Here is a 288,358-nt window from a genome sequence, read left to right on the forward strand (position 1 = left end):
CATATACCAGCATGCTTAGCTTTTCAGCAACAGATTTGCTGCAAAAGGCTGCCCCAGAGAACAGAAATGGCATGCATTAATTAAAGAACTTTCACATCAACTTATAACCTCAAGGCTAATTTTTTCAGTTTGTAGTACGATGATGTAGCTTCATCACAGTCATTAGTGGGAATGAGAATGTGATTATGTCTCTACACGTCTGTTTGCATTTCACAGCTGCTAGTTGGGCTCAGTCAACACTTTCACGTGTTAGTAATTGTAATCAACCCATTTGTTCATTTAAAACAAATATTTACTCTTTGGGGAAGAAATACCTTGAGTCCTAATTTGTTAATTATTAGTTCTTATGAACATTAGCCAATTATTCTCTTTTTCTCCCAATATATAGAACTACTGAGCTACCTTTTTTCTCTCCTGGAAGATTGGTGCAGGAATTTTCTTCTACTCCCCACCTGGTTTGTAAATGCTCAATTAAAAAAAAATGAGGTAGGTATTTTACACACACACACACACACACACACACACACACACACACACACACGATAATGGAAAGAAGAGAAGCATTTTATTTTGGTGCAAATATTACAGTTTATTATTACATTGCAAAGTGCAAAGACACACATTTTTCACTTCCTTTGGAGCTGGAATGACATTTCCCTAATCAAAGACATCTGTGTATATCACCTGAATGTGGAATAAAGACTAACAGAAATTCATTGACACTCCTACTCTGGGTAGGCTTGCTGAAAGAGATGAGCTTCTAGATTAGCTGAGAATGACAAAAAAAAAAAAAAAAAAAAAAAAGAAAAATTCATGAGAACCGACAGAGAGAGGAAGAGATTGTTCCAGGAGGCTGTGAGTGAAAGAGTGAGGGAAGGATGCACATATAGTGTCTACCATGACATGGGCGAAATCACCTTCCGGCACACCACCTCACTGAAAGCTCGCAATCCCATGACATCCCTCTTCACAGTCACGTCCCCACTTTGAGATCCTCTGAGATGAGCGGTGGGCACCCTTGATAAAGCTATAAGGTCAATGCTACAGGTCCCAGCCCCTTGGTCAGAGCACCTGCTTCCCTTGGGATCTTCCTTAGAAGACAGCCAACTCCTTCACCTTCCAAACAAGCTTCTCTCATAGCTGCTTTACAACCCAGCATTGCTTGGTTTTAGCGTTTGCATGCTGTGACCATGGAGATGTTATCTATCTATTCACCTAGTCCTTTATGTTCCTTTTGTCCTTTATGCTGGAATGAGTGCTAAACAGGGAACTTTTAATCCAGAGGAATTTTTTTTAAAAAGCAGGAAGGAAGATAAGAATCAGGAGCCTGGTGGCCCTGATGGGTGGGACAAGGCAGTTCTCCAGAGTGACCAACTTGTCCTGGTTTGTCCAGAACTTTGCCAGTTTTAGCACTGAAAGTCCCACCTGGAAGCATGCCTACCTCACCTCAGTCCCAGGCAGACTGGGATAGCAGGTCACCACCCTACACTCCTCCTAGGTCCTCTAAGGGGCTAGGACATTTCTGATTCCCTACCCCTGGGTCGAGGCAGACAGTCCCAGCCTGGGAGATCCCAGAGGAAGCAGCACTGGTAGAACCGAAGTTCTCTTACCCAGTGGGGTCAGAAGACTGTCCTAAAGAGCAGAAGTCTCTAGCTGAGAGTTACTCCCTTCCCTCCCCTCCCACTAGACTGTCCCAGATACTGAGGAAGGGATGGTGGTGGACACATCTTGCCACTGTACCCTCTCTGCTAGCGCTGCTGCAGGAAATCTGAGAAGACACAGTGCATTCCAAGCCTAGGTCACTCTGCATTCTGGGCAGTCATTCAGGAGAGGGGGGCATCCATTCTGGCCATCCTCAAAGATTGGGCCCTAACTACTTGGCAGTCAGCCTCATGGCTCCTTAGGGGCCCTGGCAGGAGTGCGACAGTCATGTCAGCTCTTCATCAGGCCCGCCTCCCTGGCTTCTACTGTGACCACTGCAGTAGCCTGAATCATGGCTGCAAGGCCCAGCCTCGGACCTGGTAGCTGGAATGCCGGAGAGGGGCGAGTACACTCACTAAAATGCGTGGCTTGCAGGTTCCAATCCACTTTGCCACCTGGCTGGGTGGGAGCCCCCAGCTCTTTTATGTTGCCACTATCACTTCTTCCACCCATCTCCAGATACACACAGTCTTTTCTGGTGCAGGGTTGTGGGTGACCTTGAGCCAGGGTCCCAGACTTCTCCTGTGCCAGCAACACCATCTGGAAAATGGATTTGTAGCCTAATAATAGAAGGCTCAAGAAATGAACTCATTGAAGGGAACTTTGGGATATTAAGCTGTATGAGAGGCCCAGAGTGAATGTGTTGGCTGATTGTTCTGGGCGGGTTTACAGCTGACATGCCAGGAATAGGGCACCCAGAGCATGCAGCCGCTCTGAGCTGAGCATCTGAGCATGAGAACAGTAGGGAAGTGGAGCTTTTCTTTGGCAACTGGCACAGGAAACTCTCAGAAGAGAGAATGAATTTAAAACCAAGAGATGAAGATTGAGATTTTGTTAAGCACCTAGTATGAGGCCTGGCAAAAGCTGGCCCTTTATAAAAGAGTATCATTGGCTAGGCATGGTGGCTCACACCTGTAATCTCAGGACTTTGGGAGCCTGAGGCGGGCGGATCACCTGAGGTCAGGAGTTCAAGCCCAGCCTGGCCAACATGGTGAAATGCTGTCTCTACTGAAAATACAAAAATTAGCTGGGCATGGTGGCAAGACCTTGTAATCCCAGCTATTTGGGAGGCTGAGGCAAGAGAATCACTTGAACCTAGGAGGCGGAGGTTGCAGTAAGCTGAGATTGCACCAGTGCACTCCAGCCTGGGCAACAGAGCAAGACTCCATTAAAAAAAAAAAAAGAGTATCATTCTTGTTATTCTAGAGAAAGTCTGAGAGGTAGAAATCGACATGAGAGTAATTAGGATGGGGCCAGGGCAGAGGGAGCAGCTAGCAGAAATGGCCACAGAAGCAGAGACCAAGAGTCACAGGCAAAAATTCCATAGAACTGCCAACCAGCATGTTAGAGGGAGTCACAGTTAATAAAGCTTTCCATGGTCTTTACTGGGGATCCAGGCAGCTAGGAAAAGAAGTTCCAGTTTACAGATGAAGATGTCATTGAAGTTGGAATGGGATTTATTTATAACCAGCAGGACCCCTAGTTCCAAAGACCATGTGCTTGCTTGCTTTTTTTTGCATCACACTTTGGTATGTTGCAAGTATTAGGGTGAGTTGGTGCCAGCTGTTAACTTGGAAACTTCTTGAAGGTAGGGTTTGTGTTGCCCCCATCAAACAAGATCTTTCAGAGTATGGACTGTGTCTACCTCCTCAGATTGGGGAATCCCTGAGGCCAGGAACTGGGTCTACCCGTGACTGGGAAGTCTCTGCTCATGGCCACTTATTATGGGATGGGGTAGAGGCATGATTAGTTTGGCCATGTCATGAAAGCTGCCCTGAGTTAGGCACAGGTTTTTTGAAGATGCTGGTGCAGGGGTCGTAGAGATTGTCCTAGGCTCCTGGCCAAGGGGTGAGACTCAAACACACCCCCACGGAGAGGGGACAGCTGTGGCAGGCAGGGAACACGGTGTTACAGCCTGTCAAATAAGGAGGACCTGCTGCTTCTGCTCCTCTTGGGCTATTTCCTGAGTCTTACACCCTATGCTGCTGCTCTGGGAGCAGGATTCATCACATAGGAAGAGCTGGCACCCGCAGCACTCCCCAAGACTACAAATAAGTGTGTTGTGTTTCCTGTGAATGCCCGAGTTATTACTTTCCCTTCTCAAATGAAAGAAGTATTTTATTGGATTGGGTTTAGAAAGAAAGCGTAAAAAAGTAGCTTGTTTTTATTTTCTGACATCATGAAGCTAAGGCTAGAGAGGGAAGTGCTGAGGAGGAATGGGGCGGAATGGAGACAGAAGTGGGAGGGGAGGCAGGGAGGGACCAGGCGAAAGGAGGAAGAAATGATGGGGCCCAGAGGGGAGGAGAACCGTGGAGGAGGGTAGAGGAAGATGGGGACCAAGGAAGGGCAGGGGAAGGGGGAAGGAGGAATTGCTGTTGCGCAGTAAGATATTGGCATCTACCTTTCTAGTACCCCTGCCCAGTGGGAAGGCATCAAGAGTCAAAGGCAGCAGTCAATTTCATTGCAAGCTTCAGCTCCCTGGAGACACTGAGCAGCTCAGCTGCCAGGGTTACAGAGAATGGCTTGGAGCCCAAGGGGAGGGGGCAAGGTTTTCTCAGATTACTCCAGCCCCAGGTTAGCACACACAGGTTTCTGCATCTAGGAATTGAGGCACCCAGAAACAGGGCTCAAAGCTTCTCTCATTTTGTGAAGCAAGAGGGAGAGAAGTTCTTAATTTTTGGTCCCTTAAATGATTCTTCTCCCTTAGTTCGCTAATAGTATTGCTTAATGTTGGGGATGGAGATGGAGTGGTGGCTATGGGTGAGATTCCATTCTGCACCCTTGGCTGCTCTCCAAATCCCAGGCACTCTCTCCATGCTCCATGCCTTTGCCCACACTGATTCGTTCACCAGATTGCTGTCTTATGCCTTGATGACCTGTCAAATGCTTGTCACTCCATATTTTGACTCAAATCTCGTTTCTCTTTGGAAGTTTCTCATGCCATCCCCAGTCTAGTTTTCACATCATCCTGCATTTATTTTTTATCATTGTTTGTGTTACGCTGTATTTTGATTGTAGTTGATTTTATCAGTTAAGCATTGACTGGGAGGTCTTTGAGGGCAAGAACTGTGTCTTAGGTACGTTTGTATGCTTAGCACAGTATCAGAAACGTGGTAAGCATCCACTACTGTTCAAGGAAGGAGGAAGGGAAGGAACTGCAGAGGGGCAGTACTGTGTAGCGGATGATACATGAACCTTGGGTTGAGACAGCCATAGATGCATATCTCTCCTCTGTTACTTAAAACTGTGTGGTCTTCAGGGGTTATGTTTCAAGGTTGCCATGAAGACTGGAAGTAGCAAATTACTGGCCAGGCATGGTGGCTCACACCTGTAATCCCAGCACTTTGGGCGGCTGAAGTGGGAGGATTACTTAAGCTCAGAAGTTTGAGACTAGCCTGCGTGACATAGTGAAACTCCTGCTCTATAAAATATGTGTGTGTGTGTGTATATATATATATACACACACACACACACAAATTAGATGGGCATGGTAGCACACACCTTGTAGTCCCAGCTACTTTTGGTGCTGAGGAAGGAGAATCTCTTGAACCCAGGGGGTCAAGGCTGCAGTGAGCTGAGATCCTGCCACTGTACTCCAGCCTGGGTGACAAAGTGAGACCCTGCCTCAAAAAGAAAAAATAACATAATACTTAGCACACAGCCTGGGACATGGTAGGTGCATAATAAATAGTAGTGAATCTATATGCCAGACCTCCTCATTACTAAGGTAAATTCCTACATACGTTCCTATGCCACCCTTACCGCCCTATGAGCTCCTTGCATGAATCTCTGGTCTGATTTTTCCAGGAGGCAGACACAGGTTTTCTCATGGGAGGAAACAGTCTTCCTGTGTCTTTGTCAGCATCGTCAGAGTGTCTGCCACAGGACTGTTGATAGGAGGTGCAAATGTGTTTCCTAATTTGAGATGATGGTGTTTGGAATGCCTGTCACTGGCTATATTTAGCTCTGAATCCCCCAAATAGCAACAGCGAGGAAAAGTCTATCAGCCAAACATCTCCCATCCAGCTGGAAAATATCGCAATCATAATTATTATTTTTTATTATTGACATTACTATTTATTGACTAAATGAATTAATAGGACTTGGGTATCCATTGGCATCTAAAATTATGGCATCTTAAAATATCAGAGATCAACAGTCCTTGCATGCCATGCAGTGAAATATGACCTGTTGTACAAATAAAGGAAGTGAGACTCAAAGAGGAGACATGACTTGTACACCCAACATCAGAGCAAAAACTAGAGCCCAGGTCTTCAGTTTCCTGATTTTATGCTATACCAAGAAAGGGCAGTAGAAGCATGGAGAACTCAAAATAATAAACACCCTATAGACACCTTTCTTTCTGGCATTGAAAGGTAATGAGAGATGGCCAGTGGGCTCTGGCTTACTAATCTTTCATGCACAGGCATTCACACACACACACACACACACACACACACACACAGAGTACACTCCTGCCTGTCTCTAACCTGCTCATTGGGCTCCCCAAAACTGACCCTGGGAAGAGCTGGGAAAGGAAGAGCCAGGATCACAGTTAACCTAGCACAAACATGCTGCAGATCACAGAAGCTAGGGGTACAGGCTGCTGGGAAGGATGTGTTCATTGTCACCCAGGTGTCATTTCCCTGGAGGGTAGAAAATGTACCTTAACACTCCTTGGAAGCCCCCAGAGAATCAGGGACAGAATAAGGCACATCACTATTTGCTCGTGGTTGATTTAATAGTATAAGGTAACCTTGGGTAAGTCTATTCCCTTCTTGGGCCTCAGTTTCCACATCAGTAAAATGGAGAAGGAGTGTTAGAATAGATACCATCTGAGGTTATTTCTAAACTTAAGAATCTCTTGTTTCATAAATGATTGATCCCTGAAGACTTTCTGTCTCACACTTACTCTGATTTTTCATCTTACATTCTAGCTTCAAATTCTAGGATTTGATGCCCCAACCATCCTTCATCTTCTCCCTCCAATCATAGTCTCTATCCCAACCCCCTTCTGCTAACTCTAGTCCCTTTCTAATTTCTTAGAATCTGTTAGTCAAACTAGGCCTCCTCAACTATGGTTGGGGGATGCGTTGGCCCTCCTTGCTGCTATGTGCACATATACATCTAGACCCATCTGTGAAACACAATGAGCCCAGGGTCCCAAGAGGGATTCCAGCTCTTGTCCAAGTTAATAGGAGAGGGGATGAGAAGACAGGGGCTGAATTTCAATCACAATGTGATTATTGTCCTTTTTGAAGTTTTGCTGAGGTTTTTTTCACCTGGTTGGCTCAATATCACTAACCAAATGCTTGTCTCACAAATCGGTTTTGGCCGCAATTCAAATTTAATTACATTCTAGCTAAGTGAAAGCAAGAAAGAAAGCAAAGGAAAGAAACAGAGAGAGAGAGGGAGGGAGAACAAAAATATAGCTTATATTTATAGATCAGACAACTCTATCTTAAATCTTCAAATCTCCCCAAGAGCAACAGTCAATGTGAGCCAGACACAGATGGGTCAGTTCTGAGATAGATGTGAAGCACTAACAAGCTTCTTGTAATTTGAGGCTAGTGAATACTGCTTGCCAAGCCTGGGCAAAAATTGGGAAGCTGGCATAGTTTGACTCAAGTTCTCCAGCTGCCTGGTTCTGTGCCTAGGAGTGCCTCTTTGTTCTCCATTTAGCTACCATTTAGGGCATTCAGGCTTTTCCCCTGCAACCCCTACCATATTCTTCAATCAGAAATGTTAAGGAAACGTTAACAAATTATAATTTGTAACGTTTATTCTTTCTTGATTCATACTAAAGTGTAAATGACTGATGATAACTTGCCTTCTACTGGCCTAGAATTGTACTAAGAATAGAACAAAGACAGACAAACACACACGCACATGCATGTACATACACACCCCAGCACCTAAAAATCAAATGAAAAAGCTTAACCAGCAATTAAATGAAGGTGTGTTGGATGGTCATGAGACTAGATATATAGGTAACCACAGACATATATAGATCTATACTATCAAATATGGCTTCCTATACTATGGAATACTGGTATAGGAAGGCCTGAGGAAGATGGGCAGGGGGTGGACAGCAGAGCCTAGGGTGATCAAAGTTTTTAGCTATAAAAAATAGGAGAAGAAAGCCAGCTTTGGGGAAAGGGCGGTGATTTCTGCAGAGTATAGCATGAGTTTGAGGTGCTTGTGGACATCCAATGGGGATGTTCAAAAGGCCTTTGAATATTCTTGGCCGGCTCAGAGGATAGGGCTGAGCTGGGACATGCATTTGAGAACAATTAACTCAAGAATGAAACCTGAGACATAGGTAGGTTTACTCAGGTAGGATGCATCAAGCAAGAAGAGAAGAGGTTAAGGGCAGGATACTGGAGAGCATCCACTTTTTAGGGATAACCCAAGAGGCTCAGAGGATGTGACCCAAGAGATACGAGAAAAAACAGTGCTGTCACAAACATCATGGAAGAAGAATCATTTTTAAGGAACTCAAAAAATGTGAACCAGTAAGGAGAAACTAAGTAAGAAAAGGATCAGATCAGAAGTGGGGAGGGATGTGGCAGTCATGAAGTCATTGATACCCTGCCCTTGGCACATGGGGCCAGAGTAGAGCCCACAGTGCAATGAGTACCTTAAAAATGATTCTTCTTCTGTGATGTTTGTGGCAGCACTGTTTTTTCTCCTACCTCTTGGATCACACCCTCTGACCCTCTGAGTTGAGAGATGAATGTAGGAGAGGATGTGAGGATAGGGAATGCAGGCTGCTCTTTTAGAAACTGTGGCTTTTAAAGGAAGGTGAGAGAGATGATTAGCTAGGAGGAGCCCTTCATAAAGTGGCAGAAACTTGAACTTGCTTCTATGCTCAGAGGTAAGAGTTAGTGGGGAAAGAGGCTGATGAGGGAGAGTGCAGCTGTTGATGGAATGAACTCCTCACAGAGATAGAAGAGGAAAGCTCTACATTATGGATAGAAAGAGTTATCCTTGGGCAGAAGAAGGGCTTTATCAAGAAAGAAGATATGGACAACTGTGAGAGCAAAATTGAGAGATCAATTTTTAATGGGGTTGAGGGAATTCATGCCTAGTAGTCTGAATCTTCTGATTAACAGAGAAACCCTATCATCTAATAAGAGGAAACTGGGAATATGTAATGATTTTCAGAGAAGTTGAGGAAGGTTAACTAACACAGTCACCGTAGAGAGTTAGAAAAGGAGATTACCCAAGCCAAAGTCCCAAGAGGGGAGAAGGAGCCAGATGAGGTGTGAGACCCCAACTCTGGTCCCAGTTCAGTATGTGACTTTCCTCTCTAGGGCTCAGCACAGACATACAGGGAAGATAATTGAATGAACCAAAATGGTAGCTTTCAGGGTGCAAGTGGCAGATTGACAAGAAGGTAAGGATGCTGGAGATTATGTAAGGAGGTGGTGGATATGATTCCCTGGGAGCTAAACCTTAAAACCAGGGAGGGAGAGGGAGAAAAGGGCAGTGCTGTAAAGACTAAGTGAAGGAAATATGTTTGTATTACTAGAGTGGTTTTTTGTTTACCCTATGAAGATTGTCCACAGGACATCCTTAATCCTAGGCCAGCTACTTCCACTTCCTGGCTTTCCTCTCTACTTCATCTTCTCTCTTGCCTCATTTTATAGGGCTCAGCGTGATTATAAAGGTACACCTTCAACCCCTCCCTTCTCCCAAATATGGCTTCAAATTCAATTTACACTTAAAATAGAAATTATTTTGTATTACATGGTATTTGGAATTCTATGCACTTCCTCTTTATTTCCATTGACAGAAGTAATCAAAGCCAAGTTATATTTGATCTTAAATAGCAAGTATAATCACATCAACTGAGCAATCACATTAACCCTCTGGGTCTCACATTCTTCACCTTTACCATAAGGGGGATGAAATAAGTAATTCCAAAGCTCCTGCCTTGCTCTGTGATGATGTTCTGAGCCTCTAACCTTCAGCAGCCTGGTCTAGCTCAGCCCAGTTCAGCCTGCCAGCCAGCCAACTCAGGTTCCAGCACCAAGCAAGCATGTTATTACTGCCAGCACTCAACACCACCAGTAGCTGCTTGAAAAGGGCATATAGCAGCCTTCCAGTACATGGATGCAGAGCTTGTTTTAACCTCTCTGGTCTCAAAGCCTCAGGAGAACTGTGTAATTAACCTGGGTCAGGGATGCAGATCCCTGCTGCCCATAGCTGGCCAGATATACAGAGTGGTGTGAAACTGTTGACAGCCAAAATATAGGGGGAAATGATAATGAGATTTATGGACTGTGGGCTTTTCTGCACTCACTCACTCTTTTTCTACCTTCCTTACTCCACTCCCCAACCAGTTCCACCAATTCCTGCCAGTGCATTCCCAGTGATATATGGCTTCATGGGGTTCCATTAGGGGCTCCCCGGAGGGAATGGGAACTGAACTAAGAGTAGACAAATGTGTGGCTCCAGCCCAGCTCTTCCAGGTTTTGACCCTGTGCAAGTCACCTCTTTCCCTGGAACTTAATTTATTCATGAGATGTTTGAGCCAGAAAACCTCTAAGGTTCCAAGCACATTGTTTTAGCCTGGCATCCCCCAGAAGCAGACCCTGGTACCAGGATTCAAGTCCAAGTAGTTCCTTTAAGAGGTGAGCCTGGGGAGCATCAAGAGTGTACTGGGGAAGGGAGATAGGCAAGTAAGCTACTTTGGTTTGAATTTTTGTCTCCTCCAAAACTGAAATGTAACCCCTAATGTAGAAGTATTGAGAGATGGGGCCTTTAAGAGGTAATTGTATCAGGAGGGCTCTGCTTTCATGAATGGATTCATTCATGGATTGATGAATTAATGGGTTAATGAATTGATGACTTATTCTGGCAGTAGAACTGATGACTTTAAAAGAAGAGGAAGAGAGACCTGAGCTAGCATGCTCAGCCCCCTTATCCTGTGGTACCTTGAGACTCTGCAGAGAATCCCTGCCAGCAAGAAGGCCCTCACCAGATGTGGCTCCTTCACCTTGGACTTCTCAGCCTCCATAATTGTAATAAATTCATTTTTGAAAAAATTACCCAGATGTAGGTAGTCTGTCATAAGCAATATAGACAGAAGCCAATACAGGTTTGTAGATGACCAGTTCACCACTGTGAATAACTGGACTTCAATCCCACTGGGAACTTCTGAGACATGTGTTCCAGACTAATCTCACTTGAGGAATGATGAGGTCATTAACCACCAAGCTTCCACTCATCACTGATTGGGAACTTCTGTTTAGTTGTTAACTCTCTAGCACTTATAGCTGTTCTTACTGCCAAAGAAAGCCTTCAGGCAGGGAGATGCAGGTGCTCGCAATAAGAGACTCTCAGCATGCAAAGAACCAGTGAATGCTAAGGGGATATGGGCAGGGCACTGACAGCATCCACCATGCATATTTAACATCCTTGAAATTCCACAACTTCCTTTGGCCAATTGAAGGATGAGAAGGGCCATCCACCTGGGAAGAACTAGTAGGAAACAAGTTTTTCTTTTTACTTTGAATGTCTAAATCCTCCCTTCCTCTTAACCTAAAGACCCAAATGGTCTGAAAATCTTTCCTGAATAAAGAAGGAAGAAAATCTGTATTATAGTTTATTATAGTCTCAGGTCAGCTAGTTACTATGGCAAATTATTCAACCGTGAGCTTCAACTTACACACCTGCAAAGAGGAAATACTAGTAGTTACCTTGAAGAGTTGTCATGATAATTAAATGGAGTAGGCAAATGGGAAAAAGAAAGACAGGTGCTGGTTTAGCTGGGACTTGGGAAGCTATGAGAACATGTCTAATTCTTCCAGTAGATTTGTCCAACAGTCCATGTTTCAAGGGGAGTAGAAAACTGGGGCTGGATCTGGATTAGCTTTTATGTCCAAGGAGGCCACTAATGTGGTGGTGGGGCACAAATGTGGGAGTTTGTGGTAGTGACTATATACTAGGGTCTGTGGGGGGCATACTCTCAGCTCTAGGCGAGACTTCTGGTTTGGGAGCATCAGATATCAAACCAGATAAGCTGACAGGGGAATAAGGCTTAGACCTAAGGAAAAGGAACCACCAAAGTTGGAAAGCATGTTCCATGATAGTCCTATCAGGAAAGCCAAAAGTGAGTCATGATCCAGGACAAAAATTGGGGGAACCACGATGGTATATATATTAATCCATTCTCACACTGCTGTGAAGAGCTCCCCAAGGCTGGGTAATTTGTAAACAGAAGAGGTTTAACTGACTCACAGTTTCACATAGCTGGGGAGGCCTCAGAAAACTTACAGTCACAGTGGAGGGTGAAGACAGAACAAGACACCTTCTTCACAAGGTGGTAGGGCGAGAATGAACGCAAGAGGAACTACCAAACACTTATAAAACCATCAGATCTTGTGAGAACTCACTCACTATCACGAGAACAGCACAAAGGAACCGCCCCCATGATTCAATTACCTCCACCTGGTCTCTCCCTTGACACATGGGGATTGTGAGGATTACAATTCAAGATGAGATTTTGGGTGAGGTTACAGCCAAACCATATCAGTGTATGTGTAGGACTCACATTAGAAACTTTACTTTGCAGCTGCAAAAAATATTCCTTCCAAATATTACTTGAAGGGGGTAGGAATGTGGCATAAAATATGGCTATCTTTAGTGAAAACTGCTATGACTTGAGAACCAGGTTCATGCAGGGGAGTAACAAAATCACCTTGTTTGTTGGAAAAAAAATTCAGACTAGGTAGAAGAGATTTCTGTGCCTTTCAGTCACATGAATGGATTTGTATGGACTCTGGGAACTTAGGGGCTTTCATGGAAAGGTCTAGAAGAGGTTCTCCATCAGGGTGACCTCTTGAATGAAAGAGAAGGGTTTGAGAATTCAGAAACGGATGTTTGTAGGATGAACAATATTGAGAATGGGTATCTACAGTATCAGGTCCATGAAAACAGAGAAAAGCAGTAATAGGGTTCCAGATGGTGGGCTGGCAAAGGAAAGGAAGCAAGACAAAACGGTAGGGATGGAGGATGGGAAGACTCAGTATTTGCCAGGGAATAAAGTTTGGTGTGTAGATCTTTGGGCAAAAGGAGCTGTGGCCAATGCTGAGCCTGTTTGGGTGCAGCTACAGAAGGGGCGTCAATTATTACCTAGTGCCTGCCTTGCTGATCCTACCACCTCAGCACTCAGCTAACCCAACTGTCACTGTGTTAGAATCACATTTCATCCCTACCCTCACAATAATGTGTTGTGACAAACAATGCAACTCAGTCTCTTCAAGGACCTCTCTCACTAGCAGCCACTGCAAACTACCCTTCTCACAGATGGCATCTGGCGGCTGCGGACAAGGAATGGAGTTAGAGAAAAGAGACATTTTTTGTTGGAGGGGAGGCTACCAAAGTGGAGTGATGTGGACAAGTGGGGAGCTAGGGAAAACTCTGGAAAAAACAGAATGACAGGGAGGAGAAGGGGATAAGAAGGAGGGTAGTGATGTGGATGAGTACATGGAGGAAGTTTTTTCAGCAAGTCAGGTGCCCCCTGAGGTTCCATAATGCGCAAGCACAGAGTGATTATTGTCTACTCAGCGTTGTGCTGTGTACCACACAGACTGAGACCTGTGCATGATGCTAAGGAAACTGTGCAAGAAAAACCCCATGCAGCAGGGCCCCGAAGAGCGACACCCTCACCCAAGGGTGACAGCCATGTGCCCCATTTTGTGAGCACACAGCATGAGCCCGCTCGTCTGTGCCCCCACTGCACTCAGCTAGACACCCTTAGTGGGGGTACTTATCACTCTGCATCACAGTTAGCCGTCTGGCTGTTTGTGTTCCCTGTGAGCCTAAGACCTCTTTGAGAGCAGCTGCCTTATTTTAGATATTTTTTATCTTTGAGAAAACTAAGGAATATAATGAGTGCTTTAGAAGTTTTGAGAATAAATGTCATTTGTACACAGGGATGCGGGTGTGTGTGTTGCAAAGATGTGATGATGGGTTTGTGAGGGCAGAGACGTTATGGAGAAGAGGTAAGAAAATCAGGACAGGTGGTCTTTCTAAATGCAATATTTCTCATATCCTCTGTCTGACTGGTGCAGAAGCGCCTACAACGATCCATGTTAAAAATAAACATCCCCCTAGTGCTATCCCAGGCCTACGGAATCAGAACTCCACAGCTGGGCCTGGGAATATACAGTTTATCTCCTTCCACAGGTGGTTCTGATGGCCATGGTGGTCTGAGAACCACTGTTCTACAGGTCACTATCGCGTTTACAAGCAACTGATTTATAGGAGACCAGGTCTCTGAGGGTCCTTTGAGAACACCTGGAACAAATCCTCACTTTACAAATGAGAAAAGCTGAGGCCCAGGGGAGAGTCCACACTGCGAGCTAATACTCCTGCTGGGGGTATGTCACCCAGGTGTTCCCCATTCCCCTCACAACCTCTGTGGTCCAGGTAAAGTTATTTCCTGAGACTGCTCAATGCTTCCCGAAGCGCGCGGTTCGCTGTCCAGCACTGCGTGTTCCTGAAGCGCGCTGTTCTTCAGCTGGGCACTATGGAGAATTAAGCGACGGTGGGCGGCCCCAGTGCGAACTGCTGCAGTGCCCGCCTGTAGTGGCCCCGCCCCTCCCCCTGCACCCGGCAACTCGCTGATCCTGCAGCCGCAGCCGCGCAGGACTGTCTCCCGCAGCGCATTATCCAACTTCAGGGTGGTTATAAATGACTACAGCGCGGAGATGGTGACCGGTGTCTGGCAAGTTAGTCGGCTGCTCGCTGATCGATTCCCTTGTTAAGGGACCACGCAGGCAGAGGAAATAGATTAAAATGTAATGTATTGCATTGAAATTTAACACAATGCAACGCATGATATTCAGCTGGATCTGCATATTTTCTCCACCCCAATTTCTCCTAGAGGTTCCCATGGACCATTTCTTGTTAAGTTCTATCACTGCCAGACAAAGACATTTAATGACTCAAAAGGCTAGGAGGGCCTTTCAACAGCTCATCTGATCCAGCTGTCTGTTTCTGGCCTAGGAATATTGAAATCCCGAAGGGCTATTTACTCTGCCCTTAAACTTGATGGAGAGGGAAGAAGGAAGGCCAACAGGCCTGTTGAGTGGTTTCCATCTCGTCTTTGGCCTACTCTGTCACATCCTCTTCCCATCTCCCCATCTGGCCTTTCATGCTCACACCTCCTTCCTTGAGCAAGGAAGAGCAGCTGGTCTTTCTCTGCTGCCTCCAACTTTCCCGACCCCCTGCCCTAGCTGATTTTCTGGCCTCCACAAGCCCCTCCGACTCCTCTGTTTTCATTAGCATCCTTCTCCCTTGATTGCGAGTTGAGCTCCTAGGGGGTAATGTTAGATAAATGACGAGTCTCCAAAAGCTTCAAATGGTGGTAGGACAGGTACCAGAGAAAAGAACGCAGCGTGTTGAAAAGAATGACAGCCAAAGAATCCCATTTAATTTGATGGCGCAATGAATATTTAAAGTTTTATAAAGAAATACAGGAAAGCAATCAGGCTTATTCAGGCGTGTGCTCTGGGGAGCAGAGTACGCTCCCCATGTGTTGGCAATATGGAGATAAGAGCTGGAGGATGTGGGTGGGGGTGGGGGACACATACAGAAATAGTCCATGTTCTTCCCATTCTTTGTATTGAGGTGGAAAAGTGCTTACTAGTGCAGTTCAAGAAGAAACAGGGGGAAAAATCCTCCCAGATAATTATCATAATACGCTGACACCCTAAACACTTTCTTTTTAAAATTGAATTTCTAATATCATTGCTTTGGAGATTATAATATTGAGACACGAATCCCCTGGCAAGTGATTCAGGAACCGTACATGCTGTGTGATAAAGGCACCTGCCACAGAAACAGGAGGGGACATAAATCTCCCATCGTGTGTGCAGAATACCTAATGGTGCCACCCCTCTGGCAGAGTGGGTCATCAGAAACCTCCCAAACTACCACTCTGAGGGGAGTTAATTTATTATAAGCATGTATGGTATATTTTCATTTTGTATCAGCTGTTATGTCAGATCCTGGCATCAGAGAGCTTGGTTAGATTAAACCTCTGCCTTCAAAAAGCTTCCAGTCCTCTCGGAGAGACACATATACATGCACACGATATCACACTGCTAGTATAGCACAGGGCAAAGACGAGAGGACAAGCTAAGGACTAAAGGGGCCCAGAGTGGGGAACCTATTAATGCCAGCTGTGGGGATGGGGAAGGCTTCCTATTAGTCACTATGGCAGTTGCTGTCATTGCCCTGATGTTATCTCTTGAGCATTTACCTTTGTACAACTAATTTGCTACTGTGAACACCTGAGACTTTACACCCCAGGGTTTTTCTTGACCAAGAGAGTCAGTTGTGCTGGAGAGTTCATGTCCCTGGAAGCCGCTAGCCAATGATAGATGACAAATAGGCAGATAAGTACTCCACTTCCTCACCCCTTGATGGACAACTCAAAATGTGCTTCACATTGTATCTCAGGGACCCCCAGTGGGTTATGAGTTCCACCTGAAAGTACATGTTTGATTATATAACTTGTATTGGATTCTTTCACTTTCTTTTTTTCCTACTGACATGTTCTACGTATCCTGTCAAATAAATACTTCTACTCAAACCCCATGGAAAAGTCTGTGCCTGGAGGAATCCAAACTAGCTCAATACCAATAGCTACTGTTTATTAAAAGTCAACCATGCCAGGCACTGTGCTGGTTTTTCATACTACATCTAATCCTTGCCACCATCTTGAAAGGTGAGAATCATTGTTTCCATTATACAGATGAGGAAACTGAGGTCTAGAGAGCGGAAGTGACTTATTTGAGATCGCAGAAAAAGAGACCTTGAGCAAATAAAGTTCCTGTGACTCTATCAGTGATTGCTCTTTTCTCTCCCTTTAACCACTCTCAAGGTGAAGGGAACAAGGATCTCTTTGAGAGAGTGATAAATATGATAGCCCCTGTCTTTAAAAAATGCACATATATACATACTTATAAGATTGGCTATACACTTTTGGATGGATCATAGCTCCTCTTAAAATCACCTGTGGGCTACAGATTAAGAAGCTTTTTTAACAAGGAATAAAACTTTCAGAACCAAAGGACGATATTTGTTTCTGAGGATTTGGGAAGTTAGGAAAACTGTGAAAGGGATATAGTTCAAAAAGGAGTAGCAGGTGGAGTGGGTGACAAACATACCACAGTTTGATCATAGTTGGTGGGCCCAGGGTGGGTACAGAGGAGAATGTTAACTTGTGGAGGTGAGGGATAAGGAGAATGCTGTGGTTGAGTGAAAGCTGGGAAGGAATGCTTGGGGGAATAGCCTAATACCCCAAGAGAGTCCAGACCCTGGGGTTCCATTTGCTTTAGCCACAAATTCCCATCCTTCCATCTCTCACTCTATGTCTACTGAACCCCCAGTTCTTTTTGAGAGCAAGCCCACTGACTCCCTGTCCAATATTCCCTGACTATCCTTAGTCACCTACTGACCCAGGACCCTACAATCCATCTTTTATAAGACCCTCAGTTCACTGCACATTCGATACATCCGCACCCCTTGACTAACCCCAAATCCTAGAGCATGTGCATGTTGGTTCTTTCTGTTGTTCCCAGGTTGGCAAATTGCAGGACAAAGTCCCACAACCTCGCTGAGTTTCCACCACAATGTAATGAAAACCACAGGCCTCCCTTCTGCCTGAAATATCTATGTTCATCCTCTGACTGACTGCCAATCTCATCCCAAGGGGCTGCTCCAACCTTCTTTTTCCCTCAAATCCCAATTCCTCAACCCGTATCTCTCAACTTGCAAGACCCAAACCATATTTTACTTTTCTTCACCTCAAAATGTCTCTGTCATCTCCTGATGCTTTGTTTATTGCCTCTGGTCTCTGAGAAAGAAGGACCTGCCAGGGTTCATGCCTGAACCCTCCCTGCTCCTCCCCAAGAGCCTCTTTCCCTTGTTCCCTCTCTAAACTGGCTGCTTCACCCTGGCTTACACCCAATGTCTCCCACCCCCAAGAAAGTCTTTCCTTTACTCTGATTTCTCCTGAGCTCCCATCCCACCTTCCACCCTCCTTTCACAGCTAAACTTCTCAAAAAAGTATTATACGCTCACCGCCTCTACTTCCTCACCTCCCACTCAGTCCCAACCACTAGCAATCTGGTTTCCACACCCATAACTCCGCAAAAATTGCTCTCTTAAAGGCCACCAATGACCTTCAAATTGCCAAACCTAGCAGCTCTGCTTCGTCAGTCCCCATCCTCCTAGATCTACTCCTCTGCCAGGTCATATACACTATTTAACCAGATTCAGAGCCAGGGGTCCAGCTGGTGTGTATGGCTCACGAGAGTGCTGCAGATTGGTCCCAGGCTGGGCTGTGATGAGACATTCAGACATATGGGTGATTAAAATACAGAAATACTTCTGTCTCACTGCCCGAGCACCCTACGTGTCCCTTTCCCCCACCTGGCTACACAAGTCCTTGTTCCAGGACCCCAAGATGAAACTCCTCAATATGTAGCAGAGACAGAATGATGTTTGGTGTGGCACAGGGCTTCTGCTCTTGCTGGTTTATACCTGGGTTGTACCAATTGTTAGATACTGTTAATATCACCACTGTGTATTACTGTGCTAAGATCATTCCTTTAGTACTAGGACCAGCCACATGGAGTCAGGGGAGTTTGGAGGGCAAATCATCTTTGGTGAAAAGCAGCCTCTCTATTTGTCCTCCATATGCCATATAAATACCATTTTCTATGTGAGCCTTGGCATGGAATATTTGCGAAGCAAAGCTCCAAGGACCTTTTCTTCCTGGATTCCTCTATGAGCTTCTCTGTTCCTTATCTGGGTACTCTAACTGACAGAGTGACTGTAATCTTGTTGAGCCACAGTCTCCTTATCCACAAAATGGGTTAACCAATTTCTGCTTGCAAGAAGGATCACAGATCATATGAGTAAAAGGGTTAGCACAGGACCATGTACGGAGGTAAGCTGAGTAAGGTTAGGTTTCTAACCCCCACCTACTTCTCACCCTACATTTTCTCCCTGTGAATTTTCTCCATTTATATGATCTTCACCTCCATTCTACCCCTGACCATTTGTTACAGACCCTTTGTTGAATCATGCTCAGGACAAGAGGATCTGGGTTTTCCTGAGCTCTCTAGCTCCACACGTCTGATGTGGAACTCATTATTCTCTACCTCTTCCCCTAGTTTCTCTCATCTTCCCCTAGTTTCCCTCATCTTCCCAGTCTTTCCAAAGGATATCAACCATTCATCCAGTCCGGTGAACTTTATTTCATAAAGTTGCTTTGACCACACTCTCCTCTTCCCCAGACTTGATCACCTCTAGGGTCTAGTCCATTCTACTTCTGACACTCACCTCTTTGTATCGTCAGCATGATAGACTTTGAGATGACCCTGTTTTTCCCTTTTACCTGGGCTCTTTCAATTAACTTATAACTGTTTTCCTTTTCTTCAGTTCCTTCTTCTAGGAGTGCAACCACCAAACCCCTGCATAGATCTGCTCAAAACCCTGCAGTTTTGCCCATTTACCTGCAGAAAGGAATCTAGACAAATTGCCTTTGTCTTCAAGGTAGTGTCAACCAACTCTGCACTCTTACTTCCCACTATGTTCTTAGTAAGAATCATGGTAAAACAACAACTAACACTTCTTGAAAATTTACTATGAACCACTCAATATTCTAAAGTCGTTCATGCCATTTAATCCTTTCATCCACCTTGTGACACAGTCACTGTTATTTCTGCCTTACTGACGAAGTAACGGAGGCACAGAGAGGTTCTGTAGCTGGCCTCAAGTAACTTCCTTTAGAGGTGGGGGACTTGAATTTAAGAGTCTGAATTTAACACTCTCTGTTACAGAGACTGTAACAGAGCCAACATTCCTGACCTCTAGGCCTTCTTCTGCCCTGGGATTTGGTCATGCCAGAGAACTCCTCATGCCCCCAAAGCTGCTTTACTGTCCTGCCTCCTTGCCTTTGCCTGGACTATTACTCCTGCCTGGACTATTGGTTTTTCTCATCTCTTCACCTACCAAAATGCTAACCATCCTTCAAGTGTTATCCACCTTCAAGATTCCTTGAAGTCTTGTCTTCTCTGCTCAGAGGTGATCTTCCTCTTTTTGAAATACAGAATTTCCCCAAACTTTCTGTTTTTAACTTATTCTCTTATGTGACAGCCTTTTGAACACACAGTTGATCAGCTCTTCCAGAGTGGAGGATGGGACCACAGCTTCTCTTTCCCTTAATCCTGTCCTGTCCTTTTCACATGGAACCCACAAAGACAGTTTTATTAGATTAAATGGAATTACTGTTTTGCAGACATGAGTTGGTTTCTGCTCCATTCTCCACAAGTCCTTTGAAAGGAAAGCCAAGGACTTGATTAAGGAATGGAAAGAATTCTGTAGTCAGTCAATTCCTGCTGCGATAAATCTCTTGGGTGAAGGATGCTAAGGCAGGGACATAAATGACGATAGCTGTGCTTCCACAGTTGACTGGATTATAAAACAAACCACACACTATGACTATATGTTTCAACAATACATAGAAGGAGTCAGGGAGAAGAAAAGAAAGGGAGTAAGAACTGGAATGAAAAGAGGGGGATTTGCCCTGTCCAGTTTGGAGACTGAGACAGTGGTTTTCCTTTAATTCTTTCTTATTTAATAAGTTTACTTCTCAACCAGTCAGTTCTGTAACAGGCTCTAAAGTTAGAGTGTCAAGATTAGAATTGTGGCCCTGCCACCTGCCAACTCTCTGGCCTGGCAAGTTACTGAGCCTCTCTGTGTCTTAGTTTCCAGATCTGTAAAATGGGAATAATAACTCTACCTGCTAGAGTTTTTTGAGAATTAAATACAACAATCCTCATCCAGGACAGAGAGGAGTGGCTGGCCTACAGTCCTGGCACTCTTGCTGTTTTATGCCTGATGGCAAGAGAGGAAATTGAGCTAGGGGGACAAGGTGGCCCAGTGAAGCCCTGGGGCACTAAGGGCTGTGATGCTTCCCAGATGTGCCTGAGCACTTGCCACAGCCCATAGTGTTCTTTGCTTCAATACCACCCTTAAGGTTTAGGAATCCCCTGGTAGGAGTCAGAAAGCCAGGGAAGTCAGTGGCATCTGCTGTCTTCAGTTCTTCATTGAGTGGCTTTCTTTATGCTTTTCATTAAAGTCCAGAGACCATTTATCCCAGATTCATTTTAGAGATGGAGAAAATGAGGCCCAGAGAAAAGAAAAGTTGCCCCAGGTCACACTAAAGAACCAGAATTCGCTCCTCTATCTTCCCTTCTGGAGCTCTTTCTACCTCACTGCCCCCAATTCTAGAATCTCCTAGCTCCGTGTGTCTGTCAGTGTGGCCTCGAACACCTTGTCCTTCTCTTTGCCACATGTCTACTGCACTTCAGGCTGCATCAGGTAATTCACCATTTAGTGGCATCAAGGCTAGCATTAGAGAGGCTGTCTTGTTCACAGGAAGGAGCCTGGGATGTGGAGTCAGAAGATTTGGTTTGAAATACAGTGTCATCAGTCAATAGCTCTAAAGGCTTGGAGCCATCAGGTTAACCTATCTGGGACTCACTGTCTTTGTTTGTAAAATGGGGATAATGATCTATTTCATGAGATTGTTGTGATGAACAAGTGAGGTAATATTTGGGAATGCTCTCTATAGACTGCAAGGCATGGTGCCAGCATTGGTGTGTCTTTTCTCTCCAGGAAGAAACTCTGCCTTCTCCTTCTTTCTCTTCTCCTCTACAGTATTTAGCAAAATGCTAGGAGGTACATAAAAGATACTCAGTAAAGTGTCTTTTCTTTTCAAGGAGAAACTCTGCCTCCTCCTTCTTTTTCTTCTCCTCTACAGTATTCAGCAAAATGCTAAAAGATACATAAAAGATACTCAGTAAAGCCCAGGCACACTGGCTCATGCCTGTAATCCCAGTACTTTGGGAAGCTGAGGCAGGTGGATCATTTGAGGTCAGGAGTTCGAGACCACCTTGGCCAACATGGTGAAACCCCATCTCTACTAAAAATACAAAAATTATCCAGGCTTGGTGGCGGGTACCTATAATCTCAGCTACCACGGAGGCTGAGGCAGGAGAATTGCTTGAATCTGGGTGGCAGAGGTTGCGCTGAACCGAGATCATGCCACTGTACCCCAGCCGGGGCAACAGAAAGAGACTCCATCTCAAACAAACAAACAAACAAAAAATACTCAGTAAAGACCTCCTTTTGATTGATTATTATTTCCCTGTATTGTCTGATCCTTTGATACATCAGGAACCCACTCCCAGACCTGGTATTTGGGCAAAAGGGTGAGTCTGTGAAGGGAGTCCATTGGGCCTAGGGGAGGGGAAGAGGTAAACAGAGATCTGAATGATGAAAAGTAAACTGGATTTAGAAAACAAACCAGAGCTAATGGCTGTAGGTGGTGTTAGTCATTCTGTTAAGGAATTTGGGAATACATATGCATACTAATAAGAATTTATTTTGGCTTCTTCTTACTCCAGCATTTGGGAAGGGAGGAGAGGTAGAGGACACTGCAGAAATAAAAGACCTGACCCTTCATCTCCAGATAGGGCACCCTGGTGCTGGGCCCTCAGCTCCGGAGGATGCATTTGTCCAAGTTCTGTGAGGCTAAGGCCAAGGCCTATGGATAAACTGGGGTTGGGCTGGCTGTTGGTCCTGGGGGAAGTTCAGTGAACGAGGTGCTAATTCAGGAGTGGCTCCCAGCATCCAGTCCATGGAATAGACTCGGTGGAGGGAGATCCCAAGACCTTATGAAACTGTGCCCCAGGATCTTTCTTATTCCCCAGCCCACAGAGTCACTCTTCAGGCCATAGTGAGCCAAGGGAAACTCTAAGAAGTATATCTAGCACACTCTGGGATTACAGACTGCACCCCTTCTTTTATGAAGCAGGTTCAATTGTCCCCACCCTGGGATTCCATAGCTTCACCTGGCTCTGTCCTGTCATCAAACCAGAATAGTTCACTGCAAAAAGCCAATCTCCTCTCCTTTTCATACTCAGTGAATACAGAGAAGAGAGACTCACCATCATTCATTGCAAAGGAGTCTTTTCATTGGTTATAAAGGCCTAGGCCAAATCAGCCTTCTCTTCAGGCTGAGTGCCTCTCTACCCCAAACCCTCCTGGGAACTCTTCTAATCAGACACTGAGATTCCATTTAGCAAGTGAGGGTTGGGAGCCAGCCATGTGCCCAGAAGTGTGCCAAGGAGTGTGGAGTTTATAGTCCAGTGAAAAACACCAAGGCATACAGACAACAGGGTAAGGCTGATTAGGGGTGTCAAGGAGAGCAGGCATGGCCTGGAGGGGAAGGTGAGTCCTGATTGGGGGTGGCAGGGGGCCCAAACTTTCTTCTTACTAGGTGTATTGAAGTTATATTCAAGGGTGGAGCTCTGCCTTGATGTGCAGCCTACAGCACAAGGCACAGTCATTCTCTACCACATCGAGACATGAAAGGGTGTGTGAAAATATCCTTAAGCACCTGCTGGGAGCTCTCTGGGAAATCATTTATCTGCCCTGCACTTCAGTGCCTTGGTTCTAAAACTGAAACAAAAAAAGTATGTACAAAGAACCTTAAAAATGTTCATACCCTCCAGTCTAGTGATTCTACTTCAGGGAGTCTAGCTTAAGCACAAAAACAAGAACGTGGGCAAAGACCTAGGTACAAAGATGTTCATCACAGGGTTATTTAGCAGAATGAACATGTAGAAGAATCAAAATGCCCATTATTAGAATGGCTTTCACTCCCCAACCCCTTCCGGAATGACGGGATCACCTCTGTGGGAAGCCCTGGCTCAACTCTGAGGTAAGTAACCAGTACAGGAAGCCAGATGCCATGTTAGTGACCCTAACTCAGTCCTCGTGGGCTTGTTCAAGGAGCCAAGAAATCCACCATCTTTCACCTTTTCGTGATCCAACTGTGGATTATCTTCTGGGGATTTTCATGGTAAATGGTGACTGTAGACCGGTTTTCTCTTGGCCTCCCAAGATGTATGTGGTCCCACCATACTCCATCTGTCAAGGTTGCTTGGGAGCTCCCAGAGCTGGAAAGGCTCTTAAAAAGTGCACAGTCCAAACCTCTTGAGGGAAAGGGACTTGTCACATTGCTTGTTAATACAAAGCCCTGGTGAGCATCCAGGCCACCAGTCCCCCAGCACAGTACTCAGGTTATGCTGGGGCAAATGTAATTAGAAAAATAAACCAGTCATTCTCAGAATTACCAATGACCCAGGTCTTGGCTCTTCATGGAACATCCACGTTTCTGACTTGAGAAAACTTCTTGATGGAGTATTGGGTTCACTCTGGTGCAGAGATTGGTCCATCCTTCTGATATCCCTCATTCACATCATTCTAATGCTTTACTAGTTTCTAAAAGCAGCTCCATTTCTACTCTGATGCCAGCTTGGTTCTATCCCTGCCGCTGCATTCTGGTTGTCTCACAGGTGACTGGGGGTTAGGGGAGATAACCTAACCCACTGCCCCCAACCCTTGGGAGAATTCAGAGACTTGAGCCCGGGCCGTGGTTCTTCCTAAGCCTTTCTTCCTGGGAGCCCCCGCCAATAGTAGGCAAGCCCTCAGGTAAGCAAAGAGGAAGGCAGTTTCCCTGCTGTTCTCCCCTCCTTCTTCCCTTCCCCTTCCTCTTCCCTACTTGCCCTCCCCAGTTTCTACTCCACACCTCCTTTCACTCACCTCCTCCTTCCTCATTACTTTCCTTCTCATGACTCTTCCCTACCTCTGTCCCTCACTCCCTACTCCTGAGTTAGATCCCTTCTCTCCAGGGCCCACCCCATACACCTTGAGTTTCATCCCAGCTATGCCCCTCCCCCACCAGGCTTTCCAGAATTCCTGCAGGGAGGGGCCTGTCTTCCAGGATCTGCAGCATGCCAGTTTGGCAGTTTCCCGGGGTGCACATGTGGAGGGTGCACACATGAGGACCAGCTGTCTCGGCTTCTGCAGTTATGCATGTGTTTAGAGCGGAGACAGGGTCGTATGTTACAGATGTATCCAGCCGAGCCAATCCTGCAGAGCCACATCCACATGCCACATGTGCCTCCCTGTGGGTAACCGGGACAGGTGCACAGGATGTGTTAGCCACCAGGAGAGAAGAGAAGGATTGCAACATTGACATTCTTCCTGCCCCTGGATTTACCAGCTGGAGTACTAACAGGAATCTCAAAATTTCATTTCCTTCAGAAGGAAGGAAATGCCTCTTGGGGAGTCCAGTAAGGCAGAGGACGGTCCTGCCTTTCCGGTAACTAGTTGTTTATAGTGGGCAGGGAGGATAACCGAAGATTAGACCCTGACCAGACCCGGGTGTTCTGACTCTAAGCTCACAGTCTGCTTTGAGTAGGGACTCCGCTACCTACCACATGCCTTGGACAAGTCACTTTACTCTTTGGGGCCTCCGTTTCCTTATACATCAAATGAGGGTTGCTGGGAAGATCGAACAAGTGAAGAGTTGTAAAGATGCTGTGCAAACACTTGGCGCCACTGCACCCCTCACTGATTCTTGTAATAATCATGAAAAGTCAAAGTGCGTGTGTGTGCGTGCACGGGGCGCTCGTTTTTCACAGGTCCCTTACCAGGATGCGAGAATCTGAACTGGGCCCCAGGACTGGGTGGGGGCGATCGTCCCAGCCCCCACTCCCAGCCTAGGGCCGGCGCGGTCGGGTTTTCCTCCGGCAGGCGGCGGGCTGACGGCTGCAGGGCGCGCTAGGCACGTGAGGCGGCAGCGCCGGCGCCAGCTGCAGAGGTGCAGCCCTGGCCGCCCGGCTCGCCTTCAGCAGGGGTTGCCCGTGCCGCTGGACCGCCGAGACTGCCCTCCCGGTTCCGGGGCTCGCGGTCTGCCCACCGCCCTCTGCCAGGGCGGCCCCAGCCCACTCCTGCCCCTCCGTGCGTCCCCGCGCCACCCCTGCCAGGACCGTGAATCCCTCTGGTTTCGGCGGCGGTGTTGGTCGTCTCGGAAGCGGGTGCGCTCGGCAGCGGGCCGGGCAGCGGGCTCAGAGGCTGCCTTCGGCTCCTGCAGCTCCGCCGGTCGCCACTGGGGGCTGCCGCGCCGGAGAGCTCGGCGGGGACGGTGCGCACGGCCGCCGGGTTCCTGGGCGCCTCTGGCCGCTGGGCTTTCTCCACGGCTGGCCCTGCGCTGTCTTCGCAGCCCGCCCGACTCCCTCTCAGATTGGAGCGTGTGATCCGTGTGTGTGTGTGTGTGTGTGTGTGTGTGTGTGTGTGTGTGTGTGTGTGTGTGTGTGTGTGTGTGTGTGTGTGTGTTTGTGTGTGTCTGGAGAGGAGAGAGAAACCGGGTACGCGCGTATGCGCGCGCGCGTGGGGAGCAGTGTGCATGCGGGGAGTACGGGGGAGTGTGTTTGTGTGTGCGTGTGGGTGTGAGTGCCTGGCTCCCTCTCGCTGAGACACACATACACTCACACATACACAACCCGCAGGCTCGTCTGAACTTGAAGACACCCCACATTCCAAGATGCCCGAGGTTCCTGGGAATGCCTGGGGTTCTTCGATCCGGAAAATCCTACCGGCATCCTCCTAGTGAGGGATTATTATTATTATTATTTTCTTTAATCTGGAAGAGAAGAGAGCAAGTTGTGCTTTTTCCCCCTTCTTCTTGCTAAATGCCATGGATATAACTGAATAAGCGGCTCAGGGCTCTCCCCGCGTGGACGTCCGAGGCCACCATCTGCCTGCGTTCGCCAGAGCCGCCGGAGCCGCCGGAGCCGCCGGAGGGTTTAGCTCGAGTCTGTCTCGGGCGGGGAAGGATGCGTGGCCGAGCCGGGGAGCCCGGGCGCCCCGCGGAGCCGGCCTCGGTGCCTCCCAGCCGGGGGTAGATGCTGCCTCGCCCAGGTAAGTGGTCGCCGGCGCTGCGTCTTCGCGATCCCGGGTGTCCGCGGGAGCTTGGAGCGGGGCTGAACGCACCCGAGGGAACCGGGAACTTTGCATCCCCTTCTTTTTCACTTGAAGACTCCCCTCATCCTAGGTGCTCCTGCGGACACCCCCTTCTCTTTTCGCCCATCCTTATCGCGAGAGATTTCCTTTTCTTTCTTTAGTCTTTTTTTCCGATAGTAGGGGTGAAACTCTGGCGGGGAGCGGGGAGAGCGGGGTCCGTGTGAGGCTGGAGAGCAGGATGGAGAGGCGGGTGGATGGAACCGTTGAAAGCAGCAGGAGAACTTTGCCGCCAGACCACTCTGTTGCATCTCCGCACATGCGAGGCCTGGCTAGAGCCATTGCTGGGGGCTGGGTGAGGGCGCCGGGGACTCCCTGAGCTCTGTGGACTGGGTAGGGTGGGGTAAAGCCAAGTGCGGAGGGGTTGATGCAGAGCGGATGGGAGGAAGGAAGGCATGGTTGCAGTTTGGGGAGGCAGGTAGGGCAGGTTCAGGGACCCTATGCTGGCCTCAGGCAGAAAGCGAGATCAGGGGGATTGTGTGTGTGTGCAGCCTGGGGCATCAGAATGGCATGATGAAGCAATATGGAAAATGGCATTAGCCATGCCTGGGTTCCTAGGTCTCTGTCTCCCACCCAGCCCTGCCCTGGTTCTAAGGTTGGTCTGGGTAGGGAGGAGGGAGAGCAGTGGACCGTTCCGAGGTGGACAGTGCCTTGCTTTGCACAGACCTTCTGAGGGAGGTGTCCTACTCATCTGCCCATCAGCCCAGTACAAAGGACAGAGGCAGAGAGTTCTAGGGAGATAGAGCCTCTGAAAACCAGAGCAGGAGGGAGAAGGGAGCCTGAGTTGAGACCGCAGAGGGACTGAGCCAGATTGTTGCCAAATGCACCGGTGACAGCAGACAGCTGCAGACAGACAGACACCTGCAGGGACAGGGAACATGTCAGAGCCTTCACTCTTGAGTTGGAGTTACAGGCATGGCTATAGATGAAGACCTCCTCCCCTGGCCACAACGGAGTGTGTGTGTGTGTGTGTGTGTGTGTGTGTGTGTGTGTGTGTATGCATGTGTATGTTTCAGGGAGGTGGCAGCTGTGGCCTCCGTGGCCTGATTGGCCTTCTAGTACTGGGGGAGGGGGCAGCTTCAGGAATTTGATCCCCTGCTGCTGGGGAGGAGCAAAGCTAGGGAGGAAACTGCCATTCCCTGGGCTGTGAAGCTCCCAGGGACCAGAGCTAGAGGTTCTATATGGGCTGTTATTCTTGTGTGGGGGCCAATTTGGAACTGAAAGTGGGGAGCAAGGAAACTGGGTCTTGGGGTTGTGCCCTGGTCTGGTCACTGCCCTCTGACGGGAGCTTTATTTGGCTGCACACAGCAGAGCCCTGATGGCAGTGGCATTTCCTTGTGGGGTACATTGGAGGCTGAAGGGAGTCAGGGTCCGATAGGGAGTATTCAGAAGCTCCAAAAGGCCTGCACTTGGAGCCGTCAGCCTCTGCCCACCATGCCAGCTGCCTTGGCCCTTCATCTGATGCTGGAATGTCATCTTTCCCTTCTGACTCTGGCTGGGAGTGCAGAGTTGCATCTCTCTTTCTGGCCTCCTCACATGCTCAGGCCCCCTGCCCAGCCCTCAATTTAGAGTTTCTGTTCTAATTCCTGCCCAGGAATGTAATTATTTATCTTCCTGCCCTCATCCTGGGGATGCAAACAGCAAACTTGGCATTTCTGTTTCAGCCTCTGGAAGGCTGGCTCCCAGCTCCGTCTCCTGTCTGGAAGGACTGGGTGTCTGCCTGCCGTGGGCTGGAGGCTGGGTTTCAGGGTTCCTTCTTCTGTGAAGTGCCAGTTCTTTGCTCAGGCCCAGAAACGTCAGAAGCTGGGGAGTCTGGCCTGAGACAGGGTGAGCTGGGAGTTTCCAGGAGGTGAGGCTGAGGAGAAGGAAGATAGATAGGAAGAAAATACAGTCACAGTGGGTGGGGCCACCGGGGAAACCAGGCAGCCTTCTGGCCAACTGAGTCCTGCTTTGACTGAAGGAGGAATTGCTCTTCTTATCTTTGCTGCAGCTCCAAAGGAAAACAAACAAACAAACGAACAAAAAAAAACCAAGAAAAACAAAAAACAGGGATTCTGGCCTCTAAGTGCCAGTTTGCCAAGCCTCTTCAGCTTGTGGGGTTGAGCAGGTTCTCCTTTCCTTTTTTGGGGGGGTGGGTGTACAGAGGCTTATAAGCTCCTGGCATGGGGTCTGGCTACCCAGGGACAGTGGAGAAGTGAAATTGGAATTAATTGTTTTCAGAAACTCCCCTTTCCTAAGGTAGATATGAGCATCTAGGGAGTTCACAGTCTGATGGGGGAGGCCGCTAGACTGGAAGCAGAGACATAGAACAATAAACAACCTGGGATGGCCAAGTGGAATTGGACTCTGAACAAGAGCAACCACAATTTGAGTATTTTGTGATTTTTCTTTGGGTAGGGGTGGAGTTTTAGGGTCCAACTTATTGAAGGGATAGAGTTGTCATATAATGGAATGAAACCTCAACATGTGGGGGCCTAGGTTCAAATTCTGGCTCTGCCACATCTTGGTTAACCATATGAGTCTTTATGTTTTGACCTGGTAAAATAAAATAATAGCACGTGCCCAACAGATGTATTATGACCTGATGTTTTCCTGGCGGTCCCCAAACCCCTTTTCAGATCTGAGTCTTTGGTTGAAGCAGAGAGGTTAGAAGGGAGGGAGAGGTCTTCAGAGACATGGAGGATAGTACAGCCAACTTCCCCCTGTCCAGGGAGCTGCCAGGAGGGTTTGATGCCATCAGACATAAGCTGATTGTTAAAAAGACTCCATGAACCCTCCAGAAAACTTTGAGGATTGATGGTTGAAGAGCAAATTTCACCTCTGGTGTCCAGGCACGTGCTTCCCTCCCTTTCTCTTGTTTGTTTTGGATTTTTATGGCCATGAACATTTGCTCAGGAAGAGGGGCTCTGCCTTTTACAAGTATCACCTGCCGCCCTTTCCTATCTAAGGTTTGAATGTAAAATACCCGCCCCCCGCCAGCACCCAGTCTTCTCTTTCTGACTCTGTTGCCCACTCCCCCAAGGGTGACCTCATACGAATGTTGTGAGGCCCAGGTAAAGTGAATGGATACAGCTCTGTGGGGCCTGGGCAGGGGCTGTGATTGAACTGGGTCCTATCTGTGTAGTTGGGAGATGGAACATCCAATTTGGGAGAGGGGACTGGTTTTCTTACTGATGAAACAGGATGCTAATGCTCGTCCTCCAGGGTTATTGGAAGGGCAGAGCAGCATGTGTGACTGAACTTTGTAAACTAGACAAGCCCTTTAGCACTCACAGCTATATTTGTGACCCTTTCTCATTAAGACTGTCACTAAAATGTCAAATATAATTATACTCAGGTATCAAGGCACTAAATGTGGACTTTCACGGGTCAGTTTCATGTGGGACTGCAGTTAACTAGTGATTACAGGCCAGGCAGATGGACACTGTGTTTTCTGAGAAAAGGGGTGTTAAGAACCTGCAGAAACAGGGCAGTTGTGGTTCAGATAATTGGGTGGGACTGGTAACAGGAAGCTAGGAAGGGGCACATGAGCAGCATTTTTGGAAGAAGCATTTTTGGAGGGTTTTTCCTAATCACACCCTCCCATTAAATTTTAATATCACAGACATTTTATATGTATATCTGTACTTTGTATATCAAAAGATTAAGTTCTCTTTTCTTGCCTCCCCACCAAGAACACATTTTTGCCCCCTTGGGGGCGATATTGTCCCCACTGAGGATGCATTGTCCTAAAATTAACAGAGGTTAGTGTTAGAAGAGGTGGATTAATGAGGCAGGGGGAATTCAGAAGATAGTGAGGGAGATAGATGGACTTGCAACTTGCTACCCCAAGTGTGGTCTGTGGGCCAGTGTCAGCATCACCTGGGATCAGGTAAGCCATGAAAAGCGCCATGCTCCAGACCTCCTGAGTAGGAATCTCCATTTTATCAAGATGGGAGGTCAGGACAGTGTTGGCTTGACTGCCCGAGAACACAAGGCTAAACTTTGAACAGAGGGTCAAAAATAGCTATGTTCTGGGCCACTCAGCTTGTTCAACTGTTGAGTCCAAATCACCAAGCAAGTTTTAGTAATGACACAGTCTACACATGTCATGATTTATCAGTCTTTTTTTTTTTTTTTCTGAGTGATTTCCTTGCATTGTAACTGAGGGTTGTATAGAAGGTATGGGGGCCCTGCAGAGAAGACCCAGGGCTTCCATGCAATGGAAAATCAGGGCATCTTTGATTGGAACAGAACTGGGCCTGCTTTTTTGAATGTCTCCAAGGGCCAAGCCTAATGGAGACCAGACCAACCTGAGGAACCACTGGAACTATAGAGACAAGATATGGGTGTTAAACTGTGTCAAGCTGAGGAACAAAACTGTGTTCTCGTCATTTATCAGCCTGCTTGGGATTGTCTGCAGGAGAGCCTGGGCCTCCCTGGCAGCCATCCTGTATTAACAGGGCAGCCCCCAAATCATGAGAGATTGCAAAATAAGCTGGGCTCTTTAGAGTTCACTGCGTTTATTATTGGCATGTCCTATATTCACCCACCAGCAGGAGCTAAACTACAGTTCACGTGCCCAGAAACAACATAAAGAAGCAGAAAGCTGAGCATCTCTGAACCCCTCTTCCCTCCATGTTTCCTGCCTGGGTCCTCTCCCCTCAACGCATCCCTTCTTCTACCCCATTTTGGTGTAGTACAACACAGAGGAGTAGGCTCCCTCTTGCCTTAACTCAGATCTCTAATAAACTTCCTAGGGATGCAAAGTCTATTTGGCCCTCCCATTTCTTCTTCCCAGGGACTCACTTCCTATTCCTTTTCTCCAAAAGTAGCACTCTCTGCCCAGCTACCCCATTCTTTTTCATTCTCCTGTTAAGGCAGCTTTAGTCAAAGAAGCCAAGGAGTCCCCCAACTAATACTGAGGGTCTGTGGAGGCTCCTACTTCAGAATAATTGTAAAGTAGGCCTTGATGTCCCCAAAACATATGAAATGTGGCCACTTACTGGGGAATGAGCCATGCTAAGGTCTCAGCACCTGGTGAGAGAGCGATGGATGATGGCAGTGAGGGCAAAGGCACTTCGGACTTTCGGAGCTCCTGGAAACTCCTAAAAATGCCTAACAATGGCTGTAAGATGAGGCCTTGTCATTCTAAAAAGGTATTGAAGATTCCTGGGTGGGTAGAATTGATTCCTTGACTCAACCTTTCATGTAATGAAGCCACTATAATACCTAGAAATGTCCTCCTGGGCCAGAAGGGAAGGAGGATGAATGGGGATCTGGGGTCATGGAGGTGAGCGGTTAGAGGTCCTCCTATAGCACGAGGCACTGAGGGCTGGTCAGAGAATGCTTGCTGGGGTGCGCGGAACGTGGAATGAGCTCTCCTTTTAGCTCTGCCCAGAACTTGCTGTGTGACTTTGGCCATCCCCTCTCTCTTCCTGTCCTCACCTGTAGATCAGAGCCTGTGTGCTCTCCTAAGGCCTTTTCAGTTCAGGTCGTTGATCCTTTGATTTACGAGTCCATGTTCCAGCCTCAGAGCAAAGACATCTCTGCGGAGCCATCTGGACCCCGGAAGCTACTTGGCTGGGGTCCTGATCCTCCTTCCCATCCTCTTCTGCCAGATAGCACTGACCTGAGGCTTTTCCTTGCTTCATGCTCCTGACTACTCTATGACCAAACACTGTAACTAGGTTTCATTTGGAATGACCAGGATCCCAGGGCTGCTGAATGAATGAAGGCGTCTCTTTCCTCCCCACGCCCCCACATACATGTGCACACACCCACACATTCATACACACACCCACCCACCAGTGTACACATGTCCACATACCTCACACACATCCATACTTGCATGCCCACACATATACCTATACACACCCACATTTATGCTTATAGTCACACATATATTCACATACATATACATACTCACACTTGTACATTCATACATGCACACACACGGCACCATTCATGTGCACACGTTCACGAGTTCATATACCTGCTCTTACAAATGGAACACTCCCACATATTCACACACACACATGCACACACTCCTTTTTTCCACTGCACTGGCTTCTCCCTCAAAGACATGGGCGGGTGCCATTCAACCCTTTCAGCTCACTGTCTACTTTAGAGAGCATTTCAATACATGGCCTCCTGTCATTCCTGTAGCCCTCTGACCTCATTCAGGAGGATAAAACCATGTCCTCTTCTGTATATGGATGAGGAAACTGGCTTGGATTTGCAGGTAGCAGGGTCAGGATAAGCGCCAAGACTTCTGGATCCTGTCCAGAGATTCACCTATCACTTTGGAGCTGCCGTAGCACATTCTGCTCTGTAGAACAACCCTGAAAGACAGGAAGGGTATATTTTGTCCCTGTGTTAAAGATGGGAAACTAAAGACCAGGGAGATTCACACACAGACAAAGGGTGACCAGACCTCCTATCCTTCTCAGCCAGGACATGTGCATATTTCTGCAGCTTCTTGGTGATCGTGTTCCTTCCTGGCTCTCAGTCTGCTAGAAGCTTTTATTCACACTAAACTCCAGCAAGTGAGAAATGCCACCCTGGGGCAGCCCATGGGCATTCCAGTTTCAGTTCTGACTTGTTTCCACCAAAGTAGGGTGTGGGAGAAGAGTAGACTGCCTCTGTCCTCAGGGTTGGGGTAAATAAGCCCTCTCATTGCTATTTCTTATAATGGGAACAAGCTACGCCCATCATCAATGTATCCTTTTTTGTAGTCTCAGCCCACCTCACCTCTTGAGGCTATAGCTTTTGTGCTTTTCTGCCTGCTATGGCAGTGAGGTTTCCTTTAGCTCGCTCTGAAGTGCCTCCTTCACTTCCTTCAAACTTTAAGGCCCAGAGAGCCTGTTCCTCTAGGATGTTAATCAATCCCATCCTCCTTCATCCATCCCTTTCATGACTTGATGGCCAGCAGTCTTCCCCTGTTTGGTTTAATTCAGCAAGCGTTAATCGAATGCCTACTATGTGCCACCCAGGGAGCCTGACACTGCAAATGTGAATTACCTCTCCAATCCATGTGTGCACGCAGCCCTCCATCTCACCGATCATTTGACTTCTTCTCCTGCACTTTTTCTAGCCCTGTTTGTGGACCCCAGGATTTGATTGTGTTGGGGGTGGCGGTTCCAAGTTCTGGCTGATTTCTAGTCAGCCCTCGCCTGCATTTTCACGTGTGTGTGTGTGTGTGTGTGTGTGTTCATGTGTGTTGCTTAGGAGTCAGTCAAGGTCACACCTGATTAACTGCTTGATGTAAAGCTGATAGTGGTGGTGGAGATGATGCTGATGGTGATGGTGATGATATGGTGATGGTAATGAAGGCCACTTAAGAAACGGACTCTCAAGCTGCTTTCCCAGCTCCCTCCCCTGCTCTACCACTAAGCTGACATCTTACCATCTCACCCAAATAGAAACTGATAGGATGAAGAGATTTGGGGTCATTGTCCCAATATAGGGACAGCTGGCCTGAAAGGAACCATTAATCTTCTTCCTAGCCTGAGGACTTATGTCACAGAGGCCGAGCTGGGAAGCAGGGGAGCTGAGGCTAGAGACCCTGGAATAGACATTAAATCCTGGACTCTCTGTCCAGAGTCACACCTTCTAAGCACATGACAATAAGGGCTATTGCCCTGGAGGAAAGGGTGGTTCCCCAGGCTGTTGTGGGACGAGAATCTGGAAATGAGGCTGCTGGCAGGGAATGTGCTTGCAATCACAGAGTGGTTGCAAATGGGCAAAGCAGGTTCCTGATGCTTGGGAGGCCTTCACCTGATGAGCAAAGACCGGTCCTTGCCCTTGGGAAGTTTATGTCTAAGGAAGAGGTAAAGCAGATACACAAAGCACATTATTAGGGAACATTTTGGCACCAAAATTCATGGATGGAGCACCTTTCTCACAGGGAGAAATGTGTGTACCTGTGCCCCCATTCGTAGGACTTGCGCTGTGTTCTGTTTTCCTGGTTGTGTGAACTTGAGTGGGTTATTCTTTCTGTGCCTCAGTTTCCTCATCTGCAAAATGAGGATAATAATAGTACCCACTTCACAGGGTTGTTAGGAAAATTAAATTACCTACTATACATAAAATACTTGGAACAGTGCCTGGTACATACTGAACACTATATAAGTGTGAGCTATTAGTAGTAGTAGTAGTAGTAGTAGCAATAGTAGTAGTAGAGTAGTAGTAGTGGAAATAGTGGTTTTTTTCTAAGCATGGAGAGGACCATACTTAGAAAAATACCACTAAGGACCCTCTTAACTGATACTCCTTTCTAACAACCACCTCTTAAGTTAGACAGCAATCTGGGGACTCTCCACATGATCTCATTTGTCCCTTCCAACAAACCTACCAGGCAGTCAGGATACACATTATGATTATAACCACTTTGCATAAAGGGGAACGGAGGCACAGACGTTATGAAGTGGTTTCTGGTCTGATGGGGTTTTCATGGTACCTTACAGCCACACTGCATTCAGGCGAGGGGTCACAAGAATCTTGGAGCAGAGGGTTTTGGATGATGATAGCTGATAAGTTCAGGACTGGCCTTCCCACCTGGCCTTTATGCATGTTGGGATCAGGCTGCTGGGAAAATAAACCATGGTGGGAAAGGAAGATCTGATTCCAGGCTTGCATAACTAGGCGGGGTCCACGTGAAATGTCATGGGGAGAAGCAGGCTGCCCTCTACACAGCACCCCAGAGGATGGGAGTTAGGCCACAGGACATGAGTATTGAAGCCTTTTGAAACTGTCATGAGTGCCTTGGGATGGGGATAGGGATAAGAGTAGCATCCACTTTATAGGGTTGTTGAACGTTTATGTAAGGGCGGGGCTGTGCTGGGAGCACTCAGCGGGCACAGAAGGGACGGGGAACCTGGATTAGGACCTTTTGATTCAGCCTGGCCTGGTGTGTGGGCAGAAAGCCAGAGACATCCTCCTGGGCCATATTCCTACCCACCCCACACCTTTGTCCCAGGGCTGCTCCTAGTAGTGGGAAAGAGACCCTCCTGGATCTTTTGGTTTGAAAGGGCTTGGAAGGAATTTAGGGCAAGAAAATGGGCCTTGTGGCTTGGTGCGGTGGTTCATGCCTGTAATCCTCACACTTTGGGAGGCCAAGGCAGGCAGATTGCCTGAGCTCAGGAGTTCGAGACCAGCCTGGGCAATGCGGTGAAACCCTGTCTCTACCAAAATACAAAAAATTAGCCGGACATGGCGGCAGGCGCCTGTAGTCCCAGCTACTCAGGAGGCTGAGGCAGGAGAATCACTTGAACACAGGAGGGGAAAGTTGCAGTGAGCTGAGATCGGGCCACTGAACTCCAGCCTGTGTGACAGAGCGAGACTCCCTATCCAAAAAAAAAAAAAGAAATAAAAGGAAAGAAAATGGGCCTTGGGCCGGGACCCAGAAGAGCGGATGAGGACCTGCAGCAGGGAAAACCAGACTGGAGGAGGGAATGCTCATGGGGATGGGGTTTTAGGAACTCAAGGGTGTCAAGGTGCAGGAATGGATCATGGATTAGTATCTAGGGTGGGACATGAGGTGATGATGGAGGGTTGGTGTGGGACCATAGGAAGAGGAGTCAGGAAGGTGGTGAAGGCCAGAATGAGACAACAGCAAGAACAACAGGAGGAAAGCTAGGAGTGGGACCTGACTGGAGCCCAGGCCTCTCAGCCACTCTCTGCTCAGAGCCAGGCTGGCCAGGACCCAAAGCCCCAGCTCAGTGTCTCCCTCTTGGGGTGGGGAGAGATGTCAAGGCCCTGAGCTCCTTCTAGGGCTCTGTGATCAGCCTGTTCCATAAATCTTAGGTCATGTAAATTTGGTGCATAATTGGGAGGCACTGCAGGTACCTGCGGCTCCAGGATAAAATCCAGGCAGCTCCGGAGAGAGAGCAATGGATCATGAGTTACAGGGAAGGCCGGTGGGACGCAGTGGTGGCTGGCCCGGCTTGAGACGTGAGTTATCTCAGGCTGGGCTGCCCTGCCGTGCTGCTGCGCTGCAACGCCGGGCTGATATTTACTGTATATTGGTTTTTAAATTACAGTACAACATTGATTCGCTGCTCTTTCAGTTCAGCCCTCACTCTCTGTCCCTGTTCTGCTGGGCCTTTCTCTGCCTCTCCATCTCTCTCTCCATCTGTCTTGTCTCTCTCCAATTCAGTTTTTAATACAGAGTATTATCTTACATTGTATCATGTTACCCTATGGAATTAGGCTTACACTGCGTTGTATTTATTGGAGTATGCATTATATTCATCCCTTCCATGCATACAGCACTTTATACATTTTAAAGCCCTACTTGCAGCCGTACCTGTCTTCTTTGGACCCCATGACAGTGAGGAATTAGGGCAAGCAGACTTGTCTCCATTTAAACATGAGGAAACTGTAGCTCAGGAAGGCTAATGGAATGACCAAGTCATGCTTGCATTATATTATATTATACCATAATAATAATGGCTACTGGGTATTGAATGCTTGCTGTGAGCCCCGTGCTATTCTAAAATAAGCTTTATGTACTTATTTTATGCCCGCATTCATTCTGTGCAGTGGGTATTGTTATTACTTCATTTTACAGGTGAAGGAATGAAGATTCAGAGTGGGTTAGTAGCTTGCCCAAGGTCACACAGCTATTACAGTAAAATTCAACTTTGAATTAGCTGGATTCAAACCCCAGCAACCAGCTCCTGAGCCCACTCTTAACCAGGATGCATACTGTCACGTGCTGTGATCCCTGAGTTGGATTGGGGGTGGGAGAGTGAGGACAGGGCGGAATGGCTTCATGGTGCTGCAAGAGGCATTCTTATCCTCACACGACTTCAGTTTCTTTCTGTTTTCACTGCACCCAGGGGAAAGGCCTGAGGACCTTGCAACAGCAGGAAATGTCCCCAGGGCGGGCAAGGGGCCAGGTTCCTTTTACCCTAATATCTGCAGATGTTTAGGGCTTCAATAGCCACTGTTTTGGCCCCCAAGCAAGGGCAGAAGGGTAGGCGCAGAGTAAGGCTGGTGGGAGCCCTGGCTGGGTGGTGTGGTTGCCATCCATCCTCCTTCTTTCCTTTGTCCATGGAGGGAGGGTGACATCCTGACCTCCATGGTGTCTCTCTCAGTACTGCCTTTGTGTGTTCCCTTGCCCTTTGTTTCAGAGGCAAAGCGCTTGCAGCCCAGGAGCACCTCTGAGCTGGGCCTAGCTGCCAGGAGCACAGTGAGCCAGTGGGCAGCAGGGGAAGAGCTGGGGGTTCTGTGCACTCTGTCAGGTCCAGCCCTGCCCTCACTAGTGCACAGCAGTGAAGAGGCCCTGCTGAGTGCTGCCCACTGCGGCCTGAGATGCCTGGTGCCTGAGCAGGAGTTGGAAGGGGTGACTGGGTCTAGTGTGGAGCATCCTGAGGAGTCCTTCCTCTCCCGATCCTCACATCCCCACTTCCTCCATCATCCTAAGGACCTATTGCCATGGCTGGAGTCAGGCCACAATATGCCACTTGCCGTGGCCCAGACACTCATCTCTTTGTCTCCCAGGTCACACTCATGGGGAAGGGAGGCAGATGTTTTGGGAGAAGCAGGGATCCCCTGTGCCGTCTGCATGTCCCTTATTGGGGTGGGTGGGGGAAAAGAGTCCTGAGCCTGAGGATGTCGTGAGTCCCATAACTCCAAGAAGCCATCCTTGGCAGAGTGCAGCTCCACACATCTGCATTTCCGTGGTCCTGCTGTGAAGTGAAGCTTGCTCCCTGCCTACTTCTCACTCTGTCCTTGCTAATGGGGCCCTGCTTCTCTCCGGAGCTGCCTGGATTTTATCCTGGAGCCGCAGGTACCTGCAGTGCCTCCCAATTATGCACCAAATTTACGTAGCCTGAGATTTATGGAACAGGCCACACATTTGTGGAAAGTGTGAAGTATAAAGGTAAAGTGAAGCTTATACTTTTTCCTGTGGGCTCAGAATCACCCACCATTCCCTGCCACCCCCCTGCCCCGTGATGGACACAAACTGGGAGCATAACCCTGAGGGTGACGTTTCTGTTGCTTTTCTTATGAATAGCTACTACTTGATGAGCACTTGGTATGTGAGAGGAATTTTAGTACAGTGAATCAGGCCCAGGAGTCAGACAGCTGGGTTCAAATCTCAGCAGTTCCACTTAGGAGCTATGTACCCTCATGCAAGTCACATAGCTCTTTGAGCCTCACTTTCCCCTTCTGTAAAATGGAGCTAACAGCAATACTTAATCCCTAGGGTTGTCATGAGTATAAAATGGCAAATAGCTACAAAATGCTATAGCACCTGGCACATGGCATATATTATTAAAGTGTTTGTCTATACCATAATTTATATGCATTCTCTCATTTTGTCTCCCAGCTCCTTTTGCAAAGTAGGTATTACCTCCTTGCACATGTGAAAACTGAAGCTCGAAATATCAATGAGATTTGCCCAGGTCTAGGGTGACCAATTGTCTGAATTTGCCGGAGACTAAGGGGATTCCTGGGATGCAGTACTTTCAGTTGTGGTTTTTTTGGTTTGTTTGTTTTGTTTTGTTTTGTTTTTGACACAAGTTTTGTTCTTGTTGCCCAGGCTGGAGTGCAATGGCAAGATCTCGGCTCACTGCAACCTCTGCCTCCCAGGTTCAAGTGATTCTCCTGCTTCAGCCCACTAAGTAGCACCACTATGCCTGGCTAATTTTTGTATTTTTAGTAGAGATGGGGTTTCACCACGTTGGCCAAGCTGGTTTCGAACTCCTGACCTTGGGTGATTCACCTGCCTTGGCCTCCCAAAGTGCTGGGGTTACAGGCGTGAGCCACTGTGCCCGGTCAGGACTTTCAGTTTTGAAGTTAGGAAAGTCCCAGGCCAACTAGGCTGAGTTGGGCACCCTACCCAGATCACAGAACAAATGCATGGCTGAGCCAGGATTTGAATCCAGTTGTTTCTGATATCCACTGCCGTGCCCTAAGCCATTCTAGACACTCTCAGGGATGGAGCCTCTCTTAGCTGCCCACATTTATGGAGCTCTGGCAGGCTCAGAGCTGCTATCCCACTTAATTCTCACAAAACTCTGTCACTTAGGCAAATTATGGCAAAGAGGGAACTGAAACACAGAGGTCAAGTCGTGCTCCCAGGGTCACCCAGCTAAGAAGTGACCGAGTTGGGACTGGCACCCAGGCCATCTGGCCCCAATGCCCCACACTCCTGACCACTCTGCTGCAGCTTGGCTCCCATCCTTTCCAAATTCCTCCCAACGGTACCTGGTCTCACTTTTCATCCCAGTGGCCTCTGGAATAGTCAGGGCAGGTACTTTTAAACCTGTTCTATAGGACAGAAAACTGAGGCTCAGAGAGGCCAAATTCCTAAGCTAAGGTCACATAGCTTGTAAGTGATGAAGGCAGGACTAGATTTCATCAGGAGTTCTCAGCTGATGCTTCTCACTCTTGTTTTCATGTTTGATAAATAGACAGGATGCCCCCAGTCCCTTTTTCTGTTCAAATTCATATGAAGTTTATGAGGTCTCGGTCATCAATGGGACAGCTATGCAGGCAGCAGGTTTGGGGAGACCTGGACTCTTGCGGTCCCTTGGCTCCAATATTCCATTTGATGTAGTTGTCATTATCCGATCCTTCCCCCAGCAGGTAGAGGAGGCACCTTGTTGCAGAATGAACATGCCCGCCTGCTAGCAGCCCATCTGCTCACTATAGGAGCCCACCAGCAGCCCCAGGGTTCTCTGTGGACTTCCAGCTCTCACTCCTTCCACTAGCTGGGGATTAAACGTAGAAAAGGCTGCATTCTCCTGATTGGGCAGCAAAGATGCTATTAATGCCAGGCTGGCTTCTAAGGCAACTAAATAAACAGAAAGGACAGGGACAAGAGTCTATAAATTCTAAATGATGTTCAGGAAAGTGGCCTGGGCCCCAAGCCCCATAAAACCCAGGCAGCCTGCTGGGCTGGTGGCGATTTATGGGCCCCTTCCTCTGCTGTGGGGTCATCTGCCCATCAAGCCTCCCGCTTCTAAGGTACTTTTTCTCTTTAGCTTCCAAACACTTCCCATAGTAATTAGCATTTCATGGTTGTGTTTAAGCCACTCATATGGCTGCATCACTCCCCCATTTAACAGATAGGAAAACTGAGGCACACAGGGGATTTATGAACTGGATAATGACCCAGGTCCCTTGATGCTGATCTAGAAAGTTCTCTGATGTTCATACTAAGTAAGCACTTACTACATGCTGGGCACTGCCTTAAGCCCTTTGCACTTATTATCTAATTTATTGCCCGTGACAACCCTAGGACACAGGTACTGTTATTTTAACTATCATCTCTACTTCCTAGTGAGGAAACTGATATATAGAGCGTTTTAGTAACTTGCTCAGGACCACACATGTGATAAGTGGCATGCAGGGATTTAGCCCTACCCCCTCAACCATCACGCTGTCAGCAAAGCATGAGAGCAGAACGGGAGGAGGGGTAGCTGCTGTTCTGAAGGGCCTGGCTCTTTGCTTCTTCCCAGGAAACTGTGGGCCCCCCTGTTTCAAAGACTCTGTGCTCTGGGCAGCTTCAGCACCTCCAGAGAGACATTCCTCAAGGAGTAGTGAGGGCAGGCTAGGGGCTGGGCAGGTCGATTGAGAAGTGCCATGGAGAGAATACCGGGCTGGGAGTCTGGACGCTTGCACGGCCACCCCAGCTCTGCCACCAACTGGTTGTGGGGCCCTCAAAGGCTCCTCCCCTTTTCCTCTGCATGTCTCTGATTCGAACGGAGGTGGGGCGTCACATGGTTTGGGGATCCACCTGATAGTGGTGATGGCAGCAGAAAGGAGGGCCACCGAGGCTCCAGCATCGGACCTGGCCCTGCCCTCACTGTCAGAAGTGCAGACTCACAATGGGTGCCCAAACTGCCTGCTGAAACCTGGGTTATTTAAAACATCCAGTGCCACCTGGAATCTTGAGGTTCTGCTACTTTAGGAGGACTCTGGGCTTCAGCTCCCTCCCTCCCCATTGCCATGCCTTATGGGGTTTGCTGGGGGTTAGGGAAATGACAGACCTTGGCTGCTGCAAGTTATCTACAGCCCAACACTGCTTTTCCATGGCGGGTGCTCAGAGGAGGGTCTCTACTGATTGTTGGAGGCGTGCAGCATCCTCTTATTCTGGCCAAGGTCTGTGAAGTCCCCAGATCAATGAAGAAGAAGAATTCTTCAATGTGCTGCCAACCTAATCGGCCTTGCATGATTCCATTCAACTCACTTGCAGTTAACAGATGTTTACTGAGCACCTAGTATTGGTCAGCTGCTGGGTGACAGAGGCCAGCTAATTAGACTTAGTTTCTGCCTTCAAGGGCCTCCCAGTCTGGTGGGGAGGCAGAGAGGTAAAGAAACAATTATAATGCACCGTGATGGTCCTGTGACTGGAGGCAAGAACTGCAGTGCTTCCAGCAAGAGGTGATTCCTCTCCAGCTCTGCTTCTGGGCCGCTTGCTAAATGGCTGCAGCACCCTCTTGAATGGCCCCATTAAGTTCCTCTAGGCCACTCTCCCATAGACAATGCGCACACCTTGCTGAAGATGTTTCAATGCATTTAGGATAAAATCCTAACCCTTTAGGTGGCCTGCCAGGCACTGGCCCTGTCAATTTCTTTACCTCCTTCTGTGCCTTCTCCCCATGTCCTGCACACTGAGGGAACCATGAACACTTACTAGAAGAGATCGTGTTCTTTTCCACCTCTGGGCCTTTGCATTCTGCCTGGAACACCATTTCTCTACCCTCTGCATGGCTGGACGCTACTCGTCCTTCAGATGTCAGCTTAAATATTGCTTTTAGGGATGGCCTGACCACTCCCAGTCTAAAGTTTGGCCCCTTGCTGCTCTCACTAAGGGCAGCTTCCCCCTGCCCCGTGTCTTCCTTTCCATGCTCTGTATCTGCTTGTTGGTTTATTGCTTCTCTCTTGCAGCCTGTGAACAACGTGGGGCAGGAATGGGGAAGGGACAGGATGAATGGTCCAGGGATTAAAAGCTCAGACTGGTGCTTAGACTGCCTGTGCAGAAATCTGGCTGCACAACTCACCGCTGTGTGACTCTGGGGAAGTTGCTTTATCTTTCTGTGTCCCAGTGTCTTCATGTGTAAAATGCGAGAAATAATAATACCTGCCCCCAACAGAGGTATGGTTTGGGCTAAATGAGTTAATGTATGTAAAGCACTTAGAACAGTGTCTGGCACATGGCAAGTGCTCAATAAATATTAGCTATCATTATTATTTTTATATCCACTGCTTAGAATAGTACCCAGCTCAATAAATATTTGATGATTGGCTGAGACACCTGGGCTGAATCTTCAAGGAAGTAGTTGAGGGTTGGTTAGAGAGAGAATAGTGACTCTTAGCCCTGGCTGCACGTTGGAATCACCTGGGGGGCTCTAATAAACACTGATGCCTGAGCCCTACCCCCAAGACAGTTGCCAGGCCATTGAAGTTTTAAAGCTTCCCTAGGATTCTGATTCCAGGGTTGAGAACCACAGAGATGGGGAAGAGAGACATTCACAGCCCAAGAACATGGTGCAGCTGGCAGTGCCATGCCGGAGGGAACGCAGAGGGTGAGGCGGGGCAAGGGAGTTGAGTGGCAGCACAGGAAGTCAGGGCCGGACCTGAGAGGGCCCTGCATGCCATGCAGAGGAGCTTAGGCTTGGTGGGGAAGTTGATGGAAGCCCTGGAAAGCTTTTAAACTGAGAATGACACGGTCCGATTTGCCTTTAAGGAACTCGGCCTAGGTAGCTGTGTGGAGGATGGATTACTGCGAGTGAAATCGAAGGCATGGAGATCAGAGTGCAGAAGCCCTTCTGCCGCAGTGACAGCAGTGCGGAGCCAGGCTTGTACTGGGCAGATGACTTGCTGGACCCAGTTTAATTACTTAATCCTCCTTGGCATGTCTGAACAGGGAAATCTGGGCAGTGCAGCATTCCACCTGGCCGCTCCTGCCCCCAACCACAATGCCAAACCGGTGTCACTCTGGGCTGATATAAACCCCATCTGGTCCTGACTATGGAACGGCTTTTCCATCTGGTTTCTAAGCCGGACTTCTGACCATCAGTGAAGATTCTCTAGTCCACACCCTGTTGGCCTCTGGGGTTCTTGTTTCAACCTGGAAATCCCTCCCAGGCCCACTTCCTCATTTATGATCCCCACCCTACCGCCGCAAAGCCCTGAGGTCTAAATGCCTTGAATGTACCAACTCTCCCCTGGTTCCAGGCCGGTGCTCCCTTGAAGGAACAGGCTCCCATCCTCCAGGGCTTCTCCCCCAGTGAAGGCTTAAATATAGTCTCAATCTTCTGTCGCCTGGATTATAGGTGGGGACTCATGCTTCCTGCCTCCCAGCTCCCTGGCTACCAAACTCTCTCTCCCTCATTGTTCAATTTTCTTCCCACATGGAACTGTGGATCCCAGAGCCACCTTTGGAAGGCAGGGCTCTTGACAAAGTGACCCATGTCCTTCCCATTGTAGCACACCATTTATCCCTGTTTGGAAGCAGTGTAAGTGGGTGCTCCCATCTTGCTCTGTATGGTCTTGGGCAAGTCATCTCATATCTGTGTGCCTTAGTTTCTTTATCTGTTATAATACAGGTGAAAATGGGGGAGATACAAAATTAGCTGCGTGTGGTGGCACATGCCTGTAATCCCAGCTACTCGGGAGGTTGAGGCAGGAGAATCACTTGAACCCAGGAGGCGGAGGTTACAGTGAGCCGAGATCATGCCATTGCACTCCAGCCTGGGCAACAAGAGTGAAACTCTGTCTCAAAAAAGAAAGGAAGGAAGGAAGGAGGGAGGGAGGGAGGGAGGGAGGGAGGGAAGGAAGGAAGGAAGGAAGGAAGGAAGGAAGGAAGGAAGGAAGGAAGGCAGGCAGGCAGGCAGGCAGGAAGGAAGGAAGGAAATGGGGGAGATGTTTAGTAACCCAGTGACACTGGGAATAATCACAGGTTTGAATTGGCCATCTGACTCAGAGGATACAGTAGGCTTTAATTTAGCACTGTGTTTCTTAGAATTAGCGAGGCATTTGGAACAGGACAGGAAACAGAGCACACATAGTATCTTTATCTTCATCTTGTGGGGAGGCCTGGAAGCCACCCACATACATAACTTTTTTTTGCCCCTCACCCATGTGGGCCATGTTGACTGCTGTTGATAAAACCTGAGAAGCGTGTTAAGAGTCTCCTTGATACAGAGAAGCTGCTGTCTCAATTTCCCATATACCATCTTAGACACGCAGATCGCAGGCCTGCATGCCAACTCACAGCTCCCCAGGCCCACAGATCAGGGGTTTCACTGGACACAGGGCAGACACCGCAGTCCACATGTATCTTAACTGCATTGTGGGAGCACAGGCCTGGGGTTATTTTCCCAGAGAGGCCAAGGCCAGTCCAGGCTGCTGTCAAACCTTGACTGAGACTTAGTTATCTGTACATAGTTCTCTTAGGAGGAAGACAGTCAGTAGATTGCTGTCAACTCACAGAGGCAAAACCCAATTTATAAGAGAGAGAGGAGAGAAGGGAGGGAAACTGCAGGCCATCTGGGAAGAGCGAATTTTGTTTGTACGTTTTGGGGGTAAACTGATCATCTGGCAGCTGGGAGAGCTATTAGTTTGGGCATTCCAGTTCTTGAGCAGGCTGTCTAGGGGCATTGGAGAATGTGATGGCAGTTGTTGTGGATTTTCCAGAAGAGCCTCAGGAGTTCATCTGTGGGGTATAGTCTCTGTAAGATGCCTGCTGGTGCCGCCTGACCAGCACCTCCACTTTAGCCAGGCCAGGTCTGCCCCTCGACCCCATCAGAACTCCTCAAGGTAGACTGCTATGGAATTCAATGGGTAACGGCGTGCCTAGTCCTCAAAACAGTGAAGATCAAAGTGCTTGTATACAAACATGTCCATAGTCAATGCTCAATGTAACTTCTTTTTTTTTTTTTTTTTTTTTTGAGACGGAGTCTCGCTCTGTCGCCCAGGCTGGAGTGCAGTGGCCGGATCTCAGCTCACTGCAAGCTCCGCCTCCCGGGTTTATGCCATTCTCCTGCCTCAGCCTCCCGAGTAGCCGGGACTACAGGCGCCCGCCACCTCGCCCGCTCAATGTAACTTCTAAATGCTATTATTTCCCTCTCACCGGTTCCACCTCTGTTGACTTCTCTGGCTCTGTTGCCTGGTGTCCCATATCTTTTCTGGAGCTGAGATTCAGAAGTGGAGAGGAGGAAGATGGGGACACAGAGAGGAGGTCAAGGATCGAGACAGCTTTGTAATAACGTATTTTAAACGATAAACTGGTCAGGTTGCTTCCCTTGTGCTCTTTAGGGACTGGGGTTGAGGGAGATTTATTTTTGCTCTTTCTTTTAGCCAAGCCAGCATCAGTCAGAAGGGCCTCCCACCTCATAATTTTGTCCTATTGGCTGGAAGCAGACTGTGTCTGCCCTTTCGATTTTTCTCCCAGCTTTGGAGGAAAACTAGAAGCCCAGAGAAAGAGTGTCTTTTTCTTTCCTCATTGGAATCCAGGGAAGAGGACCCTGGTAGCAGGAGACTGTTCCTTTCCTGAGTGGCTCCACCTCTTTTCTCCGGGGAGCTAGATAGGCTAAGTAAGGGAGGGAGTCTCAGGCTGACCTTGGATCCTGGCAGTCCCAGGGACTTGCAGTATGACCTTGATCAAATGTCTTCCCTTCTCTTTAAAATTGTTTCCTCTTCTGTTTCCTCATCTTTACAACTGGGGGATGTAGGGGCTACAGACATAATATTGTAAGGACTCTAAGGAAACGGGCCTTCCCCTTCTTACTGTCAACATACTTTACGTGGTTCTCTTTAAGGTTGCTCTTGAAGGTCATCATACCAAGTTTTGGCTTGAATATAAATGTTCGGGCTTTCTATAATGATTTGGGATCTATGTCCTCTGCTAGATGGTCCTGGCTCTTATACCTCCTGCCCTCCAATTTTTCTTAGAGTTGGGGAAAGTCTCGAAACTCCAGATCAGTCTTGTCGAGGCTTTTAGTTGGACAGACAGGCGTCGTGACGGTGTGTTTCTGAGTCTGTGTCTCAAATGGTCCGAGCTTTGGTACAGGGCAGTCTGACTCCATCACACACGTGGAGGGGCTGCTTTATGCAGACTCCTGTGATGGTGGTGGAGGAGGCTGGGGGGATTGTGGGGCTGGAGAATATGATCACACTGATGGTGGAGAAGCTATTGTGGTCATGGTGTGGGGAATGCTGGGGAGGTAGGTAGGGCATCATGGGCTGTTAAGAAGCATTTTTGCTATGAGCAATGGAGAGGAAGTATTCTAATTTAAGGGAAAGGAACCCAGGTTTACATTTTGAAAAGATCACTCTAATTGCATTGTGGAAAACTGATTGGAGGATGGTGAGAGTGGGTGTATTAAGAGAGCAGTGGAGTAGTTTAGGAGAGAGATCATGGTAACTTGAATTATAGCAGTGGGGATGGATAGAAGTGCGCAGGTGCTGGAGCTGCTTAGGTGGTAAAATGATCAGGACTTGGTGGTGGTTAGAAGACACCTTGATCCCATTCGGGGAGCTGTGAATATGAAGGAGATATCAAAGATGAACTCTGGATGTCTGCCTTGGGAAGCTGGGTGGATGGTTGGATTGTAAACTCTATGAGAGCAGGAATTTAACTTTGTCTATATGTATCTCTAGGTGCTCAAGCAGAAAAGCAGCACCTAGCACATGCTAGGTCTTCAATCAGTGTTGGTTGGATGACTGTTGCTGTTAACTCTTGGTCATGAACATGACGAAAGGTATATATTGTAAACTACTGGACACGAAACACTCTTGGAGTTGGCTCACAGATGGCTAATATAGGGGCCAGACCTGAGACTCAGATGAACCTGCATTTGAACCCTAGGTTCTTCCTTTACTGATTGTACGACTTGGGGAAAATTAGGTAACATTCCTGAGCCTCAACATATTCAACTCTAAAATGGAGATAAAAAGAATGCTGACCTTACAGGGTTATTATTAAATGAGATAATGTTGGAAAGCACTTAGTGCAGTGCCTGTACCATGGTTGGTAAGTGCAGTGGTGGTCATTTAAGTAAATGAATTATCTATATTCTGAATCTAGCATCTTGTGGGCACACAAGGTCTGTCTGTGGAGTAACCAGGTGATGAAATGAGAGAAGGGGTGATATCCATGGTAATCGTAGTGCTAACAAGGACAGGGAAGTTATTGGAGACTTTGATGACAGGGCTGGTAATTGTGGGGAGGCTGAAGCTACTTCCACATCCGTCTTATCCTTTCTACCTTGATTTCTATTCTTGTTTCTTGGCAGCCCAGGAGATGAGACTGTTTGTGACAGAGCCCCCAGGGCTCATGGCAGGCCCTCAGTGTTGAGGGGGAAGGCAGAACGTCTGGGGAGTCAGCTGCTTCCATATCTACCTTCACCTCAGCTCAATCCCAACTTAGTCACTAAAAAATGTGTTTTAAAAATAGCAACAGGTGATGTTCATCCAGATGGAACCCCCTAAAAACAACTGCTCCCTAATGGTCTTTGCTCTGTGATAAATGACTGCGGATTGACAGGCAGTCCCTGGCAGCTGCTGCTCCCTGTGCCTTTCCTCCCTTTGATGAGAAAGTGAAGATTCAGCAAGCCTCAGGACCCTGGAGGGCCCCCCAGAGGAGGAGGCAGAAGGAGCTCATTGGCCCGGCAGCTGTCCCTGCTGCTGTGCTTGTGAGTCTAGGCAGGAGAGAGAGAGAATTATAAGTCGCAGACATGGAGCAATCGAGCAGATGCAGAGAGGCAGATATTTCCAGAGCAGAGCAGAGAGAGGAGCCCATCTACACCTGGGTTATCTGCGGGTATCATGTGTGTGCACGGAGGGGTCTCTACACATGCAGTCCCTCAAGCCACCTGTCAGCTTCAAGTCAACTCTCAGGAAGACATGGGTGAAGCTGAAAACCAGCTAATGGGCAGTCAACACTTAAAGAAAACTTGAACATAGCTGTCAGGGAGACATGCTTATGACACTCCCATGCACAGACACACACAAACTGACCCCCACACCCCCATGGCCAGCCCCTCCCTCAGATTCACCTGCAGCCTCTTGAGAGCCACAGCCATAGGCAAGCCCCAAATCTGGCCCCTTGGGGATAATGAAGTGTGTGTGTGTGTGTGCGTGTGTGTGCGTGCGCGCGTGCGCGCGCAGGCACATATGCATGCTCACATGTGCCTTTGCATGTGCCATGGAGGCTTAAGAGTCAATTTCTAGGAATGTCTTCATCTCCGTGCACAGACAGAAATAGGCTAGGTTTCTTTTTAGAGCTTTCTCTGGCTGATTAATATGTGTGTGTGTTGGCAGGACCAGGAGGCCCCATCCCTGCTGCCTCTCTGGTGGTTAAGGGCCCTTTAAGCTTTCAGAGCAGCAGAGGGAAACTCCCATGAGCTCTTGCTTCTGGCTGGAACTGCAGGATCCTGGCAAAATGGCCCACTCTTCCGGTGGACCCCATTGTCTCTTGGGGATGTGAAACTGGAAATGTCGTCTCTTCTCTCTCCCTTCTCTCCGCCTCCCTTTGCTCTTCACTGCCCTGCCCTCCCACTGTACCATACTTGTTCACCTGACCAGTTTCTGTGTTCCTACTCATCCAACCCCAGGAAGCCTTCCAGGACCCTTTAGGTCTGCATTAGACAGGTGCCCCTCCTCTGTGCTCCTTAGACAGTGTGTACTTCCCCAAGCCCAGTAGTTCATTGTGTAGTCATAGTTCCTCCTTTTGTCTGCCCAATCTCTACCTGACCCTAACCACCACCCACAGGAAGCCTTCTGTGATTGCTACAGCTCAGCCTTGCTCACAACTCCCATCTCATTCATGATCTGTACCCCTCATCTGCCTCTTATCATATGTTGATTTTTAAATGATTCTTCTCTATCACTTTCCTTATACCCAAGATGGACTGTCATTTTCCAGAGAACAGATTCTATGTTCTCTAATCTCAACTCCATTCATTTAATCATTCATTCGGCACACACTTCTAGAATACCTGCTATGAGCCAGACACTGGACTAGTCCCTGGGGCCATGGGGCTGAATAACACTAATGGTTTTCTGCTTAGGGACTCCTTGACTCCTGGTCATCATGGTGGAGGGGGAGATGCCTGGGGTTCCCTGAGGCCTGAGCAAGGAAGCCTGAGCCTGGGGTGGGCCTCCCAGACCTGCTGTATTCTACCCGCCTCCTCCAGCCCCTCTGGAGCTTGTCATCATGAGAATTCTCCCGCCCTTCCTGACTCTCTCACCAGGGATATGTATGGATAAATCTGGGCTCTTGTTTTTCTAGTATCCAAAAAGGCCGTGCCTACCTTGCTTTTATGTCAGCCCTTCCATTCTGAACAACTTTCTATCAAACTCCAGAGCTCAGGCACTTTCTGTGGAAGCCCAAGAAGAGAGTAACCAGTGAATCTCTTCGCTCCCTAATCCCCATGTACTGACAAGATCCACAGTATCAGCCCCTGCGGAGGGAAAGGCACTGTGTCAGTGTGGCCTGCCTGCTTGCCCAGTGGGCCAGCTTCTCTGGCAGGTCCCAGCAGCCATAGAAACAGTGCTCATGGGGAAGTTCTAGGAGACATGGATTCTATTCCCAGATCAGTCCCCAATCAGCCATTGCCTTTCTCTGTGGAGGCTTCAGTTTCTACATCTACTAAATAAGGGTCACTGCAAAAGGTCCTTGGGGTCTCTTTTAGCCCTGACCTTCCATGTGAGGGCCTGGGCCCAGGCCAGCTCTCCTGCACTCCACACAGCCCTGTCTTTTCTGTTCCCCTGAAGGCAGGGGAGCAGTCCCTGAGGGTTACACAGAGCATCGAGGGTCTTGGGGCTCCTCTCTCAGTTGCCCTTTCCCTTGGGACTGAGTTCCTAGCACCACCTCATGACCCTGGAAACTGCAATGTCTCTGAGGTCCCATTGAAGGTCCCTCTCTTCTGAACACACTCTGCTTATAATACTAGGTGAAGGATACTTCTGCACTGAGTCAACAAACTACTCAGAACATCTCTTAGCACAGATGGACACTCCACCTATTTGCTGAATCAAATTACAGAGAGGGAAGATGGAAGCCCAAAGCAATTAAAGTGTGGTAGGTTTAGAGATGATCTAGATCATCTGCGTTAGTGGCTTTCAGACTCTTTTGACTTGAACCCACTGTAAGACATAGATTTTACATGACAACTTACTAAATGCATTTGAAACATACAAATACCCAACACTTGTATAATGGAAACAGATATACTATGACACACTGTCCTTACCAAGCACAATGCCCTGTAACCTCTTCTATTCTGCTCTGTCCTATTCTATCCTGCTCTACTGAGCATGCTGGTCATGACTACTGCATTGATTCCATGACCAACTGATGGATCATGAACTGCAGTTTGATAAACACCAATCTGAGTGATTGGCAGATCTGGTTTGATGTGAATTAGTAAGAGAAGCTTTGCCTCCTGGAGTATCTTCTGTCTGGCTGATCCAGACAGCATTTCAAACAGCAGCAGGCCAGCAACGGCAGAGCCTCCTGAATGGAGGAGTCAGGCACGCCCTTGTCCTGCCACCTCTGCCCCATGATGGTGCGATCCATCATTTCTGAATATGTTGGGTCTCTGGCCTCAACTGGGCTTCCCCAGCTAGGCGTGGTGTCTCACACATGATGGTATCCTGGGGCCTGGTCATGGGAAGGGCCTATAGGCCTTGAATACATGATCTCTGAAAAGGTGGGTAGTATGGTGGCTGGTGCTGCTGGCCAGAGCGCCGTCCCAGATGGGTGCAGGCATTGGTGGCTTGTGGGCTCAGTCAGAGCGCCTCCTGGACTAGATTCCCTTCAGTTCACAAACACTTATTTAGCACCTTCTGTGTTTCCCGCATTGTGTGAGACATGAAGGCCACAGAAATGAATAGTTCTCAAAACGAATATTTACTGAGCTTCCTCAAAGTGCTCCACCCAGGGCTAACCAAGACAATGCAGAGAGGAAGACACTGCTGTCTCCAGGAGCCGGAGGCCTGGGGGTGAGGTGGGTATGGGCAGATAGTTAGAACTTGCCTTGGCATGGGGAGGGCCAAGTCGGGACTGTGCCTGGGAACGGAAGAGGGAGAGAGGCCAGACCTATGTACCAGCTGCTCCCACACGAGTGGGACTTGGAAGAATGGCAGAGAAGGAGAAATGAAGATTTGTGAATAAGACTGGGGAGCCCATCCAGGATGGGGAGTCGGAGGGGGTAGATGAAATGCCGTTCAGTTTTGGGAGGGTGCTTGGGCAGGGGTGGAGTAGGCAGCTAGGGTAGGACATGTCCAGGGGAGGGGCAGGCTTGAGTTACATCCTGTCCTAGCCTCTTTGGGGGCTCTGGTCCTAGACAATCTCAGAGGCTGGACAATTTCTCAGTGTCAAAAGACCTGATATTAGCAAGGTATTAGCTAGAGGGACCAGGTAGCCCCCTTGGTTCCTCTTCCCTCCCTCCCCTGCCCCCACCCCCATAGTGGGCCCCAGGCCAGGCTCCCATAGACTCTCCTGGCCAGCTTAGCCTCTCCATAATCAGGCTTGGGACCGTCCCAGCTGGACTGGGGATTCCCAGGGTGTGGGGGTGTCCCATCCACCTCCTCAGATCCGCTCTAGGCAGGATTTACAGCAGCAGGAGTCATAAACTAAATTCAAAGTAATGTCTCAAACAGTGGCATCCGGCAATAGACTGAGTACCTCAGTGTGGTAATGACTTTACTTAGGGGCCCTGATTTACAGCATCATCAGGAAGCCTCACTGCCAGGCTTTTCCCAGGAGGAGCATTTATAGGCTGACCCCTCCCCACCAGGCCCGCCGGCTCCCTCTCTGCACTTGACACAGAGCAGCCTCTCTCACCCTCACCCAGTGGCCATCCATCCTCCCCCCAATATCATCAGTGGCTTCATCTCTTACCATCCTGACACCCCAACATATGCTCCTCCCCATGCCCTCTCCCCTTGATCCACGGCCCTTATTGTCTTTACAGATCACTTCTTTGGGACACCTGGGGTTGCCTTCCTCTATCCTTCAGCCTGGTGCTCACACATCCATGACTGCGCGTGCTACTCTCAGGCATGCATCCTCTGCACAGTGTCACGGGTAAGCCCGGCCTTTGGATTGAGCTGCCTCTGATTGTTGTGTGATCTTGGATAGGTTACATAACCTCTTTGTGCCTCAGTTAATTCATTTGCAGACTGGAGGCACTAATAACGTTAACCTCATAGAGGTTTTGTGGGATTAAATGACAATGTCAGTAAAGTGCTTGGAAGAGCAGAGCAGGAGCTTAGTAGTATTAGGAATAGGCACTAAGAATAATAATAAAGACAGTAATTTAATGTTTCTAACATCAGTCTAGCCTTTGCCTTCCCCCACTGGGCCCCAGACTCCATAGGGTCAGGAACTCTCTTCTCCATCTAACTGGGGACATCTCCCCCAGCCTTCTCTCTGCTCTTCTTTACCTTGCTGGGACCCACGCACCTTTCACCCTCAGCTCGCTGACCGTTTGAATCCCAGAGCAAAGTGGCCAAACCCTCTTCCCAGCTCCAAATGCCTCAGCCAGAGGCAGATCCATCTTTGCAACGCTAGGGCTTAAAATGGAGGGACAGGTTGGCCTAGACCTTCCATAACGCGGGTAAGGAAGTGCTGGCTGTTCCTTCACTGGGCACAAAGCTGCAGGCAGGAAAAGAGTCCATGCAGTGTCTCCTCAGGAGCCAGGGGACATGGGCTGCTGGCTGCTCCTGCCTGGATCCACAGGGAGAGGAGGTGTTAATGAGCTGAACAAATCGGCTTGTTCTGGAGGATCTCTCTGGGGAATCAGAACAGCTTCCTTGGGGCCCTCAGCTTACTCATTCCCAGAAGCACCAGACTCCACCCATCAGTCAGAAGGCTCCTCCTCTTCTCCACCCCTTCATGTGGGTGGAGTCAGGTGCTTCTGCCCACACAGCACCACATCAGGGACCCCCACTGCTGGAATATATTTCTTCTTTTAGGCAAGTGGACAAGTGATTCCTTGCCCAAAACTTAGACACCAGGTAGCAGCAAAACCATTGGGGAGTTTGTTATAAAAGGCTTCTGTGCAACAAAATAACATCGTCATTATCAACAATAAAAATAATCACTTCCATAGAAGTTGCTGTGTGACAAACGTTGTTCTATATACTTTATAAATATTAACCCACTTACACTTCACAAAGATCTTATGACATAGATGCCGTTATCATCCCATTTAACAGAGGAGGCACAGAAAGGCTGAGTCACGTAGGAGAGTGAGGTACCATAGCAGGGCCAGGATCTGCACACTTAATCATTTGTGTAGGACTATCTCTGGGCCTTTGGATGCAATGGTTTGGGTTCTGGCTGTGATATCTCTGCTGCTATAGTTTCTCTCCCTGGGCACACCCCACTCTCATCTTTATTTGTGGGTATCCTACTGGGCCTTCAGGGTGAAGGCCGGTCTCTGACCCCAGGGCCTCCACAGGGTCTCCCTGACCCAAACCCAAGGGGTCAGTCAATCCTCAGACCCCTGACTACTGTGCCTGTAGGTCTTATCTTTCTGTGACTCTCTAGGAGGAAGGCCAGCAGTGGTAGCCTTGACCCCGCCACCGTTACCACCATGGTTGCCCCATCTCTGAACCCCCGTGGCTCTGTTTCCTCGACTAGTAATACTTTTCTGACCTTTATGCTTTATCTCTGAGGGAGGACATCATTTCTGCTGGTCAGATGTCGGCGCCTTGGTGGCAGGCTTGTTTGTATATTCTGCTTCCTGGGAATCCGCAAAAGGTGGGCCATGTGCTGGACACATGGAGACCTCACCTCGGGTGAGTGAGGAGGCACTGTCTCTATGGTGAGCTTCCAGCTGCCCCATCCCAAAAGCTGAGAGCCCTGCACAAAATGAACTCTTCGCATTGTGGCAGAGAGGCTGTAAGGCACACAGATGGGGATGGGGGAGCCAGACTTGGGGAAAGGGAGACCGGAGGAGGCATCTGGCTTTGAGTGTTGATTAAGATCCTGGTTATTATTATGTCTCTTGTTCTTAAGGAGCTCACTGTCTGAAGTGATGTGGATTAGGCAAAATCAAAGGATGCCTTGAGCTGGATTTGTGTCTTGGGAGATGAAAGCATTGGTGGCCTCAGGAATTCTGCAGGTGGGTCAAACTTGGGGCCACTCAGACAGGGGAACAGGAGTTCAAGAAATCAGCCATCCAGATGGTGGCCCAGGGCATCAGTAGGAGTGTGTGTGTGTGTGTGTGTGTGTGTGCGCGTGTGTGTCTATGTATGTAAGAGCGAGAGAAACAGAGAGAGAGAGAGAGAGAGAGAGAGACCTGGTTCTAATTCACTCTCCACACTGACTAGCCGTATGCCCTTGTGGGCATTTACCTGCCCTCCCCTCTAATAACTTTCCATCCTTAGGACAAGCAGTGTGGCTTCCCCGGAATGACTAATAGCAAAGTCTCCTGCAGAATCGGGGTGTAGGTGAGCTCCTTCTGTGAGAGTGACTGCACCGGGGCTCTCTCCCCTTCCCTTTCCTCTGTCCTTTCAGAAGTGCGGGTGGGGCTTCATGCCCTTTATCCCCACTGCTCTGCGCCCTCAGCACAGCCTCACATCACATTCTCCTTCGAGCAGAAGGGCCCCTGCTCTAGGGCAAGAGGGGCCTGTCAGGTGTCAGAGCCCTAGACAAGGGCCTGTGTTCAGTTCAGACAAGGGGCTGGGTCCCTGCTGCTAGACAGGAAAGCTGGCCATCCAGCCTAGGCCAACATGTGGGAGGGGCTGTGGGAGGGCCTCTGATTCCCATGGCTACTCCCAGCCCTCCCAGACCCCAGTTTAGAACAAGGTGGTGGGGGGCGGGGGACTTTCTAGGTGGCTCAGGTGGACGGGCTGGGTGGCATTTGAGGAGAGCAGGTGGGCTGACGATGAGGGTCGGCGTGTGCCTGGAACAGAGTGCATTCTCCCTGTATCATTATTGTTGAGGTTATTCTGATCTTCATTACACCTCTTGTTCTTCAGGAGTTCTGTGTAGATTTAGGTGTCAGCAAAGAAGGAAGATTTAGTACAGTAAAACAATCACCACCAGATAAGAAGCTCTATGGACATTGTGTATGTCAGGGAGAGATGTGGGGAGGGGTGGGTGGCCATTGGTGGGGATTGCGAGGCAGGATAGAGAGGGCTAGAGCAGACTCAGACTCCCCACTGAATCTCATCTACTCAGTGTGGCAAGGCTTCCTGCCATGGGGGTGGGGACAGGGCTGGGGAACAGGTTTCTGGAGACTTTGGGAGGATAGGGAAGAAGCAGGCTGGGGAGCAAGGCTAAGTCAAAGAAGGTTGGTGAATGCAAGGATGTGGGGCTGAGAATGAAAGAATTCTCTCACAATTCCAGAAGCCACAGACTCCTCCTCCTGCATCCTGGAGCAGTGGAATGTGAGGAAGGGCTCTGTGTAGCAACACTGTCTCTGGCTCTTACCTCCTGGATGGGGCTCAGACAGCCCATCCGTAGCTACCACTCGTTCGTCTGTGATCAATACTTCTGAGAAACGTTTCCTGCATCCTGCTGGCGCAGTCTCACTTGTGGAGGGGAGAGGAGGAGAAGGGTCTCCTCACCTCCTTACTGTGGGTGAGCTCATCTCCGGCCCAGCCTCCCCACCGCGACCCTCAGCGGGTGCCCATCCCCTTGGGGCCCAGCCTTCACCTCTCACCAGGGATGACCTCACTGTCATGGCTTCTTCCCGGAGGGGCAGTGGGCAGGAGCCAAGGTTCCTCCCCCTCTCCTCACAACTTGCCCTTGCGGGGTGCTGAGTGGGGGCAAGAGAGGGGCCCCCAGCAGAGTGCTTTTAATTCTACTGGCCTTTCTAAAGTTGGCAAAAACAATACCTTACCCAGGGAAAAGAGGGTCAGACTCAGGGGAAATTATTTAACCAATTGTAAAGAGGACAGAGTTATGTTAGATGTCAGGAGGAACTTTCCACCAGCATGCAAGGAAGAGGACTTTTCTTAAATAATTATAGCTAATTATACATTATTAAAAATGACTTTGTTAGAAACAGAATGTTGCCGTTACCTCCTGCGTTTGCTGTGGAAAGCACTGTGCTGGTAGGCTGATTTACTGAGAGGTGACTTTTAACCAAGAAACTGACTGAGTACAGAGATAAAAGGTAGACTGTGGATAGGTAGGTGAAAGTCAAGACAAGAGCGATTTTTCAGAAGGGGAGTCAAGTAGGAAGGGGGTGATTAAAAAACAGTGTTTGAGACTTTGGGCCTCCTTGGGCCTCAGTTCGCCCATCTGTACAAGGGACCTCATTTCAGCTCAGCTGCCTAGTGGTTCTATATGGCGAGAATACGAAGTGGTGGCCTGGAGAGGTGAGCAGTTGTGAGTTCCACTTTACCTTGTATTCATGATTGCTCTTGGGAAGCAAGCAAAATAATACCAATTCCCATGGCACCTTTCTGTTTCCTGTCAATTTGTCTGTCCAAGCTGCTTCTGTCATTTTGTCTCTGCCCATCTACCTCTCCCTCCCATTCACCCCTACACCCATCATCCACCCACCCATCGACCCTTCCCTCCCTCCATCTTGCATTCTAGCTCACTCCTGAATGGAACCAAGGCAGGGAGACAGGCTTTTAGGAGGCCCAAGGAGAGAAGCCCCTAAGGAGGGCATGAGGTTAGTCCACTATATGAAGGCCTCCAAAACTGTGGCCTCATAAACGAAACTCTGGGTCCATTTGACATCCATCCCGACTTCCAGGTAGCCTGTTCTTGACCAGCATCTTCCTTATGCTTTAGTGTATCTCATGGAACATTCCTCTCCCACTTCGGGGGGACAGGAGTAAGGGCAGGAGCTTGTCCCAGCAAAGAAGCCCTGGTTCCCAGGTGGGTCTTAGGTAGATGAGTCTACCTTATGGAGGGTCATAGGTAGATGAGAGGGGGAAGAAGGGGGTTGACTGTGATTCCTTCTCTGAAATCCTTGAAGGTCCCATGAGAGAGAGAGGCACCTGAAACCACAAGAGAGACAGCAGCCTCTCTGGGTCCGTGAGTAACAGTATTCAGGGCTGGAAGGACATCAGTCATCCAAAGTGTGATCTGCAGAGAAGACCCCAGAGGTGAGAAGCACAAGGCTGGAACTTCAGCCTGCATCAGCCACCAGCTTCCTATAAGTAAGGCATTACCTCAGTTTTCCCATCTATGGAGTTCAAATAAAGCCTATATTATCCACCTGTAAGACTCCTTATGGAGATAATGGATAAGTGTGTTTCATCTTTATAATGTAATTAAATCTGAGGCGAATTCATTAAGAACTGTAGTTCCCTATTGACCAATTTCATTTGCCACTTATTTATGCAATTCCCTGAGCATTTGCTATGTGCTGGCTCTGATCTCAGAACATGATGCAGAATGGCCTTGCCCTCCTAGACCTTCCCCCCCATCCAGAACACAGTGGGGAAAGACCTTCCCTGTTTACAGATGGAGTGTCCAGAAATGCCATCCTCTGAACTTGGTGTTTGCTCAAGATGATGTCCAAGATGTCCAGTATGTGAAATGCTTCCTTCACTTAGAGAGTATCAAGCTTTCCTTTGACATGACTCAGTTTCCATTGTGGCTTTAAGCCCTTCCACTCTAGTTATATCTGTTTTTCCACTGCTTTGTAGGTTTTGTTGATTATTTAAAAAAGTGATTGTGTTGAACTCATCATTGCTTTGTTTAATAAGTCAATCTGCATTGGTTGATATTTACCATAGCCAAGTTTCCTTAAAGAGTCAGGTGGCAAACACAGGCTAAGCCACCTAGAGGCTTATTTCTCCCCGGGATGTGGGTTAATTAGAAACTAGAAGTGGCTGAGAAAAGCAACATGCCCTCCTCCACCTGGCAGGCAGAGCAGAGCGAACAAGAAGGGAGATGCATGACTGCTGGAGAAAGAGACAGAGCTGAGGGGCACACACCTGCTCAAAGAACCAGGAAAGCATCAGCTAGCGCAAATTTCAGAAAGTGTAACTCTTACTAACTTGTTGAATAGCTGAGCATATTAATGAAATGATTAGGTATGGGATTTTTACTGATTAAGATAAATGAGAATAAGATAAGAACACTCCAACACAGAATTATTCTTGTCAAGAAAATTCCATAGTACATGATAGGAACTGATTTTTTTTAAGGATACTTATGGGCAAAGATTGGCAGGAATATGCAAATATGAAAAAATAGTTGCTGGGCTAGGGTAATTAGAGTATGAGTGTTTTTCTTCCTTTCCTTTTCTAAAAATCTTTTAATGATATTAGTTTTATAATGAATTTTTTAAAGCAAGAAAGGAAAGAAAAATGGCTTTTGAGATTTTAGTGACTGATGTTTTATATTTGAGTCATTTAATGCTTTTAGCTGGACATATGATTTGGTATACATCTATCTTCTTTTGCAGGGTGTAGTACCTTTCTGGGATTTTACTTTTTCAGGTCCCACATGACTGTGTCTGCTCAGCTACGTGTGTAAGAAATTCCAGTTTCCACAGGTGACAGGGAACAGATGTAAAACAATATTTTAACATAGAGAGCTTTGCTATTCAAAGGGTGGTTCATGGGGCAGAAGCATTGGCATCACCTGGGAACTAGTTAGAAATGCAAATTCTTGGGCCCTGCCCTAGACCTACTAAATTTGAATTGGCATTTTAACAAGATCCCAGGTGATTTGTATGCACATTAAGATTTGAGAACCACTGTTCTAGAACAGTGGTTTTCAAGCTTGGGAATGCATCAGAATCACCTGGAGGGCTTAGTAAAGCAAGGATTCCTGGACTCACTTCAGAGTTTCTGATTCAGCAGGTTTTGGAGTGGGACCTGGGAATTTGCAGGATTGAGCTGCAGACTGAAGACCACGCTTTGAGAACCACGGTGTTAGAGAATGAAACAAAAAGACATAGCCCCCAGTGTGGGAGTAAGTGTGCCTCTCACCTTGTATACATGGATTTTTGTATCTGTGTGACTTGGGTGGGTCTTTTTTTTTTTTTCCTTTGGGCTTCAGCTTCCTCATCAGTAAAATGGGTGACTTGGACTTGATAGATTTGAATCTTCCTTCCTTCTGCTGCTGATCTTTCTTAACATTTGATCCTGTCATGTTGGCATGTCAGAGCAAATCAGAGTAATTATATTTATAAAAATCTATATGCTGTTCTTATTAAGAATATTCAGTGAATTCTTCAGTCACTCTGCATTGCTAGGTTCACCGCTAGTGTATGATCTTAGCATCATGGCCTTTGCAGTTCCATCCTGGAATCAATCTTCAACAGCCGCTTTCTACTCAGATGCTTGATGTTTTTCACCTTTGTGTATTCATTTGACACATATTTATCACTCACTATCTACGCTCCTGCCATCAGGTTAGTTGCTATGATTAAATCCAAATGAATTAATTAAACTCAAGAGATAAATGTTACAACAGATAATAGAAAAACCAACTCAACTAGTTGAAACGATCAAGGGTGTTTATTTGGTTCATGTATTTGAAAAGTCCAGTGGTGATGTGGGCTTCAGGAGAAGCTTGAGCAGGCCTCGGGCTCCATTTCTCATTGGCTCTGTGTCCTGTCTTCTGTGTATTGACTTTGTCCTCCTGGAGCTGACATCCTCCCTGGCCTCATGTCTATATACCCTGCTTTCTTGAAGAATGTGAGTTCCTGAAGGGTAGAGACCCAACCTCAGTTGCTCATTGAAGTATCTGCCATTGCCTAGAATAGTGCCTGGAATGCAGTGGACCTTCTGTAAGTCCCTGCCCCTAAGTGCTTTGTCCCTGAGAGTCACCTTAAGTGGACTGACTTGGATCACATGTTCCTCTGGACTAGTCTCTGTGGCCAGGGTCATGGATTGTCACTGATTAGCCTAGTGTCATGAACCTCATCCACCCTTGCGTTGATTTCCCCAGACTCACAGGAGGCCCTACATGGACATCTGGAGATTTTATGATGCATCTCTTGAAGGCAACCACTCCCATCCACTGCAGTCCGCCTCTTTGGCTGCCAACCCATACTCTCGTACTACATATGCACATTTAAAAATTCTCCATCTACATATGATATACTCACCCCATGCCCGCAGGGAGACACTGTGGAGTTTTACTTAGTTTCTGCCTACAGCTCTCCATCCAGCATCTCTCAGCACTGTGAGTCCTCTTCATCCTCTCCAGATAGAACTCTTTATGGCCTAGGCACCGACTTGTTAAATGGTAAGCTGTCTACACCTCAACACATGCAATATACACCATTGGAGAAAGAATATGAAAATTGAGAAAAGCAAAACAAAAAAGCAAACAAAACCATACCTCTCCCTTTTGGAAAATAGTAAAATTGGAAAGCCACATTGTGACCACTGGTCTGTGGTCCACAGTAGTTTCTTCTAGCAGTGCATGCTTTCTTTGGTTAGCTAGTCTGGGGTGGAAGGTTCTTTCTTGTCCATTGTCTTATCTGGACTCCTCTGAGATGAGTATTAGAAAAGGCCTCTCTTCTGTGCTACTTTGACGGATGCCCCCCTACTGGATGAGATTGGGAACTTGAGGTATGTCTTAAGGTTTGAACAATCAAAGGCCATTGCCAGCCAGGCTTGACAATGTGACTCTCTCTGAAGACCTTAGATTACTAGCCTGTTCACTTCCCAGTCAATATCATGTGCCAATAACTGCAGCAAGAGATATTGCTGAGTCAGTCTTAAGTCTGAGCATTGTCTCCTAGCAACAGAGCTGCTTGCTCTGCTCATACCCTGGCCCTTCATTTCACAGCTTCTGCCTCCATATTGGGCTGTACCTCCTAGGGGGTCCTCTTTGCCTTAGGATAGGGCAGTACCACTGCCCTTTGCTTACTGACTGTACCCCAGCTGCACCCTCACAAGAGAAGGGATTGTCCTCACTGCCAGAAAGAGAGTTTATTTATTTTTATTTTTTGTTTTGAGATAGTGACTTCCTCTCTTGCCCAGGCTGGAGTGCAATGGCACGATCTCAGCTCACCGCAACCTCTGCCTCCTGGGTTGGGTTCAAGCGATTCTCCTGCCTCAGCCTCCCGAGTAGCTGCAGGCAAGCACCACCATGCCTGGGTTATTTTTGTATTTTCAGTAGAGATGGGGTTTTTGCCATGTTGGCTAGGCTGGTTTTGAACTCCTGACCTCAGGTTATCCGCTCGCCTCGGCCTCCCAAAGTGCTGGGATTACAGGCGTGAGCCACCGCGTCTGGCCGAGAGTTTATTTCAACAGATGTTTGTGCATGGTCTGGGGATTCACACTTCCTGGTGAGCCCAATCTTATGTTCCACTGTGGTTCCCATCACCTACCTTTGCCCATATACAATAGCATCACTTTTCCATCCCTGTCAGACTCCAGATTATCATCATCTCAGGAAATTTGGATTATAGGCAGCAGCAATAACCTCACTTAGCAAAGCCATTGTTTTTTTTCTCTCTCTGCTCTCAATGGGCCACTTTGAACCGAAAGTTGTCTTTTTATTGTAGGACCTTACTTTTTGTTGAAAGCCATATGAAGTAATCAATTTATTCCAATATCCTAAAATTTCTTATCTTCCATAGCCTTATCAGGTACATGGCCTGAGACCAAAGGAAAATGAATCAGCAGTTTAACCACCCTCCTTGTCACTGCATGACAAGTTTTGCCAATTCACCAGATTAGGGGCATGAGTGCTTGCTACTAGCCTAGTTGACATCTTTGTGCAAATTAGAAAAAAAACCTCCTCTTTTTCTCAAGTCACTTTACTGTCATTTTGCTGGAAAACTATATTGCAAACATGCAAATCTGTTATGACTATCAATGTCATTGATGGCTCTGAGCTGTTCAAGGCATAGTATACCTGGAGATCCTGAATGGCGACATCCTTGTTGTTTGTTGTCCCACCCCATTGGCTTGGTAGTGTATACCCTGCTGACATTGTAGGGTCAATTATTTCAACGTCCCAATTCTAGTACCAAATTCTCCATTCACTGGTTGAAATTGATTACAAGTAGATAAAAACCCAGTTCGATCTGACTTTTTAAAATGAATTTTATTGGCTTGTGTAACAAAGTGGTGTGGACCTCAAGTATGGATTTATCAGAATTTAGCTTCATTTCCCTGTGCTCTGTGAACTGGCTTTGCCCTTAGGCTGGCCTTCCTCCTCATGGTAGCAAGATGGCTATAGCAGCTCTAGCAGATGTAGGCTGTATGTCCATAGGGCAGAGCATCTAAAAGGAGAGAGAATACATTCTCCCAACAGTCTTGGAAGGAATTCTGAGCTTCACTCTGATTGGACCTGTTTAGGCTGTATGCTCCTCTCAATCACTGTGGCCTCCAGAATTAAAATGCATTGGTTGGAGCCTCAACTTTTCAGGAACACATAACTCCCCAAGTCAAAATTAGAACTTTTGGGATAATAGCTGTACATACTCCTGATATAACTACAATGCTAAAGTGCTGATGGCTTTCATTTATTGAGTCCTGCAATGTGCATTGGAGTCTCAAAATAACCTGTGAGGTAGGTACTATTTTTCTTTTTTCATTTTTTTCTTTTTCTTTCTTTTCTTTTCTTTTTTTTTTTGAGATGGAGTCTCACTCTGTCTCCCAGGCTGGAGTACAATGGCGCAATCTCTGCTCACTGCAACCTCTGCCTCCCAGGTTCAAGTGATTCTCCTGCCTCCGCCTCCTGAGTAGCTGCAATTACAGGTGCCTGCAACCACGTCCAGCTAATTTTTTGTATTTTTAGTAGATGTGGGGTTTCACTAGGTTGGCCAGGCTGGTCTCGAACTCCTGACCTCAGGAGATCCACTTGCCTCGGCCTCCCAAATTGCTGGGATTATAGACGTGGGCCACCATGCCTGGCCAAGTACGATTTTTATCCCTAGTTTTACTCCCCTGTAAAAATAGATGAGAAAACTGAGGTTCTTATTTAGGTCGCATGGCTGGTAAATATTAGAACAAGATTTGACCCAAAGTCGGCCAGGCTTTAATGAAGATGATGCCTTCTGGCTTCGTCTAGTTGAAGCTACATACTGTTCAGGGTCCCATCAGGAAACAGAAGAGATATTCAAATGAGTTATATGAAAAGAAGCTATTTTCAATGGTGTGGGGATGGGATAGAGAAACCATAGGGATAGTGAAATACCCTGGGGCTAGTAATGCTGGGGGGCTGTTACCTCTCCTAAACTTGGAGGGAGAAGGGAGGCAGTAGTTCCTGGACCCCAGAGAGTATGTGAGCAGTATCAAAAAGGTGTCCCACCAGGTATGTCACCTTTGCTTGCGGGTCACAGCCAGACTCATGATGAGGAAGCTAGGGGTAGGAGGATAAATAGCCCAAACTCACTCTCCTTTCTCCATCCCATCTTCCACTGATCTTCCCAGTTGACCTCACCTATTCAGGAGGCAGAGGGTATGATGCCCACTGATGGGGGCCACACTGACCAGCCTCCTGGACAATGACCAGGGTGAAGAAGGGTGTACTGTGGACCTGGAGGGTCAAATAGAAGATGCCCAGCACAGGGGAACTACACAGCCCATATGGTAAATGGTGTAAGAGTCAGAGCGAGTATTAGGAGGCAGGAGTGTCACCATGGTTTTGGGCCACTTACTGACATTAATTAAGATTTGTGGCCGGGTGCAGTGGCTCACACCTATAATCCCAGCACTCTGGGAGGCCAAGGTGGGCAGATTACCTGAGGTCAGGAGTTCGAGACCAGCCTGGCCAACATGGTGAAAAAAAAAAAAAAGATTTGCATTATTGCCATTTTTTTTTTTACAACAGAAATATACTCTTACATCCATAAAGCATGATACCTGCAGTTTCTTGAATATCCACTTTATCAAGTACTTTATATATTACTGTACTTCAAATTATCTCAGTAATACTAGGAAGAAGGTCTTATTTTGTCTCATTTGACAAATGAGGAAACTGAGGCTCAGAAAGTTAAAAATAGTGTAGAAGTTAAGACTAGGACTTTGAGGCCGATGCTTGAGCTCAATCTCGACTCTACTGCAATCTTGACTCACTCCTTGCCTCTAGGCCTGTTATTCTACCTCTCTGTGTCTCAGTTTCCTCATCTGAGAAATGAGATAAATCTAGTTCCTGCCACATAGGGTAGTGAACCTATATACACAACACTGAGAACAGTTCCTGGAACAGAGTCAATACTCAGTAAACTTAAGCTCTCGCTATTCACAAAGTGGTCTAAGATCACAAGGCTTGGAAGCTACAGAGCTGGGATTTGAATCCAGCTGGACTCCAAAGTCAGTGAATGTCACCTTATTATCTTGTCTGATTCATGAGAGTTGGCTAAGCCAATGAGGACATGTCATGAGAGGCTTCCTGGGCTTCCCACCAGTGTTGGCCAGGAGGTAGTTTAGGACTTGAGCCCAGCTACTCACCTTTGTCCCTAATGAACCTGAATCCAACAGTCAGGTGGTTTAAGAGGCTGTGGGGAGACCTGGGGTCAATATCAGCAGGTCATTGAGATTAATAATGCACCTTCTTCCCAAGGAAGAATGAGCCCTTAGGTTACAACGCGAAGGTTTTGTGCAAACTTTTGGAACATGCCAGACCATTAAGACCAAGTGGGCACATCACATTGCATTCATACATCCTCAGCTGCATTCAAGGCCCCGTTTCTCTGGGCTGGCCCTCCGTGTTGCCTGCAACCAGAGTCAGCCAGTCGCCCGCTGACTGTGAGCTGTCACGCAAATTCTCTTTACCTCCCCTCTCTCAGCCCATTTTGCCCAGCCAAGCTGTGATCCTCAAAAACAGCCAGGCAGCCTGGTCCCTCTCTCTGGAGTCTCCCCATTGTCAAGAGTGCAGGGTGGAGCCCACAGAAGCCACTTGTCTAAAATGTGGTTAGTTGACTGCCAGCACTAAAATATTATCATTCAGCAAATAGCTATTGAATTCCTGGGCAGGCATGATTCTAGGAGCTGAAGATACAACACTAGAAGAAAAAGAAACAATTTTTAAAAAGCTCCTGCCCTCTTAAGCTTACATTTTAAAATACTTCTCTACTCATGGGCCAACGGATATTGGCAGCCCTCTTTAGAGGGGCCATGGTCAACCTTTTCATCTCATGAGACCCAGGCCCTGGCTTCATTCCTCCTCCAAGTGCCTCTGCCTCATCCTTTTCCCCTGCTTTTCCTCGTTCTCTGCTCCCTTACTTCTCTCTCTTTCCCTGTCCCATTTTCCTCTCTTCTACTTTCCCATTATCCTTTCTCCTCTCTCTTCCTCTCTCCCCAACCTTCCTGACCTCCCCTCTTCCTCTTCCTCCACCTGGGGCCGTGGCTGTGTGTCTCTCCCTCTCCCCTCCAGCACTCCACCGCAGACAGTAACCCACTTAACATGCGTCAGGGGTTGGCCCAGTGCTTGAACATGAGAGATGGGGGAATACATATCACTCAGTCAGTTTGTTTTCAATGACCCATCGTTGCTGCTGCCCAGGGAGCCTGTGGCTGCCTGCTCTGCATTATGAGTGAGTGAGTGGCCTCGCAGGAGGCCCTAAAACTCCAGAACCTTGCCCTGCCCAGCCCAACCACACCACCTTCATTCTGTGTCCACAGACCCAGGAGGCTCCGCCCCTTACACCCTGACAGAAAGAGTTTATCACTGCTCAGTTCTCCCGCATTAGAGGACTAGGCTCCTTGCTATCTGGTCAGTTTCCAAAAGGAGAAAATAATAATATCATTAATGAAACATTTATTATGTGCTAGGCACTTATGCTTAGCACTTTGCATGAATTTGCTCATTTGATCTCTCAACAATTCCATGAGGTAAGTAATATTATTACCCTTGATTTGCAACACTCTGGCTCAGAGATGAGTAGTGACTGACCCTGGGTCAGCCACTAATAAATGGCAGAGCAGGATTTGAATTCAGGATGCTGTGCTTCTAACCACTACCCAACACTCCCCTTATTGGCAGCCCTTGGCTGCCATTCAGTTGCCATTATCCTAATCATCACAGCTGCCCATTTGCTCTATCCTCCTCCTTATAAAGGTGCAGGTTTAGGGTCCAAAGAGGAAAGGAACCTTGCTTAGGGTCACACACGGTGCTGGTCACTGAGTTGGCACCAGGTCTCTCTGGCCACTATCACTTTTTCTGCACCATGAAAATGCGGGTTATCCTCAGCGCTGCTGGAGCTGGCGAGATGGGCCATCCTTTACACCGGCAGGCTTAAAGCGGGTCGGTGGTTGCTGCTGATTCTCCCTGTGAGCTTGGACCAGTTACCTTCCTTCTCTTCTGTTACAGGAGGGCATTGGAGTAAATTACTTCATAGACGTTTCCAGATCAGACAGTCTGAATCCAGAGTTGGGGAAGGGGAGGTATAGGCTCACAGAGCTTTGGAAGCAAACGTCTGTGGCCGCTCAAGTACCCAGGCAGGGTGCTACAGGGGAACACAGGCACACACATGGCTGTTTACTCAAATCCACTGAGAAATGCTCAGCAGTAAGACGCTCCCAAAGAGGGGCTTGGGGAACAAAGGCTGGCTTATATCATAGCTTCACAGTGACACTGAGAATTCATGCTAAATATTTTTTTAAAAACCAACAACAGGCTTCAACAACTCAGCCTCAGGTGGGACTTTCATGCCTGGCATCACTGGGGGTGGGAGAGACACTCTGCAGACTTTCGGGCGTCGGGAAGGACACTGCTTGCCTGGTATAAGGGTTTGAGCTCAGAGCTAGGCCTGGTGTGTTCTCACACACACACTTTCCTCTCTCCTTCATTCTCTTTTCTTTCTCTCAGCTGGGCAGATTGGATAGCTCCTTCCAGGCTTGGATAGGACCGGTTAATTGTGTCCTGGTGAGAAAGTCCTTGGGTAGCCCGGCATCTCAGGGTGGTGCTGGTTGGGAGCCAGACGTGCCATTCCCTGGAAGGAAGCTGGAGGTCAGCACGTGCTTCCCCAAGATGTGACTAGGGCAGGGTGAGTGTGTCAGGCTCAAGTCCTTCTGAGGCGTCTGAGCTGAGCGTTTAGAACCTGGCTGTAGGCATTTGCCACACCAAGGACAAGGACAAGACACTCTCAACAGGAGCACTGTATTTCATGAGGGCAAGAAATGGAAAGAATGAGAGGAGGCAAAAACCCAGGTCGAATCCCTTTTCAGCATGCTGCTAGGATGCCCAGCTTTTCGCTGATACAAACGATGCCCAGGCAAGGGAAGCCCCCAATGCCTGCAGCTGCTTCCCACTCAGGACTTGACCCGTAATTATAATCCCTTTCCTTTGATTTTCCTCTGTGAAAACAGCCACATTCTAGCTAGGCTTCGAGCTGAAAAAAAGCACCGTGTCAAGCTTAAGAGATTTATAAACATGGTGAAAAATCACAGGCTTGTTTTCCCACAGCTTGTTTCCCTAGGTGAGTGGAGGGAGGAGAGGAGAGAGGACAGCAGAGTTAGGATGGTGGGAGGAAGAAGTTGGAGTGGGGAAGGTACAGATGTGCAGCACACCTGGGTGTACACAGACCAGGAATTGAATGTAAGCCAATAATGTGACTCAGCTGCCCACTAGCTAATGTCTCTGCCGGCAATGAGACAGGCGCATCCATGACGGTGCATACATATGATTTCTGTGTGTCTTGGGCTCCATCCGGAAAGGATTTGTGTGGCTTGTGTAAGCAGAGAAACCAGAATGAGAGAGAAGGAGACAATTATCCCTCTGGACTCTGTGCTGAGGAAGCAGGGACTGAATTAGTTGGAAGGTGTTCATGCATTGCAGGGAGCACACACTTGTGGTCTTTGCAATGTGCCTGATCATGTCTGAAGGCTCCATTCAAGATTACTTCAGAGTATCACAGCTTCTGGAGCTGGCAGGGGCTCTGGAAGCCATCAGGCCCAGTCACTTTAATGGATTGCCACCCATTTTGCAGATGAAGCATCTAAGTGGCAGGATGTGGGACTGGGAATTAGGACCCTTATCCTTAGCACTCGTTCACTTTGCAAACAGCCTCTGTCTAGAGGGTGCTTTGGCATTAAATGCCCTTGGGGAAAATGTGGATACTTGGCTCTGGGGAGCAGCAGTTCCTGCTGCATCTGCAGAGACCTAGGGCACTACTCCCTTGGAGAGAGCAACTGGGAAAGCCCAGCCCTCTGGGGATGGGCTCAAGGTAGACGCCTGAGGGACCCACATTCTGGCTGGAGCTAAGAGAGGGAGAGGTAGCAGGGCCAAATTCTCCTGTTGAAAGAAGCAAGGCCTGGTCAGAGTTGGGGAAGAGGGCTGGGTACAGAGGAGAGGGTGTGAAGAAGGTCTTTTAGTATCTCACTTCCCTGCACCCCACCCGGCTCCAAGGCCCAGGTTGCAGAGCCCCCGCTGGCAACCTGGGTGGTGGTTGTTGGAGGCCAGTGAGGAAGCCACTGCTGCCCAGGGTTGCTGATTGAAGCTGGGATGTCTGTGCATCTCAGTGCTCTGCAGATGTTTTCCAAATCAGTCTGAAAGTCTCTGCCATGCTCCTGTTTCACTGCAGCACCTCCCGCTCACCCATCAGCCCGCCTCCCGAGTTCATCCCTCCTCCTCCTGCCCAGCAGTGCTTAGGCTGCATCCTTAATGACCCCCTGCTGCCACTGCCACCTCTCAGGGCCAGGTTTCCTAATTGGAAAACTCACAGCCTGCATCCCATGGAAAGACAATTCACCCAGGGGCCCAGGAAGCTCATCGCAGGGTGTGTGAGGTTTTCCCTGGCACTGTCCTTGCTTCGCATGTCAGAGTTGATGCCAATACACCTGGAGCAAGCATCCAGCCAAAAGCAGCAGTTCACTTGGAAATGGAGTATGGGTGTATTTGCGTGTGTCTGCATGAGTTAGAACCACCAGGTCTCTGTCCACATGACTGCAAGTGTGTGTGTGGCAGTCTCTCCAGGTAGCTGGGAGGACAGAGGCACATACTGGGCTGGTGGTTGGACCTGCGTGTGGCACTGCCACGTGTGCCTCTGGGTGCCTGCCTGACACTCTGCATGCTGCCGCTGTGGTATCTGATGGATGCAAGCGTTTGCGTAACATAATGAGAATCTCTCTGTGGTCCAGAAACCAACTGTTGGGCATGTGTCTAAGGGGAGGGGATACTGGAAGATGGGGGGCTGTGGCTGCCCTGGCAGAGGCCCACGTTTCAGGAGAGCCATGTTTCCCTGCATCCTCTGCAAGTGAGAACATCCCCACTAGCGGCAGCTGTGACCTGTCACCTACACCTGTGGTTGGCATGTCTGAGAGTGTGACGATGATCTGTATCCCCTGGGCTCTGCTCCACACCCCAAGCCTTCTCTCTGTCATCTCCAATCTCTGGGTAGGGAGAGGAGGCTCCTGGGGTTTCCACTGATGCCATCACTGGACTGATGTCTGCCTTTATCGTTTGCCTCTACCCCCACCCCATCCTGGATCTTCTGAATACCCACCCAGGCCCTATCACTTCTTAGGGGCACCTGGAAATTACGGTGAACAAAGCCCTCAGAGAGCTCACAGCTATGGCCCAGGGAACACATTACGCCTGGCTCAGCTGTGAGTTCTTCCTTGCACTGTGCCTGGTGCAGAAGGTCCTCTTGAGGAATGTGAGGTGACTGAAAATAGACAGGTGTGCCCCACATGAATGGTCAGGGAGGTGTCACCCCACACAGGTTGTGGGGGGCGGAATATTTGGGGTGTCTGTGCAGCAGCATTACTTAGAGTTCAGGCTGGGCAGAACCAACCCAACCTGAAGCGACCACTCACCGTGAGCCTGGGACCCGCCAATGGCTGGCTGGCCTGGGGAAGGGGTCAGGATCTGATGGTTGTACCAGTGATGTAGGATGCTGCGGCAGAATTAGGACTCACCCTGCACCTGTGCCTGGCTCTGTGCCCACAGCAGTTTTCCTGCTGCAGCATGAGGGAGAAAGTGGGCACTGGGGGTACAGCATAATAGCATAGCTCACAAGCACTTGTCCTCCTTTGCTGGGGACACATCTCATTCCCTCCTGACCCCAGCAGCCTCCTGCAGCCTCTGATGGACCCCTCCTGGCCCTGAGAGCGAGCTGGGAAAGGGCTTTAGTTTGCCAGACTGCCCTCTTCTGTCATGGAGATGTTTGCCTTCCTGGACATCTGCAGACCCCTGCTGTACTCCTTGGGCATCTGGGGGCTGTGGTGTGTGTATCCCCAGGACAGGGTGCTTGCCCCACCGCTGGGTGAGCTGCCCTCCACGCGGGGAAGGAAAGGAAACAATGCTCTGCAGAAGGCCCAGTGTTTCTCTTTCATAATGAAAACCCAATTTTGCTTTCTGCTCTCAACAATACTGCGGCAGAGGCAGCTGGCAGCCCCTCAGGGCAACATCTTCCTTCCCCATGCTACCAGTCACAGCAGATCCACAAGAGAACTGCACCCTCTGAAAGCTCCCTGACTGTCTCCTCCTCCCCTCCTGAAGTGTGTGGAGTGGGACAGTGCTCCCGGCCCCTGTGGTGGTGGGGAGGGAGTGGGCAGATCCTGAGGGTCTGATGCTCGGGGCCTCAAAGGAAGACACCCTGATGCTTTGCAAAAGCTTGGGATCTGGAAGGAGCTTAGGTTCAACATACTCATTTTACAGACGGCACTCCTGAACCCCAGAGGAGGCACGGGCTGGCCCAGGGGCTCCAGCAAACTCACAATCAGCAGCATTGACAAAATGCTTCTGAACAGTGCTAGGGCCTGTTTTGAATGTTTTATTTGCAGTAACACTTTAAGTAGTATTTCCCTGCACACACCTGACCAGGACACTGAGGCACAAGGTACTCAAGAGTCTGTCCCAAGTTTCCACAGCTAGTCAGTGGGAGAGCTGGGATTGACATCCACATCAGACACCACATGTGTTCCCTCAACTACTGCATCCATGGCCTGTGCCGTGCCAGGGCTGTGACGCTAACTCCCAACCCAGTGCTGCTTCTCCACCGTGGCAGCTTTGCCAGATCTCAAGCATTACAGCCTCTGTTCTCTCCTGGCGTCTCGCAGCATCCTGGAGAGGTGATGGAAGAGGGGAGGATTATCCTCTCTTGGTCACAGATGGAGAAACTGAGTCAGGAATCACGACATCAATGAACTACCCAAGGCCCCACAGTGAGTAGGGCAGGGACCAAGATCAAAACTAAGACTGCAACCTCCCACACCCATCTAAAGCCTCTCTACCCTGCGTAGAAGTTTAGATCTCCGTTTATTTGCTCTAAACGCAAATATACACCAACCAGTTGTCTTGGGCTCCCCAGTGCCATGGGGGCTGCGAATCCTGTGTGAATGAAATGAGGTGTAGCCTGTGTGTGTTGGAGGTCTGTGTACGTGGGATGTGCCTCCCACCTTGAAACTTGAATGACAGCCCCTGAAGGTAGAGATTCTGTTTTGTTCTCTGCTGTACCCAAAGCTCCCACGACCATGTCTGGCACATAGTGGGTGCTCAAGAGATATTTATTGAATAAAGAAATGAATTGAACCTGGAAGCTTCCCAAGGCTGCTGAGAGTGGCTGTTTTCCCCATCACTTAGAACTCTCTGTCTTTATTTATTCCTCTGTTCTCTAAAGAGGACGCCCTGGGTCTAAACAGTATTGGCTTACGCTGAACCCTTGTCAGTTGCCAGGCTGCCAGGGAAGAAACATCAAAATGCTTAAAGCTGGGGAAATGGTACCTCTGAGGCAGAGTTGACAAGATGGGGGTCAGTGACCCCCCAAAAGGGAAGGTCACTTCAAGGCTCTGTTTAGGAAGGCTCCAGATATCCACGGCTAACAGCTGTTCCTTAGCCTCTGCCCTCTGAGGTCTGGCCCTGCAGAGGTGGGGACAGGTAGTTGTGGAGGGGGTCTTATTCCCAAGGAGAGGGGTGGGTTTGGGGCTGAGAGGGTAGAAGATGGAGTGAGGAATGGGCTGTTAGCTGTCCTCTGTCTTAGAGAGGGAGGAACCTGGACACAGCCCAGACTTCCACCCATAAGGGTGTGAAAAGAGCAGAACAGGGCGAGGTGAATACCTGGGGTGCGACATTCAAGAGGGCACCACAACACTTAGCCATGGAAAAAATAATCTCTTAATGCAATATTTCTAAAAATACAAATTAATGCAAACATTTCTGATGAGCACAAAAAGACAGAATCTGACACTGTGCTTGCAGGACTCACTGCCCTCCTTCCCACTAGCCCCAGTCCTGGGCCTGACACACAACAGGCATCTCTGAGACCAGAGGGCAGGTGGAGAGGGGCTGTGCTGAGATGCCCTGGGTCAGACACACGTGTGAGAGTCTAGGAGGAGAAGCTGGGGATGGGGATATCCCCGGGAGGTGCCAGTAGAAAGCTGTAATTTGGAAAGCGGGGAGTGATTGGGGTTTATGGTGGTTGGAGTTTTCTGATGAGGGTCTTGAGCAGCAAGGACAATATAGTGGCCACTTTGTCTGTTGTTGCAGAACAAAGAGAAAGAGGGCCTTGGATGCAAGGATTTCTCTTCTTAAGCCATCCAGTCTCTCAGTGTAATTGGACCCATTGTGTTTATGATAATTCTTGTTGGGGTGCAGGAATCCTGAGCGGGGATGGGGGTGGCTTCCTGCTCTGGAATGAGCTGTCAGAGGGAAGGTAGTGGGTGGCGGGGGGCCATGGAGAAGGGGGGCTGCTGCAGAGCTGGAGGCCTGGGAGTAGGGGAAGCCTATTGGCTCCGGGGCTTCCCATCACTCCGCGGAGCCCCAACCATTCTCCTTCCCTCCCCTCTTCCCAGGTAGCCCCCTCACTTCCTGCCCCTCCCCACAGTGTTGAGTGCCTAGGGTTCATGAGACTTAATTTCTATTGAGGAGAAACAAGTATTTATTTCTCCCTTTACCCTTTCTCAGAATAGCAAAGAGAGACCTGAAAGAGGCAGCCTCTGCCTTAGCGTTGGTGATTGTGGGAGGGTCCCGGGGGTATTGTCCCTCCTTAATCCTCAAACCTGAAGAAGCTGAAGCTGGAGCCACAGGAAAGGTGATGGGGCAAGAGGGTCTCCATGGGCCCATGCTCCTCATTTCCTATGTTCCCCCCTCCCTTCAATCTCTAGTGCGCCTGGGATCCCCTGATTGCAGCTGGAGCATTAAAGGGGCTGGTGTGGGTCCTGTGCCTAGTCCCTCCCTCATATGTCCCCTGCCCCTACCCCAGGCCCTCTGATGTCCATCCGGCTTTAACACTGAGGGAGTCCCCTTAGTGCCTAACTGGACACGGAGGCTTTGAGGACTGGAGAGCAGCATAATGCCAGGTCTCTGCCCCGACAGTGGAGCTTGTGGTCTGGTGGGGAGGTAAGCCAGTCCCACAGACAGGAACAAGTCTCGTTAGGTTTGGCTCAGGACCGGGGAGAGGCAAAGATGGCAGGTATCAGACAAGGGCCAGAGTGGTCAGGGACGCTTCCTGGAGAAGGAGGCAGTTGAGGTGGACCTTAGATTCAGCTCTCTCACAGCAGCCCGCTCAGTTCCCCTGATACTTCTCCTTGGAAATTTCCTGCCTTGGGTTTCCATAGTTGGGGCTGGTGCTAGCCATAGTTTGTTATGACTGTTGGGGCACACCCAGAACCTGTGGCCTTTCCCTGGTTGTGGACCCGGGAGTGAGGGGATATGTGCCTAGGAAATGTTTCTACTGGAAGAACATTCATTTTGCAAATATTCCTGAGGGCCTACAATGTGCCAGGCACCATTCCCAGTACTGGGGTTCCTGTCCCCATGGGCCCTACACATCTAGGGTGATGAGCCTCTGCTGGGTGCTGCAGACTATGCTAGAAGCTATTCTGGCAATCACAGTCCTTTTAGGGAGTGAGGCCCCCGTCCCTGAAAACAATTACACAGAGAATGGATAACCACTGCACCAGATCCCCTGGATCAAAGTCCAGCTCTGCCGTGTACTAGCTCCATAACCTTCGGCAGGGTTCGTCAACCCTCTGTGCCTCAGTTTCCTTATCTGGGATACAGGAATAATAATAACCCTACCTCATAGTGTTGTGGTGAGGTTTAAGAAAGCTTGGAGATGTAAAGCCTGAAAACAGTGACTGGCACATGGAAACCACTTGACAAATGGCACCTTTAGACGAAGAGCGGTGACTGCATCCATGATTATCCTCCAGGGGTGCCTTCGCCAGGAGCCAGGAGATGAGGCTCAAGGTCTTGGCGGCTCCACACCCTCTGATCTGCAGATTCGGAGCTGCCCTCTGTCTGGCAGGTCTTCTTCCGCTCCTGAGCTTTGAGGGGCAGGGCCTCAGGTTCCTTGGTGGAGGCTGCACCCTGCATGGGGTCCCTGCAGGCCAGCTCTCCCAGCACTCTGCAGGTTGGAGCCTGAGTTCCTCCAGCTGCACCTCCTAGTGGTTGTGGTCCAAAACAGGCTCCTCATTTCCCATATTCCCTGCTTCGTCTCCACTGTAGGCCCAGGCCCTTTAGTCCCTTCCCTGATTCTTTTCATTTTTCTAACTCAAGACAGCTAAAGAAATTCCGGGCCCTCATTTGTTGTAATTCTGTTAAGTCACATTGTGACCTCAGGGAATAGTTAACATGCATGTAATACATGTTCTGGGTTTTGTGCCAGGAAGGCAGTGACTTTGATTCTTCTCTTAGACTAGAAGTACCTTGAAAGTAGGGATTATTTCTTCCCACTCAGACTGGGGCTCCCTGAGGATGGGGCTGCGGCTCCCGTCAGACTGGGTCTCCCTGAGGATGGGGCTGGGGCTCCCCTCAGACTGGGGGTCCCTGAGGCTGGGGCTGTGTCTCCCTTAGACTGGGGCTCCCCGAGGTTGGGACTGTGTCCCTCAGACTGGGGCTCCCTGAGGACGGGTCTATGTCTTCCTCAGAGTGAGGCACCCTGAGGATGGGGCTGCATCTCCCCTCAGACTGGGGCTCCCTGAGGATGGGGCTGTGTCTCCCTCAGAGTGGGGCTCCCTGAGGCAGGGTTGTGTCTTCTCTCAGACTGGGGATCCCTGTGGACAGAACTGGTCCCCCACTCACCCTGGGAGCTGCTGGAGCACCTGGCTCTCTCCTCGAGGTTTGCCCAGGCCTTGCCCCTCGGGCAGGAGCCTCTGAGCCTTTCCAGGTCTCCTGCTCTGCCTCTGCTTGAAGCAGAACCTCCTGTGACTGGTCACATGCAACTGGCAATTGACCGCGAACTTCTTTATTTCCATCTCCCCACCTGACTCCATCCTGAGCCCGCACAGTGTCTTTCTAACATTCTCACTCAGGCCAGACCCATCTGCTTCTGCATCGCTGAGCCAGCTACAAAACCAGGTGACCTCCTTCTCCTTGTCTTTCTTATTGTCCCCTTTCCCTAATCGAATTATTTTTTCTCTGCATTGTGCACGTCAAAGGAAGCTTTGGCTGACTTGGGTTCTCTACACTCACTCAAAACACGCTCAGAACACTGATGAGATGGGCATAATAAGAGTCTCAGTGCATTGTCAGCAAATGTGGGGCCTGCACCCCCTTCCTGTTATCCTTCCTCCCCACCTGCACCTCCCACCAATGTAAACTGTGCAGCTAAGCAGTTAACAGACAGATCAGCCTGGGTCTGCTGGAGGGCAGGAGGAGGATGCCTGGCTCGCAGTCGCGCCCCCTGTCAAGGATGTGTCCCGATGGGGAGGAGAGGTAAGGGTGGTTAATGAGGTCATGTCAAAGCCCTTTTCCAACAGGCTGTAGTGGGGCTGTCTCCTGACCCCAGGTGGGTTTTCAGCCACCCCCAAGGGACACCAAGGCAATGGCAGGGACAGTCCAGACCCCCCCTTCCCTTCTCTGTGGAATTCTGGGTCCTGGTCACAGCCTAGGTTCCAGGCTGCCCTCAGCTCTCCCCAGGCATTCAGGACACAGCTGTCTGCCTACTAACTCAGGATGAGCAATCATAATAGTCATGATAATGATGGTAATCATCATGAAGCCTGGTTGTAAATGCTCAGAATGCCTCCCAAAGGGCATTCCCTTTCATCATCTCATTTGACAGGCAGGCGAGGTGGCTGAGACCCAGAGGGATCAGAGGTTTATGATCCCATAAGAAGGCAGCAGCCACTGAGGCCTCCCATGCTACAGAAACTCTCTCCTCTTGGCCTTATCTTGCTTTCTGGGATGACTCCAAGACCCAAAGCTCGACCTGCAGCTGCCCAAGGAAGGCAAACTAGAGTGGTAATGAAAAGCCTGGGCTTTGTAGTCAGAAAGACCTCGCTCCAAGTCCCAGCTCTGCCACTCTATCATGGGCTTGGAGGCAAGCGGTTCCGGCTGGTTCCAGCTCTCTGAGCCTCAGGCGCCTCATCTGTGAAATGGGATCTCTGGTACTCATTGCCTAGGGATTTTCTAAGATGGGCACAGGGCACCTGGCACTTAGGAAGTGCTCAGTAAATGGTATCTGTCTTGGTCTTGTCCAAGAGGTCCCCTGTTCTTACCACAGGCTATGGGTCATCTTGCCCAAAGCCTGTGCCCAGAGACCTGGGGAGAGTGATGATCCTGGAAAGGTGAGGAGTGAGCGCCAACAATAATAATAGCAATACCTGATATGTGTCAGGCACTATCCTGAGCTCATTGTGTGTATGTAATCAGCCAATTCTCATAAAATCTTTATGAAATATTGTCATTATGAGGCCCGTTTTCCAGAGGGGAAACCGAAGCACAGGACAGTTCCATATCTGTCCAGGGTCATAGAGCTGGCTTCAGCGCCTGCACAGATCTTGTCTGTCTGCTGTTGCAGAGCCAGGGACTGCCAAAGCTACTATTTGAATTCTCCGTAGAGTTGCTAGTCCATGGATCAGCAGTCAGGGGGAGCAGGGGGCTTTCAGGGTCTGGGGAGCCCTCTTGTGTTATGTGTACATTTCCATGAAAATGTGCAATTCACATTTTCCTTGGGGGAGCTTTCAGCAGATTCTCACAAGAGTCCATGACCCCCAAAACATGAGAACAACTCATCCAGTTCATCAAGCCCATCTCACAGTGAGAGGACCGAGACCTAGCAGAAGTGACTGGTCACAAAGCTGCTGGCAGAGCTAACACTGGGTCTCAGCGTTCCTGGCCCCCTGGAACGTTTGAAAGTGGTTCAGAGAACAGGCTCTGCCATTCAGGCTGTCTGGTCCACCACTGACCAGCTGTGTGCCTGTGGGCAAGCTACTTAGTCTCTCTGTCCCTAAGTTTTCTCATGTAGAAAGTGGAAGGGAAGTTGTAACAGTGCCTATGACATGAGAATTAAATGGCTAGTCCATGTGAAGAACTTGGAGCAATGCCCGAGGAATTCTAAGTGCCCAGTGAATTGGGCACACTTGGCCCTTCATCACGCCAGTGTGGTACCATTAACTGTAATGATGCCATGCTGCTCCAGCCTCCACCTTGCAGTGTGGCCACAGGTAGAGGCCTTCCCTCTCCTTCTTTGGTCCAGGCTGTGCTTAGCTCCACCTGGGCTTTGAATCCATCCTTTCCTCCACAGCATGCTTCTCAGGAGTTTTCTGTGGGTGCAACACTTCTTTGTCAAGTCTCCTCTATCAGGATATGAATTTCCCACATCTACAGGCTACTTCTGCCTTTATCTTGTGTCCAAAGCAGGGATGTTCTGGCCTCTGCTTCCCAGGGCATTTGGTACAGGCGAGCTGACCTCACTGAGTCTAGGAAGTTGTACCTACTTTTGTGGGGGTGAGAGGTGGGAGGAGAGCTTTCTGTGGTTTTAATCAATAGCCAGTAATTGTCAGAAAAGACTACCTGAGGGTCCCTGAAAGAAATTGACCTCTCTCTCTCTCTCTCTCTCTCTCTGTCTCTCTCTCTCTCTCTCTCTCTCTCTCTGTGTCTCTCTCTCTCTCTCTCTCTCTTTCTCTCTCTCTCTCTCTCTCTCTTTCTCTCTCCCTCCCTCTCTCTCTCTCTCTCTCTCTCTCTCGTGTGTGTGTGTGTGTGTGTGTGTGTTTTGAGCAAGAGAGGAGTAAAGTAGAAAACATCCCACTCATATACTTTTTAGAGCAGGGAACAGATTTTTAAAAATTCAATTGGTACATAAAGTAATAGAAAATGTATTTTGGTTCTGTATTTCTTCCAGTCAAGGGAAAGAAAAAGAAAAGACTAAAGAGATAGAGAAAAAGAGACAGAGAGAGAGAGACAGAGACAGAGGCAGAGACAGAGAGAGAGACAGAGAGACAAAAACAAAACAAAATAAAATAAAGACTCAATGGGTGAAACAAGTAAATGGTCACCAAGACACCTTAAGAAGCCGTGGGAAACATTCTCATCCTGTGGGAATTTAACACTCTGCCACTTAAGACCTTTAAACCGTTGGTCGTTGCATTTTTACAACCACAGGCAGCCTGTCGCTTCTTGGTACTTGACCCACAGTCCAGGTGCTAAGCTATGGATTTGATGAAGCCTGAAGGCTGGAGGCCTTCATTATTGCCTTGCTGTTATTATCATTGTGTTGTGTTCAGTACCCACCTGCTGGGGGCTCAAGGCACAAAATTGACAGGGTTCCGCCCTTAATGAGCTCCCATCCCAGTTGGAGAGGCAGACATGTAAATAATGATTGTAGTAAAAGTCAGGCTGCTATAATTACTATAATAAAAGTTCAGATAAAGTGCATGGAGGAGAGATTAATTAATTCTGACTGGGAAATCCGGAACTGCTTTGTAAGGAATAACTGATGAGGCATCTTGGAGGAGGTACAGGATTTCCGTAGGCAGGGCAGGCAGAGGCAGTGGAGGTGGGATGGCTTTTGCATCAGACAACTTGGATTTAATATTCAACTATGCCACTTCCTGGCTGTGTGGCTTTGGGTTGGTGACTTAACTTCTCTGAGCCTTCATCTATGAAATGAGAATAATGGTGTTCCATTACATATCTCATAGGGCTACTGTATTAAAAGATAAAGCACATGACATTGTTTTGTAAAATATAAATTGAACAAATATAAAACAAGTAGCATTAGGGGGCATGATTGCTATATGGGTGAATGTGACCATTAGGTTTATTATATTCCTATAATGTGTGGAAGTGCATTCCAGCTGTCTCTGGGATATGATGACCCCAAGTAGGACTAGACTGCCACCTCCTTAAAACTGTCTCCACAGGAGAAAGAATTTCAGGCAAAGGGGAAGGCACCTCCAACTGCCTGATACATAGTTGGCCCAGGGTAAGGCTTAAGAGAGCCCGCAGCTGTGTGCCATGCAGGTGTCCCTGATGTGGGTTCACTAGTCAAACTTCAGGAGATGAGATTGGAAAGGTAGGTGGGGTTAGAATGCAAACTGAGCTTCCATATATGCAGGAACTGTGTGGGCACCTGAAGAATTCCTGCACGGAGACTCGGGCGATTACCCTTGCCTGCAAGACGTTCACAGATCCCAGCATGGAGACTGCTTTAGGTGCCAGGGGCTAGTGGGGTTCTTGGACAGAAAATGGCACTGGTGGGTTGTGTCAGGGCATCTTACTGGAATGTAGATGATAGAATGGGGAACAGTGGCCAGTACAGGCTTGTAGGGAAGGACATTTGTAGGTGACAGCTCACACAGAAGATAAGGAGGGGGCAGTGGTAGTGGAGATGGAAAAGCTATGGATTAAAAAAACTATTGTGTAAGTAGAATCAGCAGCAACTGAAGGCCATGGGAATCGGCCTCATAAACAAAAACTGGCACACAGATAAGACAGCCGCAAATGCTGCTAGCAGAGGGAGGGAGAGGGGCAACGAATCAAAAACAGCTCCAACGGCAACTGAAATTCTTCTCCACTGCTGGAGGGAGGACCTGGGAGACAGACACTCAGAAGACCATTGGGTAGAATTGACTACAGCGATCTTGATGCATACTTTGCGACCGTCCTAGACACGGCAGAAATGTACACATATGCCCTGGCAAGATGTGTTCCTGGGCGTTCAGAGTGCACTATTCCTAATAGCCCCAACCGGAGACTCAGAAATGCTCATCAGCCGTGGAAGAAGTCAATCATGATGTGCTCACATCAATAAATACTACACAGCAACAGTCATGAACAACTGGAAGTTATGTTGCATGTTCTGTGAGAATCTCATGAACATATGAAAACAGCCAGGCATCAAAGACTAAATATTGTAGGATTCCATTTATGTAAATCACAAATCAGATGGCCTATCTGTGGTATTAGACATCAGAAAAGCAGTTGCCCAGTTCGGGGAGCAACCGGAAGCAGCATGAGGGACTAGTTTTCTTTTGTTTCTCTATCTGAGTGCTGGTTACATGGTCTGTTTATTTGGTGCAAATTTATTGAGCTTATAATATGCACTTTTTTTGTATGCATCTGGTATTTCAACAAACATGCTTTTTTAAATGTTCCCTTTCTCCCTTCCAAAAATGGCTCCAAGGATTGTGGCTTGGTGCAGACAGGCAAATGGTGTTGACAGTTAGTTACCCAGACCAGGAAGGCAAAGGGAGAAGCAGCATATGAAGCAGCAAAGAATTTGCTTTGGATGAGGCCGAGGTGCCTGTTGGACAGTCAAGGGCAGGTGTGAACTTGGCACTTTGAAGTGTGTGTGAGGATCTTGGACCAGGCCTGGCAGAAGTGTAGACCTGAGGGCCATCAGTATGGTGGGCATTGTGGAGCAGGGGGCAGGTTCCCCACATGGAGTGTGGAGAGTGAAAAGAGCAATGAGTAGTGGGGGTGATGGGTCCTGGGGAGAACCAGGGTTCAGGAGCAAGCAGAGGGGCAATCCTGTGAGGAAGTTGGGAAAGGGGTGATCAGAGAGAGGACAAACTCAGGAAGAAGAGAGCGTCACAGAGATCATAGTCAACAAGGCCATATGTTGCAGAGAGGCCAAGCATGGTCATTTTGACCATCACCACCACTGCTGCTGTTACTGCTTTCTTCCATGTCTTTTCTGTCTCAATGAGCTACTATTCAGTTACTCTTTCCTATCCTGAACCTCACCATTCACCCTTACCATAACTTGGGCCCTTGTTCGTTTCTGGAACTGCTTTTGAGCCAGGACTTTCCCATCACAGGCCTGTACAGTTGATTGCCCTGATCTGAAAGTAGAGCATTCTTCCCTGTTAGACTTCACCTTCTATCTGTCTAAGCCACAGGGGAAAGTAGAGAAGACTGAGGCTTCCCCGAGCAGGCCTGTATGCTTGGGTGGCACAGAGTCCAGGGGATGAGTGGAACAGGCCGTGGGCATTGCAAAGAGAGGGCCTGTCTGTCTCTGCTTCATTCCTTCTACGTCGACTCTCCCTGGGCCTGCATTTCCCCATGCTTAAAGTGTAAGTGTTGCCTAATACATTCACCCATAGGCGCCACCTGTAACTTCTAGCTGGAGAAAAGCGGAAGTTTTGTAAGCAAATGAAAATCTATGTTTCTATTTGGGTATCTGCAATGTGAAATGAGGACGTTTAAAAACAACAAGAATCCTTCAAATTAGCATAATAATAATAGCTGCTGTTTATTGAACCTTACTGTGTGCCAGGCACTAGGCTGAGCGTGCACTTTTGTGACCTGATTGAATTGTCACATCCACCCTGTGGGGGTTATGCAATTATGACTCCCACTTAATGGCTGGGGAAATTGAGGCACAGAGAGTTTTAGTACCTTGGCCGAAGTGTCTCAGCTGATAAGCAACAGAACTGGGATTTGAACCCAGACAGCTCAAAGTGTCTGCAGTGAAATGTGACTATTGATTTGAAAACACAGAGCGGTGGCAGAAAACTATGCATAATCTAAATCCACAGACAGTCCATAGGCTCTTTATTTTGGGTTTAGAATGCCCTAGTTGATGGTTTGGCAGCAGATTTATTTACTTTCTATATTCCATTTGATTTAAACAAATATTAAGATGAGTTACATTTCCCTTAAGCCCATATTGACTGCTTGCAGGAAACAGTGTGGATAGCACGGTAGGCAGTTTGGTCCACAAATTTAAGTGAGCAATAAATATCACATTTTCTTTATTTTGTCTGCACTGCCATGAAACTGACCCTGAATCCCAAACCTCCTACTGAGTTGGTGGGAAATTCAGTTTCTGTCATGACTGGGATTTTCCCTTCCCGCTCAGTCCAGGGTTATGCAAAGGTCCTGGGGTCCTCTGAAGTGCTGGCTCTTCACAGCCAGCCTCCTCTCACAGCCTCCCAGTGACTTCAGAGCTGCCCTGCTCTCCCTGCTTCTTCCGAATATCTCAAATAATTTCCTCCCAAGCTTGGGCTTGTGTCCAGAACAGGAGGGGCAGTGACCTCAAGCATCTTTCATTTTCCACCCTGAGGCCTGGAAAAAAAGAAAAGGGCAATAGGGAGGGTCAGGACAAATTAGTGTGTGTGTGAGTCTGTGGGAAGCCCCTGCCTGCTAGAGGAGCAGGAGCCACCCAGGCCATGCCTTCCCCAAACGTGTAAACAAACTGAGCCCAGAATGTGTCCTGGGGTGGCAGGAATGGGGCTAGCAGTGGGACTACTTGGAGCAACCAATCTAAAAGGCTTCTTGGAGAATCCATGGGGACCTGGGGTGAGGATCAGAAAGCCCAGAAGATCCTCTGCACCCTAGAAAGGGAGAAAGAAGGAATATAGACGGTCCCCAACTTAGGATGTTTCAACTTAGGATTTCTGACTTTACAATGATGTGGAGGCTCCCAGATTTATGATCTAGTGATGTCCAGAAAAACCAAAACCCATTCTAAGTTGAAAGTATTGTAAACATTCAACTTACGTAACCTCATCGGAAGTCAAAAAGCATCTGTATTAGTCTGAGCTTGGAGCCTTTAGCCTATGGAAGGAGCTGAGTCACTGGCTTTGACCCCGTTAGCTAAGGGGGTCCACCTTAGCTCCCCAAGGACAGCAGTGGTAGGGTAGGCCAGAGGCATCAGGATCTGAGCACTGGAGGGCTTTAGGGTCAGCTGGTTCAGCCTTCTTCTCACGTTAAAGAGCTGGGAGAAGGTGTGCCTGTCGTCGAGTGACTCTGCTGAGTGCTCCCTCTTCCCATGGCATCTAGAGTGTCTGAGAATCCAGGCATCCCTGTGTTCAGCCTGGTTGCTCTAACACAGCTGCGCAGCTCCACTTCGGCAGGCCACCAGTGGGGAGAAGGGGCTGGAGTTAGGTAACACACGTGATCTTTACCCCGTTAGAATTCCAAGGTTGACAATAGAAAATTGAAGCTTTAAGATACCTCTTTTGTAAAAGCTAGGATATGCTGTAGGGGTTAAGTATTTAACCTCTGGCCAAAGAAACCCGGATTTGAATTCCCGCTCTGGCCTTAATCAACAGTGTGACCTTGGGCAGTTTACTTAACCTCTCTGAGACTCCATTTTCTCCTCCATAAATGGGAATAATACTAGTCACTTTGTAGGATTACGTGAGTTTGTGTGTTTAAGGCATTTTCAGTTAGTAACACATATGATAATAGCTATTATAGCTATGATTATTGTTAGGTCTGGTGGCAGGAGGTTCCTCTGTCTCCTCTATACGACCCAAACTACAAACTGAACTTGGCCTCAAATTTAGAACATAAGCATGTAGTTTCAAATGCCTTAAGGTGCTCTTGCTTTAATTATTTTAAAAACAGCATCATTAAGTGATCATTAATGAGTAAAATAATTTATGTCATATGATTTTCAAACCCTGGTCAAATACACTATGGTACCTTTCTCCTTAATTGCTTACATAATCCCTCTATCTTTAGCCAAGTGTATATTGGTTCTCTTTCTCAATGATTTAAAATCTAACTTCCTTCTCATATTTCAGACTGACACATCATCTACAGTGGCTCCAGGCCTTTTCCTTCCATGACTGGAGACTCTGAGGTCCTAGAAAGAGTCCGGGTTTTGTGGTCAGAAAGACCTGAACTGAAATTCTGGTCCGACCCCTTGCTGTCTGTGTAGCTTTAGGTAAATATCTTGTCTCACTGTGTATGTCACATCATAGGCTACAGGGTCAAATGAATGAAATAAAATCTACCAAGCCCCTGGTGCAGAGTAAGCATAGTTGAACATTAGTCCTTACCTTGTCCCTTTTCATTTTTCTATCTCTGACATGACTTTGGCTGTCCTGGAATGTATTGTTAGAGAAGGCCCTGGAAGAGGAGGCTCAGGCTGTCTGCAGCTCTAGGCCTTCCTTCAGGCAGCTTCTGGAAAATAGCTCTCCAGTGCAAAGAAGGTCAATTTCCATTTTACTTTCAAGGATGAGTGAAATGCTGCTCTTCCAAAGGAATTTCTAGAAACACTGCTGTTTGATGTCACTGGTCTCATGTTTAGGGGCCCTTCCCTTGGCCACATTGGAGTTACAGCCTTGTATCACTGAGCTCCTGCTGACAAATCCATATTTATGCCCGCAGTGCAACCTTTTAATCCTACTCAGTCCCTTTGAGGTCACCCAGTTCAGGCAATGACCAGTCCTGCCCAAAGGAATGGTCCCGGGAGCCAGGCAGACCTGGCTTTGAATCTGTCTGCACCATCTCCCAGGTATGTGATGCTGTGAGCTTGGCTTCATTCCCCAGATCTCAACCCTTTCATCTTAAAATGTGGGCTAAGAGTGGTTCCTGAGTCTTGGGTTAGTGAGGTGGTGGGTGTGCAGGGACAAGAGATGCAGGAGGAGTTTGAGTGGGGAGGGACCCGATGGCCACATCCAAAAGGAAGCCACCCACGGGCCACACAGGTCTGCAGAGTGCTGGGCATGTTGCTGAGCTCTTGAGGAAGAGCTGGCCTCGCCCTCACAGTGGACAGAGAGTGGGAGTCAGACATGGAGAATGCTGCCATGGTGGAACCCCCAGAGCTCAAGGGCAGGAGAGAGAACGTCATGCGGGTGTGGAGAACTGGTGTGCTAAAGACAGGTGCTCATTCACAAGATCCAGGCAAGGTCACGCCTTCCTGGGAGCATAGGCTAGGAAACCAGAACAGGGCAGATCAGAACTGGGAGGAGGCAAAAGCTGTCATTTTCCGTCTTTGCTAAGGTTTGTTCTGTGGCCCCTTCAAGGAGAACTATAGAAGAGACTTAATTTGGCACTTGGAATGGTGACACATACACATACCATTGCTTGAAATGACCTTTTTGCTCACTGGGTAAAGGCCAAACTGTAGTGTTGTGACCAGCTGCGGAGCACGCTGGCTGGATTCAACCCCGGTTCTGCTAGTTTGCCTTGTTTTTGTCCTCTGTGGAATGGGGACAGCAGTAGCACCCTCGTTGCAGAGATTATTGTGCAAATTAAGCAGTCAGCCCATAAGCAGTGCTCAGAACTGTGCCTTGCACATAGCCAAGGAAACGTTACTGCTATTAAACCAAGAACATCCTGAGAACACGAACCTTTTCTCTCTCCCTCTTCCCAGCACCGATCCTGTGCCTTCGTGTTCAGTGTGTATTTGTTAAAGACGGTGACGTGTAGCTGGCCCTTGGAGGGGGGTAAATTTCAGCACAGAAATGGAAAGGGGAGAACTTGGGGCAAGACTGTGTCTTATGTGGTCTTGGGGGCAAAGTTCCAGGGCCAGAGAAAAGCAAGATTGTCCAGGATGTAAGAGCCAGCGCTAGTGGTTGGGGGCCTGGCAGTGTGGGAGGGCTGGAGCAGGGGGGCTTCCTGGAGGAAGTGAGATGGGTCAACTGACCTAGGGAAAGTAAGAAGGTGTGGCAAGAGGAAGGAGGCACAAGAGCTGAGGAGCAAAGGGTAGGCTCGGAGCATGTGTAAATCTCAGTTCTCTTTGCTCATAAAGTTCTGCAGATGCATATTTCTGTCAGTTTTATATTAACATTTACATAACAAGTAGATTGAGAGATTGCATTATTTACATATATATGGGAGGCTGGCTGGAACTGGGGATCCTCAAGCCTGTACATGACGTTTTATTGATTAATAAATTAGACACTTACAGATCAGGCACAAATCAAATCCATCCATTTCAGACACCCATCAGGTGCAAATGAATGTAAATTGGTGGCTTCATTTGCATAGGGAAAGCAAACCATTTAGTCGTCATTTGTCATATGCACCCTTGGGAGGCTGTAATTTGCCTAGTAGAGCCAGCCTGCAGCAGGGCCGCCCTTGCTTTCTGGGGTGATTTCTGAGACTGCTCCAGGCAGGGGTGAGCAAGGGAGTGGCCTATGGAATGCTCCTGTGTCCTGCTCCCCCCCTGGAATCACCAGCATGGCCCCAGAGGAGGACAGTGGAGCCAGGGCCAGGTGGGGACACTGCCTTGTCACAGAATCAGAAATGAGGTGGCCAGGACTGGAGAATCTTGAAGTCCACTTATGCCCACTTTGTATTTTATAGATGATTAACTGAAGTCCAGAGAGGGGAAGTGACTCTCCTAAAGTCACACAGCAATGTAGGTGCAGTGCCAAGACTAGAACCCAGTTCTCCTTACTCCAAGCTCATTACCTTTGCCACGATGCCTTTGTGGTTCTTTATAACAGGAAATAAAGGAGCAGGGTATGGAGCTTCTAGAATCACTGACCCTTGACTCAGTTTTCTGAGGCAGGGGTTGGAGGTCAGGGGGTGGGGGTTCAGGATAAGAATGAGTTGTTACTATTAGGATCCAGTTTTGTATAAGCTTCTGTCACGGCCTGATTTCAGGGCACCTGGAAGGCCCCTCTCTCCTGGGAATATTGACCACCATCTCTTTGGCCCCCCAAGTTCCTTTAACGACAAAAAGAAAGGTCTTTTGTTATATATGAAAAGACACAGTTTAAAGGCTGGTTGGGTTGCCAACAGAGTTAGTGAGAGGAAGCGCCTCGGCCCCCTGCCTGCGTGAACCAGGTCTCCAAGAAAGATGGAAAAGGTACAAAAATGGGACACCAGAGGCCAGGGTTTATCTACTTCACAGCCAAAGAGAGACAAGAGATGAGGGCTGCAGGGGTGTGTGTGTGTGTGTGTGTGTGTGTGTGTGTGACAGAGAGTGTGTGTGTGTCAGTGTGTGTTAGAGGTGTGGCGGGTGGTGGGTGGGAAGCAGTGAGTCAGGGTAGGGGGAGGTGACTGGCCGACAGCGTCAGTTATCAGGACAGGCAGGCATCCAGCTGATCTGTCCTGGTTACGGGACACCTGTTAGAGGCAGGGGGATAACTGCGTTGACTCTGATGGGAATTTTCTGTATTGTAAAATCTGCATGTGTTTTGGTAGGTTAGGTTATCAAATTTGGATGTAGTTCTATTTTATTTTTAAAATATCTCCCTCTGCGTGCCAAGAAAACAGGCTAATGGGGACATTATCCCCCAGGTTTCCTGTGTCCCTGTTGTTCACGATGATGAGGAAAACAGCAAGTAATTTTCCTGCAACTGCTGGGAAGTGCCATGCAGCTTGGGGTGGCCTCCCCAGCCCCTCCCCGTGCCCTTCTATGCAGACGCAGTTGGATGGCAGTTGTTAGAGTACTGGCCCTGGGAAGACCCAGCTTTGAGCCTCTGTGACCTTGGGCCAGTCAACTCACCTCTTCTTGCTGTCACAGAGACAGAAGTACAGGACCTCAAGCACAGACCTGGGGTTGGCATTCCTGCTCTGCTGCAGGCAGGTTTAGCATGGCCACGGGACTGCCTTGTGGCCTTGGGTGTCTTAACGTTTCATAGCAAGCTTCATGTGTTCATGAGTAAACAGGGCCAATGATAGAACTTACTTCTGGTGAAATCATACATGCTCATGCATGCCAATTCCTGCCCTGGGCTGACACAGAGTAGGTGCTCAGTGGATCAAAGGTATTATCTGTAGTGTCTCTGGTAAAGTCTTGTTATGCCTTCTTCATAGGGCTATTGGTAAAAAATCACCTAAAGATGCTTTAGGGTCCTAAAGCACTAAAAACCAACCAAACAAAAAAGAGTTGGCTTTATGATGAAATTATCCTTCACCACTTGGATCCATGGGGCTGAGGCTCAGGGTTAGGGCGTGGGTGGGGTGCTTGTGAAACCCACTCTTGGTGAGTTAGGTGGGCGATGCATCAAGGGGCCTGTCTGCAGGAGTAAAACTGGAGGCCAGAGTCCTCCAGAAGGAGGATAAAGAGGGGTTCCAATTCACCATGCATTGAGCTTTTATTGAGCACCTGCTGTGTGGCAGGTACCTTCACAGGTGTTATCTCATTTGGCCCAGTGACACATAGTCTGTTGTTCCTCTGGGCTTCAAATGGCCCCTTGAGCCCCTGAAACAACCAGGACCATGGTAACAAAAGGAAAGCTCACACGTGCTGAGACACCGTGTGTCACACTCAGTCTCTCTAACGCCATTCTGACAGCAGATTTGCTAACTTGGCCCAGTGCCTGTGTGTCTGTCCTTCCCTTATTACCACTCACCTTCCAGACAGGTGCATTCACATCCACTGCAGGCCCTGCACCTGACACTCGGCCCCAGTTTCTGCCCATCACACAGAGGACAGAGTCACAAACATGACACAGGCTCAGGGAAGGCATGAGTGGCTATCATCTCTGATTCCCTCTTTTTTCTTTAAAACCCCTATGGGGTCCCACATGGATGCAGCTGCCTGGTTCTAAGCCAGCGCTGTTCAAACTGTTGTGCTCCCAGGATTCCTCCATAGGAAGGGGCTCTGGAGTAGGGGGCAGGCCAGGGCCCTGGAATTCTGGTGTAGGTGGGAAACAGCAACCTTTATACGGTCCCCTCGCCAGCCCCTGGTTGCTGGTTCCATCCCAGCTGCCTTTGGGAAAGCTGGTCACCTGTTGTTAGGGGCAGGAGATGAGGGAGGTGCAGAGGGAAGTTGTCCTCTTATAGTTGTGTGCAGACAAGAACCTCTCTGCCTCACCTACCCAGTCCCCCCAGGAATCCACACCCTCGTACCACCCTCCAGCTTCCTTTGAGATTGGGGCAAGCCTGTGCCTTAGGTAGTAGGCTGGAGCTCTGGGCCTTTCCTTCTTGCAAAATTGGCTGGACACTCAACTTTCTTGCCCCATGGGGTCCCATTCGAATACCCCAACTCCCTTGCTGTTGCCCAGAAGCCCACATGACACCACCTTCCTGGGCACCCTCTAGGCAGAGCGTGACTTTTATCTGAATTTGTCCCTCCTCCCAGAATGGCAGTCGGCCGGCCTTCAGTCCCACATTGCCATTTAGTTTTTCCATGTTTTTCCCCGCACTGGTGCGAGCTTGCCCCAGCTCCCTGCCACCTCTTCCCAGCAGGACCTCTCAGCATGCCTTGCAGCTGGCAGCACCACATACAACATCTGGCTGTGTAAGGACCCATCCTCTCTGGCTGAGCAGCACCATGGGACCCCGTAAAGACTCCCTGTCTTCCTTCTGGTCTTGGAGGCATGGCCTTAATCCTTGAGAAACTCTTCAGCCAGCCCATTTCACAGATGAAAATCCAAGACCTTGGAAGAATGGAACATACCTTTTGCTTCAAAGCCCACAGCTATTTCAGTCTCATAATGGTGCCGTGTTTGGGAAGGGGTGCAGCATTGCTAGCAGCTCCCCTGTGGGCTGTGTTCAGCTTCTCCCACCCCTCCCTTTTCATCGGTGTCTTTATTCTGTTCTATTCCAGGATGTAGGAGATTGATAAGAAGAGGTGGGTCAAGGTGACATTGTCAGCACGTGATACAGTACAGCCCAGCCTGAGCTAGAACCTCCTTGTCTGGACGCCTCCCTGCCTCCTCCCCTCCCTGCCACACAGTCCCTCAAGGGCAGAGCCCAGAGCATCTTGTTGCTGTTTAGTGAATCTTGAGTGATAATTATATGTATAAAATTCGACTGCTTAAACCGTTCAGGATTAATCGGCACCAACACACAGAAATGTGCCTTGCCTGTAATTAGTGATTCTCTGGCAAATGCATTTTGCAAAATAGCACTTGATTTTAATAACAGGCTGTTAGTATTAGAAAGCTGTGCACATTTTATTTCAAATTGTCAAAGAAGCCCCCTCTCTCTGGCTGCTCCAGCCCCCAGCCTCAGCTCACAGGTGCCTGGGACTCTGAGTTCCTGTCTGGAAAGGGGGTGTCAGTGCCCTTTCTAAGCCTCTCCCCACTCCAATCCCCATTCCTTCAGGGCACCACAGGAGTGCCTTGCTGCTGGCAGGCTCCATGTGAGATTCCCAATCCTTCTCATCCTCCCTTCCTTTCCCCTTCCTCCTCTCTTCTCTCATCTATTCAACATACTATGGCATACACACTTTTCCTGTCCCCTCCTCTTCTCTCTCTCTTTCCTTCCGGCTGCAGAGTCCTCTCTGACTCTAGTTGTGTCTCTCTAGCGACACGGCCCCATGCCTTTGAAGGAAGGACTTGGAGTCTGCCTCCCTGCACTCTTCACTGTCTCTCCAGTGGCTTCTCCTGCCTGGCCTGTTTGTTCCTGTGTGTATGTCATGGGTCCTCTAACTCTCAGCTTGCCTGGGACAGAACTGAGATAATGTTCCCACCCTGCTCCTGGCTGCTGGGCGCTGCCCCTCTGAGGGTGCTCGGTGGTGATACAGGGTTGGCAGCCTCTCCAGCTGCATTCATGGCCAAACGTCTGCCATGGAGACCATGAAGGAGCTGGCTAGCCAGGCCTGGGCAGAGGGGGACAGATCTAAGGTATGGCAACTCTCCACCCCTCCCTCCCGCTACCGCAGCCTGCACCAGCCTCCAGAGGCCCCTCTCCTTGCCTGCACCACTGTGTCAGCACAAAGCCAGCTGCTCATCCTCCTCAGATTATATGAACAGCAGTGGCCATTAGAGGGGACCTTCCTGATGAGGATGGGAGTGATAGGAAAGGACAGGAAGTCCATGATGCCTCTGGTTGTGTTGGACAGATGGCTGGGTGGTTAGGCATGACCCAGGTCTGCAAGGGAGGGGGCTTCTCCTACAATGGGAGCATAAACCTAGTGTTTTCTTTCCCTGCTCCAGCCCCCAAAATGACCCACCTCCCAAGTTCCATAACCTCCCACCCAGTTGCCCAGACTAGAGCCCAGAGTGTCATGCTTGCTCCCCCTCCCTGTACCTCCTTCTTCAGCCCACATCCTTAAGCTGCCTGTCCTCTCTCCCAGCCCCTCTGCACTCCTCCACCCCTTCATCACTGCCATACGCCAGAACTGCAGCATCATCTCCTCTCGGGCTGGGCTTCCTGTTTCCTGCTACAGTTCTCATGGTTGCCAGAGGATTCTGCCTAAAACCAAAGCTGAGTCTCATTGCTAGATTACTTAAAATCCTTAAGGGGTCTCTGTCACCTCAGAGTCAGGCCTGAACTGCTCCACCTGGCCCTGCCTACCTTTGCAGCCTCATCACCCACTCTGTCCTACACACCCTTTATATCCAGATATGCCACACTGTCCTAGCACCACTCTGCTCTTGCATATGCTGTTCCCTCTGCCTGAAATGCCCTTCCATGCCCCTTCTCCCTTGAGCAATTCTAATACCTAGGACAATGCTTGGCACACGGCATGTGCACACTTCAAGTTTATTGAATAAATGGTAAATCTTACTCATCATTTCAGCCTCAACTCAAATGCCTCCTCCTCTGGGAAGCCTTTCTGTCATGCCCTATAGATTCACCTGCTTCCCCTGTGTGTTATCAGACAACTTTTACACATCACCTTTCCTATCCCCATTGTATTCATCAGTGCTTGCTGAGTAACAAACCACACTAAAACTCAATGGCCGAAAGCAGCGATGCTGAGCCTGGTTTGACTGGAGAGGCTGTGCACATAACTCTGCTCTCATGACTCTCATCTTACTCCTGAGACCAGCAGGCTGGGCCACGCATATTCTTGTCATGGCCATGGTGGAAGCACAAGAAGACAAGAGGACCCTAGGAGGTTTCTTGAATCTGAAGCCTGGAACTGTACATCACTTCCACTTTATTCTGTTGGCCAACGCAAGTCATATGGTCAAATTCAAAGTCAAGGGGTGGTATTCTCTGCCCCTTATGGGAGGAACCTCACAGTCTTATAGAAAAGAATGTGAATACAGGGTTGGGTGGGCAGATTTGGGACTATACTAGTGTTTAGGTCCTGGTCCCACTGCTTATCAATATAGACCAGTCATTCCACCTCTCTGAACCTCAGTTTTCTTAATTTTAAAGGGTTGTTATGAGAATTAGAATCATTCATTCACTCCCTCAGCACATATTGTATTGATAACCTGCCGTGTTGGACACTGTTCTAAGTACTGAAAACACAGCTGTGAACAAAACTGATAATCTATGGTGAACACTGAGTTCAGTGTCTGGGCCAAGTAGTGAGTCCCCTAACTCTTTCCCCGACCCCTGCAGAAGGGGTGACTCTCCCATGGTTAGCACCCCTGGGGTTTGCCCCGGTCGTGCTCAGATCTGCCCTCGCCTTTCCCCACTGCTCAATTCAGCCCCCACTGAAAGTGCTGAGCTCTCTGCTGCCCCCACACTCTCCACTTCCATTTCCTCTTCCTGGAACCTCCTTGCCCACCCACCTTCACCAACTTGCTTCTGAGCCTGCTCCCCTGTCTCAGTTCAAGCATCACTTCTCTTGGGTAACATGCACCACACTTTGTTGTAATATGGTAAACCTTCCAGGGCAGAAGCCATGTCCTGTTCATTTTCGTGCCCCTAGTGCTTGGAATACAGTAGGCACTCAATATGTGTATTGGTTGAACGACAATGAATGGATGACTAAGTGTATCCTCAATGATCTGTACTGGCTCAAGGAGGGGTTGTGTGAGGGCCATCCATGTAAGGACATTAGAAATGATGCTAGCCGGCTTTCATGGGGCATTACCAGGTGCTCACCCTGGGTCAATGCTCTGAAGTACACAGGACCAAGACCCTGCTCTGACTCACATCTAAGGTCAGTAGATTATCAAGGAGGGAGCAGCATAGGAGGTGAGCATGCAGGTCCACAACCAGACCTCCCAGATTCAGATCCAGCTCTACCATTCACTAAGCTGGGTGAGCTTGGCAACTTACTTAATCCTCTATACCTCAGTTTTCCCCTCTGGAAAGTGGGATCATAGTAGTATTTATTTCATAGAGGTGTTGGAAGAATTCATTGAACAAATATTTATTGGTCACCAGCTGAAGAGAGAGCAGGGAACAGAATAAAATTAGCATAGGATTAAATAAGATGTTACATGAAAAATGCTTAGTACCGGGCCAAGTTCATAGCACACAGTAAGTGTCCACAATGGTTCTTATTCTTGTCTAATTCAAGCCTATTATTTGACAGATGAGGAGACTGAGGTGCAGAGGGAGCTAGGCATTCACCCAAGGTCACACAGCAAATTAGGGACAGTACTGGGACTAGCATCCAGGTTTCCTGATGCTCAAGCAGTGCACAGGGCTTTTTATACTTCACCAACTACTTCTACTTGGAAAGGGGTGAACTGGGAGATGAGGAGTCAGAGAAAGTGGGTGGGGAGCAGGAGGAAAACAGGCCTGATCTGCCCTCATACCCCCTCTTAGCTCATGTGAACCTTGCTTGAGTGATTCGGTCTCTGTTGTCATTGCCAAATTGTCCGTACTGATGGAGTAGAGTTGATTCCAAAGGGCAGTTAATCCCGTAAACCCTCTCCCCAGCTCTGCCACATGCACACTATGCCATCGAGTGTGTGTTGCTGGTGGGTGGGTGTGCGAGGAGAGGCTGCTAATTAACCCCCTAATTAGGCTTTGCACAGACTGATACTGAAATGAGCATGCCTCCTGCAATGCACATACACAGGTGGTGGGGAGGCATTGGGGCGGGGAATGCTGCTTAGCATGAAGGTTCCAAAGATGAATGAGCAGGGAAATGGATAATCCACATGGAGGCCCAGCTCTGTGAGCTGAAGGAGGCTTAAGAACTTCTCTGCCTTTGTCCAGGGTCCACATCAGAGAGAAAGACTCTACGGCTTGCCCAGAGTCAAGCTTAAATGGAGCAGCATGATTTTTGTCTGAAAAGTCTGAGATGGGACCAGTAGAAAGACGAGCATTTTAAGAAGAATTTGCTTCCCCATCTTGTGCTTTCTGTGTCTTGCAGCACGACCTGGCCCTCCACCTAGGAATCATACCTTCATACTTATAAGGTATGACTAATGTAGTTCTCACTCCCTGGTAATGTTCCTTCTACAGAGGTCTTTTGAAGACCATGTGTTAATTAAATTGAACGGATGTAGGTTGGGATTTCAGGCACTTGGTAATCTGTGGTGAGGGTAGGGATGGGGAGAGTACTGCAGCTGGGGATGAGGAGAGTGAGGCCAGTTATCTCATCAGAACACTTGGGTGATCTAGTCCTTTTGCCACAGCAGGGCTATTCTTTCCAGCAAGTGCTGATTTCTAGAATGGAAAAGTAAGCCCTATGCAGGCAGGGACTGTTTCTGGTTCATTCAGCAGTATATCCGAAGTACCTAGAACAGGGCCTGGTTCATAGTAGACACACAATAAAAAACAGCTGTGGAAGGAATGGAGAGCTCCACCCAGATGAGGATGAGACCTTCCTGGCCTTGAAGTCTTTTTCTGCCGCTTTCTTAGATGAGGCGAATGAGCTCCGTAGAGGAGAGGTGTTTTTCTAAGGTGATATAACAAGCAAGGCTCAGACTGGGGACCCACTCATCCTTGGCTGCTCCTGGCCACCCCATGATCTTCCAGGACTGGGGACCCACTCATCCTTGGCTGCTCCTGGCCACCCCATGATCTTCCAGGAACCTGGAGACTTGAGTGGGAACAGCGCATGCCTAGTGTGGAGGGGGTGTGTGAAAGAGACAGCTGTGGAGGGAGTGAGGTCAGGGAGGCAGGACTTGGTCAGCAAGTTGGTGGGCAGATGCTGGGGGAGAACCCATTTGGCAGGTAATTTTCTAATTAGTAAAGCAGGTGGCATCAACTAGAGATTCCTGCAAATTAAATCAGGTGACCCTTTCTCACCTTCTCACAGTGGTGTGTGGGCCAAGCTTCCCCAGCTGCCTTCAGATGGCTGAAAACTGCATCCTTTCTCTCCCCCAGCATCCTTGTTCCTGTTTCCTTGTGGATGTCATGGTCTGCTGTGAAGTCTGCTTGGTGACCCTTCCAGGCCTGACTTGGTGTAAATGATTTTGTTGCAGAGAATAACAAAGTCTCAGTGTTTATTTGGCATCTGTTGGGATATCTGGAACCCTAAGAAGAACGGAGTGGAGCTGGGGTCATGTCCCTTCTTTAATGATTGGGAAGACTGAGGCTCAGACTGTGCTGAGTACTGCTCCCAGGTCACCCAGCCTGAAGGGGTTTTTTAGTCTGGGTTCCCCTAGAAGCAGGCTCTGAGACCAGGGTTTGAGTCTAAGTAATGTATTTGGGAGCTGGGCGCAGAAAACACAAATAGGTGGTGAGACCAGCAGGAAGGCAGCCCACAAAGGGCAGGTTTTCAAGCCATCTATCTCCGGTGGCAACTGGAGCCTAATCCCCCTGGGAAACCATGGGAGCCAGTGAGAACTCAAAGCCTCAGAATGGGACCACCTGAGGAGTGAGTGAGCAGAATGGGACCACCTGAGGAGTGAGTGAGCAGGGGTATTTATACCCCTATGCTGAGGCAATGGTTGAAAACTTCTTTTTTTTTTTTTTTTTTTTTTTTTTTTTTGAGATGGAGTCTTGCTCTGCCGCCCAGGCTGGAGTGCAGTGGCGTGATCTCAGCTCACTGCAACCTCCTCCTCCCTGGTTCAAGCAATTCCCCTGCCTCAGCCTCCCGAGTAGCTGGGATTACAGTTGCATGCCACAAAGCCTGGCTAATTTTTTTTGTATTTTTTAGTAGAGATGGGTTTTCACCATGTTGGCCAGACTGTTCTCAAACTCCTGACCTGAGGTAATCCACCCGCCTCGGCCTCCCAAAGTGCTGGGATTACAGGCGTGAGCCACTGCGCCCAGCCAGACTTCTTAGGTTAAGGGTGAGGAGTGTTCATTCCCTGGCAGTTTTGGCCTACCATGTGGGCAGGTAGAGTGGCTTTGATGTGCCAGAAGCCCTCAGGTGAAAGATGTAGGTGCTGGCAGCTGGGAGCCAGGCACTGTCATGGAAAGGGTAACGGGATCTGCGACAGTGGGATTCAAACCCCCATCAGAGTGACCCTCAAGCTCATGCTTTTTATACCAGATCTCACTGAACCATGTAGTCTGCTCATTTTTTTTTTTCCTGGGGCTGCTGTTTTCAGGGACCAGGTCAAAACAGAGTTTCTAATCTGGAGGTCTTTTCAACATGCAGTTAAGGATGGAGACACTGGCCACAACATATATGACATTCCCCCGCCAGCCTCCCTCAGCATCCCTCTGGATCCCCTTCCCCCTCTTTACTCAGAGTGTGTTCAGAAAAAGCGCACTCATTTTAGCATGTGTCTGAGTGAGGCCAAATTAGGAAAGTAAGGCTACAGTAAAAATAAACTCACTAAAGCATGCCAAAAATAAATGGCTTTTAGATTATCTACTGTTCTGGATTATGCTAACCCACTAGAGAGTGACCAGGACTGCTGCATTCACCTACTGCAGGCCAGGCAGGCTGGGAGCTGCCTAGGTGGCTGGCCCAGGGTGGGGGCTACTGCTGAGAAGTCCTAAAAACGGGGCCTCCAGCCAGGGGCAGCATAAGGGGGGGCACTGCATATGGAAAATGAGATACACTTTGAGAAATGGGAACTGTTTGGCAGCATTTTCCCCACTCTGTTGCTTCTCCAGGAAGCTAATAGGTATTATGAGGGTGGGAGAGAGAAATGAGAAGGGTTATGTGGTCAAGTGAGTTTGGAATTGGCAAAATCAAGAAAATGTGAAAACTGTAAAAGTCAAAAGCCAAAAGTTTATTTTTACTGCAGACCTTCTCAGATCCTTTACCTTTCTTTGGCAGATAACCATGCTGATTTGCCTAGTCACCTGTAACATATGACTGGGTGTGGTGGCTCACGCCTGTAATCTCAGCACTTTGGGAGGCCAAGGCGGGCATCACCTGAGGTCAGGAGTTCAAAACCAGCCTGGTCAACATGGCAAAACCCTGTCTCTACTAAAAATACAAAAATTAGCTGGGTGTGGTGGTGCATGCATGTAATCCCAGCTACTCAGGAGGCTGAGGCAGGAGAATTGTTTGAACCTGGGAGGCAGAGGTTGTAGAGAGCCAAGATTGCATCACTGCATTCCAGCCTGGGCGACAGAGGAAGACTCCGTCTAGGAAAAAAAAAAAAAAAATTCATATAACGTATGTATTACATACATACAGTGTGTATATAATACATGTGTGTTTGTGTCGTGAGGGGGTCAAAACTACCTGGCATATGGAACTCTTTCTTTCACATGGAGTTCTTAGGAATTGAGAGAACGCCCTGTAGAGCATTCCTTGGGAATGCTGTTCAGGATTTTTCCAGAGCTTTTCCATACTTGCCTCTCATTGGATCTTATTTAAACAGGATTATGTCACATCTTGGCTTCAAATCCACCAAGACTTCCCAGCTGGTTGGATGGTGCTCAGACATTTTAGCCGGGCATGGTGGTCCATCATGACATGGACAGCTCCCCACTCCCATGTCCTCTCTGGCCAGGCCCCTCCTGATAGCTCCCCAGGATCACCTAGAGCCTTCAGACCCCTGAGTCTTTGCACACACTGCTCCCTATGCCGGAAGTGCCTCACTTGGTGGGCTCCCAGTCACTTTTTAAGGTTCAGGCCGGATATCACTTTTGGGAAGTTTCTCTTGATCTTCTCCTCCTCATCTGGGTGAGACCTTCCTGACTACTCTTAAAATCTCTACCCCTTCCCCCAGAGCTCCCTATTTCCCTTTTCTGCTTTATTTTTCTCCCTGGCACATAACACCTTTGCACAGATTATATAGTTAGCTTAATTGGTTTGTTCAGTGTGGTCTGTCTCCTGACTCCAGAATGTCATACCATGAGGGCAGGGATCATTTTTCATTTTGTTCCCTGTTCACAGTGCCTGGCACATAGTAGGTGTTCAAAACATTGTTAAATGAGGCCGAGCGTAGTGGCTCATGCCTCTGATCCCAGCACTTTGGGAGGCTGAGGTGGGCGGATCACTTGAGGTGAGAAGTTCGAGACCAGCATGGCCAACATCGTGAAACCCCGTTTCTACTGAAAACACAAAAATTAGCTGGACATGGTGGCACACACTTGTAATCCCAGCTACTTGGGAGGCTGAGGCAGGAGAATTGCTTAAAATCCGGGAGGCAGAGGTTGTATTGAGCCGAGATCTCACCACTGCACTCCAGCCTGGGTGATGAGAGTAAGACCTTGTCTCAAAAAAAAAAAAAAAAAAAAAAATTGTTAAATGAGGGAGTATTGTTAACGGCTTCTTCAATTGTTCTGCTGTATTCCTTCAAATGAATAATTATTGAGCGCTCGAGATTGCAGACAAATTATAGCTGCCACACCCTGCCTCCCCAGTACACTGGCTTCTCCAGGGCACTTGCTCTGGGCCCTACCTCTGGGTCCCAGCAGTTGACAAGTCCCAGCCACTAAGGACATGCTAAATGAATGCCTGTTACAAGCATCAGGCTTGACATTTATAAACAGAAAAGCCATGGCTTACCTTGGCTGAGCTGGAAGATAGGAAACTGAATCTTGTAGGCCCCTAGCCCCATCCTGCCCTGGATGTTCTCTGTGTATTTCACTCTCATCTCCCAGGCTGGCTGTTTTCCCATCACTGGGAATACTAGCTGGAGTTGATTTCTTCCTGCTCAGAAAGTGGCAGTGATTTTCTCTGCCCAAGGGCTCAGCATAAAGGACATATGTCTCTGGCACCCTCCCGGTAGATTTTTCTTATCCCAGCATGGTTCCTACGGTGGATCCAGGGATCTACGGCGCATTGCGGTGGGCCCCCAGGAGGAATCCAGGGTCTGTTTTGTTTATTTTCAGTGAGGCTGAGTCCACATCTGCCAAGGAGGGAATTCATTAAGCTAAACCAGGCCCAAAATGTGGCTCCTGCCAGGTGTCTGCAAAAACAAAAAGACTGGCTTGGCCTGGCCTGGGGTCATAGAATCTCTGCAATCAGGGTGTGTCTGAGATACTGAAATAGGTATGTGCTATGGTATTTCATCGAATCTAAGATGCCTTTGATTAGAAGATAAACCATATTTTTCTGTATCCCTAAGAAAGAAATATCGCTGCTAATTAAACTTTGACATGTTATTGATTATAAGACTCACTCCAGTTCCAGAGTTGTTAAAATAAACATCTTATCAAGCCTGTAATCCCAGCACTTTGGGAGGCCGAGATGGGCGGATCACGAGGTCAGGAGATCGAGACCATCCTGGCTAACCCGGTGAAACCCCATCTCTACTAAAAAAAAAAATACAAAAAACTAGCCGGGCGAGGTGGCGGGCACCTGTAGTCCCAGCTACTCGGGAGGCTGAGGCAGGAGAATGGCGCAAACCCAGGAGGCGGAGCTTGCAGTGAGCTGAGATCCGGCCACTGCACTCCAGCCTGGGCGACAGAGCGAAACTCCGTCTCAAAAAATAAATAAATAAATAAATAAATAAATAAATAAATAAATAAATAAACATCTTAGAATTGACAGAATGTGGCATTGTTATCCACAGGAAGCAGGGGCAATGGGAGGGTAAGTACCTCCCTAGGCGCAGGCAAAGGCAGACTGGAGGCCTTGGGTCTTTCAGAGATGATCCATTGGCTACTCTCTCTTAAGTCAAGTGCATGGGACAGGTCAGTTCTCCTGATGGGGGTTGGAGACTATGGTCAGTGTGCACAGAAAACCTGGGAACCTGGGCAGGGTTGGGGATGATCTGGATTTTAAGCGTCCAAAAGGCTGGCTTTTAGCCTCAGGAGTTCTGTGTCCCACAGTGATTCACTGACTGGCTTTGCTTATCTTTGCAAAACCCTCCCTGCCTCTTCCTCAGCCTTCTTTTCCCTAGTTCCTCCCTCTTTCTCTCTGTTTCCACCTGAGCATCCTTCGGTCAAGGATGAGAGTTACAATTAATTGAAACCTACACCTCTTTCTTTTCTCCTTTGTAGAAAACTCAGCCAGAGGCTGATGACAGAATCGTCATATTAGAGCCTTGAATCATTGTGCACCCCTTCTTCTCCCTCACATCCCCTCTACCTGCCAGGGGCTGGCCACACCATTGGCACCCACACCTGGTTCTCACTGTCACCCCCCCCTTGGGGTGCCCTGCCCTTTCTCCCTCTCCAGTTTGGCCTGGATGCTTCCTGGAACACCCCTCGTGCCTCCTTTCAGAAACCCGCAGCACCTCCCTCTTGCCATAACGTCTCCCAGACAGAGACGATAGCACCTGACAAAACAGAACACACGCTCCAAAGCCGGGTGGCCTGGGCTCAGACCCCCTTGCTGCTTACCAGTTTGTGACTTGGAGAAAGTTACTGACCCTCCCGCTGCCCCTACTTCCTGTGGATGAAAATGCCACATTCTGTCAATTCTAAGATGTTTATTTTAATGTCTCTGGAATTGAAAGATATTCTGCAACCAATGACCTGTCCAAGTTTAATGGTGACATTTCTTTCTTAGGGATGCAAAAAATTACCATCCATCTTCTAATCAAAGGCATCTGAGATTCAATGAAATGTAGCATCTACTTCAAGAGTTGTGTGAATGAAGATGAGCTAACACATGGAGAACTTTCAGCACAGGTCCTGGTGCTCAGTAGGTGCCCCATACATGTTATTACTTTTGGCCCAAGAGTAAACTCTGTCTGACCTTCACGCCCCTTCAAGGTCTCCTCTCATTGTTTCCCCTGGTGTGCTATCTGATATCTCAGCTCTCCTGCCCCAGGCTCCCTTTGGCCTTCTCCCCCATGGTCTCACCTCTCTCCCTCCCCTGGAATGCCAGCTCACTTCCTATTTATCCTAACTCTACCCTTTCTTCTTGCAAAACAGGATTTCTGAGCACACTCGGGCTTCCCCTCCCGATCTCTAGTGCCCCCACCCCTCCAGCATTGGCCTAGGGATTTGTGCACCTTTCCTCCATCACCACTGTGTGAGTCTTGTCTTCCCAATGCTTCTTTAAGCTGAGAACCCCGTCATCCGCACACACTTGCTCCCTGCATTCTGCGTGCCACAGGGCTGGGCATGAATAGGCAGTCCAGTTGGCCACCCAGTGGAAAACAGCATCTCTGTCTCCTCAGCCCAGCTTTCGTTTCCTCCGGCATGTTGTGCAGCCTGGCATTCTGGTCATGGGCCTGTCAGCTTATCACCGGCTTCTATGCTTGAATGTAAACTCCCTGGGGCACAGCTCTTATCACCCCACTCCTCACTGCGCCCCAGCACCGGGCCCAAGGTCTGGCATCATGTAGGAGCTCAACAAATGTTTGTGAGATTAATGTGCACTTTCTTACTCACTGTCTGGTTTGTCGATTGACAGGGAGCAAAGGGTTTTGTGAGGGAGATGACTCAGCTTCCTGAAGGCTGAGGTTCATGAGCCAGGAAAAAGACAGGGGGGGGACCTCAGATGACCAGTGAGGCATCAGTTGGGAATCTCCAGCCTTACCTGGCTTGATGCTATTCTCATTTTACCCTCAAGTTATGTGTTCTAGGTATATGACATTCAAGTTTTTTGGCCATATCCCACAGTAACACATAGGATTCCCGTCATGGCCTGGTGTTCCTTGGCATACCCACATGTACCCACATGCACTCACTCCTTACCTGCACAGGCCTATGTTCCCAGGCATACCCGCATGCACGCACTCACCCCTCCTACCTGCACAGGCCTATGTTCCCAGGCATACCCGCATGCATGCACTCACCCCTCCTACCTGCGCAGCACAGTGTTCTCTCGCATACCCGCATGCACGCGCTCAGCTCTCCTACCTGCGCAGCACAGTGTTCCCTGGCATACTGGCAAGCATGCACTCACCCCCACCACCTACGCAGCCCAGTGTTCCCTGGCATACCCACATGCATGCACTCACCCCTCCTACCTGCGCAGCCCAGTGTTCCCTGGCATACCCGCGTGCATGCACCCACCCCCACTACCTGCGCAGTCCAGTGTTCCCTGGCATACCCACATGCATGCACCCACGGCCACTATCTGCGCAGCCCTGTGTTCTCTGGCATACCCGCATGCAGACACTCACCCCTTACCTTCATAGCCCAATATTCCCTGGCATATCTGCATGCATGCACCCACCCCTTACCTGCACAGCGCAGTGTTCCCTAGAATACCCGCATGCGTACACCCACCCCTTACCTGCACAGCACACTCTGTTTTCTGTGCCATTTCATTCTACTCTCTACTCTTTCATTATGTTTCAATGCTGGAGATGACCCACTCCATTGAGCTGCTGACCCACAAGTGGGTTATGACTCACATCCTGGGAGAAATTGCCCGACATCTCAGAACTACTGAGTGTGAAAGGTGACAGTCAAATCAGGCTTGCTGGACACAGAGCCCGTGCTCTGTCCCATGAGTGATTCCACCTTGGGGGATATGGGCAGGAACTTCTGTGTGTTCAGAGAACAAGATTATTCACAGAAAGCAAGTGAGAGGTTCTATCAGAACCTGGGAAGAAGGTTATGTGGAGTGTGTCATCCTTGGCTGGGTCATTGAGAAAGAGAGAGCCTGCTTTGTCAGTGGCAGGCACTCCAAAATATTTGTTGACAGACTGAGTGGATGGGTGCACAAGTGAATAATCCACCTCCCCACACATCTCTAGTGCAGATCTCACAGGTGGAAGGAGGATAGGCCCTACTGGTTGCCATAGTCCTTATAAGGAAGGGATTTCAAAGTCCTAGAATAGAAGGAGCCCTGGAGATCATCTTATCAAACCTATCATTGCATGGATGTGAGAATGAAGTCCAGAGAGGGCCCATGGCATATCCAAGATCATTCTGTGGTCATTAGCAGAGTCAGTGCTAAGTCAGTGTGTTGAGTGGGGAGAACCCAGGCTTTGGGTAAGACTTGGCTTCTGCTGTTACCATTACTATTAGTTCTACTGGCATATTTGAGCATTTATGGAACACTAATGTCATGCCAAGTGCAGCTTTATGTGTCTTACATGTATCAAGTCTTTTACTACCCATGCCAACCCTTAAAAATAGGTACTTTTGTCAATTGCATTTTCCAGAAAGGAAATGGAGGCACGGAGGAGTAAAGTAACTTGCTGAAGGTGACCCACTAGTATGCAGTAGACCAAGAATTTGAATCTAAGTGGGCTCCTGAGTCTGAACTGCTGGAGACCTAGGGGCAGGGAGCAGAGCCTCTTCAGGCACAGAGAAAATACCAGGGTCCTCTTGGGTGGATCCCTGCCCCCACACTGCTGATCAGACCCCTCCAGAAACCCCCATCTCCTGCATTCATGAGCAGAGGAAGGAAAGAGAGCAAGGAGAGTGGTGCAGCTACAGTAGGAAGCTGTGGGGTGGGAGATGAGCAGAGAGGGACCAGAGTGGGCAGGGCAGGATGGCTGGAAGGAGGCCAAAGCCCTGATCTACCCGTTACCTGCAGCGTGTCCTGGGCAGAAAAACCAAGAGCTATTAAACTTTGTAGAGCGGTACTAGGTACAAGTCACTGTGTCCAGCACTTTGCAAAAATTATCAGATTCAAGTATCAGTGGAGGTGAGGGCTTGGAGGGGAGGTAACTAGCCCAAGGTGACAGCTGGTGAAGGGACAGAGCCAGGCTTGGGCACCGTCTCACTCAGAGTCCTGAGACTTTGCTGTTAACTCTGTGCTGTGCTGCAGGTTACCGGCCCACTTCCTGCTTCAGTTTCCTCACCTTTCCACTGGACCAGAGACTCCCACCTTGAGGACAGCTATGACATGCATACAATGTCATAAAAGGCACACATTTGTTAGCCATTATTCATCTTACTGTCATCATAGCATAAGAATCATAGTACTTGTCTCTGAGTTTTGGCTTGAGGTTTAATCAGATTCAGATAGAATCTGAAACATTTCGGGGCCTGAGTATTTTGTGAGTAGGTCGTTTCGAATCTATAAGAGGCACGATCAAAACAGCAAATCCAAACAAAACAAGCTGTCACCAGCATTTCTTGCCACTTATCGTGTGCCATATGCTGGACTAGGCATTTTCCCCTTCAAAACAGGTGAGGGCATCATTCTTCCCAATTTTCAGAGGAGAAAATTGAGGTTCCAAGGGTCCCAGCCGCCTGCCCAACCTTAAAAGAAGGCCCTTTGGCACTGAGGTTAAGAGCAGGGTCTTCAGAGCCCTCCACCTTTAATCCCCACTCCCATGTCCCACTCATACGACCTATGTCACTTGACTTCTCTGAGCCTGTTTCTGAAGGTCAGCCCTGTCTCAGCAAGGCGTTGTGAAGATTAAATGAGATACTGTGTGTTCAGGGTTTAGTGTCGTGTCTGACACAGAACAAGCACTCAATAAACAGCGGTAATCAAAATTCCATCTGTGTTTTGTTAGGGTACAGAAGACAGGGGGGAAAAATCCCGTTTTAGATCATGAACTAAACCAGGGCAATATTAGTCTGGCTCCAAGAATAGTTTGACGTGTCAGTAGACGTTTATTAAGAACCCACCGTGTGCCAGATGAGTCAAGGTTCTTACAGTCTAGTAGAGATGCCAGGCTGAGTTGAGTCGGCATCCATCCCCAGGCTCCTGACTCCACACCCAGGGCGGAGGACGTCATCCCACGCAGGGAGCGGAAACAATCAATACCATTTAAGCACGATTACCTGACATCATTGCCATGCTTTCTAAATTAATAATGGCTTTTGATCTGTGTAGTACTTTATAATTTGAAAACTGTTCCCCTTTACAAGTATGAAACTACAAAATTATGTGGTCTTTTTTTCAGCTTTACATCCCTGCCAGGTAAATTAGGGTCCCATTTGGCATCTGAGGAAGCTGAGATTCAGAGCAGAAATGAGTTGCCCAAATTTGCAAGGCCAGTTACTGGCAGTGTAAGGGCCAGAACTCCAAACTCCTGGTCAATGAATTCCCACTGTCCCTATCCTGGGCTCCTTCTTAAGGTGAGGCATGGTTGATCCCAGCTTTGGGGACAGTGACATCTTGGAAGAGGCATCTTCCAATAGGTCTGGGACAATGAGGCTCAACGACGGGGGCAAACCATCACACAGTCAGATTTGCAGGACATATAGGAACATGCCCGGGGAACCCACCAGCATGCTAACACCTTCGATTGATGAATGCACCTTCCTCGTGATCCTAAATACCAACTAAATAAAGCACCAGTTAAGACTGGAGAATAGATGAAGGCTCCACTCCCAGCGTCACAGTTCTAGAATATATAGAATGTAGATTTGGCTCCAGTGCACATGATTTCTGAGGGTATCCTTGTATTTTTTTCTTTTTTCAAATAGTTCCATTCATGCTTCAAAGAGCCAGCAGATTCATTCTGGTCAGAACTCTGCTTTCCGTTCAAGTTCCTGCACAAATCTCCACATGAAAAGAGAGCAGAAATCTACCCGGATGGTTTTTATTCTGACGACTTGTGGTGGGACTGCCAGGTTCCATGACACAGCTTATTCTCAGAGGGAGGAACGTGGGTGTCTACACCCACTCTGCTGCCCTTTCCTGGTGTGACCTTGGTAGAGAAGCTTTCCTTCCTTCTACACTTTGAGAATGCTGGAATAAGATGCTTTCTAAAGTGTGTCTAGTCCTGATGTTGTGGAAATGGTGACAGTTCCAAGCCACGCCCAGGCTCCTTGAAAGATCTAGGCCCCTCACTGGAGGGCCCTCAGAGCTCAGGCCCAGCCTGCAGGATCCTGAATATTGAGATGGGGAACAGTGGGTTCATTCGTTCCAGTGGACACTTGGTCACACTGTCTCATGTCAAGGTCGTTTGGGCCCCAGACCCCTGCCCATCTCCATGTGCCTTGGATCTCTAGCTGGCCAGCTAACTGAGCCAGCCAAGCTGAGGAGACCTATCCTGGGGAGACATAGGTGGGACCCCCCCAACCCCTGGCAGGAGGCATGATCTTAAGACATGAGAGGAAGATAGGTGAGACCTGTGTGAGGCAAAGTCCCACAGCCAACTCCACTGAGTGCCACCCTAGAGGCCCCTGGCCCAGGCTACCCAGTGATTATGAAACAGTTCCCTGTCAATCAGGGCCTCCACCCCAGTTCGAGGGGTAGTGGAAAGGGCCAGATTCTGTTCCCTCTTCCCACCCAGGCAAGGGAAGGCTTTTGTGTGGCAACTTCCCAATTTCATGTTTTAATTTTCAAAAAGGAAATAAATTCTCTCCAGCTGTAGCTGTAATTGACTTTAGAGTTGTGACTTTATCATGCAAATGGTTATTTGTGGACTTTTAGAAACCTGCGTCATGGAGTGAAATTACATACTTAGAGACTTCCGAAACCATGGATTATGGTCCCAACAGATCCTAATGATTCTCTGGGTGCCATTAGGGTATAACGTGAAAATGCATATTTAGAGGATGATTAAAAAGCAAACGAGCACGCACGGTGAAATTCCTTGTGGAAAGTGGTAATTAGACTCACTATGAGGCTATTTTCTCATGTTAGGGATCTCACTGACTAGCACCTCATCCCCTGCCCCCACAGAACCCCGGGAGACCCCACTGACAGGTTATAAACAATCACACAGAAACCTGCCACACAGGCCCCGTGCAGACAGAGCCCGCTGGCTGCTTTGCCAAGGCCCCCAGAGTGATCTGGAACTGTCCCCTCCAAAGATCTAGGCTCATTGTCTTCACCTCTGCCCTCTGCCATCATCACATCACACACTCTAAAAATGGTTCAGTGTGAAATTGCTTTGACAGAGTGAGGGGTTTGCCCACCCAGCAAAGGAGGGCAGTTTGTAGGGACAGGAGCTTTAGTCTCAGGTAGGGTGACCCTGGTATCAGACCCAGCGCTATACTCACAGCTCGCCAGTGTGCCTTTGGTCATTGTAACTCGCACACACATGTGAAACCGAGCTACTGTAATATCAAAGGTGATTCTGTATACAAAAGACCTTTGGAAATTGAAAAGGTCTGGAGAGTGAGGCTGGCCGTGACTCACTCCACACCTGTTTCTTGGTGAGAGCAGATGATTTCTAGCTGGGCTTCAGGTTCAAGCCCTACAAGACGTCTTTCCATATACATTTTTGTACTGTTTCCTTTTGACCTTTACTGTCCATGGCTCAAGTAGATTTCTTGGGAAGGAGGCTCTCATTTGCCCATAACTCCAGAATGTGCTTCTTTTTTTTCATTCCTTTTCTCACCCTCATAATGAGTCATGACCATCCTGATTTCCTCATACACCCACTTCTTTAGTATGACAGTGGTTACTTTGTTGTGACCGGAGGATTGGTTAGAGTCATGTTTTGGGGCCCATAGTATGTGCCAGGCACTGTGCTAAGCACTTGCTCTATATCATGTCGCCTTTCACGTTTAAGATCGCCCTGTGATTATTCCAGTTTACAGATGAGGAAACTAAAGTTCTTCATCAGAGAAAGAAAATTCCTCATCCCAGAGAAGTTAAGTAACTTTCCCAAGGTCACACAGCTACTAAGTGACTGATTCCAGGACCAATCGGAAAATTCTAGCTTTTACTCCTAAGTCATTCCAGCTTTTACCCGTCTTTCATGGGCAAGATGCAACAGCCAGCCTTGGAATGGTTCTGGGCAGGTCTCTTCTGCTGTCTGCATTGGTCTTTCTGAGGGAGGCCCTTACCCCAGCCCTGAGCCCATTCATCCTGGGAACTGAACTGCTTCCCCCTTAATGCCACATGCCCTTTGGCGACCCTCCTATCTTTCTCCACCCCTGCATGAACATCTTGGAATTGGCCCTCTTTCTTTTGGCCTCCATTTCATAACTCCTCCAGCCTTTCTGAATGAGCCTTCACCCCATCTTTCCAGCACAGGGGCTTTTTCTAGTGTCACTGGTGGCCTCTGTGTCTTTACATCCAACGGGCCTAGTAAAGTCCTCTTCTTATCTGACTTCTCAGCAGCATTTGACTCCAGCGCCCACCTTGTCCTTCCGGGAGCACCTTCTTCCCTTGCCTCCAATGGCGTGCCCTGAATCTTTGGCTGCACCTTGGCACACACACACACTGGTGGTGGGCTCCACAAGGCCCAGTGCTCTACCCTCTCCCTGGGCAATCTCATCTGTACTTAGCCTTCATTTCCTTGTGTGGATTATCTACAAATGTGTGTCTCCTACCAAGACTTCTATTGAGCTCCCATCTGCGCTGTCAACTCTTTACTCAGGATCTCTTCTTGGATGTCTTAAAAGCCCCCAAACTCTGTCTACAATAGAGCTTGTGGGCTTCTCCAACAATGGTGGCCTTCTTGCATGGCTCTGTGTCCCAGCGGACAGCGCCACCCCTTCATCGGCTGCACCAGTGAGCAGCTAAGTGTCACTGTGGGCACTTCCCTCTGCTCCCCCACTACAGTCTCTCCATTACTGCGACTAGTCAGTCCTCCTGAGTAGCTGTGGGAGAACTGACCTCTCTCCTGTTTTTTCACTACAGCCTCCCGACTGGTCTGGCAGCTCCACTGCTGTCCTGCTTGATCCAGTTTCCACACCGAAACTCTTATCATGTCACCCTCACTGCCACCCTAACCCCACTGAACCCTCTGTTGGTTTTCTGTTGTTTGTGAGATCATCTCTATGTCCAAGACCTGGCCCTCGTGGCCCTGCATGGCTGGCCTACCCCACCTCCATCTTCATCACCCACCCTCTGCCCTGTCCTTGCTCTCTGGGTTCCATGGCCTCCCAGTCCCCAGAATTCACTGTGCTTCCTCCCTGACACAGTCTTTGAACATGCTGTTCTCTCTGTCCCCTTGCTGCTGGCATGCTGACTCGCCAATTTCAGCTCCTTTGTGATTTTTCTCTTTTGTGGTTCTATAACAACTGGCCTAACTTCAGAGCTCTTCCTGGGCTGGGAGCCTCATCACCTAATGTGGCTGTCTGATCACTTCTGCCTCCACACTGGACTCTTAGCTGTATGGGGGCAGGTGCCATGTCTGTCTGTGCCCCTGCTGGGCAGCCCGGTGCCTAACACAGCATAGTGCAGGTAGTCACTCACCCACCCACAGAAACTCTCTGAGGACTTAGGTGCTAGCCACTGTCTGGGCTCTGGGAGACAGGACAGTGAATAGAACACTGACACATAGTCGTATTCAAAGGACACTCGCCAGGTGTTGAGTGAATGTCCCATTTGTGACTTGCCTTTCAATTCCCCATCGTTCCAGGAAGGACAAGAGTCAGGAACTAGTGCCCTGCTGCCAGCCTTCAGCATAGAGGGAGGGGAGGGATGGGCTGAGACTCCTGCACTTGAGTGCACTCCTCCTGTAGACATAGGCAAACATTTTCCAAGGGCTTGTAACTTCAGCCTTCATGTGTTTTATGACTTGTCCTGACAGCCATTTTCGCCCACAGGACTTCCATTCAGCCTCTGAAATCCTCCCCTCCTTCAATCCTCCTTGAAGCCATGGGAAATGACCTACACCACCCTGGCTCTGGGTGCTGGCTGGGCCCACACATCTGAAGGCTCTGTGGCATCTCTCATATTCTAGTTTAGTCCAGGGAGACTCACTGAAGTTCTGTGGGCTTCATCTTCTTCATCAGCAAAGTGGGGATAATGATACTCCCCTCTAGGGCTGCTGTGGGCATTCAGTGAAGTAACAGAGACACTGTGCTCTGAACTCGGCAAGGCCGTACAGAAATGGAAAGGTGGTTATTCTTTCTGTGTTAACATCTGCTTTCCTTTGCAGATGTCTGTTTGTCTCCCCAGCAGATGACACCCTCTCTGGGTCTCCACTGGGCTTGATACAGGGCATGTGGAGTCAGGACATGCTCCATGAAGGCACTAAGGGCAAAACGCACATCAACAAGGTGGAATGTTCAGGCTACGCAGGGTGTGTAGCCTGCCCCCTGTTTGTCTGACTCCACTCTCCGTGGGCTCAGATCTCTGATTCCGTGAGGGCTTTTGCCCCCCACTTTACCATGCTCACAAGAGTGCCTGGACTCATCTTTTGTAGGCAGGGACATCCAAGCATGAAGGCAGAGAGAGGCATGCTGGCACATGACTGAGACCATATCCTGGAATATTTTGGCTTCAAGTGTCCTAGATTTTCTAAATGTAAAATATTAATCTGATTATTTAAAAATCAATGGTGAGTGGGTGTGGTGGCTCACGGCTGTAAATCGCAGCACTTTAGAGGGCAAGGCAGGAGGATTGCTTGAGCTCAGGAGTTTAAGACCAGCCTGGGCAACATAATGAAACCCTGTCTCTACTAAAAATTAAAAAAAAAAAAATTAGCCAGGCATGTTGATGGGCACCTGTAGTTCCAGTTACTTGAGACGCTGACGTGGGAAGATTTCTTGAGTCCAGGAGATCAAGGCCTCAGTGAGCTATGATTATGCCACTACACTCCAGCCTGGGTGACAGAGTGAGACCCTGTCTTAAAAAAAATAAAATCAATGCTTATGATAGGAAATTAGAACGTGCAGGCAAGGGTAAAAAGATTACCCGTAACTATATCTTTCCTGGATAACCTCTGTTAACATTTTGTGCTTTCTTCCAGTCTTTTTAAATGAAACTATTATATATAATACTAAATAATATTTATATTATTTTAGACAGACAGATATATATGTAGGCATATGTCCATATGACCTATGTATGAAGAGAGGGCAATTTTTGCTTTTTCACTTCATACCTTACAGCATGTATTTACCCATCATGTTAAATATTCTTTTGAAATGTCATTTTTAATGGTTGTACCTGTATTATCAATAACTTCTTTTCTAATCAATAGAATAAGATATGCTCAATGCAAAAAAAAAAAAAAGTGAAAAAACACAGAAGTATACAAAAGGAAAACACACCACCACCCGTAATTCACATCTTCAAGGATAACACAGTAGACATGTTGGTGTATTTCCTCCCTAAGAATTCTCTTTCCAAACCTGTAGATGTTATTTTTGATGCTACCAGTCCATCCATAGTCTTCTAGGCCCACCGTTTTTCTTAGAGGCGTGTAGTGAATATTCCCCAGTGTTGGTGAATATTCTTGCAGTGCATTATTTTTCTTCATAGTTGCAGTCCAGTGCACTGTTAGGATTACTGTGGTTTACTCATCCAACGCCTGATGGTTGGACATCTAGTTTCTTTCCACCTTTTGTTATTACAAACAACACTATGATGAACGTCCTTGTATGAAAGCCTTTGTGTATAACCATGATTATTTCCTTGTACACTGCTTTTTTCACTCCTCTCCAGAATCTTTAAGGAAGGGACTTTTTATAAAGCTGTGGGCAGATCTGACAGAATCAACAAGGGCTGAGAGGCACTCAAAGACTAGCAGTGATGCAAGCTCTTAGCTGCCTGCCCCTCGGCCTGAAGCGATAGGGAGGAAGCAGACCTGAGGCTCTGAAGCCAGAGGGAATGCCACAGAAGTAACAGCCTCACCCTCCACCTGCCCTCTGACCTTCGTCTGGTACATCCCATGGGCCAAACCTGACAGCAGATAAGAGGGCAAGGGGACCTTTCCCTGGGGCACAGAGCTGGGTGAAGGAGGCTCTGAGGGGCAGGCAGAGTAGTCAGCACGGCAGAGCCTCCCAGCCTCCAGGGAGAACGTGTGAGAACACCGGGCTGATGGGGTTTCCCTGATGGCCCAGGACCCGGGCGTTGCTGTCTGTAGTAGTGCAGGCTAAGAGTGCTTTCGTACTGGGCGTCCATCCCACAGGCAGGGAGCTGGAGAGGCCTGCCATGGAGAGGATGGGCGGCAGGTAGTAGCCATCTTCTGAGAGTTATTAGGGCCTCCTCTATTGAAGTACATATGAACTGCAGATTTCTTTTATTGTCACCATGGCCTTATGAGGTAGGTGCTGCTGTTCTTCCCATTTTCCAGGTGAGAAAACTGAGGCACAGAAAGGTTTCTAAAAACGTTGCTCTCACAGTTAGTAGAAGGCAGAACTGGGATCTGAACTTGGGTCAGTGGCTCCAAACCCACTGACCTACTACCCTGAACACAGCCCACCAGCCTCGGACCTTGCAGCAGAAACTCGCCACACTCTAAGGGGGAGCGGGTTACTGGTCTCATGCGCTGTCAGGCCAGGCAGCAGACCCAGCACTTCCACTTTCCCCTCAGCCCACACTCCCTGCTGCCACTCTCTCCAGCCGGGGAAAAGAGAGAAACCGTATACACATTGCAACCTGAAGAGGAGCCCTGCGAAGCCCTAAATCCACTCCAATTGTATTTTCTCTTCATGCCTTGGAAAATAAAAATTGCTGAGTGCCTGCTATTTTCCCTGAAACTGTGTTGCAGAAATCTTCTCCTGGGCTCTGACCCTGGGAGTCAGCTTTCTGCCCAAAGCACATTTTTACGGCCAAGTTATTTCTGATTCTTTAAAAGCAAAAGTAGAAGAAGAAAAATGTCTGGAAGGAGCAGGCTCTGTTGTAATGTAATGGCTCAGCAAAAGTCCCCGGCCACTGGGTCTGTGCTCGGCCCCGTCCTGGCAGTGGGGAACCCGAGAAATGTCTTGAGCAGAATCATCGGGGCTGGGGAGATGGGGGCTCCAGGATGTAGGCAGTCCCTTGCACTTCAGTTATTCCATTGGGCCCAATAGGGAGGGATGGAGACGATGTGATGTTGAACGGAGAGGAACACACAGCCTGGTAGAGGAATGGACAATGTACAGATCTGACTTTGAACTTTAAAGAGCCGCCTCGTTCCTCATTCTAAGTGAGTTGCTACCTGGGGCATCATAAAAATGCCTTCAGATTTGTGTTTGAAATTGTGTGTGTCGGTATTTGTTGAGCCTGTGTCTGGGAGTAGGCCTTTCTGGGTGCGTCTGAGGATGGGAACCATGCTGCTCTTGCTTGCTGATGTATCTCTAGTCTCAAGCATGCTTCCTGGACCATAGCAGGTGCCCAATAAATGTTTATGGGCCATTTAAATGTTTGTGTAGAGTCTCTGTATGTGTTGAATAAGTCTGTGTGTAAGAGTCAGAGGCAAAGTGTCTGTACCTCTCTGTGGATGGTGCCCCAGAATGTCAGCTTCCTGAGGGCAGGGATCATGGTTGGCTTCATTCACTGGCATGCCCCAAGGACCTAAATAGTGATTGTGTACAGCTGCCTGTCCATGTGGGTGTCGCAGAACAGGCTGGGCGTGAGCTGAGTGTGTGCATAGCACATGAGATCATATGTGTGAGGACGAGTGTCCTTGGATATCTTGGTGCCTGAACTTTCGGCTGTGACTATATCTGCATTTGGGAGCAAGTGTACATTCCTTTTTTTGTGACGATATGGGGAAAAAAAGTATGCGAAGGCAGCCACAGGGCAGGTGACTGGAAGCAAAAATATCTGGTAAATGTCTAGGGATATCTTTATAAATATGTCAGGATCCTCTCCTGCAGGCTCTGGCCTCTCTGCCAATGGCCCTGGCATGTCTGAATCTGGGTCTTAATTGTAGACCCCTTCAGCCATGAATGCAGCTTAGATTCAATTATTAGGAAGGACCTGAGGGCAGAAGACTGGACTTTTTGGAAGAGAGACTCATTATTTACCTCTCTGGCTGTGACAAACCCTTCCAGCTGTGTCCCATCTCCTGCTTGCACTTTCAATGCCATTTCCCTGCGCTCAGTCTCCAGGGCTCCCCTGACAGTGACAGAGCCTTTCAGTGGATACAGATCTATAGGCACACTGTTGTAGAGTCAGTGTTGCCTCCAGATGGCCTAGACCTTGTCTCCTTGCCTCTTTCCTCCAGTCTCCACCCTGTCCTCCCATCCTTTGCCCCACTTAGCACCCCAGTAGGCAGACACCCCAGAAGTGATTCTCTCTTTCTTCAAGGTCAACTCCCTCTCAGGGCTATTCCCCAACAGTAAAGATGATAAATAGCTGTTGTGGCCTGAGACTCGGGAAGTGACATTTTTCTAGCCTTCTAAGAATCCCCTGTGTACCAGCTGTTGATGTCCTGATCTTGTGGTTTTTTTTTTTTTTTTGATCATCCTTGCTTCCTGGGGAGCCCAAGGCCCTCTCTGCAAAGGCCATGCATCAATCCTGGGGAAGACAGGAAGGTGAGGGTGGGGGAGTCGGGGAGGTGTTACGGAAAATCTAGGACACCTGTGCTGCAGAGCCTCCTTGATGCAGGTGTGGAAACTGAGGCACTGTCAGGCACTCAGCTCTTCCCTTCCGAGCCCTTTCCTATTGTAAGTACGTTCTTTTCTGTTCCCCTATAGACATGATGTCACCTTGTGTTCTGTGTAGTACAAGGGACTTATTAGATGCTAATATGATAATGGGTGACTGAGAAAAGAAGAAAACAGAATGCTTATATGACTCCTGCTGGAAAACAAAGCCACAAGACAGCTTTGGAGGCAAATGTCTGGATAGGTAAGGGAGCACAGGGAAGGCTCACAGAAGAGAGAATGGAGGGCAGGGCAGAAAAGACGATGTAGGGCCTGGGTGAGCAGGAATTGATGAGGGCAACAGGTTGGGCCTGGTTGACTAAGAGGAGATGCTGGAAGAGAGGGGTGCTGGGGTCCTCAGTGGGTGAGAACCAGGGAGTGGCTTGCTGGTAAGGGACGTCTGGGGGAACTACAGAGGGGCTCTGAAGCTGAAGCAAGGGGCAGAGGCAAAGTGGAAACAGAAGGCAAACAGCCTTAGGAGTGAGGTGGGCAGTCAGGAATGGCCGCAGAAGGGCCTTACTTTGGGATGCTATAAACTTCTCTCCTCCCAGCTGCATGCCCCTTTTGGCAGATCCAGGTGAGGGACTGACTCCTTTGCATGGTGCCTCATAGATTGTAAAGCTCTATTACATTCAGTCACCCGACACCAGCCCAGGAGGTGTGTCGGGTATGAGAACTCTTACATTATAGATAGGGAAGGCACTGAGTAATTAACTGGAGTTTCAAGGCCCATCAGCAAGGAACTGAAGGCCTGAGATTATTAGTTAGGTATTTTAAATAAGCACCTACTATGTGCCAGGTGCTTTTGAAGTGCTGGGACTAGAGTCAGAAACCACCCAAATCAACACCTTATCCCAAAGGATCTTATATTCTAGCAAGAGGAAGCAGAATATGACACAAAACCCATCAGGAAGATGCTTTTAAGCATCAATACAGAAGATAAAATAGACTAGTGCAGATGTGGGTGGCAGGATGATGGAGGTCAGGGAGGGGGCCCTTTGAGAGGCCTCCCTGAGGACACTGTATCTGACCTGAGAGCTGAATGATGAGGGCTGGGCATGTGAAGACCAGGCCAGGGAAAGAGGCGTCCAAGCAGTAGGACTAATCAGTGCAAAGATTCTAAGACTGGAATGAGCTGAGTCCAGGGTGTCTGGAGCTTCCTGACCAAGGGTGGGCCCCAGGGAAAATGAATAGGCAGAGACCAAATCACACAGGGCCTTGCAGGCTTCAGTGGGGGTTATGGCTTTTATCCCTGGTATAGCGAGAACTACTGAAAGGTTTTCAAACAGTGGGCTGACCTGACCTGATTCCAGTTTAGATGGATCCCTCTCGCTGCTCTGTGGAGGGCACATTGGAGGTGGGCCAGAATGATGGGATAAATTAGGAGACTAATGTGGTCCAGGTGAGAGAGGATGGTGACATGGACCAGGCAGTAGCAGTGGAGGTGGTAAGAAGGGGTTGGATTCGGGATACATTTCGGAGGTAGAGCTAAGGAGACTTAGTGATGGACGGGCTCTTTGGTGTGAGAGGAAGAGAGGAATCAAGAATGTCTCTTAAGCTTTTGACTTGAGCATCTGGATGGGTGGACGGTGGGGCATTTCTGAGTTGGGAAAGGCTCCAAGCGGGGAATGTATTGGCATATTTGGAGTGAGAAGAGGGAATGTATTTTTCTGTTTGGGTTTAAGGTGCCCAATAGATAACCAAGTGGAGGTGGCAGGTTGGCAGTGGGATGTGCAGTTTCAGTGGGGTTCAGAGAAAAGGACTGGGCTGGAAGTAAATGTGAAGAATTTTCACCCACTAGAAGGTGTTGGAAGTCGTACAACCAGATATGATTATCTGAGTAGAGTGTAGACACAGAAGAGAAGAGGGCTAAGGATCAAGCCTTAGGCAATCTGACAATGAGAGGCCTGGGAGCTGGCAAAGGAGGGAGGCTGGAAAGGAACAACCCATGCTGTTGGGGGTAAATTGACTGGCTCATACATTAGAGCTAGTCAACATGGCTGTGTGCTATTCCCTGGAGGATTCTAGATGATGGAGTCTTCGGGAAGGAGACAGGGCAACTGTATGGATGGTCATGAGGAGAGCAGGCAAGATGAGGACTGAAACTTGGCTTTGAGAAGATGTTGGGTGGTCAGAGGTGATCTTGATCAATGCCTGTTTCATGGAGAAGTAGGAGTAAAAGCCCAACATGAAGAGAGGTGGGGATGAGGCAGTAGAGATGGTACTGACTAGCAAATATTTTGCTATGAACAGGTGTTTAGGGTCATAGAGGGGCTGGAAGCCAACATGGGGTCAAAGGAAATTTATTTTTTAAGATGCGAAATAGGGAGCCATGTTTTTCAGTGAGATAATCCAGACAGTGAGAAAATGCAAGTCAGCTGGTAGCACAAGGATTGAGGAAGAGATAGGTCTCTGATTTCACTGACTTCTCTATGAAGTGTGTATCAAAGCTGTTGTCTGTTGAGGAGGACCAGGCAGGGAAAATGATGATTTGAGGAATGATGAAAAATGTTGAAAAGTGAATTAGGAAAGTATAGGAACATTACCTGGGAAGGTTCAAAGGTCTGCCCAGTTATTAGAACTAGTCTACCTGTCTGTGTGTTATTCCCTAGTGGGCTCTAGATGCCAGTCAGCTGATGGGTGCAGGTGCCAAGCAGAAGGATGATTGGGTTTAACCAGGGTTGGGTTGGGGATTTTCAGGTGAGCATGAAGGAGGGAGATAAGTTCAAGGGCAATAAGAGTACTTGGAAGAGGACGGCTTTTGGGTTGGTCCATGAAGTCTGGGCTGAGTAATAGAAGAAAATAAGAATACTGTTTCATCAACAGTGAACAAGATGAATGGATTGGGGCCCTCAATCAGGTGGAAGAATATTTGGCATAGGAGTAGAGAGTGAGACAGAAGATGGCAATCAAGGGGGTGCTTGAAATGAAGCTTTCAGAGGTGAGGTGTTATGGATGATGATGAGGTCTAGGTTGTGGCCATGTGAGGGGATGTTGAAGAGAAGGACGAGGTCCTTGGTGCTAAGAGGGTCAATGGACTAAGGGGCCTGGGTGTTGAACAGGTAATCTGCCAGGATATGAAATTGTCAGGAATGATGGCAGGGATGGTTGTGGAGAGAGACAGGGAGCCAAGTGCTGAGGTCATCAACTGATGATTAATCTTTAATTCTTGGAATTTCAAAGTCATCTAATGAAGTGGTTTTAAAGCAATTTGTTAGACTCAACTCTTATTCAAAGGCAGCATTTTGAGGCAGCTTAAATAGAAGAAAGCAGCCCTGCTGTTTGGAAATGGGGGTGGGGAAACTAAGCCCCTTGCTCTCACCTCCACTCTGAGCAGCCTTTGAGAGGGCTCCGAGGAACTTTCCATGGCACACAGTGAGAGAAGTGCTGATCTGGTCCAAGGCCCCTTATTTGACATTTGAGGAGCAGGAATGTTACTTGTCCCAGGTGACCCTGTTAGGAACAGAGCTGGGAATGGAACCAGGTGTCCTGTCTCCCCCTGGACCTGAGATCCATAACTACTTCAAACCTGCTTTGCCATCTTGTGTTGTTTTTCCCTAAGATTCCTAACACTCTACTTTGTGTTGAAAACACAGGACTCACCATGACATTAGCAGGAAGCTCCTCTCCAGCTGTCCCTAGGGGAGGTCCATTTCACCCTTTTGGGCTTTTCCAGAACCACAGGACAGCACTGTCTTTTCAGAACAGCAGGTGAGGCTCAGGTGAAAGGCACACTGGCCTAGCTAATAGACACACCTAGTGATTATGTCTGCCCTTGTGGGGCCAGATCAGGGTACAGAGATCAGTTGTAACCTGAGCATGGTCCCCGACTGGGGTTCTAGAGCCTGGCTTGATGCGGATAAGGTAGGATTGACCTACAAGCTGGAAGTTGGTGTCTGGAGGTGAGGCCAGCATCCAGCCAAATGGATTGTCCAAGCAATACATCAGCCTAGTTGAGAGGCAGAAGCCAGCTGCAAGGCAGTGGGGCAGAAACCAGACTCCAAGGGATGAAGGGGCAGGAGGAGGATTGAAACAGAGCTAGGGCTTCTGGAGGTGCTGGAGAGCTCAGGAGGCTGTTTATGTGTCCCATTCGGCCTCATCCATTGTAGGGTTGGTGCTAGACAGACTCTGTATGGGAGAGCATGTCCAGGCCAGTAGGTTAAGCCCTGAAATGGGAGATGGGAAGGCAGAGGGCAGTACTCAAAGCCAGCTGGGAATCCTGTCTGCCCACACACAGTGGAATGCCACCTAGCCTGGGATATAGAAAATAGTGTCTCTGCCCTTGGGAAGCAGCTGGTAAGCATTAGACAAGTGCCATTTCCTCAGCCAGATGAGTCAGGGTTCAAGTCAGGACTCCAAATACAGAGGAATGCCTGGCAGGAAACTGGAGTAGCATGCAAGGAAACTGAGGCAGAAGGTCAGGGTGGACTGGCAAGGGCAGGGGGCATCTATAGAGGGACATACTTCCCATCCCTGACACCCAGCCTTGGGTCGGGTCCCAGTGCATAGAGGACTCCAAGATGTTGTTTCTCTCTGCCTTGAATATGCTTTCTGAGATGTCACCAGGGCTTGGTTCTTTCATATGTCGTAGTGTCCCTGCTCCCCTCTCCCTGACCACGCTGTCCAAATGAGCTCCTGCTCCTCAGTCCTCATTCCCCCTCATGCCTGTAACCTGCTTGATGCTTCACTGAAGCACTTACCACTATCCAACATCCTGTATATATTGTCTTGTTACTGTCCACCAACCACACTAGTGCTAGAATGGAAGCTCCCCCAGGGTAGGGAATTTCTCTTCCCTTCTGCTGGGCAGTGAGTAGGGAGGAGTGTTCCTGTGACCCCCTCCTCTCCTCCTCTAACTGCTTCTGGGCTTGGGAACTGGTTCTGATTATGATAGAGAGGCCGGCCTTCAGTGCCCTCCTTGGGGTCCTGTTGCCTCTGCCCTGGGCCCCAGCAGAGAAGGTGCCCCTGGCTGCCATGCAGTGATGCCCACCTCTCCCTGAGAACAGGGCTATTGCAGGCCTGAGGGCAGGTGAGTAGTGCTGGGTCCTGGAAACCCCAGGCCGATTGTATCAAGGCTGATAAGCCTCAGTAAGTGGCTCTAAAGATAATCAATTGTTTTCATTCTGAGTGAAACAACCGGCTCCAAGGAACCTCTATTTAAAAACCACACACATATGCCAGATCCATCTCTTGTTAAATTGTTGCACATGTGGATCTGATTTGACCTGGCAGGTTCAATGTGCTTCCAGCTCAGTGCCAGAGAAGGGGGTGAGAGAGGAGCTGGGCCAGGAGAGGGGAGCAGGGGGAGCTGTGGGGTGGGGACAGCTGAGCAGGAAGGAGAGCAGTTTCCAGGACAGGCAAGAGGAAGGGACTGCACCTTCCCACCCTTCCTGCTTCACTCACTCTTGGGACTCAGGGTAGCTCTTTCATGTAGGAAATCCTGCCCAACTAGTCCATGGCCCTATATCATCCTCCCCGTTCCTCCCAATTCCAGAGGATTGGTGTCTTGGCTCGAAGGTACCTTAGACCACAGGGTCCCTATCCTTGATTTTCCAGAGAGGGAAACAGACACTCAGAGAGGGTAAGCTGCCTACCCAGAGTCACACAGCAAAATAGAGTGGAGCCAGAGCCAGGATGCTAGGGGTCCTCTGGCTACTCTTCCTTTGGCACTTCTAGGGAGGAAATCTTGTGTCTTCTAAAAAGTGATGGCCTTGACAAGGGCAGGAGCCACACCTGTCTCTTTCCTTGCCCTCCAGGTGCACTCTAAGATGGCCACCTAGGGAATATTGTTAAATTCGTGGAGTCCCAGGGAAAGAGGAGAGATATTGAGGTGTGGAGAATGAAGCAGCTTGAGCAGACCAGGCCCCAGAGAACAGGTGAGCATCAGTGGTGATGGTATGTCACACCCTCTTCTGCTCTAGATCCTGCAGTGGCTCCCAGGTTCACTCAGAGTAAAAGCCAAAGCTCTCCCAGTGACCTGCAAGGCCCTAGGTGACCTCCATCTCTACCGCCATGGCTTCCCTATCCTCTTTGTCCTTCTCTTCCCCCTCACTCCTCTATGGCCACAGTGGCCTCCTGGCTGTCCCTTCTGCACACCATGCACACACCCCTCACCTTATAGGTGAGGCCCATAGATCCGGACGAGTCAAGGATGTGAGGCATCACTCAAAGCTTGAAGAGAAGGCAGCCAGATCGAAGCCAGGGAAGCCGGTAAGTCAGGGAGGGAACAGAGGGCCAGAAAGGCAAGGAGTCTCCGCTGCCCCAGGCAGGTTGGCAGCAGCGGGAGCCTAATGCCCATTCTCTGAGCCCAGGAGCAAGTTTCTGGTGGCAGGGTTCTCTGATGTTCCAGTCCTGACAGGGCTAGTGGGTGGTACAAGCAAACCCAGGCCTGGCTATGAGGGGCAGCTGCTGAGAGTGGGCCATATGCTGTGGCCTGTGCCAGACATGGTGAGCTCTAGAGGGAGAGCAGGGAATCAGCAGCTCCAAGAGTATTGTCAGGGCTGAAGAGAGGCAAAGAGCAATGAATTTTCATGTAAGAGTCTTGAGAGTGACTTGAAAATCCCTTCCCATGGGGGTCCTTCTGCAGGAGAGCCACAGGTGAGCTCTTGTGGCCACAGGGCTCTGAGGGTGGCTGCGTGAGCCCTGAGCCTGGGCTTCAGACTGGCAGCCCTTCTTCTCTCCATCAGGCAGCTGCAGCCTCGCTGCTCCTCCTCCATCTCTCCACACTGGTGGTGGCCTGAGGCATGGACATGACCATAAATAATAGTAATAACTAGAGAGTCTGTTCCAAGCAAGATGATTTTATGAAATTACATTTTTGAAAAGGTTAATTCTTCCATCTCCCCACTTGTACTCCAATCTGGAGAGGCAAATGTGGATTAATTGGACCCATTTCCTCCCCGGCCTCCACAGAACTCTGACAAGACATGCTTCTACTGGGTCTGACTTCTCTCCTGGGCTTGCTGCAAAGCAGTAGGTGCTGGGCCCTTCTTCCCACCGGAACTGACTGACCTCCAGGCGCTGGGCTCCAGGCTCCAGGCAAGCGGTGGTCCTCCCTCTGCTGCAGGCAGAGGGGCATAGAGGGAAGGAGCAGAAAGGCCAGAGAGGTCATGGGGAAGTGGACCTGGGGGGCAGCAGCGGGGGCTGAGGTGGTGCAAATGGGGAGATGAGCTGGGGGCACCCAGGCATGCCTACAGAGTGCACAGTGGGTAAGTCATGGGTGGGGAGTGAGTAGATGGAGACAGATGGACAGAGATGGGAGGGAGGACATGTGGGTCAGCCCTCTCTTTTGTCTCTACTCTCCACCTTTCTGTCATTATTATTCCCTAAGTAAGTGGGAGAAGACAGACCCTGAGGGAAGGTGAGAAGGGTGGGTAAGGAGAGTTCACTCAGAGTTCTAAGTGTGTCCTTCTGCCCTCCTCCCAGTCCTCCTCATCAGCACCCAGGCAGCCCTGCCTCATCCCCCAAGCCCTTCCCAGGCTGGGCTGCTGTCTTCCTCCCCCAGTTTTCCTCCTTCTCACCCATCTCCTCCCCTGTGTGTCCCAGACACTGCCACCTCCTCTAGGCACAATCTCCCTCCACCGGGCCAAGCTGAGGTGGGTTGAGGAAAGCCTGGAGACCAGGTGTTAGGAGGTCTGCGGGTGTCTCTGCCTCTGCCTCTTCTTAACTGCACGCCTCCGATGGGCACTGCCCCACTTGCATCCTCAGTTTCACCATCTGTGGAGTTAAGAGGTCCAATGAGCTTATTCCAAGTCCCCTTCCAGCTCTGAAGTGTGATGATTGTTGAATTGGTGCTTAGAAGAACAGGGTGCTCTATTGTTCTGTCGTTCATGTTTTTGTTTTCTGGTGGGAGGTCTTTATTGGATTTCAAATACACTAAAGTGACAGCAGGGATGCAGAGAAGGCAGTGAGACGGAGGCAGGCAGGGTGGGGAGTGCCTGCTGGTTCCTGGTGTGCTGTGAGGTATATGTGTGCCTATGGTATAGACGGGGGTGAGAGAGGTGCTTGGTAAATATCTGTAGAAGGAATGGACTTTACAGCAGGCTATGTGCTTAGCGCTATGTGAAATCTTTATGCCAACACCTTGAAAGCAAAATAAAATTCAACATTATTAGTTCAACTCTCCACCAACAAGTCCTTTTTTTTTTTTTTTTTTTTTTTTTTTTACTGAGTCAGTTCCCTTCCTTTGGTTTGCTCCTAACTTTTTACACTTCCTAGAATGTTCCCTAATTCTAATCATCCTCTAACCCTGAAACCCTGAGGGATAGGGAAATGCACCTGCCCTCAAGGAGGCAGAGGAGGTAGAAATTCCTTCATACCAGACCTGAGGTTTGGAACTACCCCTAATACTCAGTGGGTACAGGGAGGAAGCCTTAAGTCCTCCTAAAGGTTGTAGGGATCATGGAGGGCTTCCTGGAGATGTTGAAGCTGAGCCTTGAAAGATGTGAATAATTACACTCTATGGGCCACAGAAGGCTTGATAAATGGCTTGGTCAAGGGACAGAATGGCAGGCAGCTGCCTAGGGTGTAGTGGGGACAGGTAGAGAGTTGGTCTGTTGCATACCTGGGACTCAGGTTCTCAGAAGCAAGAGGTCCAGGAAGGCTTCCCACAGGAGGGAGGCTTGGAGGATAGGTGGGTTGTTTTAGCAGAGGACAGGACCACTTCTCATAGGGGTGCTGGTGTCAGGAAGGAGCAAGGCAGAGGGAATGGAAGTCGGTGTGGATGGCGGTGGGGGTTGGGGGGCCAGGCAGGTGGCCAGCAGAGTGGGAGAAGAAAGGTCTGGTCTGGAAGGAAGATTCAGGGCTCCTTGGAACCCTTTCCTTGCAGATTCTGGGCAGGGCCAAGGCACCCATTCCCTGGTGTAAATTCCTCCTGACAGGTGCTCTCCTTGTTTATTTCTGTTCACAGAGCGGGGAAGACCTATTTCCCTCCTAAGAGCCTATTTATTCTACTTTCTCATTTTCCAATCCAGTGACTTTATGGCTTTTTTTGGTTGGCTTTCGTCTTCCCAACAACAAGAGCAAACATTACCTTTCCTTTTCAACCCATGCCTAAGGAAACACTGGGAGCTGCTGCTGTGACTGGGGGGCCTAGGGACTGCTACGCTGAGCCTTTACCCTGCCCACCAGCCAGAGGAATCTGGGGCTTCCACCCCACACCAGGCTCAAGGCTGAGATTGGGGAAAGGGGTTTAGGAGTGTTGGGTGATTCTGACTGTTCAGGGGATGCAGAGAAAAAGTAGGATTTGGATGAGAGGCACAGGATACCTCCAGCAGACAGCTGGGGAAGGTGGGCAGCGGCTCTCCATGTGGCAATACACAGTGGGCCTGGTAGCTTGCTTTGGTTTTATCCTGACATGTATCTTTTTACACTTCCAAATCCTAGCCATCCCATCCTTGGATTCACTGATGAAACCCATTGACTTTTCCCCATCAATTTCACAGTTCTTTGGGCTTCCAGACATTCCTTCTGGCCATATTTCCAAAAGTCAGAGGCCATACACCTTTCACAGCTATCTGCCCATCTCCCTTTCCCATCTGCTAACTTTTTTGGGACATGTACATTTTGCAGAGATGGAAGGATAGGCCCATGGAGTTGCTATTTAATGAGATGAGGAAGGCTGCAGGAAGAACAGGTGTAAGGGGAGAAGCAAGAACTCACTGATGCCCTGCCAGGTCTGGAGCACCTATGAAGCATCCCAGTGATGATATCAGTGAGAGTCAAATGGTGAGTCTGGAGCTCAGGTGAAGCCAGGGCTGAGGGCATGGACTTGGGGCTCATTGGCATAAAATGGTCTACTCACCATGGAACTGGATGACCTCCCCAAGGGAAAGAGAATAGAGAAGGCCAAGAAGGACCAGAAGCAATTCAACCTTTGCTGAAAGACCAGCAAAAGAGACTGAGCCAGACAGGCCTGAGAGGAAGCAGACCCAGAAGTAATCCCTGTCATGGCTGTTGCCTGGTGGTCTTCAGGCCACTTTATACATTGGCTCATGTCCTCAGGGAACAGACCAGAAAGAACATAGATTGACTCAGGATCCCAACGCCATCCCTTCCCAGGTGTGTGACATTGGGCAATTTACTCTGCCCCTCTGAACCACATTTCCTCACTCTGCATCCAGAAGATAAAACCTGTGAACACCTAGTAGCCACACCATAAATGTCAGTTCCCCTTCCCTCCCTACTCTTCCTAAAATAAAACCACCGTGGCATGCATCATCTCAGAAGGAAGTCATACAGCACTTGAGATATGTCTTTAAATACATTATCTTACACTTGCCCACACCAAATCTCATCTGTCACTTTTCTGCCCACTCGTACACACCCTTGTGGGATTCTGTAGCGTATCCCCATTGGCTTGACATTTCATTCCCTCAAAAAACTTAGTGCCATTTGCACATCCCCAGCTTTCACTGCGTAACTCCCTTTTCCAGATGATTTATTAACATTTCAAATGAGGCAGCCTCATCCTAACCACGGGACACTTCTGTTGTTCATTCTCCACCCAGATAAGTGCCCAGCAAGTTCTCCAAACTTCTACCCCTTCCTTACCCAGGCACAGATCCGCTGAGACGCCCTCCCGCCATGCCCCTGAGCCCATCGTAACCCTGAAGGAATCTGCCAGAAGACTTCACTACCCGCTGAATTCCCCAAGGAATCTCTGTGCTCCAGGGCTTAGGGGTCCCACCCTTTGTTAGAGATGCATCCTGCTCTTCTTGCACAGTCAGGAGGTGAAACCCATTAGCCCAGGGGCCCTGAGTTCCTTCTAAGATTACTCATTGGGTGGGTGTTGTATTCCCACTTGATTCTGCTCATCCTCTGTGGACGGCACACCATCTCCCCTCAGACCTTACAATTTCAGTTCATACCAGCCCCACTCCCACGGCCCACTGCCCACACCTGCGTCTTTGACTTGAGGGCCTTCTAGACTTACACATTCTGCCCAGGAAAGTACATAGGCCAGAAGGGCCAAGAAATTTATGCCCCTGGAGCAGCCCTCAAACAATGACTGATGGGCACTTGCCTTCCAGCACCCTCGCCCCGCAGGAGGGCGGGGTAGCACTGATGTGAATGTCTGCACCGCCTCTCAGTTCCTCAGTGGGGCTGAGTTCCAGCTGCCCCTGTTATAACTAGCTTAATAACACATTTATTAGCTGGGTTCTTTTTCCCTTTTCATTTCCCCTACTCCCCTCCCAGGTTTTCAAAGTCCACCTCCCAAATCAACTGTGTGCCCTTGAATCTTTGTCTCAGGATCTCCTTCTGGGGCACTTAAACCAAGACCCTTGGCTGGTCAGCCCATGATAACCAAGTGACCTTGAGCCACAGCTTTCCTGATTTGCCCTGTGTTTTCCAGGGCTTAAAGTCCAGACGTTGGGTGTACTCTACCTCAAGAGTTCTCTCCAGCTCTAGGGAGCAGCCTGGCCTTGTCCAAGACCTCAGGGGCACTGGGCCAGAGAATTCTCCTCCATGAGAGGGCATTTCTGAGCCTTGCTTTCAATGTTGGAGGAGTTTATCTTGTCACTAGCTGCATTGTCTGCTGATTTATCTCTGTCCAGGGGAGTGGGGCCCAGCTGTAGACAGCAAACATATTGAGTAAATTTCTAATGAACTGATTACTCAGCTTAGCATTTTAACTGCAGCATTAAGCATCCTCTCACCCTCATAAACATGTTGAACTACTGAAGGGATTATGGCTTCCAGGCTGGCCACTCTGTCACTGGGAAAAATTAATCTCGAGATTTAATCAAAGTCAAAACCACAAACTGCAGTAGGGAAGGGGCTTTTTCTCTCCGTGATGCCCAGGAGAGGGTGGGACATTCATAGATTTCCGCGCTGACTTGGGAGCTACTTTGAGATGTCATCTTGTCCATCCTTCTGTGTCTGGGTGTGCACAGACACATTGGTCTGATAGTTGGACATTTTATAGACATGACCTGCCTGAAAAATACCCCTTTTGTAGCTAGAGTAGTAAACCGAAGAGGAAGTAGGTTAATGATTTTTCTTTCTTACACAAGGTTGGAGTGTGATGACAAACATGAATGCAGAATTCTGTGAGTGCTCCACTTTGACCCTCAAATCCTTTTTTGGGGTCTCTTACAGTAGTCAAGGCTACGTTTGAACTCTCATTGCATCTTCTCAGAACTCTGTTATCTCTGTTGAACCCCATCAGCCTCTGTCTGATCAGGCTGAGGAGCAAGTGTGGATGGCAGAGCCCACCTGGGCAACTCTCACCTGGACATACTCTTCAATGTACGAGAGCTAGAGGGGCCTGCGAGGACTGCATCCCTCTGAGGGAAGGATCGGATATTGCATTTCGTGGCTCTGAGCTCATGGACTTAGCTCGGAGATGTTCCCGTACAGGCCTGGATGATGGGTGGTCAGCAGCTGAGAACAATGGTCTGACATCTAATTCCTGAGGAATAGATCCCAGGGCTTGGAGTGAAGGAGCATGTGTGGCTCCAGGGAGCCAAGACCCTTGCCCCTCCAAGTATGCTCTTAGTGGGATCAGAGTCCAAGGAGCACAGAAGTACACCATCTAGGGCCCATCAGCCTCCCTGAACCAGGATCTGCTCTTTTCTGGGGTCCCCTGGGTGATTTGTGTGCACATTACAGTGAGGGAGGCACCGGATTAGCCCTCTGGAGAAGCTGGCAGGAGGGATTGCTTTGGAGCTCAGTGGGTGGGGGCAGGATCCATTGGGGAGTCCTTGCTCCTTAGTTTGGGCCTGGATTAGACAGCTGAAAACTAGAGACTAGCCACCGATCACACAGCTTGGCAGAGGCCTCCAAAATGAGAGTGCTCAGGTGACCCTGTCTCCTGGATCAGCGCCACACTCCATCCTTGTCAGGGCCCACTGCCTGCTTTCTCATAAATCCTTCCTTCTGGAATGAAATTATTTCCTTTATGATGAGGAGGCAGTTGGTACTGTCTCATTGCTAAGCAGAGGTGGCAAGAGGGGCATAGCTAGGTCCCGACCCTCTGGAGCTGGCACAGGTACACAGAAAGCCCCTCAAGATCCCGTTGGTGAAGGTTTTGCCAAAGGAGATAGCAAATTCTGCCTGCTGTGCATGCTAAGACAGCCCGCACTCCTGGCAGGGAGAGGGGACAGAGGCGGCTATTTTCTCTGAGCCAAGAATGCTGACAGGCTCAAGAGGGAGGATGATGTGGCAGGCAGGAGACTGTGTGTGACCTTGAACTTGGAACCAAGGATGCTTTGAGGGATTCAGATGCTCCTCGGGGGGATTTGGGATATAATGTCAGAACCTGTCTCAAAGCCTAACTGAGACTTGAGGGTAAAGGGAGGGAAGGAAGTCCTGCTTCCGTCTGGAAGCTGCCTGGTAATCTTCCTTCCTCCCTCTCATACCCACATCATGGAATCACTGCTCCTCATTTCCTGCCACTTCTGAGCCTTGGTTTCCCTAGAGATAAAATGGGGACAGCAAGAGTAAGTTCGGCATAGGTGTGAAGTTATAATTAGATGGGCTGATTTGTGAAAAACTCCTCAAATAGAGGCTGGCACACAATAAGTGCTCAATAAATGGATCTGTTGCCATTGTTGTTCTGGTACCCTCATTGGCTTCCCATCAGAGGTCAAGGCTGTCTCTTCTGCAGATCAAGCACCTCCCACCTCACCTTCCCCAAGAAGTTCTGTGACCCCGGGAAGCATGGGTGAACCCCAAGGTGGAAGCCATTAGGGTGCCACTAACTCTGCCAGTGCAATAGTGGGAAAGTCCAGGAAGCAGACAGAGCAGGGAGGGCAAAGAAACCCAGGTTCAAGGGGAGAGAAGATGGTAGGAGAAGGGAGGATGGATATGAAAAGCAGAGAGACGAGAAATGGCATCACTCTAACATCTACGGTGTAGCTGGTATTGACACGCGATTTCTATTTTATGCCCCACAGCAACCCTTAAAGTAAGTGTTAGGCACCCATTTTGTGGATGAGGAAAGTGAGGTCTGAGAGGTAAAATAACTTGCCAGAGTCAGGCAGCGAGTAAGTGGCTGATGAGTTGTCACAGACTCTTTCTTCTCAACCACGCTGGTGCCTTCTGGGCTTTGGCGGAGGAAGTGAGAACTCCAAGAACAGGGGAGAGGCCAAGGAAACAGAGGGACAGTGGCTACAGCAGGGACAGGGAGCTGGCAGTGGAGTGGGCACAGCCCCTTAGGCACCCTAATCATGTCCGGGAGTCCTTGGCAGGCCTGCACCACCCGGGAGCTCATTACTGTCACTTATCTGCCTGTACTCTGAGTTCCTCTGAAGTCCTCCTCCGCCCCAGCCTGAGCCATCCCCAGGGAGCTGGCCTGGCCAGGAGGGGGAGGCGGGGCCCAGGGTGGAGCTGAGATGGGCAGGGCGAGGGCGGGGGTGTGCAGAAGGAGGGCGCAGTGGGGGAGGCTGCTGAGGCCGTGAAGGGAGCTGAGCACTGACTTCAGAGAAGCTAGCAGGTGTTGCCATGGCAACCACAGACTAGGGACATCTTTGAAAAAGAAAAAAGAAAAAGAAATAAAAGTTTGGCAGTTTTATTTGCTGTCTTTGTACCCCTTGCCAGAAGGAAAAGTAGAGATCTTGGGGAGTGCTGGAGATGGCTGGGCAGGCAGGTGGGGGTGTCAGGGCCAGGATTCCCCCAAGGGGAGGATGTGGTTGCACCCCTGAGGATGGTAGAGGCTCCTCCATGTGGTCCCCAGGGGCCTCCAGAACTTAGCATCTTCTCCTGACTCTGGTCGATCCATCTGTGTTCCAGGACCTCTTTTGAGAACCTGGGACCTCTATGGGACTTGCCATCCGGGTCTGGTTCTATTCAGGTCCTGCCAAGTGACCAGCAGAGAAGCCCTCTTTAGACTTGGGCCCACCGGGAGGAGTGAGTTTCAGAAGCCAAGGTTTCCCATGTCCCATCCTCCCCACCCCTGCCTGACAGTAGCGCCTTTTCTACATGGCAACTGACGCTAACACAAAGGGCCAAGGGATACAAGTGCCAGCCCCCATGTCACACTGCCTGGCTGCAGAACCCAGCATCCCTTCTAGCTGCTTGGGCAAGCTAGGTAACTGCTCTGTGCCTCAGTTGCCCCATTGTGAAATGAACACAATAGCTAGATCCAGCTCACTGCGTTGCTGGAAGGATTAGATGAGTGAACATATGTAAAACACTTAGAACAGCATCATTGCTTGGTCTGGCCTGGTGCTGTAACATTTCAGCAATCTTCCACTTTAGGGCTGTGAAACTGAGGCTTTGGATGACAGGATTGTGGGACTGAGTCTTCACCCCTCATCTCCTGGCCCCAGGCACAGGAACCTCTCAGATCTGAACACGGCCCTTCTGCTACCCTAACCTCACCCAGGGAGCCTTCAGCACAGTCACTGGGCAACTGGAAGGGACAGGCGAGCCCTATCCTTAGGTTTGCCTTTGCGGACTATTCCCTGGGCTTACATGTACACCAGACTCCCAGGGTCTCAGTTTCTCAAAGGTGCTTTCCATCCCCATCAAAAAAAATAAGCAAATTCAAAGCAAACTGATTTTGATCCCCGAGAGAGGATCTATCGGTATTGATGAAACTCTGAACCAGGGACCGCTTTTCAGTAAATGGTTTTCTTTTCTTTTCTTTTCTTTTTTTTTTTTTTTTTTTTTGAGACAGAGTCTTTTTCTGTTGCCCATGCTGGAGGGCAGTGGCACAATCTCGGTTCACTGCAACCTCTGCCTCCTGGGTTCAAGTGATTCTCCTGCCTCAGCCTCCCGAGTAGCTGAGATTACAGGCATGAGCCACCACACCTGGCTAATTTTGTATTTTTTGTAGAGATGAGGTTTTACCATGTTGATCAGGCTGGTCTCGAATTCCTGACCTCAGGTGATCCTGCAGCCTCGGCCTCCCAAAATGCTGGGATTATAGGCATGAGACACTGCACCCAGCCCAATAAATGCTTTTCTTCCTTCAAAACTAAAGCCCTCAGAAGATTTATGTTGCCGAACAGACCCAGATTCTTGTCAGGGGCCCATCAGCAATTGGTGACTCCCTCAAATTAGCATGGCACTTGCAATTAATATATAAGCATTCTAGAGAGATTCTCTGTGGATGTTTAGTCCAGATTTTTCTAAGCCTCTTCCCTCCAGACATAGAGGTGACATTATTTTAGACTCCATCTTAGCTACTATGAATTTCAGAATCATTAGATTTTGTAGTTAAGTGCCCAGTCAGCAGTCTGATATTCCTTTAAGTCACAAATAATAGCTACCATTTAATGAGTGCTTGTATTCCACCTGGTCCCATATGAGACATGGTGACATGTGACATCGATAAGTCCTAATCATAACCCTCCCTTCAGGCTAGGGATTTATTCTTATTTCCAGGGGAGGCATGTGGGACCCGGAGAAATAAGAGACTCATTTAAAGCCACACAGCAAGCAGGGCAAGGAGTCAGGATTCAAATCTAAGACTGCCCAACTCCAAAGCATAATCCCTGATGTACATGGTGGTTAAGAGTCTGAACTCGCCTAGGTACGGTGGCTCATACCTGTAATCCCAGCACTTTGGGAGGCCGAAGCAGGAGGATTGCTTGAACCCAGGAGGTTGTGACCAGCCTGGGCAAGATAGTGAGACCCCCATCTCTACAAAAATTTTTAAAATAGCCAGTGTTGTGGCACATGCTCTTAGTCCCAGCTGCTTCAGAGGCTGAGGTGGGAGGATCACCTGAGCCCAGGGAAGTTGAGGCTGCAGTGAGCCATGATAGTGCCAGTGCCCTCCAGTCTGGGTGAAAGAGCAAAACCCCATCTCAAAAAAGAAAAGAAAAGAAAAGAAAGAAAAAAGAAAAAGAGCCTGAACTGAACTCCTGGCCAGACAAGTGGAACCAAATCCCAGCTTCATCAATATCTAGCCATGTAAATGGAGCCATCTGGCCTCCATTTCCTCATCTGAGAAACAGGGATAATAATACTCACCCAGTGCTGTATAAAGAGTAAATAAGTTAATATATGCAAAGTTCTTAGAAGAAAGCCTGGTATACAGCAAGCATTAAATCAGTGTTTACTTTTATCCTTTCTACTAGGCCATAAGGATTTTGTGTAAAGACATGGAAAGGGGAAGTAGATTCGTGTCTGCATTCAAACATCAATTCTCAGGAATCCTTGACATTTTCCTAGAAGTAGGCCTTAGAAAAAATTAACAGGCTTTAAGCCAAAATTATTTTTTCCAAACTTATTTCACAGCAGCACAGACTCTTAGGGCTGGCAGGGCCTTGTGTGCTGGAGAGAAGGAGGAATGTGGCCCAGGCTCCACCCTCGCATGGTCTTCAAATCCCCATGGAGCCTTGTAGGTGGGCTCTGTGGTGATGACGAGGAACCAGTGGACCCGAGCCCCAGGTCAGTCCTGCCACGAACTTGACTGGATTCCTGCTGAGTCTCAGCTTGCTAATCTAGAAGTTGAGGATCTTCCTTCGTGTTGTTTTAGCAAAACACACTCAGGAGTATGCTTCTCCCAGGAAAGGGGATCACAGCAGGAAAGAGACAGGAGGGAGGCTCCTAGAATTTTAGGAAGTGAGACCTAGAAGGGATCTTAGAAAGTTACTTAGTGGTCACTTAGCAGAAGTAGCTTAGCAGCCCCCCATTTTACTGATAAGGAAACTGAGTCCCCAGTGAGAGAAAGAGACTTGTCTAGTGTCAGAGCTGGCACTAAAACCCTTGTGCCTTGTCTTGTAGGCCCAGTGCCCATGGCACTGCAGCCACTGTCAGCTCAGGAGTGGGAAGCCCTCTTCTGAGCGGTGGGTGCTATGACTCGGCTGGAGGACAGGGAATCTCCCCAAGTGTGCTTTGGCGAGAGGTTGGGAGAGGCCTCGCTTCTATTAATTGTGATGAAGATGATGGTGAGAGCTGTCATTTATTGACTGCTGGGTACCAAACATTCTAAGAGCTTAACATTCACTTAAACTTCTGAGGTAGGAACCATTATCATCTCCCTTTGCAATGAGAAAACTGAGGCACAGAGAAGTGAAGCAAATGCCTAAGGCTTTCTATCTAGTGTGTGTGGGAGCTTGGTTTTAAGCCAGACAAAATTTCAGAACCTGCGCCTCAACTATTTGCCTATACCGACTCCTCGGAGTATAATTTTGTACATTTCCAGTCCCTAGAAGCCCAGAGAAAGGAGTGGTGCTAGATTCAATTCAGTTTGACTTCTTTAGTTTATTTGTTGAAACCTACCATGTGATCAGCTGGATAGTCAAAACCACCAGCTGGTTCCAGATTAAATGTATCAATAGAAAATGTATTTCAGAATGTGGCCTCACACTCTACACGTATGTGCATGTGTGAACACACACACACACGCACACGCACCACATGTGCATATCGGAAAGGACCGAGAGCATGGTCAGACAGGACGGAAACCAAATTCAGGACGCCAGAGTACCTAGCTCAAGCCCTGGTTCAGCTACTGAGGTACTCAGCAGGTTAATTCGCCTGCTGCATGAGGGGTGGGCTGTCTACACCATTCACCCTTGGATCTCCAGTTGCTCTCACTCCATCAGTGAATGGATTATTTCCTCACCGCTGCTTTCCAGCTGTGTAACTGTGGGCAAGTTGCTCAACCTCACTGTTCCTCAGTTTCCCCCATGTGTATAATAAGGATACTAATTGTACTTACTCACGGGGCTATTGCAAGGATTAAATGAATGTATAAGGGACTTAGAGCTTGGCACAGAGTAAATATGTACAAATGTTAACCGTGGTGGTGGTGATAATAGTGGCAATTAATATTATTAGTGCTTTTTGTCAATTTGTAATTTGTAAAATGGGCCAATAATAGCATTGGTCTCCTAGGGTTATTCTGAGGACCAAATAAGATGATAGCACAGAGTATGGGCTCAGACCCCAATTCAGGGGTGGAGACAGGAAGACGAAGCATGTAAAGGGCAGCAGGGCACACAGCTACTCCATCTGAGAGGAAGAGGATGGCAGCAGGGGTGCGCCCTGGCATAGCAGGGGACAGGACGTTACATCCCCTGGTGCCGGCTTATCCCTGTGGCTTCCCGCCCTGATGCTGCCACTTTGCACATGTGATTCAATCAACTGTCTCTTTAATTGTGACACGGAGAAAAAGCCACAAACAGGTTTACCATATTCACGGTTTGCTGCGTCTGTGTTACATCCGGTGTGCATGTAAACAACATCTTGTGGCATTGTCTGATAAATTAAACATCTCTCCTTCCTGGGCTTGGAGAGGAGCGTCGGGTCTCTAAAGAGGGGCACGGATGACTCACCACCATGGCGCTAAAAGAGCTTTGCCTGCAGCTCTTTCAGCAAAATGCTCTGGAAGGAGCAGGGAGGGGAGAGCGCGCCTCCAGCTGGGGTCTCTTTCCTAGGAGGAGACAACCGGGAGAGGATGTGCCCAAAGCTGGCTGCTTAGCTGAGGCCACCAGGGAGTTGTTACTGAGGGAAATGGAGCTAACTCTCGCCTGTTCCTGCATGCCTGCTGGGAAGGCCAGTGATGTGCTGGGAAAACGTGCCATTCTGGAGCCTCATTTGACCCCTGCCCCCGCCCACCACCAAATCTTTATTGAAATAACCTGATTTATAACTCATTGTGGCCATCCACTGGCTGTATGACCTTGTGAAAGTCACCTAACCTCTCTGGGTTTTGGTTTTCTCATGGGACCACGGACAACGTAGACAACCTTGTTGAAGGCAGGCAGTCAGGTCCCACCATCCCTTGAGATCCCCATCAGTTCTAGGAGCCATGACCTCTTCCCAACCAGCCTTCGAGGAGAGCCCTTGACTCGGGAGATGAGCCAGATGAGCCAAAACTAAAACATCATGAGAACAAAAGGCAGACACTTTTAATTAGAAAACCACCACCAACGTGAGTTACTTCCACCCCTCTGATCATTAGACTCACCTGAAGAGCCTTTTAAAAAATACCCAAAATACTCACTCTGGGTCCCCTTCCCAGAAATCCCGATGTAATTGATCTGCGGGAAGCCAGACACTGAATTTTGTAAAAGCTCCTTGTAAGTCTAATGTGTGGTTGGGATTGGAGACTGCTGACCTAAATAATCCATTTCCTGATCATCAAGAGTCGAAGGTGAGTTTAATTAAAGGAGAAGGTGGGAAGAGACTCTGGGGAACTAGGTGTCTAGGCTACTTTGTAGCAGGCCTGAGATATTCCTTGGGGTCCAGCCAAGGCAGGCTGGAAATAGGATGCCACTCCTGATTCTGCTTGCCAGTGAGTGTGAACTGGACTGGGGCAGAAGATGTCCATCGGGACACCAACATCTGAGGCCTGTCCTGGGCTGTGGGTCAGGCCTGCTCTCAGGATTGCCCCAGTGTGGTGGCGAAACGGCCAAGGAAAGTGATGATGAGAGGAAGGCATTGTATCCTCTTCCCATGGAGCCTGTGCTGGGAACTAAGGGGAGCGGGCAAGTAGAGAGATGAACTCTGTCTGGAAAGTTATAAAGGAGGGCTTCTAGAGACCAGGAGTGTTGAGCCGAGGCTTTGAAGGGTGTGTACGAGTTTGCCAGGTGGAAAGCAGGGAATGGGAAAGAGCAAGTTTGACCTAGGGGCTACCCCTGCTAACTCAGCACCTATGGGGTTCCCCATGTGCCCCGTTCTGCACCAGGCTTTGCTGGAAGTACAGGTGGGTGGTGTTGCATACACACAGGAGAACGTGGGCCCTGCCTTTCTTACAGTGAGGCTGGGGAGACACTGGTTCAAAGAGAATTCAAGATGGTTCCATACAAAGAGAATTTCTAGTGGCCGTTCCTAATACATCTGTGTTATCAAAGAAGGTTTCTTGAAGGAGATAAGTCTGGAGAAACATAGAGGCAGACAGGAGGCAGGCACCATCCCAGAGAACTTCAGTAAATGTGGGGAGGGGAAAAAGGCCTACATACTTTATAATGTAGGCCCCAAGTGTAGGTGGGGCACAGAAGGCCCAATCTGACTAAGTCACAGGGAGGTGGCATGGGCTGAACGGCATCAGGCCAGGCTGGGGCCCAGCAGGAAGGGGCTTCCTAGACCATGCTGGGCCCATCAGACACAATCTAGCCTGGACTACATTCATCCTTATACCAATGCAACCATAACATACAGCTTTTAATATATATTTTACAGAGGAAAGAAACTACAGGAAAGTCACACCACCACTCTAGGGCAAAACACTTGGGTGGGATTCTAAATCCCTGGATACTCTTTCAGGCCCTGCCTTTAATTAGCTGTGCATCCTTGGGCAATTCACCCATCCTCTTTGAAGCTTAGTTTGCCCTTCTGTAACCTGGGAAGGGTAGACCCATCTCACAGGCAGCACATCCCAGGAGCACCGCTGGCCTGGACTACATCAAGCATGGTGCCCCTGGAATTGTACAACAAGGTGGAATGGCCAAGAGTGAGAGGTCGACAGAGTAGGAAACATGAAATTTATTTAAAAGCAGCTGTGAGAAGAGCTTAGTTTTAGGGGAAGGGATCAGGGCTCCCTTCCTCAGCCTCATCATCCCTATTCCATGTACTTCATAACGTATCTTTCCACTGAAACAAAAACAACTTCTCAGTTTCCAGTACTGATGGCACAACCTATAGAAATTGTCTGTGTACCCCTTAAGCACACATCTCATGACACCCCACCAGCCCCTGAGGCCTGGGACCTCGTTTTGCCCTCCCCACACCTTCCTTGCCTGCACTTACACAGCTTAGCATCATACAGACCATGCTTGTCTCTAATACGGAGTGGAATCCCTCCCAGGCCATCCCCCAAGTCCCTCCTTTTCCATTTTTCCTCCAGGGGCCCTACTGGGCTCACATCCTTGTCTCTCTTCCCTGCGATGCTCTCAAGGTCTGGCTGCCATCTCCAAGCAGAACCGCTACATCGATTGTCCTTTGTTGCACTTTAGTTGGTCAAGCACATAGGCTCAGTGCTAGTGCCCAGCCTGCAGCTGGCTTGCCATGGAGCAAGGGTCTCCTGCCCCATCCCAGAGAATTTGGGGCCATACTGACCCCTGGAGGCTCCTCCTGCACATATGGGGTGCACTGTGGCTGCTTGCCCATGAAGCCCCAGTCTCCAACTGGGGAGAGTGAGTGTGGCTGGGGCTGTCTCTTCAGGACCAGCCTTGGGATGGTTGAGGTCATTGTCCTTGAAGACCCAGAAGAGCACAGGGTCTTCTAGCATCATTTTCTTGTTTTAAGAAACAGAAGCTGGAACCAAAAGAGTATTTGTGATGGAATAGTGACCTCCAAACGATAATTTCACTTGGAACCTTAGAATATGACCTTATTTGGAATAAGGATCTCAAAATGAAATCATTATGGGCCGGGCACAGTGGCTTACAACTGTAATCCCAGCACTTTGGGAGGCCGAGGCGGGAGGATTGCTTGGCGTCAGGAGTTCAAGACCAGCCTGGTCAACACGGTGAAACCTCGTCTCTACTGAAAATACAAAAATTAGCCAGGTGTGGTGGCACACCCCTGTGATCCCAGCTACTTGGGAGGCTGAGGTAGGAGAATCACTTGAACCCGGGAGGCGGAGATTGCAGATTGCAGTGAGCCGAGATCACGCCACCGCACTCCAGTCTGGGTGACAGAGTGAGACTCCATATCAAAAAAAAAAAAAAAAAAATTGTGGATTAAAGTAGGCCCTAAATCCAATGCTAGTGTCCTTATAACAGACAAAAAAAGGAGAAGAGACAGGCACAGAAAAGACAGCCATGTAAAGACAGAGGCAGAGGCTGAAGTGATCCAGCTACAGCCAAGGAGCGCCCAGGATTTAAAGGAGCCTCTAGAAGCTGGAAGAGGGAAGGAAGCAATCTTCTCTAGAGCCTCCTGAGAGAACATGGCCCTGATGACACCTTCATTTCAGAATTCTGGCCTCCAGACTATGAGAGGGTAAATCTCTGTTGTTTTAATCCACTCAGTGTGTGGCCATTTGTTATGGAAGCACCAGGAAACAAATACACAAGGCTCTTGACTTACCTGAGAAGGTGCCCAGGTTTCCCCCACTATACCTATTAGACCCTGTGGGCCTGCCTGAAAGCCCCCTATCTAAAAAAACGACGACCCTAAGACCATTTTGCGTGACTGTGTTCCTGCCATGTGCCAGGGACACCTGGGTGTTTGAATCCCGGTGAGTGAGGAGGCATGTGTGCGAGGTAGTGTGCAATAGTGGTTAAGGGCATGGTGGGTCCAGGTGGCCAGTTTCTAGTTATGTATCCCTGGGCAGGTGATGTAACCACTCTGCCTCAGTTTCCTCACTGGTAAAATAGGGATGATATGTTCTCATTCATAAGTGGGAGTTGAACAATGAGAACACGTGGATACAGGGACAGAAACATCATACACCGAGGCCTGGTGGGGGTTGTGAGGCAAGGGGAGGGAGAGCATGAGGACAAATACCTAATGCATGTGGGGCTTAAATTGATAGATGCAGCAAACCATGGCACATGTATACCCGTGTAACAAACCTGCACGTTCTGCACATGTATCCCAGAACTTAAATAAAAAACAAAATAGGGATGATAATAGTAATGCCCACCTTCTGGGGTGTTGTGAGGGATTAATGAATTAGTATCTATAGCACCCTGGGAAGTGTGGGCCATGACCATTTCCCCCAATGACTGGGGGTGGAAACAGAGGCCTGGGGGGCTATGTCACATCCCCAACATGGCTAGAAGATGGCTGGGCTGGAGTTTGAACCTAGGTTTTCTTAACTTCGAAGCAGAGGCACTTTCTAGTCTGACACACGCTGTCTCCTTTTCGGGAGCTTCCTGGAGACATGACATTTAAGCTAGGAGGAGGCAGGATGCTACCTGAGACGATCCACAGGCAGTCTGGCCGAGGCGTGGCAGCTGGGAGCTGGTTGTCAGTTTATAACCATCCCTCCTGGCTGCCACCCAGTAGAGAGTGGGGCCCTGGAGTTTGGGGCCCAGAAGATCACCTATCTTGGGGAGCAAGAACGTAAGAGGAGGGATCTGGAGGCGTGGGAGAAGAGATGAGAGCTGGATCCCAAGAGGCAGGGAGGAGGTAGGTGTATGTTTTGTGTCCCCTGTTCCAGCATCTCGCCCAATAAGACCCATTTCTGAAACAGCCAGAGAAACAGGTGCTTCAGGAGCTCCTGACGGATGCAGCCCCGAGCGAATGAAGGGTGTGAACACCAGGGTGGGAGAGACAGAGACGGGAGGTTCCAAGCCAAGGAGAATCACACTTACTGAAAGTTCAGAGCCAATGAAATGCAGTTTAGGGAATGACATGGTTCCTACCTGTCAGCCTGCCAAGGTGCCTGAAAGGGGAGGCAGCAGGTGCAGGCAGGAGAGAGGCCTGAGGAAAAAGGATATCAGCATGTCAAATGCTGCTCAGAGTCAGGTCACATCCAGGGCTCCCATAGGATCTCCCTGGAAGCATAGGATGCAGCTTCTGAAGTGGCTTGAGCCACACCAGCATCAGGAGGAGGAAGTGCACAAATGCAGCTCGGCTTACACGGGGCGAATCTGAATGCTTGCGAGTAGCTGGGGGTACCCCACGGGCTGCTCCCAAAGGTCATTTGGCAGGACGCCCAGGAAGGCTTATTAGGCTGAAAATGCCCTTAGCGGCTTCTCTGCTCTCTGCACTCCTAAATCCTCCCACTTCTCCTGAGTTGCTGCTGTGGCCAACAGCAGAGGGTCTTCAGATGCCAACTCAGCCTGCAGAAAAGTGAGAAGTTCAAGCAAGCAGTGAAAAGTGTTGCGAGAATAAATATGCAGACTCCTGGTTTTTTCAAAGCCCCACCTGCTGTGGGTTTTGATGGAATCGACCAATTGTCTTGACCTGGAAACACCTATCCAGCTCTGGGGAGGAAGCCAAACAAGAGAAACTGCAGGGGCTGGAGGGAAGGTGGAGGGAAGATGAGGAGCAGAGACAGAGGGAGGGGACAGTGCGGGGGTTGACGGGGGAAGAATTCAAGTTTTCTATAAGTACAACCTGATTGTCTTTACTTCCGTGCACACACTGGGGAGCTTGTGTTTAGCACCCTGCAAGTGGGGTTGGGGCATCTATTTATTATTGGGTAATGCAAGTCATTGGGTCCCTGTGACTGGGCCTTCCAGCATTTGGGATACCTGGGGCATGAGGTTCACTAAATACGTGTGAATAAATAGGCCCTCACTGCTTCTGAGCACTCAGGCACCCTCTCAAGGCGCTTGCTTTGCAGTGTTGGGATCCCCTGCTTACCCTCTTCCTTCAGGGAACTATATGTCTGGCTGTGGGTGTGTGGCAAGTCATTCCAGAGAAGGCGCCTGTCTTAGTGTAATACAAAGTGAAATCCTTCCTGGCTGATCTGGAGGATGGATACTGGTCTGAGTGGCCTTTCTGGTTGTGCAACCAGAATGAGCAAGTACTTGCAGTATTAACTCATTCCATCCTCACTGCAACCCTTTGAAGGTGGCACTGCCATTGTCATCCTTTTAAATACAGTATTGGAGCTGGGGGTGGCTGCAGTGAGTTACCCCAGGTAGCTCCACTCCTCAAGAGCAGAGCAGGGATTTGAACCCGAGCCAGCTGGCTCTAGGGTTGAACGCTCAGCAGCATGCCACACCACCTCTCCCAGGGCAGCTCGGTGTGTACTGAGAAGAGATTTTAGCAGTCGATGTGACACTTTGCAGAGCTTCCCATGGCATGACAATATGACAGCATCCCTGAACGGTGGCAGCCTAGCCTTCGCTTGAACACATGCAGTGACAGCCTACTCGTTACTTTGCCAGGACACCAGAGCCATCCATCTTCCTATGGTTTGGATTTTGGGAAAAGTCATTTGGAAGTTGAGCCCCTGTACCTTCTGCCCTGGCTTTAGTTCTGGAGCCACTGAGAAGAGCCCCATCCGCTTTTCCAGACACTCTCAGATATCTGCACATCACCCTCCTCTGTACCCCTGCCTGCAGCCTTGTATTGAACAAGCTTGTGGGCCCCTGGCCCCCTTAGCCCTTTTTCTTTCTCAGCCACTGTCCCCCAGCCCCTCACCTGTCAGGCTCAGACCAGCTGGACACAACCTGATGTACCAACTTCCTTCTCAGCCTGCTGTCCCCAGGGTTGGGTGGGGTATTCCAGGTGTGACCCTGCCACTCCTGGTCCTTGCAGTCCTCTGTAGGATGAGGGATTAACTCAGGGGGCTCTGACATTCCAGGCATCTGTGGTGCAGCCACCCACCCTCTGTCCTGACCCTGTCTCTTGTGCTCCATCCCCACCCCTGGTGTTCCCCTGGAGGTGCGCCCAGGCCCAGCAGTTGCCTGTGTTGGAGGTGAATAGCAAGGACAGCAGCAGGTAATGCAGGGGCTGAGGCAAGGAGAAGCCAGGTGTGCTGAACCTGAAGCCTGGGATGAGAAGGGCTCACCACTGGCTACTCTGCCTTCACAGTTCCTCTCTTTCCATTGGGGAATTCCTCTGAGAGCAGCACACAGCCTCTTTTTTTTTTTTTTTTTTGAGATGGAGTCTTGCTCTGTCGCCAGGCTGGAGTGCAGTGGCGCGATCTCGGCTAACTGCAAGCTCCAGCTCCTGGGTTCGAGCGATTCTCCTGCCTCAGCCTCCTAAGTAGCTGGGACTACAGGTGCACGCCACCATGCCCAGCTAATTTTTGTATTTTTAGTTGAGAAGGGGTTTCACCATGTTGGCCAAGATGGTCTTGATCTCCTGACCTCATGATCTGCCCACTTTGGCCTCCCAAAGTGCTGGGATTATAGGCGTGAGCCACTGCACCCAGCCACACAGCCTCTTAAATTGTTAATTAAATGGAAAAACACTTGGCTCCATTTCTCTGTGGTTTCTGTTACCTGAGCCGGTGTGGAAGGAGGGGGCATTGTGTTTTCTCAGATGCACCCAGGCCATGACTGCCTGTTTCCCCAGCCCACATGCCTTGGTGAGCCATGTTGGCTTGGCAGGTGGTGTTCTGCAGGCAGGATGAGATGTGTGGCAGGTGAAAAACTGAGGCCCAGACATGTGCTTTAGGCACCCAGGGGCCCAGGATCACCCAATGTGATGTTCTAGAAAGACAAATCCGCCAGTGGGAATTCAAAAGGAAGGGACTGGCTCCAGGTTACAAGTCTGTCCCTCTGCTCCAAAGTGGACACTGTGGCTGCTGAGGACCCAGCTGTGGGTAGATGACTAACTCCCAGGATTAACTACAGAGATGAGTAAAGTGATGGTTTGCAAGGTGCATGCAGGGTGGAGGGATGTCCTGGTGCAGCTCCTGGGTGGGACAAGGTAGGAGTAGCACCATTTTTAAGGCTATCAGGGTAAGGGAGGGGATGTCACCTCCTCTGATTTAGGTCTTGGCTCTAGCTCAGAGCCTGCTGCAGTATCTGCAGGCTGAGTCCAGCCTCCAAGGACACAGGCAGCTGGGCCTGCCCCAGACAGGATCTGGAGAAAGCTCTCCCTTCAGTTCACCAAGTGATAGAAAGAACAGTAGGGACCTAGGAAGGAGGACTAATGGGACGGGGGAAAGGGCCTCATTTTTGAAATACACTCATCATGGGCATCATCATCATCATCATCATCATCATCTCATTCAACTTTCCAAATACTGAGATAAGTGTATTACTTTGCTAGGTCTACCAAAACAAGAACAGGTGGCTAAAACAATAGAAATTTATTTTCTCACTCTTCTAGATCAAGGGGTCGGCAGGGTTGGATTCTTTTGAGGCCTCTCCTCTTGGCTTGTAGGTGGCCATCTTCTGCCTCTGTCTTCTCATGATCTTTCCTCTGTGTGTGTCTGTGTCCACACTTTTACTTCTTATAAGAATACCAGGCATATTGGATTAGGGCCCCATATATATGACTTCATTTTACCTTAATTATTTCTTCAAGAATCTTATCTCCAAATACAGCTATATTTCTCAGGCACTTGGACTTGGGATTTCAACATACTTATGAATTTTGGCCATATTCATCCTATAACAATAAGTAAAGCACACGTTGTCCTCATTTTACAGCTAAAAAATTAAGGCAGAGACAGAAGTGGCTTGTCTGGGGTGACTTGCATAGGGATGAAGAAGCGGAAGTGGATTTACCTCTAAATCTCATGCTAGGTCCAGCCCAGGACCCTGTGTCTTTGTCCTCTGGCAGGAGCAATCTTGGTAGACTCTTGAGTGGAGGCCTCTCCTTTCTGCCTATATCACCTCATGATGGAAACCCCTGCTTATACTAGACATTATTGGATGCCAATGGCTGTCTTTCAGGTGGGTGTCCTTGCTCTACCTGTAACATCAGGGGCTCTTTGAAAATGGGACTGAGACTCTTCCCTTCAATGAAGGGCTCCCTGGGACCGAACTTCATTTCCCCATCTGGAACCTCCCCTAAAAGAGCGACAAATTGCAGAAAGATAGCCTGGCAACATCTGGGTGACCTTTGCTTAACACATTTATAGGTTCTCCTGATTTTCCCTCCTTTATCTTTGCTGCCTGCTCCTTGGGGTGATCTGGTCATCTTGTCTTAAGGTCATAAAATATCCAAACATCAGATGGGAATGGACCTGCAAAGGTCATCCCATTTATTACATCTCCTGTATTCTCTTGCAGAGAATTATCCCATGATCTCAGACCCCAAAGAAGTGCTCAGTGGCTAATGAGAAAGACAGTTGGTAGCTGACAGCCTCAAGTCTTCCCTTGCTGTACCACTTTCTCTTTCTCGCCATATTCTAAGTAATCCCTGTTAGACTGTGGGGCCTTGAGAGTTGAGGATTGCCTTTTGTCACCACTACTGCCTTGTTCTGCCAGTTACCATCTCCACCCCTACAACCTTTTCTTTTCCAGGTTAAAGCTTCCCTTACCCTCCAGGAACCTACCTGAGGGCTGCAGGGGCAAGTTAGAGGTCACTGCTGTTCTTCTCTGGGTGGACAGTGTGAGCCCACTGCTGCTCCACCTCTGTTCCATCCCATCCTGCCCTCCTCACTCCTGGTATTGGGAGGCATCTCTCCAGTCTCCAAATTCCCAGAAATTTGATCCTCTTGGGAACATCCTATGATGTTTGAGGATCCCGAAGCTGTTAGGTATCAGATCTGAGTCAAATCCTACATGGGTCAGGAGAGCCCAGGTTTTTGTGGTCAAATATCTCCCTGGTTCCTCCAATTAATTAATATCTTATGTTGGATTTTCCCAGAAGTAAACCAAGTCAGGATCTGAGAGTAAGTAGTTTATCTGGGAGTGACTTCAAGAGGCATTGATAGAGAAGTAGGGAAGTGAGAGCAGGAAGGGCAAGAAGCCAATATAGGGCTGCTCATAAGCAAGTCACTGATTTGAACACCTGAGACTCAGGTTTCCTGGAGACTTCCAGGAGTGCATTAGTTTCCTGTTGCTTCTGTAACAAGTTATCACAAAACTGATAGCTTAAAATAACAAATATATGATCCTACAGTTCTGTAGTTCAGAAGTTCAAAATGGGTCTCATTAACTAAAATCAAGGTACTGACAGAGCTACATTCCTTTCAGGGGGCTCTAGGGTAGAATCTGTTTCCTTGCTCTTTCCAGCTTCTAGAGGCTGCCCTCCTTAGCTTATGGCCCCATCCCCTCAAAGCCAGAAAGAGTGGGTCTAGTTCTTCTCACCTCCTTCCCTCTTTCATATTTAAGGACCCTATTGATTATATTGGATGCACCCAGGATAATCCAGCGTAATATTTACAGTCTACTGATTAACAACTTTAATTATATCTGCAACCTTAATTCCTCATTGTCATGTAACCTCACATATGCATAGGCTCTAGGGATAAGGATGTGGACATCTATAAAGGGCCATTATTCTGCCTACCACAAGAAATAGTGTAGATTACTCCTGAGAGTCATCCTACCCAAACAGTGAGAAGGTTGGGTTGCTTATTCACCAGCTCCCATCCGAGATTGGTTTGGAGCAGGGGGTGAGTAACCCTTCTGCATTTCTGACCTATTTTCCATAGCCTACTGACTCTTGTGGCCACAGAAGGCAGAGTCACATGTGCTTGGGGCAGGAAGCCCTCAGAATGCATGGGAATGGTGGGCATTGAAGGGTGTGGGTGAGACACCCAACAGGGTCTGCTTGTCTTAATCCGTTTGTGCTGCCATCACAGAATACCTGAGAGTGGATAATTTATAAGGAACAGAGATTTATCTCTTACAGCTCTGGAGGCTGAGAAGCCCAAGGTCAAGGGGCTTGCATCTGACAAGGGCCTTCTTGCTGCATCATCCCATGGCAGAAGTGGGAAGGGGAATGGACAAACTCATTCTTTTATCAGAAACCTGCTCCCACAGCATCAATTCATCATAACCTAATCACCTTAAAGTTCCCAACTCTCAACATTGTTGCATTGATGATTAAGTTTCCAACACACGAACTTTGAGGCGTACATTCAAACCACAGCACTCCTATAACTAATTCATCTATTGATTCATCAGACATATGAATGGTTAGGCCATGTTTTGTACCAGATCCTAGTGAGAAAACGATGAAAAACACACCAGTCCTTGCTTTGGAGGGTTTCACAGTCTAGTGGAAAGAATAGACCCATATGAAATCATTATAATGCAGTGTGGTAAGGGTAGTGATAGAAACCTGAGCTGCGCATTGGTGGAACACAGTCTAGAATAGGGATAAGAGACAGATCAGAAACGACATACTGCAGCATAAAGTCTGAGTTAACACTGAAGGACATTAGGAGTTGGCCAGATAAAGGCAAGTCATTGTTCAAGGTGGAAAGGAGGCATGAGCAAATACACATGGATAAGAAATGGTGTGATTGCATGAGCCCAGGAGTTCAAGACCAGCCTGGGCAACATGGTGAAGCCCTGTTTCTACAAAAAAATGCAAACATTTAGCTGGGCATGGTGGTGCATGTATGTAGTCTCAGCTACTTGTGAAGCTGAGGTGGGAGGATCTCTTGAGCCCAAGAGGTTGAGGCTGCAGTGAGCTGTGATCGTGCCACTGCACTCCAGCCTCACCGACAGGGTGAGACCCTGCCTCAAAAAATAATAATAAAATAAAATAAAAAAATAAAGAAAAGAAAGAAATAGTATGATGCATGCAGGGAAATGCAGGTAACATAGAGTGAAGTATCCCTGCTTGCTTAAAACACTGGGCAGAGAAGGGTAGAGATTCTGCTAGAGAGTTGAGCAGGAATGTGGTTGTGGGACACTAGCACCCATTGGAAGATGTTCAAACACCATCTTGGAGCAAATGGGAAACCTTGAAGGTTTTGAGCCAGGAGAGAATGTAGCCAGAGTAGTATCATTGTTAGGTCCCTCTGTCCACAGAGTGGAAAATGGATATAAAATACTGAGAGTAGGAGCAGGGGTGATTAGTCAGGAGCTATTGTAGCAGTCCAGGGAAGAGATAAAGAGCTTCCAAATTAGCATTCTGGTTGCAGAGGTAGAGAGATATCCAGGGGCAGCTCTGTTTGTAGATAAAATACTATTATATAACTTAGAACAAGGTATGACTTTGAATGACAGAAAATCCAAACTGGACAATAGAAGTTTATTTTCCTCTTATATAAAACTCTAGCTAGGTGGTCCAAGCTCCTTGCACCTTATTGCCCTGCGTGTCTTTCACTCCCAAATCCACCTTATGGTTCAAGATGACCACTGCAACTCCATCTGTCACATTCACATTCCAGCCAGCAGGAAGGAGATGAGGGAAGAGCTCAACCCTTCCTTTAAGGACACTTCCTAGAAGTTGTCTATACCTTTACCACTTACACTTCATTCGCCAGAACTTGGCCACATGGCTACACCTAGTTGCAAAGGAGACTGGGAAATAATGTCTTTTTTCTGGAAGCCATCTTCCCAACCACAGTTCTATTACTACACAAGGGTACATTGGGCCCTGGAAGCAACTGGTCCTTAGAAGGTAACAATAGACGTGTGCGCTGTGGCCAGACTGACCTGGCTTCCACTCTTTGTTACCTTGGGTACCTTCTGTGAGCCTTGGTGCCTTCATCTGTAAATGGAGATGTAGGATTATTGTGAAGATTTGACAAGATGATAGACAAAAAAAGTTTTTATAAACTGCAAAGTGCTGTCACTCATGAGATATCATCACTGTGGTTGTATTCATTGTAGCCCCATTGATAAACCAAGATTGCTTTACAAGTACTGAATGAGAGATACAGATTTAGATGCCTCTAGGTCAGTAAAAATTCTTGGAATGAGGGAGGGAAAGAGTGAGGCAGGAGCAGGCTTTCTCCGAGACAGGACTTAGGGAAGGGAGGCTATGAATCATGTACTGAGGGGAGCTGCAGGGGTTTCCTGGAATGGAGTCCATGTGCTTCTGGAGGAGACATCTTTAGTCAAAGCCAAGAGGGTACCTGAAATCCTGCAAGAGAGTATGGAGGGACTTGTGTAGCTTCGTTTGTAATCCACACATTCCTACCAGCCTATATCCCAGGGCTTTTCTCCATCATCCTGAGCTCACCCATGCTTCTGCCCTTGGACCAAGCCAGGGTTAAGAACAGGAGCACAAGGCGACATACCCACACTTAATACTTAGTCTGTTTTTCTTTTCATTGGCAAATGAAATCATTTATTGGTTTTAGCTGAGGTGGCCTCAGTTCTTGCAGTAATTACTGCTCTGTCAGTAAATGGAGAAGTTTTGATTTCACAAAGGTATGTGTAAATTGTACGTTTTGCATTTGCTCAACCTTAATCAATACTGTAACAGAATTAAGAGGTCCAGCAAGACTTGTGTTCTTACCTAAGCTGATAAAAAATGAGCCTGCACAACTACAAATGGGACCTCAGCTAATGTATTTGTACGTAGCCTATGACCACATTTTTCTGTATTGTATCAAATTGTCTCTAGTCTATTCAGGTAGTGACTAATAGAATGTGAGGTTTTTGGGGGAGGGTGCAGTCTCTCATTGCTGCTACTAAAGGTTTTGTGTCATCTTCTTTCATGTCACCCAAATTACATTAAATTTCAATTCCAGACCTGGTAATCTCCCTCGCCTCTCATACTTTATTTTTCTCCTTAGCACTTACCACCTTCTGATATCATGTTTCCTTTATTTATCTCGTGTATTCTGTCTCCCCAAACTATAATATAGGCTCTGTTGAAGGTGGAGGGATTTTTTTGTTTGTTTGTTTTTGTTTTTTGGTGTGTGGGGTGGCTGCAGATTTGATCTATCTTGTTTACTGCTATATTTTGTGGGCTACAACTGTGCCTGGCTCAAAAAATTATTTGCTACACAAAGGAATGAAATCATTTGGCATGATTGTTGGACATGCAGTGTGTATAATTTCTTTTTTAAAAATTTTATTTTATTTTTTTAGAGTCAGGGTCTCACTCTGTCACCCAGGCTGGAGTGCAGTGTGTGATCATGGCTCACTGCAGCCTTGAACTCCTGGGCTCAAGCAATCCTCCCACTTCAGCCTCCAGAGTAGCTGGGACTGCAGGTGTGACTACCGTGCCCGGCTAATTTTTTTTTTTTTTTTAATAGAGACGAATTCTTGCTATGTTGCCTAGGCTGGTCTTGAACTCCTGGCCTCAAGCCATAGTCCCACCTCAGCCTCCCAAATTGCTGGAATTACAGGCATGAACCACTGAGCCCAGCCCAGTGTGTATAATTTCTAATGTCGCTTTTCAGCTCAAAACGTTGTTTCCAGATGTTTGTTATATAGTGCATGCTTCCCGATTGCCTGGCTGCTTGATTAAATAAATGAATGAATCAAATGTTACATTACAATGATGGAAAATAATGTCATTGTTTCATTCAATAGCCTACCCTCTCCCCTAGTTGTTCCATAGACTCAGTTGGCCAGAAGGAAGAGGGATAGGGAACAAGCATATGTTCTCTGCTCTTATCTCTCCAGCACTTGGCCAATATTTTTAAATAGCATTTAATGACCATTGCATAAAGATGTCACTGCATCAGTGCTGTCCCCAAGCAGCTGGTAGACTGTGAAGTCTCCTCGTCTTTCTGTGGTGATCTATCCCAAGGGCTATGGAGGGGGCTTCTTGGGCCAGCTCACCTACTTCATTTATAACCCAGCTCCTGGATAGGGTATTCTGTTAAATACACCCTCTCCCTTGTAGGCCTCTCCTATGGTAATGCTCTTGCTACATAAGCCAGACAATTAGAGGTAATTGGGATAATTGGCATTTATTATGGCAATTTGCATTTCTACAGCAGACAGCACAGAACTTAGTACCCGGCTTGGGAATGTGCTTTTAGGATCTGGGCTGAATCCAGCTCTCCATTCTAATGCACACTTCAGAGGCCACAGAATTTGCCCCTCCTATGCTCACGGTAGGTCCTTAGGACAGGATTAGATGTGAGCCTCACCCACCAATCAGAAAGAAGCATGCAAATCAGGGGCTGGGAATTAAAGAAGCATCACCATCTGCAGGGGCCTGGGGAAGAGTCTACAGCCTGGAAGAAGTCCTGGGTCTGTGGCCAGAACCCTGGTGACTGATTTTTCACTACATTGACCAGATGTTTGGCTTAATTGAGAGAATTGTTTCACTATCTCAAAGCTCAGGCCTGCTGTCAGTAGGAGCCTCCGGAAGGAGCCCCTGTGAGGGGACTCCACAAGAGTCCACATGGGGACTTCTGAACTGCTCCTGGTTGCAGCCACCTTCTCTGCCATCAATATTTTCCTTGTGCCCAACTTCGTGGGCACCCATTTGTCCCTGTCATGAATGAGGGCAGCGTTGTACAGTGGTTATAAATATTGGCTTGCAATTGCATCTTCCTAGGTTTGAATTCCTTCCTACCTAGTTGTTAGCTGGGTGACCATGAGTAAGTGACTTCACCTCTTGGTGCTCTTAATAATGCCCAGCTCATAGAGTTGATATAAGAATTCGATGAAATAATATATGAGGCCCCTAGCCAGAGACAAAGATTACATGTTCTCATTAAAAGGCCCTCCCTCCATCCAAACCACAAGCCTTTGCTATGTGTCTTCACCAACAGATCCAGAAGGCACATAGTGCCAAGCATCCCAACAGAAGCACAGGTGAAAATGCCTTGGTATTTGGACATGGGAGCAACTGATCTTGTTGTAGGGAACATGCCGGTTTTTCAAGGGAGAAGAGATAGCATTTGTTCTGGGCCCTGAAAGACTGATAGGATTAGGCCCTGCAGAGATGAGAGGGGAGGACAGTAGGAAGCAGGGAATCATGAAGTGTTCATGGAGAGAAGTCCACAGCAAAACACACATGTTTTGTCTGTACTTGACATATTGTAATTTACTGTAAAAAGACAGTGTTTGCAATTTAGCTGCAATTTACTAAGGAGTTATATGTCACACACCTTTCCAAGCTTCTTACTCTATTTAGTCACCCCTTGGGTAGACAGACCAGGGGAACACATCGTCCCTCACAATTGAAGTTCCTCTGGTCTATTACTCTTGTGACTGACCCATCATAGATTTTGTTCACTTTGTTGAAAGTGTGGTGGCCAAGGTAAAGAAACAATTTCCTTGGATTCTTGGGGGAAATGAGAGTGAGACAGTGAGACCCAAAGGGCACTATTCAGTGCCCTCCAACCTGCCTGCCTAGCCCAGGGACCTGGCTTTCCTTCTTAGGGAAGGTAGAGATCTTTAGCCAAGTTTACAAACCGAAAGACTTTTTGTTATGTTGGTCTCATGGGTTCTTGGAAAACACATATGAAATAAACTGAAACATTTGTTGTAGCATCTGTTAATCCAGTGTATCACTTGGGATAAGGTAAAGTTGCTGTAACAAAGAGTCCGAAAAGAGAATGGCTTAAATGAGATAGAAGTGTATTTTGCTCTCACAGAGCAGTCTAGTTGGTGCCAGCTGGTGGGGTCAGCTGTGCTGGACAGTCATTCAGACCCAGGATTCTTCTGTCTTATGGTTCAACCCCTTGGGTGCTGGGCTCATCTGCGTTGTTGGGGCTGGGTGACTGGCAACTACCCAACTCCTGGGAATTGGAAAGAGAAGTCAAGAAGAAGAGTTTTTCTTTAAAGCAAGGGATGCCGAAGTTGCACTCATCACTGCTGCACACTTTGCTTGGGAGAACACAAGGTCACATTGTAATTCTAGGAGAGGCTGGTACCATTTGTCCAAGCAACCCTGGAGGAGGGATGGGGTCTGTTAGCATGGAAAGAAGGGTGATTAGTGATTCTGCTCTATCTCGCTGCTGGGGGAATGGAGAAAGCTGAGACTTTATGTTGCTCTGGACTATCACCTGTCAACATAGCCAGGATATAGAAACCAGTGTGTGGACTGCAGTGGACAGCCCTAGACTGACATATATTGCTGTTCTCAGAGAACTTTGGACTTTTTGCTGCTCTTAAATAGTACCTTTTTTAAACAAAAGTGTGACGACTGCCTAGCTCTCTCTGCTTCCTAACGTGTGAGGCTTATCACTGCCTGCACCAATTGTCAGTGAAACCTCCGTTCCAGCAAATTACCCATTCCTTGATCTAACCTGGCATAATTTATACACTTTTGTTTACAAAGCAGTTATCAGTGGTTTCATCTGTTCCTCACTGTCACCCTAGGATGAAGGCTGGGCAAGTTTTCTCCATATGTTAGAGAAAACAGACTCAGTGAAGTTAAGAAATCTATTAATTAGAATAAGCTAGATTATGCTTTAGTAAAAAGCGGCCTCCAATCTTACACAACAAATGTTTATTTCTCACCCTCACAAAATCCACTATGCACGTGAATGACTCTTAAGGGCAGCTGTCCTATATGTGACCCTAAACAATCCAGGCTAATGATGGCTTCATTCTCCTGTAGCTACAACTTCTGGACTGCACAGCCCTCTTGGCCCTCATGGCAGGGCAGGAGAGGGGCTGGACAATCATATCTGTCAATCACACACATTGCTTTTGCTTACATTTCATTGGCCAGATGCAATCGCAGAGCTCTCAGACCTGTAAGAAGGCTGAGAAGTGTTGTCTAGAAGGGGAAGAGAGCTGGATACTGGTGAGCACTCATCACATCTACCACACATGTTTGCACAAGATCCCATGGTAAATCATGGCACTTCAGGTTTTCAAAGAATTTTATCATTTCCTTTCTCTCTGTTTTTTTTTTTTTTTTTAAACAGGGCCTTGCTTTGTTGCCCAGGCTGGAGTGCAGAGGTACGATCATGGCTCACTGCAGCCTCAGCTTCCTAGGCTCAAGTGATTTCTCCTGCCTCAGCCTCCCAAGGTACTGGGATGACTGGGATTACAGGCCTGAGCTACTGACTCTTGACTCTGGCCTGAGTTTTCTCATTTCTGATGTAACCCTATGCTGACAATAAGGCAAGCTCCACTTACCTTTCCCTTGGTATAACAGAAAATAATCCCTTTTTCTCCCCTAAACTTCCTTGTGGAATGATGGGCTTTTTTCCAGAGTAAGCAGCTTACCTATATTTCAAGGCCTTAAATCCACATATTTAAGATCCCTCCTTTGGATTAGGACTCTAAGGAAAAAACTCTTAAAATATACACATCTCTCTTGGCTTACGGACAGGAATGTAAACCATTGTTATCCATTTCTACCTCCATATGGTGATGATATTCTTAGTGAGAAGAGACTAGGAATTAGAACAGGTATGTTTTGATAGGGGAGGAGGAGGAGAGAACAGAGGAAAGGGTGGTGGTGAGGGGTGCAGGGGAGGTGGTTTGGGATGGTTGGAGGGGATTGGATGGTGACCACCCCTATCCTTCACTGAGCTGAAAGATGAAGAGCTGCATGGTTGGTGTGTTCCTGGTTAGAGAAAAGCACGTGTGGTGATTCTGGGAATGCTGTTTTTCCCTAGGTGCCAAAATGACTACAAGTAAGTGGGAGTTGGGCTGCCTCTGAGGCTGGTTCTTGTGTCCTTGACCCAAGGAACATAGCTACTGTTTTTCACCCTTCCCTTTTCTCTCCTTCCTTGGAGAGGGAGTTGTGAGCCTCAGGTCTGGGTCCTGGGCAGCCTTTAATAACTGTGTAACTGTGGAGAGCCCTCAATGATCTGTTTTCATTTTCTTCATTTGTAAAATGGAGATAAAAGTATTAAATATTCCCTTTAGAGTTCTTAGAGAATCAAACAAGCCAACCACTATGCCAGCTTTGTTACCTTTAAAGAGCTGTGCAAACACAAGGAGTTGCCATGCAGCAGCAACACGATCATTATTTTGTGGCCTTGGCCACACACAAGAGCACAAGATTCAAAGAGATCAGTGACCCTAAGTACTCAGGCTAGCTACAAAGTAGGCTACTTCAGGCTTAGGAAACACATTTCATGAATATACCTGGGTCCTGTTTCTCTCAGTCTCTCTTTCCTAGATTCATTTCCTAGGAGTTCATTGTCCTTCTCCTCTGGCTTTCTAAGCAGTTAGCTGCCTCCTTCTTTCAGTATGAAATGAATTCACACTTCTGGGTATGTGTTAGTTTTTTGTTATTGCATAATGAATTAGCAGGAACTTAATGGCTTAAAGCAACACAGATTTACTGCCTTGCAGTTTCTGTGGCTCCTTTGCTCAGGGTCTCACACAGCTGAAGTCAAGGAATTCTGATCTGTAGGCTTGATTCTAGGGGAATATCTACTTCTAAGCTCCTTTGAGATTGTTGGCAGAATTCAGTTCCTTGAAGCTGTAGAACTGAGGCCCCTTCTCTCTTGCAGGCTGTCAACCTGGGGATCTCTTCTACTTCCTAGGGTCTGCCTACCACTCCCAGCTGAATGGCCCTCTCCACAACATGCTAGTTTGCGCCATCAAAGCCAGAAGGAGAAACATCTCTCCCACTTTGAATTTCCATGATTTCAGGAAGGGCTGAGTCCCTTCTATGGGCTCATCTAATTAGGTCAGGCCCACCCAGGATAATCTCCCTTATGATTAACTCAAAGTCTATTAATGGGGGACCTTCATTAATAACATCTGCAGAACTTCCTCTGCCCTACAATGTCATGTAATCACAGGAGTGGTACCCCATCACACCCATCATGTTGACAAGTCCCACCTCCTCCCTACTGCTGATATCTTGTGCTCTTATGTGTGCTCAAGGCCACAAAATAACACAATAAAGATGATGGTGATGCTGCTGCTGCTGCATGGTAACTTCTCATGTTTGTACAGTCCTTTAGAGTGAGCAAAGCTGGGACATTTGTTGGCTTGTTTGAGCCCTGGGGGGAATATGTAATACTTTTATCTCCGTTTTAGGATGTTTCCATTGGCTAGTACCCCATAAGGAGTTAACTCCCCTGCACTTCCAGGTTGTGTCATTGGCCTCTTAAGGGAGTGCTCTTGAAGCCCAATCTCATGCCATAGGGTGGTGTGGGGGCTTACGCCAGACCCCACATGGAATCCACATGGCTGTATGGAAGTGTTCTGCTGAGGTGACAACTGAGGTGGAGCAAACAGCTGGTGGCCTGAGGGGCGGGTAAGGCCATGAGATCATGATGTGTTTGGTAGAGTGGTGCAAAGCAATCTCAGAGATGCACAGGCTTCGCGTACTGAGGAGTGACAGAAAGCTACTGTGATAAGTGAGAGGAAAGCATGGCTCCAAGGCAGAAACCATGAGAATGAAGAGGAGGGGAAAGAGTCAAGAGGTATGAATTTCATTTCGGTTATTTACTTTATAAATAGTTTCTTCTTATTATAAAAGCAATAGATTTAAATTTAAAAAATGGGAACAGTGCAAAACTGTGTATAATAAAAAGGACATCTTTTTTATGTCCTAGATTCCCAGTTACAGCTCTAAGAGAAACCTTTCAAAAAATTTCTGGCTTATACATAGATAGCATATAAAAGATAAATAGATGTGCTTATGTGTGTGTTTGTGTGTATGTGTCCTTTTCAGGGATACAAATAGGATCTCACTATGCATTAGGTTTTGCAACTCAGCATTTCACATATGGGTATGCTATAGGTAAATATTTAAGTCATATATAGTCTTTGGCTCTTATAAACAATGCTATAAAAAAATTCTTATATCTAAATTTTTGTGTGTAAGTACAAGTGTCTGTGCAGAATAAATTCCTAGATGTGAAATTGCTGGATCAAAGAGTGGATAGTGTAGAATCCTGATAAGATAAGTAAGCAAGAACAAGGAAGGGGTCCTAGGTAGGGAAGGGGCCCAGGGAGGGGAGAGGCCCAGGTAGGGGAGAAAAATGAACAATTGTTCTGAGAGATGGCCAATCACAAACGATTTGAGGGTACAATGACCTCCTTCTGCACATACCCCCTCCAGCATGACCCTATAAAACTTCCCTCCAGCCCCAGGCTCTTTGCAGACAGCCCTTCTCTGCTGTACTGCCCATTGCACCCTTGCAACATATTTTCATACTTTCTCTAATCTGTCTTTCTTTACCTACAACTGTCTTGGTAAATTTTACCACCCATGACACCATCCCCAACTCGATGCACCCAGGACAGCATTAAAATTTCTATAGATATTTCCAAATTGTCTTTCAAAAATGTCAACAGATTCAATAATTTGTCTAATTTGCACCTCCCTCCCCAACAGCCCCAACAGTGTTTGACTGTGTTTATTTGACTACAGCCTCACCAGCACTGGCTATTATCAAACATCTTTGTCTCTACCAAACTCTTGGGGAAAAATGAAATTAAAGTGTTTTCCTCTGCATTTCCTTAATTATTAACAAAGTTGAGCAGGTTAGACATCCAAGGAGGTTTTAAATGATCAATGGTCTTGGTCTGGAGCATCCTAACTAGACAGGAGACCCCACTTCAGGGAACCCAGCGTCATTCCTAGCAGGATGAGATGGTGTAGAGAGACAGTCCAGCACAAAAACCACACGGACTGGAGGGTTCCCCTGAAGCAGGGAGAGCCAGGGAGAGGCTCGCAGGTGTTTTGAATCTGATGAAACAATGGACAGGGCCTGGATGTTTATGGGAACATTTTGCTTTGAGCTTTGTCACATCCGAAAGAAACTTGAAGTTAGTTTGTTGTAGAGAATCGTCAGTATCAGTGACTTACTAATCCTTGGGCACAAATCCTTGTGCCCTCAGCAAATTAAAAGCCCTGTGAGTGATGTGAGTAAAACTGAAAATACTCCTGCATATCACCCAGTCCTGATCATGCGTCCCTCTAGGCAAATGTCTTTGGGGGAAAAGAGTGTCTTTTTAACTCAGAGGGAAGAAATATCTGGATATCAAAGTCAACTCAAAGAGAGGTGTGTGTGTTTGCAAAGTCAGTTCAAAGAGAGGTGTGTGTGTGTGTGTGTGTCTGAGTTGGGGGAGTAACAGTGGTGTTGACCCTATTAAGGAGTGGTGGGTGGTGGTGGGTCTGGCATTGCTAAGGGTGGTGGTGGTGGGTGTTGTGGGGTGATCCTTGTTACACAGATGCTTAGGATCCTTAAAGCTAGAGAAAACTGAGATGTCATTCATCTTTCCCCCACATTGTGCCACGTCAATGCACAATGAGAATATCAAAGCTAGCCAATTAGTTTCTCCTTTGCCCTCAACTCTATTGCCACATCTTCACTCTCCAACACTCCTCTTCCTTTTTCCTTCCAAGTGTATTAACATAATGACATTTCTAGAGTGACAGTTCCCTGCAGGGTACACAACAGGAAAAGACTTCATATTTCTTCTTGGAGAGAGCTGGAGTCTTTACTGGCAGTGGTGATCGGGACCCTTCTCTAGCCTGAAGCAGGGTGCCATAGAACATTCCCATTGAGGAAGAATCACCTATTCTGTCAATGCGGTTTGCCATGGGCCTCATCTCTTACACCTAGCAATGAGTCACTCTTATTTTACATAAGTTGCCCAAGGCTACAACCAAATCTCTTGCCCTAGGGGGCTGGTGTGATATGCTGGAATTTCTCTTTCTAAAGTTCCTTGTGTATATTCTCTTCCTCTCCCTCTCCCCTTCCCCTATTCCTCTCTTTCTCACCCTCTGCTTCCTTCTCTCTCTCTCTCTGTGTGCCCTCCTCTCTGTATGCTAAGGAAGTATTGAGGAAGAAGGATAATTCCATAATGTTCACACAGTTGGCTTCAAAGGAACCTCCCTTATGTCCTCAGTCATTTCTATCCTACTTGTGGTCTGTGTGGCTCTTTTTAGAGACTGTCACCGATCACTAAGTTTTTCTGGACTTGGTGAAACAATCAGGTGGGTCGAATCCCTCAGTTCTTCTGACTTCCAGGGTGGAGAATTTAGGGAGGATCACACAGCCACAGGCTGAAATGTACTTCTCTTTCCCTCATGTCAGGATGCCATGAAGTAATAATCCAGCAGTGCTCAGGACTCACCAATGCAAGGAGCGACATTTTAACCCTGACTGGAGACACCACTGGCTATCATGACTTTGCCAGCTGATGTGGTAATTCTGAATCATTGTTGGTTTGGGATGTCAGCAATATCACAGGAGCAGTCCTATGGCATGGTTGACCCAAGATTTGGTTGGCCTTAGGCTTTTGATATTGACCATCCATGACTCTGTCCTTGAGGCCAGGTGACCTAGAGAAACTCTGACATGCATTATCACATGACACAACAATTCTGATCTATGTTTGCCCTTGATTCTTGGAAGACTTTCACTGGGTGGTAAGATTGGACACTTCAGACATCCTCCTAGAGTCTTCTAGTGTCCTTGGCCTTTTCCCTGTGCCTTTTTTTCTCCTTGTATAGGAGGGAAGATAATGGTGATATCTACAGTGACCTGAGGTGTCCATAAAGTCATTTTAGTTGGGAGAGATACCCTTGAAAGTAAAAAGATGAAAGAGTGATGGTGATTCCTAGAAATTGTCCAGCAGCAGCCTGTGCATTTCTTTCTTAATCCTAATCTGGAAAGGTGTCATGTGTCTTCTCATTATTTCTGGGTAGCCAGATAGTCCAGGCCCAAGGAAACATCCAAACAAGGCATTTGTCTTGTACTTTGGGTCTCCTAGAAGGGACATCTTGCCTCTCCTGGTCACATAGAGCTACACACGTGACTAGGGAATTTGTTTTGTACTTTGGGTCTCCTAGAAGGGGCATCTGGCCTCCCCTGGTCACATAGAGCTACACATGTGACTAGGGAGTGGCAGAGAGTTGGCATGTTTCTAACGAGGCAAGACTAACATAAGGCTGCTGCCTGGCACTACAGCTCCTTCTCGTAATTGTCAGGAGACCAGGATCCACACAGCACCACTGAATTCTAGTAATGAAATGTCTGCTCTCCCCAACACAGCCTGCATGGTCAGACTAGAGAGGTGCTCATTAAGTCTGAGGGTTGATAATTCAATCACCACAGGGCCAGACATAAGCAGAAGATGCTGCTTCCCCCAGGTGAAGAGCTTGTCTTATCCCTTCCCCTGTTTATCTCTTGCCCCACCCCCTTGAGCTGCAGCTGCTTTAGGGTCTCTCCGGATGATGCATGTAACCCAGGTCTCAGGAATTAGAGCTTGTGCAAGAAGAACCACATGTAGAAACCTCCAGCCTCTCCTCATGGAGTAGATTCAGACAGACAACTAATGGTCCAAGATTCAGTGAGGACCCATTTCTTGCCAGCTTGTGGAATAGGAATTGAAGTTTGGGAGAAGTCACCTCTACCATGGAGATTCTAATGAAGGCTGTGGATAGTCTTTCCAGAAAAATGCATAATCACAAAAAACGTGGCATACAATTTCGGTCAGTTCACAGACCACAGAAATTCCCCCATGGTTTAAGGAGTAAGACAAACAAAACCTCCTCTGCTGGATTATGTCACACACGTCTAGTTCCCTTAGTGCACTTCTCTTTAGTTTGAGGAAACAATGATATCAAAGCTACTGGTGATATCCATGGAGATGCATTTATGCTGTCTTTGAGGTGAGTGGCACCTATAGCCCACATCTGTGCATGTCTAAATATTGTCCCTCCTTCAGGTCTCATGACAAAGCTTCTGAAATTCTTCCCTGATCTTCCTTCCTCCTGTGTCTGAGCATTCAAAGAACTTTGTACTCCTAGTGATTATACTCATTCACTTCTTACATTATGTATTTGTACATCTTATGTCCTCTAAGGGAGATCCATTCCCTGGAGGTGGAGACCAGCCAAAATTTGTTTCATAGTTGGCTTCCCTCAGTACCTATTACAGCAACTTTTGTATGTAGTAAGTTCTCAGTAAATGTTCTCTAAGCGAATAGATGGAGAATAAATGAATCTCCTCACTTGGGTGTTGCCCATGTATGTAATCAGTCTGCCCACAACGGGATGAAGTTGGACACTGGACAAACACTGCACACTTTGCCCTCCTTGTAGGCTTCTCACATGGTTGCATCCCCCATGCACCCCCACCCAGGGACAAGGAGAAGGCTGCCCCTGTGAGGAGGTGCTCCTCCCTCCCTCTCTCCCTTGCAATATGCTCAGGGGCCTTTGACATTTAACTTCAGTGCAATTTGTTTGTTTTCACCCGAGTTGAAAATACCAACAAATGTCACCCGCCTTCACTCCTCTCTCCCGACATGTGACTCTGATGGGCCAGGAACTGGCAATACTAATGAGAATCTTAAGTCTCCAAGAATTAGCAGGGAGATGCAGAGCTCTGGGTAGGTAAGATGTGGATATGCAGGTGGTTCAAGCACAATAAAGGTGAGCACTGAGGTAGAGAAGGTGAGGCAAGGATGCAAAGTCAGTGGTGGGGTAAGGAGGCTGGAGAGAACAGTTCTCTCAGCACCATCGAAAGAAAGGATGACTTGATAGTCCTGTATCTCTGTCTGTTTCAAAAAACTTTTCTACATTGTCCTGAAGTTTTTCTAGTTCCCTGCATCTGCATCAGCTCCTTCTGCCTACCATATCCATTTCTCAGGGATGGGACTGGGATGCCACCTTATATATTTTGGAAATTCATATCGGTTAGAAATAGATTTCATTGTGAGTGAGAAAAAAGAAATGTAGCAAAGCAGCCCAAATGAGACAGAATTTTATTTCTCTATCAAGTAACAAATACAGAGATAAGATCTATATTTGGATGAATAGCATTGTACCAATGTCAATTGTGCTATGGCTAGGTAATATGTTACCAATGGGGCAAATGGGGTGAAGAGTATATAGAAACTCTTTATACTATTTTTACTTCTTATGAGTCTTAAACTATTTAAAATAGAAAGTTGTAATGAAAAAAGAGACAAACTGCAGGAAGTCCAGGGCTATATGGTGGTGCCATGGTCACCAGGTACCCAGGTTCCTTCCATCTTATTGTTTTGCATTCTCAACACCTGACCACCACCTCATTGTCCAGGATAACTGCTCAGGCTCTACCCACCCCATCTACATTACAATCAGTAGAAAGCAGGAAGGAACAAAGACGGGCATGACCTTTCTCTAAGGATACTTGTGGGTCATCATATAGTAGACATTTCCTCACAACCCTTTGGTTGGAACTAAGTCACGTGGCCGCAACTAAGTACAAGGGAGGCTGGGAAATATAGTCTTTATTTGGGGGTGGTCTTTTGGCCAAATAATACTTGGGACTTCTTTTCTCTTTTTAAAATTTGTATATTTTGTTGTAAATTTACAATTTGTATATATTTATGGGGTGCAAAGGAATGTTTTGATTTATAAACACATTGTGGAATAATTATGTCAAGTTAGTTAACATAACCATCACCTCAAATACTTAACACTTTTGTGGTGAGAACGTTTGAACTGTGCTCTCTTAGCAATTTTGAAATGTACAATACTCTATTATTAACTATATTCACCATGTGCAATTGAGGATTCTTACTAGGAGAAGAATAGGAAAATGGGTGTTAGGGAACAACCAAGAGGCTGTGGTAGTCACCGCATAGAGGAAGAGCACAACGCTGCATATCAAGGAAGAGTTGGTTGCTTTGGTTACACTTCTGAGTCCCCAGCCTGACTTCCCATTACCTCTCCTAACTAAAGAAGGAAACTGCCCTTGCTTCCTCCCTTTGGCAAAATAGGCCCAGGACCTCTTTTCCAGCCCACAGAGCCTCCAGCCAGCCTCCTCCATTCAATCTCCAGTTCTGCAAGGGAATTGAAGCCAGAAGTGTTCAGCGTCCTTGGCTCTGCCTTCTGCCAAAGGACAGGAAACATGTATATGGTGTGAATTAAGAGCAACAATTAGACTCTCCCAGCCTTGCAATCTCTCCAGACACTGCCCCCACAAGTCAGGAGATAGTGCCTAAAAATTCATTAGCGATTCAGTCCTTTGGTTAAGGCAGTGTAGAATTCTCATTTAAGATAATCAGCCATTAATATTTTAACCATCTATGTATTTGATCTTTTTGAGTATTGCAGCAAAAGAAGAATCCAAAAGATTAGGGCTGATGGAAGATGCAAATATTTCATTTTTTTTCATTTTTATGTTTAATTGTAAATTTACAATTTGTATATATTTGTTGGGTATCATTATTACTTTGGCAGACGCGAATCTCTTTTGGCCTCAGGCTCGCCCTGATCTTCTGATTCTCAAAATAATTATTTTTTCACCCTATCTGAGGCTACCAGAGGTGGGGTCTGGAGGGGAGCACGCACTTGGTGGGTGCACTAAACCCAGGGGGTTGCAGGAGAAGCACAAAACACACTGCCTCCGCCAAGCACTTGACTCTGTTTCTCCTCTTCATAGTGGGAAGGTGTGAGCTGCTTCCCCAACTCAGCAAGCCCACAAATCCCAAGGCCAAGTGATGGGTATGAGTGAAAGAAGGATTCATGGGTGTGAAGGACACTGCTCAGGAGGAGCCACACTCCCGGTCTCTCACAGGCTATTGCCCTACTAGGAGCACTCATGGCTTTTGACACCTAAAGGCTGGGCCACCCTCCCTGAAACTCCAGGGCATGCTCCCCATTCTTTCTTGGTTAATTATCAGTTAATATCAGTGCTTGATGGTAAAGTGATTGCTGTTTGGCTAGAGCCTTGTGTACATTTTGTTGGTTGATTCTAATGGAGGAGAACAGAGGTCAGTCATAGGGTCCTTAGACTCTGGCAATGTCTACAGAGCTCTTTGAGAGCCCAGATGGATGAGGGTCCACCTACTAGGTAGGCCACCCAGAGTGAATCATCTAAACACCTTGATGGGCCTCACCTTATCTGTAAAATAGAAATAATTACCACATCCACTTCTTAGGGTGGGTGGGAAGATGAAATGTGTTAAAGCAGAAAATGCTTAGCATAGAATCAGCATTCATGTGTTCACCATTTGATGATGATGATGACGATATCATCTACATTTGAAGTAATGAAGAGTGAGAATTATTTGAGCTAAAGTCAAGTCTTTCAGCTTCTGAAAAGTTCACAGAAAAATAAAGGCTTGGGAAAAAACTTGTTAAAGATTCTGAACTCAGGTCCCCATTTAGTTTAGGTGGAAGAAGACATCACGGGATGGTGACAGCTCTGCCTATGGTGATGTTAAAGGTAGCCGAATTTGGGGAAAGAAGAAAGCCTGTGAGGCAGAATTCCGAGTTTGAGGTTAATGTCATAACATTACCACAACTTTAAAGGTAATTAATGTCCTCATTTACACAGGAAAACTGAGGCATACGGTGGGGACATGCTTTGCTTGAGGTTAATGAGAAGGTTGGTGGGGTCTTTTGCCTTGAATAGAGGAAGTAGAAATACTGTGTTCTTGGAAAACTAATAGGATAATGAGGGAATGTGTGGCCTTGTCATAAGGAAGCCCCAGTCTGAAGGGAGACACAGCCCTGACTCAGGGACCAGTCTGAGGGAGACACAGCCTTGACTCAGGGAGCAGTCTGAGGGAGACACAGCCCCATCCTCAGGGAGCCCCAGTCTGAGGGGGGACACAGCTCCCACTTCTCTGGGAGGTCTAGTTTGAAGGAGAAACAGGGCAGATTTTGCTTTTGTCATTTGTCCCCTGCCTATACATCTCTCTGTCCTACTGGAAGAAGATAATTTTGTGTCTTCCTCTGTGCAGACTCTGTCTTGCCTTTGATAGATTGCAGCCTCCCAGAGGACAGAAAGAAACTATTTACTCAGACTCTGTATGGAGCTCAGCACAGCAGGTGTTCAATGTATACGTATCACCGCTAATGATGTAGCACAATAAATACACTTAGCCCCAGTGACAGAAGCCTGATGAACCTGTGCCGGCAAGGCCATTGGGAGTGAGGAAGCTGCTGGCGGGGAGTTACTAAAAAGCCTATAATGATCAGAGAGGAGGAATGCAGGGGCAGCGGGGAAGGGGGAGATCCTTTCTCCTCTGTATCCCCCATAACACGTGCCCAGAAAGTGCCCCTGAGCAGGGCTGCATTATCACCTTTGTGGGCCCTAGCCACTTTTGCCTTGGAATGCTTCTTTATTAAAATTAAAAATTAAAAAAAATCTCTCCACTGCTGGTTGCCTTTCTCCTGGGCAAGGAGACCTCCTGCACCCAAACTACACCCAGCCTGATCTTGGATTCAGGAGCAGCCAGGCTGGAGGAAGATTTGATTATTTTTTCCTAGTCACAGCTCTATTCCTGCCCATCTAACCCACAACAGCAGAATTTCCTAAACTAGTGGTGAGGTCCCCAGGAGGTGCTGAGTTCTATGAATATGTTTTACATTTCAGCTTTTTATTTTGGTGGCAATCTAAAATTCATTCTTTACTAAAGCTTCTCCTTGAGAACAGCCAGTCACAACTTAAAGAGAGTGCACTTAATAAGAACTGTAATGGGAAACACTGTTTTGAGATTTTACTGTGTGCCTGGCCCTGGTTAAGTGTTTTACAGGATTGACTCAATCCTCACAACTTTATAAGATTATTCGATTTTACAGGTAAGGAAACTGAGGTATTGAGAGGTCAAGCAACTTGCCCAAGACCACTGGGCCAGAAAGAGGCAAGCCAGGATTGAAGCTGAGGGGACGCCTTAGTTCTACAAAGTGGCTGGACCCCAGAGGCCATGTGCCTACCACTAGCCACCTTGCCAGTAAGTCAAGCTTCTTAAGACAGCACTTCTCAAGCCAGGGCCTCTTGAAGATACTTTCTTTATAAGGTTCCTGTAACTGGGTGTGGTGGCTCACACCTGTAATCCCAGCACTTTGGGAGGCCGAGGCAGGCAGATCACGAGATCAGCAGATGTAGACCATCCTGGCTAACACGGTGAAATCCCGTCTCTACTAAAAATACAAAAACTTAGCCGGGTGTGGTGGTGGGCACCTGTAGTCCCAGCTACTCGGGAGGCTGAGGCAGAAGAATGGCATGAACAGGGGAGGTGGAGCTTGCAGTGAGCCGAGATAGTGCCACTGCACTTCAGCCTGGGTGACAGAGCAAGACTTCGTCTCCAAAAAAAGAAAAAAGGTTCCTGTAATTGTCCCCCTTTGGCAGATCCACCTCTCTCCAATCACAATACCTTGAATCTTTGTTCTTCCCTCTTGAATGTCCTCATTAAGACAATTGGCCCAAGCTGCTGAAATCCTACCACCTACCATTCAAGGCCACAATCAGCACCACCTGCTCCAAGAAGCGTTCCGTTGCCCTAGTTGGAGGGGGAGTCTTCCACAGAATTCCCATAACACCTTTGCTCTCGGCCTTGAGAACAGTGTCATCTGGGAGGGGCTAGGGGATACCTGCACTGGGATTCCAACTCTGCCTTTTGTCATAAGTTATTGAACAAGGTGTGGAAGCTTCCTAAGCTTCAATTTCTCCACTTATAAAATGGGCGGATGGTATTGCATTAGTGAATGGTTTAAATGAAATAACGTGTGAAACGCCAGACACCCTGTAGATACTTGCCTCCTCCCTTGGAATGCTCCTATCCAGATATGTGTTTGTAAGCTCCTCCTGAGAAGAGGGAAGATGTCCCATCCAGCTCTTTCCACCACCCCATGTCTGCATGCCCATGTGGGGCTGGTGCTTGACAGAAGCCTAACTGAATGGTTGAATCGTTGCTGCTGAGTAAAGCAGGTCCCCATGGGGTGAGGTGGAGGGGGTGCAGGAAGGAGGAAGGGCTTGACTGCAATGTTCCAGGGCTTGACAGCAAATAAAGTCACCAGGGAGGAGACTGGAGGTAATAAAAAAAGTGATGAAGAAGACAGAGGCAGGAGGAAATGGAGAAGCAAAAAATTGCAAAGCAGGGAAAAAGAAGCCCTATTTGGACTTGAGGACTGAGAGGGAGACTGGGCAGGGTGGACTGAACTGCTAGGGTTTTCTGAGTCTTCACTGCTCTTTGCCAACATTTAGTCAAACCAGGGCTAGAAATAAACTTGAATTGATGACCCCCATCCAGCCTAATTGCCCAGATGAGGAATTTGAGGCACAAAGAGAAGTGGCTTGTTGAGGTTCAAGGCTGGGTCAGTGCAGGGACCGAGCTTATGGAACTCCTATGCATGCTCTTCCTGCTGTATCTGGTTGTAAGCAAGAGTCAGGATACTCCCATTCCCACCCAAAGAAAGACAATATTAGGAATGCAGAGAGCAAATCCCAGGGTAATGGAGCCTGGTCTTTGCAATAAAAATTTAAATGTGCTGTCCTGGTGGCAACAGCGGCTTTTATCTGATCGGCCTGTCAACTCTTTAGAAGGCTGGGTTCTGTAAATGGCAAAACCAAATTGAATTCATATTTACTGCTCTTGAGTCTGTGGGTTTGTTGTTTCCAATGGATTAATCTCTCTTGTCTGTCTCTCCTTCTCCCCCTTCTTTCCCTTCTTCATTTTCCTATACTTCCAAGTGCCTTAATTATCCAATAACTCATTGAGAAAGCTGAAAAGAGAGAAGGACTACCTGTCTGTGCTAGTTATTTTTCATTTATTTGCTCCTCCAAATAAACTCTCCACCTTTAACTGCCCTGCTCTGTGCCCGGGTAGGCTGACCTGTACGGACAACTGCATGCACGTTTCCTTACCCCTTGGCCTCTCGTTGGGTTTGGCCACTGGGAGGCGTCAGCAGGTGGTGAGAGGGTGGAGAAAGAGACAGGCTAATTCCCTCGGCCAGCTCCCTCCCAGTGCCAGGTTATCAGTGAGCTGTGTCTGTCTACTTAGGGCTGCATCCTCCTGTTGGACAAGTCTTCTCCCATGGCTATGCCCTGGCTGAGTTCTAGAAACTGCCCTCTACCTTTGTCCCTTCAGGCTAGGGGTAGAAGGCTGGGTAGCTCCCCTCTGTTGCCACCCCCTGGGTGCTACACCACCTCCTCTTTGTTCCCCCACCTGCCCATGTCTCTCTAAATGGTCCCTTCATCAAACATCCTTCAGCTACTGCTTGGATTCTCTCATCTGTTTCCTCTCAAGCCCCTGACTGATAATGTGTCTCTACCTCTTCTCCCCAGAACTGCGGGGACACAGGAGAACAATAAACAATGCCACAGGCAGGGAGACTCTGCTCCATTTGCCTTTTGCAAAGTGGGAGGAAGGATCCAGGGCCTGGATGATACCTGGTCTTGAGGGAAGCATTTGTAGTATGTGCGTGGGGATAGAGATGGCATATAGGCCTAGCCTCTCTTTGCCCTCAAAGGCCCTGGAAGTCCGGATCCATACTCATCCTGACCCTTTTGCGGCTGCTTGGGAAATACTTCAGAGCTGGCTAATGCTTGTGAGATAGGGCAGCCTATTGTGGGAATCCCCCAAATGGGCCTTTTCCCTATTGTGGCTGTTTTCTATGAATTATGTTTACTGAAATAATTTGTGGGGGCTCAAAAACAGTAAAGGTAGTCACAGCTGAAAAGTCGTCTTGTTTCTGTGCATCTTGGTTTCCTATAAGTCCAGGTTGGTCAACAGGTGAGGATTCTGTCCCAAGGCCAACGAAAGACCAGACCTTGCCGGTACAACGTGAGATCCTTTGTCTGTAACTTGTTCTCCACTGCAGCAGCCCTGCCTGACCGCCCACAAACAGGCAAATGAAACACAAACGCCCTTCAGGAAGGAAATTTGATTTTCTAAATTATTTTTGTTTTAATAATAAGAGGGCTTATTAGGAGCCCAAGATTAAATATGCTATGCGTAATGTTACACCACACACATAATAACAGGGCAGGGTGATAACCGCAGGCCTGTGTAATGAGACTCTCCCCAGAGCAGCCTGAGGACATGATGCTCAAGAGACGCAGCCTAGCCAGGCCCTGCTGAGGCCCAGCTCTGCACAACTAGGAGGGGTGTTCAGGGAGACCAGGCCCTCAGCAGGTCCCCATGCAGTGAGGAGAGGTGGCTGTGAGGAAACAGGAGGACGTTGCTCATGTTAGCCTCAGACCCAGGAGGCAGAAATTTGGGCTTATCCTTGGTATACAGAAAGAAGATAACTGCCCTGTCTGATGGAGCCCCAGTCTGAGGGGAAACAGAGTCCCAATCTCAGGGAGCCCCAGTCTGAGAGGAGACCCAGCCCTGTCCTCAGGGAGCCCCAGGCTCAAGGGAGACCCAGCCCTGTTCTCAGGGAGGCCCAGGCTGAGGGGAGACTCAGTCCTCTCAAGGAGCCCCAGTCTGAGGGGAAACAGAGTCCCGTCCTCAGGGAATCCCAGTCTAAGAGGAGACCCAGCCCTGTCCTCAGGGAGCCCCAGGCTGAGGGGAGACCCAGCCCTGTTCTCAGGGAGGCCCAGGCTGAGGGGAGACTCAGTCCTGTTCTCAGGGAGGCCCAGGCTGAGGGGAGACTCAGCCCTCTCCTCAAGGAGCCCCAGTCTGAGGGGAAACAGCCTTGACTCAGGGAGCCCCAGTCTGAGGGGAAACAGAGTCCCATCCTCAGGGAGCCCCAGTCTGAGGGGAGATACAACCCTGTCCTCACGGAGCCCCAGACTGAGGGGAGATCCTCAGGGAGCCCCAGCTCCATCCTCAGAGGGTCTCAGTCTGAGGGGAGACTCAGCCCTGTCCTCTAGGAGCCCCAGTCTGCTGAAGGAAATACAACCCCTACCTGCAATAACTTTCAAGTCTTATGTCAGCCTGTAATTATGGAGTCTAGCCACAGTGACCTTTGATGCTACCTAGCCTCCTAGCCTTTGCCTACCTTCTATCTTGTGTAGGTTGAAAAAGAAAAGCCTATTTTAATTTTCACCTGGGCCAACCGTAATGAGGAGAGTAAATCACAGAGTGAACATTCCCCAGCCAAATGGAAATGAGTTTAGGATTATCTGCCACTTTGCATTATTTACCCCACTGCTCCCTTCATTAGCCCCGTCCTAGAGAGGATCCTGCACTGAGGTTGCTCCTGGATGGGTACTAGTAAAAGGCCGAGGCCCTTGGAGGGCAGAGGGTGCTGGTGTGTTAGTGAACTGGGGTGCTCTGTGATTCAGAACCGGACGGAGTAAGGGGTTGAGATAACAAGGCCTGGAACCTGGCACTTGGATCTGCTGGGGAAGACCTTGGGCGAGGGAGAAAGGCCCGGCAAGGCCCTGGTGACTGGAAATGCATCCCTGGGCATTCTCCACCTTCACCCTCTGGGTGAGAAGTTTCCATCCAGGAACTCTGGTCTCCATCCAGGTTCCTAGGGTTGGAGCCTTGCTTGAGAATTAAGTTAAAATTAAAGATGCTTGAAACATGGGCAGTGTTGGGGGTCGGGGCAGTTTAGACAAAAAATCTTCAAAGTCATGACTGATTCAAAGCAAAAATCTCATTGTGTGACACGAGAGCCCCCACGTACTCACATCTGTAGGCTGGAGTGGAGGCTGATAGGCAGGGAGAGGAGGAGCAGCCTAAGGTCTAAACTGACGCTGAGAGCTGCCAGCCTGTGGGTTGTCTGTGTCCCCAAAGCAGGGACAGATCACAGGCAACCATGAAGATTAATGCATTCGAAGTTGACAACACAGCAGGAAAATAGCATTTGTTTCCATCAAAGCTGAACAAACAAGCTGTGCTCCCTCTCCCTTCCTCAGGCGGACTCACTCATATCCAGGCCCCTACTGGTGAAACCCGGCTCTCCTTTACCCACACAGCCCTCCATCAAGGGACACACCCATTCACTCACCTCCATTCATGTGAGGCCCCCTCACTCACACGCCCTCAGGAGCACTCAGTCACACACGCCCACTATTGCACAGATCTTCCTCACACACACACCTCTCCATTCACATTCCAGCCTCCGCGTTCACACCCCTCACCCCATCCGTGCATAGGCCTCCCTCCATTCATGCACAGACATTCATTCACACATTGGCTCACACATGTCTCAAGACAACAGACGGCGAGTGCCGCACAGCCCAGGTCGTGAATACCCTGGGTAGAAGACGTTTTCCATTAAACTATTACTACCAATCATTGGTATGTGAACTGAGGTCTCCTTCCTCTGAAAGTTGCTGGGGTTTGTTAGTTATTAACAAGAACGTGTGTGGTTTTTAGATTATTTTTTATTTCCCTGCATCTCACGTTTCTACAGTGGCCCAAGCTCGGCTAGTTGGTCCCTTATATAATGACAGTTATAATTAAGAAGTTTGCTTTGAGCTGGATTCCCCAGAAATGGAACAGTGATTTGAAATAAGGATTTGAATGTAAGTAGTTTATTTGGGTAATGATTGCAGGAAATGAGGGAACAGAAGTGGGGAAATGAGATGGGGAAAGGAAGGAGGCCCATATACAGTGCATTAAGGAGCAGGTGACTGGGAAGGGCAACTGAGGCTCAGCCCTCCTAGGGGCTTCTAGAAGACTATGTAGAACATGCCTTGGAGTTGTCCCACCCAGGAGGTGAGGAAGTTGAGGCATTTATCCTCTATTTCCCTCACTAGCATTGGTTGGAGACTGTTCTCTGGGGGCAATAATTCTTTAGCACACCCAGCCTGCCCCAGAGGTGCAAGCATGCATTTGCATTGAGTCAGAGGGCACAGGGTGTCAGAGGGGTTAAGGGCTACTGTGTCTGTTCATGCTGGAGCATCCATCCATTCATTCATTCATTTATTCATTCATTCACTCATTCTCTCCTCAAACATATCCCGGGTGCCTACTCAGTGCCAGGTACTGGGTTTGCTACCGTCGACACAGAGCTGAGCAATATACAATCCCTGCCAAGAAGGGGTTCCCAGGTGCACAAGGGTAGAAGGCAGGCAAACACATAATTATGTTGCCACACAATAAAAGCTATCACGGACGTGCTAACACAGAGGCATAATGCTGTCATTGAGAACAGAGGGGAAGCGGTTCTGAGCTTAATAACTTACTTATGATAACAATTGCTTATCTTGCACAATAGAAGTTTAAAAAGAGCCTAATGGGCTCATTCTGCCCTTTTGATGTTTTAGACATTATTTTGTCTTTTTTTTTTTCCTGTTGTCTGTGTTACCAGACTGCTGTTTTTACCAGGTTTATGAAGAAGTTTGGAGATTCAGGATGTGGCTCCTGTCCCCAAGGTTTTGTTTGGGGAAAGAACAGAGAATGTTCTTGCCTATCTTGTGTGGGTGTCTTTCTGCAGCCACTAAGCTAGAACCTTCTGAGAGCGGGAGGCTTGCTCGGGGATTCTCTCTCTTTCTCTCTTTTCCCCCTACCTTCAAATTAGAAACCGTGACTCCAAGGTCAAACTAGGAGGTCCCTGAAGTCAAATGCTGTTCCTCCCCTGTCAGACTGGGATCTCTGTGGAGCAGGGGCCCTCTCCTACCCCAACACACACTCATTGAGCCTGCTTCTGCTGTCTCTTCTCATGATTCTAGAATCTCTATACAGGGTGGCTTTGGAAAGGAGGTTTTAAAAATCAACTGACTGATGCTACCTCTTAGATGAAACCTCAGAATGCCACTTCCTGAGAGTCTGTGGGCACCCTGCAGGGAGGTGGATGTGCTGGAGACAGCAGGGCAGGGAGAGAGGCTTCACACTGGAGCTGGCACATGGTGCTGGCGGCGTTCACCCCCCGGCAACTCCCAAATCAGAAAAGCAGCATGTTTCTGGGTTTGTATGCCCCCGTCCAAGTGGAACTCAAGTTTCCTTTCCCCACCCCTTTCTCCAGAACTGGTCCCTCCAGGGCTTGCCCTGAGTGGTGTGATTTATGGGGAGCAGTGGGGCTTTGGGAGGGGAAGTCTGGAAAGAAGTTGCAGGCGGCTGCCTCTCCCTGGCAGATCCCAACCCCTCCCACTCTTATTAATTCACACTTTCCAGGCCTGGAGCACCCTGGAGGGGCCATTTCTTTTTACCTGATGCAGAGACAGGCATCTTACTTGATTTACAGGCTCTAGGGGCGGGTGGCTCCTCGGCTGGTTGCTAAGGTATCTTTTAAATGGAAATCAGGGTGGAGAGATATCACATACATCGTGCCAGCCATCTGCTAACTGTTGCCTCTTCTGTCTGGAACAGCTCGAGGTGGTTCTGACTGGGAGGCAGAGCCCAGGGAGGGGAGTGAGGGGAGGAAGCCTCTGGCTACAGGAAGAGCCTGTGGTCAAGCCAAGGAACAAGAACTTTCCTTTTCTGCCGCCATGTTCATTATTTTTCCACTCTGTGTCATCATCTTTGTTTCTCCCTTTTGTTTTAAATGTAAAATCACATCCGAAGGCTTTTATTACAAACCAAGAGCCTAGTTCCACAACTTTATATTTATTATTGCCAGTATGTATTTCTGAACACGTATATGTGTGTGAGAGAGACTCGCCATTATCAGGGCCCGACAGGTGGGTCTTTCTGGGCCAATTAGGCCTCTCTACTTCCGAGAATGCCAGCGTCCCTTCCAGGCCTGACCCCAAGCAGGAAACACAAGTGCCCGCATGTAGCCAAGCAGCTGGTTCGCCACCAGTTACTAAGCAAACCGGTAGTGGAGGCAGCCAGTCTCTCTGCACGCCAGGCACATGGAAGCCTCCAGAGGCGCTTCCTTTACTCTAAGCATGGCCTGGAGCCAGATGATCCTGGTTTAAATTGTGGTTCTGTCCAGGGTAGCTAGGGGAGTTTAGACAGGCGCAAACCTCTTTTAACCTCACTTCCCAGTAGCTAAAATGGGGATGACAATATTCAGGGCCACAAGGTAGGATGGCGCAAGTTGCTCACTGCACGAGGTTGCTCAGATGAGGGAACCCTAACAGAGGCCAGCAGGAACACCTGTTTCTGCCTGCACGAGGGTGCCTTGTGCAATTATGGTGGCACTCACCTTGTAGGGTTGTGAAGACTGCATGAAGAAACCCAGTCAAGGAAGGGAGGAGATACTGTTTCTATCCTGGATAAATGCCCAAGACTGGACTGCTTTTCTGGAATGCTGTAGGTTCATTTTGGGGACTGATTTTCTTCTCCCTGCTCCCCTGTATCTACCTCTGTTTGCCACCCTGCCTCCCCCCAGTGCAGGCTCATAGACATTCTGGGCAGACAAGCTCTCGCTCCTTTGCAGATGGATTCCTCCTATGAAGGCTGATTCTGACATTTGATACCAGCATCCATTTCAGCCTCGCTTCTGATCCCCACACACCTCTCTCAGCTTTGCCCACAAATAATCTCAGTGCCCCTCCTGCCCACTTTCATTTATCTCTTTGCTCCTGGTCTGAGCCCTTTTCCCCAATTGCCATGTGGCTATGAGCTTCTGAATGTTCTATTGTGAGCCCAGATGAAGGATATCCTTCCTCCCCTCCACCACCTACACCACCCTAAGATACTTAGAGGGAACTAGGCCTGGAGTTCCTCTTTCCAGCATTTGTCCAAATTCTGGCCCCAAAGAGAAAGGCCTTGCACCCTAGATACACACTAATTACACATATTCATCCAGTTCCCTTGTCTCCTTCCCATCTTGGGATTTAAACCGCCTTTTGTTTGGCTGTTAGAACAATATATTAAGTGACAGTTCTCAGAATACAATTTTAATTAAGATTCAATAGTCACTTCTCTGTCAGTAATCTTCCATGCTGATTACTTAAAATATATTTACCCAGCTCTATTATGTCATAGATTTGAATTCATTAGACGTTTGTTAATCCTCCACAAACTTTTTTTAAAATGTGGTTTGTTTAGCATAATTTACAAGGACACAACTGTTTGAAACAATGGGCTCTGAGCTCCAGGATATGCATCCGGAAGTGGCTGGGCCTTCTTTGCCTGCTGTTGCCATTGCTGTCTCTACCAGAGGGCAGGCGACACAGCCAAGGGTGGAAAGGCGCAAAGGATGGCGGAGGCAGTCCATCTATATTGCACAGATGCAGCCCATATGGGTCAGCCTCCCAGAATGCAGAGCCGGCGGGGGTGGGGGTGGGAGAAAGGATCTAGAGAGACAGTGGAAGATATTCAGCACAGGCCATGAGTAGCCTCGGCCCTGGGCCCAGGGGCACCTGACAAATATCATTTCCTGTGTGCCAGGACTTGAACATGTTGGGAAGTGCTGTCTAGACTTAGAACACTGCCGCATTTATTGATAAGAGCTCATAAGGGAGATGGCCTTTCTCATGGGGCCATAGAACACTACCCCCTGCCACACACACACACTCAACCACCTCTTGATTAATTAGCAAGGGACATCCTTGGATGTGGCTGTGGCTGTTCGTGTGCTCCCATTGGTATAGAGAATACCACTCAACTATATTTGAGCAGGTGCCATAGCCAAAAATACGTCGGCCTTCGTTCTGTGACCACAATGAGTCATAGGGAGGTGTAACTAAAACTCAAGACTCAGTGCAAATGGAGAAGATCCTCATTTTGTTCTATGAGGCCCCAGCAAGTAGAGACCAAGAAGGCCAGAACACATTAGAGCACAGAGCAAGTTGGAAAGGTGGCAGGTGGAAAGCTTCCATGTATCAACACCTGTGACCTGGTGGGGTCTGGGTAAGGGGAAGCTGGTCTACCTTAGGTAGGAGCTTGGTGAGAACAGGGACTGGTAGGGTGGGTAGGTGCTCATGGGGACCCCAGGGCAGAGCTGTGTGGAACTTTGGCCAAGACTTTTAATGAAGGTGCCCATGATGAAGAGGAAAAAAAAAACATATCCTATAGAACAGAGGTCAGCAAACTCTTTCGTAAAGGACAAGATAGTAAATATTTTAGGCTTTGGTGACCACATGTTATATGCAGCAATGGCTCACCTCTGCCACGGTGGCACAAAGGAAGCCACAGGCAATATGTAAACACATATGCATGCCTGTGTTCTAATAAAATTGTATTTACAAAAACAGGTGACAGGCTATATTTGGTCTGTGCAGCACTACCCAGTATGGTAGCCAATAGCCACATATGGCTAGTGAGCGTTTGAAATGTGCTCTGAGGGTAAAATACACACCAGATTTTGAAGACTTTGTAAAATAAAAAAGTTAGCCATCTCATTAATAATTATATTGATGATATGTTGAAATAATATTTTGGATATAGCTAGTTATATAAAATATGTTATCAAAGTTAATTTCACCTGTTTCTTTTTACTTTAAAAAAAATATGGGCACTAGAAAATTTGAAGTCACATTTTTGGCTCACATCGTATTTCTACTTCACAGTGATGCTCTCTCTAGATGAAATATAGGGCAAGCCTCTGGCTCTTAAAAGGTCTCAGGTAGGAGATTTACCCTTAAAGAGGAACAATAATGGAATTCAAATATGCATAATAAAGTGTATGATAGGAATAGATTTTTCAATATGTTACATATCTTTTTTAAAAGAATAAAAATAAAATAAGCTATTACAGGAGGCCGAAGTGGGCGGATCACAAGGTCAGGTGATCGAGACCATCCTGGCTAACACAGTGAAACCCCGTCTCTACTAAAAATACAAAAAATTAGCCGGGCGTGGTGCTGGGTGCCTGTAGTCCCAGCTACTCTGGAGGCTGAGTCAGGAGAATGGCGTGAACCCAGGAGGCGGAGCTTGCAGTGAACCGAGATAGCACCACTGTGCTCCAGCCTGGGCGACAGAGCGAGACTCCGTCTCAAAATAAATAAATAAATAAAAAATAAAATAAGCTATTTTTTTCCTGCATCTGTGCTCCTCAAACTGGGAGCTATGGAGCTCTACTTCCACAAGATATTGGCCAGGCGAGGTGGCTCATGCCTGTAAATCCAACATTTGGGGAGGCTGAAGCCAGGAGTTCGAGACCAGCCTGGGCAACATAGCAAAATCTGACTCTACAAAAATAAAAATAAAAATGAAAATAATTAGTCAGGCATGATGGCACATGCCTGTAGTTACTAGGAGGCCAAGGTGGGAGAATCACTTGAGCCCAGGAGTTTCAGGCTGTCATGAATTAGGATTGTGCCACTGCACTACAGCCTGGGTGATAGAGCAAGAATCTGTCTCTCTCTGTCTCTCTCTCTCTATATATATATATAATCTCTCTGTCTCTCTCTCTCTCTATATATATATAATCTCTCTGTCTCTCTCTTTATATATATATACACACACATATATATACACATATAACTGTTGCTTTAAAAAGGGGTGTCTTTATAGTAAAAAGAAATAGGAGTAATGCAAAGTTAAACATTAATTTAGTGTTTCACTGCAGCAGAATTTCTCAGTTCTTCTAAACTTGCTCATGCGCATAGAGCTATTGTGAGAGAAAGCAAGAGTAGGCAATGCTTCCCCAACTTACTGGCCTTAGAAGCCATTTTTGCAGAACTGTAATTAGTACATTTAGAAGGCAATTTGAGGGGCTGAGCATGGTGGCTCACATTTGTAATCCCAGCACTTTGGGAGACCGAGGCGGGTGGATCACCTGAGGTTAGGAGTTTGAGAACAGCCTGGCCAACATGGTGAAACCCCATCTCTACTAAAAATACAAAAAATTAGCTGGGCATGGTGGTGTATGCCTGTAGGCCCAACTACTTGGGAGGCTGAGGCAGAAGAATCACTGGAACCACGGAGGTGGAGGTTGCAGTGAGCCGAGATTGCGCCACTGCACTCCCCTGGGAGACAGAGTGAGACTCCGTCTCAAAAAAAAGAAAAAAAAAAGGCAATTTGAGAAATGCTGGTCTGCATAGTGCTACACAATCAGTGTGCATGATTTTCCAAAAGTCCACCTCAACTGGTTATCATTTGTTCTTTTGCTCTAGCAGTAAAGACCCAAGAAGCACTACATCAATAAGGCCACATTTAGTACAACATGGGATAGTGATGAAACTGTTGAGATTTGGAGGCACAAAGACCTGAGTCAGATTTCTGTTCCTTTCTTTCTTACATAGTCATTCTTGTAAAAGCACCTACTATGTGCCAGGCAGCACTTTAGGCTTTAGGCATGCAGTGGTGAATAAAAAGAGGTGCCTTCTTCTTGGGGCTTTATTGCTAGAGCAAAAGAACAAATTATAAAGAAGACAAATAGGTAAAACGTAGAGTAGGTTGATAGAGATAAGTTTCAAGGAGAAAATAGAGAGCAGACAGAGGGCTATGCAGTGGGGCGGGGCGGGGATGATCATGGAAGGGTGTCTGGGAAGGCCTCTGGGAGAAGGTAACTTGTGAGTAAAGATCCAAAGGAGGCTCTGAGGCCATGAGCAATCCTCATCCGTGTATAGATAATCCCTTCCTTCTGAAGGGGTTTCCTAAAGTCCAAAAGAGCTGATGTATGTGAGGGTCCAGACAGAGGCTAATTGCTTACAAAGGGTTCAGAATTCACTCCTTTGCCTCCCATCATACCTCCTTCTTCACTTTCCACATTCTCAAAGATTCATGAACTATATGGATTCTCCTTGGTGAAACAGTTCCCCACTGACCCTGGAGTCTCTCAGCACCAACTCTCTTCTTATCTACAACATCATTCTTAAGGAATGCTGGTTCAATTTAATTTCATGCTAAGCCTAAACCAATTAAGAAGGTAAAATTATGTCTCAAAATACAGCCATAACATCCTTTCAAACTCAATTATTGGATAAACCAATGGTATGGTATCCCATCCATCCATCCATCCATCCATCCATCCATCCATCCATCCATCCATCTATCCATCCATCCAACAGATGGTTATTGAGCAGCTCCTGTGTTCCAGGCATTGAGCTAGGTAATTGGGATACAGCAGTTAGTAAAACAGGCAAAAGTACCTGCCCTCTTTAGAGCTGACCATATAGGACTGATACAGGAAACAATAAGTAAACATCATAAATAAGTAAACTAAATAGTGTGTTAAAAGGTGATAGAAGCTAAGGAAAAGAGAAACAGTGAAACTGCATTAGAGGGATTCGTGGAAGAGATTAGGTCTTGCCTGAGCACATGCCATTCTCTGCCACTCCCTAAGCAGTGAGAGTTAATGTGAGGGAGGAAGCTCTGGGTGAGTGCATTAGGAATTTGCCTCCTGACCCTGACCTTGTGTTTCTCCCTTCCAGGCACCGTGGCCTGAGTGACCAGACCATGGAGACCCTGCTTGGTGGCCTGCTGGCGTTTGGCATGGCGTTTGCCGTGGTCGACGCCTGCCCCAAGTACTGTGTCTGCCAGAACCTGTCTGAGTCACTGGGGACCCTGTGCCCCTCCAAGGGGCTGCTCTTTGTACCCCCTGATATTGACCGGCGGACAGTGGAGCTGCGTCTGGGCGGCAACTTCATCATCCACATCAGCCGCCAGGACTTTGCCAACATGACCGGGCTGGTGGACCTGACCCTGTCCAGGAACACCATCAGCCACATCCAGCCCTTTTCCTTTCTGGACCTCGAGAGCCTCCGCTCCCTGCATCTTGACAGCAATCGGCTGCCAAGCCTTGGGGAGGACACCCTCCGGGGCCTGGTCAACCTGCAGCACCTTATCGTGAACAACAACCAGCTGGGCGGCATTGCAGATGAGGCTTTTGAGGACTTCCTGCTGACACTGGAGGACCTGGACCTCTCCTACAACAACCTCCATGGCCTGCCGTGGGACTCCGTGCGGCGCATGGTCAACCTCCACCAGCTGAGCCTGGACCACAACCTGCTGGACCACATCGCTGAGGGCACCTTTGCAGACCTGCAGAAACTGGCCCGCCTGGACCTCACCTCCAACCGGCTGCAGAAGCTGCCCCCTGATCCCATCTTTGCCCGCTCCCAGGCTTCGGCTTTGACAGCCACACCCTTTGCCCCACCCTTGTCCTTTAGTTTTGGGGGTAACCCACTTCACTGCAATTGTGAGCTTCTCTGGCTGCGGAGGCTCGAGCGAGACGACGACCTGGAAACCTGTGGCTCCCCCGGGGGCCTCAAGGGTCGCTACTTCTGGCACGTGCGTGAGGAGGAGTTTGTGTGTGAGCCGCCTCTCATCACCCAGCACACACACAAGCTGCTGGTTCTGGAGGGCCAGGCGGCCACACTCAAGTGCAAAGCCATCGGGGACCCCAGCCCCCTTATCCACTGGGTAGCCCCCGATGACCGCCTGGTAGGGAACTCCTCAAGGACCGCTGTCTATGACAATGGCACCCTGGACATCTTCATCACCACATCTCAGGACAGTGGTGCCTTCACCTGCATTGCTGCCAATGCCGCCGGAGAGGCCACAGCCACGGTGGAGGTCTCCATCGTCCAGCTGCCACACCTCAGCAACAGCACCAGCCGCACTGCACCCCCCAAGTCTCGCCTCTCAGACATCACTGGTTCCAGCAAGACCAGCCGGGGAGGTGGAGGCAGTGGGGGCGGAGAGCCTCCCAAAAGCCCCCCGGAACGGGCTGTGCTTGTGTCTGAAGTGACCACCACCTCAGCTCTGGTCAAGTGGTCTGTCAGCAAGTCAGCACCCCGGGTGAAGATGTACCAGCTGCAGTACAACTGCTCTGACGATGAGGTACTGATCTACAGGTGAGCGAGCGGCTGTGGCAAAGGCAGGGAGGGTGTCTGGCTGGGGAAGGAGGAGGGAACGGGGAGGTTTTGGGGCTGCTCCCATCTATACCTCCCTTCCCCAAAGGTGTCTGTGGGGATTCTGGGGTAAACTGTGCCATTCGTGCAGGTAAGGGGAGATAGAAAGAACATCAACTACAAGGCTAAGAAGAAAAGAACCCACATGGTCAGCCTGAGAGATATGTGTAGAGAAAGACCACACCTCCCGGCTGGGTGGCTATGGTCAGTGGTCATGTGGCTATGAGCTTCTGAATGTTCTGTTCTGAGCCCAGATGGAGGATATACAAGGACAATGAATAGACCTCTTGGCTGAAGGTTTTGAGTCCCCCAAGGAGGAATGCATTTGACCTTCACCTGGACTCATATACAGTCATGGTTAAGGCTCTGAGGTCAGAAAGAGTGGGATTCAAATCATGGCTTTTCCACTTGCTGGTCATTTCATTCTCCTGGCCTACCTCAGTTTTCTCATCTGTAAAATAGGGATAATTAATACCTGACTTAGTTTGGACACTCACTAAATGCACTTACTCAGTTTTGGTAACTGAATCAAACTGGCTTTTAAAAAAAAAAGAGAGAGAAAGGGAGCGGGAGTGTGTTGACTCATGTCATTAATAAGTCAGGAACCTGCTTCAGGTTCAGCTGGATCAAAGGTCCCCACAAACCTGTATTCTCAGTTTCTTACCTCCCCTAAGTTCTATTTTTCTCTGGGTTGGCTTCACCGTCAGGCAGTCTCTTTCCTCTGGGAGGCCTCTGCTGGGTCCTCTAAGGAGCCCTAGAGCCCACTTAGAGCCCCAGAGGGAGAAGAGCTTCCCATTCCTGATTGAGTGCTGATTGAGTCAGACCACATCACGTGAGCCCCCGGGTCTTACAGGTAGCATCAGCCCTCTCTCCTGTGCTGAACCCCCCTGGGCCTTAGTCTCTTCATCTAGAAGTGCAGACAATGATATTGACCTTGGAAAGTTCTTTGAAGATCAAGGGGTCTTTCCTAGGTCTGGTAGAAAGGGAGGTTAAGTGTGGAAAGCTGCAATAGAATCACACAAGTCATTCAGAGGGAAGAAGGTCACAGAGAGACAGAAGCCAGGGGCTGAAGTGCTGACCACAGATGAGTTCCCTTATATGAAACATGAAGGACATGGCCTAGAACCTTATCACTCAAGGAATGTATGGTTTCCTTTGAAATTCTGTGTGTTTTATTTCATGCATGTAAAATGATTGGAGATGGGATCCCATGAGTTTCATCAGACAGCCAAAGGGCCCATGGTGCAAGAGAGATCAAGAATACTTGATCCATCCTGGAGGTCTCCTCCAGCTCTGACTGTCTGAGTTGATGAGACTCTGGATGGGAAGCTTGTGGGAGAAGAGTACATGGGGAAGAATAGAGTCAATGTGATTGAGGGTGGGTGTGTCATGGAAACCGTAGTGGAGCTAGGGAACTCCCGTTACCTGGCAGCTGCTGGTCTTGTCTGGACAGCAGTGTTGCGTCTCAGAATGGAGAGAAAGCAGTATTGGAACTTACCCACATGCATGTATGAACATATATAGGAATATATAGATAGGGGCATATAGTCAAACTTAAATATGCATATATGTATTTTTCTCATTATAAAAGTCATAGTCTTTATTGAAAATTTGGAAAGTAGGGAAAATTGATGAAGAAGGAAATAAAAATTACCTATAATCCCACCATCCAAAGTTAATAAGAGAAATTTGGAAGGTGTCTGAGTTCATTCAAATGGTATTTATAATCAATCTAGTGTATATTCTGTATCTTAATTCTTCCCACTCAACATTACAGCTTGCTTAGTTCCCATGGTATTAAAATACTTTTTATTTGGCTGTATTATAATTTATTTAACTAACCTTCTATTATTGAACATTCAGGTGGTTTCTCATTTTTCATTATTAAAAGTAATACAGTGAGGGATATTTTTGCACATAAATATATTTGTGCAACTTCAGTGATTTCTTTAGCATATTTTTCTAGGATTTGAATTACTGGTTTATGGATAAATTATAATCTTTATACATTACATATAAATATTTACCCTTTCACCAGTGGAAGCACTCATTTTGATCACACTTTTGCCAATATTGAATATATAATTACTTTCATCTTTGCCAATTTGAGAGGTGAAAAATGGCACTTGCTTTAATTTGCATTTCTTTGCTAACTTGTGAGGTTGACCTTTTGAAAATAAATATATTTCTTTACTTGTGAATTTATTATATGGTCATGACTTTGATAAAAAAAAAAATGTAAAGGCAAAAAGCTACCAGCTCTGCAGTTTGCACAGGGAAATGCAGTTTGTGAGGGGGAGAGAAAATGTTGGCTTCCACAAGGCAACACGCTAGCATTGCCAAAATGGCGCAGCTCACCGGGGGTCTCAAAGATACCCTGGAACGAGGAGAGGAAGGCTTGGGGTAGGCTCCGGTAATCACTCAAGGTGGGAATTCAAATTGCTTTTATTTGGTGATTGAGAACCTGGAGACACTAACTTTCTAAATATAATGTAAATTAAATGGAAGTGTCAGAAACCTTGGAATAAAAAAATGCAGCTAGCAATAGTGACTTCTCAGGGCTGGTTACACGGACAAGAGGAGATACAGCATGGAAATCCTCCAGATAGTGGGGGCATATAGTAGTAAACACTCAAGGATTATTATTATCAGTATTAGTAGTAGTACTAGTAGTACTACTAGCAGTAGTAGTAGCAGTGAGAATAATAGTAGTATAAAATAAGACTAGCATCACATCCACCATCTTGGGGAAGAAAGTGGAAGAGGAAGGTTAGATATGCAATTCAGTCTTCTCTTTAAGAAGACAAATTTCCAAAATTTTTGAGGAAAAATAAGCACAAGTCTGTAGCCAGATAATAGTAATAGCAATCACTGGCCAACATTACTGCCAGGCTACTATGTGTTTGATGCTTAGCTTTTACAGGCGGTATCTCATTTAATCCTTCTGGATATATGAAGAAGCATAAAAGACCAAGAGAATTAAAAAATAAAATTATTTCAAGAACACACAGCAGAAGGAGACAGGGCTGTGATTTGAACTCCGGCCTCTGGCTTCAGCACCCAGACTCAACCCCTGTGGTCATGCTGCCCACTGTCCTAAAAGGGATTACGGCTTGAGAGAAATAGGAGACTCTAATACAGAATCTGGATTTTTAGAAAATGAATTGTCCTCATTAGAAAGAATGCTCATTTTAACCGGAAGGTATATAAAAGAAGGGAGGAGAGGTCTGTATCTGAAGATGAGTATTGAAGAGGAGCACGTGCTGTACAGAGAAAGCTAAATGCAACCAAAGAGGGTTTTTTAGTCCGTGTTTATGTCCACGAAGAAAAAATGCTGCTTGGGAAAGAGGTTACAATGAGAATAGATAAGAGGCAAAGAGTTACAACTTGCAACTTGCCTCCATCTTCCCCAGCAAGGAGAAAAGCAGCAGCAGCAATAATAGTACACACCTGCATTGATGGATTATTTGTGCTGGTCACTATTCTAAGGGTTCTATGTGCACTAACTCATTTAGTTCCCACAAACCCTTAGGAGGTTAAAAACTATTATTTCACTTTACGTAGAAGAAACTTGCTCAAGGTGTTAAACAGGGGGTAAGTAGCAGAGATGGAATCTGAATATAGGCAGCCTGTATTTTGCCCAAAGCCTCAACCTAACAAGACCAATACTATGGAGAGGGATGCCAAAGCCCAACAGGCCTGGATAACAGTGCCGTCCATGAGTTCTGGTCACCAGGCCCTGATGGGTCACATGTAGGTGAGTAAGGACTAAAGGAGCAAGTAGACGAGGTTCTCAAGCCCATGGTGGTGATTCTGAGATAGCATGGACAGAGAGATGTCTGAGATGGGAAAGGGGTGAATATTCTGATTTTCAGGGAATAAACTCTGTAATGCTTAGGGTGTTAGGCTGGACATGGAGTCTCTATACAATTCTGGAAAGACTTTCTCAATAGGTAGCTGTGAGCACTTGGAAAAGAATGCTAACCTAACATGGGTTCACTAAGGGCAAATCCTGCCAAGTCATTGAACCATGTCTTCAGGAGAGGCTGTGGACCAGTAGTTCTCAACCTTTTTATCTGCCTCCTTGTCATTCATGAGGGCAGTGCTTCTCAGAGATATCCCCGCTTGCATAGTGATTCTCAGCTGGACCAGCATCTCTGGAGTGACAGGTACACTTGGAAAATGTCCTAGGAGTTTCTGCTGGCTGTGAGTCACTACCATAAACAGAGCACGTCACAATCGTACAGGACATTTGGTGAACTCTCATGCTGTCTTGGGGACAAAATGGAGACATGTAAACTAATGAAGTGAAGTTGTAACTGGTCAGATAACCAGATTGATTAATAAATTCATGTGAATATGCCAGAAAGCCTTTGGCTTCTGCCTCAACATCTGTCCCATTTCTGTACTGCCAGTGTATTTTCTAATTGAGATTGATAACTACACAGAAAATAGGCTTGGCCAATTGTCATGTCAACAAAACTATCAATCAATAATCTATCTTCATTTTGGTTCAAGGAATCAGTTGCAATTGCACAAGTTCAAGGTGAGGAAAATCTGGCTCGACTGAAATTCTGTGTGCCTAGGCTCAGAGTTGTAGTTGATCTTGAGGATGTTATGGCCACAATGTGATGGAACCCGTGAGAGACTCCTGTCATTTTTAGTTGCGCTAATGGAAGTATAGTGGTCAGATCATGAGAGGTTATGGTTTTGCTGAGTCATTGTAGCTGGTCAGAGCAGAGCTTTAATATGTTTAATTCTGGATGGTACAGTCTTGGGAGTCATGTTTATAAGCTGCAATGTATCCAGAGGAGGGCTGATGAGAATGAGGTTCTGGAAGCTCACGTGAAATGGAAGAAGTTCACTTTGGAGATGAGAAGACTTAGAAAAGAAGTCATGGCTCCTTTAACTTATTCGAAGAATTTGTGGGTGGAAAAGAGGAAAAGACACACACACACACACATGCACACACATGCGTGCATGGAAGTAGGCATTGGCCCGTTACAAAAACAAAATTCCAACAGCAACAGCCTTACACATGTCTCTCATTGCTCTCCATCTGGCTCCGAAATGATTTGGCTTTGTATCTGTCTTCCTCGCTAGCATGTGATATTCATGCATGCTCATCTCCATGTCCTCAGCCCTTAGTAAGTCCTGGTCCAAAATAGCTATTGAGTCAACATTTGGTGAACTGGACAGACTGGAAATAAAGATCAAAGCTGCCCAACAGCAGCTTAAAGTAAAAGCTGCCACAAAGTAGTGAGCTGCCCATACCAAAAGGGTTCAATAGAACCTGGCTGACTCCATTCCAGGGGTACTAAGCAGGCAGCCTGACTTTCAGGCAGGAGTGAAAACATTGAACTTAAATGATCCCAGCTCTCATAGTGTGTGGATCTACTCAAGACTTTCAAATTCCCATGATCAAGATAATATGGCTTCCACTGTTGCTAAATTCACCTGCTTTTACTAGTTGGGGTCACTGTGTGACCCTGTGCCTCCTGGGGTTAGGGTACCATGTCTCACAGGCATTTAAGCTCCAGGGCTTGAGGTCAGAGACAAAAATCTTGGCAGAGGCCCAGAGAACCCAACCAGACCTGGACATAGGCCATTGACAGGTCACCAGTGACCCACCTCAAGGTTTCACAGAAACCCCAAAGAGCTGTGAGCGATGTCTGAAAACATCAGCATCTAGTCTACATACCAGGAAGGAGGAGCAGAGGCACGGATCACCCCAAATCATGGATAACTCAGACCAGATTTGAATTAGGCTATACAAAATAGTGCCTTGCTCTTTTTTCAGCTAATAAGCTCCCTCATTATTTAACGATCCTGGCTGCACTTCCAAGCTGCTTGCCCTTCCTGAGTACACACAGCTGAGCCCTGCAGGCAGGCGCTGTGACACACTGGAGACAGTCCGCAAGCGGGGCCTGGCCTGTTTCCTGTGTGACTGGGGAGGGCTGACTGACATGTCCCTCAATGCCAGGGCCCACCCTGTCAGGAACGGGCTGGCACTAATGGTGTCAGCAACAAAGGGGAGAGGAGTCAACAAGGGGTAGGGAAAGTTTGGGAGAGGGAAGTCAGAAAGGCAGCCTCCCCTGCCACCCTGGAGGCAGCAACAGCTCACCCCAGCTTGGCTTCATCCCTGGGGTGACATGGAAAGTTAAATGTCCTGCATGTCATTATCAGCCCAAGTGACATTCACAAACACTTGTCTCTAAGAGTTGTCAAGAACATCTGTCACCAGGCGTGATGTTGGAATGGTCCCCAGGAGGGCCAGGGGAAGAACAGGCGTGCTCCTGAGGCAGTCAGCCGGGATGCAGCTGTGCCTTGTGCTGCTCGATATGCTGCCCCCATCCTCGTGTAGAAAAGTGAGGGGCTGTGACGAGAGAGACCCTGAAGATGGGGAGATGACAGCCACCCCAGCCCCCATCCGACCCTATCTGCAGGCTCCCTTTCCCATGCCATGTCTTCTGTGATTGTTAGACACACATCCTGTCCTGGGAGACCGGACCACCCCACTGAGTTTTGCAGGGCTGGGGCAGGGGGCTGCGTCTTTTACTGCTGCTCTGTCTTCCATCTGGGGAAAGGACAAGAGGGCAGATTCAGCAAGTTTTCACCCCATCAGGATCTCACCACTCCACATCTCAGTGGAGCTCTGCCCTACCCCATGAAAAGACAGCCCTCTCTACTGTGGGTTGGAGAAAACTTTACTCGTGAAATCAACATCTCAGGATCTGGGGCCATGGGGAGAAGCTAGTGGGAACAGGTGTTCTTAAAGGGAGACGCTGTTAGGGACAGGTGTTCTCTAAAGGGAGTGGGGCATGCCAGGGACAGGACCTGTGAGAGAAGATTCTTTGACTCAGCTGTTTCCCCAGAGGGTCTGGACTCTTCTGGAAGGGTCGGTTGAGTCCCGACAGGCAGAGGAAGAGAATGGTATAGAGGAGGAAATAGGGGTGGACAGGGAGGAAAGGTAACTCCTTGGTCAGAACCCAAATCAAAATCAACCTGCCTTGGATTTTATATTTCCTATTTTTTTTTTCACACTGTTGAAACATGACATCTACAAGAGAGGATGCAAAAGACAATAATGTTAAACCCATTTTATAGATAGTAAAACTAGTCTCAAACAGATTGAGTAGATTTTACAAAGTTATCCAAAGCAAAGACTAAGAAATGTACTCTTCTACATCCAGCCCTTTCCACTGTGCTATGTACCTGCTGTGGGGCACTTCTCGCTAAAGCCCCAAAGAGTCCTTACTAAGGCTGGAGACATGGGTTGGGGACACCAGCTGTAATTTCTCTTTCTGGGAAGTATGGAGTAGCTTTCTGGAAGTCCACAGGGATTTTCTGTCAGCTTTAGTCGAGACTCAGTCTCATACTTCTAAGTTCCAGCAATGCTGGGGAAATAGGGGTGCCAGTGAGAAGCTTGGTTCCACTCTACCGCCTGGGATCGTCCAGGTGATCAATGGGCAAGATGAAGATTTCTGGGTTGCATGTCACCAGGTAAGCCACTGTGAAGTGACAGAGTTGCTAGAGGCATCACAGAAAAAAATGACTCTGGAGTCAGAAGTCCAGGGTGGTGATTAGGATGAACAGAAAACTCAACTAGTATGATTTAAACTCATAAGGTTTTATAACATCTCATGTAAAAGAAGACCAGTGGAAGAGAATTTAGGACTGGGTAGCATGGTCATCAGGAGCCCAGTTCCTTCTGTCTTTCTGTCCTACCATCCTCAGCACACAATTTCTGTCCTTAAGGTCACTTAATAGTACAAAATGGTTGCTGGAGCACCAGTGATCCTATCTCCCTTTTATGCAATAGGAAAGATGGAAACAAGAAGGGCAAGAAAGCAAAGTGGGGAGTTTCTCAGAATCCCCATCCAATAACTTCTCCTTGCATTTCATTGGGCACACATTTCTGCAAAGGAATCTAGGAAATGTAGGGTTATTTTTTCCAAGTTAGGCACAATGCACCCTCAGTAATGTAGAGAAGATAGGAAGGCAGGTAGCACATCCACACAACTCCATCATTTACTAGTCCTGGGACCATGGAAAAATCATTTTACTGCTCTCCATCTTTATTTTCTCATCTGTAAAATGAGAACAGAGATTTCCTTTCTGCATATTTCATAGCATTGTGGTGAGGACTGAATGAACTCATGTATTTGAAAGAGCGTTCTTCATAGTCAGCAGTGGCGTACTGGTTATCTGAGAGTACTTATGATTACTAGGAGCCTGCCCACTTTTTCTTCTTGGACCTCTCTTCTAGTCCCTGTTCCCCAGCCTGCCTCCTGTGTCTCCATTTTTCAACACCAACAGAGCTGTAAACTTGGAAAACGATCTGATGAAGTTTTAAGGGATCAAAGTATAAGGTATAACCCCTTTCAGAAATATTTTCACTTCAATTGGGAGCTCTGAAAGACCCAAAGGAGTGAATCCCTGATGGTGGAGTTTTAAAACCCACAGTAGGTTTGTGCATGGGGAGATGTTTTTCAGGGCACCTTCTAAGAGCATTTCAAATCATATTACTATCCCCACATCCTGCCCCTCTTGCTGTCCTCAAGAAGGTGACACCACTGGGATTCAAAAAGCTTCAGAGCATCTGTTCAGAGGTGACTAATTTCTCCACGTTATTCCCTTCTCAATCTCCAAAAGCTGTGGCTGGAGAGAGCTCCAAAGATAAAAAAGTAATTAGCAAGAGTAAAGAGATTACAGCATGTATCCGGTCTCCCTTCTTCTGAAATGAAGCTTTTTCCCCCTCCAGTAAGAGATAACAAGAGAACCAGTCCAATTAATTTTACATATGTTTGGTTATATGGAGATGGGAGTGGGGATATCATTTATTCTATACCAGGAAAACACTAAAAAGGGCTTACAGAGGGATGGGGTTAGGCCTGGAGGAATGCCTGGGACTTGGGGACGATGCTGTGATGGTGGCCATCAAAACAACACCAAACACTTATCTCACAACTGAACTTTTCCAGGCATGTTCGTGTTCACAGAACCCAGCTCCACTCAGCCTCATTAACAGCCCAGGTCAGACCAGGAGTTGGGAAGGTATGGAATTCAGGCATTCTGACCCTGACCCCAGGGCTTCCTACCCACCCATGTTTCCCAACCCTGACTGTGTTTTGGAACCCCTTGAGGAGTGGCATCCCCCCATTAAAAAAGGGATTCTGAGTCAGCTTGTGTTGGTGCCTGGATATTCACGTTTTTAAGGCTCTCCCAGTGATTCTGACATGCATTCAGCATCATGCCCAGTGAAATCAGGGGTTTGGACAGCACTGGTAGACAGAGTTTCTAAATCCACAGCTAGGGGATTGGTCTCTAAACTGCTAGTGAGGGAAGAAGCCAGAAGGCCTGGGTTCAATCCCAGCTCTACCATGCACTACTCATCTCTTTGAGATTTGCTTCATCTAACATTGGAATAAAAAATCTTTTCTCTATGGGGTTATCTCCAAAGAGATAACATATGTGGAAACACTTTGGAAACAAAAACACCATGTGCATTTCAGTCGCTGGAGCCATTTTTTTCACCCCTCAGCTGAGTCTGAGTGATTACCATAAGAAAGATGGAATTAGGGGCTCCAGACATGGGCTCTTGTGATCTCCCTTCTCTTTACTTGTCTGAACCTCAGGCTCCTCACCTTCTAAATGGGGATAATGATAACTCACCAGGTTGTTGTAAAATTGGAAAGAGATGACACAGCATGAAAGAAGAACATCTTCATAAAATGTGAAGTGCTTCTAGTAGCAGAAATCTGACTTTTCCAAATTTGGGGGTAATTTCCGTCATTCTGAAAACCAAAAATAAAATTCTAAGGCCCCCCAACCAATTGAATGAACCCCTCCACTCAGCCAAGAGCATTCCAAAGTTAACCTGAACTTTTGTGAGTTCACAATTCTGTCAAAGCATTCCAAAAACTTGGCCATGATGGGAATGGGGAGCCACACATGCCTCACTATACCCTCCTCTCTTTCGGAATTACTGACAGAACAGACTCTTTAAGTCTGATAAGAAACATTTACAATCTATTTTCTCTGAATCCTGCTACCTGGAGGCTTCATTTGCATGATAAAACCTTGGTCTCCACAACCCTTTATTGTTACCCAGACACTCCTTTCTGTTGATAATGACTCAGCCAATTGCCAATCAGAACATCTTTAAAGCTACCTATTACCTCGAAGTGACCCACCTCTTGTCTTTCCAGTTTGAACCATGTACATCCTGCATGTACTGATTGATGTGTTATGTCTCCCTCAAATGTATAAAAGCAAGCTGCACCCAGACTACCTTGGGCACATGTCGTCAGGACCTCCTGAGGCTGTGTCATGGGCACATCCTTAACCTTGGCAAAATAAACTTTCTAAATGGATTGAGACCTGTCAGATACTTTTGTGAGTTCACAATTCTGTCAAAGCATTCCAGAAATAGGTAGTTCAGAGCTGGTATGGGAGCTCCATGGAGTCAGGGACTGAGGCAGGTCAATTGCATTATTCTTAATGTGTGGCTCACTGCTCCTGCTCTTGCTCACATTCTCTACCTGGAGATTTTCTCTGGTGTGGCCTATCCACAGGGGAGTTGCCAACCCTGGGATCAGCCCTCAGCCTTTAACAGAGTTTGGAGGATTAATACCGCAGCTTCCTTACCGTCGGAGAAAGGTGGATACGTGGTCTATGCTCGCTCCCAGGGGCTCCCAGTAGGAGTGGGCCCCAATTGCCCACAGTGGTAACTTGCTTAGCAAAATGCCCTGTGTTGACTTCCTTCCACACTTCCTTACCACAGATTCCTGAGCCCACCTCCCAGATAAACTACTCATACTCAAATCCTGGTCTCAGGGTCTGCATCTGGGAAGCCCAAACTAAGACAGGCACCAACCCCTTTAAAGAATCCCACGCAGTGGCTTTTGCTGCTAGCTTATTGTATTTTTCCCAATGCACATTGGAGGCTGAGGAGGGCAATTGTCTGTTCGTGCACGTTGCTCCCCACTAGATAAAATCAGCGTTCTGCCGGGCAATTAGAAGTGGGGAATGGATGTTGGGGAGGCGTACGACGGCCACAGAGCTGCCTGGGCGGAAGCATCGCTGCTGTGAGCGTTTCTTGGCACCTGCCCACACAGTCCCAGCAACCAGTAGCCAGTTTGTGGCTGAGGCCAGCCTCGGGGGGAAGCTGATGGGGCTGCTTTCCTGCCTCTCTGTGAGTGTTCTTTTCTCATCTCTGGAGACACAGAGCAAAGCAAAGAGGGAAGCTTACCTCTTGTCAATGAGGCCTATGGTCTGGCATGAATGTGTGTGATGGGAGTGGGCACCCTGTGGGTGACAGAAGGGATCACGACAAGAAGTCAAATTAATGTCCATCATCTTCAGGGTCTCAGAGGTGGGGGATGGGTGCAGGAAGAATGGCACAAAACCACAGGATGTGATGGGCCACCCCGGGGTGAACGCAGGGCCATGCAACCATGCACTGTGGATGAACGAGCTTGTTAACTCTTTACAAAAGAGAGCTATTTCCAGCAGGGGTGGGCTCCAAGGCTGGGCTCCGCTGTGCTCTGTGGTCGTGGGGCTGATGCTGTGGTTGAGAGTGCTGATCCAGACATGCGGATGAACTCCACTTGCATCATAAAAGAGGTGAGCGGCAGGAAATGAAACAAGGAAGAGATCTGTTAAACAGCAAACCTTTGCACTAGGTCATTAGTCAGTGATGGTATTAAGTAAAGGAGCTTCTCAGTTTAGCAATTAGCCCCCAAAAAGGTTAAAACGTAAATGAATTGCTTGGTGAAATTAGTCCACTTGAGCTTTTCCATGAGCTAACTGCCTGGCTTGAGAGGAACATATTCTGGGGGGCTATGAGGGCAGGTACAGTGGAGTGTAAGCTGTGTCCTGGGATTAAGGTGGGATTTGGAAGGAAGGAGGCTGCACGGGATCGGCGGGGGTGGTAGCTATTTTAGGTGAAACCAGTGAAGACAGAGACAGAGGCAGGAATGATCAGGCCCAGTCAAAGGCCTGTGAGGGCCCCTGGTGTATTTGTCAGCTGCTGCCACAACCATGTTGCATAACAAAGAACCTCAAACTCTAGGTGGCTTATAGCCAAGAATATTGAATTTCCTTAGTCATAGCTCTGCAGGCTGGCTGGAGCTGAACTGGTCTGGTCCGGGCTGGGCTGGGCACGACTGCACTTGGCTTCAGGCTCCAGTTCTGATTCCCATCTTCTTTGGGTATCTCATCCTGGAGCCCCAGGAGAGGGGTAGTGGTTCTCTAGGTATGTTCTTCTCATGGTAATAGCAGAAATGCAGGAAGGCAAGCCCAGCTGCAGAAAAGAATGTCAAGCTTCGGTTGGTATCACACCTGCAAAATCCCGCTACCCACAGCAAGTTACGTGGCCAAGCCCAAAGGCAAGGTGCAGGGAATGAACTGTGCTCAGCATCAAGCCATGAAAGGCTGTGGAGATCCTCCTTTATTACAGGCCCGTAAAGAAACAGGACCAATAATTTGTGACACTTGACTTTCCTGGCAGAAAGCCCCCCTAGAGGGCAGTGGTTCTCAAACCTGAGCATGCATGAGAATCACCTGGCAGGCTTGTGAACACACAAGTACCAGACCCTGTCCCCTGAGTTTGTAATTCAGTAGGTATCGAGTGGAGCCTGAGAATCTGCATTTCTAATACATTCTCTCCGGGATGCTGATGCTGCTGGTCTGGGGAAATTACTTTGAGAATCACTGGTCTAGGAAAAGGATAGGAATGTAGAGGTTGGAAGAGGGCAGAGTATGGATGGCCTTGAATGTCACACACAGTAGCTATGTTTCTGAGTCCTTACTGCACTCCAGGTGTTCTAAAGCTATTCTGCATGTTCTCTTATTTGGACTCATGCTAACCCTATGAGGTGTGATCCATGATTGCCACTTGACAGATGAGGACTCTGAGCCATAGGGAGGTGGCATGACTTGCGAGGCCTCACAGCTTGGAGGCGGTGGAGCTTGAGCTTGGAGCCAGTGCTGTCCTGACTTTGGGCTTCTTCCTGTTACTGGTGAGAAGCCAGGGTCTAGTTCTGAGGGGAGGAATGACCTGGGGTGAGGAAAACTCTGTATTTGGAACCAGATATTCATTTATTCAGTCAATAAATATTTATTGTCTGGTTAAGACCTCAGGATTGGGAAAAGACAGGCATAGCACTTGCCTAGGAAAGTGATAGGAAGGCAGAGGTTGGAAGAGGGAAGAGTGGCCTTGAATATCAAGGAGCTTACATTCTTATTGGGGGGAGAGATGAAAAGTTCAAAAATATACAGGAGGAAGAAAAATAAACAGTGAAATGAGACCGAGACCAGAGGGCTACGGTTTTACATGGGTGGTCAGGAATTGCTTCTGTAAGGAGTGATGTTGGAGTAGAGACCTGAATGGGGTGAAAGAGTCAGGCAGGGGAAACAGCACATACAGAGGCCCTGGGGAGGGACGCATTTATCCTTCTTTATGGAGAAGTGGCAAGGACTCCAGTGCCTCTGGAGGTAGAGTGGCAGTGAATGAGTGAGAGGACTGGACAGGGCTGGATTACATAGGCCCTTGCTGGCCATGATGAGGCCTTGGATTTTATCCTGAATGAGATGGAAACCTCTGGGGCTGAGGCTGGGGAGATTTGAAAGCAGGAGACTGGTGTGGTGTGATTAAGAAAGAAGATTCTGCTGCTGGCTGGAGAATATACCACAGCAGGCAGGGAGAGCATCAGGGAGACCAGTTACGGGATGGTTGCAGGGTTTTAGGTGTATCTTGAGACCTTCTTCCTCCTGAATGTTCACATCCATAAAATGGGAGAAGGAGCCCTTTTTTCTCTCCCACTTGGGGCAGGAGGAGATTAGGGTGTGGGCCTGTGAGGGAGTAGGAAGTACTTAGGTAGGGAACAAAGCAGCATTTTGTCATGATTTTTTTGGCAGAATCCTTGGGCCTATGTCTGCTTGGCCCGGGAACCTCACTGAGGCCCAACTCAGCCGTGAGTGGAGAGGAGTTTTGGATCTTCCTCTGTAGAGCAGAGCATCCCACGCCATCACTGACCCAGCTCCTCCGTCAGCATCCCCCAGCCCCTCCACCCCACAACCTTGTACTCTGATAGGGAGTAATTATTTATGTTCTTGTTTAATTAGCTCATTAGGTGTGTGCCGTGGCATTTCTGACAATAAATCACCTACTCTAATGGCTCATAAGTGCATTTTTGGCTGGTGCCTGGCCCTGGCAATGAAGGTGGCAGTTGTCATATATGAATGTGGCCCTTGGTCAGGGGCTCAGTGACCTGTGCTCTGACTCCCAAGGTGTGCGTTGACAGGTGGGGAGGCTGCCGAGGCACTGAGCTTGGAGACAGGATCTTGGAAACTGAGATGGTGGCAGCAGCGGCAGCCGGCACTGAACACCAGAAAGATATTTTTACCACCCGTCAAAATGCCACCGCGTGTGAGCCAGTGCCAAGGGCTGCTTCCCAAGGCTGCTTTGCTCTCCTCCCTCAAGCTTTGATTGTTGCTAGGAAAAAGGTCTGAGTGGAACAGGGAGGCTTTGAAGATTCCTGGGTTGGCTCGGCTGGTGCTCAGCAGTCGCCTCCCTCAGGGGCAGGGGGCTGGAAGGAAGCTTCTGTCCTGCAGCAAAAGGGAGTGGGTGGGGGGCTGCTTCTCCCAGGCCAGGAAAGCAGGAGCACCCAGGTTTAGACCCAAGACCTATTCTTCCCCACCCTGCCTAGAACAGGCCTAAGAACAGAACCCTGTTTAAAAATGCTTCCTTCACAGTTCAGAGGGCCAGGAATTCCACCATTAAAGATGGGTTTCTTTGCACGTTTAAGGGGCAGACACCTGGGAGATGGTGAAGTGGGTTTTTTCCTGGGACTGGCAAACAGTGGATGCTGACCCGAGGGAGGGCACAGTGGACGCCCTAGCAGGAGAAGGAGGAAGGGGGTCAGGAAGGGTCATGAGGTGACCTCAAAGCCCAGTTCCCCTCTGTGGACCTATTGTCAAGGGCTTGGGAGAGTCAGGGAGAGGAAAGGGCTGAGCCAAAGTCCTTGGGACCAGTCCAGCTGCTTCGTTATTGCAACTCTCTTGGACTTGGTTCTTCTGTCTTTAAAATGGGCCTTGTTCTTGCTACTCTCAGACCAAGAAGAAGTCCAGAGTAAGAAAAGGTCTGTTCAAGCTCAACCAGGCCAACCCTCCCCTTTCTGTGAATCCTTGTGGTGCCCACCACTCCTCCCACCCGTCACCCCTCATTGCCACCCATCACCCCTCATTCCCACCCGTCACCCCTCATTCCCACCACCCACTTGGGATGTTGGCTGGCTTCATGCAGGAATAACTTCCAGAGACAAAAAAGCCCCCACCACTGTTGGGTGCCACTGGCTAAAATGTTCTACCTCATTGGCCATGCGTGGTGGCTCATGCCCATAATTCCAGCAGTTTGGGAGGCTGAGGCGGGCGGATCACTTGAAGTTAGGAGTTTGAGACCAGCCTGGCCAACATGGTGAAACCCTGTCTCTACTAAAACTACAAAAATTAGTTGGGTGTGCTGGCACATGCCTGTAATCCCAGCTACTGGGGAGGCTGAGGCAGGAAAATTGCTTGAACCCGGGAGGCGGAGGTTGCAGTGAGCCGAGATCGTGCCACTGCACTCCAGCGTGGGTGAAGAAGCGAGACTCTGTCTCAAAACAAACAAACAAACAAATAAACAAAAGTTATACTTCATTGCAGGCCCTCAAATCTATCTCCCTCAACCTCCAACCTTTAAATTCTGCCTTCATCTTTATCAGGCATAAAACTAGTTCTTTTTCTGTAATATGTCCATTTAATTTTTGAACATAATTCTCATAGTTCACCCAATACTATTTGTTCAGATTCAACACCCTCCCTCCCTGCCTCCCTCCATCCTTGCCTTTACCTTTAATCATTCAAGAGGTGTTTAAGTTTACAACTCGTCTGGGCCACACATGGGAAGGGCAGCTATGAACAAGGCATTTCTGCCCTCCTGCAACTCGCATCTCCCAGGGAGACAAACGTTAAACAACTATGCTGGGAGGTGTTCACCGATTCAGTAGCTACAGCTGTGATAAATGCTGTGCAAGTATATGCTAGAGCAGGTCCTGGGGAACTGACCTAGCCTGGGGAAGCCAGGGAAGGCTTCCTGGAAGAGGTGACCCAGAAGGTCAAGTAGGAACTCAGGCCGGGCATGGTGGCTCACACCTGTAATCCCAGCACTTTGGGAGGTCGAGGTGGGTGGATCACCTGAGGTCAGGAGTTCAAGACCAGCCTGGCCAACATGGTAAAACCCCATCTCTACTAAAAATACAAAAATTAGCTGGGCATGGTGGCACGTGCCTGTAATTCCAGCTACTCAAGAGGCTGAGGAAAATCACGTGAACCCAGGAGGTAGAGGTTGCAGTGAGCTGAGATTGCGCCATCTCATTCCAGCCTAGGCGACAAAGCAAGACTGTCTCAAAGAAAAAAATAAAAATAAGTAAGAACTCAATTAGTGAAGAGGCACAGGAGGCACTGTGGGGAAAGACTGGCGTGTCTGTCTGTCTTTGGAGCAGGAAGTTGCCTGGGGTGGGTCTCTGGTCCCTTGCCTCAGATGTGTGCAGGGTTTGTGACGTCTCCCTGCATGTGTGGGGTCCGGCAGTGGGCAGTACACTGAATGTGGCCTGTCCGGGCCAAAGTGGGCTGAAGAAGCTCCTTTGAAGCTGAGGGTGCCCCCCATGTGAAGGCAGCCTCAGCCCTCCCTAGCCTCCGACGGTGCCAACTCCCACACAGAGTACCCCAACAAAGCCACCCCTCACATTGTCCAGAACCATCTTGCTGCCTCCTCCCTAGCCTGTTCCCAAAAGGAGTGGCTCAGGGCTTTGTTCAGCTGTGTGGTCATGTGGGGGTTTATAACTGAAGTGATCCTTTGGGTGTCACAATGACCCCGCCTGAGAGGCAAGCTTCTCACTCAAGCCTTTTTATTGATTTTCAATCTTCAATAGAACATTAACAAATTTTGCGTGTCCCATTTTATATGTTTTTATGTTTCAAGTCATTTCATTTCTTTGATTGGAAATAAATGGGTTATAAATTACAAAGCCAATGGATGGGATTAGGTCAAAAGTGCTAAGTGAATGCAGGTGGTTTCTCCTCCAATAAAGATAAGGAGAATAACAGCCAACCTTTCTGAGAAATTATTCCATGCCAGGTACTGTTCTACGTGGTTTCTGTTTATTAGCTCATTTAATTATTTCAACATCCTGACAAAAAAGGTGCAGGTGTTATCTCGATTTTACGGGGCGGGGGGAACTGAGGCATGGCCTGGGGAAGAAGCCTGCCTGAAGTGTCCCAGCTGGAATGTGAAGCCAAGTAGACTGGCTCCAGTTGAGGCCTCAATAGTGCGCCGCCAGCTTCTGAGTGCCCATTGGTGTGTGCCCCCCTGCACCGGGCACCTTCATAGCCCTCTGGGAGGCAGGCTTATGATTCTTTCCCAGGCTAGGAATCACAGGGAGAAGACAGGGTATGTAAACTGCCCGAGGCCTCCCAGCTAGGAGGTGACAGGGCCAGATTCAAACCCAGGCCTGTTGTGCTCCAAAGAGCTCCTGACTGTTCTTCTCCCTCCCAGGACATGAGTTAGGATTGAGGGGGTGAGATAAATGTCTTGGAGTCACAGGTAATGTCTTCAAAATAGAGTCCAGTGACCCCATTTCCTTCACCCCTGTCCCCTCCCCAGTCGCCCAATCTACTAACAACCCCCAAACCGTCAGCCCGCTGGCACTGAGAACCACCATGAGGAAATGCGGTAGACTGAACCAGATCCACCCATCCCACCCACCTGCACATAAGGAGGAACACGAGGAAACAGGTGGGCACTTTAGGAGGGGTGGGCTCTCAGCTAGACACGTGGGAGAACTTCCGGCAGTGCTGGTGATGTCTGACAAAGCCATGGCTGCTTTGAAGGCAGAGGGGAGCCTCGGCTGCTTCAAGGGCCTGGGGGATTCCATCTGAGGCAGGCATGCTGATGCATGCCTTCCACCCCTTCTCCATGCTGGGAAGATGATGGCCATGTCCTGGGGTGTTCTAATTTATAACTTGCCACTTGAACCATGGCTGCTCTGCCTCCCACTGCTGCCTCTTCCCAGACTGAAAGGAAACCGGGTCATGGTTCAGCCCTAAAGACAGCATAGGCTTGGGGAAGAGCGAGATTTATGGCTCAGCGTCTGCCCTACATGAGCCATCATTCTCCCAGAGCTACTGCAGCCACTGCCTCCCCGGCCCAGCCAGGCCCAGGCCCAGTGCTGAGTGGCAGGCAGGCGTGTGTAGCTGGAGGACAACACTGTGAATCTTGGACAGTCACGGGATTCCCTGGCTTGGGGACATACAGCAGAGGGAACAGCAGATAGATCACAGCTGGGCTGTTGACCTTGTCTTAAGCAAAGTGGAGAATAAGAGGTCATATTTATCCCATCACAGCCGCGGGAGCCATGAAATATCAGAGTATGAATAAAGGCAGCGGTAAATCACTTACCACTCTTGCAAATATGGCTGATCTGTCTTCCAGTCCCATCACCCACCGGGTGGCATGGGGTCAGTGTGCACAGCGATGGAGAAAAAGAAGAGATAGGGCTCCAGAGACCACAAACGGTGCTCTCTGGAATACGGCAGTGCTGGGAATCATTGACCAGATTCTTAGATTCCTAGGATGTAAGATCTCCCTCACCTCAAAGGTCACCTGCTCAATGAGGTGATGCCTGACCATCCACTTAAAGCTGAGCCGTCCCACCCTAACCTCAACACTTTCTTTTTCTCTCTTACCTGCTTGTTCTTCTTTCCTTAGCACAGTCCACTTTCTAACATACTAAATCAGTTACCAGTTGTGTTTACTGTTTGCTCTGTCCCCACAGAGAATGTCAACTCCACAAGGCAGGGACTCGTATCAGTGGGGGTCACTGCTGTCCCCACAGACACCTAAAGCAGTGCCTGTCACATAAGCTCCACAAACATTCTTGGATGAATGAATGAGTCTGGAAATTACCTAAGAAATGGCTTAATTCCAATGCCTCATGGTGTCAGGGAAAAGCAGAGACCCAGAGAAGAGATAGGACTTGACCCCAGTCTCATAGCCTGTTAGGGGTTGCAAAGCTGGGAGAAGACTCTGGGCTGGAGACTCTCAGGCCAGAGCTCCAGGTCCTGCATGGTCTGTGCAGCTCTCACACCCCTCAGAGGATGTAGTTGTCAGTCACGCTCTGTTAACTACCTGTAGGATCCCGGAGCTGTGCAGCCCCAGGCTAGGCATGGGTGGGGCCTCGCTTGCTTTTTCCCTTCATTAAAAAAACCAAAAATCTTATACATTTCCTGATAAATAATTTCTTAACCCAAAGGGATCCCCAAAATATGAGTTCCTTGACTGGGGGAGGTCAGAAAATTTTTGTTCCTGAGAATTTGTAAGGTGTTGAGTGGGAGTGGGGTGAGAAGCGTTTATCAGGACCCCTCCCTGGGATACCTGCTGCTGTGTCAGATCCTTCCACGGATCATTCATGCAGGCTTCACTTCCAGGCTGCAGTGAGGCATGATAACAAGGGCTCACAGCTACTGAACAGTGTGCCAAGGCTGCTGTCAGTGTTTTTAGATATCCGACCATTGAGCCTGTCCAGCAGCCCTATGACCTGGATGGCTTCTGTCTCCTCCCCATGTTACATGCAGATGAGAGACCTGAAGCAGCTATGCCAGCAAAGAAACGCTCCTGTTCCGGGTGTTCAGGACACATCAGTCAACAAAACAGCTGGCAATCCTGGTCCTTATGAGAGGAAAACGGGCAGCAGGCAACACAAATGAGTAAATGATATGGGTGCTGGGAGGCAGTGAGTGCCACACAAAAAAGAAACCTCAGGCAAGACATGGCAGGGTGCTGGGGGTGGTGGGTAAGTTGTAATATTAGCTAGGGTGTCCAGGGCAGGTCTCCCTGAGAAGGTGGGATTTGAGCAAAGACTTGAAGGGGAGCCGGACTGAGGTCTGTGGGAAGGACCTTCCAGGTAGAAGGAAGAGCAAAGTCTCTGTGACTGGAGTGTTTCTGAGGAGCAATGAAGAGGCCAGGGTGGCTGAAGCAGAGAGAGTGCAGGGCAGGTTGGGCGAGCTGGGGCAGAGAGGCAGTGGGGCCACATCCCATGGGGCCATGTGGCCCTTGTGAGGACGCTGATTCAAGTGTTCACCCCACCTGTGCATGTTCACAGGTGCTCACAGCTTCAGGTCAATCCTTTTCCCTGCCACATGCTCAGGGCTGCTTCCACGCTGGCCAGTGGACACACAGTCACACTCACATACGTACCTACATGGCCAATGGCCACTCACTCCCACAGCCCCCCTACTCCTGCCATGCCCGTTTGCGCTTCACTCTCCACCGCACCTGCATGTGCCCCAGCAGAGCAGGGACAACTCCTCATCAGCCTCACTCCCGTCTGCCACCCAGTGTGGCCTCTCCCCAGCTGGAGCAGGAGAGGGAGGAGACCGAGCCAATTCCTGGGGCTTCAGACCCATGCACCCTAATAAACAGTGTTGGAGAGACTCCCAGAAAATTACAGATAAGTCTGTGATTTACTCACACGTGATTTATTTACATGATTACTTCCACACTAAGAAGATGACAGGCCCATATGGCCATCCTCCAGGGACCCTGGCATGCGATTAGTGGCTCTGTTTTATGTTCATTGTCCCCACAGGCGCTGGCTGCTCCCAGACTTGGGGCAGGACAGAGGAAGGAGGATAATTACGCTGCTGCTTTTAGTAATTCCCGGGCAAAATCAGGATGGTGCACCTCTGGGCCAGGCCAGCCCCACCTTAAAGCTCCTGCTAATGAATACATCCCATAGGAAGGCTCCTCTGCCATCTGGCAGAGACCCCAACCTCTAAAACTACCTGTGCCCTCAGGTGGCTCATCTTCGGCCACCAGGAGAGGTCCTGCTGCGAGGTGGGTGGAATGGATGGTGTTAGTCTATAAAAGAGATGATAGAAAGATAAATAGAAGATAGACAATAACAAAGTACGTAAGCATTCACTATATACATAAAAGATTTATTGAGTATATATTGTATGCCAGTGCTTGGCATACGTTACTGCTGATCCTCATATAACTCTGCAAATTGGGTTCGCAAACTGCTTTTACAAATAAGAAGACACAAGCTACGGAAAGTTAAGTAAGGGAGTAAAGATATAGTCAATAAATTGTGGAGATGGGATTTGAGCCCAGAGCCCAGATCACTTTGATGCTAACTCCTGTATGCTTCCGGGGTCAGGGACCTGCTGCTGCCCCTATTCCCACGGGCCCCAGTATCCCATCCCCTTCCTCCCGCCTCCCCCTCGCTCCCATCACCCCTCTTCCAGTGATGTTTTTATGAAATTCTAAAATGTTAAAAGCACAGAGAAGGAAAGTGAATTGCCCAAAGCTGAACAAGTCATGACAGAGTGGGAGTTAGAGCCTCGTCCTCCAGCCTGGACATGAGGATGGCTGGTGGGTGGGGACAGCTCTGCTCCCCCACCCTCCCTCCTGCTGACTCCAGGATCCGGAGTGCGCAAGGACCTTCCACTTGGCTGGACAGAGTGGGGCTTCCCTGCTGCCCACCTGAGAACTCCCCCTAGAAGCTGTCACTCTCCCCACCCTTAATTAACTCCTTCCTGACCAGACTGCTTGTTAGAGACAGAGGTATCCAGGGAGAATCAGCAGAAGCACAGCCCAGTGAAGTGCTGAGTGGGCTCCTCCTGACTGCTAGGTGGAAAGGGCAGCTCTCCGTGGGGTGAGGCAGTGGGCAGGATGATGCAGCAACTCAGCAGCCAGATGCCCAGCAAGCTCTCACCAGGGAGTCTGCCTCCAGGCATGCAGCTTGGAGCAGCCCCCAAGGAAGTGTCAGTAAGTTTCTCGGTCACTCACTATGCACGAGTGCTGGCTGTCCCCATTATAAAAAATGGACACCTCACATTTATAAATGCTTCACCACTTACATACTGTGTCCAAGCAGATGTGCATCTTAGGTTTTCCAGACGGTCCTTTCGGGGAGGTGGTAGTGTTCTCATTCCCGTTTGACAGATGAGGAGGCTGAGATTCAGAGGAGCACAATCTCCTTGTTCAAGATTGCTCAGCTAGCAGATGGTGGGGCCAACATTTGAAACTGATCTTCAAATACCAAATGCAAACATCATCATGGCTACTTTTTATTGCATAAACACACTCTAAGCAGCATACTCTGTACTGAGCGAATATCATGGTACTTAATTTGCACGAAGACACCATATGATTGCTGTTATGAACCCATTTTGCAGGTGAGAAAACTGTGGAATTGAGGCTCAAACATGGGAAGTGACGCACCTCACATGGCACAGTCAGTAAACCTTCTTCACTAGAGCACAAATTCACCCTGGGGATCAATACAGGTTCCTTCTTATGATACAGCCTCTGCTCTGACAGAGGAGATGGTTATAATTGAAGAAAAAGGTGGGGCCCCTCCATGAAACGACTGAGGGCTTCATTTTACCCAGAGTTGCTTTATTAAGGGTGCAGTGGTTTGAATGCTTATGTCCTCTTCGATATTCATAGATTAAAACCTAATCCCCGATGATAGGATGAAGAAGTGGAGCACATAAGGGGTGATAAACTCATGAGGGCTTGTGGCTGCTGAGGGGGCTCTCTGTCTCTCTCTTGCCCTCCCACTGCTGCCATGTGAGGATACAGAAAGAAGGCTCTCGTCACACCAAATGCTGGCACCTTAATCTTGGGCTTCCAGCCTCTAGTACTATGAGAAAATCTTGTTGTTGTTTTTTTAAAAATATAAATTAGTCTGTGGTATTCTGTTAAGCAATACACAGAAACTAAGACAAAGGGTTACTGTTGACTTCACCATTGGCATTGAAACAAAACCCAGTGTTTACCATTCCTTCATTTATTGCCAGGCACCCCTAGCATTTAACACACTTTACCTCATTTAGCCCTGATTATATTCCTACACAGTAGGTACTAGCATTCCTATTTAACTGAGGCAGAGCGTAGGTAATCTGCTTGGGGTCACACAGCTAGTCAGCGCCAGAGCAGATTTTGAACCCAGGCCCAGCTGCTGTGAACCACCATGCTGGATCTTCAAATGCCTCTTCCCAGGCATTTGATTCCTGCCAACTTCTACTCTGGAGTTGCCCTACTCTTCACCCACTGGGGCACATGTAGAATAGCATCAGATGGCCAGGGGTTCTTTCTACCCCTCCCCAAATGCTGTCTCCTTCCCCAGATCTGACAGGGCCACCCGAGCCCACTGACAACAGAATCAAGAAACCCCTGCCGATGGTGACTGCCACCCAGATGCTCATCAGCCTCCCTGAAGTGACACATCTATTTCCAACAACCTCTCCTCTTCCTGCTCACCTGGTAGAACTGGCTTTGCAAAATTTTTTGCCCTTTTTAATTGTAAAATATATATAACATTTACCATTTTCACCACATGAGAGTGGACAGTTCACTGGCACTAAATACATCATATTGTTGTGCAGTCACCATCACCATCCATCTTGGAACTTTTTCATCATCGCAAACTAAAACTCTGTAGTCATTAAATAAGAATTCCCTATTCCTCACTTCCCCCAGCACCCAGCAACCACCCTGCTACTTTTTGTCTCTATGAATTTGACTACCCTAGGCCCTTTATATAAGTGGAATCACACAAAGTTCATGCAAGTTGTAGCATGTGTCAGAATTTCATACAAATATAAAACGCTTCACAGATTTGCCGTCATCCTTCTGCAGGGGCCATGCTGACCTCTGCATGGTTCCAGTTTTAGTGGAAGTGCTGCCAAAGAGAGCAAACGATAGCATTTTCAAGGAGGCTGGTGCTGCCTTTGCTCCGGGTGATGCCCCCACGAAATTATGGATCTGCCAACTGGGGCGAATGGTCCGATCAGGTTCATCATTAGGTGGTGTTTACTTGGTGTCTGCTGGTTGTTCTAGCGTGTCTTGGGCACAGCTGGTGGGGAATCTTCATTTTGCACACGTTTGTGTTTATAACAAGGTATAATTGATCTGACACCTTCTGCATTTTTTTCTGTATGTGATGAGTTGTTGAGTAAGCTCTTCTCAGCTCCTCCAGGAGATAAATGACAAGTAGCATCATTGTAGTCATCGTCGTTGTGGTACCAAATGGCCCAGGAAAGGAGCAGACATGTTTATTCCTGTTATACTTGATTTCTCACACTCACCACAGAAGGCTGGTATTACTCTCCCATTTCACATGTGAGGAAACAGAGGTTCAGAGAGAGGAAAGTTACATGGTCTAGAGTCACACATCTGGTCGGGGGCAGAACTAGCCTTCAAAGAGAGATTTCTGTCTGAGTCTAAAGCCTACACTCTTTCCTCTAAGATATGCCAACCCAGTCCCTGGGGGCTGGAAGCTAAAGACAATTAAATGCAGAGAAGACTTCTATATCTGTGGAGACCTGAATGAGGATGCGCACACACATACACAGAATGAGAGAGAGAGAGAGGCAGGCCTTACATGGGCTCAAGAGCTCGCCTGGGTTGGCTGAGCCTGCAGTGGTGGGGACAGTGTTTAAGCAATGTGGCTTAACAGCAGTCCTGGGAAAGCACAGGGCCTCTCCATTGACAGTCTGCTCAGTGTGACCACCAATGGGATGTGGCTTCTAGAGAATCCAGTGTACTTTCAGGGAGGGGGTGGTGTTCACAAGAAGTGTGATGTCTGATTGGGGAGCATAGGATCTGACTACTCAGAACCCCCAAAGAGAAGGGCCAAAGACAAACTGACATGTGATCGGGTATGATCAGGCGGGGCAGCCTGCCAGCAAACTAGAAACTGTGCTATGAGGAAATGGTTGGAAGAAACGGAAATGTGAATTCTGGAGATGTGAAAAGTCAAGGTGGGATGAGAGAGTGGCCTCACAATATGGGAAGCATCAACATGTAGAAAAGAAAGAAACAGGCTTGTTCTGGGCAGCTGTGGGGTTGCATTGGGCTGGTGGTAGGAAGTCGCAGTCTGCCAGACCATGGCCCCCATGAGTCACTCGGAGTTGTCCAGAGCTAGGATGGCTACCTGGTATATCCCGGAAGTGTGTGAGCAGAGGGTGCTGACAGCCAGGTGGGCCTGCTATGGAGGCGCTGATGAGCAGGTTGGCTCTCAGGGCCCTTCGCAACCTGGAGTTCCTAGGATCTGTGCATGGTGAGGGCAGAGAAGAACTGGGAAGAGCCAGCAGACACCTTGATGAGTCAGCAAGAGAAGTGCCCGGATCAGGGGGTGGGCTGGCCCCAGTGGCCTGCACCAAGACAGACTGTCAGACCTCAGACGACTGGCTTGCGGAGCTGGCTGTGCACCTGATCCATCAGCCAGTATCCAGCCTCAGGCCTGGATTCACTTCTCTGTCCTCAGTCACAAACACTAGCACAAATTCAGCACTCACTAGGGACAAGGCACTGTTCAAATCACAGAGATTCGCTCATGTAATCCTCATAGCAACCCTGTGACGGGGCTCTATCATCTGCCCCCTCTTACAGGGTGGTTACGTGGCTTGCCCAAGGTCACACTGCTGGTCAGTGACAGGACTGGGGCTTGAACCCGGTGGTGCAGTGCTAGTGCCTGGATTCCCACCTCCTGGCTTTATCCCCTCCATGAAGGAGCCCCATGGAGCAGGGCGAAGCTCCCTTCCTGACACTGTTGCCTCCACCAAACACTTGGGCTGCGACTTTCCCAAGTCCTTGCCTGGCAGCTGCATCCGCCATGCCTCCCAAATCAGGGAGCAAACACAGTGCCTCCCAACGAGTGATCCTCACCTGTCACCGGGTAAGGTCTAATGCTGGGGAGATGAGCACAGAGGCAGCCTGCTGGGGCTCAGCTCTCTTTGGCCTAATTTCCTGTCATCTCTGCCACTGCTCAGCCAGGACTTTACTGACACTTCCTCCACGTGAATTCTGAACAAGACTCTCATGGGAAGTTGGAAGGGGACCCATCCTGCTGCAAGTGTTGAAGCCAGGATGCCTCCCTGCCAGCCCAGCTAGGGTCAGGCACTGCCGAATCTCCTTGTTTCTAACTTGCATAAGGTTTGCCAGCCACAAATCCCCGAGGCCTGGATTTCCACCATCAGAGAGGCATTTCCTTGGGGTTAAGCATGGCCCACTCCTTTATGTAACAGACCCCCATGTGGGGCTTACTCTGTGCCAGGCACTGACCTCGGTACTTTAGGAATCATGACTCCTTGAATCCTCATAACAACCCTATAAGGCAGAGATTATGAATGCACCATTTTACAGAAAGGGGATATTTCTAGGAAACAAACACAGAGAGATTAAGAAACTTGCCCAAGATAAGGTTTTATAGCTGGTATGTGCAAAACCAGGATTGGAACCCCAGAGTCTGGCTCCAGAGCCTGTGTGCATATCCACCACACCTGCTGCCTCTTCAGCTTCTCTTGCTAACGGTAGGTATTCCGATGATATCTCTCATTGTTATTGGATCTATGAGGGAGTTTTCTTAATAGAATTGTGTCACATGTGTAATGGGTAGCTTGAATATGGGAAGCAGAAAAGTAGGAACCAGAATATCAAAACAAAGGACCAGAGGGGGCCCAAAGACACAGGCTGGCTAAGGGCTGGCCCTATTTGAGGACTGTGGGGAAGGTGAGGCAGCTTTGCCAGTGGGGCCAAGCCTTGGGAGGGGGCTGGGGCACAAGCTGAGTATCGGAGACAGAGAGAACACTCCAGGGGGCAGAGGAGCTTGAGTTAGGCCTGAGAGAATCCCAGAGAGGGCATGCTGAACCCAGAGGTCCTAGGAACCCTGGAGAACTGGAAGAGTCATAAAGGAGGGATGAAGCCGTCCAGAGCCTCAGAGAGAATGGGGAGCTGCTCCGAGGTCTGGATCAAAGCCTCCAAGACAAATTCATTCCTTGGTGAGAACTGCCCCAGAGCTGGACAACATCACCTGGACTAGCCCACCTGTTTGGTGCATCAGGGCTCACATAGAAAATGACAGTGTTAATACCATTTGCTGGGTACATGGATAGGGCTGCATAGCATGTTCTAGAACAGCACCATCCAATAGCACTGCCTGTGTTGACAGAAATGTCACACAGTGGCACTGTCCAATCCAGTAGCCACTAGCCACATGTGACTACTGAGCACTTGAAATCTGGTTGTTATGACTCAGAAAGTAAATTTTTAATTCTAATCAATTATTATTAATTTGAAGTTAAATTTAAATGACCACATGCAGCTACTATATTGGGCAGTGCAGTGTGGAATGTTCAATTCATTTACAAGTTCAGCCGATGTTTTCAAGGGCCTACGCTGTGCCAAGTATCATTCTAGGTGTCGGGAAAATATCAGTAAACAAAACAGGTAAAAACAAAACAAAACAGCCCAAAAAACTCTGACCTCAGGGAGCTGACATTCTAGTAGACAGAGAGAAAGAAAGGCAACTAACAGTAATCATAATAAATCAATGATATTGTCTGTTGGGCAATAAAAGTGCATTGGGGAAAAATGGAGTGGAGTAACAAGCCTGAGGAAGCCCCCAGTGTTGAAAAGATGATCTGGGATGGCCTCTCTGAGAACGTGACATTGGAACAGGGACCTGAAAGAGGCAAAGCAGCTAGCATATAAATATCTGGAGGAAGAGCGTCCAGGCAGAGGGAACAGCCAGTGCGAAAGTCCTGAGGCAGGAGACCCCTTGGCAGATTTGAGAAGCAGCGGGGAGCCCAGGTTGTAGAGTAATAATGAGGAGTAGAAGGAGACAAAACCCAAGAGGGGAGGGGCAGATCGCCTGGGGCCTGTGAGCCATATGAGGACTTTGACTACATGAGGTGGGCTTCTCTGGGGGCAGAGCAGGGTTGAGCGAGAAAGACAGGCTCTGACCTGCGTTTTAACAGGATCCCTCTGACTACTAGCAGAGAAGAGGCTGGGGGATGGGAGCAAGGAAGGACACCCAGACCCAGAGGCCAACTCAACAGGGGCTGATGTCAACCCTGCCTGCTGTCTCAGGGGCTGTGGAAGTGGATGTCTGGGTACACCTGAGGATTGAGGCAATGGTTGGGGTGCTCTGTCTCAGAGTCTCAATCTTATTGAAAGGAATGTGGCCCCTTCACTCACTGAGAGCCTAAAGTAACTGCCAGTAAGGCAGGGGTGCTTCGGGGCATTTGTGGAAGCTCCATATTCTCAGGAGCCACAAGGGCAGAAGAGCAGGTACAGAGGCTGGCCCCCAACCCCAGGCCTCTGGTCCCTGGCCCCAACTGAAAGATCAGAGGCTTCCGATCCTTGGAGCCCTCACTGAGTCACACAAGCTCCATGATCATCCCACTCTAAAGAAAAGACATGTGCCTTCCCCCATTATCACTCAGGGCCTGGTGCTTAGGGAAGGCCAGCATTTGGCACTAGTCACCAGTAGGGTCTACAACTTGTACTGGTAATTCTAACTACTCTGATCTCTAGGCCAGAAACAGCAAATATGAGATACAGTCTCCAGAGGACTCTGTCCACTGAGTCTAAACACAGCCTCAGAATCCTTAACACCAATACCCAGCAGCCAATGCTCAGAGTTGGAACACAAGAGTGAACATATTTGCAAGAACCTGGCTCCTAGCTGCTACCTTGGCGACTTCATTTCCTACTACTCTCCCTTTCCATCTCTCTGTTCCAGCCTCACCGTCCTCCTCACTGTTTCTACCTCAAGGCCTTTGCACTGGCACCTCCTTGCTGCCTGGAAACTCTGCCCATGGATATCCACATGGTTCCCTCACTTCCCTCAGACCTCCCAGGAGCATGTGTCCTGAAGTAGAGAGACTGCCCTCCTTATTCACTGGAGTCCCATTTCCGGCCCTAATCAGCTATGTGAGCCCACGGCAGTTCAGTTGACTGCTGCCTCTCAAACAGCAGCACGATTATTAGATGTACTTCCCAGGGTTATTGTGAACATGAATTGAGGAAATGTGAAAGTGCTGGGTTCAATCTTGGCTGAGCACGAACCTCTCTGTGAGAGCTTAGTCACGTCACTTAATTTCTTGGAGCCTCGATTTTCTCATCCATAATAATAATAAGACTAGTACCTCCCTCACAGGATTTCCCAAGATTAAATTAACTAATACGTGGAAAATATTCAGAACAGTGTTTGACATATAGTAAGTGCTTAATAAATGTTAACTATCATTGTAAAGTAATGCAGGTTTTTTTTTTCTTTTTAAATTGCTGGCAAACAGTTGGCTGACTCCAAGACTCGCCTCATGCTAAATCCTGATTCTGCTCAATTCAATTCAGTATAATACAGCATAGGGAAGATCATGCTCTGTGGCCTGGCCGACCTGGCTCAGCCACTTTCCAGCTGTGTGAGCTTAAGCAGGGGTTCTATCTGCCTGAGCCTTAGTTTCTTCATCTGTGATATGGGGTAATTATTCCTACCTCATACAGTCAGTGTGCAGAATCAGATTCTGCCTGTCAAGTTCCTGGCACGTAGTAAGTACTCAATAAATTGTATGCAGGATGGAACCACACTCATCTCCTCTACTCCCTTGCAGCTCATGCATGAAAGCAAACAGGTCCCTTTGGGGCTTGCAGGAAGAGAGAGAATCTGGGAGTAAGGGCTGCTTGACTTGGTTTAATGAGGCCATGTCATGTAGTCTGAGATCCCAAGGCTAGCTAGAGAGGGTGGCAAGCCAGAGGTTCTGTGAAGAGCCAGTAATGAGGACACAGAGCCAGGGGGTTGGGGTGAGGGAAACTTGATGTGGCCATTCCAAATTAGCGCTGAGGCTCAGCAGGCAGCCATGGTGCATCACTGATGGAGGGAGGAGAGGACAGAGCACCTAGAAAGGCGTGGTGCTAGGGGAGCAGAGGGGAGGCTGGAGGCTGGAGGAATTATGCAGATACAAGAGGTGGTATTTGTTGACAACTCCAGGAAGGCAAAGATTTCTCGTATAGACACCAGCACCAATGTGTTCCTCTACACAAACACACACACATTCACCCTGTCTCTCACACACGTACCTACTACATAGCAAATTCCTCAGGCTCACTTCATCTTACCTGCAGGTGTCTGTTAGTCAGGGGAGGCAGCTGCTGTTGCAAAGAATTGCCATAAGGTAAAGGCTCAAGCAGAATCCAATTTGATTTCTCACTGTCCTAACAGTCCAGAGCGGTGTGCCAAATTACCAGGAGATCTTCCTCATGGGAGACCTAGGTACCCGTATGTACCTCCCTCCAGGCCTTGTCATCCTGCCCCAGGGTCCAGCCGGCAGAAGGAAAGGGGAGTGTGGGGAAGGCATCCTGACCTACTGAAGGCCTGGCCCAGAGATGGCACAGATCATCTGGCACAGATGACATCCTCCACATCCCTTTAGCCAGAAAGGGTCACATGGGCGTACTAGCTGCAAGAGAGCCTAGAGAGTGTGGCCTAAATGGGAAGTCACGAGAGAGGGGGAGAGTGGGGTTTGGTAGTCAGCCCACAGGCTCTTCCTGGAGGCCAAGGCCCAGGCGGAAACTCCCACTCCATTCCCATTGCTATTTCTGAGGCCCAAATGCCTTTTCTGGGGGGCAAACTCTGTTCCATTAGAAAAGAGGAGGCTCAGTCTGCAGGAGAGGTCACACAGGAAGTCACCTCAGACGTTTCAGAGGATGTGGAAGCCTCTGGGGGTGGTGGGGTTAGGGGGTTGGTTGAAAGAGGGGCAGAACAATGACTAACATCGCCTAGGACCAGGACCCCTTATTGCCACATACATGTAAACACCTACACTCTGACATACACTCACAAATACCCACACATTCAGCTGACAAATGATACTTCCTAGACACACATCTTCTCGCACACAGGCCTACATGCAATCATATACCCCAAACACATACGTATATGCACATCCATGAAAGGTTTTCAGGAGCCCTTGCAGTAAGCCTCAAGGATACAGAAAAAATACCTCTCCAGGCTGGGTGCGGTGGCTCAAGCCTGTAATCCCAGCACTTTAGGAGGCCAAGGCGGGTGGATCACCTGAGGTCAGGAGTTCGAGACCAGCCTGGCCAACATGGTGAAACCCCATCGCTACTAAAAATACAAAAATTAGCCAGGTATGGTGGTGCCTGCCTGTAATTTCAGCTACTCAGGAGGCTGAGGCAGGAGAATTGCTTGAGCCTGGGAAGCAGAAGTTGCAGTGATCCAAGATCATGCCATTGCACTCCAGCCTGGGTGACAGAAAAAATACCTCTCCAGAAAGATGTCCTCAGAACCAGCCAGTGTCTGAGAATTCACCATTAGCTAGCCCTTGAATATTACATAAGAATCCCTCACATATGTTTAGGCCCTAACATTTTGCAAAGCACTCTTGCACTCACTGCCTAACCATAGGGCAAATATTTACTCAGCATTGACTCTAGACCAGACATCATGATCAGCAGTAGAAATACAAAGAGGAATAAGACATAGTTCCAGTCCTCAAGGGAAAAGTGTACATGAACAACCCCCAGGGCTTTAACAGGGGACTGTAGGAGGGGTTGTGGGAGAAGGGAGAGAAAAGACAGCTCTGGTGAGGTCAGAGGTAATTTATGAGTCAGGCCTTAAAAGATGAGATCACCCGGTGGAGAAAGATATGATGCTAAGGAAGAGGGACCACTGTGTGCAATGGGATAATGGGATCAAGATGGCTTACTGGGGGAGTGATGAGTGATTTCGAGAGGCTGGTAAATTGTTTCCTACAGCTGGAGTTTCACCAGATGCAGCCAAGATGTGCTGCTGCTGACATGAAGAGATGATCATCTTTTCCCAAAGTGTAAGGAAATAAGTTAATAAATAGAATGTTCTCAACAATGTAAAGGTTATCTCCTTGTGTCATTCAGGATTCAGTCAGAAGAAAAAAAGGAACATTTTAGGTCTTTTGAAAGAGGGAATTCGGGCCGGGCGCCGTGGCTCACACCTGTAATCCTAGCACTTTGGGAGGCTAAGGCGGGCAGATTGCCTGAGCTCAGAAGTTCGAGACCACCCTGGGCAACATGGTGAAACCCTATCTCTACTCAATACAAAAAATTAGCGGGCTTGATGGCATGTGCCTGTAGTCCCAGTTACTCAGGAGGCTGAGGCACAAGAATCGCTTGAAACCTGGAGGCGGAGGTTGCAGTGATCCAAGAGATCGCACCACTGAACTTCAGCTTGGGCTACAGAGTGAGACTCTGTATCAAAAAAAAAAAAAAAAAAAAAAAAAGAGAGAGAAAGAGAATTCAGTACAGGGTTTGGATTTTAGGGATGATGGAGCTGCTCAGAGGTCAACAACAGGTGGGGACAGTGGGTACAGGAGCAGTGGGTGGGGGGCAGGACAGGGAGGCACTATAGAGATTAGCAACAGCTGGAAGCCACCACCACCCACCCATCCCCATCCAAGGCTAGAAGGACACAGGAGGAGATGGCATGGCCAGTGACTAAGATCCTAATGTGTCTAGCAGGAGCTGGAACCCTGGCAGCTGGAATCACAGAGGAGATTCAGTGCCTGACAGGGCGAAACCACTTGGAGATGAAAAAGTAGAAGAGATACCTGGCTTCTCCCCTCTTCCGGCCCTCCAGTCTCTCTCCAGTGCCTCCATTGGCCACCTCCACCTGGCAGCCTGAGGGCTCGGAAAACTGGGAACAGGCAAGGTAGCCTGGGAAATGTAGTTCCCCACAGAGCAGAGGCAAGCAGGTGAAAGGCGGAGAACAGATTCGAGAGCCCACAGTAGAATCACAGTATGTGCCTGTGATTTCATAGACCTCTGGTATCAACTGTAGATTTGTGTGCTAGTGTTAAACTGAATGAACAGTGCCAAAATAATATTAACAGAAAAAGAAATAAAAAGAAAAACAATCCAGAGGCAGTCACTTAGGTTTGTTTTGTGTTTCCTGAGTAAGTGCTTGGGGTTGCAGTTTCAAATTGTCTTTTAGAGTGTGTGAGCTTAATTAAATTTAACGCATTGGAACAGCTTAACTTAAAATAGCAATTCATGTTTTCTGCTAACAGAGATGTTGGTAGTTTACATGATGAAAAGAAATCTCTCAGGATTTCAGGGATGTGGTTTTCACCGAGAGGCCCATGACTGACCTGACGGTTGAGCCATTTATTGTCTATTGTCCCTCGGGATCCACTCTCCCCTCGTCTGCCTTGCTCTGCACTCTGGAAGCCTGACCTGCATGTGCCTGTGAACCTGGCTTTTAGTTTGGTTCAGCCATGCAGAGCAGCAGCAGAAGGTCGGTGGCAGAGAAGAGTGAGGTCCGGCTACTTCTTTGTCTGGCGCTCACCCTGTGAGGTTGCCCCTGGCAGCTTCTGTCTCTCAACCAAATTCTCTAAACCAATGTGCATCAGTGGAGGGTGACTTTGCCCCCAGAGGTCATTGGGCAATGCTTGGAGACATTTTAGCTTGTCACACTGTGGGTGTATTCTGGCATCTGGTGGGTGGAGCCCAGGGGTGTCCTGGGATTGTCCTCCTACGATGCAGAGAACAGCCCTACACAACCAAGACATAGTCAGCCCAAGTGTCAACAGTGGCGGGGCTGAGAAAGCCTGCACTAGCCCAGGGCTCCTCAAGCTATTCATTGTGAAGGAGCAGCTTCAATTTTCCCCACTCTGTTGCAGGCCAGTGCTTTTGTAAGACTAGAACTAAGTTATCAGAAATAATCATCACGCACTTGAATGTGACAACCAATGCCAAATTGCTATAAAGCCTTAATGCTTACTCTTGACTTCTGTAGTGTCTGATCATGGAGCAGGAACAAACTGTCCATGGGCCGGCATCCGTCTGTGAGCCACACTACGAGTAGCACTGGCCTACGTGCTTCTCTCTCCTGGGGGTGTGGCAGAGGCAACAGCTCGGCTCTTGGCTGCTATTAGCTCTGGGTTCTTGCACATTCCCTTGTGATCCCCCATAACCTCTTGCCTCTTTACAATTAGTCCCTTGATAAATAAGTTCTTTAATTATCCTTCTAGGAAGTGCCATCTGCCCGCTCAGGCCCCGGCTGATTCTGCAGTGTTTTCCTACCTGGGCAAGTTTTTAAGAATGTGGGCAGCGTTAGAGGCTGTGTGGGTAGAAGGACAACAATGTGACAGCAGCCTGGCTTTGGAGCCCAGCTAAAGAGCTTGCACTGTCTCTTGTAGACCGTAGTCAGCACTGGAAGCATCTCAGCAGGCAGGGGACACAGCCAGAGCTGTGTTTTAGGTGGAGCACTCGAGATGGTGTGGTGCTGAGAATGCACTTTCAGGGAGCACAATCTGTGGCAGAGAGCCTGACTGGAGGTTGCTGAGTCCATCCCGACCAGAAATGGAGAGCCCTAAGCTAACACTGCATGTGGAGTTGGAAGGCAGAGGGTGTTCAAAAGGTAGAATCTACCAGCCAGAGTGATGGGTTGTGAGCAGGAGTGAAGGGGGAAATCCAGGCTCCCCAGATACAGCTTGGAGGATCAGTGGATGGTTTCGTAGGATTGGATGATGAGATAGACAGGGGGACACAGGTCAGAGATGAATTCTCTATCTTTCACTGGAGTGCCCATTTCCTGTGACTTTCTCATGCAGTTTGTCTGTTGGCTGCCTGGAGGCAGCAGTGGTCTTGCTTTTAAGAGGTGTGGGCTCTGGGTTCCAGTGGACCTGATCTGGTCTCAGCCCCATCATTCCTCCAAGGGAAAGTTCAAACTGTTTAGCTTCCTCCTTCTCTAAATGGGAATAACTTCCTCAGAGGGTTGTCAGGATCTTAAATGAGATAAGGCGTGTAAACATGCCAGCACAATAGGCGAATACTGGTTATTATTGTTACTAGAAAAGGCAAACTTGACCTTGCCCGCTAGGGCTGTTTTGAGTTAGCTGGCTCTGGCTCTCCTTAAGTCACCCCAGCTCCTCCTACTGCCACACACACACACACACACACACGCACACACACACACGCACACACACAGCAGAGGAATCGGGAGCCGCCTTCTGCCTTTCTGCTCTTCATCCTGGCAGGCTTTTCCTGCTGGCCTTGTTTCTGATGGGCCAGTTACAGTGCAAAACTGTTCCAGACCTGACCCTTCATCCAGGTGCCAGTGGCCCGCCAAGAATCAGCCTTGCCTTGTTACACCTCCATCAGCAGCACAACCCAATTGCAGCTTCATCACATTAGGAGGTGGCTTCACCACATTATGATTTTCTCAGAGTTTGGGAGCAAAGGGGAGTTGGGGAGGCCAGGCAGGTTTCCACACAAAGTTGCCCAGGAAGGGCAGGTAGATGGGGCAGTGTCTGAGAGGCAGCATGGCCCCGTGGTCAGGTGCGGAGGCCCTGGAGCCAAACTGCCTGATTTGAATCCCACTCTGCCAACCTACTAGCTGGGCCTCCTTGGGCAGGTAGCTTAACCTTTCTGTGCTTCAGTTTCTTATCCGTTAAGTGAAAATGAGAATAACAGTAACTGCCTCCCAACAATGTTAGGGAGTATTAAATGAGTCTTAATCCCCTTAAATATCTCACAATAGTGCCTGGCACAGAGTAAGCCCTCATGTTAGCTGTTCTTCTTATTTTGTTGCTATTAGTAGTAGTAGTAATAGTAGTAATAGTGTGGTCTGCTTCCCAGGAGAAGGTGGCTAAATCTCGAGAAGATTTCTGGGCTTGTAGTACATCTTTGGTGTCCTGGGGTGGCTGTGTTCAATGCAATCATGAATGTGGAAACCTATGTTACACAACAGGTATTCAGTAAACAAGGGTGTCCATCCACCTCTCAAGTGGACATGCTCTTATATCACTGCGACCCAGCAAAATGGTGGAATGCGGTGGTTCAGAGAAGACTGAAGGTGGCCTCCCTGGGATTTAATCCCAGCTCCGCCATGTTATCTTTGCTTAACACTTCTGCACCTCTGATTCCCCGTCTGAAATATCTGGATTATGATGGCAGCTATGTCGGGGAGTTGCTGTAGGCCTAAGTGAGTTGGCATAGGGCACTTGAAACAGAGCATGGCACACAGTTACCAGCTGGTGTTTGCTCTTGCTGCTGTCACTGTTCTGGGTGTGCTTAGCTCCTGCCTTCTCAACTTACATCATTAGCCCTGAGGGGAAAGGAACGAGGCCCTGGAGGACTTGAGTGTCCCCTGCAGCGTTGGCCATACAGGGCTCCTTAGGCCCTGCCCAGCAGATGGCCCAGCAGGCGGGACATCCTATCAGTAGAGGAGCGTGAGCCACAGCAGGCTCTAAGCTGCTCCAGGGATGAAGGTGGTTGACCAACCACAGGCCAGGGTGAACTTTTCACTGAAATGAGGAAAAATGCTTCCATGTCTGTCACACAATGAGGAACAAGCCCAGACCATGGACCCAGAAGCTAGTGTTAAAAGTCTCAACTGCTGCATACTAGCAGTCCAAGCTTGTGACCTCAGGCAAATCACTTACCCTCTCTGAGTCTCGGCCATTTCTTCTCTGTGAAATGGGAGTACTGATCACTGCCTTTACAGGACTGTCATGATGCCCAGGGGAAACTGGCTCTGAAGTCTTCAGATAGACCTGTGGGGCTGGCTGCAGGGTCCTTGCTGGATCCACCCCTCCTAACCCCTCTGGCCTCTTCTGCCCCAAACACTGTGCTGGCGGGGGGCTGTGCATTAGTCCATTTTCACGCCGCTGATAAAGACATACACAAGACTGGATAATTTACATAAAAAAAGAAAAAGGTTAAATGGACTCACAGTTCCACATGGCTGGGGAGGCCTCACAATCATGGCAAAAGGTGAAAGGCATGTCTTACCTGGAGGCAGACAAGAGAAGAGAGCTTGTGCAGGGAAACTCCCCTTTATAAAACCATCAGATCTCATGAGATTTATTCAATATCATGAGAATAGCATGGGAAAGACGCGTCCTCATGATTTAATTACCTCCCACCAGGTCCCTCCAACACACGTGAATTGTAGCAGCTACAATTCAAGATGAGATTTGGGTGGGGACACAGCCAGACCATATCAGTTGGGCCTTGGGGGCTCAATTTCCTCCAGTGTGGCTTCCCTAGCAAAAGAGCAGGTGGGCAGGTGAGGAGGGAGGCAGCAGCCACTGGGGTTGCCCACTGACGGGATGTCAATATCTGCCTGTCAGTTCCAGTCCTCTGTGTGAGGATCCCAGGTGGAAGTTTTCAGACTTCAGTATTTCATATTTGATATCTTAATTAAGTTGCCCAGCTCTAGGTTTGAGGGGTTGATGGGAGCTGATAGAGCCCTTTCATTCTCAAGTAGTAGGGAATAGGAGAACGGGAGTGGAGGAAATACCAAGAAAGCTACACAGTGGTACCTTCAAGCCTGGGTATTTCTTCAGGAGTGTTTATGGAAGTGACACAGGCATCATCTCTGGAATCAGCAGAAGGCATGATACCTCAAAAAGGGTCTTAGAGTTCAGGGTGTGCATCCAGGCTTAACAAGGTCACAAGGTTCTAGAGTTCAGAGTGAGCAGGTCCAGGCAGGAGAGGATCAGCCACAATGTGGGGAGAGTACTTCCCCATCAGACCCTCCCCTAAGGTGGAAGGAGCAGTTAAAGTCTTCTACTAAAGAAACTCTTCCCCTAGGTTTCCTGGCTGAGCCTGGGCTACTACAACTAGGACCAAGGTATCGTCCCTTTCTTCTGGGATGCAGAAGTGCCCCCCAGTCCTTCACACTGCACTGTCCCTCCCCCCCTAAGCGGCAGGCCCCCTTCTCCTGCCTCCACTCCTCTTCCGCTTAGACCCCCTCTCCCTCAGTCTGCAGCAGCAAATGCTCTCCCTCCTGAGTCATGAGAAAGCCCTTTGGAGGTGAGGGTGGTGCTGGCCTCTCCAGGCAGGATCTTGTCTCTGACACAGCACAGCACCTGGTCCAGAAAGAAGGCTCAGAAAGTGTTGATGGGGATCCCTGCGAATCTCAGAGGTCACAGGAGGGCTGGAGCGAGCCTTGGAGTGGGCTGGCACAGGGTCAGGGCTGACCTCTCACCCCACCCTTCCCAGAGACGGAGGGAATACTTGTAGCAGGTATGAGGGAGGAGGGTAGCGGGTGTCCCTTTGTATAATTTCTGCTTCTTCACACTTTAACCTCTCTGCCTCTCTGTCTCTCCCTCTGCCTGTCCCTGTGTGTCCTCTCAACTCTGCTTGAGTCTCTCCCCCTCCTCCTCTTTCCCTCCACCTCTAAATGCCTCCCCTTTTCTCTGCTTTCAACTACCCCCCTTCTCATTCCCTTCATCTTCATACTCATTGTCTTTTTGTGTTTTTGTTTCCATATATCTGGATTTTCTCTCACCCGGTCTCTGACACATTCTCCATCTATACCTCTCCCTGATGCTCCATCCCTGAATCTCCCTCTCTCACCTTCCTTTCCACCCCAACCCATCCCTTGGTTCCCTTGTCTGGGTCTCCCTCCTCACATCTCTTTCTTCTCATTTCCTATACCCTATTCCTGTCACCTGCCTGCTCCTGCCCCTCTCTCCTCCCCTCTCCTCTGTCTCTTCATCTCTCTTCTTCTGTGTCTCTTCACCCCTGTCCCTTACTTTCCCTCTGCCCTATTCTCTCTGTGTCCCTGTGCGTGTCTTGGCCTCCCTCCCCCTCCCCCTTCACTCTGTTTCTCCCTCTGTCCCCTCCCCCTCACCCTGTCCTTCCACCCCACCACCCCTCACTCTTTGTGTCCACCTCCCTCCCCAGGATGATCCCAGCCTCCAACAAGGCCTTCGTGGTCAACAACCTGGTGTCTGGGACCGGCTACGACTTGTGTGTGCTGGCCATGTGGGATGACACAGCCACAACACTCACGGCCACCAACATCGTGGGCTGCGCCCAGTTCTTCACCAAGGCTGATTACCCGCAGTGCCAGTCCATGCACAGCCAGATACTGGGCGGCACCATGATCCTGGTCATCGGGGGCATCATCGTGGCCACGCTGCTGGTCTTCATCGTCATCCTCATGGTGCGCTACAAGGTCTGCAACCACGAGGCCCCCAGTAAGATGGCAGCGGCCGTCAGCAATGTGTACTCGCAGACCAACGGCGCCCAGCCACCGCCTCCAAGCAGCGCGCCTGCCGGGGCCCCGCCTCAGGGCCCGCCCAAGGTGGTGGTGCGCAACGAGCTCCTGGACTTCACCGCCAGCCTGGCCCGCGCTAGTGACTCCTCTTCCTCCAGCTCCCTGGGCAGTGGGGAGGCCGCGGGGCTGGGACGGGCCCCCTGGAGGCTCCCACCCTCCGCCCCGCGCCCCAAGCCCAGCCTTGACCGCCTGATGGGGGCCTTCGCCTCCCTGGACCTCAAGAGTCAGAGAAAGGAGGAGCTGCTGGACTCCAGGACTCCAGCCGGGAGAGGGGCTGGGACGTCAGCCAGGGGCCACCACTCGGACCGAGAGCCACTGCTGGGGCCGCCCGCGGCCCGGGCCAGGAGCCTGCTCCCCTTGCCCTTGGAGGGCAAGGCCAAACGCAGTCACTCCTTCGACATGGGGGACTTTGCGGCTGCGGCGGCGGGAGGGGTAGTGCCCGGCGGCTACAGTCCCCCTCGGAGGGTCTCGAACATCTGGACGAAGCGCAGCCTCTCTGTCAACGGCATGCTCTTGCCCTTCGAGGAGAGTGACCTGGTGGGGGCCCGAGGGACTTTTGGCAGCTCCGAGTGGGTGATGGAGAGCACGGTCTAGGTGGGGGTGGGCATGCTCCCTTTCCTGCGCGCAGGGTGGGAGAAGAAGGGGAAAGAATCTCACTGGCAAGTGTTTGTGGAGTTTCCATGGTGATGTTTACATCCAGGGACAGTTTCGTCTCCCTGTCAATGGCCTCGTGTTCCCTCCCCCCCAACCCCCAACACCCATATCACCTCCCCACCACCCGGCCGGGGTGTGCTCAGGGAATGCGGACTCGCTCAAATACCGGACTGAGCCCTGAGTGTTTGGAAAGGCGAGACTCCGCCTTTCTAATCACAAATGTAGCCTACAAGCAAGCGGCTTTGGATTGCTTATGGGTCTAGTGTTGTTTTTATTTCTTAATTTATTTTTTTCCATTTCCCAGACTCCTCCTCTTCATTCACACGGATAATCGAGAGTTAATCGTACATATGAATGCGTGTTCCCAGCAGCCCTGGTACTGGGTAATTGTTGCCAATTGACAAGAGGAGGGAATTATTCTGTTTCCACACTTGTTTGGGGAAAACTGTGGGGTTCCCTGCCCAGAGCTCTCATTACTCCCAACCACCCCCACACCCGACACTGGAAGGGGTGAGTGACTGACCCCTAATACCTGACCTAGTTTCCTTTGCTTCTCAAACATGACATGCCACACCTATCACAGAAGTTTGAACCAGAAGAGTAACTTCCTGGGTTCTTATGTGTGGGGAGGGAGGAGGGCTTCATGTTGTAGGGCACAAGGGATCTTAACTTCCGGAGTTGCTTTGGGCTTGTTGCCACTCTTTCTGGGAAGCTGACATGGAAAGTCCCCCTTGAGCATGTGGCAGGCCAGGAGGGCTTCTCTTAAGGAAAGCAGTGTGGGTGGCAGAAAGAGCAGTGGACTTGGAGTCCAAAGCTCATGTGTCCATAGTCACATGAAGAGCCTGCTGAGTAACTGGGGCAAGACCCTTTTATCTGTTGGTACCTGAATTTGCCACTTTGCAAAAATACTGGGATTGTATTAGGTCTCCAGTCCCTTTCCAGTTCTATGGGCCTATTAATTCTTCATGACTCTAGATGTTAGGCCTTTTCGCTTAGTGATACGAGAAGCACAAGCTGGTTACAGCAGTCCCCGTCCTTTTTACTGGGCACAGAGAATTCTAGAAGCCTTGGAGGGGGGAAGTTGAATCTTTTTAGAATAATAGGCTTTTGAAGCTTGGGGAGGTCTTTGCAATCATCCCATCTTTAACCCTCCCTCTCCCTTCCACAGAGCATAAGGGAATTGCCCAAGGTCACACAGTGAGTTCATGACCAGGTCAGGGCAGGAGCCAAGGCCACCTGCCTCCTGGCAGTGGTGTTTGGGATCCATGACCCTGTTTTCACCCTGCCTAGGGCATTTCTGTGTCCAAAGGCTGCCCCATGTTTGTTCTTTAAGAAAGTGGCTCAAGGTGGGATGAGGGGATGCCTGCTCTTGGTTTCTTGAGGAAGGTCCATCCTTGGAAATTACAGGGTGGAATGGGAGGGGTGCATAGGCTCCTTTCCATCTAGGGATAACCCCTCCCTGCCAGACAGTGGCAAGAGAAGGGGAAGAGGAGATGTGCCCCCAGAGAACCTGCTGTAGACAGATTGGAATGACCTTCCCCTGCATCCCTGTCCGGTGTCTACTCATCAGCAACTCACTACCTCTCCCTCAGTCTCTCCAACTCATTCTTTCCTCTCCCAACTCCTTCCATAGACCTCTCTTTTCTCTCTTTTGTTCTTCCTTCTTCCACTTGCCATCCACACAGCCCACAACGCATACAGGCAAGACCATTCTGGGCCAAAAAGTTCCAATGGCCTCAGACCTGGAGCTGAGCTGCTGGCCCCCAACCCCACTCTGGAACACACAAGGAGGGATTGCAACCGTCTATGCAGAATTACCTTTGGCTCTAGTTCCAGAGTCTCCAAATCCCAGGCCTTCCTCCTTCCTCACTTCTCCCTCCCCTCTCTTCTCTTCATTCTTCTTCTTCTTCTTCTTTTTTTTTTTCCTGTTACTCTCTGCCTTTCCCAGTCCCTTTCTGGTCCTGACAAGGTCATTAACAGACCAGGCCAGTTCCTCCTGAGACCTCAAGTTATAACAATTTTCCAGGCCAGTCCCAGGGCTGGAGCACATCCCTTCTATGGTCACAGAAGCACCCACAGAATTGGGTAACTTGAAAGGAAGTCTCTTCCACCCTTTCTCTTTTCCCTTCCTGTTTTTTCCTCTTCTCTTTTATCCCTCCTCATCTTTCTCATTCATCCTTTCAAACTATAGCCATTGTGGAAGTGGTCTCAAATACCAGCTTTCTTTTTTGCCTTTGGATTCAGACACACAGAGGGAAGGTGGTGAACAGCGGAAGGAACCAACTCACTGTCTATTCTCATCAGCGGCTCCGAGTTCTGTCGTGACATGATATGTACTTGCTCTTGTGTTTGTCATGTTTCTGACTTGGAGTTTTGGAAAGCAGCATCCCTGTGGTCAGAATATAAATGCCAATCTTCTCCTTTGCTTAAAAAAATGTACAGTAAAACGTACAGTTTTAAAAACAACCACTAACCACACTCCTTGGGCGGGAGAAAAAAAAGAACATTCTTATGTCTGTGAATGTCTGCTGTTCATTTCTCTGGAAACTCTGGGGTTTTCTAAAGATGGCTTTGAAGTGGCATTTTCTCTTGCACCTGTGTTTGTTACTGCCTGGTGGGAGCCTGCTTCTTGCCAAGTTCATGTATATGGTGGGGGAATCTTCTGAAATAATAGAGAATGGGATCATCCTCCCAGGGTAAAGAAAGGTAGAGAAATCTGAAGTGAAGCTTCAGGCTAAGAAAAGAACAGTCCATCCCCAGCTGTCCCAACTGTCCTACCTGACATCTCCATTCTCTGATATGCCAGCCCTACCTACTTTTTCCTGGACTGTGGTCACCACAGCGCCTGACAACTAGGGGCATGTGGGTATCTTCTACCCATTTTGGTTGAGCCCTGGATACTATTTTTTTCAAAAGGGTCTTTTACTGGGAAACCGTGGGAGAACAAACCAAAACCCAAACCCAAGATATAGAAACAAACGTGCTTCTGGAACACAGCTTCCCAACCTTGTCTTTTCTAGTATCTAGATCAGTAATGTCCAATAGAATAAAATGTGAGCCACACTGTAATTTTAAATTTTCTAGTAGCCATGTTGAATCAAACATAAAGAAACAGGTGGAATTAATTTTAATCTTATATTTTAACTCAATATATCCAAAATATTATTGTAACATGTAATCACTCAAATTATTAGTAAGTTATTTTATAGTATTTTTTGGTACAAAGTTTTAGAAATCTGGTTTGTATTTTACATGTATGGCATATATCAATTCAGATGAGCCCTCTTTAAAGTATTTTACATGTATGGCACATATCAATTCAGACTAGCCCTCTTTAAAGTACCTGAGAGCCATATGTGGCTAGTACTGGCCACTGTACTGGACAGTGTGACTCTAGACATACAATTGACTTGAAAGCACAGCTTAGAAGAGGAAGGAAACTGACACTTGTTGAGTACCTACAGCTTCCAGATACTGTGCTTGTTGCTTCACATATGTTTCTCACTGAATCATCACTAAAGCCTTTTTAGGTAGATAGTATTATGCCCATATTATAGATGAAGGGACAGAAGCTCAGAGGGGTTAAGTAACTTGCCCAAGGTCACACAGTTAAGTCTGGCTGCAAAGCCTTAGTTCTTCCCATGACATTACACTGCCGCCCCTATCCTTTCTTCTTCCCATCAACCTGTTAATAGATTGTATTTTATATTGACTGAATGATTCACGTTTGTAGCCTAATCGGGAAACCCTTGATTAGCCTAAGATCTGCTAGAATCCTCAGAATGTTAACTCCAGGCAAGAGCACCTTGGTGAATCGGTTCCTTCTGACCATACACCGGCCTTTCTGGCCCTCCTTGCCTTAAAACACGTTCCCTCCCCCAGCCAGGAAAATTCCTCAGGATTCAGACTGCACTCCCCACCCCACCCTGTGGTCACCCCTTCTCCCCTCTTGGTGACCTCTAGGAGGTCACTTGTTGAATGAACCTTCCATCTCCAGTCTTGTCTGGGCTCCTCTGCCCCAGGAGCCTATAACTTCTTCCCCCTAAGATAAAAAGCCTGACATCAGCTTGCTCCAGAGGCAAAACCCATCTTCTTGCCTCTTTCTATTTTAATACTCTGTCCCTATCAGGGATGATACCTACCCAGATCCTCTTTCCTGATATACAGAAGCCTCCAGCTCTTCGATCTTTTGCAGAAGTGAGATAGCTGATACAATATTTGCCTAGTTGATTATTAGGCTTTCTGGAAAAACAGTTCGAGCCCTTTCCCCACGTTCTTGATAATGACATATCCCTCAGGTTTCCCTCAAGAGAATTTTTTATTTTTTCATCGTTACAGTGTTGAAATTCCAAAAGACCTTAGGAACACTTTTTTGTTAAGGGATATAATTGTCAGCCAGGTTAGGCAACAGTCACTGTCTCAGGTTTCCCCCTTCTCAAAGGCAAATTAACTTTTCTTTAAAAGTCTGTGAGTCTTGATTTTTTGTAAGTACAGCCTGAGTACTTCTGTGTCTTCTGTTCTCAATGTGCCTGCAGTGAAGGTCTCAGGGCTTCAGCAAGCTGGGTGGGGCTTCCTCTGTTCTTGCAACCATTGGGATTTCTGCAAACTGCTGTCTAGAAAAATAGACATACTTATTCAAAAGAAGAGACTATTGGCAGGCAGCACTCAAAATCTGAATGCACAGTTTTAAAGATTCCACCTAGAGTATCAAAACCAGCCTTTCCATGTGACGCAGTTGGCAGCAAGAAACATTTGTTGTGACAAGAAGGCTTCCCACAGGTAAATACCTGAGGTTTCCACCTTTGCATGATAGAATCAGGCCCATCCAGGTTACTCCCCCAATATCTAAAAGGAACACTGTCACTTTCACAGTTTAAAAATATCTATTTGTGCTTTCAGCCCTTAAACCAAAGGTTGTAGCTTCCATCATCTCAGTTAAGGTTCTGTACCTCACAGTCAGTCAGTGTTTACAAGGCTCATGGTTTCCCTTCCCCAAAGCTTCTATTGGAGGGAAACTGGCATGTTTTCCCCAGACCAAAGAGAGGAGCTAGCTTTTACCTTTAAGGCTACCCTGCGACCCCTATCATAGCTATTTAGGAACTTCTGACAGGTTCAATGATCTTTCCCCATGTTCTCATTTTGTATAACGTGTGGCATCTTTCTTTTGCTCACCTATTCTGAGGAATTAGGCCCAGATTACAGGCTCTTCCTTGGTTATTTTCCTGCTATTGTTGGGATAATTGATCTTCTGGTCCCTTTAGCCAACAGCTGAATGTGCTCCTGGCGATTGGAACCAGAATTCTCCTCCACCATCTCATGCTGGAATCTGTCTGGGATTGGAGCAAGGAAGATCTCATGATCTAGTCCTTTCCAAGACATCAACAGTCACATGCTCGGTTTCCTACTGCTGAGACAGTGGAACTGGAATTTCACCCATCTCCATGGGATCCCCAAACCCATCTGGCCCACAGTCAGTCAGCCCACTGACCAACCTCCCACAGCCCCAGCCCATCCGTCCAGGCTATCCATCTGGTTAGTTGGTGATGAGCACACCCCCTCTTCTCCTGCACCTCCTCTGTAACATGTGTTCAGCGGTGCTCCCTAGCACACCCCACAGCAGCACTAACATTCATATACTTTGCAAGGATGAGTTTTCTTTCCCTTGAATCTCCTAGGCTACATCCAAGATACCCTGTTTTCCAAACCATGGAGACCTCTGTTAGCTGACCTATCTGACATTGTTTCCACTTTGCTGTGAAGTAAAACCTCAGGGCCCTACATCTGTGCCCTCTGTCGGATGGCAAAATCCGTTTGTGCTCATTCAGCATGCTCTTGCTGACCTGCTGTGTGCCTAGCACTGTGCATGGTATCAAGAGAGATAAAAGTCAAAGTAAAAGACACTATGCATGCCTTTGAGGGCCTTACACATTACCCTGAAGGACAGGGACATAAACTGATGCTTTAGATCTCTGGTTATCAAAGATTGGTCTGTTTTCACTAATTTCAAGATAACTTATAAATCTGGCAAAACTACTATCCAAGAAAAGATGAACAGATAGATTGGCCAAAGGCCATGCAATATAAGATGGCCCCTGTGCTTGGAAGAATTCACCAGATTTTAAGTTCCAAAATCTTGAGTCACTTTACAGAAGAGGAAATTAAGACCTGGTATGGAAAAGTGACTGGCTTTGGATCTAACAGGGGCACATTAAGGACTCGGGTCCTGTGCCTGGACAAGCAGGGGTTGAAGGAAGCATCTCTGGCTGTCCTAGGAGCTTGAGAGGGGGTGTGGTGGAGGGAACAAAGCAGGCCTGGAAGAAGGGTAGTTGCAGAGAACTAGAGGGTCCTGAGTAACCCAAGGCAGGTGCAGTTGCTCTTGAGGGAAAGGGGCTGTTTAGTTTGGGGGATCTGGGTTGAGAGCCTGTTTCTTGGCCACAGTTTCCTTTTTGGTAAGATATCAATGGTAAGTATCGACTTCAGTAAGTATGCTTCTGTAGTACTATGTACTTATACAGATCACATATTGGATTGGAAAAGGCAGCATAATAGTCATTAGTATTAATGATATGCATCATTTAAATTAATATAAATTATAGCATATTCATGATAATATTACATATGTTAAGCTCATAGACTCTCAAAGCTGGCAAAAGCTATCAGAGGTCGTCTACTCCAGCCTCCCTCAATGGGTTTTAGGATCCCCTGTTCAATATCTATTCAAGCTCTTATTAATCTTATTACAAGCAAAATTATGCATGATGAATTTCAGGATTTACCCAAGGCAGGGAGTAGCTCTCTATACTCTAATGGGACCATGGCTCCATATTCCTGGTGGGCCCTTGTGAATCCATCATTCTTGACTTCATGGGAAATCCAGAGCCCAGACATCAAGCAACTCCCAAAGACTGCTATGGTCAAAATAGTGTTAAAAAAACAGGTACAGAGCCGGGGTCCCAGCTGGGAAAATCTCAAGAGGTTTGGTATTCCCTTGCCAAATCAGTACTGGTCTCCGTGATTTAGAGCAAAGAAAGGAGGCAGGGAAGGGGCAGAGAGTACATGGTAACCTCTGTAGCCCCTGATGCCCTGAATGTTCTGACGTACACAACAGTCCCCATAATAGGTGGAAGCACCTGGATAATTCTAGACTTCACTTCTGGGCTGAGGATAGCCATCCTGCCCCTCACTGATTGGTTCCCTAATCCTTCTCACCCTTCATCTTTGTTCCAGGATTGGCCCAACAGCCAAAATCTAACATTCAGTACTCTGGAATGACACAAATGCTGCCACCAAAAACCTCCCACTGTTCCCTTCTAGGATGGGAAGACTGCCAGGTGCCAGGAAAATCACTCAGTGAGAGCCTGACTCTGATCAGAGGGCTGAGAGTGAGCCAGAGGCTCTCCACTTGAGAAGGGAGGTGAGCTCTTCCCAAGGGGTGGGGGGATGGTAGCCCATTGACCAGCCCTTTCTGCCTCCCTTTAATACCTGGGACCCCTCTAGTCCAAAGGCCATCCATTTGCTTGAGGTAGGGAGATTAAAATTCGTTCCCAATTTGGTCTTCTGAATCAACACACTGATCCTAATGTGAGTGAAAAAAAAAAATGTTAGAGAAATGGTTTCATCCTAAGGTCAGAGAGGGTTGGTTGAAGTGTGCATGGCTGGACATATTCCTTGGGTAGGGCTGATGCTTCACAGTTTGTTTGGGGAGAGCTGGGGTGTGCCAGGACATATAATTGCAGATGGGGTGACTCACATACATGAAGAGGTTGGATTCTGTGTTTAAGGTAAATAGAGAAGACTGTGGGTCACTCCAGAGGTCTGGAAGCAGGCAGGGAGGACCTCAACAGTGAAAAAGTGCAGAAGCCCAATCCTTCATTGGTCTCCGTGCTTTTAAGAGTCCTGGTGAGGTTCCTTCTTCTAAGGAATCATGCAAACTGCTCTGGGCTAGCTCAGCTTTGATTTGCGAGGGAAGCAGAGGCATGGAATTGTCTTGGGGCTTTTTTCTTGAGGCTCAAGGTCTTCCATCCTTTCTTAGGTTACAGAAAATGAGAGTTTGTGCCAGACATGAGAAAACTAGAGAAAGGGTGCCACCTGTGCTTTCTACCCCAAACCAAAGATGAAGGGGCTCAGATAAGAGTGCCTGACTCCAGGGGTGAACAGCTGCCTGCATTCAGCTTTGTCTGCAGAATGGTAGAAAAGAAACAAAACTGGAGACATTTATATGTAGAGGTATACAAAGTCAGCAGCACAGTCAAAAGGATTCTATAGCATCTCAACATTCCAAACATTTCTTTAGCATGGATGATCGTTTCTTCCATTCTTTATCAAAAGCCTGATTGCTTCATGTTACAAATGTTTCCAAACTGAGTATCAAAGTCATTTATTTGGCTTAGTTTTTATAGAGCTTGTGGGACAGAAGTAGGTCTCAAACTTTAAATCTTCTGACCCCAGAACTGAAGTTCCCTTCACACCACATCCCCGCACTCAGGCATTACAGTGATGGCTGGCTGCCACAGCAGGAAAGAGGGCAAAACGTGAGGCTGAGAAGGCAGCCCAGAGCTAGGAAAGACAATGTCCATGCAAGTGGGAGGAGAGTCAGGCCTGGGAGAGGCAGACAAAGGGCACCAGACCATGGAGAGTTGAGAGGAGGCTGAAGAGAGGAGCTCTGCCAGAATTCTCCATGGACAGGAGGCTCTCTCAGCTCCCCAGTGCCAATCTAGCTGGGACAGGCATCAGAGATTATTGTCCATTGTGACCTGAGCAGGAAAGATGGAATAAGAGGGATCTAGGAAAGGATAAGTAGGAAAGAGTGGGGCGTGGCAGAATCAGAAGAGTCTGGTTGCGGGGACACAGCTGTCCAGGTCCAGGCTATGGGCCCGCCTACCCACTGTCCACGTCTAAAGGTAGGGGAAGGAGCAGCATGCTGGGTAGGGCTCTACCTGGAGTGACCCTCTACCTAGTGAAACCAGGAGGCAAGTAGGGACCAACTAGGAGTCATGGTCATTTTCAAGATTTGTATTTGTCCTGTCTGCTTTGAGGCTCCAGTTCCTTCCTGTATGAAGGCAAAGACTTCCATCCCTCATGTAAGAATAGAGGCACACTGGGAAATCTTGAGGCCTGGTGAAGGAAGAAAGGACTGGCTTCTCCATGAATACTGGAGGTCTCATGGCACAGTCCCACTCATTAGATCCACTTGTCTCTTCCAGGGAATGGCTTGGAGACTAAATGGGTGGAGAATGGCTGAGGGTAATGAGCCCCAGCCCTTCTAGATTGTTCCAGAGTGTTCATCGTATTGTTAACCAGTCATATCAAGTCTCTTTGGGAGGAAGGGTGTTGTACAGAAGGGTGGGACTCTTTCAGAAAATACCATGGTATCTAGATTGGCCTTGAACCAGCTAGAGAAGGGAGAAATAATGAGCACAGGACTCAGGATTCTTTCCCCTTTTGGTTGTGATGCAGCATGAACAGGAAAGCTCTCAGCAGAATAGAAAGGACTATTCAAACAGGGAAAAGGAAACTCATGTTATTTACCAAACACTGTGGTAAGCATCCCATATTTCTCATGTGTGTTATTCCTCATGAGCCTCACCCATCCTTCTGACATAGGGGTTGGATCATTCATTTTACAGCTGAGAAAACTGAGACATGCAGAAATTAAGCAGCCTGCTGAAAGTCATACAACTAGTTAGGGGAAGAGCTGGATAACTGCTTAATAACTAGAGTTACTCCTAAGTTACCTAAGGAACATCAAGGGGCATTAGAATTTCAGTGAATTTTCTGGAAGGAATCGTAACATGTGAGCAATGAGGTTAAAAAAGTGAGCCTAAAATTAAAAAGTAGAAGCCATGAAGATATGCACTGGGCAAATAATATTCTCTGTGCCTGTCCTAGTGCCTCATATGGTAAGAAATAAAAGGTTGCTCTTAGGGTCCTTAAAATTTGTCATCTCAAACTAAGCACTAAATAATTCCCAGATTACTGCTGCCTTTTCTAAAATGTAGCGGTTGGATGGAGAGGGGAGGAGTAAGGTGGCAGGCCCTAACTACAACTGCACAGAATAGGGGAGGTGGCTCTCTCCCCAAGGAAGGCAAGGGCACCCCATGTCCATTCCTTCAAGAGCTGAGTATTTTTCCTGGTTTCAATATCCTCAAATGTAAAATGGTTCTGGTATCTACCTCAAAAGAGTATTGTGTTTGTAAATTAAATAGCCCTATACAGTTATACAAATAACAAATAACCTGTAGGATTTGAGAAGTCACCAACTCATGATGATTAATGTAATGGATCACCGATAAAACTGTTAAAATTACAAGATATTAATGGCCATTACACGGATATTAGGTCTGGAATCTCAGAGCTGGAAAATACCAGAAATCTCCAAATAAGCCTTCCTCAGCTCATCAATATCCCTGCCAGGTGGTGTTATTCTGATTACAAATTATTCCTTAGTTTTAATTCATAAATCCTCTAAGGAAGAGAAAACATGATATTCTCATGCCTTGTGCTTCAAGGAGCTCAGTACTTGATTGTGGCTCCAGGTTTGTACATATTCCACCGTTCCTGCTCCTTAAAAGACCCCACAGCCATAACAGAAAACTGCCAGTATCTGCTGTGGTCACTACTGAAGTAGAAACACAGCCAACCAGGGTCCTTGCTGGGAAATATTCGGGAAATCATAGGAGTACGTTGTTCTCTTGCCAAATCAAGTCGGGTCTCCATGACACAGAGTGGAAGGAAAAAGGGGAAAGGCCACAGGGACACTGGCCAACTGTGAGGCCCCAGTAAATGAACGTTGCATTCTGCTATGAATTTCACTACCAGTTGTGCAGTCCAGGACAGTTGGCTACCACCTGCCAGACGCACAGCATATGCCAATGATGGGGCACTCTCTTCACATTCTAAGCAGGATACCAGGACACCACCACCCTGCCACTAGTAATTTGTTCCCTAAGAAGTCTCCATTTACCTTCATTCAAGGACTGGAAGACCAAAGTTATAAAAATAGTAACCAGTAAAATTCCAGGACCTCAATACTAATCACTATTTACTCCCATCCACATCCTCCCACTTGACCTGACATTCAGGTGGATATATTTGTTCCTTTAGTTCTTGCCCTAATACAAGGTAAATGATCAGAGTAAACTGCCAGGTATCCACTAAACCAACCGGTATCAGGTCCCTGCCTAAGACAATGAGGGCATCCTTCAAAGGGGGAGGTGGGAGGGCCAAGGACATCCCTTATAACAGCCCTCCCCATTGTCCATCTCCCTCTAGCACAAACACCAATTGAGCTGGTTTGGGGAAAAGAATAAAATATCAAAGTCTTCTGAATCAGCACACCATTCAGCCCAAACAAAAAAGAATGACATAGAGCCTTTATTAAACTGGTTCTGAGGTATGTGGGACTAGCCTGGCTGGTTGACCAGGCTTCTTGAGCCCCACAGGCCTCTTTCACAGAAAGGGAGTTTTGATCAACAAGACCATGTACAAAAGGGGGATAATATACCCATGTGGGGAGCCAAGTTTCCATGTTGATGGTAAATGGAAAAACTTTGAGTCAGAGCTGAGCTCTGGGACAAAAAGGGAAAAGAGGAGGGATGAAGGGAAGGGGCCCAGTTCTTCTTGACTGATTCTAAAGCTCATAGTGGGATTCCATCTCACAGCTAGCCCTCTATACTAAGGAACCATACGAATCTTAAACCCCCAGGGAACCTAGACCTGGGAAGGCTGAACTTGCTATTTGAGGGTCAAGTCTACTCCCTGGAGGTAGAGTACTGGATATTTTGATGGGGACAAGGAGGGTGCAAGTGTAGAGAACCAACGTCTCAAGTCCTACTGACTGATACTAGTCCAAATAGATCAAGCTCAGCAAAGGCTGGTAAGCCTGGGTAAGGTTCCACAAGGATGGATCTTCCTAAGGGCGGGGGGAGCGGGAGGCGCTTTCCAGTTCCTAGAAAAATGGCGGTGCGTGCAGACTGCCTCCCTCCTCTTCATTGTAGCTTGATCCTGGGCAGTGACCGTTCCTATAAAAGAAAAAAAAAAAAATCAGAAGAAACTTGATACATACGAAGACAAAACACAGCAGAGAAACAAGACAAAGTTAAAATCACAAAATGTAATTGGCAGCACATCTGTTTTCAAAAGATATTTACATAATTACGCCCATTCTCACAAGAATTCTGGATTAGGGCATTATGATTGTGTCACTTTCCAGTTGAGCGGACATGCCCACAAAGGGTAAGGTGTCTTTCCCATGAGCACACGGCTTAGATGGAAAACTTGGGACTTGGCAAGGGGACCTTCTGACCCCAGATCTGGGTTCCACCCGCCCCAACCCTTCACCAGTCACCATAGGGAGGGAAGGGAGAAATGGGAGCGAGGCGGCAGCGAGCCCAGGAGGAAAATACCCACACAGAAAGAGTCAGGCCTGGGAGGGGCCAGTCTGGGGCACAAATGCTGGAGGTTTCATAGATGGGCTGGCGCTGGCGAAGGCAGGTCTGTCAGTGACGCACTTGTCTTGTGGGTCCTGGGCTCTTTCATGGCACGCAGGGCACTCTCCTTCCTGGGATGGGAGAATGGAATTCTTCTTCCATGAGAGAGAAAATACGGAGGTGAAGAAGAGCAGAATGGGCAAGTACCAGACTGCAGCTGCAGCCAAGCCAGGGAAGAGGCTCACAAGGGTCCTCGGCGGCTCCCGCAGGACATTCCCTCCCCAGCCGGTTGGGAAGCTCCACACCTAGGCGAGGACGGGCAGCAGCGGCCCGGGGCAGGCTTCCGTGGAAACTTCCAAAACCACCTTGCCAGGTAAGTGAAAATGCGCTCCGTTCTCTATCCACATCCTGGGCCAAGGAGGTTCTTCTTCATTCTTTCAGCAGTTCTGATCTTCTTGGGGAGCACCCCTAAATCAGCCTGTCAAGGAGGAAGTCAGGCTACAGGCATCTTGCCCGAACAGATGAAGGCCGTGAAATAACTGCCAACTGTCTTCTGCTCGGGCAGTTATACCGTTAGCCACGCCCATTACCCCACCTTCCCGGCAGGCCTCCTCCAATCAGAGGCTGTGCCCCACCCAGGGAGGAGCCTTGGGCTTTCCAGAAAGTTCCACAGCCTCTGATTGGTCCCAGACCAGCCTTCCTGGGCAGGGGTGGGGGCAGGGAACTCTTGGAGTACATGCAGTATGCAGAGGGCGGGCTTGGTGGAAAGTCGTTGATGATGAGCACTGCCTGTTGGGGCCATGGGAGACGAGGCCTTCCAGAATTTAGGTTGGCCATGTCCTGGCTTCTGAGGGGGACAGGCCCGACAGAGTTTGGGCTATGCTGGTACTGTCTCCTGCTCTCTGTTTACCAGGTTATTGAACCCTGGGTGCCTGTGACCCTGGAGTCTTTTTATTTTACCCCATTGGAAAGTACCACCCAGAAGGCACTTGTTTTGAGGCCTCGCAAGAGTTAAGAGTAAGACTGCAAATAGAGGCCCCAGTGCCATCCTCTGACCTTTTCCCACCAACCAAAGGCCTGGCACTAGAGAGAAATGCTTGAACAGACTCAGTCGGCTCCTGGGGACCCAGAGTCCTAACTGGAGGGTTTGCTAAAACCGGCTTATCTGCAGTGCCTGGAAAACCCAGGCTCTGCTTCAAAGCCTCAGCATCAAGGGTCCGGCCAACGGGAGAAAGTTGCTGAGCAGATGAGAACGCTCTCGGCCAATGAGAAGAGAATGCCTTAAAGGCCAACTGGGGGATGCCCATATATTTATATTTATTGGGCAAGTGTTTTGAAAGACCTTGTCATGAAAAGTTCAAATGTACCATTATATTTGAGCCTCCCATATCCATTTTTAAAAAATTGATATAAAATTAATGTAGCATAGAATTTACAGTATTAAGTGTACAATTTAGTGGCTTTCAGTTCATTCATAAAATTGTGCAATCATTATCACTAACTCTCTTCCAGAATATTTTTATCACACTCAAGCTCCATACACACTGATATGGTTTAAATCTGTGTCCTACCCAAATCTCATGTCAAATAATTCTCTCCAATGTTGGAGGTGGGGCCTAGTGGGAGGTGATTGGATCATAGAGGTGATTTCTCATGGTTTAATACCATCCTCTTTGATGCTGTCATGGCAATAATGAATTTTCCTGATATCTGGTTGTTTAAAAGTGTGTAGCACCTCCCTCCTCCCTCTCTTTCTCCTGCTCTGGCCGTATGAAGTGCTGCTTTCTCTCCCTTTGCCTTCTACCATGACTGGAAGTGTCCTGAGGCCTCCCCCGGAAGCAGAAGCTGCTATGTATGCTTCCTGTACAGCCTGTGGAACTGTGAGCCAATTAAACCTTTTTTTTGTTGGTTTGTTTTTGAAACCAGGTCTCATTCTGTCACCCAGGCTGGAGTGCAGCAGAAACTTCTTTTCTTTATAAATCACCCAGTCTCAAGTGTTTCTTTATAGCAGTGATAGAACAGACTAACACTTCATTAAGCAACCACTCCCCATTCTGCCCTCCCTTCATCCTACCTAATTGGCTTTCTGTTTCAATGGATTTACCTGTTCTGGACATTTCATATAAATGGAGTCATACCATAGATAACCTTTTGTGTTTGGCTTCTTTCAATTAGCATAATGTTTTCAAGGTTCATGCGTATCATAGCCTGTGCCAGTACTTCATTATTGGTAAGGCTTATATTCCACTGCATGGATATACAATATATTGTGTATCCAGTTGATGGACATTTGGATTGTTTCTACTTTTTGACTGTTAGAAATAAATCTGCTATGGACATTGTGTACACCTGCTTTTGTTTGGACATGTTTCCAGTTCTGTTGGATATGTACCTAGGAGTAGAATTGCTGGGTCATGTGGTAATCCTATATTTAGGTTTTTGAGGAACTGCCAAAATGCTTCCCACAGTGGCTAAACCATTTTGTGTTTCTACCAGCAATATATAAGGGTTCTGATCTCTCCACATCCTTGTCAACACTTGTTTTCTTTTTGCTGTGATTGTTAAATTATAGCTATCCTAGTAGGTGTGAAGTGTTATCTCATTATGGTTTTGATTTACATTTCCCTAATTACTAAAGATTCTGAATATCCTCTTATGTATTTATTGGCTATATTTTCTTGGTATGTCTTTTAAGAGAAATATCTGTTCTAGTCCTTTGACAATTGAAAAAAATTGATTTCTGTATCTTTTGGTTTGTTATTGATTTTGGTTTGTTGTTGAATTTTAAGAGTTATTTATATATTCACAGTCCTAGACCTGGCTTTGTCTGTTTGTGATGCTGTAACGAAGTGTCATAGACTGGATGGCTTAGAAACAACAGAAATTTATTTCTCACAATTTTGGAGACTGGGAAGTTAAAGATCAAGCTGCCAGCAGATTCAGTGTCTAGTGAAGGCCTACTTCCTGGTTCATACATGGCCATCTTGCAATGTGTCCTATATACTTTATTAAAGTATATATTTGGGTTATGTGGTGGAAGTAACAAGGGAGTTCTCTCAGGCCTCTTTTATAAGGGTACTAATCCCATTCATAAGGGCTCTGCCTCGTGAATTTGGGGGAAGTATTTAGTTCATAGGAAGTTTCTCACAGGGTATATGGCTAACAAATAATTTCCCTCCGTTTGTTGGTTGTTTTTCCACTTTCTTGATAGTGTTCAATGCACAAAAGTTTTCAATTTTGACGAAGCCCAATTTATTGTTTTTCCTTTTGTTGCTTGTGTTTTTGGTATCCTATCTAAGGCTCTATTGCCAAATCCAAGATTATGAAGATTTGTTGTTTTTAATAAGAGTTATAGTTTTAGCACTTACGTTTGGTCTTTTATGATTTTTAACTAACTTTTGTACATGTTGTGAGTGGAGGTCCAAATTGATTCTTTTACATGTGCTTATCCAGCTGTCTCCCAGCACAATTTGTTGAAAATATAATTCTTTCTCTGCTGAATGGTCTTGAGACCCTTGGAGAAAAATCAGTTAACCATAAGTATATGAGTTTATTTCTGGACCCTACATTTGATTCCATTGAGCTATGTGTCTATGCTTGTATGTATTCATAAGTCAGTTGGTAGTTCGTGTCTTCCTAGGAATTTGTCTATTTCATTTAGGTTATCTAATTTGTTGGTATATAATTGCTCATATGATTTCTTTATAACCCCATTTATTTCTGTAAGATCAATGTAATGTCCTCTCTTTTATTACCGATTTTAGTAATTGGAGTCCTCTTTTTTCTCTTGGTAAGTCTAAAGTTTTGATTTTGTTAATTTTATTTTTTTTAAAGAACCATTTTTTGTGCTTGTTCATTTTCTCTATTGTTTTTCTTTTCTCTATGTCATTTATGTACACTTTACTCTATTATTTCCTTTATTATGTTTGCTTTGAATTTAGCTTTTTTCTTTTTCTAGTTTATTATATACTTAGGTTATTGATTTGAGATATTTATTCTTTTTTAATGTGGATGTTTGCAATGAAAAATTTTCATCTAAATACTACTTTTGTTGTATCCATACATTTTGGTATGCTTTGGTTTTGTTTTCATTTATATCAGAGAATTTTCAAGTATCTCTTATGATTTATTATTTGAGCCATTGGATTGGTTAAGAATTTGTTTGATTTCTACACATTTGTGACTTTCCAAATTTCTTCTCATTATTGATTTCTAATTTTATTCCATTGTGATTGAAGAAGATACTTTTTATAATTTTATTTTTTATACTTACTGAGACTTCTTTTATTGCCAAACTTATGGTCTGTACTGGACAATGTTCCATGTGGATTTCAGAAGAACATATACTGTTCAATTGAGTGTTTTATAGATGTCTATTAGGTCCAGTTATTTTATAGTGTTGTTCAAGCCTTCTGTTTCGTTGATCATCTCCTGTCTAGTTATTCTAGCCATTATTAAAATGATATACTGAGGTATCCAAGTATTATTGTTGAATTGTCTATTTCTCCCTTCAACTTAGCAGTTGTTATTTCATATATTTGGGGGCTCTGTTGTTAGGTACATATAATGTATAGTTGTTATATCTTCTTTCTTGTACTTTTTAGGGGAATATTATATATTTTTGAATTTAGTTTCATTCCTCCATGTTTAGAGATACAATGTTTATAGCCATATATTGTCCTCTGATTACTGTTTTAAATATATTTTACAGATAGGATATTTAGTGGTTTAATTATCTTTTTTTTTCAGGCTCCTTTAATTATTATTTGTATCTTAATTATCACTCAATTGTTTAACTATAGATTGTTTTAAAGTTCCAGTTGGAAGGGCATCTTTTAAAATATTTTTTGATGTAAAAATCTTTTCTTACCAATTTTAATGAGATATAATTGGCATACAATAAACTTCATATATTCAAGATGTACAATTTGATTAATTCTGACATTTATAAAAACCAATGAAATCATCATGATGATCAAGATAATGAACATACCAAAAAAACTTTGTGTCGCTTTGTAATCTAGTTCTCAACCTCATTCCCCACAAGCAGCCACTTACCTGCTTTGTCACTGTGGTTAGTGTGCACTTCATAGAATTTAATATAAATGGAATCATACAGTATGTACTCAATTTTCTTATAAATAATTTCACTCAGCATTGTTTTGAGATTGTTTTGAAATTAAAAATGAGTTTTAGTGTTAATTTCTTTTTATTGTTGAATCGAATTCTATCATATGGATATACAATAATTAGTTTATCTAGTCACCTGATGATGACATTTGTGTTGTTTCCAGTTCTTAGCTAATACAAATAAAGCTGCTAGGAAACTTGGAGGACATTTGTGTGAATATATACTTTTATTCCCTTGGATAAATATTTAGGAGTTGAATGACTCTATCATGTGATAAGTGTATGGTTAACTACCAGCCAGGTGCAATGGTGCACTATTGTAATCTCAGCTACCCAAGGTACCACAGAGGATCCCCTTGAGCCCAGAAGTTTGAGGCCAGCTTGAGTACCATAGCGGGACCCCTATCTCAAAAAAAAGAAAAGAAAAGAAACTACCAAACTGTTTTCCAAAGTGATTGTACACTTTAATTCTCAAGAGCAATATGTGGAAGTTTTTAGTTCCTCCAAATCCTTACCAATATTTGACAAAGTTAGATTTTTAAATTTTAGTCATTCTAAAATGTGTTTAGTGGTATCTCATTGTGATTTTAGTTTGCGTTTTTCTAATGACTATGAATGTTGAGTGTTTTTTCATGTGCTTATTGCTATCTGTACTACAATTTCTCTGGTAAACTATATATTCAAATCTTTTGCCCATTTTCTTATCAGTTTGTATTACTTTTTACTTATTGAGTTTTGAAAGTTTTTATATGTGTTACAAACAAGTCCTTTGTTAGATATATGTATTTTGCAAATATTTTCTCCTAGCCTTTAGCTTGTATTCTCATTCTCTTAAGAGACAAAGAAGATTATTATATAATGATAAAAGGGTCAATCCACAAGGAATATTATAACAATTATAAATATACATGCACCCAACATTAGAGCACCTAAATATATAAAGCAAACATTAACAGAACTAAAGGGAGAAATAAATAGCAATACAATAATAGTTGGAGACTCCAACACCCCACTTTCAATAGTAGACACAACATCCAGACAGAAGATTAGTAAGGAAACATAGAACTTGAATAACACTATAAACCAAATGGAGATAACAGACATATACTGAATATTTCACCCAATAGCAGCATAGGGATCTTTCATTAAGATAGATCACATATTAGTTTGTAAAACAAGTCTTAACTGTTTTAATAGGGTTAAAATTATATCAAGTATCTTTTCTGACCACAATGGCATGAAACTAGAAACCAATAGCAGAAATAAAACTGAAAAATGCACAAATGTATAGAAATTAAATACATTCTTGAAAAATCATTGAGTCAAAAAAAATTGAAAAGAACATTATGAAATAGCTTGAGAAAAACGAAAATTAAAAAAAAAACATGTAAAACTTAGAGATGCAGCAAAAGCAGTACTTAGAAGGAATTTCATGGGAAGAAACATCTACATTAAAAAAGAAGAAAGATCTCAAATAAACAACCTAACTTTATTCCTCAAGGAATCAGAGAAAGAACAACAAACTAAGCCCAAAGTTAGCAGAGGGAAGGAATCAACAATAATTAGAGCAGAAATAAATGAAACAGAAAATATAAAAGCAATAGAAAAAAAGTCAACAAAACTAAGATCTGTATTTTTGGAAAGATGAGCAAAATGTTTACAAATGGACAAACCCTTAGAATAAGAAAAACAGATAAAAACTAAAATAAATAAAATCATAAATGAAAGAAGGGTCATTAGAACTTGTGCCACAGAAATTTAAAAAGATCATGAGACTTCTGGGAACAATTATATACCAACACACTGAATAGCCCAGAAGAAATGGATACATTCCTAGAAACATACAATCTACCATAATTAAATCATAAAGACATTGAAAGCCTGCACAGACCTGTAAGTAGCATAGAGATTGAATTAGTAATCAAAAACCTCCCAACAAAGAAAAACTCAAGACCAGATGACTTCACTGGTGAATTCTACCAAACGTTTAAAGAAAAACTAATACTAAATCTTCTCAAACTCTTCCAAGAAGTTGAAGAGTGGGGAATACTTCCAAACTCATTTTAAGATGCCAGCACTATCTTGATACTAAAACCAGACAAGGAGACCACAAGAAAAGAAAACTATAGGCCAGCATCCAGTATCCCTGATGGATATATATGCAAAAATCCTCAATATAGTATCAGCAAACTGAATCCAATAGCATATTATAAAAATCGTACATTATGACCAAGTGGTATTTATCCTGAAATGAAAGGTTGTTCAGCATTCAGAAATTACTGTGATATGCCACATTAACAGAATAAAAGATTAAAATTACATGATCGTCACAATAGATACAGGAAAAGTGTTTGGCAAAGTTCAACACTCTGTTATGATAAAAATTCTCAACAAACTAGAAATAGAAGGAAACTACATCACCATAATAGAGGTCATGTATGAAAACTTCACAGCTAACATCATACTCAATGGTGAAAAACTAAAAACTTTTCCTATAAGAGCACCAAGGCAAAGGTGCCCACTCTTGCCACTTCTATTCAACATAGTATTGAATGTGCTACCGAAAGCAATTAGGCAAGAAAAAGAAAGAAAATATATCCAATTTGGAAAGGAACACATAAAATTATCCCTCTTGCAGATGGCTTAATCTTATATATAGAAAACTCTATAGACTGCATTAAAAAACTATTAGAACTGGCTGGCCACAGTGGCTCACGCCTGTAATCCCAGCACTTTTGGAGGCCGAACTAATAAATAGATTCAGTAAAGTTGTAGAATACAAAAATAACAACACAAATTGATTGTATTTCTATATACCAAAACCAAACTATCTGAAGAGGAAATTAGGAAAGCAATCCCATGCACAATAACACCACAAAGAATAAAATACCTAGGAATAAACATAACCAAGGAGGTAAAAGACTTGTATAATGAAAATGGCTGATTTCAAAATAGTTTACATTACAAAGTTGCAATAATCAAAACAATATAATGCCAGCATAAAAACAGACATATAGACCAATGAAACAAAACAGAGAGCCCAGAAATATGTCTGCTCATAAATGCTCAACTGATCATCCACAAAGGTGCCAAAACTACACAATGGGTGAGAGAATCTCTTCAAGAAATGATGACAGAAAACTGGATATTCACATGCAAAGGAATAAAACTGGATCCTTATCTTACACTGCCCACAAAAACCAAAATTAATTAAAGATTTAATTGTAAGACTGAAGTTGTAAAGCACCTACAAAAAGCATAGAAGAAAAGCTTCATGACTTAGTCTTGGCAATCATTTTATGGATATGACAGAAAAGCACAGATAATAAAAACAAAAATAAATAAGTGGGACTACATTAGACTAAGAAGCTTCTGCACAGGAAGCCATTGATAAAGTGAAAAGACAAACTACAAAATAGAAGGAAATATTCGCAAGCTTTGTATCTGGTAAGGGGTTAATCTCCAAAACTCCTACAACTCAATAGAAAAAAACAAAAACAAAAAACTATTAACCTGATAGTTAGGTTAGTAAACATCAATGTTCAACATCAATAAACATCAAGGAAATGTAAGTCAAAACCACAATGAGCTAACACCCCACACCTGTCAGGATGGCTACTATCAGAAAAACCAAAGTGTTGAAGAGGATGTGGAAAAACTGGAATCCTTGTACATTGTTGGTGAGAATGCAAAATGGTGCAGCTGCTATGGAAAACGGTATAGAAAAGATCCTCAAAAAAATAAAACATAGGATTATCATATGATCTAACTATTTCATTTCTGGCTATTTATCCAAGAGAATTAAAATCAGGATATCAAAGAGGTATTAGCACTCCTCTGCTCATTACAGCATTATTTACAAAAGCCAACATGTGGAAGCAACCTAAATGTCCATAGACAGAGAGATGAATAAAGAAAACATGGTATATACATATGATGGAATACTAGTCAGCCTTTAAAAGGAAGGAAGTTATGTAATATGTGACAACATAGATGAATCTTGAGGACATTATGCTAAGTGAAATAAACCAGTGATATGATTTGGCTGTGTCCCCAGCCAAATCTCATCTTGAATTGTAATCCCCATAATCCCCACATGTCTAGGGAGAGACCTGATGGGAGGTGATTGGATCCTGGGGGCAGTTTCCCCCATGCTATTCTCATGAGAGTGAGTGAGTTCACATGAGATCTGATGGCTATAAGGCAGTTTTCCCTGCTGTTGCTCACACTTCTCTCTCCTGTCACCATGTGAAGAAGATCCTTGCTTCCCCTTCACCTTCTGTCATGATTGTAAGTTTCTTGAGGCCTCCCCAGCCATGTGGAACTGTGAGTCAATTAAACCTCTTTCTTTTATAAATTACCTAGTCTCAGGTATTTTTTTATAGTACTGTGAAAATGGACTAATACAGTCAGTCACAGAAAGACTGCATTCCACTTATATGAGCTCTCTGGTGGTTGCCACAGAATAGGAGGAGGAGGAAATGGAGAGTTACTAATCACCAGGAATAAAGTTTCAGTCAAGGAAGATAAATAAGCTGTAGAGATCTGCTATATCACATTGTTCCTATAATCAGAAATAATGTGTTGTACACTTAAAAATTTGTTAAGAGGATAGCTCGCATGTTAAGTTTCTTACAATCAAATAAAATAGTTTGATCAAGGTTGCAAAATGTATGTTTGTACAGATTTACAGGTTCTAAAAATGGTATTCAAATAAATGATAATTAATATACAGGAAAAAGAGTGTATTTTGAAGAAAAGAAGTTCTTAATTTTGATGAATCCCAGTTTACCAATTTGTTCTTTTATATGGGTCATGATTTTGGTATCATCCCTAAGAAACCTTTGCCTGATCTCCACAGTTGTAAATGTTTTTTCTTAAGAAGTTTTATGCTTTCAGATTCTACATTTAGATCATTTAGATCTGCTCTCTCTCTATATATACACATATATATTTATATATGTGAAAATACATATTTATATATAAATGTATATATATACACACACACATAGATATATAGCAGATCTAAATTATATATATATATATACACACTTTTTTTTTTTTGGCACCCAGGCTGGAGTGCAGTGGTATGATCTTTGCTTACTGCAACCTCTGCCTCCTGGGTTCAAATGATTCTCTTGCCTCAGCCTCCTGCGTAGCTGGGACTACAAGTGTGCACCACCATGCCCAGCTAATTTTTGTATTTTTTAGTAGAGACGGGGTTTCACTATGTTGGCCAGGCTGGTCTCAAACTTCTGGCCTCAATTGATCTGCCCACCTCAGCCTCCCAAAGTGCTGGGATTACAGTTGTGAGCCACTCTGCCCAGCCCAGATCTGCAATATATTTTAAGTTAATTTTTGTATATGGTACAAGTTATGGATGGAATTTTTTTTTTTTCACATTGTGTTGGAAAAGCTGGATATCCACATGCAAAAGAATGAAGTTGTACCTTTACGACCATGAATGGATGTATTTCTGGGCTCTATTTTGTTTCATTGGTCTATATGTCAGTTTTTATGTTAGTATCATATTTTGTAATTTGTTACAGAACCATTTGTTGAAAGCTCTATCTCTTCTCCATTGAATTATCATTGAACCTTTGTCAAAAGCCAGTTGTCCATATATGTGAGGGCCTACTTCTAGACTATTTATTTCATTGATGTATTTGCCCATTTTTATGCTAATTTTACACTGTCTTGATTACTCTAGATGGTTAGGCTTTGTGTCTCCACACAAATCTCATCTTGAATTGTAATCCCTGTAATCCCCATAATCCCCAAGTATCAAGGGAAGGACCGGGTAGAGGTAATGAATCATGGAGGCAGTTTCCCCCATGCTGTTCTCATGATAGTGAGTGAGTTATCATGGGGATCTAATGGTTTTATAAGAGCCTCTTCCACCTTCACTGGGCATTTCTCCTTCTTGCCACTCTGTAAGGAGGTGCCTTGCTTCCCCTTCCGCCGTGATTGCAAGTTTCCTGAGGTCTTCCCAGCGATGTGGAACTGTGAGTCAATTAAACCTCTTTCCTTTATAAATTACCCAGTCTTTAGTATTTCCTTATAGCAATGTGAGAACAGACTAATACACTAACTAGCTTTATATTAAGTCTTGAAATCAAGTAACATTAATCCTCCAACTTTGTTCTACTTTTTCAAAGTTGTTTTGGCTGTTCTAGGTCCTTTGATTTTCATATTGATTTTAAGGTCAGCTTGCCATTTGAAAAAAAAAAAAAAAAAGCCTACTGAAATTTTGATTGGGGTTTCATTAAATCTAATTGTAAATTTGGGAATTTACAGCTTAATAATATTGAGTCTTCTTAATTATAAATATGATCTATTTATGTCTATTTTAAGTTATCTCATCAACAATTTATAGATTTCAATGTTAAGGTCTTGTGCATCTTTTGTCAGATTTATTCAAAAATAGTTCACATTTCTGACGCAATTAGAAATGGCATTTTAAAAATTTCAATTTCCTATCATTTGTTACTAATATACAGAAATACAATTGATTTTTGCATATGACCTTGTATTACACAACATTGCTAAAATCATGTATTACTTCTAGTAATTCTTATTGTGGATTCCATAGGAATCCACTCTATTCCATTGGATTTTCTACAGACAATTATGTCTTCTGTGAGTAAAGACAGTTTTACTTCTTCTTTTCAAACCTGAATGCTTAATATTTTATTTCATAGCCTTATGGCTCTAGCTATAACTTGCAGTAAATATTGAATAGAAATAGTAAGAGCAGATCTCCTTATTTGTTCCTCTTCTTGGGGGAAAGCATTTAGTCTTTCACCATTAAGTATGCTATTATTTGTAGGCTTTTAAAAGACACTGTGAGACTAAGGAAGTCTCCTTCCTTTCCTAGTTTCCTGAGAGTTTTTATCAAAAATTGATATTCTATTTTTAAAATGCTTTTTCTGTGTCTGCAAGGATGATCACATGCTTTTTGTTTTTTGTTTCTTAATATGGTAAACTTTATTGATCAATTTTTTTAAAATGTTGAACCAACCTTGAATTCCTGGGATAAATCTCACTTGTCTTGACATATTATTCTTTTAATATTTTGTTGTATTGATTTGCTAAAATTTTGTAAAGAATATTTATATCTATGTTTATGAGGGATATTGGTCTTTAGTTTTCTTTGCCTGTAATATCTTTGTCTGCTTTTGATGTCAAGGTAATGGTTGTCTTATCAAATGACTTTGCAAGTACTCCCTTCTCTTATCATCTGGAAGAGTTAGTGTTGCATTGGTATTAAGGTTTTCTTAAATGTTTGATAGAATTCACCAGTGAAGTTGCCTGGGTCTGAAGTTTTCCTTTTTTGAAGGTTTAATGATTACAAGTTAAATTTCTTTTGTAGACATAGGACTTTTCAGGTTATCTATTTCTTCTTACATAAAGTTTGGGAATTTATGTCTTTCAATGAGATGTATTAAAATTTGTTTTGGCTCAGAATATCTTGGTTTCACTTGAGACGAATGCATATTCTGTTGTTTTTTGGATGTAGTGTTCTACACACATCAATTAGTTCAACTTGGTTGGTCGTGCTGTTCAAATCCTTTGTATTTTTACAGATTTTCTATATGTTGTATCAGTTGTTGAGGGAAGGGTATTAAGACTTTCAGCTATAATTGTGGATTCTTCTATCCAATTTTTGTTTAATGTATTTTGAAACTCTGTTGTTAGGCACATGGACATTTAGGAGTTTATGCCCTTCCAACTGATTAGATATCATTTATCATTCGAAATTTGTTAAATTACTTTCTTTATCCTTGGTAATATTCTTTGTTCTGAGATCAACTTTGTTTGCTGTTAACAAACCACTCCAGCTTTTAAAGAATTAGTTTTAGCGTTGTATATCTTTTCCTATTCCTTTGTCTTATTTGTGTCTTTATATTTAAAGTGTGTTTTATGTCAGCAGCAATAGTGAGGCTTGCTTTTTTTCCTCAACTTTATTTCTGCCTTTTTATTGGGGTGTTTAGATGCATGCAGTGTGGCCACATGCATTTACATGCAATCATGCAATGTGACTATTGATATGATTAGGTTTAAGTATATTGGTTTACAATCTGTTTTCTATTTGTCCCATATGTTCTTTATTTTCAATTTCCTCTTTTTTTTGTTTTTTTTTTTTTTTTGCTTTCTTTTGAATTCATTGAGCTTTTTTTTTTTTTTTTTTTTTTTTGTTAATTCAATGTTCTTTTCTTTGTTGGCTTATGATCTGTAATACTTAGTTTTGCTATTTCAGTGGTTGCTTTAGGGTTTGCAGCATACTTCAACTTATGGCAATATACCTTCAAGTAAGTTTATTCTACTTTGTACATAGTATGAGAGCCTTTTAATAGTGTATTCCATTTATCTCCCGCTGACCTTTAAACTATCTCTGTCATATATTTTACTATTACATATATCATAAATTATACACTACAGTTATTTTTATTCTAAATGCAATTATCTTTTAAAGAGACTTAAATAAGAAAATCCTATACAGATAGTCTCTGACTTAATGATGGTTCAACTTATGATTTTTGGATTTTATGATGGTACAAAAACTAAATGCATTCAATAGAAAACTCCACTCTCCTATGTGGCTGAGCAGCAGTAGCAAGCCACAGCTCCCAGTCAGCCACATAGTCAGGCAGATAAACCACCAATACTTCTACAGTGTACTGTGTTGCCAGATGATTTTGCCCAACTGTAGGCTAATGTTAAGTGTTCGGAGCATGTTTAAGGTAGGCTAAACTAAGCTATGATGTTAAGTAGGTTAGGTGTATGAAATGCATTTTTGACTTAAGATATTTTCAACTTACGATAGGTTTATGGAGATGCACTCCATCGTACATCAACAAACATCTCTATATTTATCCACCTGGCTACCATTTCCTCTCCTTTCATTTATTTGGGTAGATTTGTATTTCAGTCTGCTGTTATTTTCCCCTCTGCCTGAAAGGCCTTCTTTAACATATCTTGCAGTGTGACTCTGCTGGCATGCATTCTTTCAGCTTTTGCATGTCTAAAGAATTATTTATTTGCCTTCATTTTTGAATTCTACATTGACAGTTTACTTCTTTTAGTACCTTAAAGATGTTGCTACACTGTCTCCTTGCTCTCATTGTTTCTGACAAAAAGCGACTATCTTCCTTATCTTTGTTGCTCTTCATGTAAGTTGTCTTTTTCTCTGTTGCTTTTAAGGTTTTCTTTTTATCACTAGTTTTGAGTAATTTTATTATGATTTGGCTTAGCATAGTTTTCATTGTGTTTCTTGTGTTTGGGGCTTTTGAGCTTCCTGGGTTTGTGCATTAATAGTTTTTATCAAATTCGGATTATTTTAGGCTGTTATTTTTCTTCAAATTTTTTTTGTCTCTTTCTTGTCTTTTCTTTGGAGACTCCAATTACAGGTATGATAGGCGACATGAAATTGTCCTGTAACCCACTGATGCTCCTTTCATTTTGTTTTTTATTATTTCAGACATTAGAGACATTCTCTGTTTTATTTTAGATTGATTCCGTTGCTATCTTTAAGTTCAGTCATCTTTCTTTTCTCTAATGTCTAATCTGCCATTAATCCCATTCAATGTATTTTTCATGTAAAACATAGTAGTTTTCAGCTGTAGATGTTCAATTTAGGAATTTTAGACATCTTGTATGTCTCTATACCAACTTTTTTGAACATATGGATTATAATCATAACTGTTTCAATGTCCTTGCCTGCTAATTATAACACTTGTGTCCTGTTCTGGTTGGTTTTAATTGATTGATTTTTCTCCTCATTATGGGTTGTATTTTCCTGCCTCTTTCCATGCTTGGCAATTTTTTATTGGATGCCAGACATTATGAATTTTAATTTATTGGGTGTTGGACATTTATATATTCCCTATAAATACTCTTGAGCTTTGTTTTGGAATGCTGTTAAGTTACTTGGAAACAGTTAATCCTTTCATGTCTTGCTTTTAAGATTAGTTAGGTGGAATGATAGCAGCATTTAGTCTAGAGTATTCTGAGGTAAGATCCTCATGAGTACTTGACACAATTCTGCACGAATTATGAGATTTTCCAGCTCAGCTATTCAGAACAGACACAATTCTTGGCCCTGTAAACGTACCTGGCAGAGTTTCCTCTGATCCTTTAAGGTAAGTCTTTATGTGGCTTTGGGTAGTTCCTTGCATGTATGTACTGATCCGCATTCCACTGAATACTTTAGGGAGACCCTCTGCCGCTCTCCTCTCTCCAGTACTCTGTCCTATGGACTATGGCCATCCTGATCTTCTCAGACTTTCAGTTCCTCAAGTCAGAGTCTACCTGGGCTCCCCTTTCCTGCACTGAGGCCTGGAAATCCACTCAAGGGGCTCAGCTGGTGAAATTGTAGAACTATCTCATTTGTCTTCCAATTTTTCAGGTTCACTGTCTTTCATGGTTTGATGTCCAGTATCTTAAAAATCATTGTTTTAAATGTTTCCTTCAGATGTTTTTGTTGTTTGAGGCTGGAGAGTGCAGTTAGTCTCTTTTCCCTTACCTCTGGAAAGGCATTTAAAATTTTTGCCTTTTGTTTCTACTTTTACTGCATTGTGATTAGATAATTCTGTTTATAATATTCCTACCATGGAACTTACTTATATTTCCTTTGTGATCTAACATAGGAGGAATTTCAATAAAATTTTCACTTCTGCTTGAGAAGGGAAAATATTCTTTATTAAAGGGTATAGCATTTGATACATATTTATGAAATCTAATTTATCATTGATATTGGTTAAGTCTTCTCTATCCATATTTACTTTTTGCCTGACTTCTCTTGACTTCTCTTGTCCTGAAAGTAATGTGTAAAACTATCTTACCATTATTGTTTCTATTTATCCTAGCATTGCTGTAATTTTTATTTTACATATAGATGGATTTTGTATAATCTCTTACATCGATATTATTTAATTACATAGATATTATTTAATAAATAATATATTTTATTATAGATTGTTGGTTTTTGCATTATAATGCTACTATTTTTCTTGTTTAATGCTCTGTGTTCTAAATTCTGCATTGGGTGATATTAGAGTAGCTACTTCTGCTTTAGAGTTATTCCTATTTAGCTAGCATAACTTTTCCCATCTTAGCTTTTACATTCTCTTCTTCATTAAAATTAATTTGGATCACTTTGTTTTCAATGTTTTTCTATGTATTTTTATGTGTTTCTTTCTTTATATGTCTTCCTTGCTCTTTTTAAAAGATTTCCCTTGAGATTTAAAAAAAATGTACATTTTTGTTCTAGTAGTTACCTTTTAAAATATCTTTATTCATCTTTTTTCTTACTTAACCTTTTACTATGTGGATTGTTCATTCTAAATGGTATAATTTGACACCTGCCTGTTTTCTATGCAACAATGATCTTATTCTACTTTCCTCTTTCTGTCTTTATTCTCAGCTCAAATTTTAAGTTGTATTCTTTCTACCTTGTTAGAACATACAACACTTATAAATTATTTTCTATCCTTGTCCCTGATTCTTATGTAAATCTTAGATCTACAGTAAATATACCACATGCTCACCATCATTATTTTGCCAATGTTTCCCTGTAGCAGATTATCCAAGAAGGGTTCGTGTGTACAAAGTTCTCTCACTCCTTGAATATATCATTTGTTTTTCTATAGTCTTAATAACTGAACGATGGTTTTGCTGCAATAAAGGCAATGGCTCACAGTTCATTTACTTTTCTTTGATTACTTGAAAATAATGTTCCACTCTTGCCTTGCTTTGCAGATTTTTCTTGAATATTGTGAAGCTTATATAATTTTCATACCTTTCTAGGTATCATGCTTGTTGTGTGTGGAGGCCATGAGTATTTTTTTCTCTTTAATAGTCTAATAGTTATATAGGCTATGTCTCAGAATTAATCATTCTCAGTCAATTTTTCCAGGCACATTGACTCTTCCATAAATTTAGGTTTTCTCTTATTTATATAGAGTGCTTGTATGTCATTTAAAAAAATTAGCTCTATTCCATGGTGCCTTTCACCTGTTAGAAACATCAATTTCTTGAATATGTATGAAAGAATAGGATGTAGTAGAACAGTGGAGATGGCTTTTAAATAGGAATATGGATAGTTCATTTACTATAATGGGCAGTAAACCAGAGTGTGGGTATGGATGCTTATGGAGTAGGGGAGACATGGAGGTGGATGTCTAAGGAAGGGCTCTTCTAATTGCTGTGGTTTCCTTAATGGTAAGGAAGCATGTGCTAAGCTAACTCTCCTATCTCCCACCTAAGAAACAGGATGGAGATGAGTGCATTTGCCAAATTTAGATTCATGGCCTGAACATGAATCACATATCAAAATTCATGAATGATGTTCTAGAAGGAGCTCAGAGGGCCATCAGTTCCTGATCCTTTTACTTAGTAGAAAACCCAGAGCTACTTCCTCCTGAAAACAGCATTAATGGGGATCATCAACTGTGGAAGAGATCAGTCTCAAGGATAACCTCGGAGGAATCTCAAGGACTGTCCTGTGGGAGGTGGTGGAGGCCTGCTTTGTATTGCTTTAGGAGTGGTGAGAGAAAGACACAGGCACATGAATTTTGAGTGAGCATAGGAAAGAATGTTAGAGGCCTGCAAAAGGCTGTTGTATGAAGTAGTGAAGTCTCTCTTCCAGGGAGTCTTCATTCTTCATTAAGTGGCTGGATATCATGATGTCAGGGATGTTAGGTAGGAGATACCTGGGTCAACAGGAATTACCAGATGGTCTCTGTGCCAATGCCAAGTTGACCACTCACATTCTCTCACTATCCAAGCTTACTCTGTCAAATCTTGTCCATTCTACCTTAGACATATATTCAGAACCCAAGCCTTTCTAACTTCCTCTACCTCAATCACCCTGGATCAATAAGCAATTTTCTCTCTCCTGAATTACTTTAATAGTCTTTTAGATGACTTTTCTGCTTCCTTCTTGGCCCCACTCCCCTATCCCAATCTCTTTTCAATAGCAGTCAGATGGATCCTGTTGAATTATAAGTTAGATAGTATCACTCTGCATCAAGCTCCACATTGATGCCCCATCTCACTTAGAGTAAAAGCCAAAGTCCTAATCACAGTCTACATGGCCCATGTGACCTGCTCCCTCTCCTGCCCATCTCCAACTTCATCCTCAACTGCATTCCTTGCCACCTGCAGTCCTGCTCACAGGCTCCTGGCTTTCCCACACACCTGCCAGGAGCGTGCCCTCATCTCTTAAAGGGTGCTGGCAATTTCCATTCCAGGAATGCCTCAGGTATTTGGAGAGATCGCCTTTTATAAACCTTCTCTTCAGATATCATTACCTATTCAAAGAGGTCCTACCTGTCCACTTTTATCAAAAAACATTCCCATCCTTTTACCTTCCTGAATTTTTCACAATGGCACTTATTACCCACATATTATATATGACATTACTTGTTCATAAGGTGTTACTGCCTTGCCTGACAGTCGTTTTGTCTATTTTTTCGTGTCTAGAAGGGGCCTAGCACAGAATCCGTGCTTAAGAAATATTTGTTACATGAATGAATAAGTGAATAGGTGTGATTGTGTTTTTATAGGGATATGGGACAATGTGACAATAAGCCAGGGCTTGATTCCTTCCTTCTGGAGGGAGGAGAAGGACTTGATAGGACCTTACCATTTTACTGTGTTCTGTTCCGGGTAAGAGGAAGTAAACATGTGGCAGCCTCTCTCTCCCACTGATGATACAACCTCGATAGAGTGCATGGGGCAGCTATTTGAATAATCTGAACAGTAAATACCAGCAAGTGGATGGCTGAAAACAGCCAGGATTCCAAGTACCACAAAACTGCTGGTGAGTTGTGCACACTTTTTCCTCTGGAATCTCTAGAGCAGAACTCAGCATGGCCTGAAACCCAGGAGTGAGCAGCATGGTGCAGACAGAGAGGTGCAGAAGAAAACCTCTGGTTCTGGCTCAAGCAGTGGATAAGGAGACTCCTAAAACTCAGAGCCTGGGGGGACCCCTGATGGTTTTCTTTACTTTCTCTCCATTCTCATGTTCCAGCCACCAGAGAATGCAAGAGAGGAGTAGCAGTGGCAGTAAATGTGGCATCAACAACAACAACAACAAAGCAGAGATTAGGACTCTGAGGAAGGGAAACCTATATTCTGGCCTCAAGGTGCTCTTTCTTCCTGGCTGGGGGTCATATGCCACCTGTGGGCACCTCAGGACTCCTGATAACCTCCCTCTTACCTGTGGCCTTTTTAGCCCAGGATCAGTAGGTATGGGGGTGCACATGCTCTTGAGGACACAGCAGCTGTCACATCAGGGAGCCTGGCTCCAGACCCCTCTGTAAATATCCCATGGCTGGGGCCTGCCCATCACCCCACCCAGGCCTCCTCAAATGAGGAGCTAAAGCCGGCCCAAGGGGCCAAAGTGCAGAGGGTAGGGATAATGAGCCACTGGCCTTCTAAAACCTGTCATGGTCCCCGAGTCAGCCATGACACAGGCAGGGGAGGAGGGTGGGGCTGGGACAAAGCTGGATCTCAAGGGAGTTAGGTTTGCTAGCCTAGGAGAGGGGAGCGGAGGAGATGCTCTAAGATGTGGCTTTACCAAATGTTTCAAGGACACGATGGACCAAGCAATGGCACCTGTGATGAAAGATTGAAGCCCAGGAGGTGGGGCTCCTGCTAATCTCAGTTGACTATTCTAAGGCTTTACAAAAAGGAAGGTTCTTAGCAATGTAGATGGGGCTTTTTGGGTAGGAAAGGGAGAAACTGGTGTTTCTTTACACAACTTCTGCGAAGCACCTCATATGTGCTATGATAACTAATCCTCACTAAGCCCATGACACAAAGACTCATGTTTTAGATGAACAAGCTAAGATATAAAAAGGTTAAACAAGAGACATCCAAGGTCACAGTCCTAGTAAGGGACAGGGCTGAGTAAGCCTTTAGTAAATATATTCTCCTACCCCAGTATGAAACCCAGAAAAGTCCTTCATGTCCCAAGTCATGGATCCTAACACATGGGCCATGAACTTTAGAAGACAGAGCCCAGCAGCAATGTGAGGGAGATGCAGAAATCAAAACAACTCACATTTAGTAACTTGCTGAATGCTAGACACTCTTCCCCGTGTTGTAAGAAATGAAAGAACATAGGCCCATGACTTTCAGGTCTTTACAAGCCTCCCTGAAGAATTAACTTCTCGAGCTGACAGACAGGCATGTTTTCACAAATTTACCAGGTACCTGTGACTCTGAGGAACACACCACCTGGGCAAGGATGGATTGGCCAGAAAATTACTCAGTTCAAGGTGGTTCTTACAGCCAGAAGAATTCACGGGTGCTCTTAGTGGTTCTCAGACCTGCTTGTCTCATTTATTAAAGCTCAACTAATGCCTTGAAGAGGAAGAAATTAGCTTTCTGTCCAGTTAAGAATGACTATTCTTCATTCTTAACTTCATGGCACAGTAGCTCATGCCTGTAATCCCAGCACTTTGGGAGGACAAGGTGGGAGGATCATGAGGTCAGGAGTTCGAGACCAGTTTGGCCCATATGGTGAAACCTCGTCTCTACTAAAAATACAAAAATTAGCCAGGCTTGGTGGCACACGCCTGTTGTCCCAGCTACTCAGGAGGCTGAGGCAGAAGAATCGCCTGAACCTGGAGTTGGAGGTTGCAGTGAACGGAGATTGCACCACTGTAGTCCAGACTGGGCAACAAAGTGAGACTCCTTCTTAAAAAAAAAAAAAAAGAGTGACTGTTTTTTCTGAGGACCAAGGAGGCCTGGGGGAGCAAACTCCTTTGGAGTTTGGGGGATGTGGTTGTGTGAGCTTGTGGGGGAGGGCAAACAGTGTGGGCTATAGGGTGGTGACCTGGGGAGAACAAGAAGGTCCTTCAGCAGCCTAGATAGGGGGAAGCTGCTCGTCTCTTTGTGAGTGAGGGAAGTGGGGTTTTATTCTATCACCTTGGTTCCTTAATTTGTAAAATGGCGTTGGAGAAAGATCTAGCTCAGGGGGTTGTATATTTATAAACTGTGAAGTGCTAAAGTAATTAAATGCATAACACATAGACTTGGAGAAGTGGAAGTGCTAACGGCCTCCATTATATTAATTATATGCACATTGTAATCAATGGCAGCATATTAATGATAACATTGGGCATATTGGGTTCTAGAATCACTGAACTGGCACAGCAAGTATTTCAGAGGCCATCCAGCCTGGTGTTCCTTATCTAATGTTAGAATTCTCTGTAAGATATTTGTGCTAAGGAGTACAAATATTTTCCTCAGTAATACCGGGCATGTTGAATGTCAGAGTTCAGCCAGGGCCTTGGGAGAGTGGGTAATCCTGCCTGTCTCCCATGAGGCTTCCCTAGGTTGACCAGAACTACTCTTGCCCTCCTAGATCCCTGAGCACAGACAGGTTTGGCATCCAGAGTGGGCTGTGGTCATCATCTGAATGGAAAAACCAGCTATGAGTCAGGGCTTAGACTGGAGAAAATTTCTAAGGAAGTGGAGCCAGCTGCTTACTTCCCCCAGGCCCAGCAGGAAATTGAGCCTCACTGTCCCAAATGTCAACTAAAAGGCATCCAAGAGCCCTTGATATAACTTCAGACATAAACAACATAAGCATAGGGTCCCAATTCCCTGGGAGTCACCTCCCCACCCACATGAAGATGGCACAGCTGCCACAGTCATCTGTGACCCAAGAGTCATCCTTTCCACTATTCTTGGCACAATCACCAAGAAACCACACCAGGGAAGAATACTACCCCATAGCTCTCCCCAGCCTTGCCCAGTGTGCCAGTGGTGAAGAAGCCATTCCTTAGTGTTCTAGAACTTCCTCTGCAAAACATAATCATGCATAAGAAGATGGTCCCCACTCCCAGCACATCACAGCTCTGCTCTAGGGAACCTGCAGGGTGACAGGAGGCCATCGATCCTCTAGGAGAGATGGGAGTCCCTCCCTTTTATTCTCATCCTCCTTCTGTCTCAGATACAGTCTATCTCGTTGGGGTGGAAAGTAAGAATAAACTCTTGTCTTAATCCTCTTCACCGCCAAGCACAACTTCAAGCAGTAAGAAATACAATATAAAACCTTCATTCAAGAACCCTGTTCTCCCCATCCTGATGCAAGGGTGGCTCTGTTGGAACAAGAGTGGCTGGCCAGGCCTTTTGAACCACGGGAGAAGATGTTCTGGGGTCAACTTCAAGACAGGACTGGCAGTACTGGGACATTTGGCTGAGAATCGGGGGCCTGCCCAGGTAAAGAGCTTCCCCGCTATGGATGTAAATGGAGGGGAACAGCTGAGCTGCAGGAAGGGAAGAAAAGGAAAGCGAGGAGCAAGGAGGATGGAGGCACACTTTCTCCTCATGTTGGGATTCCAGCTCACATCCCAGTCCTTCCCTGTGAGCAGTCATGAGAACCTCACCCCGAGAAAGGAGGCTGCAGTGGGGCTTTTCTCTAGGTGCCCTAGCTCTCCCCGCCACTGAAGTTGGAGACTAGACACCTTGGGTGGTGGACGAGCAGAAACAAAGGCCCCATGTCCTATGAGCAGGTCCCTCTACAGGTACCTGGGGCTCAGATGGTATAAGACAGGCGGGAGGGAGCTTGGGTAGGGTCAGGTGGTTGCTCCCCAGAACTGGAAAAGGTGGCTTTTCTGCATGCATTTCTTTCGATGGGTGAGGTTGTCTCCTGCCCTGTGTTCTTGCTTGACCAATAATCACAGACTTTGATTCTTGTGAAAGAACAAGAAAGTCAGGAGACATCTGGAAGAAAGGCAGCAGCAGGAAGAGCAACACTGATGCAATACAGTGTCAGGTACAGCCCAGCTTACTGTCCCCAACTAGGCAGCAAGATCAATCAGCCTCCCACACAGAAACCAGCAGAATGGGGCATTGTGATTTTGATCATTTTTTTTTTATTGTATTAAGAACACTTAACTTGAGATCTGCTCTCTTAACAAGTTTTTGAATGTACAATAAGGTATTGTTAACTATAACAATGTACAACAACATTGTACAGCAGATTTCTAGAATGTATTCACCTTGCATAACTGAAACTGTGTACCTATTGAATAGCAACTCTCCATCTCCCCCTCCTCCCAGTCCCTGGCAACCACCATTCCACTCTCTGCTTCTGTGAGTTGGACTATTTTAGATACTTCATATAAGTGGAATCCAGCAATCCCACTCCTGGGTATTCATCCAAAGGAATTAAAATCAGGATCTCAAACATGCACTTCCATGTTGATTGCACTAGCCACAACAGCCAAGATGTGGAGGCGACCTGGGTGTTCATTAACGAAGAAGCGGTTAAAGAAAAGTGGAATATACATGCAACGGAGTAGAATTCAGCCTTAGCAAAGAAGGAAATCCCGCCATATGCAACAACATGGGGGGTTGGTGAAGGCTTTCACTAGAGATAGGGGTGGAGAAGGAAGCTTCTTAGGGTAGTTCAAGGAGGTAGAAAGCAACATCACAGTTTGGCCACATCTCCTTCCTGTAGGAAATACAGAATCCAAAGAGACACAAAGAGAAGAGAGAAAGAAAATATGGCAAACATTCTAATGCCATCTTTGCTGACTGGACCTGTAACCTGTGCTGGATGCTCTACTGACATTTCTCGTTTCACCCTCAGAATAACCTCTGAAGAGGTCATTGTAGTTCCCATTTTACAGACAAGGTCTCTGGGCTGGTAGGGCCTGGGTCAGATGGTTATTCATGAGCTGATAAGGAGAATCTCAGGCCACCACAGTGGGTGCTCTCAGGACCATTCTAAGGCTTTCTGGCTAAGAGTCCAGGGGAACATCACCTGGGGCTAGGGAAGAGCTTTTGGAACCAGGAGCTCCAAAGGCTGGGATTGCCCAAGAGGACAAGGGGGGAGGTGTGTGTTGGGCACCTGGCAGTGGGGTGATTCCAGAGGCATGCACCCTGGCTTGCCAAATGTCTCGGAGGGCCTGGGCTCCACAGGCCCTCTGCTATGGAGAGCTTTTCTCAGCCCTTTCCACCTACTACATGATTCTAGGAATCTTCTTCTGTGGAAGCAGGGCTTTGGGAATCTGCTGGGCTGAGGAGGTAGTCCCCATCCAGCCCATGCCACTAGCGACAGCTCCAGAGTTTTGCTCTCACCAACACCCCCATGCTTCTGCTCTGTAAAGACGTCATATTTACCTTCTTGCCCCTCCTACTCTAGGAACCACACTCACACATGCACACAGGAAGGCTTTGCGCAGGATTGAAATTGATCAAGCCTGAGTACCATAGAACAAGGGTCCTATCTGCTAGAGTTTGGCTGTACCTTGACCTCAGATATCTGCCATTCAGAATGGAATGCCAGGCACTGGATCAGAACAACCATAAGCTTAGGCATCTGCTTCTCCCTCTTTCTCCACCTCCATGTCAAGGGCATCCCCTCACTACAAATTGGGCCTGGGGTGGGAGTATAAGGCCGAGGGCAGGGAACTGGGAAGCCCCTTCCACCCCATCTGATTTCAGACCTGCCTCCTCAATGCCCCACGTCTGAGCCAGCTATATTTAGCAAGCTCAATTCAGTAACTAGAGCAACTGGTCTAGCGCCCTCCCCTTCCAAGGACTCTGAAGGGACCAGTTTCTCACACCTTTTAATCGTCTTCCATTTCTCCAGGCAACCAACACAAAAGGCCTGGACCAGGTGGTAGAGATGCTGGGGCTCCTACACAGAGGCTCTATTTTCTGTTTTGCATTCTTCCAGGCTGGGTAATTATGGATCTGTCCTCAGAGGAATTCTGTTTCTTAGCATCTACTGCTAGAAAGCCCATTTATGTCAGTCTAGCCTCACCACATCTATCAGTGTTACACTGCAGAGGACTGTATCACTGACATGGCGTCTGCCTGTGGTCTAATGTGAATGCATTCCCATGCACACGCCAGTGTGCAGTGTGTGTGCACGTGAGTGGGTGTGCATATTGGTTTGTGAATAGAGCACTCCTTGATCAATCAGTCTTTATTGCATGCCCAGTTTGTGCCAAGCCAAGGTGTTACAAAGTGCACAGTAGTGAAGAGGAGGGGCAGAATCACTGCACATGTGCAGTTTTCATTGTGGTGGAATCAGTAAACCAACGATAAGATCATTTGAGGTAGTGAGGAATGCTGATGGAATGACAGCAGATCGATGCCTAGTAAATGGAAGGTGGGTGAGGGTGGGGGTGGCCACGGTGGCTACTTTAGATGGGGTTGTCAGGCAAGGCCCAACTGAGGAGACAGGATAAGCTGGAGGTGGAGCCTTCCTGGCAGAGGAAACAGCAAAGTCAGAAGCCTTGTGGGGAATGGGCTTGGTGTGTTTGTAGCTGGAGAGAAGAGGGTGGGGGTGGGGAAAGATTGGCAGGAGCTGAGGTCAGAAATAGAGATGTCTGCAGGGCTCAGGGAGTCAGAACTCAATTCCCTCCTGTGTCGCTTACTAGCTGTGTGACTTTGAGGGAGTTACCGAACCTCTCTGGGCCTCTGAGGGGTAATGACCGTACTTCCTTTAGAGAGCATTATGGCGATGACAGAATGGGTTCACATATGTAAGGGGCTTAGAACAATAGCTGGCATATACATCAGCTGTGTTTTTTAAAAAACAAACAAACAGACACTATTTTTTAAAATAAGGCTATTGCGATCAGCCTTATTGTTATTACAAGAAAGGAGCTTAAATTTGAAGAAGAGTCCATTTGTCTGTTGGAACAAGTGCTGGAAATTATCAGAGACCTGAATTTTACTCCCTGGTGTGTCTTCAAGTCCCTAGGTGTCCAGTTCCTTTAAGGCATTACCAAGACAGTCCTGTGAGACCCTAGTTTAGTGTCCAGCACAGGAGTTGTCTCCTAAGGGTAGGGGTCTTAATTAGTGGGTGGGGTCCTTACCCAAAAAGAGTGAGTTCCAAACTCATCCAGAAAAGCAGCCGAGGAAGCTAAAGTTCAAATGACTCATCTGTTCACTTCCAGCAGGGAAAGAAGGTGAGTGAAGCGGGGAGAGGGAGGGAGACATGGGGCTGGAAGAGACAGGACCGCGCGACTGTGCTGCCCAGAGCCTTTTATCTTGGCTTCGGCCTCGTACAACTATGGGGATGGCTGGTGAGGATGAAGGCTGGAGGGCACAGGGTCTAGTAGGTGCTGGTTTGGGGCAGCTTCTGCCTCATTTTTTTCATCAGTCATCAATGAAGAAGTCAGTTGAGATAACTGATATTTCTTAGTTAACCCCACTCAAAACATCCACTGGAGGCTGGGCTGGTTAGTGAGTTAGGGGATAAAAGGAAAACATTTGGAGATGAAGATCTTTTGAGCACAACACACCTTGCATTTTTGGATTGTGGTAGCCGTGGGAATAAAGTGTTTGGTTTCCTCTTTGCAAGCTGGAGGTGCAGAAGGAGATGGTGTCTGTGGTCCTCCAAGCTGGATTGCCATCAGACCCCTGAGTGTGTAGCCAGCAGGCTTGGCGAGGATTTCCATCTGACATCCCTGCCCCTCTCCCGAACTACACGGAGAGGGGCACTGACAAGTTCTGCATATTTACAAGCACACATCCATCCCCTACAAGGCGTGGGCTTCTGAAAATTTACAGAGAAATCACATTTTTGTAAATCAAATTCCATTTTCAATGCACTTTGGTTTCTTATTACTGAAAGAATCCCTGTTGCAAATCCTTTTGTGAAGCAAATATCTCTTCCCCCATAAATATCTCCTTCATATTTAGGCTCTGTTTTTAAATTATTTATTTGAGACAGAGTCTTGCTCTGTCATCCAGGCTGGAGTGCAGTGGCGCGATCTCAGCTCACTACAACCTCCGCCTCCCGGGTTCAAGCGATTCTCCTGCCTCAGTCCCCCAAGTAAATGGGACTCTAGGTGTGCACCACCACCCCCAGCTAATTTTTGTATTTTTAGTAGAGACAGGGTTTCACCATGTTGGCTAAGATGGTCTCAATCTCTTAACCTCGTGATTCACCCACCTTGGCCTCTCAAAAGTGCTGGGATTACAGGGGTGAGCCACCGCGCCCGGCCTACTTCGGCTCTTAAAGTATGGGAGCCCCTGTCTGTTCAAGTGGGTGTGTGTGTGTGTGTGTGAAAGGGCTTGTGAGTCAGTGTGTACGTGTGTGTGAGAGTGTGTGTGTGAGAATGTGTGAGTGTGAGTATATGGTCAGTGTGAGAGTGTGAATGTGTGTGAGGGAGAATGAGAGTGTGTCAGTGTTCACGTATGTGTAGGAGTGTGTATCCGTGTGCATGTGTGTGTGTCAGTGTGTATATGTGTGTCAGCATGTGTCACTGCATATGCATATGTGTGTCAGTGTGTGTATGTGTGCCTGTGTGGGTGTCAGTGCGTACATCTGAGTGTGAGAGGGTGTGTGAGGAAGAATGTGTCAGTGTGTGTGTGTTGTCAGTATGTGTGTATCAGTGTGTGTGTGTGTGTGAGGCTATGTGAATGTGAGCATGTGTCAGTGCATATTTGTGTGTCAGTGTGTATGTGTGTCACTGTATGTGTGTATGTGTGTCAGTGTACGTGTCAGTGTGCATGTGTTTGTTAGTGTGTCAGTGTAACTGAATGTGTGTGTGTCAGTGCATATGTATGTGTGTGTCAGTGTACGAGTCTGTCAGTGTGTGTCAGTGTGTGTCAGTGTATGTGTGGGTGTGCATCTGTGTGTGTGTCTGTGTAAGAGTGTGTCAGTACATATGTATGTCAGTGTGAATGTATACGCAAGAGCAATTGTGTGTCAGTGTGTGTCCGTGTGCATGAGTATGTGTCAGTCCACATGTATATATAAGTGTGTCAGTGTGCATGTGTGAATGTGTTGGTGTGTATGCAAGAGTGTGTGTGTATGTGTGAGTGTGTCAGTGTGCATGTGTGTTGAGTGTGTCTGTGCATGTGTGTGTCAGTGTGGGTGCGAGAGTGGGTATGAGTGTCAGTGTGTACATGTGAGTGTGAGAGTGTCTGCATTTGCATTCACTCTGGCACATGAAAGGGTTTTTGAATGTACGACGCTTTTCTCCTCTCCCTGCCTTGCTGTGATACGCTGCTGGAGAGAGACACCGTCAAAGCCCAGGGCTGACCCGGCGTGGTTCAGCCCTCCATCTGGGCCTGCCATCCTTCGTTCCTGGCCTCTGACTGCTGCTCCTTGTGGGAGTTGTCCCGGGGGCCACGTTAGAAGCAGGCACAGAGGAAACAGAATCATTTCAGGAAAATGGAAATTGTGCCTGCCTCTTGGATTGGGCCAGGGAAGGGGAGGCAGATGTGAGAGTGTAGAAGGGGCTGACTGGGGATTCTTCCGGAATTCATTCATGAGATTGCATTCTACAATCAATTATTCATCAGAGAAGATCCAGGGAACCACTGTTGTTTGCTTTCTGCCTGTCTGAAGGATGAGGACTGTCTCCTTAACAGTTGTCAATTTAACTGCTGGGGACAGCGGCTTGACTTCCCCTGGAAAATGTGTGGCATCTCCCTCGGCACTGACACTTGTCTCACTGCCCACCCACACCACTGAGCTCTGCGTGGGGAAGGGTCCTCATCAGTCTCCAGCCTTCTGCAGGCTGGTGCAGGGGCCAGCCAAAGAGCCTCTGGAAAGACTCCTTCATCACTTATTAATGGTCCCCGGCCTTGTCCCTGAAGTAATTAGTGTCGGGCTATTTTCCTGTCACGCAGTTAATTGCCATCTGTACTGCTTAACATGCCAGGGCACTGGGTAGCAATCTGGGGGCCCGTGGAGGGCTGTGGGGATGGGGCCTGAGTCATGGTGTTGGCTAACACAGCCGGGGTGGGAGCGGGAGAGAGGGAGCTTTCAGTGGGGTTTGGGAGGTGCCGGGGGCTTTGGGCAGCTTCATCCCTCAGTTCACAGTCAAAGTGTTAAGAACCAGCTTCTGCCCTGGCAGGAGGAGAGGGAGGGAGCTGAGGTCCTGGAAGAAAGCAAGGTTCTCACCACAACAGACACCCACAGGATGCTTAGGAACCAGACTGTCTCAGGAACATCCGGATTCAGGATCTGAAGCCCTGTGTACTAGCCCTCTGTCTGGTTCCCTAGAAGCAGGGTTTGAGAGGATATTCCAGCGTGTGGTTTGTTGAGTGAGTGCTTGCAGAGAAGCTGGGAGGGATTGTAGGGCATGATGGAGCAGCAGAAGGGTCCAGACAAAGATGCCACTTCAGGGGAGGTCTAGCTGGGCCAAACCCACAGGGGCTTTGGGGCATGTACAGCGCATGGAGTTTGTTCTACCTGAAGACAAGAGGGTGGTGTTTCTGTCGCTACAGCAGTCAGGCCTTAGCTAAAGGTTATTCCCGGAGAAGGGGCTACGGTAGAGGGCTTAACCTCCAAAGCATCTCCCAGGGAAGTGGCTCCTGCTGGCTAAGGCGATGTGGAGGAGAAGGGTATAGTTATGAGCTATTAGCAGCCAACACTGCAGCAGCCTGGAGTGAGTGCCCAGTTGGTAAAGGACATCTAGGTGGGGCACAAACAGCCTCTGATCCCCCCTTCCTAGCTGCTCTGAGGCTCTGTTTCCTTCCACGTCAAAGGGGGTTCAACAGCCTTCCCTTGCTCTATTGCAATGCAGAAGGGTAACAAACTGAGAGGGTGGGGCAAGGATCTTGTAACTGTAGTGTGCTGTATAAATGCCAGCTAGTATCACTACACTTATTCCCATGCCGTTTAGTGGAAGAAATGCCCACATTTCACTTTACATGGAGCACAAACCACAGATGCTTGGCTGGATTTTTTAAGGCTTCTCTCCCCAACGCCCCTATCCCCTGGCCTGGGGTCCTTCCATTAGACAAATGTGCTTTTGACATGTCATATTCTCTGGGATAACTTAGAAAGGACGTGGAGGGGATTAATTTTCAGTTATGGGTCATGAGAGCTACAGTGAGACTCCTTTTTAGGTGCTCTTAGACTAGAGCGGGAAGATGGGTAAGGGGACAGCCTGAGGGCCAAGCATAGGGCACTGCAGGAGGGCCTCTTCCCATCCTCATCCATTTTGTAACCGCCCTCAACCCCCAGAGGGGACAATGAGTACCGAGGAAGGACCCCTCCCCAACCCTGCTGAGCCCCTTTCCTATCCCCCACCCCTTCCCCCAGCACATAGGAAAAAGGGGGGCTCCCACCAAAGGCAGCCCCTGTAGGTTGAGCAACATTGATCCTGGCCAGGCCGCCCCTGAGAGGAGAGGAAATTGCTGGGGAGGCAGTGGAGGAGGTTGGAGGAGAGCTCTCCGCAGTGATAGGCCTGTGGGGAGGAGGGGAGGAAGGAGGCAGTGTCAGCAAGCCTCTGACTGGCCGAGGCTGAGAGTGCCGGACACAGCCACAGTGCCAGGTCAGAACCACTGACCTGCTGGGCTGACCTGCTGTTTATTAGGCCTTCAATACGGGGAACACAGTGACACTGGAGTGCTGCTTTCTTCCTCAAGGAAAGGACTGTGGTGTTTGAGCCAGATCCTCGCGCCCGCCCCCTCTGCACTCCCCCCGTGTTGAGCCCTGTGTCCCTGGGCTTGTTGTGCCTGGGTGTCCGAGGAAGACATTTTCCTACCTGCCCTTTTCTGGTGGGGAAGGGTTTCGGGTCCACCCCTAGGACACAGCATACAGGCCTGGTCCTCTCTCAAACTGAGAACATCCAGAAAATGACTGGGATTGGGAAAAAATGCATTTTGGTGGTCAGTGGCCAGAATGTGGGATTATTTCTGGGGAAATGACTAGGTTTTACTTTACAGGTCACAAGCGTGTAGGTGTGTGTGTGTGTGTGTGGGCGTGCGCGCGCGCGCCCACACACACACCTGTCTCTTGAGGGCCAGGACACACTGTACCCTCATTCCAGGAATCAGACCCCTGCCCAGAGTGGAGGGCCCTGGACACTCAACAAGGACACGTCTGATCCACAACATCTTTGATCTCACCGCTGTTAGCTCAGCATAAAGCAGGAAGGAGAAGTGGGCTTGGCAGAGCCTCTGCCTTCAGGGTCTGGAGTCTAGGTTTACTCACGGGAATCACGTGGGGGATCTGGTCTAAGGTGGTTTGGGTGAGGAAGACAGTGCAAAGCTCACCAAAATGGTCAAGGAAGGCTGCATAGAGGAGGTAAGGCTTGAAAGAAACGCAAAGTTTGAATTGGGAGGGAAGAAGAGAGAGTGTGTGTAAGGGGAACGTTTGTGTCAGCTAAAGTGTGGAGGCAAGAAGAAGAGAGGGCAGCCTGGCTGGGAGAAAATCATTCCAGAATAAACGATGATGATGATGATGATAATCATTATCATTATCAGAGCTAATATTAATTGACCACCTACTGTGTGCCAGGCACCATTCTCAGAGCTTTACAGATTAGCTTATTTAATCCTTACACTTCCATGAGGTAGATACTATTATCATTTCTGATTTTACATGGTTTTTGTGTTGCTATAAAGGAATACCTGAGGCTGAGTAATTTATTTAAAAACAAAAAAAGTTTAATCTGCTCACAGTTCTGTAGGCTGCACAGGAAGCATGGCCCAGTATCTGCTCCTGGTGAGACCTCAGGAAGCTTTTACTCTTGGTGGAAGATGAAGCAGGAACAGGTGTGTCACACGGCGAGAGAGGGAGCGAGAGAGAAGGGGAAGTCCCACGTGCTATTAAACAACCAGATCTCGCAAGCACTCAGAGCGAGTACTCACTCACTACCACAAGAAGGGCACCAGGCCATTGGTGAGAGATCCGCCCCCATGACCCAAACACCTCCCACCAGGCCCCACTGCCAACATTGGGGATCCCATTTCAACATGAGATATGGAGGGGACAAACATCCAAACCATATCATGGGAAGAAACTAAGGCCCAGAGCGGATAATTAATGGGCACAAGGTCACAGAGCCAGTGAGTGGCCAAACCAGGATTTGAACCTGAACAGCCTGGCCCTGGGGCTTCTGCTGCTATCTGATAGACCTTTCTAGATAAGCTGGCACACACTGAGCCCTTACGGTGTGTCAGGCACCATTCTGAGCCTTTTATTCATGGAGTCTTCATTATTAATTCCATTTTACAGATAAGAAAACTGAGACACAGAAAAGTCACACAAGATTATTGAGGTCAACACAGAGAACAGTGGAACCGGCACCTGACCCCAGGCAGGTGGAACCTTCGTGACCACACCACATGGCCACAAGGAGTGGGCAGGGAAGACAGTGGTAAGTGGAAGCCATGGACATTGTACTCAGGCCTGTGGACATGCCCCCAGGCATTGGGAACTCTGGTGGGTTTTGATCGCCAGCAGGGAGCAGGGACATGGGGAGGAGGCACACAGCCAGGGCGGGTGCCAACAGCCACGGAAGAGCCGTCTGAGGCTGGGATTGGGGTTGGGGGAGGGCTTGCCTCCTCTGTGGCTCCTGTGGCCTAGTTTCCTGGCGGCCGCCAGGTAGTGGGACCTGGCAAGCGGGTTATAAATATCCTGGACTGACAGCAAGGCCTTCACTCTGACACTGATGCGGATTAAGCTGAATGTGCAGCTCAAGGTCATTGGCATGGCTGTAGCTTTGCTTTGGGAGAGGTCTAGTTGAGACGATGCTAAGCAGGGGACAGCAGGGAGGCTGGGGGCTGAGCCCCTAGGTCCAGCTCAGCACAGACAGTAGCTTTTCCTCTCGTGTGGCCTGAGTGCTTCACTTCTGCCCTTACCACGTCTCTCGCCCCAGCCTCCTCTGTCCTCCCCAAGCCTGTCCTCCGCGGGTTTTCCCAGCCCACTCAAGCCAGAAGTCAGTGGTGGGGGATGTGCTTCAGCCTTCTGCTTCAGCCACCCCTCCTCCCTCAGCACCTATTTCTGCCCACGTTTCCAGAGGAGAGTTGGACAGTGACTCTGGGTTGACTCAGCAAAGCTGTAGCTCCCTGAGGACTGTGTGTGTGTGTGTGTGTGTGTGTGTGTGTGTGTGTGTGTCCACTCTGCTTATAAAGAAAGATACTTAGAAATCTCAGAACCTCACAGCTGGACGAGACCCCCAGGTGAATGTACTCTGGGAATGTGGCTCACAGACATTCTGTGTTCACAGCTAGAGCACAGGCATCTGAGTCCCAAGCCAGCCTCCAGCGGAGCCAGCCTTTGGATTGGTTCCATCCCAAAAAGGCCCCAGGAAGGCCCGGGAGCTATGCTGGGGTTAGGAGGACCTTAGCTGAAGGAGCTGGGTGTGGGCTGGGGAATGGAGGGGGCCAGTCCTCCACCTGTCGAAGGCACAGAGGCTGTGTGGGGCGATGCAGCAGAGGCAGGAGTCAGCACCAGCCATAGGCTTGGGTGGGGCTACAGCAGGCCGGGACTGCGGGCCAGCTGGGGTCTGAGTGAGTTCTGGGCTGTGCTGGGTATTGTCTACCAGCACTTAGCATTGTTTCATACCCTTTATGTTCCTTCTGTATCACAGGGGCTAGCAGGACAAAAATGACATTTCCCAGAGTTTCTTGCTGTTTGGATCTGGCTGCAGTTTCGGTTTTGCCAACAAGAGGCATTTCCATGAGCTCTGGACAGTGGCAGAGAGCAGAGGCGTTCCTCTGCAGTGTGTTGGACGGTCCGCGGGCTCCTGCCAACGTGAGGATTTGCAGCAACTGGTATATCCACGGTCTTGTCACCAGCTTCCTGAATGCAGGGCAGCTGGAGCCACACCAGTGGTCCTTGCAGGGGCAGCAGCTGTCTCCTGGTCTCAGGCTCACAGCTGTGGGGATGTGACCTTAAGCCTAAAGCCTAGCAGTGGTCCTGACCTTCATTTGTCTAGGACCTCTGATCACTCTGTAAGTCACTATTTCCCTTATTAAATCTCTTTCTGCCGGATCCTTTGGGCGTTTCTGCTTTCTACACAGAATGCTGATTGATATATAGGACACGGCTGGGACAGGTGGATGCTGGGCTGAACAAAGGAGGAGCCTGGGCCTGATTCAGAGGCCAAAGAAGACTCTGACCCTGGTGGCTGTGATGAGGATGTGATGTGGTTGAGAAAAACTGCCAGCTTCAGGGGCAGAGGCTCTCAGGATAGGCAGGGACAGACCATCAGCTGGGCTTCAGTGACCCGCTGTGGATGCCGGAGGGGAGCATTGCAGAAATCCCAGCAGGTCCTTTCAAAGGTGACCTAGAACTGCCCCTGTTCAGAAACCAAGGGCTGCTCCCCTGCAGAGAGTTGAAGGAGATGGGTAAACAAATCCAGGCCACCGCTCACCCAGAGCCTGGGGTCCAGCTGGGTCAGCCTGTGGGGCCAATTCTAGTACATCCAGGGGAGGCCAGATATGAGCAGTCCCTTTAAAGGAGGCCAAGTGGAAAAGTGCAGAGTGTCAAGAATTTCCTGGGGAAAGTGCCCAGGCTGCCTTGGCCCTGTGGGGTGCATCTCCACCATCGCCCAGCCCCCAGAGCAGTTCACCCTGAAAAGAGGAGATGCTGCAGCAACCCAGAGGGGCTCCAAGATGAGGGCCCAGGCCTTGGTCCTGGAGCGCCTGCCCAGCTGAGCCCTGCACCCAAGAGAAAGGAGAGGCTGAGGCTGCTGCAAAGGTGCCAAGTTCCTGCTGGACCTACATCTGAGCACCACACATTCCCCCTACAGAAAGATTAAAATAAAAGAGACTATCTGCAGCTCAACGACTGGGGGTAATGGAATTAGGCGTGATCTGTGCTGTACCTGGCTCTTAGCTCCTGACTGCATCTGACTGGCAGAGGCATCATTTGCTGAGTATCGCTGCATGCCCAGTGACATACAGGCACTACCCCATTTAATCTTAAGAGGAATTATCATCATCCCACTGGTCTAAATGAGGAAACTGAAACTCAGAGAGGTTGAGGAAGTTGGGACAATCACAGAGCTAGTTAGTGGAGGAGCTGGGATTTGAACTCAGTCTGCCTAGTTTGGAACCACAGGTCCAACCAACCCCTGAGTGTACTGCCAAAAGGAGCAGGGGGCCTTCTGGGTCCCCTCCTTGAGAGTGTGGGAGCCCAAGTCAGCACCACCTCTGACCTTCCTTCAGCTTCCCACCCACTCTCCCCTCCCCAGCTTCCTCCCCAGCCACCCTTCTGACCTGCGCCTCGCTGATGAGGAGTTAATGTAGAAACAGAGGGCTTCGCTCTTCTCTTCTGGCCTGGCTTGATGGGTGCTGGGCATTTTTTAATCCTTCTTTCCTTTATTTCAGTTTAAGCTGGTAATTGTCATGCTGCTCCCATATCATCCACTGACATTTAAGTCCCAGCTCTTTCTAAATAAGGAGCGGATTGGCCTCAACTTGCGCCATGGGGAGAGAGAGTGTCAGGCCTTCCCGGCAGTGTGAGGGGCACCGTCCCTGGCTCTTGGACTTCCTTGAATCAACGAGGAGAGGAAAGGCTCCTAGATGTGGCGTTTCTCAGGTTTTAGAGACTCAGAGCCGCACCCAATGGATGCGGAATGATCTGAAGGGGAAGTGTGGCTACTCTGGTCCTGATTAACTCTCAGCTTAGAATTTCACCCTTCCAGCCCACTTTTGTCTTGGAGGTTGCAAACTGGGACCCATAACCAAATGTTTTGTTTTGCCAACGTACTGTTTAACAATTTCGAATACACTGTTCTCGAATTCTCTCCAGTCCTCATCATTCCCTATGGTTCTAGCTTGCTAACTTGCAAATAGTGCCATCTCCAAACTTCTTTCTTATATATGCAAGTAGCCTGGGAAAGGTAGAACTTATGAATCACACCTCATGGGAATTATTTTATTTACAGCCACCCTCACAAGACTCCAGTTGACTGAGGCTCTTGGGGGTTGGGGGTGGGCGGTGGTCATTTTGGACTACAGCAGGGCAGCAGGAAGGGGAGGTGAGACCTAGGCGAGGAGAGGTGGGAGATTCTTGGTTAAGGTCACCAGTTTTCTAGGCTGGCTTCCAGGGGACAGCTGCCAGCCACCACTTTTTAAGCATCCACCATAAGCCCAGAATTGTACTGGATGCTTTGGAGACATCATCTAAACCCATTCTCTGAGGTGGGGCTGTTATCCTGAATAAGAAAAACAAACTTTATTTCTCTACACCAACTACATTAATACTTTTGACCACCAACTGTGTAGGGAGTGTTTTTCCCCACACCAAGTAATTCTCTAATTTTCAGTGAACAGTGATTTGGTGTCCTGCAATTTAACTGCATTCTGATGCTAACTTCCTAGAGTTAGTGTAGACTTCACAGCTTAAAAGACTGTCCCACAAGACTGCCCCCACTCCAGACTCCAATCACAAGTCCAGGCTGCCATCTGTGCTTCTGACCAACTGGCTATAAATTAGAGGTTCCTAAGACCCTCTCCTCATGTTCAATTATTTGCTAGAACAGCTCACAGAACTCGGGAAAGCAGCTTACTTACTTCACCACCAGTTTATTATAAAAGGACACCACTCAGGAACAGCCAGAAGGAAGAGATGCACAGGGCAAGGTATGTGAGTGGGATGGGGCACACATGCTCCCAGCACCTCGATGTGTTCGCAACCTGGAAGCTCTCCAAACTTCATCTTTTTGGGTGTTTTGCTCCATTATGTGGGCATGATTGATCACCTCATTGGCCATTGATGATTAAATCAATCTCCAGCCCCTCTCCCCTTCTGCGAAGTGAGGCTGAACATTTCAACCCTCTGATCATGTGGTTGGTTCCCCTGGCAACCAGTCCCCCAATCCCAGGCTATCCAGGAGCCCCCAGACACCAGTCATTTCATTAACATACACAAAGACTTATCACTTCTGGAGATCCCACGGGTTTTAGGAGCTGCATGCCAAGAAACTAGGGATAAGACATATATATATATATGTATTTCTACTATATCTCAATATCATATATCTTCACATCACAGATGGGAAAACTGAGGCTCATAGAAGTGCAGTCTCTTGCCCAAGTCCTCACAGTGGACAAGAGGCCACAGGGGTCTTGCAGATACCCAGAGTCACCATGCAGCATTGCGGTGGTGTGTTGTCTTTGTATGGCATCGTCTCTTTCACTAATTTATCAAACGGAGATTTATTGAATGTCGGCTGCTTGCCAGGATGCAGGCTGGATAGAGACCCTGCCCCAATCCATTCCCTGGCTGGCAAGAGAAGCAAGACAAGGAAACTTCCATCCCGAAAAGGGGGATGCTGGAGTACCCACCACCACCACCACCACCAAAAACCACCACCACCATTTCCTGAGGGCTCGCCATGCACCAGGCTGTCAGGAGGCTTTGCAGGTATGAACCCTCTTGACAGCCCGACCAAGTAGGCACTGTCACGGTTCTCCATTGTAGACAGGCACTAAATGGGTCTCAGAGAGGTTAAGTAATATGTCCAGTGCTAGACAGTTTCTGCCTAATAGGGAGGAATGAAGTGCTACAGGAGCATGAGAGACGGAGCGGCTGCCTAGAGAATCCCACTCACTGCTTACAGCAAGCCCACGGGCGACATGCATTACCTGGGACCAGGAGCAGGTAAGTGACTTGCCCAAGGCCCCTCAGCTAGTAGAGAGTGGAGCTGGTTTCAACCCAGATGCTCTATTTCTGAGACTTTGTTCATCCCTTTACCTGTGTTGCCCTGGAAAGACTCGCTAGCTGAGAGAGAGGAGGTGAAGTGAAAGGCTTTAAAAAGGAGGCACCTTACAAATTCTCAGCTCTGCTCTCATAACTTGGTTTATGAAGCCCTGGGCTGCTGACTCCAGTGGGTTGAAGAGGGCTTTGCCGGCAGCCTCTGTCCCAGTTTGAGATGTGTGCACTGTCTCTGACTGACACCGCCTAAGCCTCTCAATCCCCAAGAGTGATTCCGTCTCATGGATGAGAGCCTCCAACATCTGTACCTGTCCGGTGACAAATCCAGACACGCACTCCCTGTCTGGTTAGAGATGCATCAGGCCCGATTAGGCTCATGAACCTGCCTGCTGCGTGTGGATCCCTTTAGCCAAAAGCCACAAAGATAAATGGAACTCAGGTGTCATTCTCACCAGGAGGTTGCCTGGGCATGTGTGGGGAAGGATCTAGAGTAGGGGGCTATGGGTGGTGGTGTGGGGGAGATGGACCCCACCTCTGTGATGCTGGGGTGGAATGAATGACTGACAGCCCAGCCCGGGACAAGGCAAGGGGGTTGCCTTACCCTCAAACCCCCATTCCCTACCAGGTGCTTGATATTTCAGCACGAGTATTTTTCACCTCTAGGGATCCAGGAGGGAGTGTTCTTGTCTTTATGGCCTTGGCAGGATGGGAACACAGGCAGTGGGTGAACAGAAATACCCTCGGTGAGCAGGTTGGTTGGAACATCTGCACAGCCAGGCTGCCCTGCCTCGCACCTTCAGATCCGATTTCATTTCCTCACTTTGCATCCCTTTTTAATCAGCAGACACACCTGGAAAGGGGTGTTCCTGCTGTCCCCCCAGCTTTGTTAGCCCTCCTCCAGCAGTTCTGCACAGTTCCCTGGCAGAAGGTGGGCTGCAGGTGAGAAAATGCCAAGGGTATATCTCACCTGCTTACCAATGGGGCTCTGCTGTGCCTGGATTCAGCCACCTCATCCTCCATGCCTGCCTCACCCTGCCTGGATACATGAGCCCCCAGTTCCCCCCAGGGAGACAACATGCCCTCCATGGTAGCTGCCAATGAGATAGACATCTCCACATCCACCACCATCAGTGCAGTCCTACAGGCAGGTGCCCCTCACTGCCTAGAGAACACCAGCAAGCTTTCTGGCCACCCACATCTCTTGGACACCACTCCCCTGTTGGAGAATTTCCCACTCTGAGTCCTGCCTCTTGGAGTGAGAAACCAGAGACTCTTCTTTCCCAGTGTCTCTTGTAGCTATGACAAGGGCATGGACGTGGACTCTGCCAATGGGACCCACCAGTAGAGGCTTCAGCCTGAGACAGGCAAGCAGTAGCCAATGCCATGCAGTAGCTATTTCCTGGTGAAGGCAGGGGCAGAGGCGTCTGGCTTTGGAAGCAGCAGAGATGGAGGCACCAGGATCCAGAACCCTGTATCAGCAGTGGGAGCTCTGAGGCATGTGCCAGTCCACGGCAGCTCTGAGGTCTGTAGGAGAAGAGACTGGGGTCGGTTTGGGCATTTTTCCTGTCTGGGTAGCTGCTCCCAAAGTCTGAGTCTGTCTCCCACAAAGATTTAACATCTTCATTTTCTGCTTAAGCTAGCCAGAGTAGATTTGCAAACACCCTGACTGGTACAGCACTCCCTGAAGTAAGCATGGGGTCTTTGTCAATAACTCAGGGGTGTTTGTGAGTTAGTGTGGTCTGTACATGTGTGCACACACAGAGGTGAATAAGACTCCTGCCCTCAGGGAGCTTACAAGCTTCCAAAAGATAATGGTAATAAAGATGATGATGAAAATAATAACAATAACAACCATGAAACTGTATCTCAATTAGAAGGAAGAGTGGGCAAAGCAGGAGGAGGTAGATGGACATGACTTACAATCAACAAGAAAGAACTCAGCAGGACTCTGCCCTAGGCCACCTGCAGGGCTCCAGTAGGGAAATGAAAGGGAGGAGAAGTGAGCATGGCGGAGATGCAGTCATGAGAGGGACACAAGACAGTCAGGTCTGCCGCCTGCTCTTCCCGTCCTGAGTCAGGTCTGGACCCTGCAGCTGACACAGCCACTCCTGCTGCCTGCAGAGCCGCCCCCGCAGGTTCTCCTGCACCTGTCCAGCCTCCTGAGCAGGGAACAGAGCAGGGAGCCAGCAGACTGCCCCAACCCAGGAATCTGGGACTCAGGGCCCAGGACACTCAGGAAACTCTGTTGCCATTCTCCACGATGCTCAGGCAGCCACTGTCAGTCAGTCTCCTCAAGGGCTTCCCACCTAAGCACCATGCCTGTCCTCACGGGCTCTGCCAGCTCTGAAACACTCTGCCTCTCTCTGCCCTTGCCACCCCAACCTCCACCGTTCCCCTCTTCTGTCTCTCTCTTCCTTCACCTCCCTCTCTCTCACCTCCCCTGCATCTTCCTCCACTTTCTTCCCTCTCTGCCTGTCTTTCCCCTTCCTCAGTCACTTCTCTGCCGCCTACTCTCCTCTCCACTTCCACACCAAAACCTCACCTCCAGCCCTCCCCAGCAATGCCTTTCCCAGAGCCCCTCCCTGGCCACACCTCTCGCTTCCCTCTCCTGTCCTCCAGCTCCATGGACTCTAGAACTGCCAGCAGCTTGTCCCTGACACCCAGTTCCCCTTGCAGGCACCATCCACAGTCCTCCGAGGATGTATCCAATCTCTCCCATGTCCTGGGGCATAGGACAGGAGGGACACTAAGAGGGAAGGAAGAGATGGGGACAGTGGAGACTGGGATAATCAATTTCAGGCCTCCAGGAGCCAGAACACTCTTCTCCTGTAAGACAGGGCACAGGGGACTCCAGGAGAGCCAGGAGAGCGCTAAGATGACCCGTGGGAAAAGCCTCTGGCTTTGTGGGCAGGTGTTGGGGCGGGGGGGTGTCTGCCTCTCTTTTCATTTCTCTGTTCTCTGCCTCCATCTCTGGGTTTCTCTAATTCCACTTCTTGGTCTCTGTATCTCCAGCTCTGCGATGGTAAAGTGGGAGTTGGAATAACTTCTCAGCATTAACCATGGTTTCTGCGTGGGGGACGTTACCTTAATTGAGTCTCAGCTTGTTCATAGCCACTCGGTTACCATAAATAATGGATGTCCAAATGGACTGTAAACTGGAAAGGCTGAGCAATGCCGCACAATGCAATGGCCACTGGCTCAGCCTTCTACAGGGAGCTTCGCCTCTCTCTTAATAATGCATGGTCCACACCCACCACAGCCAGACACCCAGCGACTCCCAGTGAGAAACTTGTTATGCTGTGCTACAGGAAGGAATCAGGAACTTGCCCACCCTCTGATCTTCTCAGGGGAGGGCAGCAAGAGCCACATAGAGGTGTCAAGACCTCAGGTCTTGTGGGAAAATGAACCTACCTACAATGTCACTGAACATGAAAATGACCTGCATCCTCCCTCCTATGTGTACCGGCAGATGGTCTTTTGGTTTCTGGCTTTAATCCTGGGGTACAAATCCTGTAGCCGTCTGCTCACCAGATCCCTGGAGACTGCACCGTTCTCTGTGTATAGAGCAAGCTGCTGGTTAGAGGATCTGAAGCTATTTAATGCACTTGCACTGTTTGCAGAACCTCCCTCTGTTTGTAGAGCCTGCCAATGCAGAATGAGGGCTGTTGGCAGACTCTGATGCTGTTGTCTGCTTCTGCCCCCAAGACTGACTCACAGTCAATGCCCTTGTTCATACATGTAGGGCTTCCCCTGGTCCCATATCTTAGCTCCCACTTGGTGCCCCCATCCTTCTGGCTGCTGTGCCTGCCCCAGGGTCTTCAACTCTGACTCATTGACCTCCCATGCCAGAGGTATTCCCCATCCACTATCCCCCATGTCACATCTGTGTTCACAAATGCCTTCTAATCATGGATCCTGAAAATTAGCCTAGGACCTAAAGGTGTCTAGCGTGGGGGTGTAAGGATGCTCCTGGAAGGACCTTGTGCTGCTCAACAATGCCTACTGGTTGTGCCAGGGGTTTGCTTTTAAAGCTCCAGACAAACTCAAGACATTAATAAGACTCAGTGTCCATTTTATTCTAACACATTCTTGTTGGTTTTGTTTTGCATGCCTGTGGGGTGGATGATTGGAAGCAAGCTGTGGTTGTTTAGTGGTTTTAAACTTTAATAGCTTTGGTAATGTAGCTAAAGTCTGTTCAACTTTTGTTGCTACTGTTACCCAGATGCTTCAGGCAAATCATGACCAGGTCATCTGATTATTTCTCTAACAGGCCAGGCTTAAAGCTTGCGGATAGTTGGAATATTGGAGGGCCTTTGCGGGGTGGGGGGCTGCAGGGGATGGCCCCTCTGTGGCTAGAGCCAAGAGTGATTACAAAGCTGTACCTCCCCATAGGACAGCCTTCCTTAATTTCTTTTTAGGAAACTCATTTCGTCATAGACAGGCTTGAAACGGCCAGTGATGCTATTAATTACAACGAGCAGATAACAAGGCATTTTCACAAACATTGTATGGGATGTTTGTGAAATAGGCAAGAAAAAACAACTTCAGAAATGTTCAGTGACTTCTCCGTAGGGAAGACCTCAAGTCTACTGACTCCAAATTCAATGTTCCCTGTGTAGTTCTGTGCTAGGAGTTCTTGACCGAGGTTCTAAAGAAAACTGCAGCTTCTGCAGAAGTTTCTGTTTACTATTAGAATTTATTTGCAAAATACCGCATTGCAGATGCGTGTACACTTTCTCCTGGGGAGAGGGTCTACTGCTTTCCCAAGATGCTCAAAAGAGGCGCAGAGGAGTTAGAGACCACCGTGCATGTGTGGAGGAGTCAGAGACCACCGTGCGCATGCGGGGGAGTCAGACCATCGTGCATGCGCTTTGTGCGGAGGAGTCAGAGACCAGCCCGCGTGCGTGCGGGGGAGTCAGAGACCACCGTGCATGTGCTTCGTGCGGGGGTCCGAGACCACCGTGCATGTGCTTCGTGCGGGGGAGTCGGAGATCATTGCGCATGTTATGCCTTGTCCCCCATACTCAGATCCATGAAACCAGTGCCCTCTGATGCTCATTCACTTCATTCAACAAATGCCTATTGAGTGCCATGAAGTGCCAGGCACTGTCTCAGGCCCTGGGGAAACAGATGAGCAGCATAGACGTGATACTTGCCCTCATGTAGTTTTCATTCTCATTGAGGAAGAGATAGGCGAGACTTCACTTAAAGTAAATGGAAAGGGAAGTGTTGGGTTGTGAGAAGTGCTATGAGGAGAATAAATGGGGGAGCCACTGAAATTTCTGCAGCTGGGTCTGGTATGGGACTGGCGAGTCAGGACGGACCACTATTCTGTCATCCTGAAATACTGGAGAGTCTGTAATGCTCTTTAATTTGGGGTTCACTCACTTGGTTATTTAAGAGAGACCTTTCCACTCCTGGCATCTACAACCTGAAAACTCCACTCTTCTTGTCCCTTTGAGAAAGGGTTATATCCCTTTTCAATCCTTACATTTCTTTCCCAGCATCATATTCTAAGAATAAAGACATTTTGGCTGAAGCAAGCCAGACCCCCTCGTCCTGCCCACCTGCCACCTCTGCCCCTCAGCCCAGCACCCCATCCCCCTACTCACCAGCTCCATGCTTTAGAAAGCTCCAGCAGGCTGGCCCATTTCCCCTTCACAGCTGAGCATGTAACCAAAATTGGCTGTTGTAATGGCAAACTAAATGATGCCCTAATACCCAGATCAATCATCCTGTGAAATAACTCATTATTCAGGCTCCAATTGCAGGGGATGGAATTAAAACAAGAACAGTTCAACAAGGAACTGCAGCGGCAGGTAGTGTCTGGGAGGTGCCGGGTAGGGTAGAGGGGAAAGGCATGGAGAAGGAGGGGGCTGGGCTTTGGGGAGGGGCCATCAATTGAAGACAACTCCCCTTTCCTTGAGAGGAGAAGAGGCCAGAATGGGGCTACACATCTGCAGGAAAAGCAGGCAGAGCCAGCAACAAGCTACAGGGTTCCAATCGGAATCACTTTGTTCTGGTCAAAACACAGGCTCTGAGCAGACAGCAAGCCACAATGACAAGAGCCCTGACCAACACTCCCTAGGAGGAGGCTTTGTTCTCAGAGAATGGCCTCGGTCCTCTAAAGATCTTTCCACAGAGAACAATGAAAATGGCCTTTATGCACACAGGAGTGAGAGGAGGGAGAAAGACGGCTGACTCCTCAGGGGTGGTGGAAGGGTCACAGGCAAGACTAACTGTGCCAAAGACCTCCTCTGGGGACCCCAGGCATGTGGAGGGTGGGGCAGGGGTAGAGCAGGTCAAAAGGAGCTGCAGAAAAACAAGTAGTATTGTCTGAGTAGCTCTCCTCTTCCAACAGCATTCATTCATTCATTCATCTAACAAGCATTCAGTGGTCTCCTACTAGGTTTCTGCCACTGCCTCTGTGAATGCTCTAATGTAAAGAGCACTGGGCTGAGAGTGGGAAAGCCCAGGTTCTAATCCTAGCTCTGGAACAAGCTGGCCACATGACTGTGAAGCAACTTTCTCAGTACTTTGTACCTTGGCCTCCTCATCTGAAAAGTGAGCAGGCTGGAATAGAACAGGTAGTGAGGCTCCCATCCAGCCCCGATGCTTCAGTGTCCTCAAGGCTGAGCGATAGGAGGCCTCCCGGGAGGACTGATCCTGGAGGCAAATTCGGAGCAGAATATGATCGTGCTCTGGAGACGGGGCAGCCAGGGACAGGGGCACACATGTCAGTGTGAAGCCTGGAACAGAGTGGGGAAAATGGTTGAAAGAAAGAGCAAGAGGGAGTATATTAAATAGAGAGAGAGGTGGTAGAGGGAAAGACAGAGACAGAAAGAGTGTCGGACAAAGAGAGGGAAGAAGGGAGAGAGGGAGACGGGAGGGAGAATGGAAGATGCTCCTCAGAAGCGGAAAGAATTCAGTTCTGCCTGGCTCTATTGAGCACGTTTTTATTGGGTATCTACTGTGTGCTAGGTACCAGTCTAAGTATTGATGAACAAAGACTAATATGCTCCATGACATCAAGGAACTTATGACCATATTATAACATGAAAAACAAGCAAAACTTTAAAATGTCAACCATGTCAGTGTGTCTACGACAAGGTGATCTCGATCTAGAAGATAGTAATTCTGGAAAGTAGTAATAACTAACACCCTGCGCCCTTATTATTTCAACCTTCACAGCAACCCTAGAAGGTGGGTATAATTATCACCTCTTTTATAGGTGAGGAAACTGAGGCATGGGGAGGCAAGGTCACAGAGTCAGTCAGTGGTGGGGTTAGGATTCAAACCAGAGCAGCCTGGTTTCAAAGCCTGAGCTTAACCATTGCTCTGTACCTACAGGGTGGGAAGCAGGGTATGGAAAAACGGAAGCCACCCTCCTCCAGCCTGAGATGGGCCAGAGGAAGCTCACCTCTTACTAGGTGGCTTTGCCCCAAAAAGGGCTGATTCCTTCCCCTACATCTGCTTTGTATGATAATAAGAAGTCTGTTGCTTTATAAATACATGTACCTCACAAGAGAAGGAGAAAGGAGCAGAGCTCTGTGGGGACAAGCTCCAGTTCTCACAGTGAGGACCAGACCATGGCAAGATTGGAAGATGTGGCACGTCTTCCCTCGTGTTGTCCCAGGCTCTCTCTAAGTGGTAATGGAGTGATGGTTTGAGTAAAAAATTCTGGTATCGAATCCTGAATTTGCCACTTATTAGCTCTAGGTCTATGGGCTAATGACTAATTATTTCCAAAACGCAGTCTTCCCATCTGTACTGTGAGCAAGTTGAATTATGTCCGCTCATTCTTCACTCTGTGTCCTAGACTCCACATCCCTCCTCTGTAGCTCTTTTGTCCTTCATTTCTATTAGGTGCTACATTCTTAAATCTTGTATCAGAAACTGGTTTAGGTAGTGAGCTTGGCAGGCAAGCAGCTTCCATCATGGAGATCAAGAAAATGGTAAATGGCTGTGTCTTCATCAGTTAGGAACTAATTTGGCTACCTATGTCTGAAAGGCACACAATAAAAGTAGCTAAAACAAGATAGAAGCTTATTTCTATTGTAAAGGAAATTCAGAGATGAGCCAACCACTCAGAAAGATGAATCCTCAGTGTCAGGGACCCATCTCCTTCTGTCTCGTGTCTCTCCTAAACCCAATATGTGGCTTCCACCTCATGGTTCAAAATGGCTGCTAGAGTTCCAGTCTTTACATCTACATTCCAGCTAGTAAGTAACAGAAGATAAATTAAGAAAGTTGTGCCTTCTCTCTTTTAGGAAAGCTTCACAGAAGTCCCACACAACACTTCCACTTAGCTGTCAGTGGCTAGAACCTAGTCATACGAACACACCCAGCTACAAGAGAGGTTGGGCAATGTAGTTTTATATGTAAACTGGGTTTCCAGCGTGATGCTTAGCTGAGGGTTTTGTTGTTACAAAATAGAGGAGGAATGGGTATTTTGTAGACACTTAGCAGTCTGAGATCCAGGACAATGGAAATGATCACCAGGGAGGTTTATTGTCAGGAGGTGGCATAGCATTCAGGGATTGGAGTCCAAGGTTCTAGATTTGTCTAGACTGCAAGAAGTTGAAGATGTGGTCAGTGCCACAAGGCAGGAGCTCCAAGAAGGAAGCACGACAGCTGTGCTACCCCCGCTCCACTCCAGGCCCTTCCAACTTCCTGTGTCCTGGGCAGTAGCAGCCCTATCTGGGAGCCAGGCAGCTCATCACACCAGGCATGTGGCCTGGGAGAAAGGGGGGTGGTGAGCAAATTGAAAATGTCAGGTGCTTAGACCAAGGACAGAAAAGCCTGGACTCCTCATTCTCAGGAGCTGAAGCTCACTCTCGGCCCAGGGGTGGGTCCATATAAGATGGCAGGGCTGGGCCACTCTCGGGGAGCAGAAGGGGGAGGGTCTCCAAAGCTGGCTATCAGGAAGCCCCTTCTGCAATAGCAATGGTATTCTAAAGAGGAGAATAAAGCTTGGGAGGCAAAACAAAGCTATTCCACTGAATAAATGTTCTCTGCATTAAAGCAGCCAGAATAGCGATGAATTAAACATCAGGTCTGAATGAAAGGAAAATGCCCTGATTTATAATTGCTTCAGGCAGGAGGCAGCCTGGGAGAGAGGCTGAAGCTTCATCAGGGACCCAGTTTCCCCTGCAGAGCTGCAGAAGCACTGAGAGGAGATGCTGGCCACCTTCAGGGTGGAGAGGACTGGTATAGAGTCTTCTAGAGAAGAGGGCATCCTAGAGAGATGAAAGAAACATGCTCCAGAAGTCAGGAGGCCTGGCTGCTAGTCTCTGTTCTGCATGACCTTGTAAGTCACTGGGTGTCTCTAGGCTCCTTTCCTGTTCTTCCAGTGAGGATAGTAACACCTGCGTCATCTCACTTGGTTCTTGGAGAATAAAGAGACATCATAGATGATAAAGGATTTTGCAGATGTAATAAGCTGCTATTACTTCTTGGTCTCAGCATCACCACAAAAGCAGTGGCGAGGTTCATGCTGAGCTCTGGCAGCTTCTCCAAGGTGACCAGTCTTTAGGAAGGGGGAAGATGGTGGGGGAGAAAAGCAAGATGTGTTGGCAAGCTCCACTTGGAAATGCCACTCTGGAGATGCCTGTCAAAACTGCTCCATGCCAGATGGGTGCATCTACTTGCAGGGCAGTGTGCTGTGGTGGTGAAGATCCTGGAGGAACTGAGTTTAAGTCCCAGATTACCCTCTGGTTAGCATGTGACCTCAGGCACATTAAGCAAATTTTCTGCACCTCAGTTTCTTCATCTGTAAAATCAGGATAATAATGGTACCTCAACTCATAGCATCCTTATAAGGATTAAATGAATTCATGTAAGTAAGACACTCGCAATGTTGCCTGGCACATAGAAACGTCCCTGTAACTGCTAGCTCTTATTAAGTTTCTAATACCAAGTGCATCAACTAAACTTCTGGAAAAGAAGTCATGGACTGGCTTTATAGGAACCAGAATACTGCCAAACCCCAGCTACTCATACTTTACTATGCATAGGACTCCCCCAGGGATCTTGTTAAAATGCTGATTCTGATTCAGTGGGTCTGGCCTGTGGGCTGAGATTTTGCATTTCTAACCAGCTCCCCAGGGATGCCGTGCTACTCCTGAGACTACACGTTGAGGATCAAGAGGTGAAGGCATGCTACTGACTGAATTTCGTGGCACTTGCCTCCCCCAGCCCAGATATTTGGCTATTTCAGGAGGCTGGTGGGTCAGCGGCCCTGTGCTGCTTCATTCCACCCCCCACCTCCCACCCCCAGGGAGCTGCTACCCAGAGCTTCCTTCCTGAGGAAAAGGAATGATCTGCATACAAGAGGGATGAGCCTGGATTTTACCACCTAACAGGCTCAGGCAATCTGTCTTGCTAGGATATTCCTGATCTATTAGAAATGACACAGAAATCCATTCCTAAAAATTCTCAGCAGCTGAGGATGGTGAGAAAGCTGCTGGGAGAAAAAGGAGTGAGTGGGCGGGTGTAGCTATGGGCAGCTCCCCACTGGCTGCCCCAGATCTTGACAGGCTGGGCTGGTAAGTCTGTCCCTCCTGAGCTGTGTGGTTGGGGAAACTTATCTTCCCTGAGGAAGCCTGGTTTCCTCAGCAATAAGTGGGGATCCCAAGAAACCCCACTTTGTCGATCAGTATGCAGGCATGTGAACAGTTCACGACTGACTGTTAAGTTGAAGAAAGCAAATTGCAGCAAAGCATAATTTCGTTTTTTAAAAATGTACAATCATATTTGCAAACCCATGGGAAAGTCTAGAAAAATACATATCAAACTGTTAAGAGTGGTTATCTTGGGGAGAGAGAGGTGGGATTATAAGAGACTTTTACTTTCAATGTTGTGAATTTCTATATTGTTTGATTTTTAAAATAATGAGTATTTATTACTTTTGTAATTGGAAAACCTCCATTAAAAAAAAATCTGCTTTAAATGGCTAGTGTCAGCCTTCTGAACCACATGGGGAGAGAGGGATTTCCATTCCGTCCCTTCTCCTAAGCAGCACAGGCCACAGGGGCTGGGGGCAGAAGCCCTGGCTGAGGGGCTTGGCTTTGCTGTGCAGTCCTGCGCAGGTTCCTGCATCTTCCTGAGCCCCTGGTTTCTCATCAGCAAAATGGGAATAATAACAACCTGAATCAGGAGGTCAGCATCCAGGGAGCACCATGAGGACTGAGTGACAGCACCTTCCCCCAAGCCCGGATACTCCGCTCCTCTCTAGAGAAGAGGAGGAGGGCAGGGCTGCAGGAGGGCCTGGGAACTCCACTAGGCTTCTTAGGGTGGCACTGAAAGCTCCCACACTTGGGCATTCCTCAGACCAGGAAAGGAGAGGAACAGAGCCTGGTGTCTGGAATATGACATAAGTCTACTTACCCTGTGTTCCACTCTAAATCTGCCATGCCTCCCAGCCTCTGCTCATGCTGCTCTTACTCCCGGGCTTGCTGTCCCTGCCTCCTGATTTGCCCTTGCCTCCCTCACCTGCTGCTTCCTACTCACCTTTCAGGAATCCTCTAGGAATCTTCCCTGAGCCCCTGCTGAAGTTGGGGGCAGGGAGCCCCTCTTGGCTGTTCCATCGGTAGGCTGCATTTCTCTACCTTCCTGGGCTCCCCTACTGCACAGTCATTACCTGTCTCCTCTTTGAGACTGAGAAGTGGGCAGGTAGGGGTCTTATTCACCTTTCAATCCCTTGCAGCTGGCAGAGTGCCAGGCACTTATTTTTACCTACCTTTTCCCTTGTAAACCTTTTGACATAAACCTCTTAGATTATCCTGGGATTTCCTAATTGGCTCCTTTCTGCCAAGTGCGATCTGGCAGGACTATAAGGAAGGCAGAGGTAGGAGTGGGCTGGAGAGCTGGGGTGGCAGTGAGGGCATGGTGCCCTCTAGCGGCCAGGTGCAGGGGTGGCTGCAGCATCCTTACTGCAAAAAAGGGAGGAGAGGACAGGTGGGCCCGGGAACTTGATAAGATAGAATAGGGTCTCTAGGAACAAGTAGAGGAGTGGGGAGACCACTGCATTGGCAGTTTCCCCAGCACAGCTAGGAGTGGTCCTTCTTCCAAAGATCCCAGTGAGGGGCTGTGGCTTAGCTTAAAAGCATGAGGAAAGCTGGAGGAAGCCCAGAGACTGCTCCCTTGTGGAGAGAAGGATGCCACCTGGAGGTGTGTCAGGGAAATGCTTAGGCAGGAGGATGGACGCAGAGGTCCTAGAGGCGTGTGACCTGGGAGAGGGACACTGGTGCACGGCTCCTGCTCAGACATTCATGGAAGCCTGAGAACAGAGATGCCCTCCAGCTAGGGAAACCAAACTGGCTTTCTCCCGCAGGGAACTCGTACTTGCAAGCCTCTTGATCCTCCTCTCTGCTCCAGCCCTTACCGTGAGTAGGTCTTCAGTACATGGGATGCCATTTTGTGCTTTGAGATGTTGGTGAGGGACCTGGTGGGGGCTCAGGTATACTCTGGGGTATACACATCTGTTTCCAGGTGACATCTCTAGGACATCACACCCCATTCACAGTCCTTCCTCTATCTGCCCCCAGAACCCCACTCTTCTTGTGGTCTCAGAGATTAACCGGGGGAAGGGGCAGGTGAAAATATAGAAAGTGGGGAAATCTAGGGAAGGCGGGTGGATTAAGCCGGCCAGCTCAGAAAGTGCCAACCCCAAAGGAGCCCCCCGTGAGAGGCCCCCCTCAGCAGCCCTGCCTCCCATACCAGCCCTCTACCTTTAGCTCTCTCTAAAACAACAGAAAATCTTGCCTGACTCCTCTCACCACTTAGCCCAAGAGAGGAAAAGCTTTCTTTTCTCTTTTCCTTCCTGCCCCTTCCCCATTTCTGGCCCCATCACCTCTTCCCAGGCCTTTATCCTTCTCCTGTGTTCATTCTAACCTCTCCCCTGACCTCCTGGCTCTCACTTTGAGAGTCAAACATGAGTTGGTTGGAGGAACATTGGGTCAGAAGTCCAGGGACTGGGGTTTGCTGCTGATTTCGCCCCTAATGTTCTAATTTCTGAAAGCTCCCCAGAGCTCTGTGTCTTCACTTGTAAAGGGGTGGGAGGTTGGATTGGTTAATCTGCCACAATCCTTTTAGTTCTGACATCCTGGGATGCATGAGTCTCCGTTAATCTTCAGCGACCCCTTTCCTAAAGCTGATCCCAGGGTCATAGTTAGAATGCATCAACTGCTTTAACTGATGTGAGACATTTCCTAGGGATATAGCCATATGGGAGATAACCTAGAGGAATGTGAAAAGTATCCAATTCCTGAAACGTCACTGTTTCCCCATGCCACGTGAGGAATCCCCACACCCAAGAAGTCATCTGCTCCAGCCCCTGCATCAGGCCCAGAAACCAGAGCAGACAGACCCTGCTCAGGCTCCTTCCTTGTCATATGACCTAAGGACAGTATCAGATATCTCCTGCCTTTACAGCCCTCTAGGACTTCACATTTCCCAGTCATCTTCGTGCCTGGCCCCTTGTGGGAAAAGGGAGGGGCCTACCAGGGCCTCCTGAGCAGAGGGGCAGCCAAGGGAAGTACTTAGTTCACTAGAAACCTTCATCAAGGTTCACTTCCTGGAGTCTAACTTAAACCTTTCTTGCTGCTGTATAAATCAATGTCCCCCAGTTCTGGTCTCCCCACCGTCCTCAAACTAAAGAGCTGCTCATTTGCATACACCTGCCTCTCCCAGCCCCATTTAACTCCCACCTCTTCTAGACTTTTCCTACAGGTTCTATTTTTTTCAATCTTTCATCATTTCTCCTATTGGCTCTGGCTCTGCTCCAGAACTTCCAAATCCTTCTTAAATGTGACAGCTAAAATTAGATGCCGGGAGAAGGCCAAATGCAGTGGGATGATCACACCCTGCCTGGCATGTGCCACTTCCTCCTTCCTGGGTCCTGTCCCAGCACGGAAAGAGGCTGGTCCTTCCCTAAGGATGTTATTAGACTCCTGGTCCCCTACAATCCTGGGTCCCCTTGGGTTTCTCCTCACCTCCCCCTGGATTGATGAGGCTTGTGTTGAATTTCTACAAGCCTTGCCTTGTATTTCACCCATCCCGAATGGATCATTTTTCCAATCTGTCAAGGTTCCCCTGAATTCTGTTTCTGCCCTCTTGGACTGGGTGTTTTCCTTCTGGTGCTCCAAGATAAGCCATGATCTCATTCTAAGAGTTCTTAGCTGGTCCTGGGTTATTCATTCGTTCACTCACTTATTCATTTAGTCAACAACTATTTACTCAGTTTTTCCTATGTGCCAGCTACTGTGCCAGGCTTGGGGATGCCTCCATGGAGACTGCAGCCTTAAACTGGACAAGGGCCACCCAGGGGCCTATGGAAGAATATAAGAGGGGTCTCACTCTCTTTCTGGGAGAAATCATTATAGCATATAGCAACTGTGTTTTGTTAATACCAGGCTATGTTATGTGTGTGTGTGTGGTTTTTTTTTAATTAACCTCCAAATCTTGGTATCTTAATACAATAAAAATTTACTTTTTGCACATGTAAATTCCAGTGTAGGATGTCTAATTCTCCAAGGCAGCTGTCCTCTCTTTGGGGATCCCTTCTGTCCAGTGATATCATGTCAACACGAGTGGGCTTCAGCTTACTGTGGCAGGAAAAGGAGAACTTAGAGAACTCACACCTGGTTTTAAGTGCCTTGGACCAGAGGGAATCCACTGCTCACAGCCCATTGGCCGGAACAGGTCACGTGGATGGGTCGACTTCACCTCAAGGGAGGCTGGGAGATACAACCTTGCCATGTGCTCAGACAGAGGAAATGGGGAGGTGAATACAGAGTATTGTCTCTGCCATAGCAACTCATGTGACTGGAACCCAGAAAGAAAAGGTTGGGAGTTGCCATTACCTCCAAGACATAAGTTTAAGAACATGGTGGGAGGGGCGCCCAGAAGATGAAGAAGATGAAAAGAAATGTGGGAACAGGGTGAAAGAGGTGGAGAGGAAGCAGAGGCGCTGTTGCCCACAACCCCTCCCTCGTCTCATACTGACTGATTCCAGCAGCCAGGGACCACACCTTTTTCCTCAGCCACCTGTCTGCAAAGCAGCTCTTGGTCCCAGAAAGGAGGACCGGGACAGAAAGCCTGAGAGATCCTACCCAGGATGGGGAGTCAGGGTAAAATTCTTGGCTCCATCCCCAGCCAGGTCCCTAATCAGGTCCCTAATCAGGCTCCAGGATCCTGAAGAAGTTGCTTCAAAATCTCAGTACACAGTGGTCTGGCAATTCCCTGGTATTGGTCTCCTGCCTGTTTGTCCTCAAGTCCCTTCCTCAAAACATACAACCACCCACCCTTCTCTGCAACTCCAGACTCTGTGCCTGTTGGGTTCTGTCTCCCTTGGTGGAGTGTAGGGTTCAGGGAAGAAGCAGCAGGTGTCTGTCCTGCTCTCCTTTCTGGGGTGGCTTCTCTGGCAGTGGCCTCAGCTTCTGCCCTGTAGGCTGGCATGGTTCCAGCTCTCACGGGTGGCCCCGGCTCCCAGGCACTGTCAACACCACTCCCCTGCCACCAGCCCTCGAGCTGACAGGAGCTTCCTGAGGTTGCTGATTTTGAAGTTTCTTCACTGTCCCACTTGGCTCTTGGCCCCTCCAACACCTATAACCAGGTCCCTGCATTACCTTCTTTCTGTCATGTCCTGCCGTTAACTTGATTTCTGTTTTCCTGTTTAGACCCTGACTGCTGTACCATCTACATGGCGGGACCCTCGTGGGGGAGCAGGGAGGAAAAAGGGGAGAGAGAGTGGGTGTTAACTGAGGCAAAGAATATGAAAAACAGAAATCAGATACCAACGGTGGTCTCCTTCCTACCCACCCTTTGTGATCTCCACCACTTGCGCTCACCCTCCAAAGACCTGTGTCCTCCACATTGGCCCTTGGCCATGGAGGGCAATAAACATACATCAGGGCAAGATCTAGCTGCTGCCCTCTTGGGTGGGTCCCAAGGCAAATGGTAAAATAGGCAAAGCTGAACCCTCCAAGTGAGAATAGAACTTTTCTAGAACTTCCTGCAGGCAAGGCCTGTGTTGTGCTATCCATTCATACCCCCTGTATTGGGAAAGCTTTGGGGGAGATGTTTTGGAGGAGTAGGGCTTTGCTGCTTCACATAAATCACCCCCAGGAAGGTGACCAGCTTCTCAGCCAACTCGGTGGACTAAAGCTGCACATCCATCCAAGCCCAGCTCATGGCAGCCCCGGCAGCGCAGGCAGCAGACAGCCTGAGTTCTCTGTATGCAGAAGAACAGCTCTGAGGTGGGGAAATAAATAAAATCAGAAACCATAAATAAACCTGTTGGCCTCACACAGGGCGGAACAAGCAGCCCCCCGGGGAGCTGGCTCTGTTTCCAAGGAGGTGATTAAATTCCAAACCAACCCAGCAACTTCCATTGGAAAGGCAGGGCCGGGACTGTGGGCTAGGGGAGAGGGATACGATCATAAAATATTAGAAAACTGAGATTTTAGAGTGAGAATCAAAACTTGAAAATTGCAAGGGATCTTCTCAGTGGTTCTTGACCGTGACTGTGCATTACGATCCCCAGAGGTAGTTTGTTTAAACATAGCAATGCCAGACACTGCCCCTCCCAGTCCCTGCAGAAGTTCACTCCTTAGGCTGCATGGGGGCTGAGCACCTCAGATGATTACAAAATATGCCCCAGGCCAGATGGTCTAAGCTCTGCTGCTAGGGAACTCAGGGGTTCCAAGAGCAAGGTCAAGGGTTTCCTCCACTAAAATTGAATCCTGCAGCTCTTTTTTCAATGCACAAAAGAAATCAAGTTAATGAATAGAATGTTCTGTATTTAAAGTCCTCCCTCTATAAATTTTTCTATCCTTTTGGCACCTGTTGCTGCATGCTTGCCAGTATATTGGTGAAAAAACAATAGGAACAGAAAACCTCAGAAGCCATTGTCATGTCTACTTTGATGGCTTTTTTTTTTTTTAAATTTGATAAGTTCACGTGCTTGAGCCTGTGTTTTTGTATTGTGTTTCTAGCACAAATTTAATTAAAGGTAACATTTCTAGGCAATATAAGCTTTGGATAACTAAATCAGATAGCAGTCCCCTCGAATCCTCTTTAGAGCAAAGTGGGTTAGGTGTAAATAAATAGGATTCCATCTTTTGATGAACCTCAACTTCTAGGTGGTACAGCCCCACCAGGGGTCAAGATCACAACTCCCAGAACTAGCCTGGTGAGGGGTGAACGCAACCCTATTGCAAATGAGACACCTGGCCTTGGGTAAGCTAACTAGCGTCTCTGGGCCTCAGTTTCCTCATGTGAGGAACAGGGATAAGACATAGTCCTCACCTCGTGAGGCTGTTGTAAGTACTAAATAAGTCTGTATATTTAAAGCTCTGTCAGCAGCACCTGGCAGTAATGCTATTTAGCTGAACACATTTGAGGACTCCGTGGGAGTGTGGGACAGCAGAGTTAGTACCTTCAGAGAGGATGCTTTAGTCAATAAAATCAGTTTTCTTCCATTACTTTTTAATCACCCATTTACGCATGAATCATTCTCATTTAAAAAATCCAAACAATATAACAGATTAGAGAATTAAAAAGTAACAGTCCTTCAGTAGTAACATCCCACCCTGATCCTGCTTCTTCCTGGGGTGGGGGGGTAACCACTGTTTCCCTAGTGGTATATACCTCTTCCTGAAGCTTTTCCTGGTACGTTTACAGTCCTGGGAACACACAGGAAACTAACACACATCCTGTTCTCTAGGGACTTACAGTCTGGAAGGACAGACAGACAAGAAAACAAAGCACGAGAGAGTGGGGACTGGTAGGAAGAGGTGTCTAAGAAGAGGAAGCACATGCAATTTCTGACTTTACCTGTGAGGAAGGTGGCAGAGGGATTCTGGTGCCAAGTCAGGAGCTAGACCAGTGGTTCTCAAACTGTGGTCCTCGGACCAGCAGCAGCTGCACCTGGAAGCTTTGCTAGAAATGAAATTCTCAGGCCCACCTGGAACTCTAAGTCAGAAGCTCTAGAATGGTGGGTAGCAGGTCGGGGAGCAGCTTGAGTTTTGTCAAGCCCTCCAGGGGATTCTCATGGACCCTGAAGCTTGAGAACCATAGTCCTAGAAGAACTATTACCCTCTAAAGTCATTCTCTCAGACTCCTGTCCTCCTGCCTGTAAATCCAGAGGGATCTGGCCAGAGCAGCTGTGGAGCTGCCCAGGGGAGACGTGCTGAAGGCTGTGAGCACGGTGCGGAGCCAGCTGAGTGGAGCAGTGAAAGGCGCAGGGCAGCCCAATGGGTGACGGGGAGGGGAGGAGTCATTTTAGCCATTTTCCCTCCCGGCCTGACCTTTTCCTGGGAGACTTGTCTCAGCCCCTTCCCTCTGCTTAAGGAAAGTGCCACTGCAAACTGCTTAACTGATACCTCTGAGGGACTCCGCAAAGTGCACACACCATCCATTATGAATGAGCCCATTTCCTGTGCAAATCAGGTGGGAGTCGGGACAGATTAGCCCTGGTAATGGAGTTAAAGTCAAGCTCGTTTGTTTGCAAGATTATTGGGAAGTCAGAGTCCCTTCCTGTAGCTCTGTCTGTTGGGAGTGGAGCGGGGGATGTTTCCTTGGTTAAAAACATGTGTTGCGTGCGTGCCTGCCTGGGTTCATTCATGAGGGTATGTGTGTAGTCTTGTATAGACATTTTTAGGAAAGAAAGGAATACAAATGTCTTGTTCCAGAGCCTGAGCCCCTGACTTGGTACAGTCGTGGCTTGGACCCTTCAGCCTCCCCCTCCCATCCCTGCCACGCCCAGGACCAGTTCTGGCCCTGCCCCCAGCCTGGTGTGTAGTGTGTAGGGAGTTCTGCTACTTTCTCAATGCGAACTAATAGTTTCTTCTTTCTAAGGTCACCTATTCCTGGATTCCCAAATGTTACAATCACAAAACGACCATCGTCTCCCATTAAGACAACTTGGATCCTTCAAAGTCACCCACGGGGGGCGGTGGGGGTGGAGGTGGGTTGAATCACCAGAGAGGTAGTGCAGTGAGAGCTGGAGTGCTCACCTTTGTCCCCACAGTCACCCTCCCTTGAGGCCCTCCCAGTAATTACCATGGGACAGTTAGCTAAGGCCTTATGGGAAGCTCAGGGATATAATAGAAAGAAAAGAAATACAGAGAATCCCATGCGACTGGCCCATTTGGTTCACAGGGCTCTCCTCCTCTGGGGTGGTCTGGCCCCTTTCCATCCCCACTCCCTGCCTGCCTCGTGGTGTGGGCACCACTTTGGTCCCTACTGCAGAGAACTCCTGCCTGGGCAAGAGCCCTTTTGTGACTGAGACCCAGGAGGACACGACCTGGAGATAGATTGATGTTACTTCTGGCTGTCTAGAAACTGCCTTCAGCATTCCAGGTCTCTAACCAAGGACTCTACTCTTCTAGGTATGACTGTAAAGGACGTAAGGACATTCTCTTTAGGAGAACCCTTACCCCTTCCCCTTGAGGATGGAGGGTGTGGTCCCAACAGGCACTAACACCTCCAATCATAACCCAGCAAACCTAAATCCACTCCCAAGATTTATCTTTATTTCTGTTTATTTATAAACAGAGAATCAAGGGCCATTACCCTGGAGCTATGCCCACACCCCTGTTTGGTCCCAGATAATGAACACTGGCCTTTACCAGGCTTCTAACACTTTCCTCTACTTTGGACCTATGCCCAGAGATGTATCTGGTCCTGCCCTCCTCCCTCCCTCTCTTCCCTTCTCCCCTGGTGGTGGCTGGGTCTTGCTCCCTGTCCTAGACCCACATCTCCCTTCCCAACTGAGGTGAAATATCCTATACCTCAGCTGTGATAGGAGAAGCTGCACTGCAGGTTTCCGGAAAGACTTGTGAGAATCTATAGCGAAAATGGGCCTCAGCTCATACAGCATACAGCCCAGGAGTGGGCTTCAGATGCCAGCAGCAAGGCAGGATCCAAGGAGGACGGTCCGAGGGCCCAGACTCATGCTGCTTCTTCCTGGGAGATCCAAGGTTTCAGGTAAGAACAAGCTGTTCCCCACTGGGGAAGGTACCGCTGCCTTTGTTTAAAAATCCTCTATGGCTCCCATGCCTACTGTGGATAAAGTCCAGACAGCTCAGTCCAGTCACCTGTCCTTTAGGACACTGCTCCTCTCTGGACATGGGGTCTGTCCATTGCCAAGTCCTCCCCCATGCCCCTTGGCTGGTCCCACACTACCCTCTGCCTGCTGAACTCTGGCCTATGTGGCAAGATGCAGCTCAAAGGTGACCTCCTTGGGGACCTCCTCCCTGAGTGCCCCACCCAGAGGGCTTCCTCACTTTCTCCTCTGTGTTCTCCCAGCACCTACTTTTTCCCTACTTCTCCCACAGGACTTCTCACACCTTTGGTAATGATTTGTCTATGAGCCAAACTCCCACGGCGGGCTGTGGTCCCCCAGGGTGGGCGGGGCGGGGGGGTTCCTGCACAGCTTTGTCTCCCCAGTGCCCACACAGTGGGGGGCACATGGGAGATGCCAATTGGACAAGGAACTGCGTGAGGCTCAGCTTGAGCCCTAGCCAGGAAAGCTGACAGAGCTCGGGGGCCTGTGAATCCCCCAGGGATGCAGCACTCTACAACGACAGCCATCTTCTCCTCCGAGCAGGACCCACTTTCATCACCAGAACGCCTTTTTCCTCCCAAAATGCTAAAACAGAAGCTGTGGGGGAAGGAGGCACGTGGAAGCTCACTAGATGACTTTCTTCATTGTCTCTAGGCCAGGTGTCCCTGGAGGGTCAGGGCCCACTCTCTACTCTTCCCACCTGCCAGATGGCTCCTTTGGAATTGGCAAGTCTAATTTTATAGCCAGAAGGAGGCTGCAGGGATGGAAAACTCCTGCCTTGGGGACTTTAATCCCCTTGTATCTTGCAGGATCAGTCTCCTTCCCCATAGAGCAGGGCCTCAGAACCCAGATCCCTGGCCATCTTCAGGCATGGGCAGAAGAGGCTGTTGCCTACAGTGTGATTGAAGGAGGGAGGCTGTTTCAAAGAGTGCCAACACTCTCCATCTCCCTTGAATCCATCTCTCCCCACTGACTATAATGCTGCTCCAAGGCCTGTCATTAGCACTTCACTCTTTGGGACCTGGATATGAATAGACTCTAGAATTCAGATGTCCCTGAGAGAGATAACAACTTAAGTAATTATC

The 288,358-nt window shown here is 47.7% G+C and overlaps 2 protein-coding genes and 1 non-coding gene across 3 annotated transcripts; 2 read left to right on the top strand and 1 right to left on the bottom strand.

Moving 5' to 3' along the window:
• The first annotated feature begins 26,137 nt into the window (after window positions 1-26,137).
• LRFN2 (leucine rich repeat and fibronectin type III domain containing 2) lies at window positions 26,138-217,498 on the top strand. The gene is made up of 3 exons (XM_015136304.3): window positions 26,138-26,568; window positions 176,145-177,569; window positions 216,217-217,498. Exons 2-3 carry the CDS (start codon window positions 176,170-176,172, stop codon window positions 217,184-217,186), a joined length of 2,370 nt encoding a protein of 789 aa, XP_014991790.2. The 5' UTR covers window positions 26,138-26,568; window positions 176,145-176,169; the 3' UTR covers window positions 217,187-217,498.
• Window positions 201,335-201,437, bottom strand: LOC114677837 (U6 spliceosomal RNA). The gene has a single exon (XR_003729272.1). It is a non-coding gene; the product is annotated as a U6 spliceosomal RNA (small nuclear RNA).
• A 7,848-nt stretch (window positions 217,499-225,346) lies between the features above and the next one.
• Window positions 225,347-261,907, top strand: LOC144340746 (uncharacterized). The gene is made up of 3 exons (XM_078001335.1): window positions 225,347-229,265; window positions 229,654-230,047; window positions 261,770-261,907. Exons 1-2 carry the CDS (start codon window positions 229,148-229,150, stop codon window positions 229,836-229,838), a joined length of 303 nt encoding a protein of 100 aa, XP_077857461.1. The 5' UTR covers window positions 225,347-229,147; the 3' UTR covers window positions 229,839-230,047; window positions 261,770-261,907.
• The last annotated feature ends 26,451 nt before the right edge of the window (window positions 261,908-288,358 follow it).

This window comes from Macaca mulatta, chromosome 4 (genome assembly GCF_049350105.2).
Source record: "Macaca mulatta isolate MMU2019108-1 chromosome 4, T2T-MMU8v2.0, whole genome shotgun sequence".
NCBI lineage: Eukaryota > Metazoa > Chordata > Mammalia > Primates > Cercopithecidae > Macaca > Macaca mulatta.

What these genes read in the sequence shown, in the direction of transcription:
- LRFN2 (XM_015136304.3), top strand. Translation starts at nt 176,170, where the DNA reads ATGGAGACCCTGCTTGGTGGCCTGCTGGCGTTTGGCATGGCGTTTGCC. An exon ending in GATGAGGTACTGATCTACAG is followed by an intron (nt 177,570 to 216,216) that starts GTGAGCGAGCGG and finishes CTCCCTCCCCAG; the next exon opens with GATGATCCCAGCCTCCAACA.
- LOC144340746 (XM_078001335.1), top strand. Translation starts at nt 229,148, where the DNA reads ATGGATCTTCCTAAGGGCGGGGGGAGCGGGAGGCGCTTTCCAGTTCCT. An exon ending in GATCCTGGGCAGTGACCGTT is followed by an intron (nt 229,266 to 229,653) that starts CCTATAAAAGAA and finishes GGAAAATACCCA; the next exon opens with CACAGAAAGAGTCAGGCCTG.